Source organism: Antennarius striatus, chromosome 7 (assembly GCF_040054535.1).
Source record: "Antennarius striatus isolate MH-2024 chromosome 7, ASM4005453v1, whole genome shotgun sequence".
In the NCBI taxonomy this organism is placed as follows: domain Eukaryota; kingdom Metazoa; phylum Chordata; class Actinopteri; order Lophiiformes; family Antennariidae; genus Antennarius; species Antennarius striatus.
In genome coordinates this window covers 1,045,131-1,333,488 of record NC_090782.1, presented here as the reverse complement: position 1 = coordinate 1,333,488, position 288,358 = coordinate 1,045,131, and the positions used below count along the sequence as shown (strand labels likewise).

The 288,358-nt window shown below is 44.1% G+C and overlaps 6 protein-coding genes, 1 long non-coding RNA gene and 3 pseudogenes across 11 annotated transcripts; 5 read left to right on the top strand and 5 right to left on the bottom strand.

Annotated features, from left to right (window-relative positions):
• Positions 1–61,536: 61,536 nt before the first annotated feature.
• Positions 61,537–63,626, top strand: s100p (S100 calcium binding protein P). Its single transcript, XM_068319196.1, has 4 exons — positions 61,537–61,586; positions 61,674–61,844; positions 61,988–62,183; positions 63,341–63,626. Exons 1-4 carry the CDS (start codon positions 61,537–61,539, stop codon positions 63,623–63,625), a joined length of 702 nt encoding a protein of 233 aa, XP_068175297.1. The 3' UTR covers position 63,626.
• A 3,980-nt stretch (positions 63,627–67,606) lies between these two features.
• LOC137598470 (lysine-specific demethylase 4A-like) lies at positions 67,607–112,427 on the bottom strand. 5 transcript variants are annotated; one of them, XM_068318657.1, is made up of 23 exons: positions 112,297–112,427; positions 106,125–106,278; positions 103,473–103,648; positions 100,946–101,060; positions 99,948–100,141; positions 99,379–99,428; positions 99,062–99,165; positions 98,807–98,944; positions 97,472–97,725; positions 97,068–97,246; positions 93,577–93,977; positions 92,360–92,459; positions 92,071–92,255; positions 90,370–90,574; positions 89,627–89,703; positions 89,421–89,476; positions 88,198–88,306; positions 83,115–83,303; positions 71,719–71,889; positions 71,097–71,216; positions 70,759–70,851; positions 70,448–70,637; positions 67,607–70,265 (listed from the first exon to the last, which is right to left on the bottom strand). In XM_068318657.1, exons 2-22 carry the CDS (start codon positions 106,260–106,262, stop codon positions 70,497–70,499), a joined length of 3,195 nt encoding a protein of 1,064 aa, XP_068174758.1. In that variant the 5' UTR covers positions 106,263–106,278; positions 112,297–112,427; the 3' UTR covers positions 67,607–70,265; positions 70,448–70,496. The 5 variants fall into 5 exon arrangements, with proteins under 5 accessions (XP_068174758.1, XP_068174757.1, XP_068174759.1 ...); XM_068318656.1 differs by having other exon boundaries at positions 67,607–70,637; XM_068318658.1 differs by having other exon boundaries at positions 67,607–70,637; positions 92,360–92,456.
• A 10,084-nt stretch (positions 112,428–122,511) lies between these two features.
• On the bottom strand, positions 122,512–126,910 carry LOC137598749 (kelch-like protein 10). The gene is made up of 5 exons (XM_068319195.1): positions 126,795–126,910; positions 125,319–125,793; positions 123,717–124,328; positions 123,054–123,203; positions 122,512–122,844 (listed from the first exon to the last, which is right to left on the bottom strand). Exons 1-5 carry the CDS (start codon positions 126,908–126,910, stop codon positions 122,512–122,514), a joined length of 1,686 nt encoding a protein of 561 aa, XP_068175296.1.
• Positions 126,911–138,819: 11,909 nt separating this feature from the next.
• Positions 138,820–163,274, top strand: hyi (hydroxypyruvate isomerase). Its single transcript, XM_068319881.1, has 8 exons — positions 138,820–139,164; positions 153,151–153,262; positions 154,761–154,875; positions 155,124–155,202; positions 160,948–160,997; positions 161,077–161,146; positions 162,683–162,817; positions 162,910–163,274. The coding sequence occupies exons 1-8, from the start codon at positions 138,966–138,968 to the stop codon at positions 162,966–162,968; spliced, it is 819 nt and encodes a 272-aa protein (XP_068175982.1). The 5' UTR covers positions 138,820–138,965; the 3' UTR covers positions 162,969–163,274.
• LOC137599229 (uncharacterized) lies at positions 142,432–144,437 on the bottom strand. The gene is made up of 2 exons (XR_011036770.1): positions 143,478–144,437; positions 142,432–143,313 (listed from the first exon to the last, which is right to left on the bottom strand). It is a non-coding gene; the product is annotated as an uncharacterized lncRNA (long non-coding RNA).
• A 40,437-nt stretch (positions 163,275–203,711) lies between the features above and the next one.
• On the top strand, positions 203,712–207,289 carry LOC137599291 (acyl-coenzyme A thioesterase 6-like; annotated as a pseudogene).
• Positions 207,290–217,099: 9,810 nt separating this feature from the next.
• On the top strand, positions 217,100–225,996 carry LOC137599116 (monoacylglycerol lipase abhd6-B-like). Its single transcript, XM_068319822.1, has 9 exons — positions 217,100–217,353; positions 217,480–217,583; positions 219,276–219,435; positions 221,052–221,165; positions 221,320–221,452; positions 221,541–221,695; positions 221,877–221,931; positions 222,964–223,064; positions 224,768–225,996. The coding sequence occupies exons 2-9, from the start codon at positions 217,489–217,491 to the stop codon at positions 224,945–224,947; spliced, it is 993 nt and encodes a 330-aa protein (XP_068175923.1). The 5' UTR covers positions 217,100–217,353; positions 217,480–217,488; the 3' UTR covers positions 224,948–225,996.
• Positions 225,997–226,620: 624 nt separating this feature from the next.
• On the bottom strand, positions 226,621–238,813 carry LOC137598747 (selenoprotein T2-like; annotated as a pseudogene).
• A 27,492-nt stretch (positions 238,814–266,305) lies between these two features.
• LOC137598436 (extracellular calcium-sensing receptor-like) lies at positions 266,306–272,181 on the bottom strand. Its single transcript, XM_068318547.1, has 9 exons — positions 272,057–272,181; positions 271,651–271,945; positions 271,418–271,504; positions 270,914–271,183; positions 270,559–270,765; positions 270,164–270,430; positions 269,553–269,780; positions 267,301–267,424; positions 266,306–267,204 (listed from the first exon to the last, which is right to left on the bottom strand). The coding sequence occupies exons 1-9, from the start codon at positions 272,164–272,166 to the stop codon at positions 266,306–266,308; spliced, it is 2,487 nt and encodes an 828-aa protein (XP_068174648.1). The 5' UTR covers positions 272,167–272,181.
• Positions 272,182–273,595: 1,414 nt separating this feature from the next.
• On the top strand, positions 273,596–274,504 carry LOC137598726 (uncharacterized; annotated as a pseudogene).
• Positions 274,505–288,358: the final 13,854 nt, after the last annotated feature.

The window sequence follows — 288,358 nt, the reverse complement described above, 5'->3', positions numbered from 1 at the left end:
GATGTTTTCATGACACGGAGGTTTAAGTGTGGTGAGAAAGACAAAGACTAACATGTGCTTGTTGTTTCCATTGGAGGTGCATAACGTGTGGTACTAATGTTTTCTGCCATTTGAGTAACGTTAGCAAAACAGTACACAGCACAGCTGTGTTACGACGTTAACTAATTTTAAGTTAACGTTTATTGCAGCGTATGTAGAGATGTTTTACGTCCCTCTGTCTGCAGGAAATGGTCCCACAACAAGTCTAGCAGAGCACTGACTAAAAATTAAAAATTTTGGAACTCAGTGCACATACAAGGCACTTCGGGTTAAAAGGCGTACCATCGATTTTTTTTAAAAATTAAAGGCTTTTAAGTGTGCCTTCTAGTGCGGAAAATCCAGGCGGTCTTTGTAAGGTGTTTGATTGAACAAATCTGTTTCCTGAATACCAACGGAACCAAGGTTTTAAACTCTTGAAGCTGCTGTAAAGAAATATATTAATATTGTAGTTCCAGTTCCTTTATCTGATTTTTCAACGTGACAAATGGACAAAATAATACTTTCATTGGTAGACTGGTGAATGTGTAGTCCTCGACCTATGACAAAATTGGTTCTGAGAGGTTGTTTGTAAATTGAATTGTTTGTAAATTGTTGAATAATCTCAATTCAATCTCAATTACTGAATAAATCTCAATTTATAATCTCAATTTGAGGTCATTTAAATGTTATTACTACTAAAACCAGCAGGCTGAAAAATAGATTTTATGCAATTGCAATAAAACTGCTGAATTCTGTGTAATATGTTCACACACATGCGTCAGGGGCATTTAACATCCATTATCGGTACAGGTGTTTTTCAGTAAAGTCGTTCTCGATTATAAGTCAGTTTTCAAAACAAAAAAATACACTGACAAATAATAATCTAGTTTATTTCATTTCACTCGACAACATCTGTACGCTAAAAATTATTGACTCTTGAAATCGCTAGAAAACCATTAAAAGTTCAAAATGTCATGTTACTGAACAATAAATAAGAATAAAAACATGATCATATTAACATATGTACATATAGTTACTACATCTACCGTTAAGCGTCACTCTGGATTCATATGATCATTTTAACCCAGATTAGTTCACAGTAAACTTTAATCCTTATAATTCTCTGTATGCTACTGTAGCATGTAGCTTACATTTAGAGTGACCGAAGCGGAAGAGGAGGGATGAGTTATTGTTGGTCAGAGTCAGAGTTGTCATCAGAGAGATGGTCACCTACGACTATCTTCACTACCGTTGCTTAATCATCCATAATAAACAGTAAAGTATCCAAGGTGAGCATCTCAGAGCCTGACGATCTGAGATGCTCACAGAGACAACAGGCAAGAACAAGAGGAGACGGGTGTTGGAGGTGTGTGAATGCAGCAGTGCTGCTCGGGGGGGGGGGGGGGGGTGGCAGAAAGCAGAACTGCAGGACAATAGTCAATATTGGGTATCGTATCTCTGTATCTTTGAATGTTTGTAAGTCAGATGTTCATATCTTGAGGACTACCTGCATACTACCAATGTCATTGTCAAGCCTTCAAGCATGACCAGTTTGTAGTACCTCTGTCTTAGGAAGGAGCAGTAGGAAACCTTCCTTGTCCACTGAGATGTGGCCCCAATGTCAACCCGTCTGCTCCCATTTGAAAAAACATAGCTAAGTAGCTTCTATGCTAGGCTATGACCTGCCATAGGCCCTGACTATGGCTGCAGATTAAAAAATAGCCTCATTGCAGGAACCACGAGGTAACGCCAGAGTTATTACTGATTCTTTCATGTTGGTTTCCTCTGTGCATCTGTATGAACACACGAGTCCTGACAAAGACGTGTCGGTGTTTACTACCTCGAGAGAGACGTTCGGTAGTAACGTAGTGAGGGTTTGTTGTTCCAGCCATCACAGCTTCTGAATGAACAGCTTCACCTTCATTTGTTCATGCTCACTCATCTTTGCCTCCTTCTGTTTATCAGGCATGATGTCAATATTTGATATTTATGACTGTAGCAGTATTTTAATCCCATTTACATGTTTTGGTATGGATGCTTCATTCTATGTTTCAATTGACAGATCAGTGTTGTCCCCGTGCACCACAAGTACAAACTCACCAGTGTTTAATATCTACTGACAGCCAAGCAGAGATCAATCTGCCTCTGAGCTGCAGCACACAGCCTCTGGTCTCCTAGGCAACAAGCCAGGTTTCCCACGGTAACAAATCGCTGAAGCCTATTGGTAGGAGGCTGAGGAGCACTCTGCTGCATTCCCATGGCAACCAGCTGTGTTCTCTGAGAAATGATTACATGTTTTTGATAGGTTTGTAGCACCAAGCTCAGCAGCACACTGGCTGTCAAAGAGAAAGCCCAGTTCTCCCAGTTAACAGACGCGTTTGTCTTCTGCTGGGTTCTCTTTAACAGGAGCTTTACAGGTTTTCAGTTTCTTAGCTGCCTAAGGTAAAGGTAACACCTGAGCCTTCTAAGAGACTGTAATAGAATAAACAGACATCACCTACTAATGCGTTGGGATTCACCACACTTAAATCATGATCTGGATATTCCCCAGCTACACACTTATATACACTCCACAAATGTGTGATTATTTACAGGGTGACTCATGACGTTGGCTCTGTAGTTCTGTGTGTAATTTGGAAAAATGTCAAAGAAAAGTCTTTACACTGAAAAAAAAAAATACTGGATCCTAAATGTTCCCTGTCCCTTACTGTCTCTTTTCCGAGGCCTCATCATTGTCATGAACCACTGCTAACAATGTAACAAACAAATGAATGCACACAAACATGACCCCCGTGTTACAAAAGGTCAGTATAGTCTGCTCTATCTTGATAAAATGATTGGAGGATATTTTTGGAGTCCGTTTTCTGTAACCACTTATCCTGTAACAGGTTAAAATGTTTGACAATGTTCAGAATTAGAGTCAGAATTGTGCATAAATACATACAAACATGCACATACATGCATACGTACACACACATATGTACACACACATACATGCATGCATGCATGCATATTTGCATATATATGTACATGCATATATGCATATACCGATGTTCAGGAAGCAAAGGCTAAGGAAGGTCGTCAGCGTTTCGCTGACAAGGGAGTTCTTCTGTCTAAGGTCTGATGTGTTGACAGTCTTCACAGGCTCCTCTAACTGCATCAGTTTGGTGGTCTGGGACAACAAAGTAACCATGAGCTGTTCTTTACCAACCAACACAGGCTGCAGACGAGCATCTGACTACGTGGAGCTGCTGCAGGAACACAGGAAGTGTTTGTGATCGAGTTGTTTGAGATTGTGACCAGCTACTCTAAGGGATTTGAAAACAACTAATCAGTGTCAGCCTGCTTGTCTGATTATTGATCTTCTTATTGAATAAACATGGACCTAACAAGCTTGTCAAATTGCAATGGAATGCTTCCTTCAGGTCATGAATGGAATCTTGTACTAAATGTTGAAACAGTTTGTGTCCCTAAAATAGAATAAAATTCAAAATCCTCATGATCACATGTAAAGCTCTTGACTGTAAGGCTCTGTCCTACATTGAAGTGTATTCCCCTCCCAGGGCTCTTCGATCCGAGGATGCAGGATTTCTGGTAACCCGTCGGGTGTTAGAGTAGAACAGGAGGCAGGAACTTCAGCTATCTGGCCCCTTAACTCTGGAATGATCTCCCAGCCTCGGTCCGGGGGGCAGACACCCTTGGGGGAGGCAGTAGCTCAGTCCACTAAGTGGGCCGAAACATTTGGAGTGTGAGCTGGCAGTGGGAGGTGTCAGTTCACCTCCCAAGCACTGTCAAGGTGCCCCTAAGCAAAGAACCCCCCCACCCCACAAGCTGCTCATTCAGGGGCAGAGCCTCTCTACCTCCCACTGTATTTAAATTGCTGGTTTACAGGCCCCCTTGTGTCTGTTTCACGTCCCTGTATACACAATATATATGTACGTCAATAATCAGTATATGAGTGGAAAAATAATTTCTCCAAAGTGAGAATAATAAAGCACACGTCTTCTTCTTCATCATCTTCTCCTTAGCTTATTCAGGAGTAGACTCAAAACCTTCCTCTCTAATAAAGCTTACAATTAAAAACAACACAGATTCCACTAGATCAGCTGCTATAGGTCCAGACTGCTGAGGGTATCTTTCTGTCTCTCCCGTTAAAGGGAGTGACTTCTCTGTTATTTTTCTTTTCATGCTTGCATACCGCCGCTGTCTTTGTGCTTCTGCTCGACAGGTGGGGAACAAGTATGGGAGACAGGAAATCCAAAGGCAACCACAGCACAATTTGGACTGAAAATTCTATCTGGTCTATCTGCCACCTTCTCTGTCTCTGTCTCCTTTCTTTGCCCTGTTTCTATCCCCAGTGTATTTCCTTTCCCAACCAACCTGTCAAGACGGATGACCCCCCTCCAGAGTCTAGGTCCTGCCCGGAGTTTCTTCCTCAATGAGGGAGTTTTTCTCCGCCGCTGTAGCTTTCGCTCTGGAGGGTTCTGTTCGGTTCTCTGTCTGTTAAAGCACCTTGAAAAGTCTGCTGATGTGATAACGTGCTTTATAAATAAAGGTTGATCCATTGATTGATTGATTGATTGATAAAACTGTAGCCAGACCTCAAACAGATGTAAACAGCTCCATCCTGACACCATTCCACCTTAGACAACACTGATTTACTTCAGTGACAAAGAAACAGATTTTGTCGTTTCTTTGATTGTAGAATTAGATAAAAACTACCCACCTGATGTGATTGAATTTGAGTGAATGTGTGCAATGTCATACACATGAATGTGTATGACACATTACTCCTCAGCAGTAATGTGTATGACTGATAGAAAAATGAGACAAAGTGTGAAATAAGTTTGACTAATGATGAAAAAAGCTAACACTAACAGTTATTTCACTAAACTCTGATCTGAACTAGTTGTATTTGACATCCTGACTTTTATTCTTAGGATTAAATGAAGATGAATAAAGAGCTACAAACAGTATCTGAAACAGAACTCAGATCATCCTGAGCTTAGTCTGGTTGCCATGCCAAGAATAAAGCTTAAATCTGCAGTGCTATGGTCTTCTTGACTGATGCAACATCAGACACACACACACACACACACACACACACACACACACACACACACACACACACACACACACACACACACACACACACACACACACACACACACACACACACAGATTCCAAGAGCAGTTCCTTTCCAACAGTTTGCCAGTTTTAGTATTTAGGTCACCTCTTTGTGTGTGTGTGTGTGTGTGTGTGTGTATGGGGGGGGGGCATCCCAATGTAATGGTTCTAGCTGATTGGTCAGAATGAAAAGAAACACGATTCAGTGCTGCTCTTCCTTATCCTTCCTCATGTATATCGCTTTCTCTTTTCTTGATCATTACTGTCGAGATACTTCTTCTTATCTAGCATGAACAATGTCACCTCTCCCTCAGCTCTTTTGATTCCTACCCGTCTTTTCATCTGTTCATCTGTTCATCACACACACACACACACACACACACACACACACACACACACACACACACACACACACACACACACACACACACACACACACACACACACACACACACACAGACAGACATATATAAAGTAGAGACATATTCCTACATAATTGTTTTATAAAGCATAAAAATGCATCAAATCAGTAAATCCAATCTGCCCCTATGTAACAAATACATGTTACGATTAGATTATTAAACAATAAATGAGAGTTGTGCGTAACGTAAAAAACAAAGAATAGAGTAAAGAATAATAATGACGGTCATTTACCTTTTAACTGCTGTCCTCATTGTTTTTTGCCCTCTTTGGTTCATGCCCTCTTGCCCCACCATGAACAACAGAGTGAATTCCAGTCCTCCTTCTGAACTTCTCCAACCACCCACGCGATGCCTTAAACTCTTTTCTCCGTCAAAAAAAACTCTTTTCTCCATCACTTTCTTGGTGTCCATAGCAAAAACGTACTCAAAAAGTTATTGTATTTACACAAAACTATCAGACTACGTCACGGGTCGAGTGCCGAATGCGAAGACACTACATAAGCACCGATCTAGCTCCAAAAAGAGGTAGAGTGGCATCCCTCTTAGCCAATGGGATGCCAGGAAGATACGTAATAGGTGATAGCCAATGGCAGAGCAGCTATGAGAATGTTGCGTTCAGGAACCCGTGGGAGTTACGAGTATCGGCCGATACTGTGTTTTTACATTACGTTCGTCGAAATATCTTTCATAAGTAGAGGCAATATTTTCCAGCTGAGAAATTTCGTCAGTAGAAAATTTTGTAAGTAGAGACATTCGTAAGTAGAGGTATCACTGTACATACAGACATGGCGGACACTATCCAGTGAGGGTCCTTAGGCAAGACCCTTAATGCTATACCAGCCTACCTCAAACATGAGTGAACACAATAAAGACAGAGTCATACCGGCTCGGATGTCGCCCGGGTTAACAAGGTCCGCGTCAGATGCTAGGGAACCAGGGCAATCTGATGAGAAATGGGCTACTGGAACAAGACACACATGCACAAGGGCTGAGAATACGGAGTTGTTGGAATGCTACTACACAAGTAATCCCAGAGAGAGGGGATATATGGGGCGGATGTGGGACCAATGGAGGCTTCGAAACCCACTATCAAGGCTAACAAAGAAACAGCTGTTAGCCCAGTGTTCCAACATCTGTAACCGAAAACTGCTGTTACAACTAGAGATCGATGAAATACTACAACAATGCTACGGCAAGGGGGAGCCAGGACGCCAGGTCAGCGGGGGGATATCACCCCCCCCCACAATCCGTGATTGGGTACCAAGCCCCAAGAGACATAGACAGCCTCAATAAAAGAGCTGCTGACCTGCGAAGGAAGATCGTGACCCAAATGGAAACCTGGAGCCTCCGACAAATACCGAAGCTAAGTTGTCAAGTACCTTCAGAAGATCTGCTAGAAGATGTGAATGCTGCAATAAGAACCATCCCCACAGGGAATATAACTGAGACCAACAAGCTGATCCACAGTACAGCAACAGTAATCCTCGAGATGCTGGGATATAAGATCAACACAGGGCATAACAAACAATACCCTCCATGGAAGAGACGGTTAGAGGCCAAGAAAAAGGCGACACGGAGAGAACTCAGTCAGCTAACCGAGCTACAGAAGGGGAACATGGTGAATAAAGGGGTACCCGGGAAATACAGCAAGCTCTCCATACCTGAAACACTCGAAACTGCCAAACAGAGGCTAACGGCTCTGGCTACCCGACTGAAGCGATACACCAAGGAGATTGAGGCCAGGAGAATAAACAAGACCTTCTCCACTCAACCAGCAAAGGTGTACTCTCAGTGGCAGGGAAATAGCATCCGGCCAGACCCACCAAGAGCTGAGGTGGAGAAATACTGGAAGGGCATATGGGAAAGAGAAGCATCACACAACACCGATGCCCAGTGGCTAGTGGACCTGAGGACTGACCACAGCTGCCTCCCAGAACAAGAACCAGTAACCATCTCAATGGCAGACATCCAAGAAAGAGTGTCAAAGATGAAGAGTTGGTCAGCACCGGGCCCCGATATGATCCATACATACTGGCTAAAGAAGCTGACAGCACTCCATGAGCGTCTAGCAGCACAGATGAACCAGCTGCTGAGGGATGGGACGCACCCAGAATGGCTAACGGAAGGCAGGACAGTCCTGATCATGAAAGACCCACAGAAGGAATCTACCCTATCCAACTACCGGCCAATAACCTGTCTCAGTACAACATGGAAGCTCCTGTCAGGCATCATGGCAGCTAAGATGAGTAGGCACATGGATCAATACATGAGTGGGACACAGAAAGGAGTTGGTAGTAACACCAGGGGAGCCAAGCACCAGCCACTGGTGGACAGAGCAGTACACAGAGACTGTAAGAATAGGCAGACCAACTTGTGCACCGCCTGGATTGACTACCAGAAAGCCTACGACTCAATGCCACAGGCGTGGATACTGGAATGTCTGGAACTGTATAAGATCAACAGGACACTAAGAGCCTTCATCAAGAACTCAATGGGGAAGTGGAAGACAACCCTGGAACTCCAAGCCAACATTAACATCAAGTTAACATCAAGTGCGGCATATACCAAGGGGATGCTCTATCACCACTGCTGTTCTGCATAGGCCTGAACCCCCTCAGTCACATCATCACAAAGAGTGGCTACGGATACCGATTCCGAAGTGGGACAACAATCAGCCATCTCCTCTACATGGATGACATCAAGCTGTATGCCAGGAATGAGCGAGAAATTGTCTCACTGATCCACACCACCAGGATCTACAGCGACGACATAGGGATGTCATTCGGATTAGACAAATGTGGCCGGATGGTGTCAAGAAGAGGCAAGATGATCAGAACTGAAGGGGTTGACCTACCAGGTGGCAGGATAGAAGACATCAAGGACAGCTACAAATACCTTGGAATCCCACAGGCTAATGGCAACCATGAGGAGGCCGCAAGGAAGTCATCCACAGCCAAATACCTCCAGAGAGTAAGGCAAGTCCTGAGAAGTCAGCTGAATCGCAAGAACAAGGTCCGAGCCATCAACATGTATGCACTGCCGGTCATCAGATACCCCGCTGGGATCATAAGCTGGCCAAAGGAGGAGATAGAAGCCACAGACATCAAGACGAGAAAGCTCCTCACCATACATGGAGGGTTTCACCCCAAGTCCAGCATCCTGAGGCTGTACACTAAGCGGAAAGAGGGAGGCCGAGGACTAGTGAGCATCAGGGCCACTGTCCAGGATGAGACATCAAAAATCCAAGAGTACATCAGGAAGATGGCCCCAACAGATGAACTGCTCAGTGAATGCCTTAGACAGCAGAAACCTGAGGAGGAAGAGGAGGAAGAGGAGGAGACAACATGGAGGGACAAGCCCCTACACGGCATGTACCACCGTCAGATAGAGGAAGTGGCTGATAGATATCAAGAAGACCTACCAATGGCTGAATAAAGCTGGACTGACAGACAGCACAGCGGCACTGATCATGGCAGCACAAGAGCAGGCCCTAAGTACAAGAGCAAAAGAGGCCAATATCTACCACAGTAGATCTGACCCAAGGTGCAGGCTATGTAAAGAAGCCCCAGAGTCAGTCCAGCACGTGGTAGCAGGGTGCAAGATGCTCGCCAGCTCAGCATACATGGAAAGGCACAACCAAGTAGCTGTGATAGTGTACAGGAACATCTGTACCCGGTATGGACTAGAAGTACCCAAATCCCAATGGGACATACCACCAAAGGTGGTTGAGAACGACAAGGCTAAGATCCTGTGGGACTTCAGCTTCCAGACCGACAAACAGCTGCTGGCTAACAAACCGGACATAGTGGTGATGGACAAAGAGCAGAAGAGAGCAGTGGTGATAGATGTGGCGATTCCAGCTGACGCCAACATCAGGAAGAAGGAACACGAAAAGATTGAGAAGTACCAAGGATTGAAAGAACAGCTGGAACAGATGTGGAAGGCCAAGGTTAATGTGGTCCCCGTGGTAGTAGGAGCACTTGGGGCAGTGACCCCCAAACTGGAAGAGTGGCTCCAGCAGATTCCTGGAACAACATCTGAAGCCTCAGTCCAGAAGAGCGCAGTCCTAGGAACAGCTAAGATACTGACAGAACCCTCAGACTCCCAGGCCTCTGGTAGAGGACCCGAGCTTGAGGATGACACACAGATACCACCCCACAAGGGTGAGAGGGACATTTTTTTTTTATATTGTGTTTGGAAACCGAGTTATATATATATATATACTATATATATATAAATATATATACAAACCTCGGTTTCCGACCACAATTCGTTCCTGAAGGTTGTTCGAATAGTGATTTGTTCGAATTCCAAGTACATTTTTCCCATTACAAATAATTTAAATGGTCTTAATCCATTCCAAGACACTAGAAAACGACCTCTTTTCAACATAATATCAATCCATTTTCTGTCGCTGTATCCGCGTACAATGTTTTTTCATAATGTCATTTATATCAATTTTATAGTAATGAAACATATCAAAGAAATGTAAAAGAAAGAAGCAAACACGAGAAAGAAAGTGTTAGGTACGATCCTGTGATGCTATATATACAGTATATACATACATACATACTCCACCCTCAACAGCTCTGGATGGAAATCAGTAAATCCAATCTGCCCCTATCTTGGTGCAGCAGTGTGTGTGTGTGTGTGTGTGTGTGTGTGTGTGTGTGTGTGTGTGTGTGTGTGTGTGTGTGTGAGAGAGTGTGAGAGAGAGAGAGAGAGAGAGAGAGAGAGAGAGAGAGAGAGAGAGAGAGAGAGAGAGAGAGAGAGAGAGAGAGAGAGAGAGAGAGAGAGAGAGAGAGAGATGACTAAGTACACAGCGCCTCCTATGGTTCATCAGTGTCCTCTCAAGTTTGGCCTGTGGAACTCAACAGCGCCACCTGCTGCTTGTTGTTCACGAGTACACCTTCACCTCAGGTCGACCTAATGTCAGCCCTGATCTGATGAGATGACTTTTTCTTTTCTCCTTATTTTATACACTTTAGCTTTTGGAAATTACAGAATCTTTTCAACTAATATTTCTTTCCTAGACATGTACATACAGTGTATTTTTTTATTTAAACTTGACCATTACCGAAATTAATAATTGTCAATGAGTTACAGTAAGACCTCCTTCTCATTGGGCAGATGATTGTTTGCTTCACAGCTACGTCACAGGATGTGTCACCAGTTCGTCCAGTCAGGGAGGTGCATCCTCTTGAGATGTGATGTCACATTGAATTAAAGTCCCCTTTAATTCAATCCAGCTGCATTCCCAAACTCAAACCTAGGATTTAACGGTGTTTATCAGAAAAATATATACACATCTGATATGGATATAAGACTTCAATATAATCAAGAACAATTTAATCTTCCCTTGAGATTAAAGGAAACTTCAAAGAACACCCCACCCCCCACCCCCAGGATCCAGTCTATTCTTCCTCTGACCAAGTCTAACATAATCTGTTCTGTACTTTTACATAAACCAACAAACTGGGTGAGAACAAACCCTACTGTTGATGGACATATCCGAGTTCTGCTAATATTTATGCCGTTTCATTCAAACATAACAGCGATGGTGGCGCAGTGGGTAGCACTGTCATGCGCTTCAGGTTGATTGGCCAGTCCCAAATTGCCTTTAAGTGTGAGTGTGTGCGTGCGTGTTTGTGTACATGTGTGGCTCTGTGGTACACTGGCGTCGCACCCGGAGTGTTCCCTGCTTCACGCTCCCAGTTGGCTGGGATAGGCTCCAGCTCCCCACGACCCACGGATGGATGTATGGGTGGGTGGGTAGGTAGGTAGTGAAGGCTCTGTATGAATACATGTGTGTGTGTGTGTATGTGTGTGTGTGTGTGTGTGTGTGTGTGTGTGTGTGTGTGTGTGTGTGTGTGTGTGTGTGTGTGTGTCTCTCCAATCATTCAGCGCTCCTGAGGACGGCACCAGGCTGTCTGAGGTCATGAAGGTTCTGGATGGAAATAATCTACTGTTTGACCATATTTGGAAATGCTTGTATGACTGTCAGTATCCTTAGATAATTTTGTTTGCAACAGATATGTCCTCACTGGATCCACGTTATTAATAATGCTGTATCCTCAGATAATTTTGTGAAACCATCAACTTGACATTTTGTGTTACACCTAGAAGTCATGATGTACCAACTAAAGCCTGTGAAAGAACCGGTTTAGAGCCGATATTTCGAGGTTAAACAATAGATTCACCGCCCACAGTCCTGCCTTTTAGGGTATAAATGATGTGTGAACCTCTCTTATCTTTGCACTTGTTTGCACCGCTGCAGCTCTTGTCTGTAAGTTCCCTGTGCCTAGAATATTCTGTAATAAACCTTCGAAGGACTGTTCAGCTCCAGCCTTTATTTGGACCTCCAACATTCTCACTACCTGAAATCAAACGAACAGAGGAAGAAGTTGCATTTTCCTCCATCAATTGGTGACCCCGACGTGATTTCGGACTGAGGTGTTGGTTGACAGACAGAACATCGGCTGGCCAACAATTGACAAAGGTAAGAGGACATTTATCCTCCAAATTGATCTTCTGTCTGCTGACTGGCGTTAAGGTCCGTTCTCATGCGTGGATTTAATGAGTCTAAAAGCATAGTCTGTGGCTGGTTGAACAGTGTTATGTGTTATGAATAAGTGTGGTACCAGAAATACAGCTGAATAAGGTTCGTGCGTTTGGGGGTTGTACCAGCGCATTTGAGAAAAATAAAGTTCCTGTGTTCAGAAGCTATGCTGACGCAGTTGCAAGAAGTAAAAAGAGTTAGTGCGTTTGGAGGATGTGCCGGCGCATTTGGAGAAATTAGGCTTGAGAAGTTGTCTCGTTCTTTTGTGGAATCTTAGAGACTAGAATTCCTCATTTAAAAACTTTCTGTTGAAATAGAAAAGTTCGTACATTCGGAAGCAGTACCGATGTATTTGAAAGTTCGCGTAAGGAGGTTGTGCCATTACGTTTGCAGTTTGTGTACGTGGAGTTTGAGCCCATACATTTGTTGAGTTCATACGTTCGGGGTCAGACCGACATATTTGCCGACTATAAGAGTATTTGCAACTAGTCAGAGAGGCTCTAACGGTAAAAGGAGTCTCTGAATCTCCCCGAGGGAGGGAGTCATATAGGCGGGCAGGTCTCACTGTGTGTTAAGAGACACCTTCTCGAGGAGCGGTGTCCTAGAGTCTTCCAGTCCGGGAGGTCAGGGAGGTGAATTTGACACAGAGAAGGAATGGTTAGATTAGCGGTCGATGCCTGACCACCCTGAGTTGGTTTTACTTGGGAAACAAGTGAGAAATGCGGCAGATGTGTGTGTAGGGGGTCTGCCAGAGAAGGAACGGGAAAAGAAGAAAACAGAATTTAAAGAGTGGACGAAAAAAATGCTGTGAAAGGGGATGGTTTCCTCCTATGTCTTCATCAACATGTTTAACGACACTGATTAGGGAGACAGAAGAGGTGTTTAAAGGTGATTAAAGTTGACTACTGTGAAGCTAGCAAAGTAGCATGTGTATAATGTCTAAATCTCTTCACCCGAAAGGCAGAAAAGCGAGAGAGCAGAACAACTTCCAGACAACGGCCGGAGGTGCAATCAAACATGATGAAGACATCATGAATCTAAGAGAAGCGTTGATGTTACCAAAAGCGGTAGCAATCATCAAATGTAAAGGACATTCACGATTGAATGATTTTATCTCAGCAGGAAACGAAGCTGCCGATCGTGCAGCCAAATGTGTCACTGGCTATCGGCCGGCATTCCAACTTTCGGTGAGCGAGCTAGAAGGTAATGAACAACAGGTCACGGCCGATGCAGTACGAGAGTGGCAGAGACGGGCAAGTCCAGAAGAAAGGAGTATCTGGAAATCGAAAGGAGGTGTTAGAGATGAAGAGGGGGTGTGGAGAAAAGAAGGTAAACCAATCTCTCCACAAAAGAATTTGAAACAATTGATCCTTGAGGCCCATGGAACATGCCATGTAGGACTGGATGAAACACTGAGACGACTCCAATCCTGGTGGCACGTTTTCATGAGACAGATTGTGAAAAGTGAACTGTAGGACTGCAGTGTTTGCTGTAGGTATAACAGTATGCCTACGACGAAACCACCACAGGGAGTTCACGATCCGGACGTGAACGCTCCTGGTCAGATGATTTCAATGGATTTTACTGACATGATTAAACCGGTGTCAGGATACAGGTATTTGCTAGTCATCGTAGATTCTTTCTCGGGCTGGCCTGAAGCCTACCTTGTAAGACAGAGGTAAGGGGTCCCATTTCAAAAAAAACATCTCCAGCATGTGGAAGAAAGGTTGGGTTTGAAGCATCATTTTGGCTCTGTGTATCATCCCCAGTCACAGGGTAAAGTTGAACGAATGAACAGAACAATCAAAGACAAAATTGCGAAATGTCTGGCGGCCTCATCTTTGAATTTGTTGCAGGCCCTTCCTTCGGCTCTGATGAATGTACGAATGTCACTGAACTCTTCCACAGGCTGGACTCCATTCGAATGTCACATTAATAGACCTTTTCCAGCCCCTACAGCCCCATTGGCTTCTACAGACACTTCAAGCGCCCAGGCTTGCTACAACTAACCATTACTTTCTCCCACCTCACAGAGAAACAGGCGGATGTCCTCAGATAAATGAATGTGTGTGAAAGTGTGTGGTTGAGAGTAACATAATGAAAATGGTCTGAACCTAGGTGGACAGGTCCCTTCCAAGCGACTGAGCGAACGGGAACTGCAGTCCGTTTGCTGGGAAAGGGGGACACGTGGTTCCACATCTCTTCAACCCAACCTGCCAAATCTCCAACGGGTCTGGCCATCCCTCCACCGGCTGGTGAAGGACGAGCTCCGGACATCTGTTTGGACGAGATCGCTGAGAACTACTCAGCCAAAGAAAGTTCCTCACTTGAGGAACCAACGCAGGCAACCGCTTGCTGATGACATCAATCGACAGAGGTTGATTCACTTTTTTGGGCGAAATAATCCCGTGAATCAACCTGGGACCAGGTAGTCCACCCTAAGGTTCTGAAGAAGCTGACATCGCCCAGCTCGACTTTACTCGACTTCTCTCAACTCATCCCTGAGGAAAAGGTGCAAGACCTCCCTCTGCTGAAAGGTGTTCTCCATAAGGGAACTACCCCACCACAAGAACATGAAGCCTCCCACGACTCATCAGTTTTACTTTCATTATTTGATATTAATTTAGTCCTTTGCGTACAGTCCGTTAAAAAAAAGAGTCCATTTTATTCACTGCTGTCTATTTCTTACCTCTATCAGTGTTGTCTAATGTTTGATATTCACCTAATTGGCGTTGGCAAATTAGCTTTACGAATTAAAATTCTTGACTATCGCTTTAAATGTTTCATGAATATGTCCCTCAATATTTATCAGGGTTATAACAAGGAAATTGATGCTATGAGAACCATGCTTTGACAACATCTACTGGTGCTTGATCTGTTAACTGCTTCATCAGGGGTGTATGTGTACTTCTTAACCAAACGTACTTATATTCCAGATGAAATTCACCGGTCCATTGAACCACATCTGGCTGCAGCAATGGTGAAGGATAAACATGACTCCTTTTCTCCGTTTGATTGGCTTTCCACTGGTCCTGATGGTCAGTGTGTCGAAACATTTTTGATCCCAATTGGCATCATTTTACTTCTTATCTTAGGCTGTTTGTGCTGTGTGGTTCTTCTGTGCTTCCCTTTTGCGTGCAATTGCTCCCCCAGCAGCTGATAACCAGATGCTCCTGTCTTCTCTTTTTGATAGTCCCATCCCTGATGATGACCCCGCAAGTATTTTTTGTGATTGTTTTTCTGGATGTCGGACTCTTTCTGTGTGTGTGTGTGTGTGTGTGTGTGTGTGTGTGTGTGTGTGTGTGTGTGTGTGTGTGTGTGTGTGTGTGTGTGTGTGTGTGTGTGTGTCTCAAATCATTCAGCGCTCCTGAGGACGGCACCAGGCTGTCTGAGGTCATGAAGGTTCTGGATGGAAATAATCTACTGTTTGACCATATTTGGAAATGCTTGTATGACTGTCGGTATCCTTAGACGATTTGGTTTGCAACAGATATGTCCTCAATAGATAGATAGATAGATAGATAGATAGATAGATAGATAGATAGATAGATAGATAGATAGATAGATAGATAGATAGATAGATAGATAGATAGATAGATAGATAGATAGATAGATAGATAGATAGATAGATAGATAGATAGATAGATAGATAGATAGATAGATACTTTATTAATCCCGGAGGAAATTGCATATATCCACTGCTCAGGCATTACATAACAAATAATACTGGATAAACACCAGGAGAAAAGGAAACACTGACATCACAGGACATACCACAAGACATACATTACACTAACAGACAGGCACATGCAGCACTAACAGGACTTAGATACTAAACTATAACTAAAATATAAACAGTATAAAATTAAATTAAATTAAATCCATTTAACCCCGTGCTGACCTCGCCACCTCCCCCCCGTTCCTCCTGAGAGAGTCATTGTACCCCCTGATGGCACGGGGCACGAAGGAGGACCTCAGCCTCTCTGTGGAGGCGCTGTGTGACAGCAGTCTGCTGCTGAAGGTGCTTCTCTGCTGGGAGAAGGTGGTGTGTAGGGGGTGCCTGGTGTTGTTCATGATAGCCTTAACTTTAGACATGGTCCTGCTCTCCAGAACTGTCTCCACAGAGTCCAGGCTCAGCCCGACCACTGAGCCCGCTCTATGGATGAGTCTGTTCAGACGGTCCATATCTCTTTTCCTGGCCCCCCCACCCCAACACACAATGGCGTATGACAGCACACTGGAGACTAGGAATGATATAACATGAGAAGGAGCTCAGGACAGATGCTGAAGGAGGCCAGCCTCCTCAGGAAGTACATCCTGCTCTGCCCCTTCTTCTACACACAGTCCCAGTTGAGTGACCAGTCCAGTCTGCTGTCTAGCTGCAGTCCCAGGTACTTATAGTTTCCTACCACCTCCACCTCATTACCCTCGATGATCACTGGCTGTGGAGAGGGAGGTGCCCGCCGAAAATCCAGCACCATCTCCTTGGTCTTGAAGACGTTGAGCTGGAGCTGGTTCTGTTGGCACCACTCCACGAAGTCAGCCACCAATGCCCTGTACCCCCCTCTCATCACCCTCCCGGATACATGCCACTATCACGGTGTCATCGGAGTACTTCTGTATGTGACATGTATCCGAGTTGTGCTTGAAGTCTGATGTGTAGAGGGTGAAGAGAATGGGGGAGAGAACGGTCCCCTGTGGCGTCCCCGTGCTGCTGGTCACCATAGAAGACAAGCAGTCCCCCATACGGACGTACTGGGGTCTGTCTGTTAGGTAGTCCGTGATCCAGCTCACGAGGTAGGGGTCCACAGAATAATGCTGTATTCTCAGATTTTGTGTTAACGCCTAGAGGACATGATGTACCAACTAAAGCCGGTGAAAGAACCGGTTTAGAGCCGATATTTGGAGGTTAAGCAATAGATTCACCGCCCACAGTCCTGCCTTTTAGGGTATAAATGATGTGTGAACCTCTCTTATCTATGCATTCGTTTGCACCACTGCAGCTCTTGTCTGTAAGTTCCCTGTGCCTAGAATATTCTGTAATAAACCTTCGAAGGACTGTTCGTCGTCTCCAGCCTTTATTCGGACCTCCAACATTCTCACTACCTGAAATCAAACGAACGAGTCGCGTTTTCCTCCATCAGTAGCAACAGACAAGAGGCTACGCTTGTAGCCTCTTGAAGCACTGAGAGGCTTTCCCAACAAATGTACCCAAAAAGCATGACAACTTCAATATTTCAGTGACACCTGGTGGACAGCTGAAGGCACAGCAACCTCTGAAGACATGACTGAAGCACAGGCGCTCTTTCAACCACATGACCAGTGCCAGCTGAAGCCTCCAGGGGGCCCTAGGCAGGCCCTCTATCCAGGGGCCCTTGGAGTGGCGTTTGGTGCCGGTGAAAAATTTTGGACGTTTTAAGGCAGAAACCATAGAATTAGAGGAATATTGGGGTGTCTGGTGGCTTGTAGGGGTGTGGTGTTAATGTCAACTAAAGAGTCATCAACTAAAGAAAACAGCTTCTCTTTAGCAAATACAAATCCTACAGTAGAATTTGCATTTGCTAAAGAGAAGCTGTTTTCTGTTTACATGCAGTGATGCAGTACGATGAGTAGGATTCTTACTAACAGTACTGCATCACTGCATGTAAACCAAGACTGACAGTGGATCAGTCCTCTATCCTTTAAAACAATTTACTCAATAAGTAGACATATAGACCAGAATGAGGTATAAACAAACATTTACTGTATTTAATATTCAAAATACAATTTTTGTGCAAATACTGTAGCTTAGCAGTATAGAAAACAAGAACAAATTAAAATAAAATAAATAACAAATAATAATAACACAACTGTGCAATTACTGTATTGGTATTGATTGTACACATAAGCCTCCCAACAAAATAGAAAAATGAAACACTCTAGTCCAACTACTGTAGTGCAATCCACGAGTTGAAACATAATGCTGTAGTAGACTATAGCAGCATCAGGAGCTCCCATCACTGAGCTCAGCAGAACAAGCAAAAAGCAAGCAGCCAAAAATATAATAAATACAACTATGCAATTAATGTATTGCTATACATTGTAAACATAAGCCTATAGGCTGACAGTAAAACAAAAAATAAAACACCGTTGAGCAACTTACTGTCGTGTTCTCCACTATCCAGTTCAAACTTAAAGCTGTAGTGAACCATAGCAGCTTCAGGACCTCACATCTGTGACGTGACACATTTCTGATATGGAGCTCACATCGCTGACATCACAGATCTCCACATAAAGGGACAAGGACTGACGGGGGAAGGGTTCTGCACACAACCAAGAAGCTCTGGTTCTCATGGACATCAGTCTATATGCATCAGGAGTCTGGACTCCCTGGTGCTGGTGGCTTCCTGCTCTACATCACTCTGTTCTGACTTTGAGCTGCTTGCAGGCTGTGTTGTGGCTTTAGCCACAAACTTAAGCATAGCACCTGGAAAGTATGGATAACTAATATCAGTTTAGCTGCCCCATTCATGTGTTGATTGGTGCACTGTCAATAATAAAACACAATAATAATAATAATACATCTCAACAATGCCCATATCTTTACATCACATTGAATCAATAGATATTTAGTCAATGTCAATGTCTTTCAATGTTATCCTTTTTGCACCAGTGCATTCGACATTTAACTAAATATCTCTCTGATAGTGTACTGTAGGTACAGTATGTATTTTTTATTTAATTGTCAATTTATTTTTGGGCATTGCTCTCCTGTTTTTTGCTGCTTAAAACTCACGCAAATCTGCAGTGACCCTTCAAACGCCCTGGACCCACAGCCCCCCCCCCTTTCTCTCTCTCTCAGCGTGGAATAACCATTATTTAACCAGCAGCAACCAACCAGCAGAATGGCGATGCTAAAACAACATAACCACACATCTGACTGTATTCCACAGAGAGATCACTCACAGCCAGTCCAGACACACGCTGTCTGACAGGCAGAAACAACAGCGTTAAGAAACGCCGGCTTTCTGCACACCAACAACAACACACCAACAACAACACACCATCAACACACCATCAACACACCATCAACAACACACCATCAAAAACACACCATCAACAACACACCATCAACACACCATCAACACACCATCAACACACCATCAACAACACCATCAACACACCATCAACAACACACCATCAACACACCATCAACAGCGTTATTTACTAGAGGTTTTTTATTTACCAGATTGCAGCTGGAGCTGCTCATTCTGTCGCTTTTTTTCCCCACTTCGCTCTCTCTCCCTCTCTGTCTCTCAAAATTCAGACATAAATGTTTTATAAAGCATAAAAATGAATCAAAACATGTAACAAATACATGTTACGATTAGATTATTACACAATAAATGATAATTGTGTATAACGTAAAAACTGAAGAATAATAAAAATGATGGTCATTTACCTTTTAACTGCTGTCCTCATTGTTTTTTGCCCTCTTTGATTCATGCCCTCTTGCCCACCATGAACAACAGAGTGAATTCCAGTCCTCCTTCTGAACTTCTCCAACCACCCACGCGACGCCTTAAACTCCTTAAACTTCCCTTTGTTTTAATAACGTGATGATTGTAGATGCTTTCTCTCTTGCTTTGTTTGTACGGACAGAAAAACTCTTTACATCATCTTTTCCTCTTTTCTCCGTCACTTTCTTGGGGTCCATAGTGAATACTCTGAAAGTTAATATATTTACGTAAAACTATCAGAACACCTCAGGGGTCGAAGGCTGAATGGCGAGGACCCTGCATTAACACCGATAGAGGTCCCTCTTAGCCAATGGGATGCCAGGAAGATGCTAGGTAATAGCCAATGGCAGAGCAGCTATGGGAATGTTGCGTTCAGGAACCTGTAGGAGCTGCGAGTATCAGCCCATACTGTATTTTTACCTTTCGTAAGTCGAAAATTCTTTCGTAACTAGAGGCAATATTTTCCTACTGAGAAATTTCATAAGTAGAACATTTCATACGTAGAAACATTCGTAAGTAGAGGTACCACTGTACCTCGACCTCCATTCGCGAGTCAGGAATGTGTCTGAAGTGTAGCTTTGTTTTAGCGCTGGAGGTGAGGCTCAGGCAGGTCAAGGAGCGACTTTGCTCCATAGAGCATAGACATAGCCCCGTAACAAATAGCACCCAGGCAGGTTTAGCTGGAACAGAGCACCCTAGTGTAGCATCACAGCTAGCAGGCCCCACTAGCAGTAGTCCTAGCATAGCACTGCAGCTAGCAGGCTCTGCTAGCAGTATTCCAAGCTCCCCCACCCACCTCAGTGGCCCCTGAGCAGCTGGGGAAACAGGGCGGTTGGGTGACTATGAGAGGGAAACGTAGGCAGAAGGAGTCTACTGGACACCAGAGTTAGAAGTTTTACTCCAAGCGCTGAAGTGGGGAAGGGAATGTCAGGCTGCGTTCACTGACTGCTGGGTTGCTGTGTTCCATAATTGTTCCCCTTCATGTAGTTGATTATCACAAAAGCCCAATGGCAGCTGCATGGATGGCGATGGAGGAAGAAAGGAATTTGTTCTCGTCCCTCCGTTAGTTTGTACGAACGTAATAAACAATCAAAGCACAATGTGAGGTCAAACGTGAGTAAGGTCTACGTACATATAGAATGTACATGTATGAAGTGGCTTTTCTTAAAAAATTCCCAGGGAGGCTGATGACACAAGTTCCCGACACAACATCCAGGGAAGCAGATCAAAGCCGTGATGATGATCACTGCTCTTTTATCTTCAGCCTTTGGTTACAGGTGTACTCAGTTACTAATTTACAGATAGCAACAGCCATTAGAATGACAGCTGAATTATTTTCCTATAACTAGCCATTAACCTGTCCTACCTATCATTCTACTTTGATGTTTTGTGTCTTTTTAGCTTTAATGTCTTTTATGTAATCTCCTCTTTGATCTCCACTCTCCATATATAAACCCAGTTTAAACAATCAGCTGTTGGTGTTGTGATGGAAACGAGTTCAAAAATGCCAAAATTAAGACGAGTTGAGGATCCTTCATATGACGCAGTCATCTGTGCTGGGGGTGTTGGTTTTAATGTTCACAAGACCATCATGGTTAACTGCAGTCCATACTTTGAGTGAGTAACTTATTGATTGTCAATATAAGCTCTGGATCACACATGACAAGGTGGTGATGAAGACTACTAGGTTAATCATTGATCTGTGACCCGGGGTTCACTGGTACCAAGAGTTCTAGTGACACCCTGATGCTCAAACACGGTGTTAGTTATAGACAAACTGTGACCAGCACAGAAGTAACACTAACAACTGTACATTTGGGTTCCGATCAGGCAGGCTGTTTCCCCAAATCACACCCCTCCATGTTATGATGTTATTACCCATGTGGCACCCGCATGCTCTAGCTTGTTTGCTTGTTCTCAGTTTGGTCATGTGATGTGGTATCACAGCTACTTAATTCCTTTTCTTTATTCACAGGGCCCTTTTCTGCCGACATGCAGGTGATAGAACATATTTTATCATACCAGGCGTGTCTGCAGAGGTGATGAAGATCATCATTAACTTTGCATACTCAGGTTCTATCTCTGTGACAGAGGACAACGTACAAGAGCTGCTTATAGCAGCTGACTATTTGATTGTAGATGGCATTCTAGAGGCATGCAACAACTTCCTGGAAGAGAATGTCACTCCAGAGAACTGCATTCGTGTTCATCGGCTCACCATCTCAGGCCCTCAAGTGCTGCACAAGGCTCACTTCCTGTTAATGAACAGGTTTGAGGAGGTTGTTTCCAGCCAGGAGTTCCTGGAGCTCAGTTTGCAGGGACTCACTGACATCCTTGATAGTGATGAGCTCAATGTGAATGATGAGAAAACCGTGTACGAGGCCGCCGTTAGGTGGATCAACCATGAACCTGAGCAAAGAATCTCACATTTACCTGCACTCTTGTCAAAGGTCAGACAACATTCTTTCATGCTTCATTTAAACGTTCAGGTTCAGCAACTGACTTATTGTGTCTTTTATGGGGGAAAAAATAACTAAATTATAAAGGTTACCAGAGTGCTTTTACACCTACAGCTAAAATAAATTTTATCACGAAAAAGTCACAAAATATAATTTTGTTTTTTAGTTTTGTGATGAGTCCTATTATTTCAAAAACATATCTAAAGTTAAAAGTCATATCATATTTGAGTTGCAGGTTTTTATCATGGTTGCTGTCTATAAAAAAAATAACATCACAATTTCATCTGTTCCATTCAAACTTGTATTCTGTTTCCTCTGTAGGCTCGGCTGGCCTTGAACAGTACAGACGACATTAAGACCCTGATGTCTGATCCATATTTGAGCAGCAACACTCAGTGTGTGCAAATTCTAAATGACGTCTTGCGACTCAAACATCAGCTGTCCAATGTCCCACCACCCTTCAGATTTTCCTCTGACCTCGTTGCTCGTCCTCGTTTACCGAATGCCATCATTTTTGCTACTGGGGGCAGAACTGTCACCAATATAACTAACATCACCGAGGTTTACGATGTCCGTGCTGACCGCTGGTTGGACATTACAGATCATCAGGAAAAACCTTGTGGCTCTCATTGTACTGTCTTCCACGATGGGTTCATCTACTGCATTGGTGGCTTTGATGGGGCAAAGTCTTCCGACAGCGTACGTAAATTTGATGTGGAAAGACGCGTTTGGCTTGAAGCAGCACCCATGAACAAACCCCGCGGAAGTGTAAATGTTGCTGTTTTGGATGGATATATTTATGCATCGGGAGGTTGTAATAACCTTGGTTACCTGTTGAGTGAGGTACTTCAACAGAGGACTGTAGAGCGCTACAGACCTGAGACGAACCAATGGAAGCTAATTGAAGCCATGCATTTTAACAGAAGTGATGCTGGTTGTGCAGCATTCAATAAGAAGGTGAGCGAAGTTACAGAGATGTTGGAAATAGCTCTGGAGTTGTTCTCATGCTAACTATTCAATATTTGTACAAATAAGAACTCTTCAATTATATAAATGAAAAGAGTAGAAAATGGTAAATGAGAGAAAAATTATTTCACCAGGGGCTTATGCCAAGAACAGTGATATTTCTTGACTGCCTTTCTTTTTTCCTCCTTGTCCGTCCAGATTTATGTTTGTGGTGGTTTTGATGGGCATCAATACCTGGATTTTTGTGAATGTTATTGTCCAAAGACTAACCAGTGGATATGCATCACCAGCATGATTACTAGACGCTGTGGATTGAGTGTTATTTTGTATGATAACCGGATCTTTGCGGTGAGTAAATTTATCTAGTAGAGCTAAGTCCTGACAAAATGACAATGTCTTCTGTTTGGTGTCTAGTTGTCATTACACATGCCTTGTTCACAATGTTAAAGTTTCATATCATACTTCACTATATGTTAAATTTAATTTGAACCCAAACACTCACATGACAATTTTATTTTGTTCTCAGCTCGGTGGCTTCGATGGCACCTCATACTTAAGAAGTGTTGAGGCCTACAACCCAAAGACAGATCAGTGGCGTAAAATATCCCCGATGTTGACCGCCCGCTGTTACTTTGGCACTGCAGTGATTAACAACAAGCTGTTTGTCATGGGGGGCTTCAACGGCTCTCACCACATCAATTCTGTTGAGTACTACGATTCAAAAATGAAGAAGTGGACAACAGCCTGTCCAATGGGGACTGCTCGCAGTGGTCTCAGCTGCTGCGCCGTCTACAATTACCCCAGCTTGAAACAATACACCACAAGCCGTGACAACCTGCCACGATTAGAAGACCTGAAGAAAAAAAACTTGGAGGACTAAACAAAATCAAATCAAACATTAATGAATTCCTCTTTCCGCAGATTCTCACCCGTGGATGGATGGATGGATGGATGGGCAGATGGATAGATGGATGGATAGATGGGTGTTTGGATGGGATGGATGGCCTTACATTGAAGATCTTATTGAGGTGTATCACTGAAGGCGACTATCCTGAACAACTTAGTCGCCGAGAGGCTGAGTAGGGGAAAAGCAATACCTTGCCCGACGCGCTGGCTGTCGAAGCATCAATGATCACTGTTCCAGAGTACTGCGTTTTGTAGATTTATTACTGATGACAAAATAAACACTTACATGGAGGGAAGGCAACGATTCAATATACGACAAAAGAACAAAAGCGAAAGTGGTCAGCAAAAAGTAGCACTTCCCCATTCACCCTCTCAGTTCATTCATACCAAAGTCCCGCCAGGTGAACAGCTGACTTTACTACTACCGGTGCTGACGTACCACCACCACGTGACGTGCATCCCCGTATGTGACCATACAATAAATAAACAAACACTCTAAAGGCTATAGCTGCCACAAAGAGCTGGCATCTAGATTCCGGCCCCTAATCATTACAGTTACCTGCATAGTAATAAGTAATAATTACAAAAGTATTACCCCTGTAAGAAAGAAATTCATACAACGTGCAGAATAATAAACAGGACAATACAATTTTCTCCTTTTTTTTTAACGAATTTTTTTCTTTTCAACGCAAGGCGTTTTTTCTTCAACGCAGTGTCCATTGTCCATTGTGTGTGTATGTGTGTGTTTGTGTTCATTCTTCTTGAGTCAAGTCAAATGATGTCAGGACAGAGGTTACTAGCACATGTCCTATGTCAGAGTGACTGGTCACTCGAGTCAAGTCAAAACAAAAAAAACAAAAAACAAAAACAAAGGTGAAGTCAAAAAACAGACTTCACGACTTCGCAGACTCCTGAAGAAGGCAGATCTTGGTCACAGGCCTGCAGAGAGTGCTGGTATGGGTCTTGATCCAGACCTGTCGTACAAGTCATTTTCTGTCTGGAACTGCCTCAGTGATCCTGAATTTCCCTTGGGATCATTAAAGTATATATCTATCTATCTATCTATCTATCCTCCCAGTGATCCAGGAATTCCGAGGTGCAGATTCATCCACTATAAGCACTATGTCCCCTGGGGCGAAGTTTCGCTTGACTTTTGCCCACTTCTGTCGCTCCTGTAGCTGTGACAAGTACTCCTTAGTCCACCTTTTCCAAAACAGGTCAGAAATGTATTGAACTTGCTTCCATCTCCGGCGTGCGTAACCGTCCTCCTTGTGAAACAGACCGGGTGGAATGCTGGGCTTGGATTTGAGAAGAAGAAGGTGGTTGGGCGTTAATGCTTCCAAGTCGTTTGGATCTGTGGATTCTTTGGTGAGTGGTCTGCTGTTGAGGATTGATTCCACTTCACAGAGTACTGTGTGGAGTCCCTCCTCATCCAGATCTTGAGTTCTCAGTGTGGAATTGAGAATCTTTCTGATGGAACGAATTAACCTCTCCCATGCTCCGCCGTGATGTGATCCAGTAGGAGGGTTAAAGGTCCATTTGATTCCTTTCAAGGAGAGTGCATCATTGATCTGTTCCAGGTTCCATGCCTCAATGGCTCATTTCAGCTCATGCTCTGCACCGATTAAATTAGTGCCATTGTCGGAACGTAGCTGTAACCAGGATGAATGTTACCATAGTAATATTCAATGGTTATTTTGGTTATTATTAATATTTTGTTTATTATTAATATTTTGTTTATTCTTACCATATCAAAGGACGTTAGGTTCCACACTAGTGTGAACTTGTCACGTGGTGTATGACATCACGCATTCACCTGTGGGGCTGCGGGTGGCTAATGATGTCACCTGCAATAAAAGCCAGTGAAAAAAGGGTGTTGGGGGTGTGTGTCCGCGAAAGAGAGAGAGATCCGGAAGCGCCGAAAGCAGCCGGCATTGGAGTTCCCTGATCAGCCGCAGGCTACCGGAACAGACCTGTGTGGACGAGTTATATGAACTATATGAACGTTGAACATTTTTTATGGATTTGGTCGGAGTGCCGGTGAGGACTCGACTAAATGATGGCGAGCTAGGACTCTGATTCAGAGCGGGGACAACCGATGCGGAGAACCTCGCCTGGTCTGGTAGGAGGCTCTGGAAGCAGGTCCCCGACGTCACCTCCGGACACACCCACATACACACACGCACACACACGCCATTGCCAACGGACCAATTACGGCTTGGACTTGACCCTGGATTATTTTGGACAATCAGTGTGATGATAAATATTGTGTGTGGGTTTATCTGAAATGTACTTTACTTTAGTTAATTTTATTCCTTCTGCAGAGAGTGAATATTGGGGTTCACTGTATATATATATTTTTTCTTCACAAATTAATATAACATACTATTTGCACATAAAGTTCTGTGTTTGTGTGGTTCATTGCACCGCTACCTCCATGAGTTGAATCTGTCTTCTGATTGACTAGTCCGAAAGCTAATATCTTTAATTAATGTAGCCTGGAAACTTGCTACATAGCTCTTTGATCTGACCTCTTCTTGCAATGAAGCGTCGTAAGGCATTGATGAATGAGTCTGTCCAGAGACGAAGCAATTTCAATGTATACTGCTCTTACTGCCAAACATGTGAAGATGACTCCATATCTTCTCACCAGACTCCTCCCACGCTTGATGTGAAAGGGCCCAAAATAGTCGACCCCAACATAACTGAAGGGAGGTTCATCTGCCGAAACTCTGTCAAGTCCGCCATTTGCTGTTGTCCTGCAGCTCCATGTAGCTGACGACAAATGACACACTTGGCCAAGACTTTCCTTATCAGAATCAGAATCAGAATCAGCTTTATTGGCCATCGTTTGTTGAAAGCAGACGAGGACTTTGTTTCCGGCAGGTGGTGTCTCAAACTGTTCATTCATAACTTAACTATTCTAAATACTTAAATATTATAAATAACTATACTAAATACAAAATGTAGGATGCAAAATGCAGTAGGTGGGGGGGGGGCACGATGTAAAGGTGCTGAGTGCATGTTGCAGGGATTTGGAGACAAATAGTTAACATTTATTGTTGAAGTGTCTTATGGCTTCGGGGAAGAAACTGTTTTTAAGTCTGGTTGTTTTTGAGAGGAGGGCTCTGTAGCGCCTCCCAGAGGGTAGCCTTTTAAATAGACGGTGTCCAGGGTGTGTTGGGTCTGAGATGATCTTCCCTGCCCGACTCCTAATTCTTGAGGAGTACAGCTTTTGGAGGGAGGGCAGGGAGGTCCCAGTGATCTTCTCAGCAGACCTGATTGTCCTTTGTAGTCGTGTCCTGTCCCTTTGGGTGGCAGCACCGAACCAGACTGTGATGGAGGAACACAGAACCGATTCAATGACTGCCGTGTAGAACAGGACCAACAGCTCCTGTGGCAGACCGTGCTTCCTTAGCTGCCTGAGAAAGTACATCCTCTGCTGGGCCTTCTTGAGGATGCAGCTGATGTGGAGAGACCACTTCAGGTCCCTGGAAACAGTAGTCCCCAGGAACTTGAAGCTCTCCACAGAGTCCACAGGGCTGTTAGCAATGGTGAGGGGGAGCAGAGGGGAGGGTGACTTCCTAAAGTCCACTGTCATCTCCACAGTCTTGAGCGTGTTCAGCTCCAGGCTGTTGCGACTACAACAGTCCACTAGCTGTCTCACCTCCTGTCGGTATGCAGACTCATCCCCGTCCTGGATGAGTCCAATGACAGTTGTGTCATCTGCAAACTTCAGGAGTTTGACGGCTGGGTGCGTGGATGTGCAGTCGTTGGTGTAGATGGAGAAGAGCAGCGGAGAGAGGACGCAACCCTGGGGGGCACCGGTGCTGACTGTCTGAGTGTCTGAGGTGATCGCCCCCAGCCTCACCTGCTGTGTCCTGTCTGTCAGGAAGCTGGTGATCCACTGACACATGACAGAGGGGACTGTGAGCTGGTGAAGTTTGGAGGATAGCAGCTCAGGGATGATGGTGTTGAACGCCGAGCTGAAGTCAACGAACAGGATCCGTGCATATGTCCCTGGGTGGTCGAGATGATCCAGGATGAAATGCAGTCCCATGTTGACTGCATCATCCACTGACCTGTTTGCCCGATAGGCAAACTGCAGGGGGTCCAGCAGGGGTCCTGTGATGTCCTTCAGGTGGCTCAACACGAGGCGTTCAAGGGACTTCATGACCACAGATGCCAGAGCGACAGGCCGGAAGTCATTTAGTCCTGTGGTGGAGGGTTTCTTGGGGACCGGGATGATGGTGGAGCGCTTGAAGCAGGAGGGTACCTCACGCAGTTGGAGGGATCTGTTGAAGATCTGTGTGAAGACTGGAGCCAGCTGGTCCGCACAGACCTTGAGGCAGGAGGGGGAGACACCATCAGGGCCTGGCGCCTTCCTGATCCTTTGTCTGTGGAACTGCTGACTCACCTCCTGGACGGTCACACTGAGGGGGGTTGGGGGTGGTGTGGGCTGGGGGTGTGAAGGGGATGGGATTGTGGAGGGGAGGGGGGTTGGAGGTGGGGCAGGCAGGGGGTTTGAAGGGGGTGGGGTGCAGACAGTGTTTGTTGAGGGGAGTGGAGGTGTGAATGGCGGTGTGATATGGGCTGTAGGTAGTGGAATGGGGGTGGTGGGTGTGAAGGCCTTTTCGAACCTACAATAGAATCTGTTGAGGTCGTCAGCCAGGTTCTTGTTGGCCTCAGCAGGGGGGGACGGGCGTCTGTAGCCGGTGATGTCCTGCAGACCTCTCCACACCGACGAGGGGTTGGTGGCTGAAAGGTTTCCTCTCAGCTGATCAGAGTAATTCCTCTTAGCTGCTCTGATCTCCTTAGTCAGTGTGTTCCTGGTCTGCCGGTACAGAGCCCTATCCCCAGATCTGTAGGCCTCCTCCTTAGCCAAGCGCAGTTGTCTCAGCTTGGCTGTGAACCATGGCTTGTTGTTGCTGTATGTGCGGAAGGTCTTGGTTGGCACACACAGGTCCTCACAGAAGCTAATGTAGGCTGTCACAGTGTCCGTGTAATCATCCAGGTTGTCCGTAGCAGCTTGAAAAACACTCCAGTCGGTGCAGTCAAAGCATTCCTGCAGTTCCTGCTTTGCCTCGTTGGTCCATTTCTTCACCGTTTTCACCACAGGCCGAGATGTTCTCAGTCTCTGCCTGTAGGCTGGGATGAGGTGGACGAGGCAGTGATCGGAGTTTCCCAAAGCTGCGCGGGGGACCGAGCGATAAGCGTCCCTAGTTACCGTGTAGCAGTGATCCAGCGTGTTGTTGTCCCTCGTCGGGCAGGTCACATGCTGCCTGTATTTAGGGAGCTCGTTGCTTAGTTTCGCTCTGTTGAAGTCCCCCAGGATGATTAAAAATGAGTCCGGGTGTTTCCTTTCAATGTCCGTGATTTGTTCCGCTAATGTATGGAGTGCGACATCCACATTAGCTTGCGGTGGAATGTAAACACCGACGAACACGAAAGAGGAGAACTCCCGCGGGGAATAAAAGGGCTTGCAGTTGATGCAGAATGTCTCAATGTTCGGTCCACAGAACCTGCTGAGCACTGTGACATCCTTACACCAACCTTCGTTGATGTAGAAACATATTCCACCACCCTTGGTTTTTCCCCGAATGCTCCTTGACACGGTCCGCTCTGTGAAGTTGGAAGTCCGGCAGATGCAGAGCGCCGTCGGGGATCGATTCACTGAGCCAAGTTTCAGTGAAACACAGGGCAGCGGAACGTGCAAAGTCCATATTTTTCCCGCAGAGGAGGTGCAGCTCGTCCAGTTTATTGGGTAGTGAGCGGAGGTTAGCCAGATGTATTGATGGCAGCGGGGTCCTGAATCCCTGCTGGCGGAGTCTCACCAGCACGCCAGCTCTCTTACCCCGACGTCTGCGTGGCCGCAATCCATAAAGGGCCGCAGCTCCGCCGATCAAGATCTCCGCAAAACTGCTCAGATCTGACGCAAACTGCGGAATAAAATTACCGGGTAAGAACTGTCTGATGGCCAGCAGTTCCTCAGAGGAGTAGGTGATGGGGTAGCACTCAGAAAAAGACGCGAAGGTCGACAAAAAACACAAAATAAAGTAGAACAAGAGAGAGCTCCGTGCCGAGGCGTCCATCCGCGGCGCCATCGTGCATCGCCATCGGCATTATGGCAACACTGGCAGAGGGAATCCAATAGCGCTGCCACAGCCTTGACAGTACATGGTTCCTGCCGCCATGGCCAACCTCCTGATGGATGTGTCGTATGATGAGGTCTGAGATGTGAAGGTCTTTAGCTATTATAGCTGGGTGTTTAGACTCCTCAGGCATGGCAGCCTTACTAAGTCGCCCTCCAACTCTCAACACCCCCTCCTCCAGGGCTCTTCGATCTGAGGATGCAGGATTTGTGGTAACCCGTCAGGACTTCAAGAGTAGAAACAGAAGGCAGAAGCTTTAGCTATCGGGCTCCTTTACTCTGGAAAAAATCTCCTGGCCTCGGTCCGGGGGGCAGACACCCTTAGCTTATTCAAGAGTAGACTCAAAATCTTCCAAAATTTTTGATGAAGCTTAAAATAAGAAAAAACACAGATTTTACAAGAATAGCTGCTATAGGCCTCGACAGCTGAAGGTATTTTCTCTGTCTCTGCCATTAAAGAGAGTCACACAACTTACTTTAGGAGCTTCTGTTATTTGTCTTTCTTTGCTATTCCTTCTAATACTGCATCGACCCTTCAAATGCTTGCAAGATACTGCCGCTGTCTTTGTGCTTCTGCATGACAGGTGGGGAACCAGTATAGAAGACACTTCAGCAGCTAGAGCTCGACTGTGACTGCAAGTTCTATCTGGCCTATCTGCCTATCTCTCTCTCTTTCTCTCATTTCCTTGCCCTCTCTCTATCCCGTTGCACGTCGGGAAAGAGACACAGATGGGTGGGAAAGGAAGGACAGACAAACAGACGGACTGTTATTCAAACCTTACAGCAGACTGGTTGCTCAGGGTTTTGCCTTGCCACATTTATTCCAGCTGTTCCTTTAATTCTCATTAATTCTCCTTCTTTTTGTGCCTGCTTCCTGATATTATTTTAATCAGGATTTGTCTTTTAACACCCATATTAAGTCTGTGTCTCGGATAACCTTCTTTCATACAACAAACGTTGCTAAAATTAGAAATTTCTCATCCTTTAAAGATAAAATGTAAGGATGCCAGGACAGGAGAGATGTGCTCTCTCCTTCCAGGTAGAGTCAGTAAGCGGGCAGCTGCATTCGGCATTGTATTTTTGTTGCTTTTGTTTTTCTTTTGTTACAAATGCACCTCGGATCTAGCACTCATCTTGTCCATAGAATCTTGTTGTACAATGACAATAAAATTCATTCATTCATTAGTTCATTCATTCATTCATTCATTCATTCATTCATTCATTCATTCACGTTATCCAAAGCTATTTAGATCAATCTTGACTTTAAAAGGAAGTTTCTTGACGACGTTTCACCTCTCATTCGGACGCTTCTTCAGTTCTGGTGGTGGTTGGTCTTGTCCCTGTTAATTAACCCTGTGAGATGTAGTCAGTGTTTATGCTCTGACGACCATAGTCGAGAACCAACTGGCTCCTCAAGAATGGTTGATGGGGGTGCCAGGGGGTGTCAAAAGGGGTCGTTGAAATGTTTCACCAAACCTGTTTGCTAATGGGTTTCATTAGCATGATACACGTATGTGTGTGTGTGTGTGTGTGTGTGTGTGTGTGTGTGTGCGTGCGTGTCAGACAGCCTTCTTTCATTCAAGAAACATTACCAAATGTTTTTTTTCTGCGTACTTTAAAGATGCAGAAAAAAACATCCATGTCTTTTGTTACTTCTAGATTAGATTATTAATATAATTCTATATTAGATTACTAATCTAATCTAGATTAAGTCAACTGATTTGAATGCAGGAGGTCGTGGGTTCGAATCTGGGTCAGGACAAACACTATCCAGTCAATTTACTCAAATGCAGGAGGGGCGTGGTCTGGAATGCAGGAGGACGTGGTTTGGAATATAGGAGGATGTGGTCTGGAATGTAGGAGGGTGTGGTTTCGAACCCCAGTCATGGCGGACACTATCCAGTGAGGGTCCTTAGGCAAGACCCTTAGTGCTCTACCAGTCTACCTCAGTCATGAGCAAACACAATAAAGACAGAGTCATACAGGCTCGGACATCGCCTGGGTCAACAAGATCCGCATCAGTTGCAAGGGAACCAGGGCAATCTGATGAGAAATGGGTTACTGGAACAAGACACAAATGGACAAGGGCGGAGAATACGGAGTTGTTGGAATGCTACTACACAAGTAATCCCAGAGAGAGAGGATATATGGGGAGGATGTGGGACCAATGGATGCTTCGAAACCCACAATCAAAGCTAACAAAGAAACAGCTGTTAGCCCAGTGTTCCAACATCCGCAACCGAAAACTGCTGTCACAAGTAGAGATCGATGAAATATTACAAGAATGCAACGGCAAGGGGGAGCCAGGACGCCAGGTCAGCGGGGGATTTCACCATCTCCACACAATCTGAGATTGGGTACCAAGCCCCAAGAGACATAGACAGCCTCAATCTGAGAAGGAAGATCGTGACCCAAATGGAAACCTGGAGCCTCTGATAAATGCAGAAGCTAAGTTGTCAAGAACCAGCTGCTAAGGGATGGGACGCACCGAGAATGGTTCACTGAAGGCAGGACAGTCCTGATCATGAAAGACCCACAGAAGGAATCCACCCCATCCAACTACCTGTCTCTGTACAACCTGTACAACATGGAAGCTCCTGTCAGGCATCATGGCGGCTAAGATGAGTAGGCACATGGAACAATATATGAGCGGGGCACAGAAAGGAGTTGGTAGTAACACCAGGGGAGCCAAGCACCAGCTACTGGTGGACAGAGCAGTACACAGAGACTGTATATCCACTGTCCAGGATGAGACATCAAAAATCCAAGAGTACATCAGGAAGATGGCCCCAACAGATGAACTGCTCAGTGAAGGCCTTAGACAGCAGAAACTTGAGGAGGAGGAGGAGACAACATGGAGGGAAAAGCCCCTACACGGCATGTACCACCATCAGATAGAGGAAGTGGCTGATATCAAGAAGACCTACCAATGGCTGAATAAAGCTGGACTGACAGACAGCACAGAGGCACTGATCATGGCAGCACAAGAACAGTCCCTAAGTACAAGGGCAATAGAGGCCAATATCTACCACAGTAGATCTGACCCAAGGTGCAGGCTATGTAAAGAAGCCCCAGAGTCAGTCCAGCACGTGGTAGCAGGGTGTGAGATGCTCGCCAGCTCAGCATACAGGGAAAGGCACAACCAAGTAGCTGTGATTGTGTACAGGAACATCTGTACCCAGTATGGGCTAGAAGTACCCAAATCCCAGTGGGACACACCACCAAAGGTGGTTCAGAACCACAAGGCTAAGATCCTGTGGGACTTCAGCTTCCAGACCGACAAACAGCTGCTGGCTAACAAACCGGACATAGTGGTGATGGACAAAGAGCAGAAGAGAGCAGTGGTGATAGATGTGGCGATTCCAGCTGACGCCAACATCAGGAAGAAGGAAGAAATATCAAGGGTTGAAAGAACAGCTGGAACATAAAGTATGTGGAAGATCAAGGCTAACGTGGTCCCAGTGGTAGCAGGAGCACTCGGGGCAGTGACCCCCAAACTGGAAGAGTGGCTCCAGCAGATTCCTGGAACAACATCTGAAGCCTCAGTCCAGAAGAGCGCAGTCCTAGGAACAGCTGCGTAGAACTCTGACTCCCAGGGGTCTGGTAGAGGACCGGAGCTTGAGGATGACACACAGATACCACCCTACAAGGGTGAGAGGGACATATATATATATATGCATGTACAAGCGGAGTGTAAGGACAATGTCCCCATTGTGTGGACAATAAAGTGATTTAATCTTAATCTTAAAAGTGGAGGTAGGAGCACAGAGTTAGACCACATCTTATGTAGATGGTGTACTTTGAAGGAGATCAGTGACTGCAAATTTCGTCTTTTTTGTGTCTTGTCTGTCTGTTTGTCCATATTAGGCATGTCTACCTTTGTCATGTCTACTTACACCAAGGCGCTCATACTCCCGTGAGTTTCTGCTCGACATGTGCAGAACAACTTTATTGGACTTAGACCCAGCAGACACAGAAGTGCTGCGCGAGTGCGGCCTGTTCCGAAGGCCTGCTCAACCACCGACCCCCCACTCCTGCTCCCCGCCCGCAGTGGAAGCGCCACAAGCGGAACATGCGGAAGCAGAAGTGGGGCAAGCGCGGAGGCATCCGTGCTAGGCTATCGGCTAACTCTCACCGGCCGGCTATCCCGACCGTCACACTCGCCAACGTACACTCGCTGGACAATAAACTGGACTACAGCCGCCTGTTCCGATCATCAGCTAAGTCTGTGAATGAGTGTTGTGTCTTTGTTTTTGTGGAAACCTGGCTCACTGACAGCGTCCCAGACTGTGCCATTAAGCTGGACTGGCTAACATGCTACCGGGCTGACAGAGCGCTCGCTGAGGGGGGGAGGACCCATGGTGGGGGACTCTGTGTTTACATCAGGGATGCTTGGTGCCGCGACTCTGCTGTGGTCTGCACACACTGCTCTCCTCCGGTGGAGCTTATGATCATCAGATGCTGGTCATTCTAACTGCCCAGGGAGTTTTCTGCCATATTGCTGGTGGCAGTATACATCCCACCTCCAGCAACAACAGGAGTGAGGCACTGAATGAACTCTACCATCACATCAGTGAGCAGCAGACAGTCCACCCAGATGCCTTCCTCATTCTGGCGGGGGACTTTAACCATGCAAACCCCAACAGTGTGTTTCCAAAATTAAAAAAAGATGTATCAACTTTGCCACCAGGGGAGCTAACATCGTGGGCAATGTCTACACAACACATAGATGCCTACAAAGCCCGTGCCCTCCCCCACCTTGGGGCGTTAACCAATACTAATATTAATATTAATCCATATACAAGGCGCATTGTGGATTATAAGGCGCACTACGGAATTATGAGAAAATTATAGGCTTTTAGGTGCACCTTATAGTGCGCAAAATACTGTACTTGTTTTTTGTAGGGGATTTACACTCCACTGAAAATCCTTTTTCAAACAGGAACCACCAAGAACTTCAAATAAAAAAAAATACACTTTTCATAGAAACAAATGATCTGACGGACTTTTGGAGAAATTTTGATGCCGCAAGTCGGCAGCATACATGGGTAGGCTGCAGGGAAGACACCGTATCCATGTCAAGACTGGATAGATTATATTGTTTTATCCACCATTTTAATGTTTTTAAGATGTATTCTATTTTGCCGACCGGCAATTACAGATCATGCTGTAGTTCAATGTTGTATTTTTATAAATAACATTAAAGAAAAAAGTGCTTTCTGGCATTTTAATAATGCACTTTTATCAGTCAAATTCTTTAAAACTGCTTTTAATGCTTTTTGGAATGGTTTTAAAACACAAAAAGCTCTGCTGCAATGATGGGATGTAGGAAAAAGTCAGATCAAAAATCTGTGTCTACTGTACACTCCGAATGTCTGTTGACTCGGTCAGGTCTATCAGATCTGGAGAGAAAAGTAGCATAACTCCAGACTTTAGCAGAGTCCACAGGAGAAAGAGGGCCCTCAAAGACAAAAGGTGTGCTTTAGCTCAGCAGTGGGGCGTGCCTGTGAGGTGTACAATGGCACGCAGTAGGTTTAATATCACTGTGATTGATGCTCCCTCACAGTTCTACTTTGGAATGGAGAGTTAAAAACAGACAGAGCAGGTCAAGCATTTGTCTGCAATCCACTGATGGTTCGGTGCTGAGGAACAGTGCAGACATCTGTGAATATGCTGCAAACTGTTTCACTCTGACAAACCTGAGAAAGCTGGCATCCTTTCTCTCAGGTCTGCCAAAGGTGTCAGCTGAACAAACCTCCCTAACTCTAACCCTAACCCACTATTTTATCAATTATTTCTTTTTGTATATGAATTACTTTTTGTACAAATCTTTTAATTTTCTGTGAATGTCATTAATTTGTAATTTTGTGCTTTTTAAAACAGGGTTCCATGGCCAACAAAATAAGGACTAGATCCGAGGTGCATTTGTAACAAAAACAAACAAACAAAAACAACAAAAAATACAATGAATGAAGCTGCCCACTGACTGACCCGAACAGGGAGGAGAGAGCACATCTCTCCTGCCCTGGCATCCTTACATTGTATCTTTAAAGGATAAAAAATTTCCAATTTAGCCAAATTTCTTGAATGAAAGAAGGCTATCACAGACACAGACTTAATATGGTTATAAAAGACGGATCCTGGTCAAAAATAATATCAGGAAAACCGAACACAAAAATAATTATAGGAACAGCTGGAATAAATATGGCAGGGCAAATCCCTGAACAACTGGCCTGATGTAAGTTTGAAGATCCATCCATTGATCCATCCATCTATCCATCTGCCCATCCATCCATCCATCTACCCATCCATCCATCCATCTATCCATCCATCCATCCATCCATCCATCCATCCATCCATCCACGGGTGAGAATCTGCGGAAAGAGGAATTCATTAATGTTTGATTTGATTTTGTTTAGAATCCTCCAAGTTTTTTTTTCTTCAGGTCTTCTAATCGTGGCAGGTTGTCACGGCTTGTAGTTTATTGTTTCAAACTGGGGTAATTGTAGACGGCGCAGCAGCTGAGACCACTGCGAGCAGTCCCCATTGGACAGGCTGTTGTCCACTCCTTAGTTTTTGAATCGTAATACTCAACAGAATTGATCTCTTTACAGCCGTTGAAGCCCCCCATGACAAACAGCTTGTTGTTAATCACTGCAGTGCCAAAGTAACAGCGGGCGGTCAACATGGGGGGTATTTTACGCCACTGATCTGTCCTCGGGTTGTAGGCCTCAACACTTTTTAAATATGAGGTGCCATCGAAGCCACCGAGCTATGAGAACAAAAAAAAAATTGTCATGTGAGCGTTTGGGTTCAAATCAAATTCAACATATAGTGAAGTATGATACGAAACCTTAACATTGTGAACACGGCATGCATAAAGCTAACTAGACACCAAACAGAAGACATTTTGTCAGGACTTAACTCGATAAATTCAGGTGCGGACCTCAGTCTAGGTTAGTTCTTCATTTACTCACCGCAAAGATCCGGTTATCATACAACACGACGCTCAATCCACAGCATCTGGTGCTCATGTCTGGGATGCGTTTCCACTGGTTGAACTTTGGACTATAAAATTCACAACTTTGAAGGTATTGATGCCCATCAAAACCACCACAAACATAAATCTGGACAGACAAGGAGCACAAAGAAAGGCATTCAACAAATATTACTGTTGTCGGCATAAGCCCTTGGTGAAATAATTTTTCCCTTACGTCACATTTTCTACTCTGTTTTCATTTATATAATTGAAGAGTTCTTATTTGAACAAATATTGAATTACCTCAAGCATATAGTGTAGTACACACATATATATAAATTAACAGCTAACAATGTTTCCTGTCTGCATCAGAACAACTCCAGAGCTATTTCCAACTGCTCTGTACCTTTACTCACCTTCTTATTGAACGCTGCACAACCAGCAGCACTTCTGATCTGACACATGGGTGGAATTAGACACCATTGGTTCATCTTAGGTCTGTAGCGCTCTGCTCTCCTCAGGCGATGTGTCCCATTACGACCTCCTAATGCATAAATATATCCATCCAAAAAAGCAACACTTACACACCGGCAGGGTTCCTCCATGGGTGCTACCTCAAGCCAAATAAGTCTTTCCACATCAAATTTGCGCACACTGTTGAAACAATCATCTCCATCAAAGCCACCAATGCTGTAGATGAAGCCATCGTGGTAGACAGTGCCATGATTGCAACGAGAGTTTTCCTGATTATCTGTAATGTCCAACCAGTGATCAGCACGGACATCATAAACCTCTGTGATGTTAGTTACATTGGTGACGGTTCTGCCCCCAATAGCAAAAATTATGGTATTAGGTAAGAGAGGACGAGTAACGGGGTTAGACCAAAATCTCATGATCTGATGTTTCAGTCGCAAGATGTCATCTAGAATCCGCACACACTGAGTGTTGTTGCTCAAACATGGATCATACATCAGGGTCTTGATGTTGTCTGTACTGCTCAAGGCCAGCCGAGCCTACAGAGGAAACAGAATACAAATTTGAATGGAACAGATGAAATTGTGATGTTATATTTTTGTTACAGACAGCAACTACGATAAAAACCAGTAGCTTCAATCTGATATGACTTTTAACTTTAGTTATGTTTTTTTATTAGCAGGACTCATCACAAAACTAAATGACGAAAATATACTTCTTAGTTTATCCTGATAAAATTTAATTTAGCTGCAGGTGTAAAAGCACTCTGGTAACCTTATAATTTAATTATTTTTCTTGTAATAAGCCAACTGCTGAACATTTAAATGAGCATACTGACAGATGGTCATTACCGTTGACAAGAGTGTAGCTAATTTTGAGCTTCTTCGTTCAGGTGCATGGTTGATCCACCTAACGATGGCCTTATACACGGTTTCCTCGTCATCCGCATTGAGCTCATCACTATCAAGGATGTCAGTGAGTTCCTGCAAACTGAGCTCCAAGAACTCCTCGCTGCAAACAACCTCCTCAAACCTTTTCATTAATAGGAAGTGAGCCTTATGCAGCACTTGAGGACTTGAAATGGTGAACCGACGAACACCAATGCAGTTCTCTGGAGTGAGATTCTCTTCCAGGAAGTTGTTGCATGCCTCTAGAATGTCTGTTACAATCAAATAGTCAGCTGCTATAAGCAGCTCTTGTACGTTGTCCTCTGTCACAGAGATAGAACCTGAGTATGCAAAGTTAATGATGATCTTCATCGCCTTTGCAGACACCCCTGGTATGATAAAATATGTTCTATCGCCTGCATGTCGGCAGAAAAGGGCCCTGTGAATAAAGAAAAGCAATTAAGTAGCTGTGATACCACATCACATGACCAAACTGAAAACAAACAATAAAAAAACAATGCTAAATCATATGGTGTCAGCAGATTAACTATAACTACATCAGTTTACATTGATATTCAATTGGGGGCGGCAGTGGCTCAGTGGTAAAGCGGGCGGTAGAGCAGGTCGTCCTATGATTTGAGATCGGCGGTTCGATTCCCGCTCCCGCCCCCCCAAAAATACCCGGAGGTGAGCTAACAGTGGGAGGTGTCAGCTCATCTCCGGAGCACTGCCGAGGCACCCTTGAGCAAGGTGCCGTCCCCTTTACAAAATTGCTCATTTGAGGCGCACCAAGAAGGAGCTGCCTGCCACTCTACCTCCCCTGCATGCCTACAGGCCCCTTTGTGTGTGTGTGTGTGATACAGGGGCCTGTACTCACATATATGTATGCATGCGTTTGTAATCAGTAGCTAGAGTGTGCTCTCTTAATTTCCCTTCGGGGATCAAACCAGTATATAAAATTAAAAAAAAAAATTAAAAAAAATAAGTTACTCACTCAAAGTATTGACTGCATTTCCGCATGATGTTCCTGTGGACATTAAAACCAACATCCTCAGCACAGATGACTGCGTCATATGAAAGGCCCACAACTCGCCTTAATTTTGGCATTTTTGATTTTTTTTCCATCACAACACCAACAGCTGATTGTTTAAACTGTCAATGGGTTTATATAGTGAGATACAGTGAGGAGATTATAGATTAAACAGCTGATCAAATAAAATACATTAAAGCTAAAAAGAAACAATTAAGGCATCAAAGTGAGATGACAGCCAGCAGCTGTTTGTTGGTCTGGAAGCTGAAGTCCCACAGGATCTTAGCCTTGTCGTTCTCAACCACCTTCGGTGGTGTGTCCCATTGGGATTTGGGTACTTCCATACCGGGTACAGATGTTCCTGTACACTATCACAGCAACTTGGTTGTGCCTCTCCATGTATGCTGAGCCGGTGAGCATCTTACACCCTGCTACCACATGCTGGACTGACTCTGGGGCTTCGTTACATAGCCTGCACCTTGGGTCAGATCTACTGTGGTAGATATTGGCCTCTATTGCTCTTGTACTTAGGGCTTGTTCTTGTGCTGCCATGATCAGTGCCTCTGTGCTGTCTGTCAGTCCAGCTTTATTCAGCCATTGGTAGGTCTTCTTGATATCAGCCACTTCCTCTATCTGACGGTGGTACATGCCATGTAGGGGCTTGTCCCTCCATGTTGTCTCCTTCTCCTTTTTACCCCTCAGGTTTCTGCTGTCTAAGGCATTCACTGAGCAGTTCATCCTTTGAGGCCATCTTCCTGATGTACTCTTGCATTTTTAATGTTTCATCCTGGACAGTGGCCCTGATGCTCACTAGTCCTCGGCCTCCCGGTTAGTGTACAGCCTCAGGGTGCTGGACCTGGGGTGAAACCCTCCATGCATGGTGAGGAGCTTTGTAGTCTTAATATCTGTGGCGTCTGTCCCCTCCTTTGGCCAGCTTATGATCCCAGCGGGGTATCTGATGACCGGCAGTGCATACATGTTGATGGCTCGGACCTTGTTCTTACCATTCAATTGACTTCTCAGGACTTGCCTTACTCTCTGGAGGTATTTGGCTGTGGATGACTTCCTTGCGGCCTCCTCATGATTGCCATTAGCCTGTGGGATTCCAAGGTATTTGTAGCTGTCCTTGATGTCTTCTATCGGTCATGACCCATCGCTCATGACCATGGGTGAGGGTAGGAACGAACATTGAACGGTAGATGGAGAGCTTTGCCTCTCGGCTTAGCTCCCTCTTTGTGACAACAGTGTGGTAAGGCGACTGCAATAACGCTCTTGCTGCCCCAATTCTCCGTCCAATCTCACGCTCCATTGTTCCCTCATTTGTGAAAAGGACTCTTCCCTTGTGGAAGGACCTCATTCCCCACTCAGAGAAGACAGTCCAGCGGTTTCCTGCTGAGGACCATGGCCTCAGATTTGGCGGTGCTGATCCTCATCCCCGCTGCATCACACTCGGCTGAAAACCGGACCAGTGAGCGCTGCAGGTCACACGCTGATGACGCAAACAGGACCACATCATCTGCAAAAAGCAGCGATGCAATCCTCAGGCCACCAAACTGTAACCCCTCCTCACCACGACTACGCCTCGATATCCTGTCCATGAAAATCACAAACAGAATTGGTGATAAAGCGCAGCCCTGGCGAAGGCCAACAGCTACTCGGAACAAGTCTGACTTACTGCCGAGAACCCGAACACAGCTCTCATTTTGGGCGTACAGGGATTGGATGGCCCTGAGGAGAGGCCCCCTCACCCCATACTCCCGCAGTACCTCCCACCGTATATCCCTGGGGACTCGATTGTAAGTCTTCTCCAAGTCCACAAAACACATGTAGACTGGATGGGCATACTCCCAAGCCCCCTCTAGGATCCCTGTGAGAGTAAAAAGCTGGTCGGTTGTTCCACGACCAGGACGGAACCCACATTGTTCCTCCTCAATCTGAGGCTCCACAATCGGCCGGACCCTCCTTTCCAGCACCTTGGAGTAAACTTTCTCAGGGAGGCTGAGGAGTGTGATGCCCCTGTAGTTGGCACACACCCTCTGGTCCCCCTTTTTAAAAAGAGGAACCACCTCCCCAGTCTGCCACTCTTTCGGCACTGTCCCAGACTTCCACACAATGTTAAAGAGGCGTGTCATCCAAGACAGCCCCTCAACACCCAGAGCCTTCAGCATTTCCGGGCGAATCTCATCAACACCTGGGGATTTGCCACCGTGAAGTTTTTTAACTGCCTCGGTGACTTCGCCCTGAGAGATTGACTCGAACTCCCCATCATCCTCCAGCTCTGCCTCTGCAACAGAGCACGGGTCAGTTGGGGTAGCTGGATTCAGGAGTACCTCAAAATGTTCCTACCACCGACCGACAGCTTGGATGGTCCTCCATTTCCCCCTCTGGAGGATTTGGATAGTTTTCCAGAACAAAATGCCCAATACTTACAGACCCACTGCATCTGACAGTTTTTGATACAATTTCTATATCTGGGGGAAAAAAAATTGTAAGTACTGAGGTACTTCACAACTTAGCTTCGGTATTTGTCGGAGGCCCCAGGTTTCCATTTAGGTCACGATCTTCCTTCTCAGGTCAGCAGCTCTTGTATTGAGGCTGTCTCTTGGGGCTTGGTACCCAATCTCGGATAGTGGGGGGGTGGGGGGTGGTGGTGATATCCCCCCGCTGATCTGGCGTCCTGGCTCCCCCTTGCCGTAGCATTGTTGTAGTATTTCATCGATCTCTAGTTGTGACAGCAGTTTTCAGTTACGGATGTTGGAACACTGGGCTAACAGCTGTTTCTTTGTTAGCTTTGATTGTGGGTTTTGAAGCATCCATTGGTCCCACATCCGCCCCATATATCCTCTCTCTCTGGGATTACTTGTGTAGTAGCATTCCAACAACTCCGTATTCTCCGCCCTTGTCCATGTGTGTCTTGTTCCAGTAACCCATTTCTCATCAGATTGCCCTGGTTCCCTAGCAACTGATGCGGATTTTGTTGACCTGGGCGACGTCCGAGCCGGTATGACTCTGTCATTATTGTGTTCACTCATGTTTGAGGAAGGCTCGTATAGCATTAAGGGGTCATGCCTAAGGACCCTCACTGGATAGTGTCCGCCATGACTGGGGTTCAAACCCACGCCCTCCTGCATTCCAGGCCACGCCCTTCCAGCGTTTGTGTAAGTTGACTGTATAGTGTTTGTCCTGACCGGGATTTGAACCCACATCCTCCTGCATTCAAGTCAGTTGACTTAACCACTGTAAATTTCATATGTAGAGACATTCGTAAGTAGAGGTACTACTGTAGGTATATTTATATTATATATATATATATATATACACCCAGAATGGTTGACTGAAGGCAGGACAGTCCTGATCATGAAAGACCCACAGAAGGAATCTACCCCATCCAACTACCGGCCAATAACATGTCTCAGTACAACATGGAAGCTCCTGTCAGGCATCATGGCCACTAAGATGAGTAGGCACATGGATCAATACATGAGTGGGACACAGAAAGGAGTTGGTAGTAACACCAGGGGAGCCAAGCACCAGCTACTGGTGGACAGAGCAGTACACAGAGACTGTAAGAATAGGCAGACCAACTTGTGCACCGCCTGGATTGACTACCAGAAAGCCTACGACTCAATGCCACACACGTGGATACTGGAATGTCTGGAACTGTATAAGATCAACAGGACACTAAGAGCCTTCATCAAGAACTCAATGGGGAAGTGGAAGACAACCCTGGAGACTAACTCCAAGCCAATTGCCCAAGTTAACATCAAGTGCGGCATATACCAAGGGGATGCACTATCACCACTGCTGTTCTGCATAGGCCTGAACCCCCTCAGTCACATCATCACAAAGAGTGGCTACGGATACCAATTCCGAAGCGGGACAACAATCAGCCATCTCCTCTACATGGATGACATCAAGCTGTATGCCAGGAATGAGCGAGAAATTGACTCACTGATCCACACCACCAGGATCTACAGCGACGACATAGGGATGTCATTCGGATTAGACAAATGTGGCCGGATGGTATCAAGAAGAGGCAAGATGATCAGAACTGAAGGGGTCAACCTACCAGGGGGCAGGATAGAAGACATCAAGGAAGGCTACAAATACCTTGGAATCCCACAGGCTAATGGCAACCATGAGGAGGCCGCAAGGAAGTCATCCACAGCCAAATACCTCCAGAGAGTAAGGCAAGTCCTGAGAAGTCAGCTGAATGGCAAGAACAAGGTCCGAGCCATCAACATGTATGCACTGCCGGTCATCAGATACCCCGCTGGGATCATAAGCTGGCCAAAGGAGGAGATAGAAGCCACAGATATCAAGACTAGAAAGCTCCTCACCATGCATGGAGGGTTTCACCCCAAGTCCAGCATCCTGAGGCTGTACACTAAGCGGAAAGAGGGAGACCGAGGACTAGTGAGCATCAGGGCCACTGTCCAGGATGAGACATCAAAAATCCAAGAGTACATCAGGAAGATGGCCCCAACAGATGAACTGCTCAGTGAATGCCTTAGACAGCAGAAACCTGAGGAGGAAGAGGAGGAGGAGGAGGAGACAACATGGAGGGACAAGCCCCTACACGGCATGTACCACCGTCAGATAGAGGAAGTGGCTGATATCAAGAAGACCTACCAATGGCTGAATAAAGCTGGACTGACAGACAGCACAGAGGCACTGATCATGGCAGCACAAGAACAGGCCCTAAGTACAAGGGCAATAGAGGCCAATATCTACCACAGTAGATCTGACCCAAGGTGCAGGCTATGTAAAGAAGCCCCAGAGTCAGTCCAGCATGTGGTAGCAGGGTGTAAGATGCTCGCCAGCTCAGCATACATGGAAAGGCACAACCAAGTAGCTGTGATAGTGTACAGGAACATCTGTACCCGGTATGGACTAGAAGTACCCAAATCCCAATGGGACATACCACCGAAGGTGGTTGAGAACGGCAAGGCTAAGATCCTGTGGGACTTCAGCTTCCAGACCGACAAACAGCTACTGGCCAACAAACCGGACATAGTGGTGATGGACAAAGAGCAGAAGAGAGCAGTGGTGATAGATGTGGAGATTCCAGCTGATGCCAACATCAGGAAGAAGGAACATGAAAAGATTGAGAAATATCAAGGGTTGAAAGAACAGCTGGAACAGATGTGGAAGGTTAAGGTTAATGTGGTCCCCGTGGTAGTAGGAGCACTTGGGGCAGTGACCCCCAAACTGGAAGAGTGGCTCCAGCAGATTCCTGGAACAACATCTGAAGCCTCAGTCCAGAAGAGCGCAGTCCTAGGAACAGCTAAGATACTGCGCAGAACCCCTCAGACTCCCAGGCCTCTGGTAGAGGATCCGAGCTTGAGGATGACACACAGATACCACCCCACAAGGGTGAGAGGGACATTTTTTTATTTATATATATATATATATATATATATATATATATATATATATACACAGACATATACACACAATATGGGGGTTGTCTGCAACATCACCTTTCTCCCATTTATAATCATGTCCTTTCAAAACTCCCTCAAAGAACGACTCAGCAGATTAAACCAGGTGATGTGTGCCATGCTAATAACCCTCATTAGTATACAAAACCTTGGTGAAACTTGCATTTCAACGACCACCTTTGACACCCCATGGTACCCCCATCAATCATTGAGGAGTCTGACAGGTTTCAACTATCGTTGTTGGAATGTGAATAGCACTGACCAGACCCCACAGGGTTAATAAACTGACCACACCCTACAGGGTTAATAAACTGACCACACCCCACAGGGTTAATAAACTGACCACACCCCACAGGGTTAGTAAACTGGGACCAGACCAGCCACCACCAGGACTGAAGAAGCTCTTGGATGAGAGGTGAAACGTCCTCAAGAACTTTCTTAAAGTCCAGTGGATCGACTTAAACAACTTTGGATAACCCTGACCTGGATGACTGACAACCTGTACAGACATGCTGCTCGCTTAGCAAAAGACTTAAGCTACTATCATGCACTGTGTAGACTTACAGTACAGCTAAATCCTCAGCTGACGGAGTTTAACAGTATGTTGTACCAATTGGCTATGGCCAGTAGGGGTCCCTGTTTCCCACTGCATGTACAGGATTGATACACTGGACTGTAGAATACATGGGCAATATGATGTGATGATCTCCATTCTCAATAAGCAGAGATGTACAGTTTAAATAGAACATCCATAAATTAATCTCTGTTTAATGTTTATCTGTGTTATTTATCTATGATGTTTGTCTTAATCTATATCATACAATATTCTCCTGAGTAACTGAAGATGAGGATGAGTTTGAAAGTGCAAAAACATCTGAGGAAGGTGGACAGGTGTGATGTGGAGCTCTCTGTCTCTCAGTTCTAGAGCTGCAGCGAGGATTCCATCGCAACAAGGTGCACAAGAGATCATGTTCGATGCATTTGGAATTTTTGGGCTTCGGGAGATTTGAAAGTCAGCTTCAGCTTCAGCTGTTAAAGAGTAAACAGCAACGTTGAACTGTGAAGCTCCACAAAGGTTCAGTCCGTACAGAAACATGAAGCTGTGCATTGCATTGCAGTGGTGGTTGGTGTTTCATTAAAATGGATAAGGATGTTTTTTTTATCTATTCTAACATTATTTGACCTGCTCATTTATATTTCCATGTCATACTTATGCGTCATTCCGTACAGACGCTACTTTTCAAAATGAAACATCTTTAGACCGTTAATCAATAAAAAAAGGAAAGTCAAACTTTCTGTGTGGCCCCGTACCAAAAGACCCACGGACCGGTACCGATCCCCAGATAGAGTCAGTGTCTCTATGGTTATAGTTAGGTGATTGGATGCAGGCGCTGAATTGGGGACGAGAAAGTCAGGCTGCATTCCCCGACTCCTGGGTTGTTGTCTTCACACATGTTCCCCATCATGTATTTGGTGAATTCAAAGTACAGTTACAGTTACATGGGTGACCGTGTGGTGGAAGGAGGAAGATATGATATATAATATGAATTTTATTTGTCAGCAGTGCTGAAATTTGTCTTGCGACGATGATTAGTGTGGACGTGACAGTGGTGTGGATGTCAATGCTAGCCCTCAGTGGGCAGTATGGGAGGCGTGTTGAGTGCTGCTCCGTCCCTGATGGACAAAGTACCACATGCTGGCTCAGCCGAGGGGATACTTGTCAACAGGCCCTGGGATTAAACCACAAAATGATCACCTGCAGCCCGGAAACTTTTTGACTTCAGCAGCAGTTGAAGGTAAGTCTGATAGAATTAGAAAGAGTCCACCTCTGATGTGTCCAAGAAGCTCTCAAAGGAAGCTGCCTAGAGGTTTAAGGGGGTTAAATACTGAGTAGGTGCAGTGTTGGTCTACACTGTAAAACCTGACTAAATGTACAGTGAAATCTGGATAATGTAGTATTCTACTTTCAGAAAGTGACATGCTGTACACTGCAATGCAGACTGGGAAAAATAATAGATGCTTTCAGCATGAATGCATCAGTACTGGGATATATCATTTAGGAGTGTTGTACTTTAAACCCTGCTGTAAACACCAGAGCATGATGGGAAAGTGAAAGGAAAGCATCAGCTATAGTTTGAAAAGGAAACAGAGGCTAAGACCAACTTAAGAGACACGACGTCCAGAGCTGCATGGATCAGGTACCCTCTGCTGGGGAACGGAGCATACAATGAACCCCATCTGTCCACCTGCATTTAAACTACAAAAACAAACCAATTCTGCCTATTCTCACATTTTCCCATAATTTTATTATGGTCTGTCATTAAGTACCAGTATAGTGGGGCGTCAGTGTGGCTCAAACTTCTAATTCTGCCTTGAAGGGTGAAAGTAATAGGAACGGGATGCCAGTGTCTTTACCAAGGCAGAGTAGTAATTTAAATCTATTAATATTTTCTTAGTATTTTTTATGAGCTGTATTACAATTATTGGTAGTCCACATATCGTATGGCAGGGGTGTCTGGGGCAGCAGTCGCCTCCAGCACCTGAAGTCCAAATGTTCCATCCCTGAGGGGGGGTTCAGCTTCTAATGAGCAGCAGGTTCGAGGTTTTTGCTCTGAATGGAGAATTTGTTTGTGTTTCACTACAAATTTACACACATTGTTTTCTACAGTACATTTTTGTATTTTATGATGACACTACATTGATTAAATCAAACATACAGTTAACTACTTTAATAGATCTATAACACGGATGAACGGAATTATAACAGCTCATAAACTGTGTTTTGACTACAGTTTGCATTCTATATTTAATGGTAATTAAAGCATCTTTTGGGTGCTAGCATAGCATCATTTAAACCCAAGCACAATGGAAATCTTATTTCCCAACACATGTAGGAACATTCATTAAAAGTAACCCAATTAATTTAGACTGCAAGGGCTGGAGATTGGACCAGCAGCCTAATGTCAAGTGGATGATGCTCTACCTCCTGCTGCTCTCCTCTTCCATTCTTCTGGATTTGTTAAGAAGACAGCTCAAACTACGTTCTTCCAACTGAGTTCACCATGTTACTAAACGGTAGTGCGACTGATTATTTAACTGCATCCACTAAGAGTTACCTCCATTCCACTCATGGTACCTCACAGGGGGGAGCCATGAAGTCTGCTGTGGTCCATTAAGAGCAGCTGCCCCGGCTGCCCCTCTATTAGCACACATTCTAGCACACAGTAAAACGAGGCTGATGCAAGCTGACTCCTATTGATCGTCTGGTTTTCTATCTCTGATCGTTTCTCTTTCATTCTGTTTCTCTTTACAACACCTGCTCCAGTGGTAACCATTACGTGTCTTCATTATCCCAGCAGCTACCATTCAGCTGGATTGTAGGTGTAGTAACACCTACTGGCGGCGTGGTGGAGGGGGATCTGTTAGTCATCAGTGTTGTGTAAATGATGGGATTGATTCTAAATAACCACACAGCTCCATGTAATAAAGATATTCGCTTGTTACATGACATTACATTCGCATATCAATCGCTTATTATTACACCACCGCTAGTCGGTGGATGCAACTTCAGAGACACCGGATCTTGTTCTCTCCCAAGATTTGGTGGATGGATACAAATTCAGTGAGACCGTATCTCGTTCTTTACCACGTGTTGGCGGATGGATACAACATCAGTGAGACCGGATCTCGTTCTTTACCGCATGTTGGCGGATGGATACAACATCAGTGAGACCGGATCTCGTTCTTTACCACGTGTTGGCGGATGGATACAACATCAGTGAGACCGTATCTCGTTCTTTACCACGTGTTGGCGGATGGATACGACATCAGTGAGACCGTATGTCATTCTTTACCACATGTTGGCGGATGGATACGACATCAGTGAGACCGGATCTCGTTCTTTACCACGTGTTGGCGGATGGATACGACATCAGTGAGACCGGATCTCGTTCTTTACCACGTGTTGGCGGATGGATACGACATCAGTGAGACCGGATCTCGTTCTTTACCACGTGTTGGCAGATGGATACGACATCAGTGAGACCGGATCTCGTTCTTTACCACGTGTTGGCGGATGGATACGACATCAGTGAGACCGGATCTCGTTCTTTACCACGTGTTGGCGGATGGATACGACATCAGTGAGACCGGATCTCGTTCTCATTGGTGGAGTAAAGACGTAGTTCGTGTGTTCACCTGACTTCTGCATTTCCTTTCATTCTTTATTCTTGTTTATGTAACTTATATATAATTAATTATTCACAGGTAAAGTCTGCGTGTCTGTTGGTTGATAAAATATGTATTTTTCATAACTTAGGGGGTTTGGGGCTTTTACAAGCTAATTAAACCCGTATCTCGAGGTACTGCTGCACTTTGGTGGTAACGTCATGGACTTTTCTTAACTAATAAACTGTCGCCACTTCTTCTTTCACAAAGAAATCACTTTTACAGTAAAAAACATTTTACAGTGAGTTAATTTTCCTCATTTGACTGTTTTATCCTACAGACGACTTTAACGCTCTGACCCTGAGCCACACAGAACAGCTGCATTAGACTGGGGCTTCTGAAGTCCGTCAGGTGGATCCAGACAACTGCATACTGCACACAGTGAAACACATTCCATTTAAATGACCTTCCAGAAACAGACCAATGACATCACTGCAGAGACACACCATGGCAGGCATGTGTGTGTGTGTGTGTGTGTGTGTGTCCAGCCACAGAGAATGGCAGCACCTGTGCTGACGCCACCCGACGGTCACACCCTCCAGGAAAGCTGTGGTCTGCATGAAGGGCTCAGTTTACAAACTGCTTGAATGATTCCAGTGTGTGTGTGTGTGTGTGTGTGTGTGTGTGTGTGTGTGTGTGTGTGTGTGTGTGTGTGTGTGTGTGTTTGTGTGTGAGAATGTGTAAGATGGTGTGAAATGTGGCGGTGCTGATTGTTGAGGATGCACTGCGGGGCAGAATGTGGGTAGTGTGTGCAGCCATGAGCCGTGGGATGCCGGGACACATCACAGGACATTCCTCAGCTGCAAAAAGGTCTGTCCATGACCTCTTCACCAGCTGTCAGCTCCGTGTGTTTCTGTTCAGTATAACAACACATGTGTACAGTAAATGTGAAAGACTATTATACGTATGCAGTAACATTATTTGCAGAGTAAGGCTTTTCTGTTTAAAGCACTCTATGTTCAACCAAAATGACCCGTGACGTACTGTTATCATTATAGATGGCTGTTATATTACAGTTTGCATTGATCATCAGGGATGAACATGTACATGATTACATACAGTATATACTGTACTGTATATGGATGTAAATGGATTGGAAGGAGCTTTAATTCGAAATGAATGAGAAAAACCAAGTTGTGCATTTGAACAGTTTTTTTGTAGTAAGGTCAGTATTAAAATATCTGTATTACAGGAACATATTCATTGTTAATCACAAGGACAATTCATTTATCTATCCACTGGGGTATTTCTTGCATCACAAGATATAGAAATGATGTGTGTACTTGACTCAGTCTGGCACACACAGTAATAACTCTATTGGTGTGACCAGAGCCAATCACAGGATTGTTATGGACAAACTGTATCACAGTTTTTCTACTCGCACATCTCATACCACAGATATTTCATTTTAATCTAAGCAGCTGTCTGCATCAGTTCTCTGCAGGCTCACATGACAGCTGTCATCCAGCCACAGTCCAAAGCTTTATTTAATCTCCAACTTTATATTCTGACAGTAGCCAATACATAAACACACATAAACACAGACAATAGAAAGGTGCTGGTTAGGGGTATTTGTGTGCAATATCCAACTTATGTAGAGCCCTTCAATAGGACAGAGCTGCTCATATGAATTAGAGCTAAACATCATCCTAAACACACCCAGAGACATCAACTCCTCATGCACACATTTTAGCGTAGCTGGCTATCTGAGCTATCTCTAGAATGACCTACACTCTGCACATCACGTCTCGTCCAGCGGCTTCTAAAACTTCTAAACTTTAACAAATTGTTTATTTTGATTACTTCACACAAAAAGAAATTTTTTTTACAAAAGCAGATGTTCAGTCTCTACTCCTGAGGAAAACACTTGTTAGAGGCTCAATTATCTTCACCAGCTAGTTGCTAACCCTTACTACCAGAGCTCCGCAGACAGCCCTGTCAGAGGTTCAGATTGATCTTAACTGTATGTGTTCGGACTAAACGTCTTCTCCAAACACGTTTCAGATGCTCACAACGACAGTACAGAGTGACCACCCCAGAACAGACATTTCCTTCACTATGTTTAGGATTATTTTGCAGCTCCTGTCTGTGGTGTAGTTTCACACAAGTCTTAAGGGTGAAGAGGACCCACACTCTAGTGCTGTGGAAACATTCATGTCATCATGTTCACATCTGCCCTCTGTGTCAACCCACAGGACCTCCCTCCCCCCACACCCACAGCCACACTGTGGTGGAGACCTGACACCCCAAAGCCTGTCTCACCTCAGCCACAAAGACCGGCGGGTTCTTATTTGGATCATGGCTCCAGATGGTGATGATGATGTTTACTGACTGAGTCATGCTCTCTGCTTTTGACCATTGGTTGTCTGCTAAGCAGACTCCAGAAGGAAATGCTGTCTTGTTCATCTGTAAGGGAGACCTCCTGTTGACAGCAGTTCTGTCACAACTGATTTTGATAAGAAGTGAAGGCAAATGTTTGAATTAAAGGGAAATAGGTGACTATGACAGGATATTTAAAATACCAGGTGACATGTAAGGAGAACGCTGCAGGCTGCGTTGTGATGGTTGATGGCCGGTGACCATCTCATTTGATAGAATTCACATTAACAGATAAAAAAAAGTTATGTGGACATTTAATATGTTTTAATCCCACAGAGGCTGAGTTGGGGGGTCCGGCATAAGATGTTGGTAGGTAGGTAGGTAGGAAGGTTGGTTGGTTGGTTGATTGGTTGGTCGGGTGGTGGGTTGGTTGGTTGGTCGGGTGGTGGGTTGGTTGGTTGGTCGGGTGGTGGGTTGGTTGGTTGGTCGGGTGGTGGGTTGGTTGGTTGGTCGGGTGGTGGGTTGGTTGGTTGGTCGGGTGGTAGGTTGGTTGGTTGGTCGGTTAAGTACAAGAGGAGGCAACAGGAGATGGTTCTGGAGCAGAGTTGGCAAACAGGTATTTAATACGGCTGTGTTTGTGACGATGACACAGGACTGTCCAGCCACCTGAAGTAATTGGTGACTGTCTTCACAGCCGTCACAGATCTCTAAACACCAACAGCAAACTACACGTGATTGGTCCAGACTTATGATTGTAACTCAGCAGACAAAAATGATCAGCATTAACTTTGTCATGTATCCACAATAACACAGTCATTAGCCAAGCATTACTACAAATGAATGCATGGAGTGAGCACATCAGCAGGACAAGATCCAAAAGATTATCTTTCATTCACAGAAATGATTTGTCCATTGGGTATATCGGCTGAAAACAGTTGTAATTAGATTTAGTGATAGAAATTGTGACAATATGTTGGCTTCATCTGCTAATGAACTCACAAAGGCTGATTAGAACAATACTTGATTTAAATTGAGTCATACTGGTATAAAATAATTAATCACTCATCCCTTGTCTGTGTGAAGAGTTGGTGTTTTGTTCACCTGGATAATGTTAAGATAATCCTTGTAAACTGTTGCGGTGACAGTTGCTGTGCACATGTCTGTAATTCTCTGTGACCGCATTACCCAGGAATCTACTGACCATGGAGATCATATATTTTTAATAGGTAACCACACAAAGGAAAACATAGATTGTATGTATTCTCTGTCTGTGTGGGTCCCTGTGGGTGCCCCATCCTGCTCCCACAGCCTACAAACACACTACATAGTTGCTTCTACTTTAGCTTTACCAGTTTTCCTCAGCTATAAGTTCTTGGGTTGCGTCTACTCAAAACTAATATTTTCATTATTATATGAATTAATTCTCTTAAAACATTGAAGGTTATTAGAGTTGAAATAACGGTAGGTTTTACAGTGTTGCGTAGAAGAAGCCGGTATTGCCTGAGTCGCCCAGCAGGGGGCCCAGCACTCCTGTTGCTGTCACTGCTGTGGCCCAGCCGTGGCTGCGTGTGAAGTGATGATGACCTCTGCTGTTTGACCCACAACCAGCCTTCTGATGTTTGGAACGCTGGTTCAACCAGCTCACATAGACCCTCACACCGTTGTGCTATCTGACGTGGCCCCCATCAATGACTTCATGTCACCACAAATCTGTTGCTTCCCTTTGTTGTCCCAGTCAGAAAATGGCCGTCCTTCATCAGCTCAGTCCACTAGCTCTACACACAAAGACGAGCCCATTGGATGACGCTACTGGAATTTCAAGGAGACAGACCTGGAGTTTTTAGCGCTTACATCTCTGTATTAATGAACAGCTGTTGGATTGTTAACGACTTCACAGTATGGAATTTCTAAGGTGATGAGGTGTCAGTCTGAGTCTAAAGTGTCTCACTGACATGACTGAATGTCTGCAAACAATGACGAGTTTTCAATCAAAGTCCTTGAAGTGATTTAAAGAGCACTTCACCAAAACACACACACACACACACACACACACACACACACACACACACACACACACGGTCCGGCCATCCGGGTAGACGCCGGCGTCGTGAGTTGGGTCCTGGTGAATAAAGCATCGGGGTTCCCCACACGACAACGTGAGGTCCGTCACAATCAGAGAATATAAACCGCTGTGTTTGAGGAAGACAAAACGGTTCTGTAAGTGGGAGACATGGACAAATGTGAAGACCAGAGCTAACTCAGCTAGCGGCTCCAACTTCAGGGGAGACGCCAGCAGGTGACAGCGTGAGTTTTTCAAGTGAGCTTATTCAAATATATAGGTGGGGAGATATTCCTATACATTTATACAGAGTGTAAGTCTTTGCTTTCTGCAGTAGCAAAGCATCAAAACCCTGCAGAAAAGAGGGAAAAGATCACTTCCTGTTGGTATGAAAATAGATTGATGAAAGCAGGCAAAGCCATTTGTCTTTTGATGAGCCCCCAGTGGATGGAGTCCCAACCAAAACTCTGTTTGTCCAAGAGAAAGGTTTTGGCATTTTATTGTGTAGGATCGTCTGAAATGTTTGCAGCATTTCAGACGATCAGAAGGTTTATGTATAAAAAAAATCATTCCTAAATAAGTACTACAGTAATTCTTCTTGTTACCTTCCATGAACCAACGAGTTGTTATTTGACATATTCTTGCCTTACAGTGTTAAAAACTTTAACAAAGTAAAAGAGTGGACATTAAAAAAAGTTTGTTTGCTTGTTCGATTCCAGTCCACGGTGTTGTTCCACCTTCATGACATCAGCTTTCATGAGACGTCAAGGTTTCCATTCTTAAACTGTGACGGAATGACAGTAATGTGTTTCAGAAGGTGTGTCATTGCATTTCCTCCATATGTGACAAAGATAACTCTCTTTAGACAAATATACACTCCAGGACTGCAGTCAGCACTGATCTCCAAAGCAACACCCAGACAGGAGACAGAACCACACGTATTTTAGGTTCTGTGTTTTTCCATTCTTACAGGAAGACACACATGAAGACTGATGTCATGTGACAGATTGTTGCTCCTTTCAAGAAATAGCCTTTAGCTTTTGGAACCAGTTGGGACAAAAAAACTTCCTGCCTCCTTTCTGACACAACTCCACTTTGACCTCCAGCCTTCGAGGACTTTCTCACTGTAAGTTCCAGTGGGTAGTTGGCTGTTCCCAACGAGGTCAACATTAGTGTTCACAATCATATATATCTTCTTCTTCCACTTTGCTCTTGTCCTGTTTGGTGTCTCCAGGGCGTGTTGTCCTTCTTCATGTCAGCCTATCTCCTGCATCCTCCTCTCTAACACCAACTGTCCTAATGTCTTCCTCACTACAACCATCCACCTTCTGTCTGGTCTTCCTCTTTCCTGGTAGCTCCATCCTCATCATCCTTTCACCAACATCCTCACCATCTCTCCTCTGGACGGGTCCAAACCATCAGAGTGTCTCTCTGACTTTGTCTCCACAACATCTCATCTCAGTGGATATATGCGATTTCCTCCGGGATTAATAAAGTATCTATCTATCTATCTATCTATCTATCTATCTATCTATCTATCTATCTATCTATCTATCTATCTATCTATCTATCTATCTATCTATCCATCCATCCATCCATCCATCCATCCATCCATCCATCCATCCATCCATCCATCCATCCATCCATCCATCCATCCATCCATCCATCCATCCATCTCGGCTGTTCCTCTGAGGAACTCATTTTTGATCCAACCTGGTCACTCCTAGAGAACCTCAGCATCTTCATGTCCTCCACCTCCAGCTCCACTTCCTGTCTTCTGTTCAGCACCACTGTCTCTAATCCATCACGGCTGTCCTCACCACTGTCTCTAATCCATCATGTCTGTCCTCACCACTGTCTTAATCCATCATGAATGTCCTCACCACTGTCTCTAATCCATCATGTCTGTCCTCACCACTGTCTCTAATCCATCACCACTGTCTCTAATCCATCATGTCTGTCCTCACCACTGTCTCTAATCCATCATGTCTGTCCTCACCACTGTCTCTAATCCATCACAGCTGTCCTCACCACTGTCTCTAATCCATCACCACTGTCTCTAATCCATCATGTCTGTCCTCACCACTGTCTCTAATCCATCATGAATGTCCTCACCACTGTCTCTAATCCATCACCACTGTCTCTAATCCATCATGTCTGTCCTCACCACTGTCTCTAATCCATCACAGCTGTCCTCACCACTGTCTCTAATCCATCACCACTGTCTCTAATCCATCATGCTTGTCCTCACCACTGTCTCTAATCCATCACGTCTGTCCTCACCACTGTCTCTAATCCATCACCACTGTCTCTAATCCATCACCACTGTCTCTAATCCATCATGTCTGTCCTCACCACTGTCTCTAATCCATCATGACTGTCCTCACCACTGTCTCTAATCCATCACCACTGTCTCTAATCCATCACGTCTGTCCTCACCACTGTCTCTAATCCATCACCACTGTCTCTAATCCATCACCACTGTCTCTAATCCATCACGTCTGTCCTCACCACTGTCTCTAATCCATCACCACTGTCTCTAATCCATCACCACTGTCTCTAATCCATCATGTCTGTCCTCACCACTGTCTCTAATCCATCATGACTGTCCTCACCACTGTCTCTAATCCATCACCACTGTCTCTAATCCATCACGTCTGTCCTCACCACTGTCTAATCCATCACCACTGTCTCTAATCCATCACCACTGTCTCTAATCCATCATGTCTGTCCTCACCACTGTCTCTAATCCATCATGACTGTCCTCACCACTGTCTCTAATCCATCATGTCTGTCGTCACCACTGTCTCATAAACTTTGTCCTTCATTCCAGCTGATGCACTGATCCTGTACCTCTACATGTAGTGAATTCTTAAAGGAACTGATTGGAATAAACAGCTCACGTAAATGCTGCAACTGATTCCAGTCACTTGCAGTAGAAAACTGGAAAGAGGGACGGTCAAAGGAAGTATGGGCATTGGGGATGACCAGGTTTAATTAAACTACTCGTATGTGAAGTACACATAGAACGGTTAAACTGAAGAAGTGAGCAAAGATCTAGTTGTGTTTTGCCAATGAGAGTTTTGCAAATGAGCAGACACCAGTGGATCTGCCCACGGGAGTGAAGGGCCATTAGACTAGATAGATAGATAGATAGATAGATACTTTATTAATCCCGGAGGAAATTGCATATATCCACTGCTCAGGCATTAAATAACAAATAATACTGGATAAACACCAGGAGAAAAGGAAACATTGACATCACAGGACATACCACAAGACATACATTACACTAACAGACAGACACATGCAGCACTAACAGGACTTGTATACTAAACTATAACTAAAATATAAACAGTATAAAATTTAAAAATATTACAGTATTAAAATATAAACAGTATAAAATAAAATCTAAACAGTATAAAATTGAATTAAAATATAAAACAGTATAAAAAATAAATAAATTATATATATATATATACAACAGTATAAAATTAAATTTAAATTAAATTAAATTAAATCCATATTCAACCCCGTGCTGACCTCGCCACCTCCCCCCCGCTCCTCCTGAGAGAGTCATTGTACCCCCTGATGGCACGGGGCACGAAGGAGGACCTCAGCCTCTCTGTGGAGGCGCTGTGTGACAGCAGTCTGCCGCTGAAGGTGCTTCTCTGCTGGGAGAAGGTGGTGTGTAGGGGGTGCCTGGTGTTGTTCATGATGGCCTTAATTTTAGACATGGTCCTGCTCTCCAGAAGCGTCTCCACAGAGTCCAGGCTCAGCCCGACCACTGAGCCTGCTCTGCGGATGAGTCTGTTCAGACGGTCCATATCTCTTTTCTAGTGAGTGCAGGTTAGAGTAGTGTGTGTGAAATGGAGCTCTGGTGACAAAACGGATGGAAAAGTGGTAGATAACATCAAGTTTGTGAAGAAGCATTTTAGAGATCTGTAAATAGTGTCTGCATAATCTACATTTGGAATAACTGTCATTTTTACCAGGAGGTGTTTGGCAGAATGAGATTTATTGCAATACAGAAAAACTTTGTGGTTTAACTTAAGTACAGTTTTGTGTGTTTCAGATGTGAGTGAGCTGTCTAAACAGACGCCTGGGTATTAATATGAATAAACAGAGCCAATGAGAGAAGTGACTGATGAAGGGCAGTGGTTTGGGGGTAGGGTTGTATTGAAGAGAATGCATGTTATATTATTGTATTAGTAGTAAATCCAGATTGGAGAGGGTGTGCTCAATGCTATCAAAACTGATTTCGAGTGAGGACAATGCAGTGATTAGACAGGGATTAGACATGTAGACAATTGTGTTGTCTACATTCAGGTGGATACCAGCATTTCCTGCAGTATGAATAATATTGACATAAATACTGAATAATGTTGGGCCCAAGATTGATCCTTGTGCTACTCCTTTAGATAGGGGTAGAGGGGAGGACAGATGACCCCCTTCCCTCACAGATTGAGAGCGACCAAAGCAGTAGTTTCTGAAACAAGACAGGCAGACCTATAGTCTAGACTCCACAGAGTTAAAAGCCTTTGCTAAATCAACAAAAACAGCAACACAACATTCTTTCTTGTCTATGGCAGAGATGATGTCATTAAGGACTTTCAGTGTAGCAGAGATACAACTGTGTCCTGCTCTAAAGCCAGATTATACTGGAGTTACAGGAGTTGTTTGTTAATCTCTCTCCAACATGTTAGACAGAGAGGGCAAAACTGAGATGGACCTGTAGCATTTCAGTTAGAAAGTTGGCACTTGAAATGACTTCAGTTTTGAGCCATGTCTGCTTTCTATCTACAGAATGGAAAAAACCAACTGAGTGAACGTGCTCAGTGAACTGGTGATTCCATCAGTTTTTCCAGGGGTTCTAATAGATTTCCTGGTTAATCAGAATTGGTATGTAAACAATCCTTCCTGTCATGCTCTTCACATTTTGACGTTTTGAGACCAAGACGACACATAACAATTGATCAACAGTCCCTCACCATTGTAAGGCTCCAAGTAGGATCTTCTTTGACAGGAATGGCTACTGAGCCTAGAGCATCAGAGTGTCATCAGCAGGTTGCAACAGTTACAATAGTGGCCACATCCTACAGCAATGCCTGCTTCATTGTGAACCCTTTGCAACAGGATGAATAATGTCACTCAACATCGTGCAGAGACTCATGACTAACTATCTTAACTATAACCATAAAGACACTGACTCTATCTGGCCTATCTGCCACTCTGTCTGTCTGTCTGTCTGTCTGTCTGTCTGTCTGTCTGTCTGTCTGTCTGTGTCTCTCTCTCTCTCTCGCTTTGAAATGTCTGCTGCCATGATTAAGCACTTAATAAATAAAAGTTAATTGATTGAAAACTACCACTAAACATCGGTGCTCCAAGGGCCTTCCTTCAGGAGTTGGATGCCATGCGTCAGGACAATAAGTTGACTAGTAAACAGCGTAAGACATTGTCAGGCTTTAACTGATGCTGAAGGGTACATGACAAGTTATCAAAACAGACTTTTTGTTGTGGTATACCCACCACTTTTGTGGGTCTTTGTTTCAGTAAATTGTTTGAGAAATAAAATCACCATTGCATTCTTCTACTTAACTCACTGGCTGCCAGTGACATCTACAGACATTTATGTTTTTCAATGGGGAGGGCTGAGACTCAGTCTGGCGGAGCTTGTCAGTGAAAATCAGGAATTTAGCTGACAATGGGAGGTGTCTGCTCACCTTCTGAGCACTGCCCAGGAGCCCTTGAGCAAGTCCCTGTTCCTGTTCTAAGCTGCTCATTGAGGCGCACCACGAAGGAGCTGCCGGCCACTCTAACTCCCCTTTGTGTGTGTGTGTGTGTGTGTGTGTGTGTGTGTGTGTGTGTGTGTGTGTGTGTGTGTGTGTGTGTGTGTGTGTGTGTGTGTGCTTGTCCATCCAAATGACAGGCATATAGACAAACATTATTGCAGAGTCACAACTGATGTGCTCGTAGTGAATGCATTGATGGCCACAGCGATGACACGTGGTGCAAGCAGAACATACATTCATGCTATAGAAGACATGCGTGTAATCTGACTGATGTCATATGGACATGGATCAACTATGTATTGGATATACTGCTGATGTCATCACCTAATCTGAAAAAATAAATTGAGGCACTTGAGCCTGGTGAAGTTATCGTAGTGTGAGATAGAGACGACCAGATGGACCTTCTCCCATACATTTCCTGAAACTAATATACAACAACAAACATGTGTGACAGTTTCAGATATAGATTAAGACACTGATCTTTTTCAAACCAGAGGACACGAGCACTCATTTTACGAACAGAAGGAATAAATGAAGTTTGCATCTGCACTGACATTCCTCATCTTTAGAAGCTACATGTGGTGCCAGTGCAGGCAGATGAGTTCCTTTACGTTCATTGCTACAAATGAATGAATGAAATAAACGTAGTAGTACCACACATGCTGCCTCCTCATGTGTCACGTCCCCTGCGTTGGTCGTGGGACAGTTAATAGCTGTGTCTAGAAGACTGAGGACTTCAGTCGGAGCTCTTCCACCTCGGATTGATCTCCTGTCCAGGTCAGCTCATCAACATCTCTGTAAAAACTCGTCTTCCAGTCTGGACACCATTCACACCCGTCCTCTGTGAAGTATTTTAGGTATCTGTGTGGACTTTCATGCATCTTATGTCACTATTTTTCATGATCATTGTTTATTGATCTAAGTTGCTTTTATGTCTTTACTATTCATTTATTTGCATGTTTAATCTGTCCTGGTTTTATGTTTCTGTGTTCTCCACTCTTTTTTAAAAAACTTTTTAAAACTTTTTTTAGACAATAATTGACATGACTTCCTGACAAGCTCAAGGTTGGTTGTTTATGGTGAATGACCAAACATGAACTTGGAAGACGTAACTTATGTGATGAAATGATGGCGGATCACAGGTGATTCTGTGTTAGTCCTGTGACATAGGCAAGCAGCAGATTTGCTTAATCTTATTTCATCAACTGAAGACTACCAGAACTATCCTGTTCCTAACGTTTAAACCAGCATTGAGCAGATTCAGGATCATGGATTGAGGCATCAAAACAGAATGTTTAGTTCTGAGCATCCCTCCACTGAAGCAGTTTGTTCACTGCAGATTTCACATAGAGCTTGGAAGTAGATGCTCCTTACACCTTCTGCTAGATGTGTTTCTCTGTCTCTAACACAGAAAGCAGAGCTCTCAGAATGACTGATTACAGAGACCTGTTAAGCTGTGGTTGTAAATAATAGTGATGCATGCTGGGTCATCCCAGTGATGACATACAGACATGCATCTTGACAAGCAGCTGTGGTTGTTTTCACCTTGTACTGGAGCTGTTTTCTACTTTCTACACCGTCTTGTACCAGGGTGGCCTTCAGAGGACAGAACTGTAAATTAAACGGGGGTTGGCCAACTTTGACCCCTCGGCTCAAACAAACACAGTCTGTGCTCCAGGACAACCTGCTAAGTCTAAAAATGACAAGTCTGTGAAAAAACAAAGAATGAAAAGAGAATTCCCACATCTTAGGCATTAATGAAGTTTGGTAAATACAACCAAAAACGTTCCCATCCATCCAAACATCCATACGTTCAGCATCAATGGAGGACATTCTTCCAAACAGTATGTTTGATAGGACAACAAACAAAAGGTGGTCTGTTCTCTTATAGTAGAAGCTTTCCATCTCCAGGGTAAATGGTGGTGATCCTGAAATAATGTACACAACAGAGTCTTTGTCTTTAAATTACACATTGCAAGCTCTAAAGCTACTCTTGATCACCATTGGTAAACAGATCTTTTTGTTTACAGTTGCATCTACTGCAGCATCTGAACCATAGTCCCTTTGATTATTGGCCAACTCCTCCTGACCCGTCCGAACTACAGACATTAGACCTTTGAACACTTGTTGTGTTTTTGATTGACAGTTTCATGTGCTCTACAGGTGAGGAAACCCCTCTGGTGACAACAGTGGACTAAAGTGCCCTCATTCCTCACAATGTTCCTGTGGGCAAGAGGTAAAGCAACAGATGGCAGAAGTGACCGCAGGTGAGGAAACCTTCCTGACTTATTTCAAGTGTTAGCGCTACAAAACTGTTCAGGAATAAATGTTTAAAAATGTATCATCTCTGTCAGATCCATCTACCAGAAGATTCGTGAATATGAGGTCCTGGACAGGAGGAAGACGGTGACAGCTCTGAGGGCAGGAGAGGACAGAGCCATACTGCTGGGGCTCAGCATGGTCTTCCTCTCTGTCATGATGTATTTTGTCCTGGGAATCACCATAGTGCGCTCTTACTCTGACAGGTAATAGTCAAACACTGTTTCAGACACTGATAGTTGCACTTATTGATTTAAAACCCATATACATCTGCGTATGAACACAGTTTCTATCTATTGAAATGATGCCCGTGTGCTCGCAACAGGATATAACTGCTCTTTCCTTACAGTGCATGGACAGAGGAGGCTAACTGCACTATCATAAACTCCAGCATTGTGTGGCACGTGAACTGTTCTTACAGCTGTGGGACAGAGTGTTGGAAGAGTTCCCGTTACCCCTGTCTGCAGGTCTACGTCAGCCTCAACTCTTCAGGAAAGGTCACACGTCTTGTGCACAATGAGGAGACACAGGACAACAATCCTGAGGTACGCCTGTCCTCCCAAACTGGTGTTTATGGGCAATACTGGGTTAACTGCACCTGCACCCAGTTATATCCAATTACACTGTACAATTAAGTACAGTTTTAACATGATTCTGTCACAATTGGCCTGATTTCAGACCAGTGTGAGTAAGACCATAGATCAAAGCTAGTGCTTTGATGTACAGTATATACTGTGTGTTTTGATTTACCCTGACTTATGAAAGTAGGTCAGGGTAAAATTTTGAATTCCTAGAATGCCACATCCCGCGACTTACCCTGACCTACCCTGAAAGTAGGTTAAGGTAAAATTTTGAATTCGGGGGTGTCGCGGGATGTTGCAGTCTCTGACTGCCTTGGTTCTAGTTTCTTGTTTATACCTGTGCTTTCCTGACTGTAACATGTCACAGGTTTGCTGTAGGCACCGTCTGCATCGCCTTCACTCTTGCTCCACCTACAACACGCCGAATGTTCAACCTGTATAATTTTCATCTTTATTAATATATAGGGTGACTTCAAATAATGCTATATAATGTTACTTCTACTGTCATGCAACTATGAACTAAGCAGGTTAGAGAAACATGTCCAGATGCAAAATACAGTCCACAAAACAGTCCACACATTAGTTTTAGATGGTTGCACTTTATGAAGTGGTAAAAATGAGGGAAATCCATGTTTATTAAGTATTTAGTATTGAAATATTTCATAGCGCTTCATGGAGGTATCCTGTCCATGTTTATCGTTCATCTCATCTTAAAGCTGTAGTTTTACTCATGAGTAATCACATTAAGTCTTTTGGTTCTGGTCATCCTTGCCATCAATTTTGCTTTGAAACTACATTGACAACCAGTTTACCTCCACCGAGGAAGAATAAACACGTGTGTTCTGCTTGTCTGGCCCCTAACCCTCCACAAAATGTCATGGAATAATTTTTGTACCATCTTTGAATGATATTTATTTTAATGGTGGAATCTGATTCATGAAATCACTACTATGAAACTAGCCAGTAGTTCTTCACAAATGCAGAGATGAGATGATGCACTGCTGTCCTGGATGCTGACTGGTCCAAACAGAACCGTATCAATGAAAACTGTACGACCACAACTGGCCGCACATGAATAAGATAACAACTCTCTTTTTCTCTTCCTCTTTTCTTTCCTGCAGTGCTTCTACGTCCCTAAATGCCGTAAGGACTACACAACCACGCATGCAATAGTTCAGAACATTTCTGAGCGCCTCAGTTCACAGCACACCATTCAGTGCTTTGTGGACCCGACCAACAGAATGGACACCGCCATCCTGACACAGATATACGGCCAAGTTGCCGTCTTCCACTCTTTGTTTTGGCCAACTTGTTGCTTGATTGGAGGAACCGTCATCATCGCCATGGTGAAGCTCACCCAATACCTGTCAATCATGAGTGAGCAACTAAGAAGCATAAGGAAGTGAAGTGGAGGGTGTTCTTGTAACGGCACACAAAGACAATGCTGACCAAAACAGAAAGTCGAAGAGGAGGAAACACGGACGTGTTGTGTGTGACTTCCAGATGTCTCTGTGACGTCTAAAGCCGCTGTAAAGACAATGTGTACAGCTACTTTTGGAGTCTGGCTTCAAATCCAGATTTAAAGACCGTGTGTGGTAGCTAGGAAGGAGTTATGCCAGCAGGTGAGATCAGCAATAAGTGATAATCAACTAATATAAGGACATGTAAAACTGTGACATGATGTTTTGTAAGTATCAATCATGTATTCTCTGCCAATCACCCTGTTAGTATATAAGTCACACCACGTATATTTTTCTTGCAACTACACCCTAGCAGTGACCTTTGGCTGGTGTGCTGAGTTCAATGAAATAGACCAACTACACATGTTACACTCAAACGTTGAACGGTGTACTCTAGCAGTGCTTATTACAGATAATAATAATTAAAGAAACAAACGGCACACTGGCTGTCCATGTCCCCCGGTCTCTGTTCGTGTTTGTCTTCAGTTCTGTACTTTGTCCTGTTGGTGGAACTTCCACACAGAATCTTTTAGATATATTTTTTTAGAAATTTCACACAATCACACAACAGCTTACAAGGCAGTCAGCGACTTCAACATCCCACAATACTCCTGAATTCAAAATTTTACCCTGACGTACTTGCATAGGTCAAAGATCAAAGCTAGTGCTCTGACCTACTTTCATAGATCAAAGCACTAGCTTTGATCTATGGTCTTACTCACACTGGCCTTCTCCCTCATCTTTGTCCGGTTCCTGAGTGTACAATAGTTTAAATTTGACCTTGACATACTTTTCTCAAGGTCTTGCTCATCGTCTCATCTCCATCCCCTCTCCTGCCTGAGTCATGTGCTTTTAGTTTCGTCTTTCAATCTGAACGGTTGTGAAGGTATTTGGTGGACTAACAGACGGATGAACACATGAACACTGACATTACATCACCGCTTTGAAGCGGGATGGAACCAGACAGATTTGACCCTCTGGGGTTGGTGAATTCTACTTGTGCCTTTCTGTGTAGGTAGCAACTAGTTAGCTTAACGTTGTAAAAAGTAAGAACGTCACTGTATTTTGCAGGTGATTGAATGATGTCTTTGCATCCAGTCATTGTTTTAGTTTCATTTTGTCACACAGAAGCTGAACAGAATAGATTGGTTGGTGGGACCTCTCCGTCAAACGAAACAACAGTTCATCAGTTACAGCATGCAAACCTCAGGTGGATTCAAACCCACGATACTCCTGTGAAGCAAAGGAGCCACGCACTACTCCGCTCCACTCTTTATACTACCAAATAACTACCGTGCGCTCTCTGTTGATAGCCATTTCTGAACCTTTATTACTTTTAATCGTACTTCTTTTTTAAAATGTTCAAGTTTGAAGTCCATTTATATGATCTGTTTGTTATTGAGTTTGACAACCCTATGATGCTTTCTGCTTTGAATATGTTCACATTGTTTCAGGCTCAGTGTAGCTGTATTTTCTATCCAAAGACCAGCAATTCATCCAATGAAACTGTTTGATATTATTTGGAGATCAATCAATCAAATAAACTTTTATTGGTGTACCACTTAATCATATCGTTAAACATTTCAAAGCGCTTTAACAGAAAGAAAAACCCAACTGAATACTCCAGAGCAAGAATAAGAGACAGCGGTGGGGTGAAAGTCCCTCATTGAGGAAGAAGCTCCGGGCAGGACCCAGACTGTGGAGTGCGGTCATCCATCTTGCAGTCCAAATTGTGATGTAATTGCTGAAGTGGTTTCCAAGCCTTTGGATGTCTTGTCTTCTAAACTTGTTCTCCACCTGTAGAGCAGAAGCACATAGACAGCGTCAGTATCTGGTAAGCATGTGAAGTGTTAATGTAGTACAGTAAATCCTCGCTTATTTGCAAGGAATTATTAAGACCTCTTCAAGCAGTTTCTTACTTAAGGACATGTCATTCAGTCATTCTGCTGTTTTCAGACTTACCCTGGAATCCAAATGCCTCTAAAACATTGTGTAGGAATTTCCAACTCTGTCAAATGTGTTTTGGGAATCTAGGCTGAACAGGAGTCTGTTATCGTCTGTGATATGTGGTTATTATATGCAGTGTTCTTCTAATATTTGTCTCTGCTTTATGAAGCCAGTCTCGTCCAAATAGATGATGTCTGTAGCAGTTCTCCAGCCTCTTTCCAAGTATAGATGTAAGTATTCAATTGTCCACATTCAGTGCACTTATAAGTCATTGATTGTCACACAGAAATGAGTCTTTATCCTTTGAAATGAGAGCAATGATTGCATCTCTCCATGAAGGGCATTTACAACATTCTTTTTGATCCAGTTGTAAGTCTTTAGTAGTAGGGGCTCTACTGCTTCCCTCAAACCCTTGTACCACTTTGATTCTTGCAATAGCAAAAAAAACTATTGTATTTTTATATAAATCACACTTTATTAATGGTTTGGCTCGCACGCCTCTTTAACATGGCGTGGAAGTCTGGGACAGTACCGAAAGAGTGGCAGACTGGGGTGGTGGTTCCTCTTTTTAAAAAGGGGGACCAGAGGGTGTGTGCCAACTACAGGGGCATCACACTCCTCAGCCTCCCTGGGAAAGTTTACTCCAAGGTGCTGGAGAGGAGGGTCCGGCCGATTGTCGAGCCTCAGATTGAGGAGGAACAATGTGGGTTCCGTCCTGGTCGTGGAACAACGGACCAGCTTTTTACTCTCACAGGGATCCTAGAGGGGGCTTGGGAGTATGCCCATCCAGTCTACGTGTGTTTTGTGGACTTGGAGAAGACATACAATCAGGTCCCCAGGGATATACTTGGGAAGTACTGCAGGAAGAGGGAGCAGCACTTGGTGGCACAACCAGATGCTAAGGTGTATTGAAGTGGTGCTGGAGGGTCAACACACAGCCGTGTTCCCCATAGTCCCATTGGCAGCCAACACCATTAGTCCGAGAGGGACAGGCCAGCAAGTCCACCGTAAGAAGTGATGCTGGACAGCTGGGCGGAGCACGAGACTGGAAGCTGCTGGCAGACCTGGACGAGAAACTCTGCTTCCCACCTGAGATCGAATCCACCAACCTGCGTCTGTACCTTGTTCTGTGGTCACCCTCACTCAAGCTCATCACATCATAGAGCTCACGGTGCCCTGGGAGGGTGCAGAGGAGGAGTCCTACGAGTGTAAGAAGCTGAGGTATGCTGACTTGCTGCAGATGTCCAATAACAAGGCTGCAAAGCGACGGTACGTCCAGTGGAAGTGGGGTGCAGAGGGTTTGTAGCCACCTCAACATCCAGGCTACTCAGGGAGATGGGAGAGCAGGAGAAGTTGGTCAGGGGCCTCTCCTGGGCTACTTAGAGGGGGTGTCAGTGGCTGTAGATCAAAAGAAAAGATCCGACTTCAAGTGGGCCGATGGGCTCCAGGGAGTGAACCTGTGACGCTGGGACTCACTTCTGAACCCTCTGGAGGTGTTGTGGGTCAGTCAGCGAAACAGCAGTGAAACAGGGTGCCCACCTGCAACCCAAAGGATGCCATCGCTCACTTGAACTCCACAGAGTCTCATCACACTGTATCCGCTGAGGGATATCAGACCTGTACAACAGAGCTGCCAACCTCCCGGAGGATGTTGCGGGCACAAGAGTTGTCTCCACGGCGTCTCCAGACTCTGTGCCGTCTGTCACTCAGTGTCAGCCTGCGTTCATCTGTGAAGAGCTCAGGGCGCCAGTGGCAACTGTGCCAATCTTGGTGTTTTCTGGGAAATGTTTTCTGGGAAATGCAGGGTGTCGGGCTGTTAGCACAACCCCCACCTGTGGACGTCGTGCTTTACTCCTCCTTGTTTTTGACTGGCTTGCTGGAGGTCATTTTGCAGGGCTCTGTCCCAGAGGTGCTGAATCTCACTGTAACTGTCTTGTTCCCAGTTTAATGACGGTTGTGCCCCAAAATGAATACAGACAATTTAAACTGAGGCAAATTTCTTTACTGAGGCAAACAATTGCATTTTACAGGTTGAAAGATAAACAAAGTTGCTTTCTGTCATCAGACAAGAAAAGCGCGCACATCTCCATCAACAAGCGGCATTAAAAAAATAAGTAAAATAAGGTTAACACTCTACGGGTTCTGGTGAAAATACATGTGGAACACCAAAGCACCCATTTTCAACAAGATCACTGTAATCGTCTCATCGATAGCAGCTTCTTCTGTTTTGTGGGCCATGGGGGGTCACTGGAGCCTATCCCAGCTGACTAGGGGTGACAGGTAGTGCTACGCTCCAGACACATCACCAAAGCACCGTGGAGCCTCATGAAAGACGAACAACCACTCACACCTACAGACCATTCCGAAGGGATTGTTTCACCTAAATAGCGTGTTGTGTTTGAACACGGGGACCACAGACAAACTCCACACAGAAAGGATTCCAACCTGGAACCTTCCAGATGTGAGGCAACAGCGCTCCCCACCGCACCACAGTATCGCTCCCATGTAGTACGCGTTCTACAAAACATGAATAAAATTCACCCTCTGTACAACGCTACGATTATGATCTTAAAATTAAAAACGTAAACTCGCAAACTCACCTGCCTCCGTTTTAGGCTTTTTTGCCACAAGAGATATTTGAGTGCAAATTATCCAGTGACAAGGGCTGGTTGATGGTCAATGCAAGGTCAAAAAGAGAAGGGGGCCACAATTCACGGGGTGTGCTATAAATGTACACCTCACATTCTAAACAGATTTAAAACAATAGCAACTAGCGGTAGCAGTACTCGTAAAAACTATCAACTCAAGCCAAGAGAAAAGGTAAACAGCATACACCTTTAAGATAGTAAAATAAGATTATTTCCATGTAGAAAACAGTACTGAGAACAGTTTCTGAAGTCATTAACAAATACCGTACTAAAAAAACAAAACGATTCTTGTCATTCTGTAATTTTCATTTTGGAAAAAAACTACAAAAACTGATTGTTAAACCCCCCAGGCACTGATTCCCATCTCCGACTACATACTGGACATATTTGGTGCAGAGAAATGTGTCCACAGCACACATTGGACATTTTGCTGTGCTTCCTTTTGATCAGATACTTCCTTATTAAAATAGAATCTGTCAACTTTAAATAGAATTTTCAAACATTCATTAAAAAAAGAATACAATTATTTTGTTTGTACTTACCGCTGCACACCGTTAAACCAGTACAATGAAGGGGCATTGAGAGCTGTTGGTAGACAAGACACACTTTTCCAATATAAAACTGACTAAATTCATTCAAATTCCTAAAAATTTAAAATAAGCAAATATTAGAAACTATGTTATGAAAATCCACAGGCCCTAAAGACACCGGAGAGATTAACTATGAAGGAGGAGGAGGATAATCCATTATGGCCCCTTTGTACTGTAAAAGTTTATTTAGGTGTGTCTAATGTTACACATATTCTTCATGTCTTAATTTTTAAAAATGGCCATGATTCATTAGTACAAATAAATCTTACAAAATGGCCTGTTAGTTTCTCCACAGGACTACTGAAAAAAGTGATAGTTTAAAACATGATTCTTCCTCCGAGGTTAGAGAGGGTGCAAGGGGGAAACTTTTTTTGGGGTAGACACAGACGGAAGACTTTTTTTTTGTTTCAAACATTTTTTAAAAACACCATTGCCAATTTCATCTTTTTCCAGAAGTGTATGTTTGTGTGAACACAAAGTACATATCCAATATACATAAAAACTCTGTCAAGGGGTGGGGAACGGTCGGACATGTAGCAGCTACCTTCAGTTGTTTGGCTTTCTGGTCTGTGTTCTGCTGACCACACTTCAGATTTTACTTGGAATGTGACAAATAATTGAGGACAAACAATTTAAATATGCTGAAATAATGTATGCTATAAAATACATTCTTAAAGTCCTACATCATCATCATCATCAATGTTGTGTCTAATTTTAATGCCTTTTTATTTTAGTTTTCTGTAACGTTCACATATTAATTTTATTAAAAACAGCTGTTTCTGCATGAACTATAACAGAACATCTACAACCTTACTTTTGCCTCCTCAACACAGACAATACAAAATAAATCCATTTGATGCAGGGAAATTGTGATTAATATTTTTTGTTCTAATTTCTTGTATTAAAGATAAAACCTTTTGGCAGTTGATTTAGAATATTTCCTGGCAGATTAACTGATACCAAATGTGACAGTAACCATAGTAGACGACACCAGGAGATAATTAAGAAAATAACACTCTAAACTTTACAGGATGGATCCTCAAAAAGTATTAACTTAAATCTTAGTCGGTGTAGAGAAAAAACAAAAATCAGTCATTTAAAGATAGAAATAAATAATATGAAAATTCAATACATGTTGTAAAAATGAAGCCGGTATTTTTTCTTTTGATTTTTCCAGGCTCTGTATTGGAGGCACATACAGCAACATTTTCTTTAAACACAAACACTTAAACATGACATGTTCAATAAAAACAGTTAATTTAACGTCACCTGTGGTGTAAGATGGACTTGTATTTTTATAAGGTGCAATACTATAAGAATGCTACAACAAATGCCATTGATATATTGCTTTCTTCCTGTTTCGTACTGCCAGGGGTCGCTGCCAACGTTGGGTGTGAAGTCCTGTGAAAAAACATCAAAATATGGAAACAGTCTTTTCAAATAAAACGAACTGACCTTAACAAATCTAGATGAATGAGCAGTAACCAACAAAAAAAAGGTCCAACTACAGTCTAAAGTAGGTCCTGAAGACAGATTGTGGAGCTCAGTGGTTAGCTGCTAAGTTAAGGTGCCGTGGACTGCACCTCAGTCTGTCAGTGCTGGTGGGGTTTGGAGAGCTGGCACTGGGTGAGGTTACTCCATGATGGCTCTGTAAATCACAGGCTCTATGTAGTCCCCTCGGTAACGCGAGTTGATCACTCTCTGTCTCTTTGACTCCTGGATGATCTCCTTCTCTTCAAATATTCCATCAAATCTCATATCTGATGCTTTAGACTGTGGAGACAAACACAAGACTCAAACATGAGTGACAGCAGCTACACGTATATAACGTCATTCTACATTCATTGTTCAAAGAAGATCCTCTGGACACGTGTGTAGTTTGGGTTTCACTTGCCAGTCTAGATTTTACTCTCTTGGGGAGTTCCTCATCCAGACTGTAGACATCATCTCTTTTGGCTGTTAGCTGTGATCCGTCCTCAAACTCCACCTGCATTCCAGAAACAGAGTGAAAAACAGTACAAATAGTTCAAAACACACCCTAGACTCATCTGAAAATGAGTAAATGGGCATAAAATTTAACAATTGAGATGTACAGTAGTTGTAAAGGAGAAATATAAGTTGAGTAAGCTCATAGATAACAATAATTAAGAGAAGACTTTGAGAGACTTTAAGGGTGCACAGGCCTGCACACGTCGTGTGACACACACCAGACAAACCAACATGAGGTCTCACCAGGTACATGTGGATGGCATGAGCTGCCACAAACTTTGCTCCGTACACCAGCCCATCTGTCCAACGCACCTGGACCACTTCCCCCTGAGGTGGGGGGCCAAGCTGGGTGCAGTCTCGGTTCTAACAGGAAAAAAAAAAAACCTTAGTGGAAACAAAGCACCACTGACACACATTCACAATCACAAACATCATCTACTCTTATTGCTAAAGTTCAAAGTTCAAAGTCATCTTTATTGTGGGTTCTGCTCCATGCGTACACAGTTTGGTGTGTACACGTACACACACCGAACTCTATGAACATAGAATAACATGAAAACAGTCGGAGAGAAAAAACAAAGTGACAACAACACTAATCTACACAGAGAACGAAAACCACTTCAGCTTCCTGACAGCGTCATGGAAGAGGCTTTGCTCAGCCGGCTGGTCCCGGCCTTCAGACCCTTCAGGAAGAGGTTGTGGTTGGGGTGGGTGGGGGTCACCTCACCCACAATGCTTCGAGCTGAGGCGGCTGCTGGAGAGGCTACTATTTACTTCATCTTGGACGATCATATAGCATCTAAAAACAGATTTTTAACAGTGCAGATTAAAACAGAAGATTAAGATTGAGGCTACGGAGTCTTACCACGATGTCTTCGGGGAAGAGATTGTCACTGAAGGAGCCGTCATCAAAGTTGACCTCATAGAACGTTTCCTTGGACAGTTGCACCACGTCACACTGGTAATAGCGGCCATTCTTGTGCTTGCAAATCACTTTCTGTCCCACAGTCAGCTCATGCATTTCTGCTTTGTTGCGCTGTCGAAGGAAACACATGACATTATTACTGATGGAATTGAAGTAAAAACTTTTTTTTTTATCAAGACATTACATAATATATAAAATTCTAACTTTTCAGCACTATCCCAACAACTATTTTTTGCAGTTATACAATGCAAGTTTGATAAAAGCTAAATACAAATATAATTAAAACAATTCTTTTGGAGGGCTTTTCTTTTGCCTTGACTTTCCACGACTTCAGCATTTTTCACCATGCTGAAATTATGGTGGTAGGAAAATATCTACACCACTGTAGCCTGACCACACCCAACCTTTAAACCATCACTTCGATGGGCACATGGACTGGTATATTTGCTGCATAAATAATATAGAAACTAGAAAATACATACGGGAAATAGGTAGACAGATGATAGAGCCCTATTCATGGTAAATGTGAAAGGGGGGCTGGAACACATGATATACCCATTGTTAACTATGTGCTTACTTTAGCAGCGGAGATCCAAAAGCCTCTGTTGAGGCTTAAATTTCAGTACATAGTTACACAGTTAAATACATTTAGCATACATACATAACATAAATACACAAAGAAAACACCAAAAAAGCCCTCAAAGTATCGCCACAGCGCATCCTGAGGCCAGTAGGTGAACTGGACAGGGTCCATCGCACACTGCACCTGGGGACGCATGAGCTCCAGGACCTGTTGCTCGAGGTGTTCATTAAAATTCACTCAGGTCCAGTTATTAAAACTTCCTTTTAGTAAAAGGTCCGAACCCAAGTCCAGTTTGTGTCTTATAGCCGGCCACTATATCCACATTATCATTTAGTATCAATTTTCAATGCGGGATATTTTTTAACTGAGTGCTCAGCGAGTAGCTCTTTAACCGTAAATAAAAGTAGACGCAGGCAAATACATTTAAAGCCTTTATGTAGGACTGAAGAACACAAACCTCAGACTTCAAGATAACGTGGGAACAGAGCTGAATAACTTTTTTTTCTTGTAAATTAAAGACGTCCCAGCCTTAAGAACTGAAGGCCTACACTTCAAGTCAAACAAGAACCAATGCAGTCGGAGACTGCAACATCCTACGACAGCCCTGAATTCAAAATTTTACCCTGACCTACTTGCATAGGTCAAAGATCACAGCTAGTGCTCTGACCTACTGTCATAGATCAAAACACTAGCTTTGATCTACGGTTTTACTTACACTGGCCACTCCCTCGTGTTTCAATCTTCCTGAGCGTACAAAAGTTAAGATTTGACCCTGGCTTAGTTTGTCAAAGTCATCCTCTCACCTTCATCCCCTTTGCTGCCTGAGTAATGTGCTTTTTGCTTCATCTTTCTATCTGCAAGGGTTGCCAAGATATACAGTATGGTGGACTGACTAACGGACGGACGGACAAACACACAAACGCTGACAATTACATCACCGCTTTGAAGCGGGATGCAAAAACATTAACATTAAAAAACATTAATCTTCAGAAAGCATAAATAAAAAGTGGCTCTTTCAGGGGAAGAATGCAAACAGAGCTTTCTTCATGAGGGAAAGGGGCGTGAGAATGACCTGCCAGTCATTTAAATCGTGGTTGTAATGGGCTCAGTTCCATTCTCATGCAGACAAGTAGCTGTTCATTGGTGAGCCTAAAACAGTACAGTGGTACCTCTACTTACGAATGTCTCTACTTACGAAATTTTCTACCTCACGAAACGCCTCAAAAGGAAAATATTGCCTCTTGTTACAAAAGAAATTTCGACTTACGAAAGGTAAAAATACAGTATGGGCTGATACTCGCAGCTCCCACAGGTTCCTGAACGCAACATTCTCAAAGCTGCTCTGCCATTGGCTATTACCTAGCATCCTGGCATCCCATTGGCTAAGAGGGACCTCCTCTTAGCCAATGAGGAGGTCCCTTATTGGCTAAGGATGCTGTATACGTGTCTATGCAGCGTCCTCGTCATTTGGCCCTCGACCGGTGACATGTTCTCATAGTTTTAGGTAAATATATTAACTTTTAGAGTATTCACTATGGACCCCAAGAAAGTGACGGAGAAAAGAGGAAAAGACGAAGAAAAGAGTTTTTTTGTCCGTACAAACAAATCAAGAGATGATAGAAAAGCCTGAAAAAGGGATGCGTTTGGTTGATCTCACCAAAGAATATGTCCGTAATGCATCTACAATCACCACGTTATTAAAACAAAAGGAAGTTTAAGGAGTTTAAGGCGTCGCGTGGGTGGTTGGAGAAGTTCAGAAGGAGGACTGGAATTCACTCTGTTGTTCATGGGGGGGCAAGAGGGCATGAACCAAAGAGGGCAAAAAACAATGAGGACAGCAGTTAAAAGGTAAATGACCATCATTATTATTCTTTGTTTTTTACGTTATGCACAACTCTCATTTATTGTGTAATAATCTAATCCTAACATGTATTTGTTACATGTTTGATACATTTTTATGCTTTATAAAACATTTATGTCTCAATTTTTGGGGGCTTGGAATGGATTAGGGCATTTGCATGGAAAACGCCGTCTTTACTTATGAAATTTTCTACGTACGAAATTTCTTCCAGAACCGATTAATTTTGTAAGTAGAGGTACCACTGTACTTGGATTCTGGATTAGCAAGAGGAGCTGCTGCCCAAGGCCAAAGCTGTTGAAACTGGACAGAACGTGTCCCCTAATCTAGGGCCTTCATTATGTGTGAGGTGAGAGCAAATAGTCAGTAGTCATTGATCTCTGTGGGGCGTCTCCGCCTGGCCCAGGAACAATGCAGGATGCCCTCCTACATGAGGGGACATGTAGGTGGTGGTCAGCAGGGCCGGAGGACCTCTGGGGACAGGAGCATGGAGTGGCAGGGGACCTAGACTGATTAAAAAAGCTGATAAGTTCATCAGCTCGCTCCACGTTCCCCTCCACTGTACTGCGCCCCTCGCTGTAGCCGGTGATGGCCCTCATGCCACCCCAGACCTCACGCACCAGGTTGCGACCCAGCTGGTTCTCCAGTGTCCTCCTGTAGGTCTCTTATCCTCCCTCGGGCAGTCTCACTGCCTGCTGGGCCTTCCTCTTCTCCTTCCCATTCCCAATCCTGACGCCCGCTTCTTCCTGTTTCAGACAGCCTCCACCTCGTTGGTTACCCAGGGTTTATTGTTGGGGTAACACTTGAATGTCCTGACAGGGACCATTGATATAGGCTTCATGCCTGAAATCCAAGACTAACAACACTTCTGACTCAAAGGTGTAAGACACATTACCTCCGGCAGCTGAGAACAGTCTACATAAACCCCAGATTATTACTTGTTATAGAGCTCCGTTACTATGGAACTGTCTTACTCTTACAGTACGGCAGGCAGACACCATTAGATTATTGAAGGCCAGATTAAAAACTTCCCCGTTTCATAAAACATATAGTCAGGAACAATCCACTAACAGTCACGCTACAATAGGCCCCGAGTGCTGAGGGAGTTCCTTCTCTCACATTAAAGGAGCGCACTTAGGTGCAGTCTGGAACTTCTACTTCCTTTACCTTCCTCTGTACTCCAGTTTTAACTGTTCTACATTGGCCTTCAGCGAAATCCACAGTAGCTTTAAAGGTTCTCCTCCTACCCTACAAAGCACTAAAAGGTCAAACTTGTTCATATTCGGTGGACACTTTGGTGCCTTATTATTTAATTACAATGCTCTACATTCAAAATAAATACCTAATAGCTTCCGAAGAACTCTGGGACAGAGCTTTAAGCTGTCAGTTCCCTCCCCTCCGGAACAGCCTCTCAGTTGAGACTGCTGGGACCTGCAAGACACATTGAGCCCCTATTCTACACTTCATTCTCCCTCCATCATTTCATACTTTTTGTGTCAATAATATTCTCTGGGGAGTTTGTCTGCTTACAGTCTCTGATGTCATACGCGTGATAGTTCTGGTGACCCGTGATCCACTGGACATGTAACCATGTGCTTTGGATACAGACCTGGGTTATCATTTGGATCCTGGACTGTGCTTGTGTTTCCTTCTTCATACTATACTCCTGGACTCAGTTCAGCTACTGTGGACTTTGAACATTGTTGATGTAAGTCCATGATTATTGTGCTGCATACTTGTAACATTTATTGGACGTGGGAGAAAGATCCTTCACCTGCACCCCCCGCTCCCCCTGTTTAGGGGATTTATGGAGTGTTTTTTTACCCAGTACAACAGTAGAAGTTGCTACACTGTACTGACTGAAAAGTCATCAGATGTAAATTGTCATTTGTGAATTTGGGCTACCCACAAAGACATCCACTGGAGTGTCACTGTGTAATCTGTGAGGACACTACCAGGTGCACTCCCCTCCCCACAATGACACTAATTTCTTTAATTTTTCCCATCAAAACAAGAAAACAAGGAAGAGAAATCAGCACTTCAGTTTTATTTTCCAGGTATTTAACAACTTTGAACCGACCCATCTTTCATGTGAGCAAAATTAGAACATGTAACAGGTGTGTGTCGTTGGCAACTGTTTAACGCTGCTAGTGGCCTACAGGTAGCAACGTTTTTCATCTCCGAGTTTGCAGAGATGAGCATATTAGTCAAATGTCGTGCAGCATCCTCTTCTTCTTCTCCTCTGGGCTTTTCCCTTCAGGGTTCTCCACAGCCAATCAGTGTCCTCCATCTAACCCTGTCTTCTCATCCTCTTCTCTCACACCAACTACCTTCATGTCCTCTTTCACTACATCCATAAACCTCCTCTTTGGTCTTCCTCTAGGCCTACTGCCTGGCAGTTCAGAACTCAGCATCCTTCTACCAATATATTCACTATCTCTCCTCTGGACATGTCCAAACCATCTCAGTCTGGCCTCTCTGACTTTATCTCCAGAACCTCTAACATGTGCTGTCCCTCTGATGTACTCATTCCTGATCCTATCCATCCTGGTCACTCCCAGAGAGAACCTCAGCATCTTCATCTCTGCTACCTCCAGCTCTGTCTCCTGTCTTTTCCTCAGTGACACTGTCTCTAGACCAAACAACATCGCTGGTCTCACCACAGTTTTGTACACCTTTCCTTTCATTTTAGCTGAAACTCTTCTATCACACATCACACCTGACACTTTCCTCCACCCGTTCCATCCTGCCTGGACCCGCTTCTTCACCTCTTTTCCACACTCTCCATTGCTCTGGATTGTTGAGCCTAAGTACTTCAAATCCTCCACCTTCTTGATCTCTTCTCCCTGTAACCTCACTCTTCCACTTGGGTCCCTCTCATTCACACACATGTACTCTGTCTTACTGCGGCTAACCTTCATTCCTCTCCTTTCCAGATGTTGTATATCATCCATTAGACGCAATTTCTAAAGCCACACGTGTGTGTGTGTGCGTGTGTGTCTATATACATATACTGAACAAAATATATGGATCATTTGTTTTTATGAAACTCAAAAACTTCAAACATGTTCTACATACACAAAATTACCATTTCCCTCACCATTTACAAATCTGTCTAAATCTGTGTGAACTGCTTTTGCAGAGATAATCCATCCCACCTCATAGGTGTGGCACCAAGATGCTGATAAAACAAAATGCTTATTACACAGTTGTGACTCAGACTGGCCACAATAAAAGGTCACTCTGAAACGTAGCTTTGTTTAATTGGGGGGTTCTGGTGACTCAGAACACCAGTCAGTCCCTGCGGTGACCACCACCTGCCTGATGCAGTGCATCACATCTCCCTCACATAGAGTGGATCAGGCTGTCGACTGTGGCTCGTGGAATGTTGGTCCACTGTGTATTTGTTTAATGGTTGTTTGCAATAAATTTTTTCTCCAATTTCTTTTTCCTCACTCCCATGTCTGTTGGATGTTGAGACACTACTTAGAACCTTCGTAAGATCAGACAGTGCAAAATGTGAATTGTCTCACTTTTTTCAACTGGTCTTAATATTTTGATTGCACACACACACACACACACACACACACACACACACACACACACACACACACACACACACACACACACACATGCACGCACGCACACACACACACACACACACACACACACACACACACACAAAGGGGAGTTAGAGTGGCCGGCAGCTCCTTCGTGGTGCGCCTCAATGAGCAGCTTAGAACAGGAACAGGGACTTGCTCAAGGGCTCCTGGGCAGTGCTCAGAAGGTGAGCAGACACCTCCCATTGTCAGCTAAATTCCTGATTTTCACTGACAAGCTCCGCCAGACTGAGTCTCAGCCCTCCCCATTGAAAAACATAAATGTCTGTAGATGGCACTGGCAGCCAGTGAGTTAAGTAGAAGAATGCAATGGTGATTTTATTTCTCAAACAATTTACTGAAACAAAGACCCACAAAAGTGGTGGGTATACCACAACAAAAAGTCTGTTTTGATAACTTGTCATGTACCCTTCAGCATCAGTTAAAGCCTGACAATGTCTTACGCTGTTTACTAGTCAACTTATTGTCCTGACGCATGGCATCCAACTCCTGAAGGAAGGCCCTTGGAGCACTGAGGTTTAGTGGTAGTTTTCAATCAATTAACTTTTATTTATTAAGTGCTTAATCATGGCAGCAGACATTTCGAGAGAGAGAGAGAGAGAGAGAGAGAGAGAGAGAGAGAGAGAGAGAGAGAGAGAGAGAGAGAGAGAGAGAGAGAGAGAGAGAGAGAGAGAGAGAGAGAGAGAGAGAGAGAGAGAGAGAGAGAGAGAGAGAGAGAGAGAGAGAGAGAGAGAGAGAGAGAGTGGCAGATAGGCCAGATAGTAGCCATTCCTGTCAAAGAAGATCCTACTTGGAGCCTTACAATGGTGAGGGACTGTTGATCAATTGTTATGTGTCGTCTTGGTCTCAAAACGTCAAAATGTGAAGAGCATGACGGGAAGGATTGTTTACATACCAATTCTGATTAACCAGGAAATCTATTAGAACCCCTGGAAAAACTGATGGAATCACCAGTTCACTGAGCACGTTCACTCAGTTGGTTTTTTCCATTCTGTAGATAGAAAGCAGACATGGCTCAAAACTGAAGTCATTTCAAGTGCCAACTTTCTAACTGAAATGCTACAGGTCCATCTCAGTTTTGCCCTCTCTGTCTAACATGTTGGAGAGAGATCAACAAACAACTCCTGTAACTCCAGTATAATCTGGCTTTAGAGCAGGACACAGTTGTATCTCTGCTACACTGAAAGTCCTTAATGACATCATCTCTGCCATAGACAAGAAAGAATGTTGTGTTGCTGTTTTTGTTGATTTAGCAAAGGCTTTTAACTCTGTGGAGTCTAGACTATAGGTCTGCCTGTCTTGTTTCAGAAACTACTGCTTTGGTCGCTCTCAATCTGTGAGGGAAGGGGGTCATCTGTCCTCCCCTCTACCCCTATCTAAAGGAGTAGCACAAGGATCAATCTTGGGCCCAACATTATTCAGTATTTATGTCAATATTATTCATACTGCAGGAAATGCTGGTATCCACCTGAATGTAGACAACACAATTGTCTACATGTCTAATCCCTGTCTAATCACTGCATTGTCCTCACTCGAAATCAGTTTTGATAGCATTGAGCACACCCTCTCCAATCTGGATTTACTACTAATACAATAATATAACATGCATTCTCTTCAATACAACCCTACCCCCAAACCACTGCCCTTCATCAGTCACTTCTCTCATTGGCTCTGTTTATTCATATTAATACCCAGGCGTCTGTTTAGACAGCTCACTCACATCTGAAACACACAAAACTGTACTTAAGTTAAACCACAAAGTTTTTCTGTATTGCAATAAATCTCATTCTGCCAAACACCTCCTGGTAAAAATGACAGTTATTCCAAATGTAGATTATGCAGACACTATTTACAGATCTCTAAAATGCTTCTTCACAAACTTGATGTTATCTACCACTTTTCCATCCGTTTTGTCACCAGAGCTCCATTTCACACACACTACTCTAACCTGCACTCACTAGAAAAGAGATATGGACCGTCTGAACAGACTCATCCGCAGAGCAGGCTCAGTGGTCGGGCTGAGCCTGGACTCTGTGGAGACGCTTCTGGAAAGCAGGACCATGTCTAAAATTAAGGCCATCATGAACAACACCAGGCACCCCCTACACACCACCTTCTCCCAGCAGAGAAGCACCTTCAGCGGCAGACTGCTGTCACACAGCGCCTCCACAGAGAGGCTGAGGTCCTCCTTCGTGCCCCGTGCCATCAGGGGGTACAATGACTCTCTCAGGAGGAGCGGGGGGGAGGTGGCGAGGTCAGCACGGGGTTGAATATGGATTTAATTTAATTTAATTTAAATTTAATTTTATACTGTTGTATATATATATATAATTTATTTATTTTTTATACTGTTTTATATTTTAATTCAATTTTATACTGTTTAGATTTTATTTTATACTGTTTATATTTTAATACTGTAATATTTTTAAATTTTATACTGTTTATATTTTAGTTATAGTTTAGTATATAAGTCCTGTTAGTGCTGCATGTGCCTGTCTGTTAGTGTAATGTATGTCTTGTGGTATGTCCTGTGATGTCAATGTTTCCTTTTCTCCTGGTGTTTATCCAGTATTATTTGTTATTTAATGCCTGAGCAGTGGATATATGCAATTTCCTCCGGGATTAATAAAGTATCTATCTATCTATCTATCTATCTAGTCTAATGGCCCTTCACTCCCGTGGGCAGATCCACTGGTGTCTGCTCATTTGCAAAACTCTCATTGGCAAAACACAACTAGATCTTTGCTCACTTCTTCAGTTTAACCGTTCTATCTGTACTTCACATACGAGTAGTTTAATTAAACCTGGTCATCCCCAATGCCCATACTTCCTTTGACCGTCCCTCTTTCCAGTTTTCTACTGCAAGTGACTGGAATCAGTTGCAGCATTTACGTGAGCTCTGTTTATTCCAATCAGTTCCTTTAAGAATTCACTACATGTAAAGGTACAGGATCAGTGCACCTGCTTTAGCTACGGTTACATGTAGCATATTACTACTGTACATCTTGAATTGTGTGCTCTGTATGTTTTTTGTGCCAATTTTTTAATGCTGCCTCTTGACCTGATTGTTGTTGTAAATTAGAATTGCTTCTAAACTGACTTGGGATCAGCACCTCGAAATCCCAGGTCATGGTTCTCGACCAGAAAAGGGTGGTGTGCCCTCTTCAGGTCGGTGGAGAGTCTTTGCCCCAAGTGGAGGAGTTTAAGTATCTTGGGGTCTTGTTCAGGAGTGAGGGAAGGATGGAACGTGAGATTGACAGACGGATCGGTGCAGCTTCTGCAGTGATGTGGTCGTTGTAGGTCTGTGGTGGTGAAGAAGGAGCTGAGTTGTTAGACGAAGCTCTGGATTTACCAGTCAATCTACGTTCCTACTCTCATCTATGGTCATGAGCTTTGGGTCATGACCTAAAGGACAAGATCCCGGATACAAGCAGCTGAAATGAGTTTTTCTCCGTAGAGTGGGGGGGCGCACCCTTAGAGATAGGGTGAGGAGCTCAGTCACCAGGGAGGAGCTCGGAGTAGAGCCGCTGCTCCTCCGCCTCGAGCGGAGCCAGCTGAGGTGGCTCGGACATCTGTTCAGGATGCCTCCTGGAAGCCTCCCTGGGAGGTGCATGTCCTACCTGGAGGAGACCTCGGGGAAGACCTAGGACACACTGGAGGGACTGTGTCTCTCGGCTGGCCTGGGAATGCCTTGGCTCCCCCCGGAGGAGCTGGAGGAGGTGTCGGGGGAGATGAAAGTATGGGCATCCCTGCTGAGACTGTTGCCCCCGCGATGGATGGAAATTAATGTTTCGTTTATAAATTCTTAATAAAACAAGTTTAATCTTATCTCCCCGGTTACATCCCTGTTAGTACTTATAGCCCTCAAACAGAGTTATCAGGAATCATATCCAAGTTTCACCAAAGCACGACAACCTGCGTTAGCTTAGCTCTCCGGTCTTGTTAGCCTGTGACCTCTCATTATCTGCGATGATTGTCAGGTAGCACAGCAGTAATTATTTCCTGTCCCTCATCATCTATTGTCCACTCCACTAATTTCTTTTCAGTTTGCAAGTCCTCCGCGATGCTTACCGGTCCGTCTCGGTTGATCCAGTGTTTACACAATGGGCCACGAGTCGCATTCATCTGACTGAGAAAGTAGCTCCATGATTACCGCAAAAAAAATTAAGTTATATCATAAAACAAGAGTGAAAAACATGAAGAAAAAGAAGAGGGAAATACGTAGCAACAAAGTCACTGAAACTTAATACCCCTGGAATACCGCTATGCGCCACATGCAGGTGGTAGTCCGGATGGTGCACTTGGCAGTGTATCTGGCAGCTGAATGAGATTAATTTAAAAAAGCATAATGGGACCTTTAAAAAACAGCCTTTCAATTGCTGGGATCAGAATAGTGTCCAAAATGTTAACGTAAACTTTTGCATTCATTGAAGATGTAATGACAGCCATCTAACCAGTGCTTTTACCGGACAAGCCGAACCCAATGTGCAGTCACGTGGCTGGCCATCACCCTCCACATTTCCCAAATTAATTTCCCTGACGGAACCTCCTTCAGGGATAAATAAAGTTATACTCTACTCTATTTGCATGTCCATAAGCCCTATGATTGTGTATTTCAAGCCTGTTTTAAAAAAAAAAAAAAGTGCAAAAACTTTCCCTGTTGAAGGTAAAGGTTTTGTTTTTTTCCCTCTGCAGAATTCTCACTGGCTTATCAAATTTTTATCAAGCTTTTGTAGTAAAATTATTTATGAGCTCAAAATGAAGGCTGTCATCCTGTTGAAGGTGGAAATTAAAACCCAAACTATTCCCTTTCTGAGGGCGTCTTGCTTGTGATACTTGATCAAACCTGCTGCCTCACTTTCAGTTGCACCAAAGGACGTGAACTCACAACCACTTGTACTTCCTAAATGGACAAGTCAATGTCCTTGCCGTTCTATTGACTTGTTATACAATGCAATACTCTGACTGAAGAAAATATGTCAACACGTAATCAACAGTGCAGTTTATTTTACAAATATGCAGTGACTGCAAAAAACTGAACGTCCTGCAACACAGTGGTGATAGGAGTCTCGCTCTTGTTCTTTTCCTCATGACTGACGTTTCATCAATGTTCGGTACCAAAGTAGGGCAATGAGTCTTGGTTACCAGTAGTTGCAATGCTAAATGCTAATGCTCTGTAACCTTAAAGTAATACATTTGTTGGTTAATCACAGTATAAACCATAATTCCGCTGCTGTACAAGCAAGAAATGTCCATGTTAGTATTGGCTCCTTACCTCAATATGAGACGGACCTTTGTGTCGACAGCAGGTAACATGGACCACAAATGGCCATTCATCCGGCTGCATGAGGACTCCAGCAGCCTGGGCACAGGTGGGGTGGTAAGCAGTTGGACAGCGGCCATGAGAACATTGCACACAACAGCCAGATGTCTTCTTCATCCGCTTCTTACAATAGCAACATTTCTATCAGAGATTAAAACAGAGGAACCGGAGATCAGGAAACGGAGGTAAACTTCAGTGTTTGTGGGGTGGGGGTTCAGGGTTAGTTTACATTATATACAGGCTCAGCCCTTTTTAGTTTTCTCTTTAATGCTACAACAATGTTTTATGCTTTATATCTTTAATACTGCTGAAAATCCTATACTTTGTTTTGTCCCACATGCTGAGCATTAGAAATCGTTCACACGTATTTTGATGTTCTGTTAATGTTTTGGTTCTATACTATACAATATATATCTACCACCACGGCTTACTAGCGTAGCAGTCCAGTACAAGCTTCTATTGCAGGTGCATTTGAGGTGCAGTAATACATGACTACCCTTAAAAAATATATTATTTACAACTCCATTTCCAAAAACAATTAACTTAGTTGCCTTGTAAAATGTAAATAAAACCAGCAATATTTAAATCACTGAAACCCCGTATGTAACAAAAAATAGAACAAACTACATTTTGAATACTGAAATAGAAAAGGTGCTTTTTGGACCTTTTTTTTTGACACTCCGAATATTTGTTGCTGTTTGAATTAAGATGAGTCTAACACTAACCCAACATTCTGAGGCAAAACTGCCAACCATCTTGACAGGAGCATCTTCTGAAGAAGTTGGGTTAGAGAAAATTGCCAATTAAGTTATTTATCTGAAGAAACAGAGTCAAACCAGGCTGATTGCTTCTAGTGACACAATGTGCATAGACTGCAGACAAATGGCACGCACTGGTGTCATCCACAAACCAATCATCTCCTAAGGCCAAAGCACAAAACAGTCCTCCTATAATTTGACACAGGCCATACTGAAGAAGATGAACTTCTGGGCTTCTATTCAAGACAAGTTTTTGGAAGTGATCACTTCAAAACTATATGATCACAAGGAACACCAAGAAGACTGGAGTCACGCAGACAGACACTTATGCAGCTACACAGATTGTAAGTTTGGCTGCATAAGTGCTGCTGGTGTTGGGAAGCTGCATTATATTGATGGTATCCAAACTCACAGGTGTACTGCTCTATACTGAAAAAAAGAGGATGTAGGCTGATTCACAGTTCAGCAAGGGCAACCGTTGAAATACTGGGATATAAGATCAGTACAGGCAGTGTTCCCTCTAAGCTTCCAGAACAGAACCCTAAGCCAGGCCACAACTGGACCTCACGGGCCAAAGGTCAGGTCCATGGCCAAAGCAGGACGCTCACATATAACACACTACACATCTCATGAAGAACAAGATTTTTGTCTTTCTCATTTCAAATGGGACAAATCACTTATATTAAAAGTAAACTAATGAAAATTGCTGCTGTAATTTGATTCTTTTAATAAGCCATGTAACTTGCTATGATCCAAGGTTTTGAACAGGTGTGACACTGGTATGAGGCCACAGCGTGAACATCTGATGTTGCTCAAAGTGGTCCTCGGTGCGCTCGGGAAGCTTGTGTGTTTATCCAGACACAAGAAAAATTAGAAGGAACATTGGGTACATGGCATGAGAAACAACACGTTCCATGGAAATGACATCTAGAAAGATAAAGACGACAAGGAGAGAAGTCAGCCAGTTGGCACAGCTGATAAAGGGAACATGGTGAATAAAGGAGATACAACAAACCGTCCATAACTGAAGCACATGAAATCGCCAGAGACTAACAGGTCTGGCCCCCTGACTGAAGAGATACACTAAGAAGGTGGAGAAGCAGCATCCCTGAACAAAAACCAGTAACTATATCAATGGCAGATTTCCAAGAACAAGTGTCAAATATGATGAACTGGAGCGCACCCGGCCTTGATATGATCCATACATACCGTACTTCTTTACCCAGCTTCTGGGTAAAGAAGAAGTACGACCTGACACCTGCTCACAGTGCCAAAACCACTGGTAAGTGGTTTACTGACCATGGTATTACTGTGCTCAATTGGCCTGCCAACTCTCCTGACCTTGAACCCCACAGAGAATCTGTGGGACATTGTGAAGAGGAAGCTGAGAGACACCAGACCCAACACTGGATGAGCTTAAGGCCGCTATCGAAGCATCCTGGGCCTCCATGACACCTCAGCAGTGCCACGGGCTGATGGTCAGGAATCCTTTTGCAGAAATGAGTGCTTCAGTGCAGCGTGGCATGGAGGCCAAGTGTTGAATGCATAACTGAACGTAATTATTTGAAGGTTGACTTTTTTTGGATTAAAAAACATTTTTTCTGTTGGTCAGATGAAATTTGCTAATTTTTTGAGATAGGGATTTTTGATTTTTCTTTACTTTTTTGCCGACATCATCAATACCAAAACAATAAATGGTTTGAACTACTTCAGTTGTGTGTAATGAATCTAAAATAATGGAAAGTCTAATGTTTATCAGTACATTACAGAAAATAAGGAACTTTATCACAATATGCTAATTTTTTGAGAATAATCCCTCGCATATTCGCGCTTCAAGATGCCTGGCTTCACCTCATCACAGATTTTTAGTAAGTAGTCACGTAACACCGTACGCACATTCTATTGGCTGACAGCATCCGGAAGTGCGCTACGTTCCGAGACTCACAAAACACTTGGGGCTCCTCATGAGACTACGGATGGTGTCCTGGGGGATCTCCTCCCAGATCTGGACCAGGGGATCACTGAGCTTTTGGACAGTCTTGAGGAGCAACCTGGTAGCGCCAGATGGACCTAAACATAATGTCCCAGAGGTCTTCTATTGGGTTTTGGTAAGGTGAACGTGGGGGCCAACCAGTGGTATCAATTCCTTCATCCTCCAGGAACTGCCAGTATACTCCAGCCACATGAGGTGGGGCATTGTCATGGACCAGGAGGAACCTAGGGCCCATTGCACCAGTGTAGGTTCTGACAGTGGGTCCAAGGTTTTCATCCCGATACCTGATAGCAGTCAGGGTGCCATTATCTAACCTGTAGAGGTCTGCGGGTCCTTCAGGGATATCCCTCACCGGACTATCACTGACCCACCACCAAACCGGTCGTGCTGAATGATGTTGCAGGCAGCATGACGCTCTCCACAGCTTCTCCAGAGCCTTTCACGTTTTCTGCATGTGCTCAGGCGGAACCTGCTCTGGTCGGTGAGAAGCACAGGGCGCCAGTGGCATAGTTGCCAATTCTGGTGGTCTATGGCAAATGCCAATCGAGCTCTACGGTGCGGGGCAGTGAGCATAGAGCCCACTATGGGACGTCGGGCCACATAAACTGACGGAGTGAGGTCAGCAGTGCTGAGGCACATAGTGGAAAGAGATCGGCAACTTTCAATCACTACAGACCTCCAAACTTCACGTGGCCTTCAGATCAGCTCAGCTGTCTACCAGCTTCATGGAATGGGTCTTCATGGCAGAGCAGCTGCATCCAAGCCATAAATCCTCAAGTGCAATGCCAAGCATCGGATGCAGTGGTGTAAAGCACGCCGCCACTGGACTCCAGAGCATTGGAGACTCGTTCTCTGGAGCGTTTCTCCATCTGGCAATCTGATGGACGAGTCTGGGTCTGGCGGTTGCCAGGAGAACGATGCTTGTCGGACTGCATTTTGACAAGTGTCTGGTGGAGAAGGGGTTATAATGTGGGGTTGTATTTTAGGCCCCGTAGTTCCAGTGGAACAAACTGAATGCTTCAGTATACCAAGACATTTTGGACAGTTCCATGATCCCAACTTTGTGGGAACAGTCTGGAGCTGGGAGCTGGCCCCATCCTCTAGTAAGACTGGTCACCAGTGCACAATGCAAGGCCCATAAAGACATGGATGACAGCATCTGGTGTGGATGAACTGCACAGACTCCTGACCTCAACCCGATACATCTTTGAGATGAACTAGAGCAGACTGAGAGCCTCACAACTTCCCATGAACAAACTCCTAAACCTTTGAGGAAGAACCTCCGGGCAGGACCCAGAGCACAGAGACTCCAGGGAAGATGTAGGGTTAATAAAGGTGTGATTGGAGACTAGGCGAGAGAGGGGGAGATCTTCTCAGAAAAGTTGAAGCTGTTATAGCAGCAAAGGGTGGACCACCATCATATTGAACTGTTTGCATTAGGAATGGGATGAAACAGTTTCCTATGAGAGTCAAGGCAGGTGAGCGAATACTTATGGCAATTTAGTACATATACAGAGTGCCCTCGCTGCTCATGATTAATGCGTTCCAGGAACCACATGCGAATAATGAATTCTGCGATACAGCAACGAACTATATCTTTTTACTGTAATTTAAACATTTCTGAACCCCCCCCATACTGATATTAAACCACCTTTTACCTGTATTACCTTTTCCTACTCTCAGACTGTTTAAAGCACTTTTGTGTCTCACGTCCGAGACTGACGGAACGTAGCGCACTTCTGGATGCCGTCAGCCAATGGAATGCGCGTACGGTGTCACGTGACTGCCTACGAAAATTTCTCAATGAGGTGAAGTTGCGACCGTTGATGCGCGAATGCGCACTGTATTCAAATATGCACACTGTATTTCAGTCATTAGAAATAATTATTTCACTTTGTGCTATGTAGACTATTGCAGTGCCTGGGAGATGGATATGCCTTTGACGTAAAAAGGCTAAATCAGATGACTGGGAACATCGGTCATCTTGAAATTTGACTTAAAAAAAGTAGGTCAAAGATGAATCTGACTTTGGTAACAAATATGAATCACCTGTGTAAACTTGAGGCCTGTCTCTACAATGGTGCAGCTGATGGTAACATTATCCCTTCTCACTTTTGACCAAGAAAAATGTCATCAGAACAACAATATTCACCTCTGTAAAGTTACTATGGTTCAAGAATTACAGCGGTATCGGTGGAATGAAGACAAACAGAGCGGACAGCCAGGTCTCCATCGTTTAATCCCAACAAGGGCTCACATAAAAATGTGACTACTGTGGACTCACCAGTTTAAATCTCTGTAAAGGGATTCCACTTAAATCCACAGGACTTCTTTCAGTGATGTTGACAAATCGTGCCTCTAGCACAGCCACTGCACACAGAACATGTACCCACCTGCAACAAGAGAAAAATCACAAAAGAAAAATAGGCAACCTAAAAAGTGTAAGTATTTATCTTTGAGATATCCTGGATAGAAACAACAAGACACACTGATTTACACACACTGCAGCATTTCAGGATTTAGAATACACTTGTTCATTTAGTTCTTCAAACCAGATGTGGTTATTACTAAACACAATCACCATGGAGCTCTTTCTGAACACCAAATCACCAACAGAGACCGCAGGGGGGGGCAGAAGGTCTGGCTGTTCTAGTTAACAAGTCGTGGCGTCCTGCTCACATCACAACCAAAGTGGGCACCTGTAGTCCGGACATTGAACCGTCCATATTCTCTGCCCTGTGAGCTCACCCTACATCGTGTGTGATGTCAATTCATCCATAGCGCGTTACACATTCAACATCCAAATGCATTCATAGCTATTTCTGGAGACTTACAAACTTCACACAGAATGCGAACTGTCCTATCAGAGAAGGGTAGAGTCTGCACCTTCATCACTGGGGCTGTAGTGGCACGGCCACAGGAGGGGGTAAGATCTGCACTGAGAATCTCAAGGGTCTGGGTGTTTTAGGGCAGTCTCTCCAGGGCTACAGTGTCTCCAGAGACACTGTAGCCCTGGTGGGACTGGGGTGGTGGTTATCCTTATGAAGAAGGGGAGCCAGAGTGTTCCAACTACAGGGGGTCACACTGATCAGCCTCTTGGGGAAAGTCTTCTCCATGGTGCTGGGGAGGAGAGTCCAGCTGTTGTGTACACATTGCCAGCAGTCAGTCAGTCTTGTTTCCAGTTGGACTCTGTCAGGGCTGCCTGCCCTCACCGGTCCGATTAATAACCTTCATGGACAAAATCTCTTGGCATAGCCATGTGGTGGGGGGTTTTGGTTTGGTGGCCTTAAGGTTATGTTTTTTTGGAGATGACATGCTCCTGCTGGCCATGTCAAACAGACCACCAGCTTGGAGCCCAGTGTAGGTGGCGGGGAAAAGGATCAGCAGCTCTAAAGGGTGGAGTGGTTGAAAGTCCCTGGGGAAAGGAGTGTCTTGGCTTCCCAGCAAAAACTGCTGGGAAGGTAACAGATACAGTATGTAGCCGATAAGGACATTAGGAGAACTTACTTGTTATTGTTGGCTTTCTGCAAAGCTCCACCTCGAAGTGAACACAAACAGCAATTCTGTAAGAGTATTGGTACAAATACATAATTGATAATTCATTTTTCTATGGCTGAGGTAGTGTTCAACTAAAACAATTGATGTTTCCTGTTTGTATATCAGGGTGGAGGACATCCAACAAAGAGTTAAAATTCTCTGGAGAGTTTTTTCACCTCGGTCATGGCGTTGGCCTTGCAGCGTGCACATTTCCACTCCTTGCTCACGCTGCCTGGATCCACACCATAACAGCCTGGGACACACAGATGCCAGGGATGAACACACTGGTAGAATATACTTATTCTGAAAATCTGTTAGCATGTGCTGCAACACAAGTATATTATCCGCTTCAAACAAGGTATAATTATAACTTTCAGTCCATTGGCTCTCATCTCACAGTTCATGACTTAAATTAACAAGCTCAAGAATTTGATTTAAAAAAACCCATGAAATACAAATACACCATTGGATTATTTCATTGCTGACAGTTATAATAAAATGATTTAAACTGTCCCTGATCGTTGTAATTCCTGTTAATTAAAAAAATACAAGACAAAATAATTTTTGAAAATAAATTCAATAAACACAATATTAATTATATGTCAAAAGGCACCTCTCCAGTGCATGACAGATGTTTATACAAACTAAGTTTAAAATATTAAACTGTTTTTGAGATCGGCCCTAGAAACACAACCCCACTTGTAAAAGCAAACCAACTGGTCAATTACCAGGTTTTACACCAGGAGTGTGAGTTGACCTTTGCCCTAGCATCAGATATGTCAATGTACATGCATGTTAAAATTCAACGGAAATTCAATGCAAAAGATTCGGCATAATATGTTACTCTCGGTTTCTAGACAAACATTTCTAGCTTTGTATTTGAGAAGGATCAAAGTGACATGTAAACACGTAAACTGACTTGTGTGAACTCGGACGCTGCACTGGGAGCAGCTGATGAGGAGGCTGGTTCCATCTTCCTCTAGATAAGGGGTGACAGGCTGTTCCTCACACTCAGAATCCTCGTCTGTGGTGGTGGTGAAACACGTCTCTGGGATCAGAGGTTTGGTCCGCATCTGGCCATCATTAACCATGACAGGGGGGTCCACGGTATTTGGATACTGACTCTAACAGCAAAACAAAATACAGAGACATTGGGCTTATAATACAGTACAATGAGTTACTATTTTATTATGAATACCGTATTAACCTTAAACTGATTTTCAATGATTTCAATGAGTGAATTACGTCTGTCATGTCAAAATACTGCATCACACCTTCACTTAGTGTCATACAGAGTTGACCTTATTTGTATTTCACCCATCTGTGATCCATTTTATTAACTTTGACAATACAAAATGGTACTTCTACACACAGAGCATGAGAAAAACCCTGAAGCACTTGTATATATAATAGGAATTAAACAAAATATTCACAGTGCAGGGTGGGATAATATATGTGAACCCCTGGGCCAGTGATTGTCAAGTAGTGGGGCGCACCCACCCAGCAAAACAACTGCTTTTATATTGACGTAGCAGAATGAAGTGTAATTACAGATCCCCTCCAGTAGGTGGCAGTGGTGCTTTCACATCTACACCTAATGTACCATTAACGGGAGACTCAACATCAACACTGAGCTCCTCTCTTCTCCTCCTCCCCCTCTCTCCCCCCTCCAATCACATCGTTATTAACCCTACATCTTCCCTGGAGTCTCTGTTCTCTGGGTCCTGCCTGGAGTTTCTTCCTCAATGGGGAAGTTCTTCCCCAACGCTGTCGCTCATGCTTGCTTTGGAGGGTTCTGTTAAAGCATTTTGAAATGTCTGTTGCAATGATTGAACGCTATATAAATAAAACTTGACTGATAGACACATGCCGGCCAAAACACAAAAAATATTAGACTATGGAAATCTCTGCTTTGGCCAGATGAGTCCAGTTCAGAGCTTTGGCTCCACATGCTGTGTCTTTACACAGATGGTCTCTTCATGTCTCCAAGCGGGATGACGACTGCGTGTACTTTGCTGTTGGGCATTTATTCAAAACTGAAGACACCCTGAACTAGAACGGTACCACAGTATTGGGCCATCCCTACCGGTCTTCCATTGTTTGGACCATCCTTTACTTTTCAACAGGACCTCCAGCACACCTCCAGGCTGTGTGAGGGCTGTGTAACTAAGGAGGACACTGATGGGAGTGCCGCGTCAGATGACCTGGCCTTCACCACACACACACCTAACGTAAACCCAACTGACAGTCTGGGCTGAGACGGACTGCAGAGCGAAGGAAGAAAGGTGAACAATTTCTCAGCACCTCTGGGAACTCCTTCAAGACTGTTTAAGAGAACGTCACCAGTGTGCAAAGCAGTAATCAGAAAAAAGGATGGCTTTTTGGAAGAATCAAAAATGTTAATTCGTAGTTTTGATACCTTCAGTAAGAAATCAGGTCTGTGATCCAGGAAAACCACTGAATGTCTCGAAAACGTGTGACTGGAAGTGTGTTTTGAACATTGTTACACATTATATTCTGTCAGGCTCCAAACATTTTCCAAAATATTTTTTCTACATGTGATAGGATAATAATAATAATGGGTTACATGGTGTGTGGAATGTGTTCTGGTACCGATTACCTGCTGATACGTGTAAAACAGCATACAGATGGAACAGTATGGAGGTCTGGAACAAATGCGTTGGTTGTACTCCCGCTCTTTCTTCAGGTTGGCAGGTCTGTTCTGCCACAGTTGAGCTAATGGTTTTGCCCAGCTTTCCACTTCAAGACCACCTTCTTCCAAATGGGAGGGCTCCTGAGAAGCCTCTGAGGCACACACACTTCTCTTGAGTTCATGCATCCATGTTTACTTAATATGTAGAAGAAATGTATGTAAAGGTGTACAGATAAGTGTAATCAATGCAACAGACCTTCGTCACTCATACCATCCTTTATGAGCGGATGGTAGCCAGGCAGCTGCCCTAAGTCACCCTTTGACTCTCCACCTCTAGCCTCCTCTTCAGCAACCTGCTGGAGAGAGTTCTTATCAGTATCCTGGATGGACTAAAGGTTTTACAAAAGACAGTAACAGGAATTGTTCATTTTTGTATGCTGACCCAAATAAAAATTGCACCACATTGCTAATATGCCAAACATAAAAAAACGTTGACATTGATTGTAAAATTTTTAAAAATGAGAAAATGTACGTTGTCATTTGAGTTGGTTGGTAAGTTGTGTCCTTTGATGCAACAGTGAACAGATTTGCAGTTATTGTTTTCATATGTTTGGTTACTTGTTTGCTTTGGATTTGAAAGCTCATCAATTAAATTCATCTGATATTTCGTAATGGTCGTAATAAATCAATAATTAATGGAAGAGTATGATGAATTTTCTAAGTAATAACTCAGCCAAAACAGCAACCATGAAGACACATCAAGAAACACAGTTGTATTCAATAACTTTACATACTGGTGAAGAAAATGTCTCTGTGTTAAGTATGTAATTGCTCTAATTCAGCAACTTATACCAATTGCTGTGTGCTGCCAGTGTAGCTTTAGCTGCATTCAGACTGCAGCAGATCGGATTCCAATCAGATTCCTTTTCATATCCTTTAGGGCTGACTGTTCACACTGCTTGTGGCAAGTGTCTAAATGGGATCTTGCTGTGTTAAGACTGGGCCACACTACTGGTTTCAATCAGTCCCGCAAAAATGAGATATCATGTGGTATGTGACTGTTCAGACTACAATGGATGGGTAACAAATCAGATTCTGGCTGACAGTCTGAACGCAGCCATGGACTGCTGGACAATTCACCTTAATAACAGCAGAACTATCTCTAGTAAAGAAAGAATGGAAGATGGAGTCTCTTCATGGTGCTAAGGGTCACCATATCTTTTGGCTGAGTTTGCTACAACCAACTCCACTTGGTTAGTGCTGAAGCACTGAGGCGATACATTTATCACCAATGGCTTCAACTCTCAGGCCTCTACATGCTGTTCACACCTTATTCCAGTTACTGGTTCAGTATATTTTTGTGGCTCATGCACAAATCATAGCTCAGGGGGTTAAAACTTGCAAACAAAGCTGTTATGCTACATGTGAAGTAGCATATGAAGTGTGTGTAACATACAGTGCGTGTCCACTCACTGATTTGCTAACATGTCTGTAGTTTTTCTCCATCTCATTGTCACTGGCCTCACTATTCTTTTCCTCCTTGGACAGGGCTTCTTCCTCTCCATAGTCTCCTTTGGCGTAGCTATGAACATGCAGGACATCTGCAGGGCTCAGTGTCCTCTGAAATACCTGGTGTGCTGGGCTGCAGCTGCTACCTAGCTGTGGCTCCTCATTGTTGTGTGCATCCTCAAGGGAAAGGACCACCACCTGGCCCTCAACAGGCTCAAAGGGACAAAGGTCTGCACACGGCAGGCCGTTGTTCTCTTTTTTTGAAGGGCTTTGTCTGGGTGGAGCTTTCTTAGCTTGAGAGTTGGACTGAGATTGAGGCTGCAGCTTGGCGTCTGTCTCTTTCTTAGGCTCTGTCTCCACGTTCTCTGTGTTCAAAGGAACAGCACAGCAATACATTATTACATCTACTGGTTCATTAGATCAACCAGAGCCATTACAAGGGACTGGTGTCTGTCTGCATCGCAAGAAGAAGAACACGTAAGAAGACAAAGATGAAGAAGATGAAGAAGAAATTACCTTTATTGATCACGTATGGAAAATTATTTGTCCACTCTAGTTGTTAATCACACACACACTCAAAAGTTTGGGGTCACTCAGAAATGCCCTGATTTTTGAAAGGAAAGCACTTTTTTGTCCAGTGAAGATAACTAAACCAATCAGAAACACACTCTATACGTAGCTAATGTGAATGACTAGTCTAGCAGCAAACGTCTGTTTCTTGGGCCTCTATACACCTCTGTAGATATTACACCGTTCCCAGCAACTGTCACTCAGTGTTCTAAAGGTACAATGTGGTTGCTCATTGCATCAGAAGGCTAATGGACGATCAGAAAACCCTTGTGGGATCATGTTAGCACCGCTGACAACAGTTCAGCTGGTTAGAGAAGCTCCAAAATGGACCGTCCTTTGAGCAGGTTGAGCGGGCCAGAAAAAGAGAACTTTGATGTGAAACTCAAAAGTCTGTTCTTGTTCTTAGAAGTGAAGGCTATTCCATGAGAGAAATTGCCAAGAAACCAAAGTGTGTCGTACTCCCTTTACAGAACGGCACAAACAGGCTCGAACCCGAGTAGAAAGAGAAGTAGGGGCCAAAGACAAATACAGTAGAGTCTCTAGTCTGAGAAATAGACGCCTCACAGGTCCTCAACTGGAGAAACACTAATATTACCCACAAAATGTGACAAAAAGCCATGCCTGAGACCCTAAATAAACCTCTGGGCTTTCCCCTTCAGGGGTCTCCACAGCCAATCAGTGTCCTCCATCCAACCCTGTCTTCTCATCCTCTTCTCTCACACCAACTACCTTAATGTCCTCTTTCACTACATCCATAAACCTCCTCTTTGGTCTTCCTCTAGGCCTCCTGCCTGGCAGTTCAGAACTCAGCATCCTTCTACCAATATATTCACTATCTCTCCTCTGGACATGTCCAAACCATCTCAGTCTGGCCTCTCTGACTTTATCTCCAGAACCTCTAACATGTGCTGTCCCTCTGATGTACTCATTCCTGATCCTATCCTTCCTGGTCACTCCCAGAGAGAACCTCAACATCTTCATCTCTGCTACCTCCAGCTCTGTCTCCTGTCTTTTCCTCAGTGACACTGTCTCTAGACCAAACAACATCGCTGGTCTCACCACAGTTTTGTACACCTTTCCTTTCATTTTAGCTGAAACTCTTCTATCACACATCACACCTGACACTTTCCTCCACCTGTTCCATCCTGCCCTTTACACGCTTCTTCACCTCTTTTCCACACTCTCCATTGCTCTGGACTGTTGATCCTGAAGGAAAATATAATTAAATATATTCTCAGGTTTTGTATTTACTTTGTATTTCACTTAATTATGTTATAGCCAAATATATTGTGTAATGGGCGTCCACCGCTTGGCGGCGGACGTCAGCTGTGCAACTTGTTCGACTCTGTTTAGATGAAGACCGGAAGGAGAACCAACCAACCAGAGAACGACACGGTGTATATGAGCTAATGTATAGTGGCCCATCCTCAAGGTGGAGCCTAGTGACGTACATAACATATATTCTGGAAATTCTCTGGAATGTGTTGTTCCTGCCCCCTGTCACGGTTCATACACCAGATTTTGTGTTAGGGACAGAGAACCCAGACCTGTTTAGAAATATTGTATTAGGGCAAATACATTTGATAAACGAGACGATTTGTTTCGTGTTCTTCCTTCCGGTTTTGAACACACAAAAGTGCTCTGGGTGGACTTACGGAGAAAAGTCCGTTTACCTAACAATCCTAAGTACTTACAATCCTCCACCTTCTTGATGGCAGAAGTACATGATATGATGAAAACATTCAGAGAATTGGAAAATGATTTTATACACAACTGTCAAGCACAAAAACAAAGGAGGGACAGAAGAAGGCCGTTGTCTTCAGGCCATTAGACATCACTGCAGGGGCTCAGACATACTTCTAAACGGCATCCTTACATCCATCTTCCGTTACCGCTTTATCCGATCACGGGGAGCTAAACTTAGGACAAGATAATAAATCTTGAGTCGCCTTAAAATGATATCTCCATGGCATAAACACAAGAACTAAGATTTTTAGGAATAAAGGACTTTATTGTATTGATTAGATTTGTGTAAAGGCTCCATGTTATACTCTTTTTAATTAATTCACAAAGCTGTCAGACGTCCAACTACACTTTATTTGATGTTTTGCCCCAAAGTCTTCAGTGGTCCTGAATTTTAACTGTCTGAAAGTTCCTGAAATCAGTTAATTCCATAAACGTGAGAACTCCTACAATGGTGATAATTTGCAGATTTAAATGCAATAATCCTAAAAATGTAATAACTGATCACAGATGTAATAGCAGTCTCCTACCACAAACGTAACACCTAGGGTTAGAGTTAAGTTTGGCTGAGATCCGTTTTATTTCTTATTAAACTTCGTTACTACTCATCAGTCTCTTGTTTTTCTCTTATTTTTCATTATTTAACTGCTTTTTCTACTGTAATCATGGATGTACTTTCGCTCTTAATGTCCCCTTCATCTGACGTTCTCTATGGTTCTTTCTGGAGCAGCACATTATAAATAAAAGCAATTCTTCCCTCTGGGATCAATAAAGTATGCTGATTCTGACTGATGAACAACCACTGACGGACGTCTACATGTTCATAACCACCACACTGCGTTTGTTAGTTGTGTTTTGGACCAGCATCACACCCAACTAGTTCCCTTCTGCTGATCGGCATCGCTCCGTACACACACCTCTAACACTCGTGTCCACTTCACCATACTCACAAGCAACTGTAAATAAGATAAAAACATGGCTTGTGTGTGTGTGTGTGTGTGTGTGTGTGTGTGTGTGTGATTGCTGTCAAGAGAACACCCCCAGCTGATGGCTGATTTCCCCAAAGGGAAAAAAACAGCTATAACTATGGAGTGAAATTGATTTCATCCTCATCAACTCAGTCCCTAAAACCTGTGTGGTACCTTTGTCTGGACTGACAGGAACTGGACTTGGAGAGTGTTTCCTGGATGCAGCTCCGTATGACAGTCTGGCCCACTTTGGATCCATCTCCCCAGTGTGTTTGGTGGGTGGGTCAGGTCCCGTGTCCCCAGGAGCTTCAGTAACCTCTAACTGACGCTTCACCCCCGGCTGAGTCTTCACTCTGACAAACAGGAGACATCAGTGAATACTGCAGGTCTCATACTAGAGAATCACAAAACAAATCTGTACTTGGATTGGTATTTAAATGTAATCACTAGGATATGTGAAGGTCAATCTTTGATGAAATTACAATTTTGGTGATTAATTAAACTGGAGTAATTCTAAGTGTTCAACTGAATAAAATAAACTGATACTGAGCCCGTCGTTTAACCAGACAGGTACAGACGTGTCAGCAGGTGTGAACGGAGACCTTTTGTTCTCATCAACAGCAGACGACTCCTCCGATCCCGCCTCAGTGGGGGGGTCTGTTGGGGGCTCGGTCCTGTCCTCCTTCATAAAGCTAGCAGCTTCTGGTGTGGGTGTGGAGTGGTCGATGGGAACGTTGTCCTTTCCGGCTTTCCATAGTTTGTAACGATCAGGCTGGAATTTACGTACAAAAACATCCATGGAGATTTTCACCATGTCCTGACGGCAAGAACACTGAGGAGGAAAGATCAACAGTAATATCAGAGTGTAATGTGGTTTGAATCTGGAGTGGAGATCATGAACAATATACAGAGGAAAAGCCCCCCAACTTGAGGACATGTGCTTCCTCCTTGACTGTATCATTCAGCTCCATTATTTATGAGAGTCAGCTTTTCCCCCCATGAAGACCCAAAGCTTTGGGCAGACTAATGAACCCATTCAGACAAACACTCTTGATGTATCCAGCATCAGCTAACTAAACAATCCTACTTTCATCAGATATGGGGCCAGGATGTCAGTTTAGTCGAAGTCTTTTATGAATACAAAGGAAATTCTTTGTAACTTTGGATGTCTTTTCCAAAAAGCTTCACTGAAACATGTCTTCCAAAATTCCAGCTGAATCTCCTGCAAAAATATTTCCAATATATTTTCATGAAACCAACAAACTTCGAACAACCATGCAACGACTCAGAGTGTGTATGACTGTAATTTGTCTATTATGAGAACCATTCATTACCCAAGTGAAATCTATTTTACGCAGACATAGACGTACAACATGCATAAAAGCAATATGTAAATTTCCCAGTTTGGGATAAAGTACATCTATCTATATGACACGAAAAGAAAAGGCTGAAAGTGCAAAGCCAAGTCTTCTAGGTTCACCAGACATTTCCTAAAACACCATTTTGGTTTTTTAAATAACAATGAAGTTCAACTCGTCCACTCTGAAGAAACTTACTCAAAAACAGACGTATAAAATAAATAAGTTCAGCTTCACTTCTGTCATACTTTATTTTTATTGGTTTATATCTTTACGAAAATTAGACATCATCATTTAAGATAATTTCTAAATTCAGAATGCTAAACTGTTACCAACTAACTGAAAAGCAGGAGATGATTCTTTAGAATGAACAAATGCATGATGTGGGAGATGTGACCTCATTTAACCTGTTTCTGACTGGTTATAATGCGAAATGTAGGATTTTGTTATTGATCTTATTGATCATTCCTTCATGCTGAGGACATAGCGTATAATATATGTTAAGGTTTGCACACAGGTATTCATTAGACTGAATTTCTCAGTGAATAAACGTACCAGCGTCGCCTGTTTGCCATAATTAATCCATCTCTGCGTGGCAAAGTTGGTGGACTCCGCACAGTTGAACCCGTGGTTGAACCCAGCATGATAGGCGAATGGGAACGTTACGATGAACTGTCCCGCCTCCTGGGTCACCTGCATTTATCACAACCAAAGACAGTCATTTTCTGATGTATAGTTTTATTGTGAAAACTAGAGCAGAGACATGATCATTCTAATGTACTCTGAATAAAAACTAAAATGAGTGGTCACCTTCTCAAACGGTATCCCATATTTTTTCAGGATTGAGGGTGAGATTAGAGTCATCTTGTGGCGCAGGAACGCCTCACAGCTCTGAGCATTCCCTGGAAAAAAACCTGGACAAAGACACCACGCATCATGGAGGTGAACCATCTCAGGTCTTCAAACCACTAGAGACTAGAGCATGATCTCTGTTACAGCCTGTAGAGCAGCTCAGGGACAGTCTTTACTCCTGAGACCACAGACTGCTGACACATGATGGTGGACATCAAGCTCAAAAGAGGAACTGTTTCTACAGGGATTAGTTTGATCCCAGAATGATCACGTACCTTTAGCCAGCCTCTCCAGTCTCTTCCCGTGCTCTGGAGGTACGACGTACCTGACGACCAACAAACGTACAAATATATCAAAAGTTTTTTCTTTTGTAAGATCCGCAAAGTGAGGTTTGTAAAGACTTTAAATGGGATTGTTTGTTTTTTTGTTTGTTTGATGAAACAAATGAAACATGGATGAACACAAAGAAATAGACTGGGAACAAACTCCAAAACTTACGTAATATTATTTGACGATGTCACAAACACAAAAACATGATGGCCTTAAATAAAAGTTGGGTTGATTTTTAGGAGCCTTTTAATAAAGTCACAAACTGTGACTGTTTAAACTGGGAGCAGTTTAATGCTGTTTGATTCACTCTATTTTTTTAAGGTGACTGAAAAAGAAGCCGACATTGTGTGAGTAGAGAATATATGGAGAGTACAGAGAGCTGAGACGTAGTGAGAGTCTGTGACATGTATCTGTAGGGGCGTGTGAGGGCGTGTAGGAGCGTGTGAGGGCGTGTAGGGGCGTGTGAGGGCGTGTAGGGGCGTGTAGGGGCGTGTAGGGGCGTGGCCAACTGCACCAGGACTTGGGCGCTCCAAAGTGCAGATAGTTGAGGCTGTACAGATCCATGTCCTCCGTGTGCCAAGCAAAGGCACTCTTCCACATGCCGAAGTAGAGGTAGGGGGTGTTCACCCCCCTGATCCTGATGCCACTCTCATTCTCCACAATGTCAAGAATAGTGTTGAGTCGACCAATGTTCCACTCAGTGACATCCTACAGAGGAATGACTCTGTTAGAGATGTAAATCAGCACCTAATAACACTCACACAGGCATTTAGTACATATTTGCAATGTAATATTATTTAGAAACAGAAAAAGCAGAAGACGGAGCTTCATTATTGTCATAATGTAAACTGAGGGGACAGTCCTGATTGGTCTTTTCTGATGTGCTGACACAGAGAGAGCATGTCCATCATTCCATTCAAAAAGTTAAACTTGCAGATTATATTCATTCCTTCCACACAGACTGATGGATTTCAAATGTTTATTTCTCTTAATTTTGATGATTATACCTGAACAATAATGGAAATCCCAAATTCAGTATCTCAGATATTAGAATATTACTGACGATCGACCAAATAAGGATTTCTAGAAATGTTTACCAACTGAAAAGTATGAATATGAAAAGTTTGACTATACAGCATCCAAATATTAATAACAATAGATTTTCATTAGTATTCAGATATAATCATCCATTTTAGTTATGAGGATGCTCTTCTCCCCTGTAATATTTCTCTACATCAGCTACAATAATCTAACTGCAACATGTACTGTATCCTTTGGAGGGCTTCTTATGTTTGGGTCCATGCGGAATCCTACGTTTATTTTTATCAAATTTCATGTGTTGCCTCAGCAATGTTTCAAATGGCCACTTTTAAATTCCAATGTCCACACCGTACATCATAAAAAATGTTCTATTAGGATGAATTATGTGAAAAAGCTCCATTTTGAGTATATTTAGGGCTTTGCAAAGGAACTTTATTCATTTGCGATGCTGATTCAATGATGACCACTCACTGGATCGTACAGCGTTCCACTGACATCGGCTCCATACAGGGGAGGGTTGAAGGTTAGGTTCTTCCAGAACTTCCTCTCCAGCTCATCAAAATCCTTGGATCGAGGATTGCAGAACCTACAGAGAAAAATAAGATGTTCAATATTCCAACGAAAGAATGTGTTTGAAATCACCTGTTAAATCACATTAGTGAGAGTATAGTCTGATGCAGTGAAGGTCTGTGTGAAAAACATTTATCAGTTATCTATGAATGAGAGCAGTCAGATAGTTTAATTTACTACATTTAAGTAAAACTAACAAGAGCTACACAATGAATGTGCAGTAGGTCATTAACAATGCATCACGGGCATCATGCTGCAATAAATTATTGGAATAGAAATGAACTCAAGGTGTTCCAACATGCTTTCTGTCTACATTTGAGATCACTGTGTTGAAATAGTGTTGGTACACATTAAATGGACAATTCCCAACTGCTTTAAACAATATTATGTCAAGAACCCATTCCCTAGGTAAACACAAACCGCTCCACTATTCCTTTAATACACAAAAGCAATCAATGTTTTCAATCACAGTTGAAAAAAAATATTTGTATGACTTTTTGCAACAAAGGAAGACTACAGTTTACCTCTGCAGCAGAAAACAGTCAGAACATCTCTCAAAAACCTGGAACGTATCACAGAACTCAAGCAGCAGACGCCTCTCAAACCTCAGTTATTCAGAGGAGCCTGCATAAAGCAGGAAGTCTGTGGACATTTGCCCCCAGGAAACCATTAGTGAACAAGAGTCAAAAGAGGAAGATGCCTGCTTGCACCAAGAAACAAGGATGGTTCACATCCAGTCCTGTGCAAAAGAACTGATGAAACGCTGTAAGAATGCTTTTAAAAATATAACACTTAAGAGTTGATTTTTATTGATTTATAGAAACACAAAGTGAGCAAAAAGCAGAAAACTCTTTATCTTATTATTTATGGTAATTTAAATGTTTCTGAGCCCCCCCCCCATACCGATATTAAACCACCTTCTATCTGCATTACCTTTAAAACACTCTGATAGACTGTTTAAAGCACTTTGTGTCTCACGGAACGTAGCGCACTTCAGGATGCCGTCAGCCAATGGGATGCGTGTACGGTGTCATGTGACTACCTACTAAAAATCCATGATGTGGAATTGCAATCGTTGATGCGCGAATTGAGCAAAAACTACATTTCCCACAATGCAGTAATACAGCCCATTTTAATTTTGACACAAATGTTTTGAACAAAGTTAATGTCCTAACTTGTGTTTGATGTTGTTTGCCTTCATTTGATCCTTGATTGATGGAGTTCTGTGGGTTTAATAACCTGTTATAACAGAACAACATGCAAACATGTTTTTTCGGTCCAACTGTAATGTTTGTAACTTGAATAAGTAATAAATTCAGAGTTATTTAACATTAAGGAGTAGTTACATTTATGTTACATTACATTTAGTTACATTTATTAGTTACATCTGGCCCTTTGAGGACAGCCGTTATGCTGATGTGAGCCTCAGTGAAAATGAGTTTGACACCCCTGATACATAGTATAATAAACACATTTCAGTAGAACATCTTTCTAACTCTAAGTGTATGTTCATAGGGACTCATTGAATAGTGAAATCACATGTTTTTTGGTTTGTTTGTGTGTTTATTTGTCTGCTACATCCCATAGTGTGGTCCATTTCTGTGAACCCCTTCAAAACAGCTAAATATCATATTGTGGAACTGCTTTCAAACAAAGCAACTGAAGCAAATAAAGACCCTTTGTGGTGGTCAATGGGGGCGCAAAGTCACTGTCGTCACGGCCTGTGTACAATATGTATATGCATGTCTAACATATACAGTATATGTATCTATATGTATTGTATCGTCTGAGTGAAAAAATGAATATGATTTCATAATTATTATTTTGACATCGACAGCTGCGATAACGTCCTCTAGGCTTGTGTGCCAGTTATCTGTCTACTCTTATTACTCCTGCACCACTGTCAATTTAAAATTTAAATGACTTCCTAAGACAGCTGAGAAAGACAAAAATTGAATGCCCCCAAAAACAAAATTATATTTTGCACATTACAACCTGCAAATAATGAACTTTGCAGCTGAAAACAGTAATTGAGCAAGAGAAAGAAAGTTTGAAGTGAGAGAGAAACGTCTGAGGGACAGAGAACACTTTTTTTTTGTGTGTGGGGGGGGGGTGTTTACAACCCCACCCCCACCTCCAAAATGCAACTTATAGTCCAGTCGACTTACTTTAAAAGTATTCTTTACAGTTTCCTCACACTCGTCTATGAATTTTGCACAGTGTACTGTAAATAGTAGATAGCGTATGTATATTGTAATCACAAAACTAAATTATTCACACTAAAATTGGTTAATTCTACCACAAAGTTGTGAAATAAAACTTATTTTCATCCTTGTTTACCAATACAATTAAACGAAGACAAAAGAATATCAAAGTAATGACAAGAAATTCTAACACGCACAAACATCTCAGACTCAGGCAAACTAACTTGTCTATGGAAGAGGTCTTGCGGAACTCGTGAACGGTCATGGGCTTCTTCTGGATGTTGTACTGTGTGAACAGTCCTGACTGGCCAGTCACCACCTGCTGGATGGGGGCAGGAATCACCATGTCATCAATATCATCATATGTCCCTCTAGGTTTCCAGCCTTCAGGTGGAATAACCTGCAAGAAACCAAATGAGAAGGTCAGGGGACGAGCCAGTGGAAGACAGTAGTATACGTCCATCAGCGTACACAATTATTAAAGATTATCATCAATAATGATCGGTCATAATTTTATGAACAATGGGATACAACAGACCCAACATTAGATTATGTCTGAGAACAGGGTCACGGTAGATCTGTGTGTTTAACAAAGTCAACTGGACTTGTTTCAGAACCTTGAATACTCCTGGTCATTTCAGGACTAAATAAGCTTTTTCTACCCCTTTGGGCCCTTTATAGGGTAACACGTCAGATCAGCGTCTTCCAATACCTGTCATCTCCTATATCCTTTCCTCACACCAAGCATCGACATGCCTCCTCTCAACACACACATGAACCACCTCACTGGTCTTCCTGGCAGCTCCATCTTCTGCATCCTTTTGCTGTATCACTATCGTCTTTCCAACAAACTTGTCCAAACCCACTCCTTCAACATCTGCTGCGAGCTCCTTCAGACGTCCTACCAGTCTGTCGTGCCCAGTGTGCTGACTGGTGCCCAACACACAAAATCTGCTGGTTCTGTGGTGGGTCAGGACCTGGACACTGGACACCACCTTCCCCCAGCAGGTGAGCTCATTCAGTGGCAGACTGCTGTCACCAAGGTAGGGGGTGCTTCAAGGTGAGCAAGGTCATCAATCAGCACATGAATAGGAGGAGGTGATGGACTTGAGATCTACTGTGGTGGAACCAGGGTGTCATAGGGCCGATGGTGGAACCAGGGTGTCATAGGGCCGATGGTGGAACCAGGGTGTCATAGGGCCGATGGTGGAACCAGGGTGTCATTGGGTCGATGGTGGAACCAGGGTGTCATTGGGTCGATGGTGGAACCAGGGTGTCATTGGGCCGAGGACATCTTATGTCATGATGCATGTGCATTTTGCTCGGTTGGTGTAGTATTTGTTGGTCTAGTCATGTATGATGCGCTTCCTTGGTGTGTATCACACACTGAACTCATGCCTATGTTTACGTGTGGTTTTATGTGCTTGGCTTCCTCCCACCTCCAAAAACATGCACTTCCTGTTAATTGGCCGGTCCCAAATTGACCGTAGGTATTTTGTCTGCATCTCTGTGTGGCTCCGCGGTGCACTGGCGTCGCGCCTGGAGTCTCCCCTGCCTCATGCCCCCATTCAGCTGGGATAGGCTCCCACGACCCACGATAGCAGAACAAGCGGTCAAAGACGAGCTCAAGCTCCTGATCCCATAAACCTGCATCTGAGTAAAGAACTGAAACTGCAGCCGGATCGTTAATTATAAAGGTGAATTATGACAAGGACCTCAGCTGTGTATAAGTTTTCACTAGATAACAGTCAATCACCAGCGACAACAACACACTCAACCAGATGATCAGGAGGGCTGGTTCCTGATTGGCTGCAGACCGGACATTGGAGGCTGTGGTGGAGAGGAGGACTCTGGGATTCTCCATGATGGATAACAGGTTGTTCAATCACCAGCTGGACCACAGACTCCAATTTCCCAGTGTGGAATCAATAAAGTTGGTCTATCTCTCTACCATCTCTCTGTCTATCAAACCATTTCTCTCTACCTACCTGTCTACCTCTCCATCCATCTAACTATTCAGCCATCTAATCACAGTTGTCTTTGACACAGTTAAACTCAAGGAATTTAACTTATTTCGGATGAGAGGTGAAATGTCTTCAAACTTTTCGCAACAGTCTAGTTGACTTTGTTCAACACAGATTTCATTTTTGTTGTTTTCAACTCGATCCTGGTGGCTAATCGCTGGCTACTGTTAGTCAGCACCTGTTCATACAGCCATTGAATAGCCAGCAGATAAAATTCAGTCTTTCAAGGCAAAAACATGTTCTTTGCTCCCACCAACTTTGACGAAGCTACCCCAATTCGCTTTGAAGGTACTTTAAAAACTATTTCAAACACTGGAGGTTTCCAATGGAAACGACAACAAAAGGCACAGCTTCATGTTATAACTGACATTTAGGGACATTTTGAAACACATGGGGGGGATGGCAGTGGCTCAGGGGTAGAGCGGTTCGTCCAATGTTTCTAAGATCGGCGGTTCGATTCCTGCTCCCGCCAGAAAAAAACAGAGTCGTCCTTGAGCAAGGCAGCATCCCCCAAAGAAGTTGCTCACTTGGGGCGCTCCACAAAGGGGCTGATCGCCACCCCTGCATGCATACAGGTGTGTGTGTGTGTGTGTGTGTGTGTGTGTGTGTGTGTGTGTGTACGTGTGTGCTACGGGGACCTGTACAAACTAACATGTATGCATGTGCATGCTTTTGAAGTATCTACTAAATCTTCATTTCCCTTCCGGGATCAGATTAGTATATGAAAAAAATCATAATATACAGGCAAACCAATCACTTTCTGGGAAAACCTAATAAAATATCCACTATTTATAATCAGTCAATGCATCATTTCATAGTAATATGAAAAAAAAACACAAAAAGACTACTTACCTTTGATATTCCAGCTCTGTGTGCTCCTTGAGACTCCATATAGGCAATATACTGACAAAAGTCCTTGAACTCCTCTTTGGAGGGGGTGAAAGTCATTATCTTGGAGCCCATGCTTTGTGGTGGTGTGTCTGTGGTCATCTTTGAATATATTGACCTAAACAGAAGGGAGGAAACAGGAATATTACACGTATTACCGTTATATAATAGCCAATGTCTGGCTCAGTCCAAGAGCATCTTAAAATCCTTCTACTCCTGCTTTAGCACACACAGTTCTATGTGCCTGTGCTATAACATAATGAAACTAGAACCAAGGCAGTCACAGACTGCAACATCCTGAATTCAAAATTTTACAATTACCCTTTTGTACAAAAGTTAAAATTTTACCTTGAACTAGTCAAGGTCATCATCTCGGTTCATCCCCTTTGCTGCCTGAGTAATGTGCCTTTTGTTTCATCTTTCCATCTGCGACGGTTGTGAAGATATTTGGTGGACTAACTAATGGACGAATGGACGCAGGAACACACAAACACTGACAGTTACATCACCGCTTTGAAGTAGTTTCTACTGGTAAACGACTTCATTCAGGGTTTCTTCTTGAAGCAGAAACTGACTCCAAACTGCGTACGGGCATACAGTATAATGTGAATCACACCCCCCCCCCACTTCCATCCCTTCCTCCTCGCCCTACCCCCGTGTTGGGCAGTCCTGGCCAACACCTTTCCTGATCATCCTCTCCACCTCACACTGGACAGACAGCGGTGCTCCTTCTCCACCAGAATGCAGCACCGCTGTCCAGGGGACAGTTACAGGAAGTCATTCCACAGATACAGGAAGTCATTCCTGCCACAAGCCATCGCACTGGACAACAGCTCTAACTTATCAGACAGAGTCCCACCCAAGTCTGATGTCTGTGTGTTTTGGATAAGAACACCTGTATATTTCACATTTATTTGTAACCTCTGTCACTGTACACACTTCTTGTATATCTCTACTGCAAACACTAGAGCAGAGATCCCCAACCCCCGGTCCGTGGTGCATTTGATACCAGACCTCAAACACAATCTTTCATGGTACAAATTATTTTTTTCTATTATTGCTTCCGGATCCAATTTTTAAAAAAGCCTGTTTCCGTCTTCGTCTTACTGCCGTCTGTTGCATCATTTCACACATCAGCTAACCGCGACTATTAATTTTTATTTAACCACAAGCTGGCCCATGAAAAAAAAGGCCAAAAAAAACCCCTCAATCCACTGGAGTGATTTTTTCTGGAGGAAACGAGAAAAACGATGAAACCACAAAGGAGTCTCAGACTGCTAACAAAATCAAACTTCATTCAAAAGCAGATATCAAGATCCCCACCTAAGTTAAGGGGTTCAGCAACAGGTCATTGAGAAGAGCCACTATGTGTTATTAGGGGCGAACGGTTAAGTAATGATGCAATGACATCCATAAAAACTACTTCACTACATTCAGACAGAACACTCAAAACTAAAAGACAACCCTTCGCAATGTTTTGAAACAAAACTCATCAAGTTGAAGGGCAGCAGCAGTTATTAAGGGTCATTACTTCAACAGATGTGTCTGCCCTGAAAGCATCGTTCTTATGTGCAGAGCGCATAAAGCTAAAGCTAAGAAGACCTTTAGTATTGGGGAAGAGATAATTCCCACTGAGTCTACATCATCGTCAGTTGAATTTATTGTACAATATTGTTTTAAGTGCCTCATATAAAGTGCAATAGTTGAATTCAAAATAATTACTATTAACTGACAAAGGTTTCTATCATTTTAACACTTGCACCTGTAGCCGGAAACATTTTAATACATAAAAATGGTCCCCATTACAAAAAAAGGTTGGAGACCACTGTACTAGAGTATACCTTTGTCCTATTTAATTTAAACATATCCCTCTTAATTCTATTCTATCCACATTTATACTCTTCATCTTGTTTGTTATGTCTTGAATGCTGCTGCAACATGTAAATATCCCAGTTTGGGATCATATATAAACACTGATATTAAACCACCTTGTATCTGTATTATCTTTTCCCACACTCTTATAGACTGTTAAAAAGCAGTTTTGTATTAAAAAGAAGTCGTAGAAAGAACCACGAGTCAGAAAGCAGTAAACACACAGATGCTGTCAGCCAATAGCGTGCATGTCATGTGACTACCTACTAAAACTCAGCGATTAAGAAAAGCCATGCATCTTGAAGCGTGAATACCCGAGGGAGGGATATCTCTCTCTCTCACTCACTCTCTCACACAAACACACACACACACACTTGCTCATCAACGTTCGCGACTTCACCTCATTGCGGATTTTTGGTAGGGAGTCACGTGATGCCATACGCCCATTCTATTGGCTGACGGCATCCGGAAGTGCGCTACGTTCCGTGAGATATGATTTTCAGAATCAAATAAAATTTAAAGAATTAGACTTATTATTTCAGCCATAATAACCGGTCCATGTTTAAGGAGAAAAATAATTTAAGTATAGCATTTCACCACTCTTACATTTATTTCTGGGCTTGCACTAGGCGGTAGTATGACTAAGCCACTGTGGCTCAGTGTAAAAGAATTGAGTAAGCCACAAAAAGCCACATTCTGTGTCCAAGACAGGGACTTGCTGTAATAGCAAGTAAAACTTACAAATAAACATTGACTAATACCAAGAATCAAATATATTAAATCAAAGTGTCTAAGTTGAAGTTAAAATGTCTTGTAGTCCAAGTAAAACTTACAAGTAAACATCGAGTAATATTTTGTATGACTGTATCTTCACAGAGTGAATGCAAGTTTTCAATTGTTGGGGGGTGTAAAACCACACTTGTCATAGGGGGGAGGGCGGGGATACCCCCCGTATGGGGGATTGGGGCCCCCGGGAAATTTTTTTAGAAAATGGGGTTGTTTTCCTGCATTCTGAGGGCAAAATCTTCTGTTCAGTTTACCTCCAAAAATCCACTAAAGTCAACAGTTGAAGACCGACTCCCAAGAATTAGGAGTCGGGCAGGGAAGATCATCTCAGACCCAACACACCCTGGACACCGTCTATTTAAAAGTCTACCCTCTGGGAGGCGCTACAGAGCCCTCCTCTCAAAAACAACCAGACTTAAAAACAGTTTCTTCCCCGAAGCCATAAGACACTTGAACAATAAACGTTAAATATTTGTCTCCAAATCCCTGCAACATGCACTCAGCAACTGTACATCGTGCCCCCCCCGCGCCTACTGCATTTTGCATCTTACATTTTGTATTTAGTATAGTTATTTATAATATTTAAAGTATTTAGAATAGTTAAGTTATGAATGCACAGTTTGAGACACCACCTGCCGGAAACAAAGTCCTCGTCTGCTTTCAACAAACGATGGCCAATAAAGCTGATTCTGATTTATTTCTGTCCTACTTTATGCAGGAATGAATGTGAGATTCAACCATTGAAAACTTGCATTCACTCTGTGAAGATACAGTCATACAAAATATTACTCAATGTTTACTTGTAAATTTTATTTGGACTACAATATATTTTAACTTTGACTTAGACAACACCATTGGTATTCCATAGTTTTGTTTTTTGTTTTTTTAATTCAACAACATTTTTCATTTCAGTTTAAAAAGGCATATAAAACATCAAGTGAGGTGAAAACACATTTACATCATCGCTGGTTATTCCTGCTGGTCAGAGGGAACAAAAGTCTAAGACTACAAACAAGTATTGATAATATCTTTCATTGACCTTCTGATCAGTCCGTCTCCACTCCTCCCCCTCTCAGCATTCACCATTTGTTGTTCAATTAGAATTTTAACACAAAATCTACTATAAAACTCTCTATTCTCATTTTCTTTCAATCGATCGTCCTCGCCTTGTCGTACACCAATTAGCTTATAAAAAAAGAATCTTTTTGTTTATCATTGGACGAGAGGAGGTCATGACCCGAGTGCATATTTAATGATCGGGAGCGTTCGGGTCACTTCGGCTATATCCGTCCTCTATTTCCGTCGGCATGCTTCGGCTAAATTCCGTCCGCATGCGAAAATAACGGCGGTGGCTAGCTAGCGAGTGGCGCTAGCTAGCAAAAAAAAAAGTATTACGTTTTAGCATTTTTTCCGAAAAAATAAGAACGCCACTGTGGCTACACAGTCTTAAAACCTTGTAGCCAATCTGGAATTTACTTCGCCTCTGGCGAAGTGGCGAATGGCTAGCGCAAGCCCAGTATTTTGCCATGAATTGACATGCTTTCTCTATAATAAGACCACCTGTCCAATGTCACCTCTTTTATTCAGTCAGTTGAGTGATTTTGTAAGACAGCTTTGACTATTACATTTACAAAACAAGACACAAAAACTTTGAATAGCTCAACACAACACTTAGTACAAAATGTCTCCCGAATATAAAACTTAACTTTAATGAATTCTACAATCCCAAAATTCATTCACCTGCTTGAAGATGACAACATTTTTAATCATCTTCAGCCACATACCATTGGACCAACCCATTGGACCGCACAATTGAAGCCTACCATGGGACCATACCATTGCACAATACCATTGGACTACACTCTTGGACCATACTATTGGACCGCACCATTGGACCATACCATTAGACCACACTATGGACCACACCATTGGACCGCAGCATTGGACCATACCATTGGACCGCAGCATTGGACCACACCATTGGACCACAGCATTGGACCATACCATTGGACCGCAGCATTGGACCATACCATTGGACCATACCAATGGACCGCACCATTGGAACGCACCATCTGGACCGCACCATTGGAACGCACCATTGGAACGCACCATTGGACCGCACCATTGGACCGCACCATTGGACCATACCTTTGGACCATTCCATTGGACCATTCCATTGGACCATACCATTGGACCATACCATTGGACCGCACCATTGGACCGCACCATTGGACCATACCATTGGACCACTCCATTGGACCATTCCATTGGACCGCACCATTGGACCATACCTTTGGACCACTCCATTGGACCATTCCATTGGACCGCACCATTGGACCATACCATTGGACCATACCATTGGACCACACCATTGGACCACACCATTGGACCATACCTTTGGACCATTCCATTGGACCGCACCATTGGACCATACCATTGGACCGCACCATTGGACCATACCATTGGACCATACCATTGGACCATACCATTGGACCATACCATTGGACCATACCATTGGACCATTCCATTGGACCACACCATTGGACCACACCATTGGACCACACCATTGGACCACACCATTGGACCACACCATTGGACCACACCATTGGCCACTCCATTGGACCATTCCATTGGACCATTCCATTGGACCATACCATTGGACCATACCATTGGACCATACCATTGGACCATACCATTGGACCACACCATTGGACCATACCATTGGACCGCACCATTGGACCATTCCATTGGACCATTCCATTGGACCGCACCATTGGACCATACCATTGGACCATTCCATTGGACCATTCCATTGGACCATACCATTGGACCATACCATTGGACCATTCCATTGGACCATTCCATTGGACCGCACCATTGGACCATACCATTGGACCATTCCATTGGACCACACCATTGGACCATACCATTGGACCATACCATTCCACTGCTGGAACTTGCCTGGACTTCATTAACCCTGATGACCATTGACTCTCCTCACTGACTACATCAGTTGAATACAACCACTGGTAAACTTTCATAAACACGTTAAATGTGTGAGTAAACGGTAACGTCACCTTCCTGGGAGCTGGGCTGGCTTCACGTCTGACTGATGGACGCCCACTGCTAACGGTGGCCCGCTGACAACACTGGGCTAGTAGGTTAGCTAGGATGCTAACGGTTAGATAACGTGCTGCTCCACTTCGGGTTCAAAAGTGTAGTAAACACACTAAAACACGTTGGTATCCCAGAGTCAACACAACTAACCACATTTACAACTAAATACTAGTCAGACGGGATGATGATTAAGCAGAAAACAGTAGAAATCGCCGCGGCTTTCACAACATTGACACCCGACCAGCTGTCTGAGGCTAACGGGGTAGCAGCGGGGCTGCGGAGCGGCCGTTCAGACTTTAGAGTACTTTCAGAACACTTTCCGGCCAATAAACTAACGACAAAGTAATAAAAACTAACTTACCAAAGTGTTGACGAGTAATTCTGTTCACAGATCACAGGCCGTACAGTAGAAACACTGGCATGATCGTCCCCAATAGGAAATACATTCCTCCATTATCTCAGCGACGCATGCGCAGTGCGTCTTTGTTTACATGGCCAGTGGGCGGGACTTGAACTATTTTGCGACCAATCACAACACGACATTCGAAGGCAACCTTTACAGCTGCAACAGGGTGATAATGAGACAATCGGTGCCAGGACACCATGCTAAATAAACCACAATAAAAATAAATCAATCATAAATATCACACTAAACAATATGAAGCCGAGGAATCCACATACACACTGCAATCACTTTCACATGTGGGATAGAGAGAGCAGTGTGATCGCAGACACACACACACACACACACACACACACACACACACACACACGCACACACACACACACACACACACACACAGACTCTCTGAAAGACAGAATGCATGTGAATTAACTCCAAAAAAGCACTTTAGTTATTTGTTTTACTTTGAAGATGTCGTGTTTGTTTGGTTTGAAAGGATTTTATTTGAAATAGAAATGTAGACGTAAACGGTCTAATGAACTTTTTAATGATATATTTGCTCCTCATCCCAGACACTACTTGAGTTTATTTTTACTTTGAATGGTTTAAGTCAATGTCTCTTCTTAAATTAGGGACGAAGAGACAATTCATGTGATTTGGGATACATAATGTCCTTTCACCCCCCCACGATGCACTGGCAACGTGTCCAGAGCGTAACCCACCTCTCCTGAACCACGCTCCAGCAACACATGTGACACACTAGGAGGAAAAGTGGCTGAAGACGTGGTCATAACGATCGTCTTGTCTTAAAGAAAGTGGATGAATGGATGTGTCTCCTTTCATTGTTTAAACTTCAAAGGAGAATTAAGCTGTCTTTTGAGGGTGTCATGATTTCATAAAATTATTTAAAATGGAAAAATGAAATCGTGTCTTTCATTTCTTCTACTTTTAAAATGGATAGCACAGGTCAGTGACTGCTTCCAGACCACCAACTGGGAGGTTGTTGGGGGCTCACATGGGGAGGATGTGGAGGGGGCGGCTCATTGTCTAATGGTTTATATGAACTTCTGTGTGGACACTGTGGACCCTGTCAGGACAGTCAAGTGTTACCCCAACAATAACCTCTGGGTAACCTAGGAGGTCAAGGCCGTCCTGTACAGGCTGTTCCCGCATTCAGGAGCGGGAACAAGGAGGAAAAGAGGAAAGCCTAACAGGAGTTGGTCACTCAACTCCAACTGTGTGTACAAGAAGGGGCAGAGCAGGATGTACTTCCTGAGGAGGCTGGCCTCCTTCAACATCTGTCCTAAGCTCCTTTTCATGTTCTATCAGTCCGTAGTCTCCACTGTGCTGTCATACGCCATTGTGTGTTGGGGTGGGGGGGCCAGGAAAAGAGATATGGACCGTCTGAACAGACTCATCCGCAGAGCGGGCTCAGTAGTCGGGCTGAGCCTGGACTCTGTGGATATGCTTCTGGAGAGCAGGACCATGTCTAATATTAAGGCCATCATGAACAACACCAGCCCCCCCCTCACACGACCTTCTCCCAGCAGAGGAGCACCTTCAGCAGCAGACTGCTGTCACACAGCGCCTCCACAGAGAGGCTGAGGTCCTCCTTCGTGCCCCGTGCCATCAGGGGGTACAATGACTCTCTCAGGAGGAGCGGGGGGGAGGTGGCGAGGTCAGCACGGGGTTGAAAATGGATTTAATTTAATTTAAATTTAATTTTATACTGTTGTATATATATATATATATAATTTATTTATTTATTTTTTATGCTGTTTTTATATTTTAATTCAATTTTATACTGTTTAGATTTTATTTTATACTGTTTATATTTTAATACTGTAATATTTTTAAATTTTATACTGTTTATATTTTAGTTATAGTTTAGTATATAAGTCCTGTTAGTGCTGCATGTGCCTGTCTGTTAGTGTAATGTATGTCTTGTGGTATGTCCTGTGATGTCAGTGTTTCCTTTTCTCCTGGTGTTTATCCAGTATTATTTGTTATGTAATGCCTGAGCAGTGGATATATGCAATTTCCTCCGGGATTAATAAAGTATCTATCTATCTATCTATCTATCTATCTATCTATCTATCTATCTATCTATCTATCTATCTATCTATCTATCTATCTATCTATCTATCTATCTATCTATCTATCTATCTATCTATCTATCTAGGAAGTGAGATTCTGTTTGAGGGAGGCAATGGAGGTATACAGGAGGAAGCTGGAGAACCAGTTAGGATGTAACGAGGTGCAGGAGGTCAGGAGTGGTATGAGAACTATTACTGGGAAAAGGCGCAGTACTGTGGAGGGGAACATGGAGCTGATGAACTGAACAGCTTTCCAATCGGTTCAGCTCCCCCTCCACTCCTTGCTCCTCATCCCAGACCTCCTCTGGCCCTGAGGACCGTCTTGTCAATGCATCCTCCCCCTGTGCTTCCTCTCCTTCCACCCCTGCCACTCCTACTGAACCCACTCCAAGAGCCACTGCCCTTAACACATTTCACCCACTCCACTCGCTGGACTGCCTACTTCACTGGGTCCACCAGGACCACCTGTTACCACCCCAACCAGCACCATCATCACTGTAGACCAGGTGACATCAACTCTGCAGAGGTTCCATCCTCGGAAGGTGGCTGGACCGGATCAGGTCTCCCCACATCCCTTTCAGACCTTTGCTGCTGGACTGGGTGACCCTCTGCAGCAAATATACAACTTTATCTGTGCCTGGGGAGGGTCCCCTCACTGTGGAAGACCTTTATCATCCCTGTGCCCAAAAAGGGATGCCCCGCTGAGCTCAATGACTTCCGACCGGTCACACTTACCTTTCACCTGATGAAGACCCTGGAGTTACTGGTCCTGGAGCTTATGTGTCAGGTCCAGGTTGAGATTGACGACACCATCCTGTACCTCCTTCACCATGCATTCTCCTACCTGGACGTTGGGGGCTGTGCTGTCAGGGTGCTGTTCTTTGACTTCTCAATCGCCTATCACATCATCCATTCCCGGCTCCTGCTGGAATAACTCGCTTCCATGGATGTGGACCCCCTGCCTCATGAGCTGGATCATGACAGACAGACCCCAATATGATCATATGGGGGACTGTTTGTCATCAATGATGACAAGCAGCATAGGGGCTCCACAGGGAACTGTGCTCTCCCCCTTCTCTTCACCCTCTACACCCTGGACTCTCAGTAGAACTCGGATACATGCCACATGCAGAAGTTCTCTAATGACACCACGATTGTGGCACATATCAGCGAGGGTGAGGAGGGGTAGCACAGGACATTGGTGGATTTGTGACTGGTCATTCAACATGGACTGTGTGTACAGGAAGGGGCAGAGTAGCATATACTTCCTGACAAGACAGGCCTCCTTCAACATCTGTCCTGAGCTCCTTTGCATGTTCTTTTTGTGTTTGTATCAGTCTGTATCCAGTCGCCAGCGTGCTGTCGTGTGGCATTGTGTGTTGGGGTGGTGGGGCCAGGAAAAGAGACATGGGATGCAATCCTCAGTGTGGGTGCAGTGGTTGGTCACAACCGGGACTCTAGGGACACACTTCTGGAAAGTAGGACCATAGGACCATGTGCAAAGCCAGGGATATCATGAGTAACACCAGCCACCTCCGTAGTCCACCTTCTCCCAGCAGAGGAGTTCCTTCACTGGCAAACTGGTGTCACATAGCTCTTCCACAGAGAGACTGAGGTCCTCCTTTGTGCCCAGTACCATCAGGAGGCACAATGATTCTTTCAGGAGGGGGGGAGGGGAAACTAGGTCAACAGCAAACGGATTAATGGAGGAGAGGAGATGGCTTGTCCTATACTGTGGTGCAAGGATGGAACAAGAGATTGACAGACGGATCGGTGCAGCTTCTGCAGTGATGCAGTCGCTGTATAGGTCTGTCGTGGTGAAGAAGGAGCTGAGTCGCAAAACGAAGCTCTCACTTTACAGGTCAATCTACGTTCCTACTCTCACCTATGGTCATGAGCTTTGGGTCATGACCAAAAGGACAAGATCCCGGATACAAGCGGCTGAAATGAGTTTCCTCCATAGAGTGGGGGGAAGCACCCTTAGAGATAGGGTGAGGAGCTCAGTCAACAGGGAGGAGCTCGGAGTAGAGCTGCTACTCTTCCACCTCGAGCGGAGCCAGCTGAGGTGGCTCGGGCATCTGTTCCAGATGCCTCCTGGACTCCTCCCTGGGGAGGTGTTCCGGGCATGTCCTACTATGCCCGGAACACTACCTACTACCTACACCACTACCTACTGGAGATATCGCGGATGCCGAGTGGGTCGAGTTGAAAGGATTAGACTAACGGCTAGAGCCGCTAACCGGAGGAGAGTCAAGCCCTCCGTCCCCTCCGTCATCATTGGGAACGTGAACTCTCTACCGAACAAGTTGGACGAACTGACGGCGCTGTGTAGGACTGAACAGCGCTACAGGGAGACCAGCTTGTTGGTGTTCTCAGAGACGTGGCTAACTGGCGACGTGCCAGACGCTAACGTCATATTAACCGGCTTCTCCTCCGTACGAGCGGACCGGGACACGAACACCGCCGGTAAGAAGAAAGGAGGTGGATTAATAATCTACACCAACGATAGATGGTGCCATCCGGGACATGTGACGGTGAAATCAACACTGTGTAACCGCGACCTGGAGCTAACAGCTGTTATCATCAGACCCTACTACCTGGCGCGTGAATTCTCACACGTTATTGTCCTCGCTGTCTACATCCCTCCACGGACGACAGGTCAGGAGGTGGTCCCCGGAAGTAGAGGAGATGCTGAGAGACTGCTTCCAGACCACCGACTGGGATGTTATTGTGGGTTCACATGGGGAGGACATTGAGGGGGCAGCTCAGTGTTTTACAGACTACATGAACTTCTGTGTGGACACCGTGGCCCCTGTCAGGACAATCAGGTGTTACCCCAACAACAAACCATGGGTAACCAAGGAAGTCAAGGCTGTCCTGAACAGGAAGAAGCGGGCGTTCAGGAGCAAGAACGAGGAGGAGATGAGGAAGGCCCAGCAGGAAGTGAGACTCTGCCTGAGGGAGGCCAAGGAGGCGTACAGGAGGAAGCTAGAGAAGCAGCCGGGGTGCAACCAGGTGCGGGAGGTCTGGAATGGGATGAAAACCATCACCGGACACGGGAAAGGGCGCAGCACTGTGGAGGGGAATATTGAACGAGCGAATGAACTAAACAGCTTTTTCAATCGGTTCAGCTCCCCCACCACTCCCGGCTCCTCATCCCAGGCCTCTCCTGGCCTACAGACCTCTCCTGGCCTACAGGCCTCTCCTGGCCCTACAGACCGCTCCACTGATGCTCCCTCCTCCTGTGCTTCCTCTCCTTCCACCCCTGCCACTTCTCCCGAGCCCACTCCAAGAACTGCGAAGCCCAACGGTCCCACCTCAACCACTGGACTTCCAACCTCGCCACAACCTCCTGCTCCCACCACGACGGAGACCGTCATCACTGCAGACCTGGTGACGACAACGCTGAGGAGGCTCCGTCCCTACAAGGCGGCTGGACCAGATAAGGTCTCCCCAAGACTCCTCCAAGCATGTGCTTCAGAACTAGGGGACCCCCTGCAACAATTGTTCAACCTCAGTCTGCGGCTGGGGAGGGTCCCGTCACTGTGGAAGATCTCCTGCATTGTCCCTGTACCCAAGAAAGGACGCCCTACTGAGCTCAACGACCACCGACCAGTCGCTCTTACCTCCCACGTAATGAAGACCCTAGAGCGACTGGTCCTGGAGCTCATGCGTCCACAGGTGCAGGGTGCTATGGACCCTCTCCAGTTTGCCTATCAGGCCAAGGTTGGGGTTGACGACGCTGTCTTGTACCTCCTCCACCGCATACTCTCCTACCTGGACGCCGGGGGCTGTGCCGTCAGAGTGCTCTTCTTCGACTTTTCGAGCACCTCCAACACCATCCAGCCCTGGCTCCTGCAGGATAAACTGACCTCCATGGCTGTGGACCCCTACCTCGTGAGCTGTATTACGGACTACCTAACGGACAGACCCCAGTACGTCCGTATGGGGGACTGTTTGTCTTCTCTGGTGACCAGCAGCACGGGGGCGCCACAGGAGACTGTTCTATCCCCCATTCTCTTCACCCTCTACACATCAGACTTCAAGCACAACTCGGATACATGCCACATACAGAAGTACTCCGATGACACCGCGATAGTGGCATGTATCCTGGAGGGTGATGAGGGGGGGTACAGGGCATTGGTGGCTGACTTCGTGGAGTGGTGCCAACAGAACCAGCTCCAGCTCAACGTCTCCAAGACAAAGGAGATGGTTCTGGATTTCCGGCGGGCACCTCCCTCTCCACAGCCGGTGATCATCAAAGGCAGTGAGGTGGAGGTGGTAGAAAACTAAAAGTACCTGGGACTGCAGCTAGACAGCAGACTGGACTGGTCACTCAACTCCAACTGTGTGTACAAGAAGGGGCAGAGCAGGATGTACTTCCTGAGGAGGCTGGCCTCCTTCAACATCTGTCCTAAGCTCCTTCTCATGTTCTATCAGTCCGTAGTCTCCAGTGTGCTGTCATACGCCATTGTGTGTTGGGGTGGGGGGGCCAGGAAAAGAGATATGGACCGTCTGAACAGACTCATCCGCAGAGCGTGCTCAGTGGTCGGGCTGAGCCTGGACTCTGTGGATACGCTTCTGGAGAGCAGGACCATGTCTAAAATTAAGGCTATCATGAACAACACCCCCCCCCCCCTACACACCACCTTCTCCCAGCAGAGGAGCACCTTCAGCGGCAGACTGCTGTCACACAGCGCCTCCACAGAGAGGCTGAGGTCCTCCTTCGTGCCCCGTGCCATCAGGGGGTACAATGACTCTCTCAGGAGGAGCGGGGGGGAGGTGACGAGGTCAGCACGGGGTTGAATATGGATTTAATTTAATTTAATTTTAATTTAATTTTATACTGTTTATGTATATATATATATATATATATATATATATATATATATTTATTTATTTATTTTTTATACTGTTTTATATTTTAATTCAATTTTATACTGTTTATATTTTAATACTGTAATATTTTTAAATTTTATACTGTTTATATTTTAATTTTATACTGTTTATATTTAAGTTATAGTTTAGTATATAAGTCCTGTTAGTGCTGCATGTGTCTGTCTGTTAGTGTAGTGTATGTCTTGTGGTATGTCCTGTGATGTCAGTGTTTCTTTTTCTCCTGGTGTTTATCCAGTATTATTTGTTATGTAATGCCTGAGCAGTGGATATATACAATTTCCTCCGGGATTAATAAAGTATCTATCTATCTATCTATCTATCTATCTATCTATCTATCTATCTATCTATCTATCTATCTATCTATCTATCTATCTATCTATCTATCTATCTATCTATCTATCTATCTATCTATCTATCTATCTATCTATCTATCTATCTATCTATCTATCTATCTATCTATCTATCTATCTATCTATCTATCTATCTATCTATCTATCTATCTATCTATCTATCTATCTATCTATCTATCTATCTCCTCAGACCTTGAGGAAGACCTGGAGGGACTATGTCTCTGGGCTGGCCTGACAACGCCTCGGGATCCCCCCGGAGGAGCTGGAGGAGGTGTCTGGGGAGAGGGAAGTGTGGGCATCCCTCCTGAGACTGTTGCCACAGCGACCCGACCCGGGATAAGTGGTAGATGATGGATGGAAGGATGGATGGATGGATGGATGAATTTAATGTGATTGAAGTGTTATCTAACCAATTTTTTAGGAAAAGCTGTGGGTGACGAGGAATGGATGCTAAATTTGATAAATTTGCAAATCCATTTGAGTTCTTTGTTTTTCAATAGGTTGTTGTTCTTCTTTTACCTATCAAGACAGTAAGTTGCCCAGCTATCGGCACGCTGGGCCTTGGCTTTACCTGGGACGAGATATGAGTGTCATTAGCCATACAGCATACAACCAGCGTAATATCATTTAGGGAGGAGGTGGAGGGTGGGAGGAGGGGGAGGATGGTTTTGTATTCCAGGCCTCTGCTGAGTTTTGTTATGTCTTCTTCTGGTTTTAATCTCTTTTGTCGCTTGACCATGGCAGAGAGCGTGGATTGGTGATGTAGGAAGTAAAATCAGTTGGAGACAAACAATTTAACCCCTGACTTGTTGAGGAAGTCTGTCTGCCTTAAAAAGACTTATGCGGTCAGAAAAAAATCAAAATTGTCCACTTTCAAGCCATGTTTTTTTCAGTACCAACAATCCACTGAATCTCTCAACTCCTTTTCTGACTGGCGGCGGAGGTCCACGAATCAATGATCATTGACAGACATGAAAGTATGAAAGACATTGAAGACATTAACAAGATCAAATCTCCCCACATTGGATGACCCGCTCTACCGCGGAGCCACTGCCGCCCCTTTTCTTGCCACCAATCGGTACCCTTGAACTCCCCGATGACGCGATCTGTTAGCGCGAGATTCTTCCAAACATATCTTCCTTTCTGTTCTGTGTTTCTGGGTCGAGCTCTGTTAGGAGTACAGTTACTGAAGTGTTATCGAATACTCTGTTAAATCAATTTGAAAAGTTTTCTTGGATTGGGTCACGGCTTGTCATTGAGGGGTGATGGTGGGCAGGGGTGGACAGTAATGGAGTAAATTTACTTAAGTACTGTACTTAAGTACAGATTCTGAGGATTTTTACTTTACTCAAATACTAGAATTCTTCTAGAATTCTTTCATACTTATTACTCTTACTCGAATACGTTTCCAAGGCAAAGATTTTTAATTTTACTCGAGTTAATTTCTGAGAAGGCTCATGAATACTTGTTACTTTTGGTTTGCCTGTTGTTGTTTTTTGTCCCCCGCCCCCCTAAAATGCAATTGGCCACACGCAGTGTTCGTCAAAGAAGGAAACCTATCACAGTACACGTTCTCAACTGGGATTTACATAAAACCGGAAATACGTCATCCCCTACCCAATCAGCTCAAAACTAGACCGCAGTGGCGACTGCCGAAGAAGCCTCCGTTGAATCTGATGAACATGATGAACTGGAGTTTCATGAGGCGGAGGAAGAAACCCATGGCCTCATCTTAAAGACATGTTCGAGTTTGTAGAAGTGAAAAAGGACAACGCGGACTCAGACAAGAAAAAGTACATTTTCAAATGCTTATTGTGTTCGCCAAAGAAAACTCTTGTCACTTAATTTTACAGTACTACAGACTGACAGACTGGCGGACACAGGGCCACACAGACTGGGGGGCAGGGGGAGACACACAGATTGGGGGGGGGGGGGGAGACAGACAGCCTGGGGGAGACAATATTGTGGTGCTGGGATATGTCCTTCCTGTAAACATTGAGTTGTTGAAAGCAGATTTAGTCTGTTGTAAAGCAGTGGTTCTCAACCAGTAGTCCACCAGGGTGTCCTTTAGGGGTTCCAGTTGGTCCCCAGTTAAACCAGTTGGTTGGGCCTGTATGGCTCCATTTGGTCTTGTGTGTGTATGGAAGGGGGGAATTGTTTAATAAAATGTGAAAATGACATAATTGTCCTCTTTGATGATTCCATTAATTTTATTTCCATTTTTATAGATGTTGGGGAAGGTTTGGTTCAGTATAACATGATGGTTCTACAGGCAAGAACATCAGTGCAGGTGGTTTCAAAGAGTTTCTCTGAAACAAGACATACAAGGTACTATATATAACATTGTGAAATGACAGTAATTCAGTCAGGTCCATTCTCATCAAATAAAAAAAAAAATTGGAATTTACTCTTACTCGAACTTGTACTTTAAGTACATTTAAAATCATTTACTCTTGAATACTTAAGTACATTTAAAATCAAGTCCTTTTTTATTCTTACTCAAGTAATGAATTGACTGGGCTACTCTTACTTGTAGTGGAGTAAATTTTGACCAGAAGTATTTGTACTCTTACTCAAGTACTGGGGTCAAGTACTCTGTCCATCTCTGATGGTGGGTCCTGAAGCCAGACCAGTGAAGAACCACAGCTTTAGATTAATTAGTTTTAACTTGAGCATGTGAGCATTTTATCTGTTGATCCATGTCAGGAGGGGGTTACAGTATTTGCCTCTGCAGACACCTCCCTAGTGCGCTTGTGGTGCTGTGGTGAGACTGCTGAAAGACAAGTTCATATAAGTTTGATTTGATCTCCTGAAGACTCCTCCAACTTTTAGACTTCCTCTAAATGTGGGAAGGCATCACGACTTGTGGTGTATTGTTTCACGCTGGGGTGATCGGAGACGACGCAGCAGCTGAGACCCCAGCGATTAGCTCTCATCTGACCAGCTCTAGTCCAGGCTTTAGTTTTAGCATCATAGCACTCAACACTTTCATTGATGTTAAAGTTGTTGTGGCCCCCCATGACAAACAGCTTGTTGTTAGTCACTGCAGTGCCACAGTTACCGCGTGGGGTCAACATGGGGGGTGTTTTACGCCACTTATTGGTCTGTGGGTCGTAGGCCTCAACACTTTTTAAACGTGTCTTCCCATCGAAGCCACCGAGCTATGAGAACAAAATAAAACAGTGATGTGAGTGTTTAGGTTTAAATCAAATTTTAACATATAGTGAAGAATGATAAGAAACTTTAAGAGTTTGAAAACAGCATGTGTCATGCCAACTAGACACCAAACAGAGGACATTGTCATTCTGTCAGCTCTACTTGATAAATTCAGGTGCTGGCCTCAGTCTAAGTTCGTTTTTCATTTACTCACCGCAAAGATACGGTTATCATACAAAATGACGCCTAATTCACCGCGTCTGGTGCTCATGTCAGAGAAACGTGTCCACTGGTCGAACGCTGGACTATAAAATTCACAACTTCTTAGGTACCTATGCCCATCATGACCACCACAAACGTAAATCTGTTGAGAAAAGGAGGAAACAGGAAAGCAGTAAATATCACTGATCTGTGTATGAGTCCCAGGAAACGCAATTTTTCTGTCATCTTCTCATTTTCACCTCTTTTATATAATTGCTTTTTTATTTGTACAAATATTGAATAACTTCCAGCATATAGTCTAGTCCACAAATGTTTAAATTAACAATTTCATTCATTCATTCATTCATTCATTCATTCATCTTCATTCATTTATTGATCTTCTTATCCACGTCTTCTGTCTTCACGCGTCACAAGGATTGCTGGAATCTATCCCAGAGGACTTATGGGCGAGAGAAAGGGGACACTCTAGGCATGATACCGGTGCACCACGGAGATTAACAACTTCATGCACAGAAAATCACATGTTCTTCATATTGTTTGCTAAAACATTTAGTGGAGCTCCCAACTCCAAAGTGTTCAAAGTAAAGAAACAGAATTCCAGTCAACATCAGAACAATTCCAGAGCTATTTCCAACTGCTCTGGACCTTCACTCACCTTCTCATTGAATGCTGCACAACCAACACGACTTCTGACATCATTCATGGGTGAAATTAGACTCCATTGGTCCGTCTCAGGTCTGTAGCGCTCTGCAGTCCTCAGGTAATGTGCCCTATCAATACCTCCTATCGCATAAATATATCCGTCCAAAACAGCAACACTCACATAGCAGCGACGGTGCTTCATGGGTGCTGCTTCAAGCCAAACGCGTCTTTTCACATCAAATTTGTGCATGCTGTTTAAAAACTCCACTGCATCAAAGCCACCAATGCAGTAGATTAACCCATCGTGGTAGACAGTGCCATGATACCTGCAAGGCTTTTCCTGATGATCTGTAATGTCCAACCAGCAATCAGCACGGTCATCGTAAACCTCGGTGATGTTAGTTTCACTGGGGTTCCAGCCCCCAATAGCAAAAATGATGGCGTTAGGTAAACGAGGACGAGCAGCGAGATCCGAGCAGAATCTCCGGGGCGGTGTGGCATTGGACAGCTGATGTTTGAGTCGCAAGACGTCCTCTAGAATCTGCAGACACTGAGTGTTGTTGGTCAAATATGGATCAGACATTAGAGTCTTAATGTCATCTGTATGGTTCAAGGCCAGCCGAGCCTACAGAGGAAACAACAGAATTTGAATAGAACAGATGAAATTGTGATATTCCATATTTTTGTTATAGACAGCAACTATGATAAAAAACCAACAGTTTCTGTCTGATATGACTTTTAACTTTAGGAATGTTTAGTATCAACAGAACTTATCACAAAACTAAACGAAAATATTTTTTGTTACTTTATCCTGATAAAATGTAATTAAGCTGCAGGTCTAAAAGCATACAAAAATGAAAAGAAGATTTAGGGTGAGTGAAGCTCTAGATCACAGTTTTGGGAGACACAGATCAGCATAGCGATGCAGAGGAACAGGTTTCTGAGGAAGAGGACAATGTGGGGTACCAGCCATAAGCCCTGGACACATCTGAGTCCAATGAGGAGGTCACTGCTGCTGAGGATGCTCCTGTTGAAGCATTCAAGTCAATAAATGGTCGGATCTTTTGGAGTTTAGTACCTCAGCACGCACATGATGGGCAGCTGCTGAACACGTCATCAAAATGACCCATGGTATCACAAGGTTTGCTGTGACCAGAGTCACTGACATTAAAAAACATCTTTGGTTTAAGTTCTATTGCTTACAATTTTTTTTTGCATCTTCTTGAAGAAAACACTGTAGATGTTACTGTAGTTATTAATTTTAAAATGAAAAAGTAAATCAAGCAAATTTGTTTCAGAGATGCGTTCTATACCCCTAAGTGTAGTATTCAGGTGACACAGTTTTTTTTAAATTGAAATCAAGAGATATACTAATGTTAAAAAAAGGCCCAGAGACCCACAACAAAAATATCACACCGAACATGTTTATGGATAAGGACGCCTTACAAGGTAACCAAGAGATGAGAAAAAAATTGGATGATGAGTTGTTGTTTTGATTGTATTTTAAAGTGATTTAAGACACAGGTTGAAACAGACCCATTAATACAAGGGATTGTAACAGAAACTAACACAGGAGGAAGGTTAAATGAAGCATAATGATAAAACGTTGTCTGACCTTTGACAAGAGTGCAGGTAAATGTGAGGTTCTCTGCTCAGGTTCATGGTTGATCCACCTAACGGCGGCCTCGTACACGGTTTTCTCCTCGTCCACATTGAGCTCATCACTATCAAGGATGTCAGTGAGTTCCTGCAAACTGAGCTCCAGGAACTCCTGGCTGGAAACAACCTCCTCAAACCTGTTCATTAACAGGAAGTGAGCCTTGTGCTGAGCTTGAGGACTTGAGATGATGAGCCGACAAACACCAATGCAGTTCTTTGGAGTGAGATTCTCTTCCAGGAAGTTGTTGCATGCCTCTACAATGTTAGTTACAATCAAATAGTCAGCTGCTATAAGCAGATCTTGTACGTTGTTCTTTGTCACAGAGACAGAACCTGAGTATGCAAAGTTAATAATGATCTTCATCATCTCTGCAGACACGCCTGGGATGGTAAAATGTGTTCTATCGCCTGCGTGTCGGCAGAAAAGGGCCCTGTGAATAAAGAAAAGGAATTGAGTAGCTGTAACACCACATCACATGACCAAACTGAAAAACAACCAACAACCAGCTGTGACTGTGTTTCCAGTCATCCAAGAGTTATCAGCCTGTCCAAACAGAGAACCTGTGTCCAAAAAGTAAGGATTGTCGTATTTCTATTTCTACTTCAGTTGAGTCCAGTATCTCAGAGTATCACTGAGTCCATTACGAGCATGTGAAGGCAGCACTGGACAGTCAGTGGACTCTGTCTCCATAGCAACGATAAACAACAAACACACAAACGGTTCTGGATTCGGGTCAATCAGTCAATCCAATTAAATTATAAAGTGCTGAATGACAGCAGACTTTTTGGGGGCGGCAGTGGCTCAGCGGTAGACCAGACGTCTTGAAGACCAGACGGTGGATGCAACCTGGAGAGGGATGGGCACCGCCAGGTTCAACTACCCAAGACACACGGTATCGTGACAACTGCGAGTTGTCTGTGGTGGCCCAATGACCCTCTGGGGTTATGGGATAGACGAGGCTAGGCTAGGCATCTTGAGATCCACCCAGAGGACTTGGTGGAAGTGATGGAAGTGTCTGGCCTTCCCTGATCAAAGTGCTACCCCCATAACCCGGATGCAGATAAGCAGTTAAATGCAAACAATTTTGTTAAATCACTATTTTATGCATCATGGAAACATTATTATAAGTTCTCCAAAAATGGTAACAAAAACCGTCATTCACACTGATTGTTCCAAATCCACTGACTGTGTTGGGGACATGAAGTCAGCACTACTTGAAAATGTGTAGTGTGTGTATTCTCTGTTCCGTATCCTCCCTGCTGTGCCATATGATCTCTTTTTTATCATGAAAGGTGTCCAAACCTTATAACTCTTTCTTAATGGGACTGACTGATCCTCAGGTTGTCATAATTATGCTGTATAATTGTCTTTTAGTGCTGAACTCAGTGATGAACGATATCAGCTTACATTGATATTCGATAAGTTACTCACTGGAAGTATGGACTGCAGTTACACATGACGATCCTGCGAACATTAAAACTGACACCACCAGCGCAGATGACTGTGTCTTGTGAACACTCCGAATCCAGTCTTGTTAATCCTGTCATTTTTGAAGTAGCTCCCCTCACACTGTTAACAGTGAAGTGTTTTGACTTGAGTCAACAGGTTTATCGAATGAGATTACCTCAATGACAGACATGAAAGCATTAAAGACATTGAAGACATTAAAGAGATTAAACAATCCATAAATACTACTAGCAGGACATGTAAATGACACAAGTAGATCAAAGCCAGAGGGTGACCTTTGATTGTTATAGATCAGTAGTGTTTTCTGCAATATAAGGCACACCTAAAAGCCTTTAATTTTCTCAAAAACTGACAGTGCACCTTATAATCCAGAGGGCCTTATTTGTGAAAAAAGTTGTGAATTAGCCCATTCAATGAAGGTGCACCTTATAATCAGATGCACCTTTACAATACAGTGAGCCTTTTATATGAAAAAAGGTTTAAAATAGGTCTTTCATTGAAGGCGCGCCTTATAGTCCAGTGCGCCTTGTAGTGCGGAAAATACTGTATAGATTCTATACTGTAGATCAGGGGTCTCCAAACGTTTTCCTGTAAGGGACACATAACTTTTCCCTTCTCTGATGAAGGGATGTTACATATTTTTATTGAATATTATGGCCTTTGTAGTTATAGTTAATCACCAAATAGAGGAGTCCATCTGTAGAACCCATAGAGATAAGTTTAGTCAACGTGTGTGTGTGCTCTTGCATGTTTAAAATCATCACTGAACAGTGACGTGCGGTGAAGTTCATGTGCGGTGAGGCACTGATTTCATCATAATTAGATTTACAAACATATCAACCTATATAAATCTTATTTAAAATTTAATCAGCAACATGAGTGGGTTGTTTAAAGTCTCATAGCAGAATTATTAACACAAACTAACACAAATAAGCACATTTGATTAAAAAAAATATTGTTACCTACATGTTTTTATTGTTATGTTTACTTATAAATGAAGTCCATGGCAGCTCCTTCTGAACAAGAGCAGCGAAAAAAATGTGAGTTGAGATCTGTAATCCTCCATTTTTGTAGTAAGGCAAGGCGAGCAGAAAACAAATGAATGGCTGTAGCTTGGTGTCACCTCCTCTGCGGCCGACGAAGAAGAATCCTTGTCCGAATCTCTGGGATCACCAGCGCCCCCTACCACGAGGCAGGAGAACTGCGTACCTCACTTCATGCCTTTTCCCAGCGGTTTCAGGACCGCTCAACTCCAGAAAGACGTTACACACATGCAGCTGTTGGCAAAAAAACACTTTATATTATATACATTAGCTAAATTATGGAAATTTTACAATTTTACTTGCGACATATAGAGAGATAGCATTACGGTCTCACTGTTTAGCTACCTCTCCAAGGAACCATCACCTTATCGTGGTGGAGAGGTTTGTGTGCCCGAAGGATCCTGGGAGCTAAGTTGTCGGGAGTCTTGTACTCCTAATAGGGTCACCCAAGGCAAACAGGTCTCAGGTGAAGGGCCAGATAAAGAATGGTTCAAAAGATCCCATGAAAAATCAAAACGCTTATCTCCACGCATAGCCTCGGTTCTGGATCCAAACTCCTGGATAGGGGTTGGACCTTGTTTTACTCCGGAGTTGCGTCAGGCGTGAGGCACAGGGCGGGTGTGGGGATACTCACTAGCCCCCCAGCTGAACGCCGATGTGTTGGAGTTTACCCTGGTGGATGAGAGGGTCGCTTCCCTACGCCTTAAGGCTGTGGGGGGGGGGGGGGACTCTGACTGTTATTTGTGCACACGCACCAAATATCAGTTCAGAGTATTCAGCCTTCTTGGGGTCCCTAAATGGGGTCTTCATGGGATCCCTGCAGGGGACTCCATTGTTCTTCTGGGGGACTTCAATGCACACGTTGGGAATGATGGAGACACTTGGAGGGGCGTGATTGGGAGGAATGGCCTCCCTGATCTGAACCCGAGCGGTGTTATGTTGTTGGACTTCTTTGCTAGTCTCGGATTGCTCATAACTAACACCATGTTCGAACACAAGGATGCTCATAAGTTTACCTGGTACCAGAGCACCCTGGGTCGGAGGTCAATGATCGATCTTGTGATTTATCACCTGACCTTCGACTGTGTGTTTTGGACACTTGGGTGAAGAGAGGGACAGAGCTGTCAACTGATCACTTCTGATGAGTTGGGTCCGTTGGTGGAGTAAACCTTTGGATAGACCTGGTAAGCCCAAACAAGTAGTGCGGGTGAACTGGGAACGTCTGGAGGAGGACTCTGTCAGTGAGGCCTTCAATTCACACCTCCGAAGGAGCTTCTCAATGCCCCCAGCCTGTGGAGGCTGGGGGCACTGAACCTGATGGTTGATGTTCAAAGCTTCCATTGCTGAAGCTGCAGCTGAGAGCTGTGGTCTCAAGGTCTTGGGTGCCTCAAGGGGCGGTAACCCTAGAACACCGTGGTGGACCCTGGTGGTCAGAGAAGCCGTCCAGCTGAAGAAGGAGGCCTTCAGGGGCATGTTGTTCCTGGGGACTCCTGAAGCAGTTGCAGGGTACCGACAGGCCAAAAGGACTGCAGCCTCGGCTGTGATTGAGGCAAAACAGAGGGTGTAGGAGGAGTTCGGAGAGGCCATGGAGAAGGACTATCGGACGGCACCAAAGTTGTTCTGGAGGACTTTCCAACACCTCAGGAGGGGGAAACGGGGGACCATCCAAGCTGTTTACAGCAAGGATGGGACATTGTTGACTTCGACTGAGGAGGTTGTCGGTCGGTGGAAGGAACACTGAGGTACTCCTGAATCTAACTACCCCAACTGACCCATCCTCTGTTGCAGAGGCACAGCTGGAGGATGATGGGGGATTTGAATCAATCTCTTTGGGCGAAGTCACCGAGGTAGTTAAACAACTGCACGGTGGCAAAGCCCCGGGTGTTGATGAGATTCGCCCGGAAATGCTGAAGGCTCTGGGTGTTGAGGGGCTGTCATGGATGACACAGCTCTTTAACATTGCGTGGAAGTCTGGGACAGTGCCAAAAGAGTGGCAGACTGGGGTGGTCGTTCCTCTTTTTAAAAAGGGGGACCAGAGGGTGTGTGAAAACTACAGGGGCATCACACTCCTCAGCCTCCCTGGGAAAGTTTACTCCAAGGTGCTGGAAAGGAGGGTCCGGTCAATTGTGGAGCCTGAGATTGAGGAGGAACAATGTGGGTTCCGTCCTGGTCGTGGAACAACGGACCAGCTTTTTACTCTCACAGGGATCCTAGAAGGGGCTTGGGAGTATGCCCATCCAGTCTACATGCGTTTTGTGGACTTGGAGAAGGTGTATGATCATGTCCCCAGGGATATACTGTGGGAGGTACTGCGGAAGTATGGGGTGAGGAGTTCTCTCCTCAGGGCCATCCAATCCCTGTACGCCCAAAGTGAGAGCTGCGCTTGGGTTCTTGGCAGTAAGTCGGACTTGTTCCGAGTAGCTGTTGGCCTTCTCCAGGGCTGCGCATTATCACCAATTGTGTTTGTGATTTTCATGGACAGGATATCGAGGCGTAGTCGTGGTGAGGAGGGGTTACAGTTTGGTGGCCTGAGGATTGCATCGCTGCTTTTTGCAGATGATGTGGTCCCGTTTGCGTCATCAGATTGTGACCTGCAGCGCTCACTGGTCCGGTTTACAGCCGAGTGTGAAGCGGCGGGGATGAGGATTAGCACCTCCAAATCTGAGGCCATGGTCCTCAGCAGGAAACTGGTGGACTGCCTTCTCCAAGTGGGGAATGAGGTCCTTCCACAAGTGAAGGAGTTTAAGTATCTTGGGGTCCTGTTCACGAGTGAGGGAACAATGGAGCGTGCGATTGGACGGAGAATTGGGGCAGCAGGAACGGTATTGCAGTCGCTTTACCGCACTGTTGTCACAAAGAGGGAGCTAAGCCGAGAGGCAAAGCTCTCCATCTACCGTTCAATCTTCGTTCCTACCCTCACCTATGGTCATGAGCGATGGGTCATGACCCAAAGAACGAGATCGCGGATACAAGAGGCTGAAATGGTCTTTCTCAGGCGGATAGCTGGTGTCTCCCTTAGAGATAAGGTGAGAAACACTGCTGTTCACGAGGGGCTCAGAGTAGAGCCGCTGCTCCTTCACATGGAAAGGAGTCAGCTGAGGTGGTTTGGGCATCTGGTGTGGATGCCTCCGGGACGCCTTCCCTAGGGAGGTGTTTCTGGCACGTCCAGCTGGGAGGAGACCTCGGGTCAGACCCAGGACCAGGTGGAGGGATTATATCTCAACAGTGGCCTGGGAATGCCTTGGGATCCCCCAGTCAGAGCTGGTGGATGTGGGGGTAAAGGGAACGTTGGGGCTCCCTGTTGAAGCTGCTGCCCCCGTGACCCGACCACGGATAAGCGGTGGAAGATGGATGGATGGATGGATGGATGTTTAGCTACCAGCCCAGCTAGTGGAGCGATTCATCAATCCATGGTGAGGCTCAGCTGGCTGGTGCCTCACCACAGGTCTCTGATCAGTGTTTCAGCGGTAAATGTGAAAATTCAGCGATTTTGAGTAAAAATAACCTAAACTTGGTGATGCTGAATAGAAAATAACTTTATAATACGCATCACTGGAATAAAATAACCATTTAATTTATTTATTTCATTTTTCAATTTTTTTCTCTCATGATGGCAGGTGAGGCCGTGCCCCCCCCCCCACTGACCACACGTCACTGTCACGTCACTTTTTTTTTTTTCGCAAGCGGATGGCGATGCGTGCACACGCAGCGGCTCCTCTCTCTCCCGATACAGCATTTTTTTCATGTGTTTTGTGTCTTGTCTGTCCGTGTGTTTGTCCATCTTTATCACGTCCATCTTTGTCATGTCTACTTACCCCAAGGCGCTCATACTCCTGTGAGATTCTGCTCGACATGCGCAGAACAACTTTATTGGACGTAGACCCGGCTGACGCGGAAGTGCTGCGTGAGTGTGGTCTGCTCCGGAGGCCTGCTCAACCGCCGACCCCCACTCCTGCTCCCTGCCTGCAGTGGAAGCTGTGGTGATCTGCCTCTACCGTGTTCTGTTTTGTCATATGCATTTGTTCCTGACTTTGTCTTTTGTGTATTGGTTTTCAGTTTATGTACTATTCTGGTTTTCTATTACCACTGCATTCATGATTCGCTGCACCTTGTTTGTTTCCCCTGATTGTTTCGTTTGGTCGTTAACCAATCCGTGTTTAGTTCTTCCCCTAGTCAATTAGATGATCAATAATTCCACCTGCAACTACATAGCACCCTGGTCTGACTATTTAAGACACTTCATTTCAGTTCAGGTCTGTCGCAGTGTAACCCAGTTTCCTTTTGAGCAGATTCTTGTATGCCTGATTGTTACTGTTGTTCCTAGACCGTTTCCGTACGACCACGAGTTTTGCCTTGCCTTGTCTGCATTATTTCTGGATTCTCACTTTTGCCTGTTGACCACGATTTTTGTCTTTTGATGCCCTGTGTATGACCTTTTGCCTGACTGTTGGATTACGATTTTGCCTGCCTCTTTTGTATCGTCTTTTCCCTGATTTTCTGGTTTTAACCCCCGCTTGGATTTTGGACTACAAACTTATTAAAGGCTTTTGATTAATCGACACCTTGACTCTCGCACCTGGTTCCTTTTGGAAATTATAACAGAAGCGCCACGAGCAGAACATGCAAAAGCAGAAGTGGGGCAAGCGTGGAGGCATCCAGGCGAGGCTAGCAGCTAGCTCTCACCTGCCAGCTATCCCGACCATCACACTTGCCAACGTATGCTCGCTGGAAAATAAACTGGACTACATCCGCCTGCTCCAATAATCAACTAAGTCTGTGGATGAGTGTTGTGTCTTTGTGGAAACCTGGCTCACTGACAGCGTCCCGGACTGTGCCATTCTTCTGGACCGGCTAACGTGCTACCAGGCTGACAGAGCGATCGCTGAGGGGGGGAAGACCCGCGGCGGGGGACTCTGTGTTTACATCAGAGATGCTTGGTGCCGCGATGCTGCTGTGGTCTGCACACACTGCTCTCCTCTGGTGGAGCTCATGATCATCAGATGCTGGTCATTCTACCTGCCCAGGGAGTTTTCTGTCATATTGCTGGTGGCAGTATACATCCCTCCCCCCCTCCATTAACAACAGGAGTGAGGCACTGAATAAACCCTACCATCTCATCAGTCAGCAGCAGACAGCCCACCCAGATGCCTTCCTCATTCTGGCGGGGGACTTTAACCATGCAAACCCCCAGAGTGTGTTTCCAAAATTACATAGACTATCAACTTTGCCACCAGAGGAGCTAACATCCTGGACAATGTCTACACGACACATAAAGATGCCTACAAGGCCCGCGCCCTCCCCCACCTTGGGGCGTCAGACCAGACCACTGTTATGCTAACACCCGCATACAGACCGCTCGTAAGAGTCGTTAAACAATACAATTTCCTCCGGGATTAATAAAGTATCTATCTATCTATCTATCTATCTATCTATCTATCTATCTATCTATCTATCTATCTATCTATCTATCTATCTATCTATCTATCTATCTATCTATCTATCTATCTATCTATCTAAACCTGTGAAAAGGCAGATCCGGGTGTGGCCTGATGGGTCATCAGAGGCACTCCAGGACTGCTTTTCAACCACAGACTGCAGCGTATTCAAAGATGCAGCCACCCACAACAACACCACAGACCTCCAGGAGTACACAGAGACCGTCACTGCATACATGAGGAAATGCATGGATGATGTCACGGTCACCAGAGCAATCTCCGTTTGAGCCAACCAGAAGCCTTGGCTGACAGGTGAAGTCCACAGACTCCTGAAGGCGTGGAACACGGCCTTCAGAGCTGGGGACGAGGTGGGCCTAAGGACAGCTAGGGCCAACCTGTCACGAGGCATACAAGTGGCCAAGAGACAGTACCCCAGGAGGATCGCCACCCACTTCAGCGACAGCAGACACCAGGAACCTGTGGCGGGGGATTCAGTTCATTACTGACTACAAGTCCCTTCTGCAGTCCTGTGACAGCTCCACCACTCTGCTGAATCAGCTGAATGACTTCTTTGCGCTTTGAGGCAGACAACGGCATCCTGGCACAGAAGGCTCCACCCCCTCCTGGCGACCAGGCATTGACGCTTTCTCCAGACAGCGTGAGGCAAGTCCTCAGAAGGACCAACGCACGGAAAGACCCAGGTCCTGACAACGTTCCTGGTCGTGTCCTGAGAGACTGTGCTGATGAGCTCACAGGTGTCTTCACAGACATCTTCAACATCTCCCTGAGCCAGGCTGTTGTCCCCACCTGCCTCAAAGCCACCACCATCATCCCAGTCCCAAAGACGTCGCCCCCATCCGGCAACGACTACCGCCCAGTTGCACTGACTCCCATCCTCATGAAGTGCTTCGAGCGGCTAGTCATGCACCACATCAAGTCTGCCCTCCCTTCAACCCTGGACCCTTTTCAGTTTGCTTACCGGTCCAACTGCTCCACTGATGACGCCATCTCCACTGCATTACACCCAACCCTCACCCACCTGGAGACCAAAGACTCGTACACCAGAATGCTGTTCATTGACTTCAGCTCAGCATTCAACACAATCGTCCCCCAGCAGCTCATCTATAAACTGGACCAGCTTGGACTCAACACCTCTATACGCAACTGGCTGCTGGACTTCCTGACAGGGAGACCACAGGCAGTTTGAGTCGGTAACAATACCTCCAGCACCATCACGCTGAACACGGGAGCCCCCCAAGGATGTGTTCTGAGCCCCCTCCTCTTCACTCTGTTGACCCACGACTCCACACCACTTTCAGCTCCAACCTCTTCATCAAGTTTGCAGACGACACGACTGTGGTGGGTCTCAGGAACAACAACGATGAGACAGCCTACAGGAATGAGGGGGGCCTCCTGGCTATGTGGTACAAGGACAACCATCTCCATCTGAATGTGGAGAAGACGAAGGAGATTGTTGTGGACTTCAGGAGAACACGCACCCAGCATGCTCCACTAACCATCAACGGTGCTGCAGTGGAAAGGGTCAGCAGCACCAAGTTCCTGGGTGTGCACATCTCCAAGGACCTGTCCCGGGACCACAACACCACATCGCTGGACAAAAAAGCCCAACAGCGCCTCTTCTTCCTCCGCAAACTGAGGAGAGCAAGAGCCCCACCCCCCATCATGCTGACCTTCTACAGAGGCCCCATGGAGAGCATCCTGACCAGCTGCATCACCCTGTGGTACGGTGCCTGCACCGTTTCCTGCAGACCCTGCAGCGCATCGTGAGAGGAGCTGAAAGATCACTGGTGTCTCTCCCTTCCCTCACAGACATTTATAACACCCCCCTCACCCACAAAGCCATCAGCATTGCAGGTGACCCCCCCCCCCCCCACAGCCTTTTCAGCCTGCTGCCATCAGGTAGGAGACTGCAGAGTCTGGACCAGAACCAGCAGGATCAAGGACAGTTTCTGTCACCAGGCGGTCAGGAGGCTCAACCCCCTCCCTGCTCTGCCCCCTGCCATAGCCTTGACCTCTACCCTCACACTGCCCCCCCCCCCCCCCCCCCGGCACCTAACTAGCTATCTCTCCCTCCCTTTGTCCTGTCTGTGTTGAACTGCCTGTTGTACTGTCTATTGTACTGTCTGTTGTACTTTCTGTGTTGAACTGCCTGTTGTACTGTCTATTGTACTGTCTGTTGTACTTTCTGTGTTGAACTGCCTGTTGTACTGTCTATTGTACTGTCTGTTGTACTTTCTGTGTTGTACTGCCTGTTGTACTGTCTGTTGTACTGCCTGTTGTACTGTCTGTTGTACTTTCTATGTTGTACTGTCTGGTGTACTGTCTGTTGTACTGCCTGTTGTACTGCCTGTTGTACTGTCTGTTGTACTGCCTGTTGTACTACCTGTTGTACTGTCTGTTGTACTGCCTGTTGTACTACCTGTTGTACTGTCTGTTGTACTGCCTGTTGTACTGTCTGTTGTACTACCTGTTGTACTGCCTGTTGTACTGTCTGTTGTACTGCCTGTTGTACTGCCTGTTGTTCTGCCTGTTGTACTGTCTGTTGTACTGTCTGTTGTTCTGCCTGTTGTACTGCCTGTTGTACTGCATGTTGTACTGTCTGTTGTACTGTCTGTTGTACTACCTGTTGTACTGTCTGTTGTACTGTCTGTTGTTCTGCCTGTTGTACTGCCTGTTGTACTGCCTGTTGTACTGCCTGTTGTACTGCCTGTTGTACTGCCTGTTGTACTGCCTGTTGTACTGCCTGTTGTACTGTCTGTTGTTCTGCCTGTTTTTTTGTATTACGGACTACCTAACGGACAGACCCCAGTACGTCCGTATGGGGGACTGTTTGTCTTCTATGGTGACCAGCAGCACGGGGGCGCCACAGGGGACCGTTCTATCCCCCATTCTCTTCACCCTCTACACATCAGACTTCAAGCACAACTCGGATACATGCCACATACAGAAGTACTCCGATGACACCGCGATAGTGGCATGTATCCGGGAGGGTGATGAGGGGGGGTACAGGGCATTGGTGGCTGACTTCGTGGAGTGGTGCCAACAGAACCAGCTCCAGCTCAACGTCTCCAAGACAAAGGAGATGGTTCTGGATTTCCGGCGGGCACCTCCCTCTCCACAGCCGGTGATCATCAAAGGCAGTGAGGTGGAGGTGGTAGAAAACTATCAGTACCTGGGACTGCAGCTAGACAGCAGACTGGACTGGTCACTCAACTCCAACTGTGTGTACAAGAAGGGGCAGAGCAGGATGTACTTCCTAAGGAGGCTGGCCTCCTTCAACATCTGTCCTAAGCTCCTTCTCATGTTCTATCAGTCCGTAGTCTCCAGTGTGCTGTCACACGACATTGTGTGTTGGGGTGGGGGGGCCAGGAAAAGAGATATGGACCGTCTGAACAGACTCATCCGCAGAGCGGGCTCAGTGGTCGGGCTGAGCCTGGACTCTGTGGATACACTTCTGGAGAGCAGGACCATGTCTAAAATTAAGGCCATCATGAACAACACCAGGCACCCCCTACACACCACCTTCTCCCAGCAGAGAAGCACCTTCAGCGGCAGACTGCTGTCACACAGCGCCTCCACAGAGAGGCTGAGGTCCTCCTTCGTGCCCCGTGCCATCAGGGGGTACAATGACTCTCTCAGGAGGAGCGGGGGGGAGGTGGCGAGGTCAGCACGGGGTTGAAAATGGATTTAATTTAATTTAATTTAAATTAAATTTTATACTGTTGTATATATATATATATATAAAATTTATTTATTTATTTTTTATACTGTTTTATATTTTAATTCAATTTTATACTGTTTAGATTTCTATTTTATACTGTTTATATTTTAATACTGTAATATTTTTAAATTTTATACTGTTTATATTTTAGTTATAGTTTAGTATATAAGTCCTGTTAGTGCTGCATGTGTCTGTTAGTGTAATGTATGTCTTGTGGTATGTCCTGTGATGTCAGTGTTTCTTTTTCTCCTGGTGTTTATCCAGTATTATTTGTTATGTAATGCCTGAGCAGTGGATATATACAATTTCCTCCGGGATTAATAAAGTATCTATCTATCTATCTATCTATCTATCTATCTATCTATCTATCTATCTATCTATCTATCTATCTATCTATCTATCTATCTATCTATCTATCTATCTATCTATCTATCTATCTATCTATCTATCTATCTATCTATCTATCTATCTATCTGTTGTTCTGCCTGTTGTACTGCCTGTTGTACTGCCTGTTGTACTGTCTGTTGTTCTGCCTGTTGTACTGCCTGTTGTTCTGCCTGTTGTACTGCCTGTTGTACTGCCTGTTGTTCTGCCTGTTGTACTGTCTGTTGTACTGTCTGTTGTTCTGCCTGTTGTACTGCCTGTTGTACTGCCTGTTGTACTGCCTGTTGTACTGCCTGTTGTTCTGCCTGTTGTACTGCCTGTTGTACTGTCTGTTGTACTGTCTGTTGTACTGCCTGTTGTACTGTCTGTGTTGTACTGTCTGTGTTGTACTGCCTGTTGTACTACCTGTTGTACTGTCTGTGTTGTACTGTCTGTTGTACTGTCTGTTGCTCTGCCTGTTGTACTGCCTGTTGTACTGCCTGTTGTACTGTCTATTGTACTGCCTGTTGTACTGCCTGTTGTACTGTCTGTTGTACTGCCTGTTGTACTGCCTGTTGTACTGTCTGTGTTGTACTGCCTGTTGTACTGTCTGTGTTGTACTGCCTGTTGTACTGCCTGTTGTACTGCCTGTTGTACTGCTTGTTGTACTACCTGTTGTACTGTCTGTGTTGTACTGCCTGTTGTACTACCTGTTGTACTGTCTGTGTTGTACTGTCTGTGTTGTACTGCCTGTTGTACTGCCTGTTGTACTGCCTGTTGTACTGTCTGTGTTGTACTGCCTGTTGTACTGCCTGTTGTACTGCCTGTTGTACTGCCTGTTGTACTGCCTGTTGTACTGTCTGTGTTGTACTGCCTGTTGTACTGCCTGTTGTACTGCCTGTTGTACTGCCTGTTGTACTACCTGTTGTACTGTCTGTGTTGTACTGCCTGTTGTACTACCTGTTGTACTGTCTGTGTTGTACTGTCTGTGTTGTACTGCCTGTTGTACTGCCTGTTGTACTGCCTGTTGTACTGTCTGTGTTGTACTGCCTGTTGTACTGCCTGTTGTACTGCCTGTTGTACTGCCTGTTGTACTGCCTGTTGTACTGTCTGTGTTGTACTGCCTGTTGTACTGCCTGTTGTACTGCCTGTTGCACTGCCTGTCTACCGTGGGTCAGAGAGGACTGCAATGTCATCTGTACTCTATGTCGTGCATAAATGTTACACTAGACAATGCAGCTGACGTTGACGTTGACTGTGAACCGTGACCCAGACTGTTCCACCTCCACACTGGAGTATAACCATGTACACCCACCTGAACAACCACCAGGGGGCAGTGTTTCTGCACATGAGCACTGCACGAGTCAGGAAACAGTCATTCAGAGCTGAGCAGAACTAGGTAGACACGTGTGTGTGTGTGTGTGTGTGTGTGTGTGTGTGTGTGTGTGTGTGCGTGTGTGTGTGCGCGCACGCGCGTTTAATTTTGGAACTGAAGTCGCGCGAGCAGATCCAACACTATGCCGTCATCGCTTGGCCAGTGACGTCATTCAAGATGGCGCCGCTGAAGTTCTGCGCTAACCTCTCCTGGCTGTTCACTGAACTCCCAGACTTCAGCCAGCGGATGATCGCGGCGGCTGCGGCCGGGTTTGAGGCCGTGGAGGCGGCCTGGCTCTACGAGTCCGACCTGCTGGAGCTCCGGAGGGCGAAAGAGGCTTCGGGGGTGGAGGTGGTCCTGATCAACACCCCCCCCGGTGAGCAGCCCCCGGGGGCCACAGCCGCCCTGAGCTACACCCGCGGCTGTGTGTGTGTGTGTGTGTGTGTGTGTGTGTGTGTGTGTGTGTGTGTGTGTGTGAACTAACTTATATTACCTTAGGGTGATTTCAGACCTGGATTAGACCAACGTTGTGGGGCCCAAAGACCTTAGGCACCCCAAAATGGTGGGCCCCACAAGGTTTTTCATTGCAAAAGGCTCAGGGGACACTCCTGATATGCCCCCTGCCTTTTTTTTGACATGTCCCATAAGGTAGCAAAAGTTGGGTACAGGTGTGTGTGCATTTTCACCCTGGTGGTAGGAAATGGTACTGCATCGCACACACACTCCAGGAAGTGTGTATCCCAACTTCCTGCAAGAGCAGGAAAAGCAGGAAGTGCTGCTGAGCTGCATATATGGACATATTTTTTCAATGCCATTGTGTTTAATCCAACTCTACAGCAAATGTTAATGTTAGATAATGTTAGCTAATGCTAACGGTAGCTAACGCCAACATTAATGCTAACGCTAGCTAACGAGCGTTAGCTAGCGCTAGCGTTAGCGTTAAATAACGTTAGCTAGCGTTAGCGTTAGCTAGCGTTAGCGTTAGCTAGAAATAGCTAACATTAGTATTAGCTTTTATTGCTAACTGCTGGTCATAATGATGATAGTTAAATGACATAAAAATAAACAGATGGATGGATATTTCAGTAGAAATGTAGAGATGGATGGGTGGAAAGATGGATGGACATTTCAATGGAACGCTCATGCAAATGTTTTAACCACAATACATGGATCTCTTGTTTATGCTTTATGTTAGCTAGCTACAAGCTAGTGTTAGCACTCTATTGTTAACTGCTGGTCTTGATAATCATTGGATGGATGGATGAATGGATGGATGGATTGATAGATGGATGGATGATAGATAAACAGAAGATGGATGAATGGATGGATGACATTTGTACATTGATAGTTTTTCTATGCCATTGTGTTTAATCCAACTCTGAAGCAAATGTTAATGTTAGCTAATGTTAACTAACGTTAGCTAGCGTTAGCATTAGCTTGTATTGCTAACTGCTGGTCATGATGATGATTGTTAAATGACAATGATAGACAGATGGATGGATTGATGGATGGATATTTCAATAAACCTCTGCAGCACATGTTTAACCACAACTTCAAATGGATCTATTGCCTGTGCTTCAGAGCTTTTTAGCTAGCTACAAGCTAAGGTTGGCTCGCTTTCTTTTGTTAACTGCCGGGCATGATGATCATGATTTTTAAAACACATACATGGATGGATGAATGGATTATAGATAAATGGGCAGATGATAGATAGATGGGTGGATAGCTGGTTGAATGTTTCATTAGAACTCTCATGAAAAGGTTTTCATTTTAATTAAAAAAAAAAAGTTTTTATTAAGTGTATTAATCCCCAAAGGGAAATTAAGACTCCACTCTACACACAGGTTAGTAGTTACATGCATCTAAATAGTGTGTACAGGCCTGTAACACACACAAGGGGCCTTTGGGCATGCAGGTGAGAGGGAGGTAGAGTGGCGGGCAGCTCCGTCGTGGTGCGCATCCAATGCGCAACTTCTAAGATGATGGCGCCTTGCTCAAAGGCACCTCAGCAGTGCTCCAGACGTGAGCTAACACCTCCCACCATCAGCTCACACTTTGGGTGTTTTTGGGCACGAGCGGGAATCTGAACCCCCATCTCAGAACATTGGACGACCCGCTCTACCGCTTGCTTTACCACTGAGCAACTGCTGCCCCAAAACCACAATACATGGATCTCTTGCTTATGCTTTAGAGCAGCGGTCCCCAACCTTTTTTGCGCCACTGACCGGTTTCATCTAAGACAATATTTTCACAGACCGGTCTTCATTTGCTCGATAATTGTTAATGTTGCCAGGACAACTGTTGTCTAATAATAAATCCTCCGCAGTGGTTTTATATAAAATGCAGACATTGTTGAAACAGACACAGACCAATGGATGGATAGATGGGTAGATAGATGATAAATAAACAAAAATGTTGAAATGCTAGTTTCACCGAGCCTTTGTATGCTATTGAGGGTCATTAGCATGAGACACATCACCTGGGTTAATCTGCTGAGACAATCTTTTTTGGAGTTTCGAAAGGACCTGATTGTAAATAGGCGCACAGCCTATCTGTGAACCGCGCGCAGCCTATCTGTCTCCCTAAAGTGGTGTTACAGAAAGTCAGTCGGGCAACGCGAGAGGGGACATGGGGAGAAAGACAAACGCTGCAGGTACATTAATGGTTAGAAGTTATAATTTTGCTGTTTCAATATTTAAAACTTTCTTAACTTGTTAAACTAGTGTCAACTTATAAGAGCTCACAACCAGCGCCAGAAAATGAAAGTTATTAAAGGACAGTAAAGTTAATTTTAAATGACATATATGTTATTTATCATAATGAAAAATAGAAGAAAAAATAAATTTTAAATGTGTAGCATCATCAGTTTGGTCAAAAAAGCTTAAAATCTGCACCGCAGCAGCTTCCGCATTCAGTGGTCACGTGGGCGTCACTGGGGCCGAACATAGCTTAGTGGCCATAAGAAACAATACAATCCACGTCGCGGTTAACTCCAAAAATATCATGATTACCTGCGCAGTGAACAGTTGTGTCAACAGAACAGCAAAAAGACGCGAAGACAAGGACCTGTCGTTCTTTAGAATACCTTCTGGGAAGGTATCGCGCTAAAAATGCTAATGCGCTAGCCCATCAATGAGATTGTACATATTATGATAGCATTGAGCTAACTGCATTTATTACTATTGGACTGTGTGGAATGAATAACAACTCTAGTTGTTATTCATTCCACAGTGAATTTATTCGAAAGTCGCGTCTGTTGTGTCAAGTCTGTTGACACAACCGTTCACCATGCAGGTAACCATGATATTTTTGGAGTTAATCGCGACGTGGATTGCATTGTTTCTTATGGCTGCTAAGCTATGTTTGGCCCCAGTGACGTATGACGCCCACGTGACCACTGAATGCGGAAGCTGCTGCAGTGCAGATTTTAAGCTTTTTTTGACCAAACGGATGATGATACAGATATAAAAAATGTTCTTCTATTTTTCATAATGATGAATAACATATATGTCACTTAAAATTAACTTTACTGTCCCTTTAAGTGATGGGAATTCCAGCTCTTTTTTTGTTGCTTTCATCAATATATTATACCAATAATATAAAATTATAATGTAAAATTATGTACAAATGAATTAATAATGTAAAAATCTCGTTATACTTTTTATTTATATATGTTTATTATATAAGTATGCCTTTATTTTTTTCACTCTACAGTGCACTTTAAATGAATTTAAACTTAAAACTTATTTTATATAAAACAAATCGACAGTCAAACAACACAGAATCCCTTAAAAACTCGTAACACAACAAAATATAAATGAAAATATGTAAAACAAAAGAAAAAGATCAGCATCCAAATAATGTGTTTAGTGAAGATTGGCATTCAGAAACACCATGTGTGTCCGCTTTGAGGGACTGATTCGGCTTCTTCTGTCAGTCATGATCTGCCTGGTTTTGGAGAAAATTCTCTGGGAGGGAAATGACGTTGCACCAATGCACAGTCTCCATGTCATCACGTGTGTGAGGTGTGGGCAAAGTGAAGCCTTGTTTTCCCACCAGTTTAGTGGATCTGCACGTAACTGGCAAAGGGGCTCCTCAAGGTAGGGTCTCACTTCCAGTATTGCATCTGCTGAAGGCTTCCTTCTTGTAGTGTCTTCACTTGCTCTTTCTTCAAAGAATCTCCAAACAGCAGATGCTTGTGGCCCCTCTTGCTCATCCTCTGCTCCATCTTGGCCCCCTGGAAGTGGAGTTGGCTGGTTGAACCTTGCTGCTGCTGCAGTTATTCTCTGAATAGCTTCATCAACTGCTTTAGTGTCATTGAAGGTCAGTTTCTTGAATCTTGGATAAAGAATGTTGGTTTCTGACAGAACAGTGTTATATTCCATTCTATGGAACTTTCTGTCCATGGATGCACAGGGAGCCTCTACTAGCTCTTTCACATGCTGTGGTTACGCTGGTCTGGTTCTGAGCTGTCACTCTCTGCAGAACCCTGCGCAGGATTAACATTTTGGAGGCTGTAACATAGCTGAAAAAGAATAAACAATGGGTGTTAATATTACGCTTTGTTTTATGTGCAGGTGTATTAAAATTATTTCATGTATACTCAGCCTTTTATTCCAGTAATGCAACAACAATTACTACTACTACTAATAATACTAATAATAATGTAACAACATTTGTATACTGCACCTGTCTGCACTGATCTCCACAGCGACCTCCTCAAATTGCTCCAGAACAGTGCATGCCTCCTGCAGTACCTCCCATTCCTCTTGGCTCGGAGGATCGACCGGTACATTGATAACAGCTAGGTTAGAGATGACTGCATCCTTGGACTCCAGAATCCGTTTTATCATATGAAAGGTGGAGTTCCACCTTATCATACAATCTTCTCTGAGCTTCAGCTCAGGCATGTCCATCTGTCGTTGTGTTATTTTGAGCCTGTGTGTGGCTGTTGTGCTCCTGTGGAAATATTCCACTATTGACTTTCTCCACAGCAGGCTTCATCACCTTCAGAGCATCTCTCACAATCAGGTTAATTGTGTGTGCAAGACATTTCATAATTGTGCTGGGTTCATTTCAGGGTTTTAACTGCTTTGGTTATGTTCGCTGCATTGTCAATAACACAACCACCTACTTTGTTTATAACATTCCACTCTTTTGCCACTCTGAGCAGTTCCCCTGCTAAGTTCTCAGATGTGTGTCTGTCACTGAACTCAGAACAATTCAGAAGGCAGGACACCATTTTATCGTCTTCAATAAAATGACAGGTAACTGACGAGAAGGATGTGGGGGTTCAGGATGTCCAGCTGTTGGTTGTTAGAGAGGGCTTTATTAACCCTCTCTTGCAGGGATGATTTTTTTGAGAGAGGGTTTTCATGCTTGGAATGTTGTACACGTGATCTCTTCTTGGTGTATTCTATTGATTAGTCATGCGCTACAATTTTGTAATGTCCTAGAATTCAAATTCTTTATTTGGGGGCCTTTAGCAGGTATGAGATTAAAATGTGATTAATTAGATTAATTACAAATCCTGGTATTAATGAGATTATTTTTGTAATCGCCTGACAGCACTACTTTTTACCGTGTTTAGGAATATCCTTGTCCCTCCCTGTTGCTCCTCTGTCTGGCCTCCCCTGACTCTGCTGTCCTGACCTGCTGTGTGGAGCTGCCGCCGCCCCTCCCCCACCCCGCTCCCCCCCCTCCGCTGTGAGAGACTGGCGGTCACTTCTGAGTGTGAGCTGACGGCGGGAGATGTCACTGAATGCAGGAAGGCCCCTTGTGTGTCTGAGTGTTACGGGCCTGTATGCATAACACCAGAACTAATAGTGGGGTCTATACTGTGCTACTAATAATTTTCCTACAGGGATTAATAAAGTATATAAATTTACTTTATTAATCCTGGGCAGAAATTATCTACTATCTGCTGTCATACAATCACAGAATTTACAATATTACACAGACCACAAGACCGCGTTTAACTTGTGAGCATACATTCAGAGGTCATGTAGCTGTTGGGCTACCAGACCTGGTTTCCCTCCTGAACTCCTTCATGTATTCAAGGCGTCAGTGTGGCTGCAGGGAGCCAGTCCGCTGTCACGTGATCAGTGTGGCTGCAGGGAGCCAGTCCGCTGTCACGTGATCAGTGTGGCTGCAGGGAGCCAGTCCGCTGTCACGTGATCAGTGTGGCTGCAGGGAGCCAGTCCGCTGTCACGTGATCAGTGTGGCTGCAGGGAGCCAGTCCGCTGTCACGTGACAGGCACGTGACGCTCAGACGCGCGCGACTGCCGGCGCTGCCAGTCAACTCCTCAGACGTCCGCATCTCATTAGAGTCACGGAGAGAAGTTGGATGAAGAGCAGCGGACACGGAAGTTCTGTTTCTGTTGTGGCTGAAAGCACATTCCTGTGGTGAAATCCGAGGTAAGTGTGTTAATACGTCACGAATCTAACATGGCTTTAACAGAAAGTTGTCAGACAGGCGATGCGTCACTGCACGGTTTTTGACAGCAAGAATAATAACCAGTACTGATGCTAGTTTTTGTGCGCGATGAGTGTATGTACCCGTGTGCGTAAATCACGTTTTAAAAGTTTTTGTGTGTGGTATTTGGTCGTATATGTGTGTAATTACACATTATTTTTGACTGATAGCCAGAATAATACAAATATTAATGCTATTTTTATATATTTAACCTGCGTGCACGTGTCGTGCACGTATATGCTAGCATGCATGTAACGCTCGTTTTGGAAGGCGTGTCAACGTAGTTCACACTCATCCAGAGTCTGAGGCTGATGTTCAGGTGACTGATCCTACTGGATACATCTGTAGTTTCTTGGAGATATGCAGAAAGTGATTGTAGTAATTTAATTAACTGACTTGAGGCCGTATGCAATGTTAGTGATGCATTCAGGGTGTTTGGATACTGTCCATTTGTGTGTGATACAGCCCATCATACAAACTGCAGAAATGTAAATTTGAGTTTGTGGTGATTTCAGAATGGTTGATTCAGCAACCCTTCTACATGCATGTTTTTACCCCAAAGGAGCACTTCTCAACTTACGAATGCTTTTTGAATGACATCATTTGATTATATATATAGCTGACTTTTCTCTAACTGTACTTTGAGTTACAGTGCAGTTTTGGGAAAAAATAAAATATTCATTTTGCTTTAAATTGTGGTTTTGGGTGAATACAGATGCTCTGGTGACAACAATAGAATTTGTAGATGATGTGGCATTTTGCTTGTGAGAAGCATTGAGGTGGAAATTCCTATAAAAGTATATTGATCTTTGCTTGACAAAATGGATATGAGCAATCAACAAGAACATGTATTGCCTTCTCTTTTGGGGGATAAGTAGAAATGTTTATCAGGGAATGTACTATATCTGGTTATGGGTTGAGTGAATCCAGTTCTGAATATTGATCTATTGAAGCTGGAATGTGTTTACATTTGTGTCTCCCTGTGTGTGCACCTTGACAAAACAGATATTTAACCATTATAAAGGACAGTGCCTGTAAAGTTCTTTTGATGAGGGCCAGGTATACTTTGGTATACCTGTAACATAATAAAAATTGGGACAAACTGAAAAAAATGTAATACATAACTGGCCTAGCAGCATCAAATGTTCAGGGTGTGCCATGTGGAGCAAACAAATGTTTGGTGAGGTGCTGACCATGTGGAGCAACCTACTGAAATAATTAGGACTTAAATTGGATGTTGTAGTGTACGCGTTGTAATACAAGGTCATGTTGATATAAAAAATGTTCAAATGAATTAGAATACACTAAACTAATAGTAATGAATGTAGGAGATTGGAAAAAATTGTGGTAAGGACAGGCTGGCTCTATCACAGTACCTTAAAATTTGTGCAACTTCCAAGTATACATCAACATGACTATTCCAGATGATTATGAACTATGATTATGAATATGTCTTTAAATCAGTTATTAGTTTGGAAGGATGTTGTTTGTGTTGTTGGATACATTTGAAACAATTTAACAATATTTTCACAGAGGCCTAATGTCAACAAGGAGAACCAGGATACGGCCTGCAGATGATGCAAAATCATACATTCTGTCTGCGAGGGACAAACCAGCATTTATTGAATGACATATTGACGCCAATAAAGGTACAGGGCATTATTTGGGTGCACAATACACTGTTATAAAGTTGATATTTAGGATGCATAGCAAAAACATATCTTTGGGAACAAACTTCATTTCAACTGCTAATTATTCAATGTAAAATAATTAAGTTCTTTACCTTACAGTCATATTTCTAGTTCTGTCTACACTCACCTCTATGCATTTACACACTCATGTGTCCCTGGTCTTGTCCTTGTGGGGTCTTGAAATCCTGGACACACAGTTTTCTCTTTTGTTGCAGCCAGTTAACTTTACACACTCCGTTTCTAGTCTTATCCTTGTGGGGCCCTTCCGTCTGTAACTTATAATATATTACTTTATAAACAATTGGCAACACCTGTCAACAACCAAGTCAAGTCATTACTGTCATAAAATAGCACTTTATTAAGTATTAGAGGTTTGACATGGCTATGTTGAATGTAACCCATGTTACTCCTTCATTTGTTGTTTTATTTCCTTGTTCCACTAGTATAGACTGAACAATGCTGTTATTTTTGAGTTTACATGTCATTTCAGAAGCTGCTTTCACTTGAACTAGTGCTTTTAAGACAGAAATATCTACAAATAGCAGGTTTTATGTTTACCAGCTTGCAAACGATTGTTTTGATCTGAATTCACAGGTGATAAACAAGCAGCCTCCCATTCCAACATCCGCACCAGAGATGGTACCCTTGGATCTACTATCTCAGACTGATTACATCAGCGCCTGTGACAGCATACAGGTAAAGTAGCAATGCTGAAGCCATCATTCCCAGTTATTTTAACTTGTACATTAACCAGAATAAGAAGGGCTAGTGCTGCTTGTGTTTCACTAATGGTTACTGCCTGGATTTGTGTCCTATTTGAAGTAACAGACTTGACCTTAGTCATATTTCTAGTTCTGTCTACATTCACCTCTATGCATTTACACACTCATGTGTCCCTGGTCTTGTCCTTGTGGGGTCTTGAAATCCTGGACACACAGTTTTCTCTTTTGTTGCAGCCAGTTAACTTTACACACTCCGTTTCTAGTCTTATCCTTGTGGGGCCCTTCCGTCTGTAACTTATAATATATTACTTTATAAACAATTGGCAACACCTGTCAACAACCAAGTCAAGTCATTACTGTCATAAAATAGCACTTTATTAAGTATTAGAGGTTTGACATGGCTATGTTGAATGTAACCCATGTTACTCTTTCATTTGTTGTTTTATTTCCTTGTTCCTCTAGCATAGACTGAACAATGCTGTTATTTTTGAGTTCACATGTCATTTCAGAAGCTGCTTTCACTCGAACTAGTGCTTTTAACACAGAAATATCTACAAATAGCAGGTTTTATCTTTACCAGCTTGCAAACGATTGTTTTGATCTGAATTCACAGGTGATAAACAAGCAGCCTCCCATTCCACCAGCCGCACCTGAAATTGGTACCCTTGGATCTACAATCTCAGACTGATTACATCAGCGCCTGTGACAACAAACAGGTAAAGTAGCAATGCAGAAGCCATCATTCCCAGTTATTTTAACTTGTACATTAACCAGAATAAGAAGGGCTAGTGCTGCTTGTGTTTCACTAATGGTTACTGTCTGGATTTGTGTCCTATTTGATGTAACAGACTTGACCTTAGTCATATTTCTAGTTCTGTCTACACTCACCTCTATGCATTTACACACTCATGTGTCCCTGGTCTTGTCCTTGTGGGGTCTTGAAATCCTGGACACACAGTTTTCTCTTTTGTTGCAGCCAGTTAACTTTACACACTCCGTTTCTAGTCTTATCCTTGTGGGGCCCTTCCGACTGTAACTTATAATATATTACTTTATAAACAATTGGCAACACCTGTCAACAACCAAGTCAAGTCATTACTGTCATAAAATAGCACTTTATTAAGTATTAGAGGTTTGACATGGCTATGTTGAATGTAACCCATGTTACTCCTTCATTTGTTGTTTTATTTCCTTGTTCCACTAGTATAGACTGAACAATGCTGTTATTTTTGAGTTTACATGTCATTTCAGAAGCTGCTTTCACTTGAACTAGTGCTTTTAAGACAGAAATATCTACAAATAGCAGGTTTTATGTTTACCAGCTTGCAAACGATTGTTTTGATCTGAATTCACAGGTGATAAACAAGCAGCCTCCCATTCCAACATCCGCACCAGAGATGGTACCCTTGGATCTACTATCTCAGACTGATTACATCAGCGCCTGTGACAGCATACAGGTAAAGTAGCAATGCTGAAGCCATCATTCCCAGTTATTTTAACTTGTACATTAACCAGAATAAGAAGGGCTAGTGCTGCTTGTGTTTCACTAATGGTTACTGCCTGGATTTGTGTCCTATTTGAAGTAACAGACTTGACCTTAGTCATATTTCTAGTTCTGTCTACATTCACCTCTATGCATTTACACACTCATGTGTCCCTGGTCTTGTCCTTGTGGGGTCTTGAAATCCTGGACACACAGTTTTCTCTTTTGTTGCAGCCAGTTAACTTTACACACTCCGTTTCTAGTCTTATCCTTGTGGGGCCCTTCCGTCTGTAACTTATAATATATTACTTTATAAACAATTGGCAACACCTGTCAACAACCAAGTCAAGTCATTACTGTCATAAAATAGCACTTTATTAAGTATTAGAGGTTTGACATGGCTATGTTGAATGTAACCCATGTTACTCTTTCATTTGTTGTTTTATTTCCTTGTTCCTCTAGCATAGACTGAACAATGCTGTTATTTTTGAGTTCACATGTCATTTCAGAAGCTGCTTTCACTCGAACTAGTGCTTTTAACACAGAAATATCTACAAATAGCAGGTTTTATCTTTACCAGCTTGCAAACGATTGTTTTGATCTGAATTCACAGGTGATAAACAAGCAGCCTCCCATTCCACCAGCCGCACCTGAAATTGGTACCCTTGGATCTACAATCTCAGACTGATTACATCAGCGCCTGTGACAACAAACAGGTAAAGTAGCAATGCAGAAGCCATCATTCCCAGTTATTTTAACTTGTACATTAACCAGAATAAGAAGGGCTAGTGCTGCTTGTGTTTCACTAATGGTTACTGCCTGGATTTGTGTCCTATTTGAAGTAACAGACTTGACCTTAGTCATATTTCTAGTTCTGTCTACATTCACTTCTATGCATTTACACACTCATGTGTCCCTGGTCTTGTCCTTGTGGGGTCTTGAAATCCTGGACACACAGTTTTCTCTTTTGTTGCAGCCAGTTAACTTTACACACTCCGTTTCTAGTCTTATCCTTGTGGGGCCCTTCCGTCTGTAACTTATAATATATTACTTTATAAACAATTGGCAACACCTGTCAACAACCAAGTCAAGTCATTACTGTCATAAAATAGCACTTTATTAAGTATTAGAGGTTTGACATGGCTATGTTGAATGTAACCCATGTTACTCCTTCATTTGTTGTTTTATTTCCTTGTTCCTCAGGTATAGACTGAACAATGCTGTTATTTTTGAGTTTACATGTCATTTCAGAAGCTGCTTTCACTTGAACTAGTGCTTTTAAGACAGAAATATCTACAAATAGCAGGTTTTATGTTTACCAGCTTGCAAACGATTGTTTTGATCTGAATTCACAGGTGATAAACAAGCAGCCTCCCATTCCAACATCCGCACCAGAGATGGTACCCTTGGATCTACAATCTCAGACTGATTACATCAGCGCCTGTGACAACAAACAGGTAAAGTAGCAATGCAGAAGCCATCATTCTCAGTTATTTTAACTTGTACATTAACCAGAATAAGAAGGGCTAGTTCTGCTTGTGTTTCACTAATGGTTACTGCCTGGATTTGTGTCCTATTTGAAGTAACAGACTTGACCTTAGTCATATTTCTAGTTCTGTCTACATTCACCTCTATGCATTTACACACTCATGTGTCCCTGGTCTTGTCCTTGTGGGGTCTTGAAATCCTGGACACACAGTTTTCTCTTTTGTTGCAGCCAGTTAACTTTACACACTCCGTTTCTAGTCTTATCCTTGTGGGGCCCTTCCGTCTGTAACTTATAATATATTACTTTATAAACAATTGGCAACACCTGTCAACAACCAAGTCAAGTCATTACTGTCATAAAATAGCACTTTATTAAGTATTAGAGGTTTGACATGGCTATGTTGAATGTAACCCATGTTACTCCTTCATTTGTTGTTTTATTTCCTTGTTCCTCAGGTATAGACTGAACAATGCTGTTATTTTTGAGTTTACATGTCATTTCAGAAGCTGCTTTCACTTGAACTAGTGCTTTTAAGACAGAAATATCTACAAATAGCAGGTTTTATCTTTACCAGCTTGCAAACGATTGTTTTGATCTGAATTCACAGGTGATAAACAAGCAGCCTCCCATTCCAACATCCGCACCAGAGATGGTACCCTTGGATCTACAATCTCAGACTGATTACATCAGCGCCTGTGACAACAAACAGGTAAAGTAGCAATGCAGAAGCCATCATTCTCAGTTATTTTAACTTGTACATTAACCAGAATAAGAAGGGCTAGTGCTGCTTGTGTTTCACTAATGGTTACTGCCTGGATTTGTGTCCTATTTGAAGTAACAGACTTGACCTTAGTCATATTTCTAGTTCTGTCTACATTCACCTCTATGCATTTACACACTCATGTGTCCCTGGTCTTGTCCTTGTGGGGTCTTGAAATCCTGGACACACAGTTTTCTCTTTTGTTGCAGCCAGTTAACTTTACACACTCCGTTTCTAGTCTTATCCTTGTGGGGCCCTTCCGTCTGTAACTTATAATATATTACTTTATAAACAATTGGCAACACCTGTCAACAACCAAGTCAAGTCATTACTGTCATAAAATAGCACTTTATTAAGTATTAGAGGTTTGACATGGCTATGTTGAATGTAACCCATGTTACTCTTTCATTTGTTGTTTTATTTCCTTGTTCCTCTAGTATAGACTGAACAATGCTGTTATTTTTGAGTTCACATGTCATTTCAGAAGCTGCTTTCACTTGAACTAGTGCTTTTAAGACAGAAATATCTAAAAATAGCAGATTTTATCTTTACCAGCTTGCAAATGATTGTTTTGATCTGAATTCATAGGTGATAAACAAGCAGCCTCCCACTCCAACAGCCGCAGTGTCCCCCGCCTCACGCCCTACGCCAGCATGGGATAGGCTTCAGCACCCTGTGACCCGCCACGGTGGACACAGTGGCAGAAAATGGATGGATGGAGATGTGGCCCACTTTATTTTCAGTTTTTTCTTTTATAAAGTTATCTTTCTTTAAGTTTTTTTTTTTTTTAATTGAACTAAGGCTAAAAGAAGGCCTCAGGGTAGAAAGTTTTTGTTTTATGTTTTTCACTGCCTGTTTTTGATTTTATATTTTTGAAATGAAGCCCACTTGTTTTTTCTTTTATAAAGTTATGGTGATCTAAGCTCAAAAGAAGGCCTTTTTGGAAAAAAAACCCAGTGGAGAGCAAGGCAGTAAGGTTTTGTATGTTTTTGTCACTGCCTGTTTTTTATTTTGCCTTTTGTTGTGATGAGGCCATATTTATTGAAGTTTTTTCTTGTTTGTTGATAAAGTTGGGTTAATGTAAAGCATTCATGTCTTTGTCACATGTCTTGTACCACGCTACGATATAAAAGCTAGAAATGTGTGTGCAGGTGTGTAAAAAAGGACGTCTAAGGTAGTAAATGCTAGAAATTGGGCCTCACAATGCAGCAAAAAACTTACTTGGAGACAAAAGTTTGGAAATATGTTAAACTCAAGTGATATTTGTGAAATAGATTTTTTTTCCAGCTTGCCTGATTTTTTACAAAGTTGTAGCACCAGTGGAAAGGGTGGACCCCACAAAGTAGCAAAGATGAGTGAGACCCGGTAAGGTAGTATAAGTGAGTATGTGTGTGTTACTGTGTGTGTGTAAGGACGCAGCGCTGATCCTGTGTGTGTGTGTGTGTGTGTGTGTGTGTGTGTGTGTCCATGCGTGTGTGTGTGTGTCAATGTGTGTGTGTGTGTGTGTGTGTGTGTGTGTGTGTCAATGTGTGTGTGTGCGTGTGTGTGTCCATGCGTGTGTGTGTGTCCATGTGTGTGTGTGTGTCCATGCGTGTGTGTGTCCATGTGTGTGTGTGTGTTCATGTGTGTGTGTGTGTCCATGTGTGTGTGTGTGTCCATGTGTGTGTGTCCATGTGTGTGTGTGTGTGTCCATGTGTGTGTGTGTGTCCATGTGTGTGTGTGTGTCCATGTGTGTGTTATAGGTGACGTCCAGTCCGGTGAGGCGGGTCTGGCAGCGGTTCCTGGCAGACAGGTGGACTTCAGACGGGGTCTGGACCTGGCTGTGAAGTATGCAAACGGTTTGGGATGTAAACGGTAAAGTAACGCAGAACAAAGAGCCGCTGATCAATGTTATTGATTATTGTCATTGGTGATCATTCACCCTCCAGACGTCCATGTAAACACTGCCAGGCAGAAGTCTGGACACACATTCAAAGGTTTTCCTAATCTTTATGTAACTACATACTGAAGACATAAAAACGATGAAGCAAGACATGTTGAATTATGTAGAAAACCAAAAGATAATGAAAGAACTCTAAATGTTTTCTACACTTCAGCTGCCAGAAGCTGCTGTGTAGCGACAGCGCCACCCGCTGAGCCACCGCCCTGGAGAAAAACGCTAACCCAGAAACACAACACTGACCCAGTGTTGGCTCATGTCATATCCAAATGTATATAAAAAAATATATATATTAAAAAAATATATATATATGTGTGTGTGTGTGTATACAGTATGTGTATATACTGTACATATATATATACACACACAACCGTTTTCCTGTGTACAGTTTTGGCGGGTGTCTCCCCTGAAGTTGGGGCCGCTCGCCGAGTTGGCTCCGGTCTTCACATTTGTCCATGGTTCTCACCTATGGAGCCGTTTGGTCTTCCTCAAACGCAGCGGTTTATATTCTGACCTCACGTTGTCGTGTGGGGAACCCCGATGCTTTATCCACCAGGACCCAACTCACGACGCCGGCGTCTACCCGGATGGCCGCACCGTAACGCCGAAGCGGCCTTCGTCTTGGCGGTCGTTCGTTCCATACACACGGAGACGTTACGGCTTCATCGGACACAGCGGTTTGTTTCCTTGTGACGGCAAAGAAAATTAAGAAAAAAATTAAGTTAAAATTAAATATACATATACATATTTAAGGAACATGCATTAAAATATAACATATTATCATGATTTCTGGTCATGTTAGGCCCGCAGAGCAGACCTTGCTGGTCCTGACTGCCCACCACTGGTAAAATAAAACCGTGTTCGATAAAATATATGAATGAATATAAATTATAATACAGATTTAAGTTATGACAGCGGTAAACACAAAAGTTCAGCGTCTCAATTCAATCATCAAACAGAAATAATTTTTAAATTTGAAAGAAACAGGCATGCAAACTGCAAATAAAAAAAACATGCAAACTATCATAGAAATTGGTAAAAGCAACAATAGTGTCAGTGATGACCAAAGTATTGGGGGCTTCAGCAGGTTCTAGTTACATCTACGGTCTCAGTCTGGAGGAGTGCAATCCAGGGAGTGCATAAGATCCTACGTAGAACCATTAAAACTCCCAGAGGCCTGAGAGTCTTAAGGTTCCATGGGTTTCCTTAGACTTTTCTGTTTAGTAATGGGGAAACATTATTTTTGAAAGACTCCATATAGGTATGACGTTATACAAATCTGCTTTTCATTTTTAATTAATATATTCTGTGTTTATTCAGGCATAAATGTTATGCTTAATTCATAAAAATGAAATACATGCACATTTATTTTTTAACTATTTGTATTTTAACTCCTTTCAATAATTTTATCAGAATCCACCTGATGGCTGGGAGAGTTCCCGTGGGCTCACACAGACGGGACGTCGCTCAAGAGATGGAGGGTGTTTTTGTGCAGAATCTGAAATATGCTGCTGATATACTTTCAAAGGTGGGCGACTTTTTCCGTCCATGGTAATCCACCCCCCAGCCGTACAGACGTGAGACAGAATTCCCACAGAAATAGGTTTACTGAACTCTTCCAACAGAAACAGTGTATTTGAAGCCTTGTTTTGAGCCCATCCCAGCTGAGTTAGGGGAAAAGGCAGCTATGCTATGTTGATATGTTGAACGTTGTTTTATTGTTTAATAGGTATTTAAGTCGTATTCTGAATGTTGTAAAATCATTTTTCTTCACAGAATGGAATCACTGGTTTCATTGAACCAATCAACACAAGGGTTACAGATCCCGTATATTTCCTGGACTCTCCTCATCAAGGTAAAACTGTGACACACTCACACAACATAGTCTTCCACCAGTAACTTGTTTGTGTGATGGTTAAGACCTGAAGGACTTAGTTAGTGCTGCAGTGCCAAACGTCAGAGAACACTTCTAACCCTGCAAAAGGTAGTTAAAGTCCAGTAGAGTGGAAGCCTTCTCTTATCTTCTTAATAAGTCACTTATTGTGATAAAGCCACCCCGTCCTTAACACTACTATATTTCCAGTTTCCCAAGTTAATTATTATTAGTTTAGTATATTCTAATTTATGTTGACATTTTTTTCCGTTAATTAATCAATCAACCTTTATTGATATAGCGCTTAATCACATCAGCAGACATTTCAAAGCACTTTATCAGACAGAGAACCAAACAGAATCTTCCAGAGCAAACATAAGCGACAGCGGTGAGGAAAAACTCCCTCATTGAAGAAGAAACTCCAGGCAGGACCCAGACTCTGGAGGGCGGACATTAACCGACTGGATGGGAAAGGAAATAGAATGGAGGAAGAGACATGGCAAAGGAAAATGAGAGAGACAGAGAGAGAGGGGCAGATAGGCCAGATTGAATTTGCGGTCCAAATTGTGCTGTAGTTGCTGAAGTGGATATCGATATCTTGCAAGCATAGTAGGAAAAGCAAAGAAAGATAAGTAACAGAAGTCAATAAAGTAACTCTCTTTAATGTTAGACGGAGAAAATACCCTCAGCAGTCTAAGCCTATAGCAGCTAATCTAATAGAATCTGTTATTTCTTTATCAAAGAGGAGGGTTTTTAGTCTACTCTTAAATAAGTTAAGGGTGTCTGCCCCCCCCCGGACCAAGGCTGGGAGATCGTTCCAGAGTAGAGGGGCAGATAGCTGAAGCTTCTGCCTCCTGTTCTACTCTTAAAAACCCGACAGGTCACCAGAAATCCTGCCTCCTCTGATGGAAGGGCCCTGGGGGGGGGTGATAGACTTCAATCAGATCTCCATGTCAGACGGGGCCTTACAGTGGAGAGCTTCATGTGATCATGAGGAGTCTGAATTGTATTCTATAATTAATCTGGAGCCGATGAAGTGACGCTAGGACAGGAGAGATGTGTTCTCTCCTCCAGCTGCATTCTGAACTAACTGTAGAGTCCTAATAGAGGAGCTAGAACAGCCCATAATAAGGAATTGCAGTAATCCAATCTAGAAGTAACAAAGGCATGAATGATTTTTTTCTGGGTCTTTGAAGAATAAGAAATTTCTAACTTTAGCAATATTTCGTAAATGAAAGAAGGCTGTCTGGGATACAGAATTGATATGAGTGTCAAAGGACAGATCAAAAATCACTCCCAAGTTCTTGACATCATTAGTAGAGGATAAAGCAATGTTATCTAAGTGAATGACAATCTCTGAGAAATCATTTGTAAGATGCTTCGGCCCAATAATAATAACTTTGGTTTTGTTACTGGTCAGCATTAAGAAGTTGGGAAGCATCCAGGATTTAATATCCCTGATTGATAAATATAATTGGGTATCATTTGCGTAACAGTGAAAATTAATGTAATGTTTTCTTATAACATTTCCCAATGTTTTTTTATATATGTAACAGTCTCTCGATCTGAGGATTTATTGATAACATGGACAAACTTAAATCGGTCGGATAGATATGACCTAAACCAGCTCAATGCTGACTTTTCAATGCCCACTTCATCTTCTAATCTCCTGAGAAGAACAAAGAGTGGATTGATACATTTATGTTTATTCTTCTGTGAGGCAGTTCAAAACCATCGTGCCTCAAATGCTCCGAACACGTAGCAATAATACAAAATTGTGACGTGAAGCGCTACTATGAAACAAAGCACAGAGCTTTTGAACAATGTTCAAATATAAATTATTAAAAATATAAAAATTATTAAAAATATTAATAATTTAATATTTTTAATAATTTATATTCCTGCTAATGCTGCCAGAGCAGCAACTAGGCTGGCAGACTGTGTTCAAGCACAAATGCTACACACACCTGGAGCGCCCGTCATTCTGCTAGGAGACTGTAATCACTGTAGACTTGAACCAGTGTTACCAGGCTTCTTCCAATATGTTAAATGTGGCACCAGGAAAAGTAAGGTTCTAGACAAATGTTATGGCAACATCAAAGATGCCTACAGAGCAAAAGCTCTTCCTCCTCTTGCAAACTCAGATCATGCTGCTGTTCAGCTCAAGCCCACGTATAAGACTGCTCTTAAGTCCAGTAAGCCTGTTCAGAAAACTGTCCTGCAGTGGACGGAGGACAGTGTTGAGACTCTGAAAGGTTGCTTCCTAAGCACTGATTGGAGCATCTGTAATGCAAGTGTAATGCTTTACATCGTATCATTATTGATCCGCAACAGGTTAAGTGTATTTTCAGCAGGGCTGGTAACAAAAAATCCATGGGGCCAGATGGTTTGCCCGCCATGCTGCTGAAAATGTGCTCTGAAGAGCTCACGACGGCCTGGTGCCCTATATGTCAGCAATCGATTTATATGCACATGGTTCCTGATATCTGGCAAAAATCTATTGTAATTCCTGTTCCTAAAGTGTCTTGTCCTTCAGAGAACAGGGATTATAGGCTGATTGCCTTAACTTGTAGTGTTATAAAATGCTTCGAGAGGATAATTGTGAACCATCTCAAGTCTGATGTAGCTCCTTTTTTGAACCCACTACAATTCGCATATAGAGCTGGGAGAAGCACTGAGGATGCTGCAGTCAGCATCACTCATTACTCACTAGATCATCATATGAAGTCTGCTAACCAAGATGAACCTACTGAACTGGTCACTTAGCGATCGACAGAATTTTTTTCCACCAGACCTGTCGAAACTGGTGAGCGCAGCCCCACTGTCCAAATGGGACTTTTTTGGCTGGCTACATGCTGGACAGCTGGGATACTTTCAGAACTATGTGTCTGGCCCCACTGGATGTGGAGGACGTCGAGGATGTGAACATCTTCACCACCGTGACAATCGGGATAACAGCACTGGGTTTTGGTGTTTTCATGCTGCACCGCAAGCTGAGAACAATGAGATTACAACAGACCAAAGCACAAGAGGATTCCGACCGAGCAGCAGAGGCAACGGCCAGGGTGTATAAGGAGGCTATGGCCATCATGCTGAATGAAGCCATAGCCAGGATGAGTGACCGGCATGAGGAGTCCAATGCTCGGCTCAAGGAGGATATCACCCAAAAGCTGGAGAAATGGGGAAAACGTTTGGATGTGAAGGCCAGAAACCGGGATGCTGACGCCGGTGATTAGGAGTGTGGAAGGCACAGAAAGCAACATCAACTCAACCACACAAAGCAAGTCTTTCCAACGGCGATTAATAATACATTTGACCAGAAACAAGCCTTGAAACGAATAACAAAATGAACATTAATAAAATTGGACTCTTCTCAAGAACTGACAAAGAGGTTTGCAAAGGATAAATGGATGGATTAAAACAACAATGTACCAGAATAAAATAATATAAATTGATTTGTGACATACAAAGTATGTATTGGTTGACAATGTGCTGCAATGAGAGAGATGTTGTTGATTTAGGGGATGGGAACCTCACAAGCCAATGGCTTCTACCCGTTAACCCTTTTTTTTTTCTTTTCGAATGATGTTGCTGATGGTCCAACACTGATGAAAGTAAAATATGTTGTAATAACATGCCTGGAAAGAAGAAAATAAACTGAATAAATAAATAAAATAAATAATTAGCAAGCATTTGGAAGACCCAAAGGCCTACTCTCGGGTTCTCTTCGCTGACTTCAGCGCCGCCTTTGATACGGTTTGTCCTCAGCTACTGGTAAAGAAGCTATCTAACATGAATGTCAACCCTTACATAATCAGATGGTTCTACTCGCTGATTACAAACAGATCCTTACAGGTTAAGGCTAACTCTGTACTCCAAACTGTGTAGCACTGGTGTACCACAAGGGGGAGTGAGCTCACCTTTCCTGTTTTCTGTCTACACTAATGATTGTAGAAGTAGTCTCCCTAATAACTACATTTTTAAATTTTCTGATGATACTGTTATACTGAGCCTTCTGAGGAGTGACAAAAGTCTGGTGGGCTATATGCAGGAGATTAACAACTTTAATACTGTATGTGGTAACAGTCACCTGATCTTGAACACCACTTAGACAAAATAAATGATCTTTGACCCTAGAAATGTCCAACTTTATGATCCAGTGGTTATCGGTAATAAGCAGATTGAGCAGGTTGTTTCTTATAAGTACTTAGGGGTCTACATGGACAACCAGCTAAAAGGGCATGTTCAGGTGGACCATCTGTGTTCCAAATTGGCTCACTTTCTCCATAGACAGACTTTTTGGTGTAAGTTCAGGAGTTACGTCTACTTTCTATGACTCAGTCCTTGTGAGCGTCATTAGATATGGCATGGCTGCCTGGTATGGGACTCTGTTCAGCTCAGATCTAAAATATCTAAAATGGAGAAAACGGCAATGAAGGTGATTGGCAGGAAAGACTCTCCTCTCCAGTGTATCTTTGAGAAGTCAGTGCTCGGTTTGGCGAATAGAGTGTTGTCTGATCCTTCTCACATTATTTTTCCTGAATATGAGCTTTTACCTTCAGGTAGACGCTATAGAACTTGTCGTTGCAAAAACAACAGTTTAAATTATCTTTTCTTCCAACCTCTGTTGGGCTCTTAAATGACAAGAAAGTGGTTCAGAGCTCCAGTTAGTGTTCTCATGAACCGCTGGTCCCTTCGTATTGTTACGGTGCTGAGCATTTTATTTATATTTACTTATGTTTTTATTAGACCTGTGGTCCCGCTTTATGTTATTGTGTTTATGCACTTAATTTGTTTTACTAATTTGCTTGGTTCTTGTATTTTTACCATTAACTGAGGACAGTGATATCCTCTTGGTTGGGCAGTTTTTTCTCTTACGTCTGTACAATGCTGCTAGCTTTGTATTGTCTCGTATGTTTTAAACATTGATGCTGATTAAGTGCACCTTGCCCAAGACAAATTTCCCCATGTGGGATAATAAAGTATATCCTATCTTGATTAAAAAATGTGTTGCTAGCCAACCGTATTTGAATATTCAACAATCAATGTACAGATTAAGTGAATATAGACACAAAATGTGATTATTCAATTATAAAATCAGCTTTTACTTTAGAAAAGTAAGTGGCATCAGTGTATCTATTTTTTTTTTTTTTGCAGTACGGTTTTAATAGTTGTCCAGTTGTCATTACTGAACATTGTTAGGTAGGCATATCGGATGCAGCTCTATATGATTTTCCAGTCAGTTGTGCCATGACAGCGGTTTTCAGATGGTGTCACATCAAGAACCCCGAAGCTAACATGTGTTTACTAGTTTCATCATATTTTATCGAATGTAAATTAAGTTTTCTGCAAAGTCCAAGACCAAAATTCTCATAAAATTCAAATTCTCGTCATTGTTACACAAGGATGGAAATAGTTAAGTTGAATTATTCCCTTTTTTTCTGTGGGATCCACAGCCACTAAACCACTGTCCTATGAGACATCTTCAGGTTGTCCCCCCTCTGATATTATGTGCCGAGTTAGTCGAGAGTATTTCTGTATGTTTTCTGTTGTGACACATTCCAAATCATAGTGCAATCAGACGGTAAGAGATGTACCATGCTGTAATGGTCCGAGTTTGATCATATATCTTTTTTTATATACAGTATCATGTTTTATTTTTAAGTGAAATAAACCTCTGCTTACCTGCTATGAGTTATGACTGGCTTGATCTACCTGTGTTTGTAGCGGTGGCAATACTGGAGAAGGTTGGAAAACCAAACATCAGGCTACAAATGGTGGGTGGAAATTTTCTTTAATGTTAAAGAATGTAAAAATACGATGAAGCCCTCTCCCTAACCCATGTTTGAACTGCAGGATGTCTTTCATTGGCAAATAATGGATGGAAACCTGACACAAAACTTACACAAGTTTTTCCCACTGATTGGTGAGTAACATGATGTAAAAATAATCATGCAATTACTATGACCTATAAATGAATACAGTATGATACATAAGACTATCCAGAAGCACCTCTGCATTATATGAAGAAGTGTACTCCAGTGAGCACAAGGCAGAGTTAGTGGATGGACTTTTTTAAATACTACTAGTACCAATGTGCTTTTATTTGTGGAAGCTGTCAACTCTACCCTGTTGAGGGTTGTACATACAATTATACTTTCTCTCAAGACACCTGATCTGATATATCTGCACATTTCAGAGTGATCTACTGTTACCATCGCAATGCATGCCATTAGAAGCTGCTAAGAAAAAGGGAAAAAAAAACCAGCCAAAAAGACCCCCCAAACCATCCATTAAAGAGGGGAGCCTTTAACAGGATTGGGAATAGCTGGAGGAATGGTTCTCGTTGTAACTGAATGGCCTTGTTTCAAGGATCTGTCCTATCTAGGTTGTTAAAATGGTATTTTTCAGTAAACTGAACATATTCTCTAACAAAAACAAAATCCTGGCATTGCTAAAGCAGTATAATGTGGACAAGTACTATGATAACTGCTACTGGGCTGTAATATGAAGTTGTTGTTGTTGTATAGTGAACTGCAATTTAAGATAACTTACATTAAAAAAAAGATATTCACACGTTTTAATGTTTGAGCACAGCAGCAGAACAAGGTCTTAATGCATCATCGACATAACTTGTGTTTTGAAACATGAATCCATTTATACCCAGTAGACATGGAGCAACATGAATTTTGACTGATGACTGTTTGATTAATGTACATCTAGCAACCTGGAACCAGTCAAAAAGACAATTCCTTTAAACTCTTGCTTTGGAGAAATGATTTTATTCCACTCATATACTAATTATATACTGTACATCCATATACTGTATATTGTGTGTACAGGCCCATGAAACTGACACAACCACACACAAGGGGGGCTGTAAACCAGCAATTTAAATACAGTGGGAGGTAGAGAGGCGGGCAGCTCCAACCAGGTGCACTCCAAATGGGCAGCTTGTAGGGGAGACGGTGCCTTGCTCAAGGGAGTCTCGGCAGTGCTCAGGAGGTGAGCTGACACCTCCCACCGTCAGCTCACACTCAGAGGTGGCTGGGTGGGAGCGGGAATCCAAACGCCAATCCTGCGATCAATGGACGACCTGCTCTACCAACTGAGCCACTGACGCTTCGTTCAGGGTGTCTCAGCTTATAAAAAGGACAGTGCCTTGCTCAAGGGCACCTCTTCAGTGCTCAGGCAATGAACTGCCACCTCCCACTGCCAGCTCACACTCCAAAAATGTTTTGGCCCACATGGGTCTCCCATGACTTAGTGGACTGAGCTACTGCCGCCCAAACTAAGGTATACAGAGTACATGCTGTATGTCTCCTTAGCTAGTAAATGGTCTATCGTAGCGCATTTCAGCCACGCACTGCTGCTGCACATGATAGGAACTCATAAGCAATCAGCTGAGGTTGAGGTTATAAAAAAGTAAATATAAAAATAACAATTTTGCTGCCCTCTACAGGTCATATTCAGATTGCCCAGGTTCCAGGCAGAAATGAGCCTAACAGTGCTGGGGAGCTGAACTACAGCTACCTCTTCAGTACACTGGAAAAACTCGGCTACCAGGGATACATTGGGTGTGAATACAAGCCACTTGGTAAGTTTTGAATGGATTAACTGATAATGAAGAATATTTATAGAAAAAATAAAAAATGTTAATTGCCACTGTCCATTGTCTGTCAATTGTAGGCTCCACAGAGGATGGTTTGGAGTGGCTCAAAGATTATTGGACAATCAACAAGCAATGAGCTGAGTTCTCCAATCAATGCTATGAATTCCTTTGTGTGAAAAGACAGTCTGATAAATTTCACTTTAACTCAACAGGACCAAAACAAAAGTTTGGCATTCATATTTGTGTTGTGCATTTTTAGAAATCTTTGTTGATGCTGACCTTTGCTCAAAAACTTTTGTTGATAAGCGTGTAATTATTCAGACCCCCCCCCCATAAAAAAACAACAAACAACTGTGCTATGACACAAAACCTGTCAGGTAAGGATGAATACTGTATATTTTGAGACAAAAAAATAAAATTCATTACCTTGATTTTAAATACACTATTTGAATCCAATTTCAATTTTAGGTGTGGTTTTTTGTGTGAAGAGAATCCGTGATGTTCTGCTCTGGTTTAGCTATGAGGCTACAGCTCTACATGAGTTAACACAGGATATTTATTATTCTTTAAACTACATCACAAATTTCTGTCTTGGTTCTTTGGACACTTTTCTTAACATTGTTTAGAGAAAGACACTGAAGTGACATTTTTGATAGAAATGGTACACAGTTAGTGGATAATTGGCGAACTTTTTGGGGAAAACCCAGTCTTATAAGGAGAGATGGCTTTCATCCCACTTGGAATGGCACTGATCTCCTGTCCAAAAATCTGAAAACGTTAATTTGTGTTCTGTTTCAATCAGATGACATTATGTCAGATTATCATGTAGATGTATTATGTTTGACAGAAACCTGGCTGAGGATGAGTATTTTTCCCCAAACAAAACTACTCTCTCTACTCACCTAAATTATCAAATCCCACGCGTCTCAGCTGCAGGGTAGGGTCATTATCGTTGGTGATTTCAATATTCACGTGGACGACAGTAATGATAGCTTCAGTAGCACATTTATGTTGTTCCTAGACTCCAGGCTTTAGTCAGTGTGTACAGGAATCTACTCACCAGTTTAAGCACACAGTCCAGATTTATGGGATTGAAATGGAAGAACTACTCTTCTTTCCATAAATCCTCTCCTCTCTGACCACTGCCTGGTAACTTTTGATATTCGGCTATTTTGTGCCTCATAGATGTCTACCAAAATACATTTTTGGCAGGAAGGGAATCACACTCTAGACCAGCGGTCCCCAACCTTTTGAGCTCCGCGGACCGGCTTCATCTAAGACAATATTTTCACGGACCGGTTTTCGCCAGGACGGCTGTAGTCTAATAATAAATCATCAGTGGTTTTATGTAAAATGCAGACATCAACAGAAAACAAACAACCTTTTTTCATAAATTGATAATCAACATCTCTGTGAACAAAATAATAGTAAGAAATAATGAATGAAATGAAAGCAGGGATTAAGATACTTTTGGCCCGGGGGTCGAGGACCACTGCTGTAGATGGTGTCAAACACCAGGGAAAAAGGTGGGTTTTGAAAGTAAATAAACCCATGTGAACGCGTGTGGGGGGGGGGCAGTGTTGATTGGTTGGCTCAGAGAGGAGGAGGGAAATATGGAAGGCTCAGAGGGGGGAGGGGGAGAGGGAGCTGAGAGCTACGCCCCATTAAAACAGACCTTCACAGAGAGGAAGAGGATTCCAATATTCAATGAAAGATATTGAGGACCCCGGGTCACTCTGGGGTCAGACATTCTAAAGACAGTGGGGTTGGACATCCGGCAGCTGAATGACATCAATTAAAAAAAGCACAATATGGGACCGTTAAGATTCAGGTCTTGTGAATTTCTACACCTTTCTGCAGACAACAGTTTTTAATATTGATATGGGGAAAATGAAGGAGTCGCCGCGAGTTCAAGACGTAAGAACCAAACTCCGTACCTTTAACTTAGTTAAACGAGGCAAGGCAGTCTCGTGAAGGCATTGTTAGCAAACCGCTGACATGTTTTCTGTGAAAGAAAGTTTATCCCAGCAGTCAGAAGTTGATTTCACATGTAGGAGGTGAACACGGTTATTATCCTGGACCCAAGTATAAGTTGTTTTGTCAGCCAAGCTGCAGGCTTCAGTTTCAAAGTTATGCCGGCTTCAGGAAGCATCTCAATATTGTTCACAGCAATGTTGAGTGAATTGCTCAAACTTCAGCTGTTGCTTGTTCCTCTCGTGCCCCAGTTTCACGTGCTTTGGAGGACCCATTTGACTCCTCAGATCTTCCTCAAAGTTCATCCAGTGTTCTTCCAGTGTGTAGTTCTATACATGTTCCAGAGAGCAGTGTTTCAGGACTTACCAGGGATTTATCCAAAGAAATGTGTGCATCCATCGTGGCCAAACTGCAGGGTACTTCCAACAGTCTAGTATCTCCGCTTGTAGGCGATTTGGAGGTATTAAGTGAGTTTCGCTCAGAAGCGAAGCAGGCCATTATTTCTATTATTTACCCACAACATATCTGTAATAAATGAATGCTTTGAAAAATTTGAAAACCCTTTCACTAATCTGAATACAGAATGAAAAAGGAATAAATACTTCAACCTAAAAGCGGGAGTTGTCGAGCCTAGAGAAATAAAACTTGGAGTGAGATATGACACCAGGTGTAAACAACTGGAAAGCCAAGGGCTAAGTGTTGTATTTTCTGATGAGCAGGTACAGGTAAACCTCGTTTCCGACCACAATTCGTTCCAGAAGGCTGTTTGAAAAATGATTTGTTCGAATTCCAAATACATTTTTCCCATTACAAATAATGTAAATGGTCTTAATCCGTTCCAAGACGCTAGAAAACTACCTCTTTTCAACACAATATCAATCCATTTTTTGCCGCTGTATCCGCGTACTATATGTTATTTCCTAATGTCATTTAGATATCAAATTGTATAGCAATGAAACATATCAAAGACATGTAAAAGAAAGAAGTAAACACGAGAAAGAAAGTGTTAAGTATGATCCTGTGACGCTCTTATTTTGGGACTTCCTGTTTTACCCGGAAGTGTTTGCATGTAAATATAATGCTCTTGTTCTGTTGAGTCCGACATGCGTAATGTGCCTGTGTTCAATTGTGTGTTCAGGTGAGCGTAGTGGGCTGCGGTTCAATAAAGAAGAGAAAAACTTTGTTCCGCTGATCATTCACATGATTCCGGATGAGCAAGTCTGGTATCGGAACAAGTTGACAAACATGAACGTTGGAGAAGGAGAGGCGGAGGATGGATGTTAGTGCGTTTGTTTCGTGTTCGACTTCTAAAATTTGTGCGTTTTCCAAGACAAAAAAAAAAATCTGATTTCTTTTTAATCGAATTCCAATTTGTTCAATGTCCAAAGCGTTCAAAAACCAAGGTTTACTTGTATATGGTACAATCTCACAGTTCACTGGAGATAATCTAGGGATGAACTCAATTCTTGGTTTTAACGAGTCAGTAGCCGTCATTTCTGTCGCCTTTGTTTGATTGAGAATGATGATCGTCAAACGGTGTACACTGAGGATGATCCTCAACTGATCCTTCTGGGAAAAGATATGTTTGACATGCATTGCCAGTCTCTTGAGGAAAATCCTCAGTTGAAGTCACTCTATGGTTTGAAAAGTAACTGCGTTGAATTCATTGCAATAAATACTCATTTGATATAATGCGTGACCTTCTTGAAGGTGTGGCTCAATATGAAATGAAATTGCTATTTGAATATCTCAGAAAACACTTCATATCAGAAGAAAACTTGCTTTCAAGGATTGATAGTTTTAACTATGGTATTTTAGAATGAAAAAACCGCCCCACTAAAATCATATTGAATGGTGCTGGCAATGGCATTGAATTGAACTATCCATGTCTCGTGTCTCGTGAAAAACATCCCACTTTTGTTTGGTGACATTATTCCTGCGAGGGACAGACACTGGGATTTCTTCAAATAATGACCCTAGTTTTTTCACATTCTCTCACTCTGGGTATGACTGTATTTAAAGCATCTGATTGCTGACCACCACAAACTATTTAAGCACTTGTGTCCGCACAGAAACTTAATACCCAAGCATCATTTTATGATTCATTATCTGTCTTCTATTAGGAAAATTGGTCTATTGTTGCATGTCTGGTGTAGGAGGTTCGAGGTTCAACGTAAGTTGTTTAACGATTACTTCAAAAAAAAAAAAACCAAATCACTGGGAAGAGCATGGTACTGACTCAGCCTGAAGCGCCCTCTGCTGTCCTTTTACAGTCACAGGCACAAATGCTGTGACTGTGATGAGGGCAGAAATGAGCAATGAGCAAAAATAAGGTTAACTGTATAAATGTTTTTAAATGGGGGGCAGTGTTTTCAGCAGTGTTTTAGCGTATAGTATATTAGAGTATTTTAACTGTAACTTTAGTCTTTGTGACCCAAATAAACCCTTAGGGGCCACACAAACAGAAGGAATATGGGCCAATTACATCATTTTCTTTAGAAGATGAAAATGTGGTCGACAGTGAAATGCTTGAAATGTTGTCAAAAGATGTTTTGTCAACTAGTTGGGTTAACGTTGATGGTGTAGCGTACAAAGCAGGACTCGTTGTTTGCAATTCAATGGAGGAAGACATGTCAGTCTTTTGTAAAGTACTTGATGTACTCTTGGTTGAAGGTGACATTTTTCTATTGACACACAAGCTATTTACAGAAAACTTTGATTTCCATCACCATTTATTCAGTTTTACTTACAGAGGAAACGTGTTTAATCAATACAACTGTTAAATGTCACAAACCATTTGATGTTCAAAGCTCCCGTGGTGCTGCAGATGAAAGTCTGTTCATTATACCGTCATTTATGATGTTTTCAGTGACGGCATGGGAGAAAAGCATTACAGTGCAATTTCTGTCTATCTATCTATCTATCTATCTATCTATCTATCTATCTATCTATCTATCTATCTATCTATCTATCTATCTATCTATCTATCTATCTATCTATCTATCTACCTACCTGTCTGTTTTTAAAATGACAATTCCACGAAAAATAAATTTTCAATTATTGTATCAAAAGATATATTGAATTATTACATATTAGGGATAAAAAGTACCTAATTACAAAAGTCAGTAAAAGTAGTTATTTTTCAAAATGTGTAGTGTCAGTTTAACCCAGTTTAGTGAGTTAAAGAAGGAACTCTGACCCCGTGTTAAAGAATGAACTGTCTTGAAAGTGTTAATTTACCTCTGGAGAGTGTGGAGCTACAGAACATAAACCCTGAAAAAGTGTTCAAATCAACTCTGTTGGAGTTGAATCAACACCCCAGTTTTGCTGTGCATGCTTCCATGCCACAAATAAAATAGTATATGTAACAGCACAGGCAACTCAAGGAAAATCACAGTATTTATAGCTGAATGATTTAAGTTTATTATTACAGCTAAAGATTCTAGTGAGCAGAGATATTTTAGGCTAATGTGATGGATGGATCTCACCCTGCAGTGGTGTTTGATAATGACGCGTCTCTCCAATCAGCTGAGATGATCCCATGTTTGTTTACAGTGTGTGTAGATGTGGTATTCATATCAAGCACCTTCATGGTCACAGCTCAGCAGAACTACTGTGATGGATGGAGCAATATGTATTTATGTTCAGTCGCAGGTTGTTCGGTTGCCTGGTGTTTATTGTTTTCTACATAGTGACATCTGTACAATTCTATGTTGGAATGTATCCTATGCTTGAAATAATTGTTGTTAGCTGTAGCAGGCTGAATACAGAATTCTGTTCTTGACGCTGACAGTGTACCTGGAGCAGCAGTAATACTGGAAGGCTCCAGCAGGGGGACCATAGGCTCGTAGGGCTACACTAAGGGACACCGTTCTTTCTCCCCTCAGTCAATACACTTCCGACATGAGAAAGTTTGTGTCCGTGTATGCTTGAACTAATTAATCCCTTTTCAGGGCTTTTACATTTGGAGGCACCACTGGGATGAGAGAAGTGAGGCTAGTATCCCGAAGGAAGGATCACCCTGCATCAATCATCCCATAAAAGAAACCCAGGTGGCAGAGAGTGCGGCTTCGGTGGTGGTGAACGCCTAGCCAAGGAGAGCTTGCATCCTGAGGTGCAGAGTGTCTACCAGGGAGCAGCAGAATTCACGGTAAAAGGCAAAACACCATTCCACAGTTCTACTTGTCACTCACCTGCCAAGATGGAGTCAGAAGTTGAGAATCTTCGGTTTGAGGTCAAGGGAATCCTTTTTCAGTTTACTACAGAACAGTTAATGGAAATAAGTGATTTTCTTAAAATCTCAGGAAGGAACAGAGAAAAAAATAATTGGCCAAACTCGTAATGCCCTTGTTTCAAATATCCTTCACCACATTGAACGTGACGAACTGAGTGAACTTGAAGATGAAGGCATGGTGGAACTGCTGAGCCTTAAAGACAAAATACAGACCCTGCAAGAGGCTAGTAACAATAATACACCAAAAGGGGCAGACGATAATGAAGAGCAGGAGAAATTAAAAAGAGAGTTGGAGCAGTTAAAACTTATGGTGCAACAGAAGGACAGTGAAATGCAGGGACTAGCTAACAAGAACATACAGAGCAGAGCTAACAATGACACTATACAAGTTCACACAGACTACAACATTTCAGGGCAGATCGGTGAGCCAGGACAAAAGGACAGGCTTACATTCTCCAGCTTAGCTCGCCAGATTGAGAACGGCCTTAGCAAAGGATACCCCAACTCAGAAATAGTGGATGCTGTTATCAGAGCCATTGTACCTGGCTTGCAGTTGCGAAGTTACCTCGAGGGTAAAAGCAATCTGTCCCTGGACAGACAGATGTTGGAGGACAACATAGTGCAGCAAGGGGGACGCCTTTAAACAGGGAACGGTTTCTCCCGAGGGACAGGGAGTGACCGGACCATTCGGAACGTCCCAAAAATGCATCAGCTGTGGAGAAAAATAGGATGGTCATAAGTTTCAACAGTGCTCAGTGTGCAAAGCAGCACTGTATTGTTCCAAGGAATGTCAGGTTCACCATTGGCCGGAACACAAAGGAGATTGCAAACCACCCACACGTCGTGAGCCAAGAACATCACAACCACCTTCATGCAACTCTGCAGCTGACAAAAGAAGAAACATAGTGATGAAGAAATACTCTACAGTGACAGATTTAGTTGGAAAGAAATGTCTCATCAACTGCTACCTGCAAGGGAAGAGAACCCAAGTACTCTGGGACACTGGCTCACAGGTGTCTGCCATTGACGAGGTATGGAAAACTGAGAATTTACCAGACCTCAGGCTGAGAGACATTACAGAGATAGTAGATCCAAGTGACCCCTTGCAGATAGAAGCAGCTAATGGCACGGAGATGCCGTATGTAGGGTGGGTGGAATTGACCTTTAGGCTAGCAGCTAGCGCTGAGGAATTTCATGTCCCTGTGCTTGTTATGAGAGGTAGTCAACAGACTTGCCCTATAATAGGCTTCAATGTGATTGAACGTGTTGTTCTTAATAGTCAGAGAAACCAGACAAATGTCGAGGAAGAGAAATTGATACAAACTGTTAACATGTCATTCCCTAACCTGAAAAAGAAGTCAGTCAAGGCTTTTATTAAGGCAGTGAGTGCTGAGCGAACAAGTGAGTACCTGGTGAGGACAGCCTGTCGGAGAGTGAGTGCACCAAGTCACAGCGCCATCCAGGTAAAATGCAGAATAAGCGCAAGCCTTTTAAAGAAGACACCATATTAATCTTTGAGCCTGATGACGATCCCCAGTGGCCAGAAGGACTAGAATTTTGTGACACCTTAGTGCAGGTGAAGAAAGGGGCACAACCAAACATCACCCTTAGTGCTCAAAACCCCACTGACCATGACATCATGCTTACAGGCAGGGTAGTTATTGGTACAGTACGGTCAGTTAAAGCTGTGCACCCACTTTGTACAGCGAAGGAAACACACCTGTTGATGTAAACAACATTCAGGCCCAAAGCACCAAAGACCAGGAAACTACAGAGCTCTGGGACCCCCCCATTGACCTCAGCCACTTAGATGAAAGCCAGAGGCAAGTTGCACGTCAGATGTTGAGAGAAGAATCCAACTCTTTCTCGTTCAGATGAGGACATAGGTTGTATTGAGAAGCTTCACCTGAAGATTTCACTGAAAGATTCTGAGCCTGTCGCACAAACCTACATGTCAGTCCCCAAGCCTTTATACGAGGAAATGAAGGAGTATTTGCTAGATTTGATTGCACAGGGATGGATAGAGAAATCTCACTCATCCTATGCTTCACCCGTTGTTTGTGTCAGAAAGAAATGTGGCTCTTTACGTTTGTGCTTAGACTATCGGAACCTGAATCACAAGACACACCCTGATAGACAGCCAATCCCCAGAGTTCAGGATATCATGGATGGCCTGGGAGGAAATACCATGTTCTCACTCTTAGACCAGGGAAAAGCTTACCATCAAGTGTTCATGGCAAAAGACAGCAAACACTTAACAGCCTTTGTCACACCATGGGGCCTGTATGAATGGGTCAGGATCCCCTTCGGATTAATGAATGCCCCAGCAGCTTTTCAACGCTGCATGGAGGAGTGTTTGGAGGGCCTCCGGGACAAGATCTGTGTCCCATATCTAGATGACACCCTTGTGTTCAGCAAAACGTTTGGAAACCATGTTAGTGATGTAAGGCAAGTGTTGCAGAGACTCAGACAGCATGGAATCAAATTGAAACCAAGCAAATGTGAATTATTCAAAACCCAAATTCGCTACCTAGGGAGAATAGTATCAGCCGAGGGGAACCAAATGGATCCTGCTGACACTACCGCTGTGAGGGTCCTGAAAGACAAAAAACCGAAAACAGTTGGTGAGTTGAGACAGATTCTAGGGCTGTTGAGTTACTATCGCCAGTACATAAAGGACTTTTCCCGCATCGCCAGTCCCCTTTATGACCTAATCAAGGGGCCAACCAGAGAGGAAAACTTGCAACCTACTGGAAAGAAGTGGCACAAAAAAAGAAATGCAAATGTGGTACCATCTCACACACCAATTGAATGGAAAGACGTACATCAACAAACCCTCGAACAACTGATATATTATCTGGTTCAACCACCTGTCCTGGCATTTCCAGATTTCTCTCAACCCTTTGTACTACATACAGACGCATCCAATAAGGGGCTGGGAGCTGTACTGTATCAGAAACAGAATAGGAAGCTTTGTGTAATTGCATATGGATCACGGACGCTGTCACCGGCAGAGAAAAACTACCATCTCCATTCAGGTAAACTCGAATTTCTTGCTCTTAAATGGCAATTACAGAACGTTTCTGTGACTATCTGTATTATGCACCCTTTTCCACCGTTAACAGTGACAACAACCCCTTGACTTATGTGTTGTCCACTGCTAAGTTGAATGCCACCGGGAGCAGATGGGTTGCAGAATTAGCTGACTTTAATTTTACCATTAAGTATCGCCCTGGTAAAGAAAACATTCATGCTGACAGTTTGTCTAGGATGCCAGTGGATTTTGAGGAGCTGATGAATGAGTGCACAGAGGAGATGTCCTATGATGCGGTAGGAGCGACTGTTCAGGCAGTAGAAACACAGCCAGAGTCAAGCGCCTCATGGTCAATGGCTATCTCAGTCAAGAGTCTGCTGGGTGTCCAAAATGCCCCAGTTGTCTCATTAACACCGTCACAAATACACCAGGACCAGAAGGATGACCTACATATTGGACCAGTGCTGCAATGTAAGGTGGCTGGAGCGAGACCCTCGCGCCAAGAATTGAGAGAATTTAGTGTACAGAGTCGCTGCTTCCTCAGAGAGTGGGATAAACTGCAGACAGATGAAAATGGAGTCCTATGGAGAAAGACAGCCCACAGGAAACAACTGGTGCTACCTAACAAACACAGAACTATAGTATTGAAGGAGCTGCACAACCAGATGGGACACCAAGGAACCAACAGGACAGTGTCGTTGGTAAGAGACCGCTTTTTCTGGCCGTACATGCAGCGAGAAATAGAGCAATATGTAATGAGGTTCACTTGCCTGAAGCAAAAGAAACCTAACCGAGAAACGAGGGCCCCTCTTACAAACATTGTTACCACACAGCCATTCGAGCTGGTGTCAGTGGACTTCCTTCATCTCGATATATGCAAAGGCGGCTATGAGTATATACTAGTAATTGTAGATCATTTCACCCGTTTTGCACAGGCATATCCCACAACATCCAAGTCTGGGAAAACAGTGGCTGACAAAATATTCAATGATTACACCCTCAAATTTGGATTCCCAACGCGCATTCACCACGACCAGGGTGGTGAATTTGAGAATCAACTTTTCTCACAACTAAGCAAATCCTGTAGTGTGGCTGGATCGAGGACCACTCCTTACCATCCACAAGGAAATGGACAAGTAGAACGTTTCAATCGCACACTAATGCAGATGCTCAAAATGCTCACAGATCGAGATAAATTGAACTGGAAGAGCTCCTTGAACAAGTTAATATTTGCTTATAACTGTACACGGACAGAGGTAACAGGCTTCTCCCCATTCTATCTCCTATATGGTCGCTCTCCGAGACTACCCATTGACATGTTGTTTAACTTGCCAACCGAAGCGGGAAGTGGTAGTACTCGGGATTATGCTGACAGGTGGAAGCAAGGAATGCAAGAAGCATATACAATTGCACAGGAGAACGCCCACAAATCTGCCCAGAGAAACAAGAGGATATATGATGGCAAGGTGAGGAGTTCAAAGTTGCACCCTGGTGACCGCGTGTTAGTGCGGAACATGACCCCTCGGGGGGGACCTGGAAAACTGAGGAATCACTGGGAAGACACAGTTCATACTGTGGTCCGACAAGTGGGAGAGGACGAGACCTGAATATGGGAAAGGAAAGTCTAGGATCTTGCATCGGAACCTCCTCTTACCGTGTGATCATCTGCCACTGGAAGCCGAAATGTCCCCGCCTGTGAAAGCAAAAAGGAAAACTGCGGTGATTGACAAAGTTAGGGATGAATCAGAGGAAGATGATGACGAGGATGATGACTACTATTTCACGGAGCCGTCACCTCAGTCCCCAGCTCAACCAACAGAGGCAGCTTCAGAAATTCCTGTCATTGCACCCGATATGATTGAACATGACCCAGGCGAACCTGCAACACCATTGCCGTTAGAGGACAATGATGACAACCCACCGGAAACCCAAGATGCACAGGGTGACAACTCACCTGACTCTGAGGACGATGCATCGCAGCGGTCAGTGGTTAGTGGACAGGATAATGAAATGGAAATGAGATGTCAGCGGCCTCAAAGACAACGTAGACCACCAAAGATCTTCCAGTATGACTTAATTGGAACCCCATCTTGCTACAGTCTGGCTGCACTGCCCTGTTATGCAAAGCCTCAGGTATGGACACAATCAGTGCCACTATACTGTAACCAGCACCCTTACTTGTATGGAATGTAGGCTGATATGTGCCTTGGAAAAACAAAACGAAACAAACAGAATGTAACAAAAGAGTTCCAGCTTGTAACACAATGGTGAAAGTGACTGGAAAAAAAACAGAATGTAATGAAAGAGTTCCAGCTTCCCAAAACAAACGGAATGTACCAAAAGAGTTCCAGCTTGTAAACTCCTGTTTAGTTTATGGTTAATGGTACTTGAGCATTGTGGGTCCGTATTAATGATGTTGAGGACAACATCAAATTTTTGTGGGGGAGTATGTGATGGATGGATCTCACCCTGCAGTGGCGTTTGATAATGACGCGTCTCTCCAATCAGCTGAGATGATCCCATGTTTGTTTACAGTGTGTGTAGATGTGGTATTCATATCAAGCACCTTCATGGTCACAGCTCAGCAGAACTACTGTGATGGATGGAGCAATACACCAACTGGCCCACTGAAAGAGGCACCTCCCGAACACGTTGGTCGTGTCGCTCCTTTCGTTTGTCAGCCGCTGCGAGCAACCGCTCACGGGCACCCTCAAAAGCAACCTTGAGTCTGGCTTGATGTTCCACCACCCAATCCTGTACATTGCATGGTTCTGGATCATCAACTCTACCAAGGAGGAAGTCTACAGGAAGCCGAGGTTCCTGCCCAAACATCAAGTAAAACGGAGACTCGACCGTACCCTGGTGAGGAGTGGTGTTATAACAAAACAGAACCTGAGGCAAACAGGAGGCCCAGTCACGTTTCCGTGTTACCGGAAGAGTCCGAAGGAGGTTATGCAGAGTTCGGTTAAACCGCTCGCATTGGCCGTTACCTGCCGGATGGTATGGGGTAGTACGGGATTTTGCAACACTGTACAAGGAGCAGAGCTGGCTAATTAACAAACTCTCAAAACACCTTCCCTGATCCGAATGAAGGCGGCTCGGAACGGTAGAGTCACTTGACCTGTCTGCACTGACTGATCAGGAGCAGACCAGTGTAAAGTCATTGTTGCACAAGTACTACTCAGTGTTTTCTGCCCATGATGGTGACCTGGGCTGCACCAACCTCATTTCACATGAGATACCGCTACTGGATAACGTTCCGGTTAAGCAGAGGTATAGGCGCATTCCTCCATCGGAATACGAAGCCGTGAAGACTCATATTAACCAACTGTTAGAGTCTGAGGTCATTAGGGAGAGCAGCAGCCCCTATGCGTCGCCCATAGTGTTGGTCCGGAAGAAGGATGGCAGTTTGCGTCTCTGTGTGGATTACCGCCTCCTGAACAGCAAAACCAGGAAGGATGCATTCCCCTTGCCTCGTATCGAGGAGAGCCTGGATGCACTTTCAGGGGCCCGCTGGTTTTCCACGATTGACCTGGCCAGTGGTTATAACCAGGTTGCCGTATCTGAGCCAAACCGGCCTAAAACCGCCTTCTGTACACCTTTTGGCCTTTTCGAGTTTAACCGCATGCCTTTTGGTTTGTGTAATGCCCCAGGCACGTTCCAGCGGCTGATGCAGAGGTTTTTTGGTGATCAGCAGTGTCAGTCCTTACTGCTTTACCTGGATGACATCATCATATATTCCTCCTCTGTTGAAGAACATCTGCAGCGGCTGGAAATGGTGCTCGGGCGACTTCAGAAGGAGGGCCTAAAGGCAAAACTTGAAAAATGTGCATTCTTTCAGCGGGAGGTTGGTTACCTGGGGCATGTGATTTCGAGCCAGGGGGTCTCCACAGACCCCAAGAAAATTGAAGCGGTGGCTAACTGGCGGCGCCCCAGCCATGTGTCCGAACTGCGCTCCTTTTTAGGTTTCGTCAGTTACTATTGGCTTTTTGTAGAGGGCTTTGCCAAGCTGGCAGCTCCCTTACATCGACTGGTGGCCGAGTTGGCAGGCACCAAGTCAAAGAGGAGGTCTGGTCAGGATCTGCGAGCTGCATGGACAGCTCAGTGTGAAGACAGCTTTGAGGCCTTAAAGGCAAAGTTGCTGTCTGCCCCGTTTCTCACCTATGCCGACTTTTAACGCTCCTTTATTCTGGAAGTCGATGCAAGTCATAGTGGCCTTGGTGCTGTCCTCTCCCAGGAGACTGACAGCGGTGTCCGACCGGTGGCCTATGCCAGCAGGGGTCTGCGGCCCACTGAGCGCAACATGTCCAACTACAGCTCTATGAAGCTGGAATTCCTTGCGTTCAAGTGGGCCATGACCGAGAAATTCCGGGAATATTTGTTGGGGCATAAGTGTATTGTCTACACTGATAACAACTCATTGAGTTATCTCCAGTCTGCAAAACTTGGGGCCACGGAGCAGCGTTGGGCTGCGCAACTTGCCGCTTTTGATTTCGCCATCAAGTATCGTTCTGGCCGTAGCAACAAGAATGCCGATGCGCTGTCACGACAGTATGTGCCTGGTCCCCTCCATGGGACTGAGTCTTTGCCTGGTACTGCAGTTCCAGCTGATTTTCAGCTTGACTCTAACCAAGGCCCTGTAGTGTCAACCACTCAGCATATGGTTTCTGTTCTCCCCTCTCATTCTGTTGCTGACCTCCAGTCCTTGCAGGAGGATGATCCCCTCCTAAAGACGGTGTTGCCATTTTGGCGACGTAAGGTACGACCAAACTGGGATGAGCGCCAGCAACTTTCTAAGGAAGCCCTGGTTCTGTTGCGTCAACGGGACCGTTTGGTGGAAAAAGATGGGGTACTTTTTCGTCAGGTCTTCCGCTCAGACTGGGGAGAAGGGTGTCTCCAACTTATCTTGCCTGCAGTTCTAAAGCAGGAGACCTTGAACCAGCTCCACCAAGAACACGGTCACCAGGGCATTGAAAGAATAACAGACTTGGTCAGACAGCGTTGCTATTGGCCAAACATGTCTGCTGACCTCAAGCAGTGGGTCTTGGCATGCGAGCGCTGCCAGGTCGCTAAGGACTCTGGACCTAGGACTCACAGCTTCATGGGCCGCTTGCTTGCCTCCCGACCCAATGAGATCTTGGCTATAGATTTCACGCTGTTGGAGCCTTCTCGAAACGGGTATGAAAATGTCCTGGTTATGACCGACGTGTTCAGTAAATTTACTGTGGCTGTCCCAACACGTGATCAGCGGGCCTCCACTGTTGCACAGGTGCTGATCTCCGAGTGGTTTTACAAGTTTGGCGTTCCGAGCCGCCTTCATTCGGATCAGGGAAGGTGTTTTGAGAGTTTGTTAATTAGCCAGCTCTGCTCCTTGTACAGTGTTGCAAAATCCCGTACTACCCCATACCATCCGGCAGGTAACGGCCAATGCGAGCGGTTTAACCGAACTCTGCATAACCTCCTTCGGACTCTTCCGGTAACACGGAAACGTGACTGGGCCTCCTGTTTGCCTCAGGTTCTGTTTTGTTATAACACCACTCCTCACCAGGGTACGGTCGAGTCTCCGTTTTACTTGATGTTTGGGCAGGAACCTCGGCTTCCTGTAGACTTCCTCCTTGGTAGAGTTGATGATCCAGAACCATGCAATGTACAGGATTGGGTGGTGGAACATCAAGCCAGACTCAAGGTTGCTTTTGAGGGTGCCCGTGAGCGGTTGCTCGCAGCGGCTGACAAACGAAAGGAGCGACACGACCAACGTGTTCGGGAGGTGCCTCTTTCAGTGGGCCAGTTGGTGTATGTGAGGGACCACAGCGGTAGGGGGCGCCCGCCCGCTCCCTCCTGCTCCTCATGCGCTCCCGTGGTGGCTGTGGCTCAGCGTGGCCGCAAATTGTTTGGCGTGGCATCGGCAGCTCAGTTTCCCCAGACGGCTTCCCATTTGGGTGGTTTGAACCTGTCGTGTGGTCGCCATTTAGGTACCCAACCGTCTCGCCCAGGTAAGCACCCTGCCATCGTTCCCTCCTGTGGGTGCGTAATGCGCACTGTGGTGACACGATCTCCACCTGTTCCAGTGTGGCTGGCTGTCGGGGGCCGAGGGAGAGGGGCTGACCTGTGTGGAGCTCTGCTCAGTGCGTCTGTCTACCTGCCCGCTCTGGTATGTTAGTTTGCGCTTTGTCCGCCTTCGTTTGCTGTGTTTCCACGCACCAGCTCATTAACATCTCTGTGTAAATCCCAGGCTGTGTACCCCAGGCGTGTTTGAGATGCACATCCTCCCGTTGCCTGGGGTGTGCTGTGCTTGCGGCGCGCTGGCTATTACAGGACACCACGGACCACTACTCCTTGGGCCACGCTGCTACCCTGGCTCTCCTCATTAGCCCTGGCTCTTCTCATTAGCCCTGGCCCTTTTATAATGGCTTAGTCTTGGCCCTTTTATACTGGTTTTATTTCATACTGGCCCTCTTAACCATTTTGTTTGAAGCATGGCACATTTGATTTTGGATTATTTGGCTCTTTGAGTTTCCTTTTGTTGTTCATTTGGTTCTTTATTTTGGTTCTGCTCTTATTTTGGTTAATTCATTCTCAGTTTAATTAGGTCATATTTGGTTCCTATGTTCCGCTAATTTTGTTTTATTTCGGTCAGTGAGCAGAGAGCGGACTGAGTCCTAGTCGGCGGCTTATCGCCCTGATCCTAAGGTGTGGTTGGTTCACAGGCAGCTTTAGGGCCTGCATGGTCGCCCATGCCCAGTGAACACCACTTCATATCTTAAGTCCGTTTCTTTATCTCTGACCATTCAACTTTCAGTTAATTATACTTTGATTGTATTTTGACATTTTCTACAGTTACATTTTGTTATTTACCATTAGTTTATTGAATTAGTTTGTACATTTAAATCATGTAAATTATCATTTAGTCCACACCAGTTTGTGCTGTTCTGTTGTGTTAATTGTTTCTCCTTTTCTGTTAGGTGCTGCGGGCTGACAGCGGCAGTTTTATCCTTAGTGGTGGCGCGTTCTTCACGATCCCTTTTTTTTGGTTTGAGTGTGTGCAGTGTCACTGGGTGATTCGTTTGATTTTGGTTGTCCCTGCCGCTTGGTAGGCCTGGAGCCCCAGCCCTTATTTCCTTTTGACCCCAGTGCTCACCCTATAGTACGGCATAACTGGTGTGTGCCACATATTGTATTATTTTAATTCTTTTGTTAATAAAAATTTGTTTTAATGGAAAACAGTCTCGCCCCAGTGGTATAACGGACCTGTGTGATCTTAACATCTGAGTTTAGGATTTCCTGGGGTGCAATTCCCCAGGTGGTGTTGTCGACACATCGATTCCGGTATTCTTCACCACCCCATACTCCGCTCACGCCACACATGGATTAATGAAAACAAGGTCATGGATTTCTGATTGATTCAATTAATTAATTCTAATTTAATTTTAATTAAATTTATATACTAGTTTGATCCCCGAATGGAGATTAAGACAGCACACTCTAGTTACTAGTTCAAACGCATGCATATATACATATATTAGTGAGTACAGGCCCCTGTATCACACACACAGGGGGGCCTGTAGGTATGCAGGGGGAGGTAGAGTGGCAGGCAGCTCCTTCTTGGTGAGCCTCAAATGAGCAATTTGTAAAGAGGACGGTGCCTTGCTCAAGGGCGCCTCGGCAGTGCTCCGGAGGTGAGCTGACACCTCCCACTGTCAGCTCACCTCCAGGTTTGTTTGTTTTTTTGGGCGGGATCGAACCGCCGATTTTGAATCTACCGCCCGCTCTACCGCTGAGCCACTGCCGCCCCTCTTTTATTGGACAGATCAAATTAAGTTTGAGGCCTTAAAGAGCATGTTGATATCTGTTGACAGCAGTCAGTTGACGTCTGTAACAAACAGGTTCATTATTGGGTAAACACTGTGTCTGCTGAGGGAGGTTAATATGATCGAGAAAATTCTTGTTGAGAACACTAACAAGGTCAATGTTCCACAATTCACTGTATGAAGTGGTTGAACAGCTTTAATACTGAATTGGTTGACAACATGTAATGCGAGAGATGTTTGTTGATTCTGGGCGACGGGAATTTCACAAGCCTATTGGCTTCCACCCGTCAGCCCTTTTTTTACGGATGTTGTTGTTGATGTTGTAAATGTGATGTGAAGTCTGTTATATTAACATGTAAAAAAAAAAAGAACTAAATAAACTAAACTTTATAAAACATTTAAATGCTTCATTGTTTTAATAGTCAAAAAGACTGTGTTGTGGCTACAAATGTGTTCTGTGAGGCATCGATGGTTTTATCAAAATCTGATGAGATTATCGTGATGGATGGATGGATGGATGGATGGATGGATGGATGGATGGATGAATGGATGGGCCAGCCATACTCACCACATACACAATGACTGTCGTGTCTCTTATTACATCTTCCGCCTGGTTTTCACTAGGTGGAAGATGTAACAGTGTTATATAGGAAGTCTCTCTCTCTTTGTCCTACACGATAAAACAATAACATTAAAAATGATTAATTCTCTACTGTCATTTACAATCTTGGATGCGGTGAGGTACGATTCTTTGGAGAAAATATTTACCTCCTTGGATAGATACTGGATCAGAAAACATGTTTATCATGTTTCATTGTTGTTTCATTGAGTAAATACTATAGCAAACACATTGTCTCATATAACCATTAACATGAACAGACATTTCTAAATCATTTGATCTATTCTTTAGATGTTATTTCTCACTAAATTTGAGGAGTTCCTCATGTCCCCAGGTTAAACCCTCCCTAGCATCTTCATCTCTGCTACCTCCAGCTCTGTCTCCTGTCTTTTCCTCAGTGACACTGTCTCTAGACCAAACAACATCGCTGGTCTCACCACAGTTTTGTACACCTTTCCTTTCCTTTTAGCTGAAACTCTTCTATCACACATCACACCTGACACTTTCCTCCACCCGTTCCATCCTGCCTGGACACGCTTCTTCACCTCTTTTCCACACTCTCCATTGCTCTGGACTGTTGACCCTAAGTACTTCAAATCCTCCACCTTCTTGATCTCTTCTCCCTCTAACCTCACTCTTCCACTTGGGTTCCTCTCATTCACACACATGTACTCTGTCTTACTGCGGCTAACCTTCATTCCTCTCCTTTCCAGGACAAACCTCCACCTCTCTAGCTTCTCCTCCACCTGTTCCCTGCTCTCACTACAGATCACAATGTCATCTGCAAACATCATAGTCCATGGAGATTCCTGTCTGCCCTGTGATATCTGCATCCTGTAGAGATGTTTGTAGTAAATCTGTAGAGTCTGGACTTGTGGTGGAAAGTTTTTAATACAATAAAATAATACAATAAAATAATATAATAATAAAAATAATATAATTTCTTGAACCAACAATCTAGAGTGTACGTGTGTCAAATCTTTCAGCACTTGGGAGAAACGGCCCCAGGAAGTCTCCAGGTCATGAAAGATTCTGCAAGAATCTAATCTGTTTTTAGAAGTATTTGCGTACTGTAAATGTCAGTACTGTATCTGTTAATAATTTTGTCTGCACTAAATGTCCGTGTGACTGATTAGGTTATGTCCTCAGCCATGTGAAACTGTCGACTTGATGTCTCTGCTAACTTCTTGAGGTCATCATGACCTATTGATGATATTATTGTACTGCTGCTCAACCTATACATGATTTGAATTGACAAATAAATATCTTGTATTTTACACTGTCTCCTGTCCTTAAGAAAAACGAAACCCCACCACAGACTAAAGTAACAGTGTGTGTGTGTGTGTGTGTGTGTGTGTGTGTGTGTGTGTGTGTGTGTGTTAGTGCTGAGTGATAAACCGTCATATTTTTATGTGTAATACTTTGGTGTAGTGGTATCGAGTGTGATAAAGGTTAAATAGAGTTTTGAGTTGTTGGTAACTAAACTTTAGATTGTTTCTTGATAACTGTGGTGTGAATGAGCAGCGCTGCTATTGTTTATTTTTTTATTTTTTGTTAGAGAAAGCCAATGTCTGCCTTTCTCTCTTTGTTTGAGTTTTATTGCGTTAGACGAAATTAAAGATTTAGCCAAAAAACCCAATAATTAATATTAACTGTTGTCTCTAATATTTTCATTTGTTGCACAATTTATTTTTCAATTTTTTTACTGAATATTCAGAGTAAGCGTGGAATTATTTTCTCTACTAGTGGGTAAGGCTTACATGTTTGGCGTTGGAGGCTATCCAGCTTCAGAACACTGTTTGGGTTCATGTTGGAGGCTATCCAGCTTCAGAACACTGTTTGGGTTCATGTTGGAGGCTATCCAGCTTCAGAACACTGTTTGGGTTCATGTTGGAGGCTATCCAGCTTCAGAACACTGTTTGGGTTCATGTTGGAGGCTATCCAGCTTCAGAACACTGTTTGGGTTCATGTTGGAGGCTATCCAGCTTCAGAACACTGTTTGGGTTCATGTTGGAGGCTATCCAGCTTCAGAACACTGTTTGGGTTCATGTTGGAGGCTATCCAGCTTCAGAACACTGTTTGGGTTCATGTTGGAGGCTATCCAGCTTCAGAACACTGTTTGGGTTCATGTTGGAGGCTATCCAGCTTCAGAACACTGTTTGGGTTCATGTTGGAGGCTATCCAGCTTCAGAACACTGTTTGGGTTCATGTTGGAGGCTATCCAGCTTCAGAACACTGTTTGGGTTCATGTTGGAGGCTATCCAGTTTACAAACACCATCTAGTGAAAAACATTCATGTGGAGTTAAAAGTCATTTTTGTCAGAAAATTGGGTTCACTGATAAGTGTGTCACTATAGATGCTCACAGACAATTCTGACTGAGTTTAGCATAAATTAGCATCAACTAGCATATATTAGCATATACTAGCATACATTGGCGTGTTAGCATATTAGCTTAGCATGTTAGCATATTATCTTATCATATTAGCTTAGAATGTTAGCATGTTAGCTTAACATGTTAGCTTAGCATAAAATAGCAAATTTAAATGAATATACTTTCACCTAGTAGCTTTGGATAGCATAATAAGCTTAGCATTACTTAGCTTATCATTGCTAATTGTGAGCGGTTGGTTGTTTCAATGTCTGGGGGAGCTGTGCTGGCAGCGTGTGTGCAAAGCTAATACAGAAACATCCTAGATACGTGTAAACTGACAATTTGTTCTTTGTCTGTGGTTGGCTTGGGATGTCTGAAAATACATTTTTTAATTTTTGTAGTTATTATCGTGTGGCTTACATAGAGATTTGATACTATAGTGATCCTGGCAGTTTAATAGTGTCTGGTTGATTGTGACTAATACGGTTACCCTCATAAAAAAAATAAAAATAAAAAGGGGGGATGTGGTAGATACAGAGTCACACAACACAGAAATATACACCAGAATACACTATAATGCTTATACATAAACATCATATAGACACATACATACATTATTCTACACATTGCTTTTGAGACTATTAAAACTTTGCTACAGCGGGCGCCAGCTTTGACTCTTCCAGACTATGAGAAGCCGTTCCAGTTGTTTGTGTCGTGTCGTCAGGGACATGCAGTAGGGATGTTAGGCCAGAAAACAGGTGTAGGTACACATGCTCAACCAATGGCCTATTATTCTGTTGCACTAGCGCCGGTAGAACTGGGTTTGCCAGAATGCTACCAGCACCTGGCTGCCGCTCATTTATTGTATGAGAAAGCATCAGCTCTTACTATGGGCTATTCGATAGAGATTTTATCACATCATAAGTTGATAAACTGAATTGAGAGAGGAAAATTTGTGTTAACCTCACAACGGTTGACTGACTATCACCGACTTCTTGAATACCCGGATGTGACATTGCATGTCTGCAGGGTGAAGAACCCAGCAGACTCCATTCCACTCCCGTTTGAGGGAGAACCACATGACTGTGTGGCTGAGGCAGAGATATGCTAAACTAAGGTCTGACCTGAGTGCTATCCCTTTGGAGTCGGCCGACATGACTCTGTTGGTGGACGGCTCCTGCTACAGAGATGGGGAAGCACTCAGAGCAGGTTGTGCAGTTATTGAGTTCAAACATGGCAGAACTGAGATTGTTCAATGGAAGAGTGTGTGCAGCCGTGTTCCAGCCAGTTGGCAGAACTAAAGGCTTTGACGTATGCATGTGAGTATGCAGAGGGTAAAAACGCTAACATCTACACAGATTCTGCCTGTGCACATGGGGTGTGTCATTTGTTTGGTGCAGCGTGGAAGGAAAGAGGTTTCAGAAAAACTGACGGCTCTCCCATTCAGCACCGTAATCAGATCAGGAAATTATTAATGGCAATGATGAAACCAAGATCCTCAGCCTTAATAAAGTGTGCTGCACATCAGAAAAATTATTCACGGGTTGCCAAAGGAAATGCAGCAGCAGATGAAGCAGCTAAAAGTGCAGCTTGGCTTCAGAGAGGAGCTTCTAGGGATGCTGAAGGATTGTGGAGAAACCATGAGGGGCTATTTGTTGCTCCTAGTAGACTCCTACCTTTACTGATCAATGAGGCTCACGGGGTATGTCAGACAAATGACTAACATCCACAGGAGCATCTCTGCTCTGTTATCTCATTACAGACAAAAGCTGACCGTGAGGAGACTCCACCTTCAGTGACACCAGGAGACTTGGTGTACATAAAGGTGTTCAGACGGAAGTGGAACATCCCCCGATGGGAGGGTCCGTACGAGGTGGTGAGGGCCACTTCCACTGCAGTGCAGGTCAAAGGATCCCCTACGTGGTGCCGTTTAAAGCATTGCTTAAAAGCACCCATTGACATTCTCAGTTACAAAGATGAAGGCCAGGGGAAGGATTCCCTGGAAGGGGGGAATGCTCCTTCTTCTCCTCCTGGCTATGATGGGGATGATGATACAGCACAGTTTCCAGTTATTCAATTCCCCAAAGAGAAGTGAGACCAATAATGATGTTAATAATCCACAGAGCAGAACTAGAAGGGAGATAAGGAGTGGTCCTGGACGTCACTGAACTCTTCCACAGGCTGGATTCACTCTAACAGACCTTTTCCAGCTCCTACAGCTCCATTGACAGCCAAAGGTGCTGAAGGCCCACCAGGCCTGAGACAACTAACTACCACTTTCTCCCATCTCACAGAAAAACAGGCGGATGTCCCCAGAGAAATGGATGTGTGTGAAAGTGTGTGTGGCTGAAAGTGACAAAACAAAAATGCTCTGACCCTAGGTGGACAGGTCCCTTCCAAGTGACTGAGCGAACGGGAACTGCAGTCTGTTTGCTGGGAAAGGGGGGACACATGTCGTTCGGACTACAACAATAGCAGATGCATAGGGGCTTCGCGACTCAGTTATAATGCCTGCCTGCAGCAGTTTTTGCAAATGTTTTCTTACATCTTCGATATCTGCAGGGGTTAACTGACGTGATCGTTGACGGAAAGGCCGGCTATCAACGAGACTGATTCTATGCTCTACCCTTTTGCTACACCCACGTCCCACGGATGCATTGAGAAGACATGGGACTTCTGGGCAAGTTTCTTACGTAATCTGTTCTTCCATGACTCAGATATAGGCAAATTTCCAAAGTTGAACATGCTCCCATCAATATCAGAGAAATCAGTCTCCTTTGGGGGAATGGTCGCAACAGAGTCGATATGGTACACACATCCAATCACGACTCCCACAGGTATAGAAGTTTCTCTTAAGGACTCATTCTTGAGGAGTACTCTCAAGCTATTGACATTTAATGCCCCACTGAGCACAACCATGGGATGAAAAATCACCTCAGCAGGCACGGTGGCTGTAGGTGATGAATCTATCATCAAGATTTCTCGAGTAACTGGCTTCATCAGCTCGACTTTGCATGCAACCTGAGTGTCGCTACCTGGGGGTAAGATCAAAGGGCCAGGGCCCATCCACCTGACATGGCCAGCCTCATCATCATGGACCTGAACAGCAACACCCTTGTGTGCAGGTTGATTTTCCTTGACACAAACACGAAGGCCTAGTGTTCTGCTGACATCAATGCCATTGTCTTTGCATCGGCTAACCAGACGTCTAACATGGCTTGCACTGGTGCCCACAATAACAGATGTTTTATCGTCAGTTCTGGAATTAGGACATATTAAAGCTAAAACAGTTACAGTCTGCGGGGTACCCTAGACCTCAGCTGGATACTCCATATCAACTACCACATAACCACGGTAAGGGTAGCTCGTTCCAGACTCACTTAAACCCCACAAGAAAAGACCAGATATAGGTTGAATGGGAACATCAGACAAGTATTTCTGGTACCAGGGCTCAAAAATGATAGTCACCTGAGAGCCACTATAATAATAATAATGCAGTACAGGGCTGACCATTAACTTTCAGCTGCACCAGGCTAGGAGGCCCAACCAACCCATCAGGAATATGCACATTTTCAGACATGTCAGCCAAACTTGTCTTAACGGCACAATTAACTGTATTAGATGTGACATCACCTGACGGCTGATTGTTCTTTGACAGCTTCAGCGCCTGAATAAGTCTCTTAATAACCTTAGCAGGGTTTTCTGGGCTTTTACACTTCCCTGCAAAATGCCCATTCTCCCCACATCGATAGCAAAAATGTTCTTCTGACATTTTGAAAGATCTTTGCAGGGATCTGACTATTGGTCTTGAGGTGTTCACAGCTGAAATGGTAACTTGCGGTTCAACAATGTCATTCACAACTTTCTGTTGTAACCGCTTCAGTTGTTTTTTCAAAGCTGCAATTTCACTATCAGAACTACGCTCACTGTGCACTACATTGGGGGAAGTTTTGCAATGCTGGCTGACGTGTCTTGTGCTGGTTTAGACAGGACAGCAGCAATAACAGTTTTAAGCGCTTTAATCTCAGACTTCAAGTTCTGCAATTCAGTTGGTTTGACCTTTACATTCTGTTTTACATTTGAACTTGGTATAACAGGAGAAATCTTTTTACGTGATGCCTCAAATTCCTCTTCTGTGCATATCTCCTTCAAAAGCTAGATAAAGGTTGGGGGCTTTGCTCATCTCTCTCTCATCGAATGTTCACTATCATCAGATCAGAGTTTATGGCACCACGTAACAATTGTTTAATCCTGGCTCTGTCATGTCTCCGGAAAATTAAGCTTTCCTTTTCTTTGTTTTCTTTTCCTAACATGTCTTATCATTTCAGATCCTATCTCATCTGCAATCACTTCATTCCCTGCTCCTGCCATCTCTCCACACACCTGCAGCCACTCCCCAATCTGTCTCCACATTTCATAAGCCAGCCCTGCCTTCAGTTCCCTGCCAGATTGTTTAGTGTCCGCTCTGACTCTCCAGCCTTCGTATCCTGCTTGCTTTGGTGACCGTGTATGAATCCTGTCTGCTCTCTCAACCCAGCCTGTTGTCTGCTCCTCATCTGATTTGTCTGCCTGGTTTGTTGATTGTTTCGTGCCTGACCCTGTTGGATTCTGGACTCTACCTTTTGCCTGTCATTTATTGGATACCTCTGCCTATCGGGCTGATCATTTGGAACCTGACCTCTGCCTGTGTTATTAAACCCTCTTTTGAGACTTTGCCCACCTGCTACTCTGTCGTGCTTTTGGGTTCTTCTTGCCAGTCGTATTCTAGTCTTACAGGCTCTATCTGCACTACCAACATGGAGACCACCTCTCTGCACAACCCTATTCAACGACTGTTCTAGACATCGGAAGTAGTCAGACAGCTTCTCCCCTGGTTGTTGCTGCAGTAATCGAAAAGCAAAATATAGCTCCTCGCTGGACTTTGCTGTACCAAAAGTATGCTCAAGTGGATAGGATAATTAGGATAATGCTTTGGCTATTTGACTGTTTCTCTGACACTGAACTTGTAGACACAGAAACAGAATCTGGATTGGTTGGAATATTCACAAAGAATCTTCCTGAAAGCACTATTGGTGTTTTGTTCCCTCTTAAAAAGAATTACGTAGCATTTTGGAAAACAAAACGACAGCTCAGAATTCCGTAGTTCGATATGAGAGTGACCACGATCTCCACAGCAGGTCGGTACACTCATGAAGTGGTGACATAGAAAGGAGCAAAGAGTAGCCAAGAGATGAGATAGAGAAGCATGCTGAAGGTAATGAATGTTGGCTCATTGTACTGCTCTGGAAGTTTACGTCCTTTGAAGGCACAGATGAAACACAAACACCAGAATAGCTATGTAGCCTAGCATCACTCCAAAAGCCAAATATGAGCCCTCATTACAGTCTTCGAGCAGAGTGGTTGGATTCCTAATGATCTGATTAAATGGGCTTTTGAGAATACGTCAGCAGATGCAGATAGCTGCCTGTAAGGCCACACATAATGATGATGATGTAGGGCCGGTAGAGCTTCTTTAGAGCCTCCTGCAGCTCATGGTTAAACTAAAAGGCTGGTAGGCAGTAGGAAGGCTAGAAGGCTAGTTTCTTGAAGACGTTTCATCTCCCATCCAAGTGGCTTCTTCAGTTCTGAAGGTGTCTGGTCTTGTCACTGTTTATTAACCCTGTGGGGTGTGGTCAGTGCTATTCACATTCCAACTACCAACCCGTCTGGCACCTCAATAGTGGTTCATGGGGTGCCAGGGGGTACTAAAGGGGGTCGTTGAAATGCGAGTTTCAGCGAGCCTTTGTTTACTGATGAGGGTCATTAGAGTGAGACCCATCACCTGGATTCATCTGCTGAGACAATCTTTTAGGGAGGTGATGTCGCAGACCTCTCCCAACCCCCCCATTCAGAGATGGTTTCTTTCACTCCTCTCCCAAACCACTTATCCGCCTTTCAGTTTCTGCTAGAGCCTATCCCATCTAGCTACGGGTGAGAGTCGGGGTACTACCCAGATGCGTCACCAGCACATCTGGGCCACTCAAAAGACAAACAATCACTCACACACAAAACACTGTCAATCTATGGTCAATTTAGAGTGATACATTCACCTGAATTGCGTGTTTTTTTGAGGTGGGAGAAACTCTGAGAACTTGGAGAGAACCCAAGGGGAGAATGTACAAACTCCACGCAGAAAGGACTCAGACCTGGAACCTTCTTGCCGTGAGGTGCTACCCACTGTGCAAAAAAACATCATGAAAACATTACCTATTCTGTGAAGTAACAACGGAATATGTTCCTTGTTTGCGTGTTTGTCTACCTGAATTTTCTCTTGTACAGACAAACACGAAATACAGTATGTCTTTTGTGTAAAAAAAACCAGATTATGTAATGTCACATATGTACCACTAGGTGTCAGGGAGTTTCTGTATGTATACAGTAGAAAACACTATAATAATGTGAAGGTTTTTGTCATTGCCAACTTTTCAAACACTGCTTCCTTGCATTTTACATTTCTATTTTTATTTTTTCACCTATGATGGTGCACAGGTATGTCTACTCCTCACCTGGTGAAGTTGTTTCCATGTTTTATCCACTGGTACTTAAGGATATCCTCTGGTGGCCAAGATGGAGAGCCATGCCAGCACAACCCAAAGCTCATCTTTCTCATGAATATGGTCTCCACCTGATACAAATGTGTGATGGAGCGGTAGAGACCGCGCTGTCCATCACCGTTCATCTTCGCTCCGCGCGCCTCTCTCTCGCGCAGGAGAGCGGCTGCAGCGGAGCTGTCATTTTTTTCTGGCAGGACTGCAGGAGCGCGGTCCCGCTCACTGGTTTACCTATGGTACATTCACGGGTGAGTTGTCCACCAAACTGTCGCGGTGGTGCGTCGGGGGTGCACACCCGGCGCCTATGCGTGCTTCCTAAATACAAATGCTCACCTGTGGATGCGGTGTTGCTCCGCCCCTGGAGTGGGCCAAACCGAGGCTCTACGGAGGTGAGCCTTAAATAGCGCATTGTGGCGCGCTATTCAGACTGGACAGTACCATTTGGTACGTTGTGGAACTGATTTGTATTTTGTCGACATTTTGCTTTATGTAAACAGCCATATGAGGGGAATTTATGTTTTATTCTGTTCTGGTTTTATTTTGTAAGAGGTTTTTCTGTTTGTAGATTATTATATTAGCTATTGTAAGAACAACCCCATTCAATTAATGTTGGTATGCCAGGGGAGGGGCATGGGGTTATTTAAGGGCTGCATTTTTGTTTCATAGGGGTGGTAGTTGGAGTCGGAATAGGGATTGGTAAGAGTCGGAGAGTTGAAAGGAGCGATAGGAGAGCAATTGGTAAATGGTTATTGTTGTGGATTTCCTCTGTAGATACTTATTTTTGTTGCACTGGGTTTTTGGTTTGGGACATTTTATTTGCACTGTAAATTATTTTTCACGAGTTATTGTGGTGTGAATAAAAACCCCACCAAAAATTGAACTTTTGCGGCTGCGCCATCAAGTTATTTCTTTACGGCATACACGAACCCATCACATTTGGTGTCAGAAGTGGGATGGCCAGCCGAAGGAGAAGACGGTCGCAACAAAAGAAGTTGGAGCCAGAGGAGGCAGAATTGGCTACCAGGGAGGAAGAAACACAACCTTTGGGTCAGCTCATTGGTTTAATGAGACATTTTATGGAAGGCCAGCAGAGGAGAGACGAGGGGTTCCTGGCAGAGCTGAAAGGACTCCGGGCTTCGATGCCAGTACCCCAAACGGCCGAGTTGAAGCCTGCAGTGCACAATCTGGCGCCTGCAGAGGCCGTGTCACCAGCTGAAGGGTCATCCATGAGCCTCCGGCTGGATCTACCAACACCTGCTCCACGACGGGCCCGCAGCTCTCCCATAGACCCTCACAGGATGCACGTGAGTAGCAGAGACGATCTTTACAGACTTGAGGCGAGACCATACGGCGACCCCAAAATTCCCCCATACGTGGCTGGAGAGGATATCGAAAGCTACCTCCTGCGCTTTGAGCGCATGGCCAAGACGTGGGGATGGCCGCAGTCGGAGTGGGCGTGCCGCCTGGTGCCATTGCTCAGTGGAAAGGCGCTGGAGGCCTACACAGCAATGGACGAGGAGAGGGCCCACCAGTACCCCGACCTGAGGGAAGCGCTCCTGGCCAAGTTTGATGTTTCACCAGAGACATATCGGCAGCAGTTCCGGGCCAGTATGGTGCCTCAAGGAGAGAATCCAACGGAGACTTACCACCGCCTGAAGGGACTCTTATTGGCGCTGGATTCGGCCTGAACAGCACACGAAGGAGCAGATTGGTGAGCACATCATTCTGGAACAGCTTCTGCGTGTCCTGCTGGCCGACATTCGCACCTGGGTGAAGGAGCATGAGCCTGCAGATGGGCTAGCAGCGTCCAAGCTGGCGCTGCAATACATCAATGCCCGACGAGGAGGCCCAGCAGCACACCCAGGCGGTCCAGGTCGACAGTTCCAGGCGCAGCTCCGACCAGCAGGCAGAGGAAACTACCAGCCATCCTCGAACCCCAGCTCAGCAGCCAGTCAGCAAGGTACCGGTAAGGAGCTAATCTGTTTTTATTGTCAGCAGCCAGGGCACAAAGCCTCTCTGTGCCCACTCAGAAAGGCGAAGCTTACTGGTGCTTGTTACACTCCGCGAGCTGAGGAGGTAAAAACTGCAGCACAACGGCAGCGTTTTAAGGACGTTGTCATTAATGGACAGCCTGTGAGTGCGCTTATTGACTGGTAGTTTTTTAACCCTGGTACGGAGAGACTTGGTGCCCACCGGGGTGATTGACTGTAGCTCACAGGAGGACATTATGTGTGTGCATGGTGACAGGCATTCCTACCCCACGGCAGAACTGACAATTGTGGTGGAAGAGCAGCCGTATTTGATGACTGTGGGGGTGGTGGAGAAGTTGCCTGTGGCTGCCATTTTGGGATGGGACCTACCGGTGCTGCTAGATGTACTGCGGGAAGAGGGGAATGAGGACATGGATGGTGTGAAGGCTCTGTCAGGACTCGTGATCACCCGAGCCCAGGCTAGGGCTGGGGTGACTGCTGAGCAAACCAGGGACCCTTGTTTGGACCCATTTCCCACCTTGGACAGTGACCTGTTTGAGGGAGGGAACAAGGGTCCACGGAAGTCTCGCCGGCAGCGGCGATTTGAAAAACGGCTGAACTCGAGGGGGCCGGACTGTAAGGAGGGGCTTTTAAAGGACATGTGGGAGGTGCCAGAGAACATTGGGACTGTACAAAAGGAGGATGTGTCTCTAAAGCCATTGTTTGAACAGGTGGTTGAGGGGCTGGATGCGGAAAAGGGCAACAAACAGTGTTTTATCGTAGAAAATGGTGTTTTGTATGCTGTGGCTGATGGTGTTAGGCGCCTAGTGGTGCCTGTGTCCTGCCGACAGATGATCCTGCACTTGGCCCACACCTTGCCCTGGGCAGGTCATCTAGGTCGCAACAAGACCTTTTTACGCATGAGTTCCCGTTTTTATTGGCCCTCCATGTATACGGATGTTCAAACGTACTGCAAAACATGTTCCACATGTCAAAAGACCGCTTATGTGCGCCAGTCAGACCGTGCTTTCCTCCAACCAATGCCCATAATCTCCACCCCCTTTCGGCGCATAGCAATGGACATAGTTGGCCCATTGGTAAAGAGCAGTAGGGGGCACCAGTACATTTTAGTTGTGTCGGACTATGCCACGCGGTTCCCAGAGGCATTTCCCTTACAGACGGTCACTGCCCCTGCTGTGCTGCGCTGTCTCGTACAGTTGTTTTCCAGGGTCGGCATTCCCGAGGAGATCGTGACGGATCAGGGAACTAACTTCACCTCCCGCCTATTGCAGCTCTTCCACCGCCAGCTGGGAATCTCTCCAATCAAGACTACCCCGTACCATCCGCAGACGGACGGCTTGGTGGAGAGGTTCAACCAGACGCTGAAGAAGATGCTGCAGAAGTTCGTAGCAGACACTGGGCGGGACTGGGACCGATGGTTACCCTTCCTCTTGTTCGCATACAGGGAGGTTCCTCAAGCCTCCACCGGGTTCTCCCCGTTCAAGCTGTTGTATGGCTGGGACGTCCAGGGGCCATTGGATCTCCTGCGGAAGACGTGGGAGGCGCCTTCGTCTGCAGCCGGTGATCGGAGTGTGGTCCAATTCGTGCTGGAGATGCGGGATCGGCTGGCAGAGTACCGGGAGGGGGCTGAGGTCAACCTGCGAGAGGCCCAGCAGTCCCAGAAGGCGTGGTACGACAGACAGGCCCGACACAGGGAGTTCCAGCCCGGCCAGAAGGTCCTGCTCCTACTGCCATCCTCCACCAGCAAGCTGCTTGCTAAGTGGCAGGGCCCTTACACCGTCCTCAGGAAGATGGGTCCTGTCACTTATGAGATCCACCAGCCACAGAAGAAAAAGGTAAGGCAGACGTACCACGTTTACCTGTTGAAGGAGTGGAAGGAGGCTCCTGTTCCGGTTCCTGTGGCGTCCCTGCTGGTGACGGAGGTGGACAGTGAGGGGGAGGAGGAATCGTCCCTGGCCAGCGTCAACCAGCCTGCCGAACCAGCTCTCGACCACCTGTCTACGGTCCAGACCAACCAACTCGACGAGGTGTTCCAGAGAGTCGCCAAGCTGTTCGCCGCCAACCCGGGGAAGACTGCTCTGGTGGAGCACATCGTCCGCCTGAAGGAGAAGGGGCCAGTCCGGCAGCGGTCCTACAGGGTGCCACAGCATCTGGTGGAGAAGCTCCTGAGGGAAGTGGAGGAGATGCAGCGCCTGGGGGTGATCGAGCCATCGCAGTCCGAGTGGTGCAGTCCAGTGGTCATCGTGGTGAAAAAGGATGGCACGCTCAGCATCTGCATCGACTTCCGGAAGCTCAACGCCATGTCGGAGTTTGATGCTTACCCGATGCCCCGGATCGACGATCTTCTGGAGAAGATTGGCCGAGCGAGGTTCATCACCACCCTCGACCTCTGCAAGGGCTACTGGCAGGTGCCCCTGGAAGAGTCCAGTCGTCCATACACGGCGTTCCGGACACCTGCTGGGCTCTTCCAGTTCACAGTCATGCCCTTCGGTCTGCATGGAGCTCCTGCCACTTTTCAGAGGCTGATGGACCGTGTCCTGCGGGGGTGTGAAGACTGCAGTGCTGCCTACCTGGATGATGTGGTCATCTTCAGCGCCACCTGGGAGGAGCACTTGCAGCACCTGGAACGAGTCCTGAGCAAGATCCAGCAGGCGGGCCTGACACTGAATCCGGCCAAGTGTCAGTGGGCCCAGGAAGAAGCGCGGTATCTCGGCTATCGGCTGGGACATGGAGAGGTCCGGCCGCAGATGGACAAGGTGGAGGCCATCCGCAGCACTCCGCGGCCGTGCACCAAGAAGCAGGTGAGGTCTTTCTTGGGCCTGGCTGGCTGGTACAGGCGGTTTGTTCCCCAGTTCGCCACCATCGCTGCTCCGCTGACCGCCCTCACGGCGAAGGACCAGAGGAATCCGGTCACCTGGAGTGAGGACTGCGAGACCGCCTTCCAGACCCTGAAGACCTGCCTGTGTTCGTCACCTGTGCTGAGGAGCCCCGACTTCAGCCGGAGGTTCCTGGTCCAGACTGATGCGTCGGCCGTGGGACTGGGAGCTGTCCTGACCCAAGGTGCGTCAGGAGAGGAGCAACCGGTTTTGTACCTGAGCCGTAAGCTGCTTCCACGAGAGACCAGGTACTCCACTGTGGAGAAGGAGGGCCTGGCCATCAAGTGGGCTCTGGAGAGCTTGCGGTACTACCTGCTGGGGAGGGAGTTTGACTTGGAGACTGACCATCGAGCGCTAACATGGATTAACTCGATGAAAGAACACAACAGTCGTCTCACCCGCTGGTACCTGTCCCTGCAGCCGTTCCGGTTCCAAGTCCGCCATCGGGCGGGCAAAACCAACGTTGTGGCGGATTATTTATCAAGGTTGCCGCACATCGGCAACCTCGGGGAGGAGAAGGATAATGTGATGGAGCGGTAGAGACCGCGCTGTCCATCACCGTTCATCTTCGCTCCGCGCGCCTCTCTCTCGCGCAGGAGAGCGGCTGCAGCGGAGCTGTCATTTTTTTCTGTCAGGACCGCAGGAGCGCGGTCCCGCTCACTGGTTTACCTATGGTACATTCACGGGTGAGTTGTCCACCAAACTGTCGCGGTGGTGCGTCGGGGGTGCACACCCGGCGCCCATGCGTGCTTCCTAAATACAAATGCTCACCTGTGGATGCGGTGTTGCTCCGCCCCTGGAGTGGGCCAAACCGAGGCTCTACGGAGGTGAGCCTTAAATAGCGCATTGTGGCGCGCTATTCAGACAGGACTGTACCATTTGGTACGTTGTGGAACTGATTTGTATTTTGTCGACATTTTGCTTTATGTAAACAGCCATATGAGGGGAATTTATGTTTTATTCTGTTCTGGTTTTATTTTGTAAGAGGTTTTTCTGTTTCTAGGTTATTATATTAGCTATTGTAAGAACAACCCCATTCAATTAATGTTGGTATGCCAGGGGAGGGGCATGGGGTTATTTAAGGGCTGCATTTTTGTTTCATAGGGGTGGTAGTTGGAGTCGGAATAGGGATTGGTAAGAGTCGGAGAGTTGAAAGGAGCGATAGGAGAGCAATTGGTAAATGGTTATTGTTGTGGATTTCCTCTGTAGATACTTATTTTTGTTGCACTGGGTTTTTGGTTTGGGACATTTTATTTGCACTGTAAATTATTTTTCACGAGTTATTGTGGTGTGAATAAAAACCCCACCAAAAATTGAACTTTTGCGGCTGCGCCATCAAGTTATTTCTTTACGGCATACACGAACCCATCACAAAATGTGTAATTACATTTCCCACCATTATAAAAAACAAACAAAAAAACATCAGAATAGTTAGTTATTAGTTATTCTAGTTAAAATTCAGCATGTTTTGATAAAATAACTTCTGGCAGAGATACTGCATCTGAACCAAAGCTTTCCTCTCCACACAGAGAAAGCCTGTCTGCGTCCATTTCCAAAGAACTTCCACTCAGTGGGAGTTTGATATAATTGTATGTTTGTTGGCTTCACTGCTCCACAGGAAAAAAGACGTGAGAGTATTGCAAGAAAGCACAATCAATATTTGAAACTAGAACACTTATTTTTTTTATAATACATACTTTGGAATGTAGCCGCAAGAGGACACAAGCCAGTGTCTTATTGTGCCGGTCCCAAGCCCGGATAAATACAGAGGGTTGCGTCAGGAAGGGCATCCGGCGTAAAACTTTTGCCAAATCAAAGATGCGAATCAAACCTATGACTTCCATACCGGATCGGTCGAGGCCTGGGTTAACAACGACCGCCATCGGCGCTGTTGACCTACAGGGCGCCGGTGGAAATTGGATTACTGTTGGTCGAAGAAGGAGAGGAGGAAAGTGCGTTCGCACGAAGAAAGAGAAGAGGAACACCAAGAGTATAGGACTGAGAGTAGGGACGTTTAAATGTTGGAACTATGACAGGAAAAGGTAGAGAGTTGGTTGACATGATGCAGAGGAGGAAGGTAGACATACTGTGTGTCCAGGAGACCAGGTGGAAAGGTAGCAAGGCTAGAAGTTTAGGAGCAGGGTTCAAGTTGTTCTATCATGGTGTAGATGGGAAGAGAAATGGAGTAGGAGTTATCTTGAAGGAGGAGTTTGTTAGGAATGTCCTGGAGGTAAAAAGAGTGTCAGATAGAGTGATGAGTCTGAAGCTAGAAATAGAAGGTGTGATGTTCAATGTTGTTAGTGGGTATGCTCCACAGGTAGGATGTGAGCTGGAGGAGAAGGAGAAAGTCTGGTTGGACTTTGATGAAGTGATGCAGAGCATGCCTAGAAGTGAGAGAGTTGTCATTGGAGCAGACTTCAATGGACATGTTGGTGCAGGAAACAGAGGTGATGAGGAGGTGATGGGCAGGTTTGGTATCCAGGAGAGGAACGCAGAAGGACAGATGGTAGTTGATTTTGCAAAAAGGATGGAAATGGCTGTAGTGAATACTTTCATCCAGAAGAGGCAGGAACATAGAGTGACCTATAAGAGTGGCGGTAGGAGCACACAGGTAGACTACATCTGGTGTAGACGGTGTAACCTGAAGGAGATCAGTGACTGTAAAGTAGTGGTAGGTGAGAGTGTAGCCAAACAGCATAGGATGGTGGTGTGTAGGATGACTCTGGTGGTGAGGAAGATGAAGAGGGCAAAGGCAGAGCAGAAGACAAAATGGTGGAAGCTGAAAAAGGAAGAGTGTTGCATGACTTTTAGGAAGGAGTTAAGACAGGCTCTGGGTGGTCAGGAGGTGCTTCCAGATGACTGGACAACTACAGCTAATGTGATCAGGGAGACAGGTAGGAGAGTACTTGGTGTGTCATCTGGAAGGAAAGTAGATAAGGAGACTTGGTGGTGGAATGAGGAGGTACAGGAGTGTATACAGAGAAAGAGGTTAGCTAAGAAGAAGTGGGACACTGAGAGGACTGAGGAGAGTAGACAGGAGTACAGGGAGATGCAGCGTAAGGTGAAGGTAGAGGTAGCAAAGGCCAAAAAAGAAGCTTATGATGACTTGTATGCTAGGTTGGACAGTAAGGAGGGAGAGACTGATCTATACCGGTTGGCAAGACAGAGAGATAGAGATGGGAAGGACGTGCAGCAGGTTAGGGTGATTAAGGATAGGGATGGAAGTCTATTGACAGGTGCCAGTAGTGTGATGGGAAGATGGAAAGAGTACTTTGAAGAGTTGATGAACGTGGAAAATGAGAGGGAACAAAGACTAGAAGAGGTGACTGTTGTGGACCAGGATGTAGCAAAGATTAGTCAGGATGAAGTGAGGAGGGCATTGAAGAGGATGAAGAGTGGAAAGGCAGTCGGTCCTGATGATATACCTGTAGAGGTTTGGAAGTGTCTAGGAGAGGTGGCGGTAGAGTTTCTGACTGGGTTGTTCAACAGGATCTTAGATAGTGAGAAGATGCCTGAGGAATGGAGGAGAAGTGTGCTGGTGCCCATTTTTAAGAACAAGGGAGATGTGCAGAGTTGTGGCAACTACAGAGGAATAAAGCTGATGAGCCATACAATGAAGTTATGGGAGAGAGTAGTGGAAGCTAGACTAAGGGCAGAAGTGAACATTTGTGAGCAGCAGTATGGTTTCATGCCAAAAAAGAGTACTACAGATGCAGTATTTGCTTTGAGGATGTTGATAGAGAAGTACAGAGAAGGCCAGAGGGAGCTGCATTGTGTTTTTGTAGATCTGGAGAAAGCTGACGACAGGGTGTCCAGAGAGGAACTGTGGTATTGTATGAGGAAGTCTGGAGTGGCAGAGAAGTATGTTAGAGCGGTGCAGGACATGTATGAAGACTGTAAGACAGTGGTGAGGTGTGCTGTAGGTGTGACAGAGGAGTTCAAGGTGGAGGTGGGACTGCATCAGGGATCAGCTCTGAGCCCCTTCTTGTTGCTATGGTGATGGACAGGCTGACAGACGAGGTTAGACAGGAATCTCCATGGACTATGATGTTTGCAGATGACATTGTGATCTGTAGTGAGAGCAGGGAACAGGTGGAGGAGAAGCTAGAGAGGTGGAGGTTTGTCCTGGAAAGGAGAGGAATGAAGGTTAGCCGCAGTAAGACAGAGTACATGTGTGTGAATGAGAGGGACCCAAGTGGAAGAGTGAGGTTAGAGGGAGAAGAGATCAAGAAGGTGGAGGATTTTAAGTACTTAGGCTCAACAGTCCAGAGCAATGGAGAGTGTGGAAAAGAGGTGAAGAAGCGTGTCCAGGCAGGATGGAACGGGTGGAGGAAAGTGTCAGGTGTGATGTGTGATAGAAGAGTTTCAGCTAAAATGAAGGGAAAGGTGTACAAAACTGTGGTGAGACCAGCGATGTTGTTTGGTCTAGAGACAGTGTCACTGAGGAAAAGACAGGAGACAGAGCTGGAGGTAGCAGAGATGAAGATGCTGAGGTTCTCTCTGGGAGTGACCAGGATGGATAGGATCAGGAATGAGTACATCAGAGGGACAGCACATGTTAGAGGTTCTGGAGATAAAGTCAGAGAGGCCAGACTGAGATGGTTTGGACATGTCCAGAGGAGAGATAGTGAATATATTGGTAGAAGGATGCTGAGTTTTGAACTGCCAGGCAGGAGGCCTAGAGGAAGACCAAAGAGGAGGTTTATGGATGTAGTGAAAGAGGACATGAAGGTAGTTGGTGTGAGAGAAGAGGATTCAGAAGACAGGGTTAGATGGAGGACACTAATTGGCTGTGGAGACCCCTGAAGGGACAAGCCAAAAGGAAAAGAAGAAGAAGTTACTATGAATTAAAATATTAAGAAAGCAATCAGATGACATACCATCATGACAGGCATAAATCGACTACTGAGTGTGTTAAATCCCCTGTAGCACAGGTAGGCTAATCGTTGTAGCGGGATCACCTGCAGCCAGTGATGGCTAAGGCCCCGTCCACACGATGCCAGAACTTTTTGAAAACCAACTTTTTTTACCCAGCATCGAAAACGATTCGCGTCCACACGACAGCCTTTTCAAAAAAATCTCTGTCCACACGTAAACACATCAGTGCGTTTATCCACATGTGTATTAGCAGAACAACTCAGAGAAGGACAGGAGAGAGGACCGGGACGTGTGGAAATTCACGGTGTCCCTCCTTGAGCACAACCTCCATCACAGATTTCTCCTACCAGCAGGCAACGCAACCTGGTTTGACCCAGAACTGGCGTCGGCGTCTTTGGCGAAGAATGTGAATGAATGAATGAATAAAAAAATATATAAACTTTATGACACATAAATAAAGAAACAGACGAACAAGTAAGTACAAACATGTTTATCAACACATCTTTGACGTGGAGCTTTTACACATCAGAAAATAACCGATTTTAGCTCCGTTTTTATATGTAGGTACAGGTCACATGCATGTTGTCACAGTGGTTTTGGCCCCAGGGACACGCCCCCCGGATAAAAGAAGTTGCAGATACAGTGTCTACACGACAACGCAGACCCAGCGTTTTCAAAAAATTATACCTTGATCAGCGTTTTCAAAAAGTTGCGTTTCCGTTCCGGATATCTGCGTTGTCATGTGGACGGAAGGCATAAACGCAACAAAAAAGTTGTGTTTTAAAAAAGTTCCGGCATCGTGTGGACGGGTACTCAGGGGGCGTGTCAACACGATTTGACACAATGTCTCAAACGTACACAGTGATTCATGTATGTTCGGTAAAACATACACAAACATACCTCCGCCTCCGCTGAACCCCTGAGACCAACTTACCGAACACCTAGGGTTCGATCGAACCCAGGTTAGGAACCACTGATCTAGTGTCTGTAAAATATGCAAATGCAGAGCCCTGTTGACTTCCAGGACAGGAGTAGCAAGGCCGATGCTTGCACATGCCTTGATGTCTCTATAGGTTCTACATGTTTGATTGCAATGGCAGTGGAGTAAATGATAGCTTTGTTCAACTGTAACCATTTTAAAAATGTTACTATAATCACTGTATTTGATTGATACCCAAGATGTTACAGCCAGATACATTTTTGAGTCAGCCTACCGGGAGGAGGTCCTGAACCTCACCACCTGGTGCTCCTTCAACAACCTGGCACTGAACTCCTCGAAAACCAAGGAGATGGTGCTGGACTTCAGAAGGAAGAGGGAGGATTTCCCACCTCTTCTAATCTGGGGAGACCTGGTGGAACGGGTCAACTTCAAGTTCCTGGGAATGCACATCTCAGAGGCACTAACACCAGTGCCCTGGTGAAAAAGGTGCAACAGCACCTGTACTGTCTAGGGTCCCTGAGAAGAGTAAATGTGTCCCAGGACCTGCCCCTGTCTTTCGACAGGTGTTCCCTGGAGAGCATCCTCACCAACACTATGCCGGTGTGGTTTAACAGCTACTCTCAGGCTGACAGGAAGTCTCTGGGAAGGGTCAGGAAGTCAGCGCAGAAAGTTGTAGGTGTACAGTTATCCTGTACACCTACAGGATAACTGGTGATAACTGGTGATGTCACTGGTGATGCCGAAGACATCACCAGTGACAGTTCAGAACCCGCCCCCAGCCTGAGCTTACTGCTGCCCTCTGGGAGGAGGTACAGGTCCATCAAAGCCCGGACCTCTAGACTGACCAACACATTCTACTCAAGTGCAATCAGATTACTGAACACAGTACTCCAAAAGTAAGGGTTTACATATTGGAAGTCTGCCCCAGTTAGGAACCCTGTGCAATGTACTCATCCCAATGGTTGCTACTGAGGCCTAGAGGAAGACCAAAGAGGAGGTTTATGGATGTAATGAGGGAAGACATGAAGGTAGTTGGTGTGAGAGAAGAGGATTCAAAGGACAGGGCTAGATGGAGGAAATTGATTCGCTGTGGCGACCCCTGAAGGGAAAAGCCGAAAGGAAAAGAAGACATACTTTGGCATGTATAATTTTTTTAACAATCCATTTTACACCAAAGCTGTACATGTTTGATGAGGGTAAACATAAAGAGCTAGTTTGTTCTGGCAGTGACATGACAGACAATATTTTTTACCCGTCTAAGGTAAGCGCTTGTGGGAATGCCGCAGGCAAAGGCTGTCACCCCTGAGTGCTGGAAATATGGGATGCAAAAAATGTTGTCCGCAATCAGTGCCACAGAGTTATGCAGGCTGACAAAGAATCTGTTGTTTTCGAGAATCACATTACAGTCCTAGAGGGCTAGAGAGAGGTTATAAATCCATGCCTTAACTTCAGCTTTCATGGTGATACTGTGAAATGTTTGTGTCAATAACAATAAATATTAATTCAGCTAACAATCTAAAGACAGGGACGTATAAAACTATGCACTCCCCATCACCATCAAACGCTGCCCCAAAGTCATACCGTCTGTCTCTCACGCTGTCAAAGAAATCTGAGGCATATACAAGACTAGAGTCAGGGTGTTGACCCCCAAAGTCCTCCAACAAGACACAGATGTATCGGTGAAAAATGATTTGCAAGAGTCCTTGTTCTGATACATCTGATTTATAAAAATAATATTAATCCACCAATCATGTATTAATAATCCGATAATAAAATGTAAACACTCCACTAAGGACATAATAATAAAAACATCCAATAGGCTGTATCAATATTCCAACAAGTTGTATCAAATAATCCAATACCCTGTTCCAGGTGTTTTTCAGTAATACTTCTGTCTTTGAAGAATGACAGACGTATTACTAGACAAGTGTATGTTTAAATAGGTCTAAACAAAACACTTAATTACATAGGTCAGCTATTATAAATCAAGCAAATAATAAGTTTCCTCCTATGTAACTCACACACACAAATACATGTGTATACATTTATATTACATAGACATGAATGAACATGTAATCTATAAATCCAATTGCTTTGTTGAACCCTGCAAGAATCAATAGTCATAAATCAATTTCCTATAATATATGGCTACAATATAGCAAGCAAGGATTAACACATTAATTAAATTATTTAACAGTTGGTCCAATGTTTGAACAAGTAATGTAGCACGACAATCTGGGAGTTGAATAATTTGGAGTCTGCAGTCCTTAAAACTAGAATTATGTGCTGATATGGAAGAAAAAAAAAAGATCTATTTAAACTGTTATTTTTATATGATTTCTGAAAACAGCTGAGAAAATACATATACTATGGTATAATACACTACAGAATGGGTGTTGACATTTTCTTGGTTCAGTCTGTACGTCCTTCCAGTGTGTGACTGTAAACAGCATCCTGAGGTTTTGTCAGCAAAAGTTTTACAATCAATCACACAGAAGCATGAGTAACGAGTAAGGCAAGAATTACACATTCTCTGTTAAACCTACACATTGCAAGCCAGTTGAACTTGTCTTTTGTGAAGGTAAGCATCTCTGCAGGTATGGATCCAATCTCTCATTGACATGCTTTTGTTTGCTTCTGTAGCCACTGAAATTGATTGGTGTTTATTCCATTGCCATTTAAAAACGTCAGCGTAGCCTCACAGATGTCTTCCCCGCGTTTGGCCTTTCAATGGCATTAATTTGATCATTGCTTCTTGTGGCCCATCGGGGTTTACATACCTGCACAACAGATGTAATATGCCTGTTCAACATCGATCACAACACATGACTCATCAAGAGTATGCTGGAGTTGAATTAATGTCCTGGATTTGCTGACGGGTGATTTTGCGTGTCCTTTCCTTGACTGTCTTTGCGGAGAGAGACATGTCTTTAATTTTCTGCGTCATCTCTGTTTTGTTTTGAAGTCTGAAGAAAGGTGCTCTGATCAGAATCACAACCAGAAAATAGTTTAATGTCAGGTACAGTAAAGTTTACCACTAGAGGAACTTGATGTGGTGCCGGGTGCATTAAAAGGTGGCAAGATGCAATAAGGAATAAAAATATAAGAAACATAGAAAATCTATCTTTGCTCCTTTATTTTTTTCCAGTAGTACTGAAATCATACTTTTTGTGTCAATACTAACTCGTTGATGGACTGCTAATTTAGCATGCCTTCCCTGGAAGAGTCTTTCCACATTACTCTATTTTTTATTTGACAGCTTTTAATTACAAGCAAACAAGCAGGCAATCCTTTCGCATTGGAAATGAAAGCAAATGATTAGGTCCATTCTTCCTTGAATTCTCTTTTCTCATCGGCTGTCGTTCTCTGTCTCCCTTTGGGATCCATGGCCCAGCACACAGCCACGCCCACACATCTGGGAACGTCACGAGATAATCCAAACACCAATTAAACTGACATACTGGAGACAAGACACAGCCAATTATTGAACAGAGTCTGTACATGATTACATCAACAATCCTATCAAAATATTATTTTTGTGTTGTCTGTAGATTGTGAAGAGATGTCCTCTCAAATCAGACTGCTGCTCAGAGCCAGATGCTTGTTTGATGAGCCTCTTCATGTGAAGGTGTCCAGGCTGAGGTCGGGACAGGTGGTCACCATGAGAGCCAGATCCACTGACGAGAGGGGGGTGCTGTTCAGCTCCTCGGCCACCTACAGGGCTGATGACAGAGGAGAGGTCGACCTGAACAAACACCCCTCACTTGGTGGCAGCTATGTTGGGGTGGAGCCAATGGGTCTGCTGTGGTCTCTGAGGGCAGAAGCCTGGCATCAGTACTTTCAAAAGGAGAAGGCTCTGGAGCCCCACGCGGTCACATTCTCTGTACACGATGAAGAAGAGGGTAGGGTGTTGGCAGAGGCGACCAATGAGAGGCTTCTACTTGGAGATGGGGTCACCCGACTTCGTGTCATTGATGGGAACATAAACGGAGTCCTATTTACCCCCCCCAGGTAGGTAGTCTGCCCTCATAATCCAATGATAAAATAAGCATTACACATAACACAACATGGACTGTTCTGTATAATGGTACTTTTTTCTACATTTTCCACTGAACAAACCATTGTTAATCAACCATTGATTGATTATCAGCACATCTTGATCACTTCCACACAATACATCTGGAATAAGTATGTCTGTCCTTCACACCATTTCCTGAATCACCTCTACTCTTTGCTTTATGCTCCACAAACTAAAACCTCACCTCCACAGCCAGAAAAACTATAAAGGATAGTGGAAATATTATGGAGTCGGACCTGAGGACTGTATACTTATTGTTTTGATGCTATTGATATGGTAAAAGGAGTGGCATCATCTTAGTGATGCTGACTAAACAGAGCATTCCTTCATTTTAAATATAAGTTACGTTTTCTTACCATTCATTCATATCATTCCAGGAGCAGGTCCATTTCCTGCTGTGTTGGATCTAAACAGCTTTCTAACAGAGAAAGGAGCTGCTCTGCTGGCCAATAAAGGCATTGTGGTTCTGGCTTTATGTGTATTCAATGTAAAGCCCAACAACACGAAGGAGATTCATCTGGACCGCTTTAGAGATGGAATAGATTTCCTACAGCAACAACCCGAGGTGAATTTGTGACCAACTAATGCTAGCAGCAACAATTCATGTCCCAGAAGAGGAGAGTTTATTGTGAATGTTTACAGACAATGATGGAAATCTGTTTTGTAACTCTTCAATGTTGGGCAATGATTCTATGAACAAAGGATTGAATGGTGAAATATACATCTTGCGGATGTGCTGGGACACATCATCAGTGATGTTATAACCTAGGATCATCGGGGGTTTCGGGTCTTTCAACATCAGACCCCCTCAGCCCAGGCGACCCGACCGGGGTGATCAATCCCCGGCCTGTGTCCCAGCAGCGTTTGCCCACGGATCTGCCCTCTTAATATAATAAAAAAGACAGTGTGACTTCTATAAACACAGAACCTTAAGTAATGCAGTATACAATGCACCCTCGTTCTTTGCGATTAATGTGTTCCAGGAACCACACGCGATTAATGAATTCCGCAAGGGAGCGATGAGTTATTTTATCATATTATTTACGGTAATTTAAATGTTTAGGAACCCTCCCCATACTGATATTAAACCACCTTCTATCTGTATTACCTTGTTGGGCAGTTTTATCGACACTTTTGTGTCTCACGTTAGTCCGAGACTCACGGAATGTAGCACACTTCCGGATGCCGTCAGCCAATAGAATATGCGTACGGTATCACATGACTGCCTAGCAAAATTCCACGATGAGGCTAATTCGCAAGTGTTGATGCGCGAATGCACGAGGGCGCGCTGTAAGTCAGTCTGGGTGGAGAAGGGGAAATCGAAGCTGTTCTTGGATCCTGTTGATTTTCATGACATTGTCTGATACCTTCTCTCAGAGGAGAGGGTTTAAAACAGCCAGTGCCTACCCAGGTAGAGTGGGTCAGTTTCAGTACGACAGAGCCAAATGGAAATGTCTGCCACATATAACAATGTGCAAATTCCTGAATTTAAACCACTTTTTATGGTGATTCAAATCTATTGGAAAATTTTTGTAAACTTTGCGCTGTGATCATGTCTTATTTTCCACAGGTGGGCGGTAATGGAGTTGGTGTAATGTCACGGTCAAAGGCAGGAGATATTGCGCTCTCACTCTCTGCTTTTGTACCCACTGTTAAAGCTTGTGTGTGGATCAACGGCTGCTGTTCAAACACTTTCTTCCCTCTCTACTACAACAAACGTCAGATCTTGTCATCACTTCTGTTTGACCACAGCAAAGTGATTCACACCGAGTCTGGAGGTCACATTTTGAAATTTGCTTTCCAAAATCCACTGGCAGAGGAAAACAAGGGCAGCCTGATTCCTATCGAACAAGCAAAGGCCCAGTTCCTCTTTGTAGCTTCAGAGGACGACATGTGCGGGGACAGCAAGGCTTAGGTGGATCAAATGGTGGGGAGACTCAAACGTCATGGGAAGGACAACTTTGAAAGTGTTTATTACCCGAGAGCTGGGCACGTCATGAGCCCGCCCTTTTCACCGTACTGCTACTCATCTCCTCATGGGATATGTACCTATCGAGCCGTCTGGGGAGGTGAACCCAGAGCTAACGCAGCAGCTGAAGTTCAGCTGTGGAAGAAGATCCCAGAGTTCTTTAGAGCTCACCTGAGCTGTAATGATGCAGATGAAAGTAACAAACAGGTTGACAGGATGTAACGGAACCCTTACTACAAATTTTGAAATCATAGCTGCCAAGAAAGTAACTTATATACAGGCTTGTATATAAGTGAGCTACAAAATTCAATTTGTAGAAAGTGAAGAGCTGATGATGATGAAAAATTGTGCACAATCTTTAGTGACTACTTTTTTACATTATTTCCGTAAATGTTTTTGTAGATCACCCAATGTAATCAAAATGTACTTTATGATTGAGAAATCTTGTTGATTTCAAAAGGAAATTTACTTTGTTTTCATGTACTGTTGCTTTTCTGAACAGATTGCGCTGATGGTTATTCTTGGTGGAGGCTCCATGTTCTTGTTTTACAGGAGACCAGTGGGAAGGTTTAGTTTTGACCAGGCCCACTTTGTGGTGATGGCACAAATAACCTGTGGATGTCTAACGCGCATTCATTCGTTTGTTCATTTTGAATCATGTATCCGCATCTGTGTCATGGGGCAGCAGTTTGAGCAGGTAAGCCCAGACATTACTCTTAAAAACCACTTCCAACAAGTTCTCTGGGGAGACCCAAAGCCATTCCCAAGCCAACCGACAGAGAATCTCTCCAGTGAATCCATGGTCTACCTCTGGGTCTCCCCTTAGCTGGATATGCGGGGAACATCTCCCTCGGAAGACGGCCAGGGTCATCCTGACCAGATGCATGATATGTTGATAAAGTTAACCAAGTTAAACTGATTCCTTTGTTATGATGAGGTCTTTGTGTATATAATATTACTAAATGACCATATGCTTGAATTATAGCGTGTGGTTATTTGCATTGGTGTGCTTTTCAGACATTGTATCATCTACTGATATTATAACTGCTAATCAAAAAAGTCTTGGTGGCTTAACACCAAAAAAGAAGACAATACCTGTAACTGTGCAGTTATTTTCTCACTCAAAACTTCATTTTAATAAAGTTGCTTCCCCTCTCTGTTTCATTTAAGGCCTGTTTCCAAAATGTTTTTGATCTAGAAGAGCACAGCTGGAGGCAAAACATTTTCAATCTTGATGTGCCAGACAATGAGTGTGGAAGCCTCTCACAATTCTTGTCAGACCTCCTCACTAAGGTCTTTGAAAAGAAGTTACTTCCATGTCCACCAGAAATTGACCAGGGACACTGTAGTCCAATTACCAAACTCAAGCCAGGGGACAGACCGCGTCAGTTGTTGGTATGCCTGCTGAAGCAGAGTAGTCTTTAAACTTTGTTATTCCGTGGGTTCTTGTTATTGAAGTAAAGTAGGAGACTTAGCCGATCGTCATAAGTTTAAAAGTTTATTCTGACAAAAAGTCTAATACAGATATCCAGGTTCCTCCCAGTTCCCTGAAAGCCTGAATTAAACGGGTCTTGCAACAGCGCAGCTGAGAAGAGCACTATCTTTCACTGCCCGCTGTTTTTTAAACAATTCAGAAAAATAATTTTCATGAGATGATATAATGTTTTCTGATCCAATTAGATTGTGACAAGTGTTCAGTCACTCCTCCTCCGTGGGCGTTGGAACGTGGTTTCCAGTATCTGTTGGAATGTGGTTTCCGGTTCCGGTTCATTCTGCGAATAAAGAACTGAGACCGCTGCCTATGAGCTATGAATGGAATTGTTATTGTAACTATGTGTGTGTGTGTGTGTGTGTGTGTGTGTGTGTGTGTGTGTGTGTGTGTGTGTGCGTGTGTGTGTGTGTGTGTGTGTGTGTGTGTGTGTGTGTGAGAGAGAGATTAGATGAGTTCAGGTTTGTGGAAATTTACTGAGAGAGGGTAATGGAAAAGTACCGAGTGTGTGATTAAAACTGAATACTGTGAAGCTAGTAAAATAGCAAATAGCATGTATATAAAGTTTAAATCTTTTCACTGCTAAACATATCGTGGCCCAGGAAGTGAAACTGATATTTCTCCTGGCGAGAGTAGTCTATGCTAGCCCAATTGTCAGGAAGCTCTAGCCATAACAACTCAATGGGTGTCTTCACCTCAACTGAGGATCCAGTGACCACATTCCTCAAAGGGAGCTGAATAGATTGAGTTTTTATGAATATGTAGACCAGATCCTGGAAGACTCAGGCAAAGGGGATATGGACAGTCGGTTGAAAACAATGACCACTGTCAAATTGAACATCACGGCTGATTGATTTTGAACTGAGGCACTCAAGCCCACGCCAATGGCCTTTGCTCGAAACCACAGAGCAAAGAAAATTCAGAGCATCAGAGCAGAAGTTCAGCTGCTAAAAAGACAGTACAAGAAAAACAGGGTAAGTTGAGAAAGCTGGCCTAGCGGACCTGTGAGGAATCCTAGGGAAGCAACTCTTGACCTGGCGTAGGGCAGAGTTCCTCAGGAAGAGGTGGAAAGAGAGAGCCAGGAAAGGGCGACTTTCCTGGGCAATCCCGTCAAGTTGACCAAGAAGCTTCTTGGTCAAGACTGATACAGTGGGGGGAAAAAGTCTAGTCAGTCACCAATTGTTCAAGTTCTGCCACTTAGATAAATAGATAGATACTTAATGAGATGAGAGAGAGCTGTAATTGTCATTATAGGTACACCTCAACTATGTCAGGCAGAATGAGAAAAATCCAGAAAATCACATTTTTTGGTTTTTAAAGAATTTATTTGCAAGTTATGGTGGAAGAACAACTGTACATGAACTAGTGATGTCTTGTGATCTTTTGCTGACAGAACCACACCAATCTATTTGCACACACTGGGAATACCATCGAGATTCAAGCAAAAAGATTTCAACACCCATTCTTTATTATACCACAGTATATAGTTTCCTCAAGCTATTTACAGAAACCTCGTTCAAATAACAATTTGAATTGATCAAATGTTTTTTTTTTGTTTTCCATTTTCAGCACAAAATTCTAATTTTAAGAACCACAGACACCAAATGATTCAACTCCCTGATTGTCTTCCTTCATTAGTCATTCACTGTCGAAAGTGTTTATTAGTGTTCATTTGATAATGTTCCAAAGAAATCAAGAAAACATTTCACTTTCAAAGTCACACCAGCTCTTGGACTCCGATTCTAAACATTTAGGGAGTTTTTAAAATGAGGAGTCAAGACGTATTGTGATAATGTAACCCAGTCTGTTTGAAATGTATTGCCAGCATCAAATTTTACATGAGGATTTAAATTTATTCTTTATTACATTATAATGTCTGGAATTTATGCTTATACATCTTATTAATTTAAAAAAAAAATTCATTTAGATTGAAAAATACAGCTACAAGAAGTTAGCAGCTAAATCAGGTAAAATTGAAATCATGTGAAAAGGAATTTAAAATTAAATGAGTGACTTGATCCATACCTGTAGGGATTTTTAAGTTCAACTGACCTCTAATGTGTAGGTTTACTGAACAATGTAAAAATTCTTGCCTTACTGGTTACTCTTGCCGCTGTGTGATTGGTTGTCAGTCTTTTGCTGACAAAACCTTTGCATGCTGTCTGCAGTCTCATACTGGGAGGGCTCTACGCGTTGAACTAAAATTAAAAATAGTCTCAACCCCTATTCAGTAGTTTGGATTGATAATTTTTTTCATAAATTCAGCAGAAAATTCTAGTTATAAGAATCACAGGCTCCAAATTATTCAACTCCCTGATTGTCGTCCTTCATTAGTTGTTCAACCACTGGACCAACTGTTAAATACCCTCACTTATTGAACGGCCTGATCCGTCACTCATTTTGTGTCTGCGTCTTCCAAACAGATGTAAAGAGGGGGGAGAGACATATGTTTTCTGTCTCTCCTCTCATTCTGAGTTGTCCACATGTCACCTTCAAATATAAAAGTTCGGACACACAATTGGGCTAGCATAGACTATGCCATTTAACCACTGTTTCCAACCTGCTTTCTAGGTCGGCACTGGTTGCCTCGATGGAATCTGTTGTTCAGGCTGGAGATGAAGGGCCTTCACTGGCTTCCCAGTGATTGACAAGATCTGGTGTCCTCCTACCCTGAAGAAGAATTTGTCTGTGACCTTCCCCTTCTTTAGAACCAAGGACCTGGACTTTGAGGCTTGGAACTTGTGTGTGCCCACTCCATAACGTTCTCCAAACCCTGGATAACCGACCCGGCTCCTGGTTCAGCTGGTGTCACTGTCAGGTCGTCCATGAAGGCTCTGTTGCTGAGGGGACCTCTGCATTCTGATGTGGCTGTTTTGACCAGCATATTCATTACAAAGGCGGCGAGAGTCACTGACATGCTGCACCCACTAATTATGCCCACTTCCTGCTGTTGCCAATCGGATGTCATCTGGCACAATGAGACTCTGAATTTGCTGTAATTACCAGGATGCCTGTTGCCTACCTGAAATCCGGGGAGTCTCTTGGCTACAATAAAAGAAAAATACTTTGCTCTCCACACTGAGCAAGGAGATGACACGAAATTAGTTGATGTTCTCGGACTTCTCTTTCAGAATGTACCCTCCCTCTGCATACATACATGAGTGGCCGATCCTCCCTCTCCTCCAAATCACCTTTAGGGCCCTCCAAAGCCGATGTAGTAGATTTGGGCAGTTTTTATATAGAAGGTACTCTACATGGTCCTGGTCCTGAACTTGCTCATGTTTTCCCCAACACTTCCTCCACTTCACTGAAACAGGGGGCTTTCAAGTAGAAGCCCACTGTAAGCTCTGGTGGTATTTTCAGTGCACCGCATGGACCCCAGCGTTTGTTCCCTGATAGGGTCGCTGTGCGTGGCTTTGAGGTGTTGTTAATGTCTTCCTTGGAGCATACGGTGGGGAAAAAAAAAAGTATTTAGTCAGTCACCAATTGTGCAAGTTCTGCCACTTAAAAAGATGAGACTTGTAATTCTCACCATAGGTAGACCTCAAGTATGAGAGACAGAATGAGAAAAAAAATCCAGAAAATTACACTGATTTTTAAAGAATTTATTTGCAAATTATGGTGGAAAAGCATTTGGTCAGTAACAAAAGTTCATCTCAGTACTTTGTTATATACCCTTTGTTGGAAATGACAGAGCTCAAACATTTTCTGTAATATTCAATTTCTGGCTGTGGAGACAATTATGGTCATCTCATCTACGAGACAATGACCTGGTGGATGTCACCAAATGTAATTAAGATGTACATTATGATCCAGAATTATTTTTTATTGCAAAAGAAAAAAGTACTTTTTATATTTTATCTATTGATATTTTCTTGGGATGTTCAGATGGTTCTTGGTGGAGGCCACAAGTTCTCATGTCAGAGAGGACAGTGGGTAAGTTTAGTTTTGACAAAGTCCACCACAAAGTGAATCACAAACAACCTGTGGAACTTTGTTGTATTGGTCATACTTTTGATTAACAGTGAAGTTAACCAATTTCAACTGATTTCTTTATTGGGGCAACAGCAGCTCAGTTAGTAGAGCGGGTTGTCTAATGATTGCAGGATAGGCGGTTGGATTCCGGCTTCCCCCCAGTCACTTCAGTGTGTGAGCTGACAGTGGGAGGTGTCAGTGGGAGTGTAACTCCCCCTCAATTGCATGCTTACAGGCCTGTTGCTTGTGTGTGGTTCCTTAATGTTAGGCCTGTCTCAAAAGTGAAACAACAAATACATTCCTTTACTTAAATAGACAAGACTGCGACAAAATCACTTCTGCTTTATATCATAAGACTGCACCAAGTCTTGTTACGACCCAGCTCATAGGCTGCAACAAGAAATAGCAATACAATGAAGTTCACTGGACAAATGACTTATTTAATAAAAACTCAAATGTCATAAAGAGAGCAGCATGGTCTGGCAAGGTGGAGACCAAACAGGGGTGCAGCAGTCTCCAAGCTACCAACACTCCCGATGCTGCTACTGTCACGGGGTGCGAACAGGACCCAAGTGCAGCACAAAGAGACAAGACAGGAGTTAAGTTCAACAGTGTTTATTTTCAGGCCGGGCAGAGTGGGAATCGAACCTGGGTTTCCCAGGCGGCAGGCAGGCAGGCAGGTAACCAATAGGCCAGCGGAGCACACTGGAGACACAATGGATCCCTCCACATAAAGGGAGCAGGCAGGAGACGAGGTCAAGGGACAGAAGGCTAGTCAATTTACCGGGGCTGAAACAGGAGGCAGAGTCGTTGGACAGGCGAGGGTCAGGTTTACCGGCACAGAGAGACGAGGCAGAATCCGTGGACGAAAGTCGGGTAGGTTGGCTGGGAGGCAGACGAGAGGCAGAGTCCAGGGACGAAACGGGTCGTGATCGGGCAGGCAACCCAGAGTAGAACGCTGGAGAGTAAGACATGGGTCAAATACAATCTGGCAGAGACTGAGTGTGAGAGGTGGGTTTAAATACCGGACTGATTGCTGATGGGCTGTAGGTGTGGGTGATCAGGGGGAGGTGTGGTCAGGCTGGGAGGTGGGACAGTGGAAACTGTGGAGCAGACTGCAGGAACGGAGGGATCATGACAGGTAGCTGCTCATCAGGGGGTTCCTCAAGTGTGGTTAAGTACACAGAGTTGGCCAGGTGCTTCCTTTTGCTCCGATTGCTTCTGCAGTCAAAATAGAATAGAATGCCTTTAATGTCATTATACAAGTGTACAACAAAATTGTTTCTGCAAAAGGTTCAAGTATGAAGTAACTATAAATACAAGACAAGAAAAAAAACAAGATACAGGTAAAAAAACAACAACAACAACAACAATTATGAGAATATATTTACAATGATTCATCAAGATTGTATGGTGTACTGTGTGGCAGAGGGCTCAGTAGCAACCATTGGGATGAGTACATTGCACAGGGTTCCTAACTGGGGCAGACTTCCAATATGTAAACCCTTACTTTTGGAGTACTGTGTTCAGTAATCTGATTGCACTTGAGTAGAATGTGTTGGTCAGTCTAGAGGTCCGGGCTTTGATGGACCTGTACCTCCTCCCAGAGGGCAGCAGTAAGCTCAGGCTGGGGGCGGGTTCTGAACTGTCACTGGTGATGTCTTCGGCATCACCAGTGACATCACCAGTTATCACCAGTTATCCTGTAGGTGTACAGGATAACTGTACACCTACAACTTTCTGCGCTGACTTCCTGACCCTTCCCAGAGACTTCCTGTCAGCCTGAGAGTAGCTGTTAAACCACACCGGCATAGTGTTGGTGAGGATGCTCTCCAGGGAACACCTGTCGAAAGACAGGGGCAGGTCCTGGGACACATTTACTCTTCTCAGGGACCCTAGACAGTACAGGTGCTGTTGCACCTTTTTCACCAGGGCACTGGTGTTAGTGCCTCTGAGATGTGCATTCCCAGGAACTTGAAGTTGACCCGTTCCACCAGGTCTCCCCAGATTAGAAGAGGTGGGAAATCCTCCCTCTTCCTTCTGAAGTCCAGCACCATCTCCTTGGTTTTCGAGGAGTTCAGTGCCAGGTTGTTGAAGGAGCACCAGGTGGTGAGGTTCAGGACCTCCTCCCGGTAGGCTGACTCAAAAATGTATCTGGCTGTAACATCTTGGGTATCAATCAAATACAGTGATTATAGTAACATTTTTAAAATGGTTACAGTTGAACAAAGCTATCATTTACTCCACTGCCATTGCAATCAAACATGTAGAACCTATAGAGACATCAAGGCATGTGCAAGCATCGGCCTTGCTACTCCTGTCCTGGAAGTCAACAGGGCTCTGCATTTGCATATTTTACAGACACTAGATCAGTGGTTCCTAACCTGGGTTCGATCGAACCCTAGGTGTTCGGTAAGTTGGTCTCAGGGGTTCAGCGGAGGCGGAGGTATGTTTGTGTATGTTTTACCGAACATACATGAATCACTGTGTACGTTTGAGACATTGTGTCAAATCGTGTTGACACGCCCCCTGAGTACCCGTCCACACGATGCCGGAACTTTTTTAAAACACAACTTTTTTGTTGCGTTTATGCCTTCCGTCCACATGACAACGCAGATATCCGGAACGGAAACGCAACTTTTTGAAAACGCTGATCAAGGTATAATTTTTTGAAAACGCTGGGTCTGCGTTGTCGTGTAGACACTGTATCTGCAACTTCTTTTATCCGGGGGGCGTGTCCCTGGGGCCAAAACCACTGTGACAACATGCATGTGACCTGTACCTACATATAAAAACGGAGCTAAAATCGGTTATTTTCTGATGTGTAAAAGCTCCACGTCAAAGATGTGTTGATAAACATGTTTGTACTTACTTGTTCGTCTGTTTCTTTATTTATGTGTCATAAAGTTTATATATTTTTTTATTCATTCATTCATTCACATTCTTCGCCAAAGACGCCGACGCCAGTTCTGGGTCAAACCAGGTTGCGTTGCCTGCTGGTAGGAGAAATCTGTGATGGAGGTTGTGCTCAAGGAGGGACACCGTGAATTTCCACACGTCCCGGTCCTCTCTCCTGTCCTTCTCTGAGTTGTTCTGCTAATACACATGTGGATAAACGCACTGATGTGTTTACGTGTGGACAGAGATTTTTTTGAAAAGGCTGTCGTGTGGACGCGAATCGTTTTCGATGCTGGGTAAAAAAAGTTGGTTTTCAAAAAGTTCTGGCATCGTGTGGACGGGGCCTTAGCCATCACTGGCTGCAGGTGATCCCGCTACAACGATTAGCCTACCTGTGCTACAGGGGATTTAACACACTCAGTAGTCGATTTATGCCTGTCATGATGGTATGTCATCTGATTGCTTTCTTAATATTTTAATTCATAGTAACTTCTTCTTCTTTTCCTTTTGGCTTGTCCCTTCAGGGGTCTCCACAGCCAATTAGTGTCCTCCATCTAACCCTGTCTTCTGAATCCTCTTCTCTCACACCAACTACCTTCATGTCCTCTTTCACTACATCCATAAACCTCCTCTTTGGTCTTCCTCTAGGCCTCCTGCCTGGCAGTTCAAAACTCAGCATCCTTCTACCAATATATTCACTATCTCTCCTCTGGACATGTCCAAACCATCTCAGTCTGGCCTCTCTGACTTTATCTCCAGAACCTCTAACATGTGCTGTCCCTCTGATGTACTCATTCCTGATCCTATCCATCCTGGTCACTCCCAGAGAGAACCTCAGCATCTTCATCTCTGCTACCTCCAGCTCTGTCTCCTGTCTTTTCCTCAGTGACACTGTCTCTAGACCAAACAACATCGCTGGTCTCACCACAGTTTTGTACACCTTTCCTTTCATTTTAGCTGAAACTCTTCTATCACACATCACACCTGACACTTTCCTCCACCCGTTCCATCCTGCCTGGACACGCTTCTTCACCTCTTTTCCACACTCTCCATTGCTCTGGACTGTTGACCCTAAGTACTTCAAATCCTCCACCTTCTTGATCTCTTCTCTCTGTAACCTCACTCTTCCACTTGGGTCCCTCTCATTCACACACATGTACTCTGTCTTACTGCGGCTAACCTTCATTCCTCAGAGCTGATCCCTGATGCAGTCCCACTCCACCTTGAACTCCTCTGTCACACCTACACACACCTCACCACTGTCTTACAGTCTTCATACATGTCCTGCACCGCTCTAACATACTTCTCTGCCACTCCAGACTTCCTCATACAATACCACAGTTCCTCTCTGGACACCCTGTCATCAGCTTTCTCCAGATCTACAAAAACACAATGCAGCTCCCTCTGGCCTTCTCTGTACTTCTCTATCAACATCCTCAAAGCAAATACTGCATCTGTAGTACTCTGTTTTGACATGAAACCATACTGCTGCTCACAAATGCTCACGAGTGGTTCTTAGCCTTGTTTGAGGTGCCGAACCCTCCCGGTTTCATATGCTCACTCACCGAACCCTTCTTAAGTAAAAAAAATAAAAATATATATTTTAAATTTAAGACATAAGTATATGCTTTACTGGTGTATTTAATGAATTGTGCATTAATGTCACCTTTTTCAAAGAACAAAACCAAGACAGTGCACGAACTGACATGAAATGACCTACCTGTAAATCAGTGTGACGTCTGCTGTTGTCATAGAGACCAGTTCAGATATGCGTGGCTTCACCTTGACAAGTGTTACTCTGATGTCATTTTACACCAAAGTCTGTTTCTGTTGTTTTCCATCAGCTTCAGGAAGTGTTCCTTTATTTTTGACAGTGTCAGACCGGAGTTGCTCAACCTGACATTCAGATCCTGCAGAACCCTGACTCCCATCACGTTCTGTTATACAGTACAGGTAAATTCAGGTTACACATGTTCGTCCGACCACTTTCTTTTGCTCAACATAGTTACTATGAATTAAAATATTAAGAAAGCAATCAGATGACGTACCATCATGACAGGCATAAACCGACTACTGAGTGCGCATAATCCCCTGAAGCACAGGTAGGCTAATGATGTAGCGTCACGTGATCACCTGCAGCCAATGATGGCTAAGGGGGGCGTGTCATCACCAATTGACACGACACGTCAAACGTACACAGTGATTCGTGTGTGTTCGGCAAAAACACCTGACACATCATGTAGAGTGGTTTGTCCTGACATCCGTCTCCGCCGACCCCTTGAGACCGACTCACCGAACCCCTGGGGTTCGATCGAACCCAGGGTAAGAACCACTGCAACAGGCATTTTCTTTAAAAGGATAAGTTAACTTTACAGGAACTGACAACAGATAACTATGTGTCCTTGACATGTTTTGCATTTAAATGGTACGTTTGGTTGGAGCTGCTTCGGTGATAGGAAAATTCTCTTTTACAAGAGGTACAAATCACTGCATTTTTTAGTCCCGCCTTTGTTCTTTTTATCAATAAACTTTCCGCCCAAAGGTCCGAGTGGGCTTGCCTCGCTCTCCTGTCTGTTCTCGCGTCCATCTCTGTTGTCAGTCACCCTGCTTGTGAGAATGAAGCTCCAGGGTGTCACCTGGTGGACGAAGCACTTGAGTGTTTCAAACGTCATCAGTCCAAAACCATCATGTGGTTTTTCCACATTTTAAAGCAGGCTTCGGGGCGGCGGTTCAGAAAGACACGGAGTGCAGAAACAAAGCAGACATAACAGTGACAGAGGAGTGGGATCGGACAGGTACTGTACACTAGCACTGATGAAAATCAAACGTCTTCTGTTGCAGGCCTGTGCCTCCGTGTATTGACCTACGTCCTGTGATCATTTTGGAGAGGTGATGTTTTCTAATTGACAGTTTGTTTGCAGCCTGCAGGGATGGAGCTGATAATGTTACTGGCAGTGATTCCTGTGTTCGCCCTCACCACCTCCTTCCTATTCCGACCTGGGGCATTACTTAAGGCCTACAACTGGTAAGTGTGTGTTAATTAAGGCTTGACAATTTTATCTAACAATTACCTACACTAACAAGCTAACATTAATATTGGTTCAAACTAGTGAGGAAAACGAGCAGACAGAGCAGCATTCAGGCCGCCACAGCAAAAAAGCAGGAACTGAAGAGGCTTCCATTGACACTGGTGTATAACCAGTAAAAGCTCATCAAGTATTCAGACCGCTTTGGACTGCTGCCATTATGTTTTGGTTGCTTCAGCAGGCAGGAATGTGTGACATGTGTTGTCAAGAACTGGATATAGGAACTCGGAATGTTTCCTATGTGATATAAGCACTTGGATCCCCGCAGGACTAGAAACCTCCTTTTAACACCTGCAACAAGCAGTGGAAACCATTTGAAGAGCAAAGAGGTCAAAGAAAAAGGAGGGGTAAAGTAAATATTTGAATAAATATCATCCAGGGGGCCATAGATGATTCATTCGCGAGGCGGATCTGGCCCCCGGGCCTTGACTTTGACATATGTGCTCTAGCAGTTTGTCATCTCTGGACATAAATGGGTTCAAAGAGAGAGAGAGACCCTGTGTGTGTGTGTGTGTGTGTGTGTGTGTGTGTGTGTGTGTGTGTGTGTGTGTGTGTGTGTGCGTGCGTGCGTGTGCTGGTTGTGAGTTCTGGTCTGTGAAAGGCAATAGAGGTTTCTGGATTTTCCTTACATTTGTTTGTTCTATTAATAAAATTGAACCGTGAAAATGTCTTCAGTTACATTTTATAGACCTTTCATCAAACCTACTATTACAGGTCTCTCAACCCGTCCACTGTCATCTAGACGTCCCATTTGAAATTCTTCTTTTAAAAAAGACTTCAAACTAGTTTTAAAGTGATAAACAAGATAAATTCAGTGGAAAAATGTTAGGGAACTAGAATGACACTCCCTAAATAAACACTTTTATACAATGGTGTAGAGAGGATAGTACAATAAATAAACTAAATACAACAAACCATAATATTAAAAGGAAATGTCCGCACAGAAAGTTGCAAACGTTATAAATGTAAATGTACAACGTTTGCCAAAGCAGTGTAATTTGAATGTAACGCACTTCATTAATCTTCATAGGGAAATTGTTAGCACAGTCTACATAGTTTAATCACATGTATATATGCTGTATACACACACACACACACACACACACACACACACACACACACACACACACACACACACACACACACACACACACATGTGTGTGCATATACAGTAGACATTGTGAATCTTATTTCAGCCAGTTATAATCCCAAATTACAAGCAAATAATAACTTGAATTGATAAATTGCAGAATTTTTTTGTCGAATATCAGCTTGTTAGCAATGAAACTGTGAGAACACCAGTACTGTATAAACTGGTATAATAACAGTACCAGTGAAATGAGTAGACACAGTTCAGATATGTCAGTTATAAAACATATCACAAAGTTCTCCGAATAATACTACAACAAGTCTAAAAACAATATTTACACTGTATCTTGACGCCACTGGTAAAAGCAGTCTTTGCACCTCAGTGTAAACCTATTTCACGTTACCATGGCTACTCATAATTCCACCCTGTAGAAACTATGTAAGCATTGAGTTGTTTTCTGCTCTTTTAACTTGATATCATGTGAATTTTTAAACACACGACACACACGAACCCCTGATGAGCTTCATGTGATCCTGCCCAGGTACTTGCGTTGCAGGTTGGGATTGGTGGTCCGATACTCTCACAGTGGAAGTTACCGCTTCTGTTATTGCAGCCGTGGGACGCCAGGTGGCGCTACACCGTCAGTGCTGTTGCTGCATGGTTTCTCAAGCAACAAGGACACCTGGCTGCCTCTCCTTGAGGTAACCTGTGCATAAACTACAAGTACTACTGTCAGTGAAAGGTGGAGGACATCAATCAATCAATCAATGAATAAATCAATCAATCACTCAACTTTTATGTATATAGCGCTTAATCACATCTGAAGACATTTCAAAGCGTTTTACAGATAGAAAGCCAATAATGCTCTCCAGAGCAAGCATGAGCAACGGTGGCGGGGAAAAACTCCCTCATTGAGGAAGAAACTCTGGGCAGGCTCTGGAGGGCGTCATCAGACAACAGTTCCACAGAAACGTTCCACAGAAGCAGAAACGTAGTGCGGAAAATACTGTAGTGAAGTTTAAGGATATGTTACCGCACATTGGTTGATGGTGATAGCAACCATCAGTTTCCTCAGTACTGAGGAAACTGATATCACCATCAACCACATTGGTTGACAGTGATAGCACAGAAACATTCCACAGAAAACAGTTCCACAGAAACGTGTTTAAAATGAAGTGGGAGTGGGTGTCAATTCAGACCTGTTGAAGAAAGTGTTGAAATTGTTCTCCCTTTCCTTGTTCCCCTCTGCTGGCCAGCCACCATTCTGGTTATGGTCTGTTATGGTCGTCATTCCCCTCAAAGACCTCATGAATCTCATTTTCCTGGATCTTCCTGTTGAATTTTCTCCTGTACAGCTCCTTCGCCTCTTTCAGAGTTGTCTACAGCTCCTCCACATCCTTCATAGCAATGGCCTTCTTCATTCCTGTTGAGATCAGCCTTGACTTTGCTTGTGATCTAAAAGTTCATTAGTTTTCTGACAGGAACCACCATATCCATACAAAAGTATGGATTGTATTTCACACACTTTCCAGTAGTCTTCAGTCTTTCCAAATAGTATTGGAAGGTCTATTCTTCTTCAGTGGACCACCTCCATGGTTCCTCAGTTCTGAGGAAACTGATGGTTGCTATCACCATCAACCAATGTGTGGTAATATATCCTTTAACTTCAGTACAGTATTTTTGTCACTATAAGACACACTGGACACACCTTTAATGAACAACCTTTTTAAAAACTTTTTAGTGTGAGCTGACAGTGGGAAGGAGGTGTCAGCTCACCTCTAGAGCACTGCCAAGGTGCCCTTGAGCAAGGCACCGTCCCCCTTCATAAGTTGCTCATTTGGGACGCTACACAAAGGGGCTGCCCGCCACTCTTGCTCCCCCTGCATGCCTACAGCCCCCCTTGTGTGTGTGTGTGTGTGTGTGTGTGTGTGTGTGTGTGTGTGTGTGTGTGTGTGTGTGTGTGTGTGTGTGTGTGTGTGTGTGCTACAGGAGCCTGTACAAACTAACATGTATGCATGCATTTGCATGGTGTGCTTTTAATTTCCCTTTGGGGATCAGACCAGTATATACAATTAAAAAAAAAGTCTGTAATTCTTCAGAAAATTAACTGTCATTTTTGAACCAAGATAATTTCCGTGACAGATTGTTAGCATGAGGCCGTGAGACCTAACTGATTTCTTTTGAGAAGAGAGAGACTACGGTCGTATAAAAAGAATAGTCGCCATGGACAGGAAAAGAGTGATAGAAAGATATCAAGAATTTTAAAAATGCTCTCAGAGTAGCTAAAAAAACAGCTTGTGTTTGTTTTCTTCATCAGTACCTCCCCAGAGGCCAGCATGTGGTGTGTGTGGATATGCCAGGACATGGTGGGACGAGCCGCACTGGACCTGAAGACTATAGCATCGAGGGTCAAGCCCACCGAATACACCAGGTCCGTGTGTGTTATTTATCTCCTCTGTTGCGTGGCAGTTGATTTTCAGGTGATCAGCTCTCAGATTCTGTATTTGAGGTGTTAAAGCACACACTTGTGTGCAAATATCGCACTTCTGTAACTGTAACACCCCTGTCTGTGTCTCCCCATCTAGTTTGTGCAGACTATTGGTCTGGATAAGAAGCCCTTCCATCTGGCTGGGGGATCAATGGGTGGGAATGTCACAGGGGTGTATGCTGCCCGTTACCCCAACTATGTGTCCAGCATCTCTTTGATTTGTCCAGGAGGTAAATTTAGCTGTCAATCAGATCTACATCAGGTCTAACCATTTCCATGAAGAACATTCACGAACCTCTGGCCTCCTCCGTCCACCAGGTCTCATCTATCCTACAGAAACTAATTTCATCAGGCAAATTAGAGAGGTGTTCAACAATCCAGAGAAGCCACACCCTATGATTCCTACTGACATCCAGGGATTGGAGAACATGTTGAAGCTCTGCAGGCACAACCCCCCCAAATACCCCCGGCAGGTACAGGGCTGTGGTACTAAAATCACAGAAACACAGATAAGTTGCAAGCTCACACTTTTTAGATGTTATAATGATTCAATTCTAAAAAAAGAAATAAATTTTGAATCTTACATTCTACTGGGTCATTTGATGGCTTTTTTGTTTGTTTGTTGTGTACTCATGGATGCTTGTGTTTGTGCAGGTCCTTCGGGGTCTCCTTGACAACAGCATCCACAACAATGACTTATACAATGAAGGTCATTCTACTATGTGTGTGTGTGAGATATATATATATATATATATATATATATATATATATATATATATATATATATATATATATATATATATATAACCTGAGGAGGAAGAGGAGGAGGAGGAGACAACATGGAGGGACAAGCCCCTACACGGCATGTACCACCGTCAGATAGAGGAAGTGGCTGATATCAAGAAGACCTACCAATGGCTGAATAAAGCTGGACTGACAGACAGCACAGAGGCACTGATCATGGCAGCACAAGAACAGGCCCTAAGTACAAGGGCAATAGAGGCCAATATCTACCACAGTAGATCTGACCCAAGGTGCAGGCTATGTAAAGAAGCCCCAGAGTCAGTCCAGCATGTGGTAGCAGGGTGTAAGATGCTCGCCAGCTCAGCATACATGGAAAGGCACAACCAAGTAGCTGTGATAGTGTACAGGAACATCTGTACCCAGTATGGACTAGAAGTACCCAAATCCCAATGGGACATACCACCGAAGGTGGTTGAGAACGGCAAGGCTAAGATCCTGTGGGACTTCAGCTTCCAGACCGACAAACAGCTACTGGCTAACAAACCGGACATAGTGGTGATGGACAAAGAGCAGAAGAGAGCAGTGGTGATAGATGTGGCGATTCCAGCTGACGCCAACATCAGGAAGAAGGAACACGAAAAGATTGAGAAATATCAAGGGTTGAAAGAACAGCTGGAGCAGATGTAGAAGGTTAAGGTTAATGTGGTCCCCGTGGTAGTAGGAGCACTTGGGGCAGTGACCCCCAAACTGGAAGAGTGGCTCCAGCAGATTCCTGGAACAACATCTGAAGCCTCAGTCCAGAAGAGCGCAGTCCTAGGAACAGCTAAAATACTGCGCAGAACCCTCAGTCTCCCAGGCCTCTGGTAGAGGACCCGAGCTTGAGGATGACACACAGATACCATGTGAGATGTGAGAGGGACATTTATATATATATATATATATGTCTGCTGAATATGCCCTATATGATTTATTTTGTGTAATTTCTGTGTGTGTTCAGTATTCATGAAAATCTTTGACGAGAAATCTCGTCATTCCCTGCAAGATAACATGCACCTGATCACAGCACCCGGACAAATCATCTGGGGAAAAGAAGACCAGGTATAAATTAATCATAGAGAATGCAGCCAAGCTGCTTTAAACCAAGTTTTGTTGGGGCTTCACTTTTTGGGTTTACTATTTGACACGTGACAATAGTGTATTTTTGGCACTACGGTGGACCATCATTTAACACGGGGGTTACGTTCCAAAAAGAACCCGTGATAAGTGAAATCTGTGAAGTGGTCCGCTTTATTTTTACAGTTATTACACAATACTGAACTACGTATACAATGAAATCAAAGACCAAAACCTGTTTTCAGGCCCAAGCATTAAAAAATAAATAAAAACATAAACGTTTTCAACAAATAATTATGATACTTTTTACTGTAAAATAATATTTTTAATAGTCACTACGAGGATGGACACAGTGTGATTCACGCATTTTTCACCGTTCCTGTAACTTTGGGTCTTCCTCACTCCACTCCGCTGTAGCGTCTTTTTCTGTTGAAGGCTGTGGTGCAGGTGTCTTTTTCCGAGAGAAGAACAATGGTCTTGTTGCGAACAGTTACAACGCTTTTTTGCATCCTTGTTAAAACTTATTGCTGCTGTCCTCCTTATGTTATTTTCCTCTTTCTTTATGCAACGAACCGATGATTAATTTATTCCATAATAGTGCCTGACAGCCGCATAGCTTCTACCTTCCTTCAGCATGTCCAGAAGTGTAACTTTTTCTGCGATATTTAGCATCTTTCTCTGCCTTTTGGGCACATTGTCAGGTGCTTTTGCCAATGGACGTTTCTTTGACCTTGCGGGTTTTGTCATGGAGGAAATTTGCAAACTTATATTTGGCAAGTTGTACAGAGACGAAGCGCCAAGACTGCTCAAGTTGGCCAGTCCCTTAGCCAATCAGGACGCAGAACACAACACACTGTTAAAAAAACAACAACTGTGTTATAGTGAGGGTCCACTGTATAAGGCACACCTAGAAGCCTTTAATTTTCTCAAAAAAATGATGTGCGCCAAATATTCCAGTGGGCCTTATATAAGAAAAAGCTTTAAAATGGGCCATTCACTGAAGGTGCGCCTTATAGTCCAGTGCACCTTATAGTGTAGAAAATGCTGTATTTAGTCCTCATGCCTAAGATTTTGTATAGGCCAAATGTTTCCAACCTCTACAGGTGGGAAATCACCAACATGTTAGCAGCAAGTTCTGTTAGGTGGCTCCTCTATGGACCAGAGGCAAGATTGGCTGTAGTTCTGGAGTTACAGTATGTAGGGCATGTGGATCAAGTATGGTATTCTCGGGTACAGGTGGTTTATTTAACCTCAAATAATCAAAACTTTTCCCTGGTTCTAATGCTCACAACAATCCCATTGATGATGACAATGCTGTCAGTGATTGTCAACCACTGTAACATGTGGGATTGTGGGAAGAAGTAAGTCAAGTTAGTTAACATTAAGGTATTTACACAAGTGTGTATCATATCATAGATACAGGTAAAATTTTGGAATAACTACTCAACTACAATACTTAAATGTACTAAATATATTAAATATGCTTTTCATCTGTGCCCAGGTTCATATTCACGATTGAACCCTAGACCCTAACAAGATCTTTCAGTGTGCTGGCATGTGAACACTGCTGATTAGAATGTAACTAAAGTTTAAATGCCTTATGTTTGGTTACAAAATGTTTTTATATGCTATTTCTCACCAAATTAATAGACCAAATAAGGTGCTAATGAAGCCCTTTACCTTCTCAGGTGGTAGATGTGTCGGGTGCAGCGGTGCTTCGGAAGGCCCTGCCAAACTCCCAGGTGGCGCTGTTGGACGACTGCGGTCATACGACCCACCACGATCAACCAAGAAAAGTTGCTAAGCTCATCATGGACTTCATTTCAGCACTGGACGTCAACACTGGCAACGCCAAGAAAACTGAATAAGCTCTTATTGTGATGACCCCTGACCTCCGAAAGTACGATGATGATGTAAACATTGCTCTGCTATTTAATATTTCGGCAGTTTTTACATGCCTTATTTGCTCTACTCTGTGTTCTGTTTTAAGCATTGTTTCTTTCTTCTGATGACTTGTCAGATTTATTAGACTGTCAAAAACAATGACTACCAAAAAAATGAGAAAATAAAGATGATTGGGGCGACAGTGACTCAGCAGTAGAGCTGGGTGATCCTGTCTTGAAGACGGGATCACCCAGCCATCGGGGGTTCGAATCCTGCCCGCCAAAACATCCAACCGAGTGTGAGTCGATGGTGGGAGGTGTCGGCTCACCTCCCAGCCACTGCCGAGGCGCCCTTGAGCAAGACGTCGTCCCCCCTACAAGATGCTCATTGGGGCGCGACCCTTGTGTGCGACCCGTCATTCCACCTCCTTTGTACTCTATATGTCCTCTCTATACTAATTGCATGCCTACAGGCCCCTAGGCCCCAGGAAGTCTGTTAGACCGAGTCAAACCTCGGCTTCAGGAGGACCAATTGTGTTTTCGTTGCGGAACACTGGACCAGCTCTACACTCTCCATCGAGGGCTCGCGGGTCAGTGGGAGTTCGCCCAACCATTCCGTATGTGCTTTGTGTATTGAAGAAGGCATTCGGCTGCGTCCGTCATGGTATCTTTTGGGGAGTGTAGACTCATCAGCTGCATTGCAAATGTTAAGTGAGATCTGATACTGGATGTGGTTTACACTGGGTACAGACTACTGAAGTGGTCTCACTCTAATATAATATTGCTCATTGATCCATGTTGTAAAGATGACTTACCTTTACCTCAACAATGTCAACTTTAACAACTGTTCTTTAAATGATGTATTAGTTATTAGTTACTACAACCTAAAATCTACAAATGACTAAAACTAGTCCAATTCAACTGCCATTGATGGGATTTTGCTTTTAACGTAGAATGCAGAGATGCTTGTGTCCACCTCCAAAAGCTCTCTCTCTCCCTCCCTCTCTCCCTCCCTCTCTCTCTCTGTCTCTGTCTCTCTCCCTCCCTCTCTCTCTCCCCCTCCCTCCCTCCCTCATATACAGTATATATATATAGAAAAACATACTGTATATATCACATCATATCATCCTGTGAATAAAGAACTGAGACCTATATGTCCTATAAATGGAATTGTTATTGTAACTGTGTGTGTGTTTGTGTGTGTCAGATTAGAGAGAACTGAGACCACTGCCTATGTCCTGTGTGTGTGTGTGTGTGTGTGTGTGTGTGTGTGTGTGTGTGTGTGTGTGTGTGTGTGTGTGTGTGTGTGTTTGTGTGTGTGTATGTTATTGTAACTATGTGTTTGTGTTTGTCAAATTTGATGATTTCAAGGGTGTGGAAATTTACTGAGACAGAGTGATAGAAAAGTTTATTGTATGATTAAAACTAAATACCGGTACTTATGCAGCCAGCAAAATAATGAATAGTATGTACTGTATATAATGTTTAAATCTCTTCAATTTACACATAGACATACATAAAAGTAAAGCCAGCGTTGGAAGGTCCCACTGAGCCGGGACACTTAAATGCAGCGTGACTGAGGAGAGACAGGTGATAGGTTCAGTGTGATGACATCACGACCGACAGGTAGGGGTGGGGGTGAGCTTAACTGTGCAGCTTTATGTTAAGGAGAAGCTCATGGGATCCACCTGGTTCATTTTCAGGTGGTTGTCCAGGATCTGGAAGATATCCTGGATGTTTGGGACGCACCTCGACTAAAGCTTCGACCACACCGGGTCATCTGAGGGAGGAGGGACACAAAATCTTAAAAGGAAGCCCCCCCCCCCCTTGTTACTCCATATGACACACCAATCAGAACTCACCGTTGAGAGTGACCTAAAAGGCTCCTGTATACAGGAAGTGAGTCTCCATCATGTTACACAGGAAGCAGGCATCAGACAGGAGAAGATGTGATGACAACAGTGACCAGACAGAATCAGTTTCCATGGTAACCATGTTTCCATCCATCAACATCCGCGTTCAGTTTGTTTTTGGGATCCATCTTTCTGATCACGTCCTTACAGAAGCGTCCGGAGCTCCTCAGGTGTTTCCCAGCAGCCTCCCAGTGGGGCGGGGCTTACCTGTGCCGGTGTACCTGCTGACATTCACCTTGTTGTCCTGACTCCAGTTCCAGGCTGTGGGCGTGTCGAGGCCCAGAGGATGAAGAGGTTTTTGGCCGCTGACGATCAGCAGAATGTAGAGGAGCTTAGGAGATCAGGTTACCAACACACCTGAGGGAGAGAGCACACACTCCTGCAGCTGGGATGGTTTTACTGGTCATACTGGTGGTACTGGGTGGTTCTGAAGCCGAGTCCACCTGACATTCAGCTCACAGCTCACCTGTCGAAGGGGGTCGGGGGGTAGTTTTCTCCCTCAATGCGGATGTCTGGGTACAGCTGGCTGATAAAGTGTTCCAGGAGTACTCCTGGCTGACTTACGACGCTTATCTGCAAGCTCCTGATTCCGAGTTGCCGTGCGGCGTAGAGCAGCTTGAGTGGTCTTCCACATGAGGCGGCAACGTCCGAGGTGAGCTTGGACAGAGGGTACAGAGACATCCCTCTCCTGGTCAGGGAACAGAGCTGGTTGGTAGCCCAGACAGGACATGAAGGGAGACATCCCAGTAGCAGAAGAGACAAGGGAGTTGTGTGCGTATTCAATCCATGGCAAGTATGTACTCCAGGAGGATGGATGGCGTGAGGTTACGCAACGCAAGGCAGACCCCAAGTCCTGATTGACCCGCTCAGCTTGTCCATTCGATTGTGGATGGTAACCTGAAGAGAGACTAACAGATGTTCCCAGAGCACGGCAAAAAGCTTTCCACACTTGAGATGTAAATTGAGGTCCTCTATCAGAGACTATGTCAAGGGGAATTCCATGCAACCTATATACATTATTGACAAGAAGGTTAGCAGTTTCTGTAGCAGAAGGTAATTTAGTTTGGGGAATAAAATGCACGGACTTGGAGAATCGATCTACTATTGTAAGTATACAGATATTACTCTCTGAAGGAGGAAGACCTGTGACAAAGTCTATGGCGATGTGAGACCATGGCCTCCTGGGAATTGGGAGTGGGTGAAGGAGACCAGCTGGCTGCTGATGAGAGGACTTGCTGCGAGCACAAACAGTACAAGATGAAACAAAGGAACGAGTATCCTGCTTCATGGTGGGCCACCGAAACCTTTGTTGCAGAAATGAAAGTGTGCGGTTATAACCAGGGTGACAGATAAGTTTAGATTGAGATCTGTTGACTGTGGAGGCCATTTGAGTACAGTGAACTCATTGTCATGTTCAGGAAACCAGTCTGAGATGATTCCAGCTTTATGACATGGCGCATTATCCTGCTGAAAGTAGCCATCAGAAGTTGGGTACATTGTGGTCATAAAGGGATGGATATGGTCAGCAACAATACTCAGGTAGGCTGTGGTGTTGCAACGATGCTCAATTGGTACCAAGGGGCCCAAAGACTGCCAAGAAAACATTCCCCATACCATTACACCACCACCACCACCAGCCTGAACCGTTGATACAAGGCAGGATGGATCCATGCTTTCATGTTGTTGACGCCAAATTCTGACCCTACCATCCGAATGTCGCAGCAGAAATCGAGACTCATCAGACCAGGCAACGTTTTCCAATCTTCTATTGTCCAATTTCGATGAGCTTGTGAAAATTGTAGCCTCAGTTTCCTGTTCTTAGCTGAAAGGAGTGGCACCCGGCATGGTCTTCTGCTGCTGTAGCCCATCTGCCTCAAAGTTCGACGTACTGTGTGTTCAGAGATGTTCTTCTGCCTACCTTGGTTGTAACGGGTGGTTATTTGAGTCACTGTTGCCTTTCTATCAGCTCGAACCAGTCTGGCCATTCTCTTCTGACCTCTGGCATCAACAAGGCATTTCCGCCCACAGAACTGCCGCTCACTGGATATTTTTTCTTTTTCGGACCATTCTCTGTAAACCCTAGAGATGGTTGTGCGTGAAAATCCCAGTAGGTCAGCAGTTTCTGAAATACTCAAACCAGCCCTTCTGGCACAAACAACCATGCCACATTCAAAGTCACCCAAATCACCTTTCTTCCCCTTACTGATGCTCGGTTTGAACTGCAGGAGATTGTCTTGACCATGTCTACATGCCTAAATGCACTGAGTTGCCGCCATGTGATTGGCTGATTAGAAATTAAGTGTTAATGAGCAGTTGGACAGGTGTACCTAATAAAGTGGCCGGTGAGTATAGATCTCCATTGCTTCCCTTTCAGGGCATGATAACTTGTTCAGACGGCTTGAAGGCAAGGGGGCGCCAGGCAACAAGTCAATAGCACAGTCATATGGTCTGTGTGGGGGTAAAGACAGAGCCCCTTGCTTACTAAAAACCTCTCCTAAATCGTGATAATCCTCAGGAACTAAAGACAAATCTGGAGGACTGAGTGGTGGGGTAGAGGGTCGGACATTGGAAGTTACAGCCGAGTTGAGGCAATGGGAATGGCAAAAAAATACTCCAGCTGGTTATCATGTTAACTGCCCAATCAATGTGAGGGTTATGGATCTTAAGCCAGGGAAGACCAAGGACAGCAGGGGTATAGTTTCACTATGATTCTCAGTCAGTAGGAGGGTTAAGGGCACAGTGCGGTGAGTAATTTTGGCTAGGGTGTCTCCATTTAATGCATTAACATTGCGAGGTGCCTCAATTAATACAGTGGGAATATTGGCTTGCTGAACTAGGGCTGCATCGATGAAATTATCGTCTGCACCAGAGTCAATGAACGAGAAGACAGGAACAGACTCACTCAGCCAGAAGAGAGATGACGGGACTTGGAGGCGAGAGATGACGGGACTCAGGGCAGTTGGACTGGGGAGAGGAGATTTGGCTCACCATGACCTCTCCCCTCACTGGTGAGCCCCGCCTAACCAAGGGCGGAACTTTAGTGTCATGGAAAACCAAAAAGCAGCCAACTGTAGCACTGTCCACTTGTGAGTCAGAATATATTGCACTTGCCGCTACCATCCAAGAGTGTCTGTACATCACACTACTCTTAGAGGGCATAGATAAACATCTATATGCATTACGTAAGGTGTATGAGGATAAGGTACTGTTGCCTTAGCCAAAAATCCTGTCAGTAGACAGAGGTGTAAACATGTGGGCATCAAGTACCACTTCATTTGGTCCACTGTAAATGATGGGAAAATAATCTTAAGAGTATTGTCCTACTGATCAGATGGTCGCAGATTTGATGACCAAACCTGCAACAAAATTTAAGTTGATTAAGTTTGCCAAGTTTTTGTTTGGAGATAACTGAGGAGAAGAAGAAAAAAAAAAGGTTTTTTTATTTGGATGTAATAATGTGAGAGCAAGTGGGGGTGTTGAGTTGGTGCTCCCAATTATTAAATGTTTATTTGTTATTTTGTGTTTATGATGGGGCAAACTTAATGTTATATCATGGTATGTTTATTGATTGATTTGGAAATGATTGATTGATTGACAAGCACGCTGTCTGTAGCTTGTGGGCGTGTCTAATAAAAGCCTTGCACCCGCAGCTGAAAACAGTTGTGTGTAGGTGACTTGGAAAAAGCAGCAGAGCGTCTTCGATTTATGCATGATCTTCTACGTTTGGATTCAAATGCAAGGCTGCTGTATAGCCCTACTCTGCCAACAGACACTGTATGATTATCTGTTACAGTAGGAGCTGAGCAGTTCATGTCAAGGACAGCAGGAACCGCTGCAGATGGTTGTTGCAAATATACAGTACGTGGGCACAACTGCTGATAAAGAGTGCAGTCAAATTTGGATTAAATCATGGATAAAACCTCTGCCTATGGTGCTCTGCATTTGGGCCCACACCCTGACCCTCTTGACAGAACGAACCAGCCAACTCTGGACCCAGCAGACACCAACCTTCTTGCTTTCCTGACCAGCAGCAGATACTGGAACCCAGAACAGCCTGCAGAGTGGAAACAGCGAGGGAAAGACACCTGGGCATGGCTGGCAGATTATGCTGGAATTCCAGCTCCAGCCTTTTTGCCACACCTCGAGCCGGTCCCAGTGTCTGCTTCTGTTCCTGCACCTCAGTCTGCTCCTGTTCCTGCACCTCAGTCTGCTCCTGTTCTTACAACCCAGCTCGAGTCTGCTCCTGATCCTGCACCCCCGCCCGAGTCTGGTCCTGCACCCCCACCTTCTCAAATTTGGTTTGTCCTGTTGTTCTGATTCCTGCCTGTCTGGAGATTTTTTTGAGTTTGGATTAAATCGAGGATAAAACCTCTGCCTATTGTGTTCTGCATTTGGGCCAACACTCTTACCCTCTTGACACATGTAGCCACAAGAGGACACAACCCAGTGTCTTATTGTGCCGGTCCCAAGTCCGGATAAATACAGTGCCCTCCTCACTTCATCCTGACTAATCTCTGCTACATCCTGGTCCACAACAGTCACCTCTTCCAGTCTTTGTTCTCTCTCATTTTCCACGTTCATCAACTCTTCAAAGTACTCTTTCCATCTTCCCATCACACTACTGGCACCTGTCAATAGACTTCCATCCCTATCCTTAATCACCCTAACCTGCTGCACGTCCTTCCCATCTCTATCTCTCTGTCTTGCCAACCGGTATAGATCAGTCTCTCCCTCCTTACTGTCCAACCTAGCATACAAGTCATCATAAGCCCCTTGTTTGGCCTTTGCTACCTCTACCTTCACCTTACGCTGCATCTCCCTGTACTCCTGTCTACTCTCCTCAGTCCTCTCAGTGTCCCACTTCTTCTCAGCTAACCTCTTTCTCTGTATACACTCCTGTACCTCCTCATTCCACGTGGTCTCCTGGACACAGTATGTCTACCTTCCTCCTCTGCATCATGTCAACCAACTCTCTACCTTTTCCTTTCATAGTTCCAACATTCAACGTCTCTACTCTTAGTCCTATACTCTTGGCGCTCCTCTTCTCTCTCTTCCAACAAACACACTTTCCTCCTCTCCTTCTTCGACCAACAGTAGTCCAATTTCCACCGGCACCCAGTAAGTCAACAGCACCAATCGCGGTCGTGATTAACCTGGACCGATCTGCTATGGAAGTCATAGGTTTGATACGTATGTTTGATTTGGCAAAAGTTTTACATTGGATGCCCTTGCTGATGCAACTTTCTGTACTGAACATGTTTTTCTAATTTAACTGTCATTAATAAATTGTGAATTCACAATTGCTGTTTCCAAGTATTTACACAGCCATTACATTGATGTGCAGGTAAAAAAACCAAAACATTAAACCCATGTGACTAACTGTGCTAGAGGGATTAATGAAGTTAAATTCAGTTCATTTTCTCTCTGTAAAAGCAGTTTGAAATGTCTGCTGATCTGATTAAGTTCTCTACAAATAAAAGTTTATTTATCCTTAAAAGCAAATGTTAACAATAGGAAAGACAACAACAGGTAGAATTGATGTATGGTATGTTAATATAACATAATTATTCAGATAACTAAACATATATTATTCTTTAAAGCTTTTTTCCCACATGTCAAAATGGTCAGAAACTAGAATTAGAATCGTAGTTGAGGAGTTGAGGTGCTGTCAACTCCATGAGGCCAACCTTCTCCCTAACTGAGCTGCTATAGAGGCAGTCAGCATGGATGAGTCAACGCTCTCTTCTGGGTTTTAATTGCCATCTCTCCTTAATCCGATTCGCTGGAGTGAGCAGCATACAGCCATATTAGACAAAGGAGTAATTGAATTAGAGGGAAAGCAACAGGGGAAAGACGGAGGAGGCAGTTCTTGAGAGCAAAACAAGACACCAACTGGTTGGAAAATCAAGAATATTAAGGATTCGGAAATACTGAATCGATTGAGGTGCCTACCATCAATCTGTTCTCTGGTGACCTGATCGGTCTGATCAGAACACACAACTAGAGCTGCTGTCTGTTATCTGTTCACAAGCAGGACAGAATAGTGACATGGGGGCCCAGGATGAGCCGTCTTTGCTCTCATAATAACATATTTTATTGCTTGGTTATGTGAAATACATGGTTCAAATTATATCATATTGATGGTAACTAAACTTGTAGAGTGTTGGGCAGTCGGAAGGGGTTAAAGCCTGAAACTCAAACAAATTCATCCATAGCTTCGGGTCCTGTGGTCCATGTTCATTGGTTGTTTTTTCCTGATCAGCACCTTGCTGGTGTCTCCAGATGAATGAATAGAGGGGGTGAACGTGTGAAGTCCAGTAAACCCAGCTTGTAGAATTAAGTGCACTAACATGAACATGCTTACCATTATACCATATTATACCGAAGAGTTCTGATTTAGGCGATGATCGGGATCTTCTGGTGTTTTAGAATAAACATGTGATGGCCCCTGGGTGGTTGTCTGCTGATTTTCATCGCTATCTAACCCATGGCTCTCCTCTGTAGCTGACAAATTGCAGTAATTCAGTAGACCAGTGCCCTTCAATGTGAAACAGGCCTAAAATGTTCAAATTAAAAAAAAAAAAAAAAACTGTAATATTTTATTATTACATTATTCTATTATTATTATTCTGCTATTTTATTATTTTACTATTATTATACTGTATTATTTTTAAATTTCCCAGTTTGAGATCAATAAAGTGCATCTTATTCATTCATTTATCCTCTGTGGGGGGTCACGGGGAGCTGGAACCTATCCCAGATGACTGAGGGCATGAGGCAGGGGACACTCCGGGTGCGACGCCGGTGCGGCGCGAAGCCACACGGAGAGACAGACATACATGCACACACTCCTACGGTCAATTTGGAACAGCCAATTAACCTGAAGCATGTTTTTTGGAGAAAAAAAACAAGTTTCAAGTTTTCAAGTTTATTTATTTTTATTTAGCCCAGATTCACAAACAATGTCTCAAAGGGCTTTACAATCTGCACATGGACGATTTCCCTCTGACCTTTGTGCACTGCAAGCAGTACGACCCTCGCATCGGATAAGGAACAACACCCCCCCAAACCCTTTTAACAGGGGAAAAAATGGATGGGAGAAACCTCAGGAAGACTGCAGAGGAGGGACCCCTCTTCCAGGAGTGGACAGACGAAGCAATAGATACCGCATGTACAGATTAACAACACAATAATAATAACAGTAACAATAACAGTAACAATAAATGTATAACAAAGGCATGCCGATCCATCCAGTAGAGCGAGTCACCACCAGCCGATGAAGCACACAGAGGTCACCGATTGCCGAGGATCCACCACTCTGAGGACAGACCAGACAGTGCCTAAGTCATTGAGCTCAAAAAAGTTATAGTCAAGGTTACTCTGGCAAAACCCCAAAACCACAGCAGAACCAAATGAGGCAGAACCAGCACTCCCCTAGTGGATGGTGAAACAGGACCACTGTACAGCTTGTGCTATCGCCAGCCATGGAAGCAGACAGAGGTAGCCGATTGCCGATGATCCACCACACAAAGGCCTGTGAGAGAGAACAGCAGAAGAAGGGAGAGAGACAGAGAGAACAGGGGGAGAGTGGTGCTAGAGGGACCAGAATAGCAGAGGATTAATGGGAGGCAGGGGCCTAACTAAGAAATCCTATGACTTGTCGGCAGGACTAGGCTAAACCTAAACATTGAGACTGCCACCCCCGATATTACTTATATGTTAGGTCGAACAGATATGTTTTGAGTCTAGATTTAAAGACATTTACAGATTCAGACTGTCTAATATTTATAGGGAGGTTATTCCACAAGAAAGGGGCACGATAGGAGGAGGCCCTCTGGCCAGCTGACTTCTTTTTAAATCTAGGAACACACAAGAGACCAGTATTCTGAGAGCGGAGAGCCCTAATCGGCGTGTAAGGTTTAACAAGATCAGACAGATAGGTTGGAGCAAGCCCATTAAGGCTTTTGTATGTTAGTAAGAGTAACTTAAAATCGGATCTAAAATGAATCGGGAGCCAGTGTAATGCAGCCAAAACTGGGGTGATATGGTCAAATTTCCTAGTTTTAGTTAATGTTCTTGCTGCTGTGTTCTGAACCATCTGAAGGCCCCTAGTTCTAGACCGAGGCAACCCCGATAACAGAACATTACAATAGTCAAGTCTAGAGGACACAAAGGCATGAATCAGAATCTCTGCATCAGCCATGGCTAAAGAGGACCTAATTTTGGAAATATTACGTAGATGAAAGAAGGCGATCTTTGTCACCTCCTTAATATGCTTGTCAAAGGCAAGAGTTGAATCTAACGTTACTCCAAGGTCCTTGACTGTTGAACTATGGGTTATAAGACAGTTATCTACAGATATTGTTAGGTGTTGAAATTGGTTTATATGTCGCGCAGGGCCAATGATTAACATTTCAGTTTTGTCTGGGTTTAGGAGCAAGAAATTAGTGGACATCCAACTATTCACAGCAGAAAGACAGGCCTCTAGTTTAATTAATTCAGATCGATCATCTGCTTTTATGGGCATATAAAGTTGTGTGTCATCCGCATAACAGTGGAAACTTATTCCAAAGCTGCGTATAATTTGACCAAGAGGTGCAACATACAGGGAGAATAGTAGAGGACCAAGGACAGACCCCTGAGGTACGCCATATTTGACGTCGGAGAAGGCAGAAGTTTTATTATTGTAGGAGACACATTGTGTCCTATCAGATAGATAAGATTTTAACCAAGCCAGAGCTAACTCACAGACACCAAACTGTCTCTCCAGTCGGTCAAGGAGTATACAGTGATCTATAGTATCAAACGCTGCACTAAGATCCAAAAGAAGGAGAACAGAAGTGGTATCAGAGTCCAGATTTAATAGGAGATCATTCACAACTTTGGTAAGTGCTGTTTCAGTGGAATGGCGGGCCCAAAAAGCTGATTGGAATGGTTCGAAAAGACCGCTTAATGATAAATAATCTAAGAGCTGTTGAGATACTACCCTTTCTAGTACTTTAGATAAGAATGGAAGGTTAGAAACTGGTCTATAATTATTTAATACAACAAACTATTATTAATATTTAATTCCAACTGCATGAAAAAGTCATCTGCAATGAGGAATGAAAGTCAACAGTTATTTGTTGACACTGTCCGATCTTCCAATCACAGCCTGAGTCCTCACAATGTTCATGTCTGACATGTCCACTGGCTCAGGGGGCTGCTGTCGCCGTGGTAACTGTCAGTAAATATTTAAATGAAGGCTCCTATGGAACAGGTGGAAGTTTATGTAGTTTAGCTAGTGGAAGTTCACCAGTACGTGGTATAAGATAAACCTTTAATAGTCTCACAGTGGGGACTTTTTTTTTAAAAAATTTAAATTTTATTTATTTGTTTATTTATACAGGAAAGGATTAAAAGTAACATCATAAACAATCAGTTACAATTAATCGGGCCTGACTCAGTTAAAACTGGTTTACAGCAGGTTCCTGTTCTATAGCACATGAAAGACAGAAACACATCACAAAACAGTCAACAAAACAGACAGCAACACAAAACATTTAAAGAGGCAGGGGCTTGAATGAAGGATGCACACGTTATGGGTTAGGTTAGTGGCTGCAAGTGTATCCTTCCATCAGGTAGTGTTTATATGTCTGTTTAAAACGTGTAACAGAGGTTCTTGTTCTAATATAATATGGTATCTCATTCCAGGGGTACCGGGATACAGTGCTTGGGAGATTGATCTAGTGACACGTTCCTGTCTTATGTTGGGTCTTGGAACCAGATCAGTGAGTGTTGAAGATGTGTTAATGTGTTGAATCCAATGGTAAAATTTCATAGCCTGATTATTTGTAAAGTTCTGGAAGATCAAGGCATTATAATGAGAAAGTGCAGTACAGTTGTGAGTCTAGAGTGGAAATTTACCATGAATCTTATAAACTCTATTGTACAGTCTTGCTATTGGCTCAGCAGTTTCCTTTGCGGTGAGGGACCAGATTTGGAGGCAGTAAGATAGTGTTGAAAGAATTCCTGCATGAAGATATGTGTTAGAGACAGTAATGGTAAGATATGGTCTCATCTTGGTATATACGTACAGTTTCTGGTTGAGCTTCTTTGTTAAATAATGAACATGATTTCGGTAAGTGAGATGTGAATCAAGAACTACTCCTAGATATTTATAGGTTTCTGTAATGTAAAGCTTATGACTAGCAAAGTGAATTGGGTCTGAGATGTTTATGGATTTCTTAGGTGAGTGGAAGTAAATGCATTTTGTTTTCTTGACATTAATAGTTAAATTGTTAGCATTCAACCAGTCATGTAGGATACCGAGATCAGAGCAGAGTTTAGAGTTTGCAATATTAGGGTCTGGGTCAGAAAGAAAAAGCACAGTGCCATCGGCATATAGCAAACAATTGGAGTTTTTACACACATTTGGAAGATCATTGATGTACAATAGAAAGAGTAAGGGTCCCAGTATGCTACCCTGTGGAACTCCCATATCACACATTAAAGGGGACGATGTTACATGATCAATTCTAACCACCTGAGACCTGTTTAATTTGTATGGATGGTAGTGTCGGTATTCACACCATCTTATCTTCCTTTCTTTTCCACCCAACCGGTCGAGGCGGATGGCTGCCCAAAAGAGTCTGGGTCCTGCCCGGAGTTTCTTCCTCATCGAGGGAGTTTTTCCCCGCCACTGTCGCTTATGCTTGCTCTGGAGGGTTCAGTTGGGTTTCTCTGTCTGTTAAAGTGCTTTGAAATGTCTGCTGCCATGATTAAGCGCTATATAAATAAAACTTGATTGATTGATGGTAGTTTTTACAGTCCAATCAGATAGGAAGGTAGTTGGTGTGAGAGAAGAGGATGCAGAAGACAGGGTTAGATGGAGGCAACTGATTGGCTGTGGAGACCCCTTGAGGGAAAAGAACAAAGGAAAAGAAGATCGGTGATAGCAATTTAAAAAAAAAAATGTTTACATGATTGTACATGACTTATAAGTAATATTAATAATTCATAGATTTGTTTCATAACCTTAAAAAAAACAATTTTATTTCATCATTTACAAATAAAATGCCTGCAATATACAGTACAAACGTACAAAATTAATTGGTTCCGGAAGAAAGATTTCCCACCACGGTGTCATCCATCACCATGCTACCCTTGGCCCCTACAACACTGCTCATCTGATCACATTCCTGGACACCCTACACAACACACTCATTCCATGAGCTTTGATGAAATCCATAGCACTAAAAAAGAGTCAATGACAATGACCACAAGACCAAGTTACCCTCAGCCTCATCTGTCACAGTCAAATACTTTAATTTACTGTAAAGCATTCATAATAAAGTCCTTGTACAGTAGAACGGCACTAGAGCTGCTCTTATCTTTTCATGATTTGCCTCCACAGCTTCAGAGTGTCATACTTTTAATGTCTTTGTTCTGTGGGAAAACAATTGCTCAAGCCTCCACTTTCACAAACAGCTGATGCTCAAGCAACCGCTGAAGCACTGAGCAGACATGGTGAGTGTGGGTCTCTTCATCGGGAGAGACGATCAGGATGTCATCCAAACGAAGACGAAAATATTATGCATATCCCGGAGCACATCATTAACCAGGTTCTGGAAAACAACAGGCAAATTGGTGAGACCAAAAGGCATCACAAGGTATTCATAATGGCCCGTGGGAGTATTAAAAGCAGTTTTCCACTCGTCCCCTTCCCTGAGCATTGCGGAGGTCGAGTTTAGAAAACATCTAGGCCCCCTCCAACGATTCAAAAGCTGAGGGAAAGAGGGTACCTGTTCTTAATCGTAATATCATTGAGGCCGCGATAGTCTCTGCAGGGTCGGAGGGTCTTGTCCTCCTTTGCTACGAAGAAAAATCCGGCTCCGGCAGGGGATGAGGAGGGGCGGATGATCCCAGTGGCGAGAGCATCCCTCACATAGTCCTCCATGGCCCTGCGTTCTGGAGCAGTGAGAGAATACAACCTACCCCTGGTTGGGGTGCTACCAGGCAACAAGTCAATAGCACAATCATAAGGACGGTGCGGTGGCAGGGATGTGGCCTTAGCCTTACTAAAAACTTCAGCAAGGTCATGGTAACATGGCGGAACGTTAACTAAGTCAGGATTCGAGCGGTCTGTCACCATGGCAGAACAGGAAGACAGGAATCCACACAATTTGGTCCCCAGGAGGTAATCCTCCCATTATCCCAGTCAAAATTTGGATTGTGCGTCTTCAGCCATGGGTGTCCAAAAATTACCTGATGTGCCACAGAGTCAAAAACATGGAAACTCAATGTCTCTGTGTGAGAGTCAGGGAACATAAGCTTAACTGACTGAGCCCGATGAGTTATCCAGCCCAGAGGGGTGCCATCTACGGCCTTAACTTCAAGAGGGCATTGGAGAGCAAACTTTCTTAGCCCCAGTCTGCTGACGAGGGAAGAGTTCATAAAGTTAGCGTCGGCCCCAGAGTCAAACACAGACACCAGAAGTGAATTAAAGTCAGAAACTATTTCAACCAGAGGCTGGAATTGGGCAGGATTCCCAATAACACAACTCCTGCTCACCTTAAACACCTTAAACTCTAGTCTGTGCCCCGGCTCCTTTGATGTGACAGACCCTCACAAAATGTCCCAGCTGTCCACAGTAATAGCACCTGCCATCCCTTTGTCGGCAGAGGCGCTCCTCAACGGGCAAGTGAACATGACCCAGCTGCATGGGTTCCTCTGTCGGCTGGTTAATGGGGACAAGGCTGGCTGCCTGTGGACGAATGTGACTCGGTTGAACCCTGGAGTTGCTCCTCCACCCGCGATGTGGCGATGAGCGAACCCAAAGTCGTCCCCGTTCCTGATACAGTTTGGCGCATCTCTTGTCGATCTTAATGGCTTAACTAGAAATCAACGTAGGCAAGACAAAGGAATTAATCATGCTTAAACCAGATATTACTATGCTGCCAGTCTTGCTGGATGGCCAACTTATAGAATATGTGGAGGACTTCAAATACCTAGGCACAGTTCTAGACTCCCAGATGAGCTTCTCTGGTAACAGAGTATATTTACAAGAAATGTTCCCAGCGACTTTATCTACTCAGAAAGCTAAATAGCTTCAGTGTTAGTCAGTAGGTCTTAGAACTTGTGTACAAGACCATGATTGAGAGTGTTTTGACATTTCATCTTTCTGCCTGGTTTGGTCACTTAAACTGTAAATTCCTGAACAAACTGTCTAGGATTGTGTCAATGGCTAGCAAAATCATTGGCAAGCCCCAAAAGGCCTTGAGCCTATTGTACAAGGAGAGGGTGAGGAAGAAAGCTCTGAGCATCACAGCTGATAGCTCCCATCCTCTCTCCAGAGAGTTTATGCTTCTGAACTATGGTAGGCGCTACAGAGTTCCCCTAGTGACCAAAAATATTTATAAGAAGTCTTTTGTCCCCAGAGCAGTCAACATTCTTAATTTGACATAATGACCTACTGCATGATGGTGGTGATGGTAATGGTGGTAATGATGGTGATGATGATGATGATGATAATGATGATGATGAAGCAGGTTTTTTAATGTTGGACTATCTCTTCTTAGTGCTGTTGTCTTATCTTTCTATGATGTGATCCTCACTGCTGTATTGTGTCTTAAATGTCTTGTCTGTAAGTCTGGTGAGCCAAAGATGAATTTCCACCCCGGTGGACAATAAAGATTTATTATTATTATTATTTTATAAAGCCTTCTGGGACATTCTAGCACGTGATGTGCTCGAAGTGTTTAACGATAGTCTGGCCTCAGGCTCTTTGCCACTGTCCTGCCGGAGGGCGGTCGTTGCCCTCCTGCCTAAAAAAGGCAATCTGCAGGACATCAAGAACTGGCGCCCTGTGTCACTGTTCTGCACGAATTACAAGATTCTGTCCAAGGCTTTGGCTACCAGGCAGAGGGAAGCTATGGAGCAGGTCATCCACCGTGATCAGACCTATTGTGTGCCCGGCAGGTCCATGGTAGACAATGTCCACCTAATTTGAGATGTTTTGGAGGTTTCCAGATCATTGGGTATAAATGCTGGTCTCGTTTCATTAGATCAGGAAAAGGCATTTGACCGTGTTGAGCACAGCTTCCTCTGGAAAACTATGGAGAAGTTTGGGTTCAGCACTGGTTTTATTGCCAGGATCAAGGTGTTGTACAGTGACGTTAAGAGTATACTGAAGCTTAACGACAGTTTGTGTGCCCCCTTCAGGGTGCACCGGGGCATCCAGCAGGGCTGTGTCCTGTCTGGGATGCTCTATGCACTCTCTCTGGAACCCCTCCACTGTAAAATCTGCAAAAGCATCGACGGTTTGATTTTACCTGGTGTTAGAGAGAGCATTCTTTTACCTGCCTATGCTGATGATGTTGTTGTTCTGATCAAAAACCAGAGGGATGTTGATGTTTTAGAGGGTTTAACAAATGTATTCAATGTTCTAACTGCGGCAAAAGTCAACTGGAGCAAAAGTGAAGCCCTTGCTGTTGGTGAGTGGCATGGCAACCTCCCGGTTCTTCCTCAAAACTTGTGTTGGAAGACTGATGGTCTCAAATATCTCGGTGTGCACCTGGGAAATGAGACAAGAACCATTAAGAACTGGGAGGGCGTCATTGAAAAAATAGAAGGGAAACTTAAAAAATGGAAATGGTTGCTCTCTAGAATTTCATACAGAGGCTGAGTTTTAGTGATAAACAACCTGGTAGCCTCAGGGTCCATCAGGGTTTCTAGCCCAAATCCAGACCAAACTTGTTAACTTTTTCTGGGATGGGCTGCATTGGGTGCCTCAAGGAGTGTTGTTTTTATCAAGAGAGGAGGGGGGACAGGGCCTCATCCACCTGGCTAGCAGAACAGCCACGTTCAGATTACAGTTCATCCAGCGGTTTCTGACCGGACCAGCAGATCTGACGTAGAGAGAGGTGTCCAGCTGCATATTCAGACGTGTGAGTAACTTGGACCTGGATGCTACACTGTTTTTAATGGACTCCAAGTTTCTAAAGTTAAACGGTTTGTCTCCGTTTTATCATGGTGTTTTTAAGTCATGGGCCCTATTTAAAAGGAGCCCAGGAAAAAGCTCTGACTCTGTTCTGGTTACTGAAGGAACCACTAGTGAATGGGGCCAGGCTGGACGTCTGCAGTGGAGCCACAACTGGTCTGTCTGCAGCGCTTTGCAGAACCAGGACCGTGACCCTCCAGCAGCTGGTGGACAACGCCGGGCCTGCGCTGGCGGATGCCCAGGCTGCGAGCTCCCTGCTGAACATCCAGTCCACCAGGGGGGCTCAGAGGGGGCTACAACTGTGGAGGCAAAGACTCTCCGGGAAGGAGAGAGGCCTCCTCCTGGACTATAGTACAGGGACTGTACCAGACAGCAAAGACCCTTTCCCTGAGGTCCACATCAGTCCCCTGTTTGGAGAACTGGAGGGTCCTCTCCTCGGAGATGAACGACAGATCAGCCTGCACACGGCCAACAAAAAAATACTGTACAAATACTGTGTAAAAGTGATCAACAAGAAAAACCTGTATGACAGAGCCCCCACTACCTGGGCCAACAGGAGGACGGGAAATGGACCTGACCCGTAGTGGAGACTTCTGTACAAAACCCCCCTCAAGAAAAAACCAGCCGACCTCCAGTGGAGGATTTTACATGGTGCCATTGGTTCCAATGCTTTATCTCTGTTTTTAACCCTGCGGTGTCCAGCCAGTGTCCCTTCTGTCCCCTTCAGGAGACAGTCTTTCATGCTTTCAGTGAGTGTGGGAGACTTCAGTGCTCTTCACTCTTCTAACGAATGTTTTTAATCTGTTCAGTGAAAACTTCAATATCACAAAATATATTTTTGGTGCTTGGTACAAGAAAATGAATCAAAAAAAGTGGCAGTTTTGAAATTTTTTTGGAGAAGCAAAACTCTCAATTTACGTGACCAGAAAGAGGAGAACTGAAAACAATACTGTTCTAGAAGCAGCTACTGTTTTTTGCTGTAACATCAGATGTCGCTTAAAACTAGAATTTGGTTTCTATAGATTGACAAAATGAATAACCTGAATAACTTTAGGAACATCTGGTGTTACAAAAATGTCCTGTGCACTTTAGTTGATGACCACCTCACTTTTGAAAATGTCTTGATGTAATGGACTGATTTTTTAATTGTTTTTATTTTTATTCATGCTTTTTTAGTATTTTTGAAGCACTTTAGCACTTTTTATATAATTTAAAACTGTAAAATGTTTGAGGTTAATTGTGGTGTTTTTGTAGAAATCAAAAATCTTCTACTTCTTCCGACAGCAAAGACCCTTTCCCTGAGGTCCACATCAGTCCCCTGCGGTGTCCAGCCAGTGTCCCTTCTGTCCCCTTCAGGAGACAGTCTTCCATACTTTCAGTGAGTGTGGGAGACTTCAGTGCTCTTCACTCTTCTAACGAATGTTTTTAACTTGTTCAATGAAAACTTTAGTATCAGGAAATTCATCTACGGTGCTGGGTACAATAGATCAAATCAGAGAAAGTGGAAGATTTTAAATTTTATCTCTGGAGAGGTAAAACTCACAATTTATGTGACCAGGAAGAGGAGAACTGAAAACAATACCACTCAAGAAGCAGCTCCTGTTTTTTGCTGTAACATCAGATGTCGCTTAAAACTAGAATCTGGTTTCTATAAAATGACAAAAGACCTGAATAACTTTAGGAACATCTGGTGTCACAAAAATGTCCTATGGACTTTAGTTGATGACCACCTCACTTTTGAAAATGTCTTGATGTAATGGACTGATTTTTTAATTGTTTTTATTTTTATTCATGCTTTTTTAGTATTTTTGAAGCACTTTAGCACTTTTTATATAATTTAAAACTGTAAAATGTTTGAACGCGATTGAAGTGTTTTCGCAAAAAAAAATCTTCTTCTGAAGCACTGTAGTGGTTTCATCTCATGGAAAATTTTAAAATGTTTCAATGTGATTAAAGTGTTTTTGCAAAAATCAGAAAAAAGATCTTCTTCTTCTTCTTCTTTAGGACCAGTGGGATCAGCCAGATGTCCAAACTGATGAAGAATAAGCAGGAATCATCAAGCAGCCAGAGACAGAAGGTGGAACGCTCATCTGACCTCCAAGACTCTCTGAAGACCACTCTGTTGCAGAAGCTGTAGCAGTGGGAAAACAGCGAGAATGCTTTAATGTCCCAGTTGGTGAAACTTGAGGCCCAACTCCTGATGCAGACGAAGAAGGAGGGTTTCAGGAGGCTGATCAGGGTCTGATGTGACTGACCAGGATCTCATCTGACTGATCAGGAACTGAGCTGAACCGGAACTGAAGGACTGGATGAACCTTCAGCCACAAAAATGTCCAAGATGTCTGATCAACACTTTAAGTCTGAATGAAACGATTATAAAATTCCATTTTGTGACTGACAATACTCCAATACTGTACTCTAAGAAATGATTCAAGGACGTAGTGAATGTGACAGTAATATATAAGTATGCATGCTAAATAAAAAGACTGAATATCTTCTTCTTTTTTTCATAATTTTTTTAAATTAAAAACTTTTTTTTATTTAAAAAAATGTTTATTAATCTGTCTTCATTTTTTCCTTTCAGTTTGAAGCCTTGTTTCAGAAGAGCAATCTTGTAATATCCATATCATAGGGATACCAGAGGGAAGCAAAGGCATCAAACCGACCTCTTTCACTGAATCCTTCCAGGGAGAAATCTTCGGCCCCGATGCTATTTCGCGTAGACGGAGCCCACAGGCTGGCCGTCCAGAGGAGACAAGATGGCGTGCCCCGACCATTTATTGCCTGCATTCATCACCTCCAGGTGAAGCAGCGCACCCTGCAGCTCGCTTGTGAAAGGGGCTTTCTGGCCTTCAGGGGCAACAGGATCCACATCTACCCAGACTACAGTGCCGAGGTGTCCAAGAGGAGAGACGCCTTCGCCCCAATAAAAGCCGAGCTAAGGAGAGCGGTATTCCAGTTCACACCTGCGCTTCCCCGCCAAACTCCGCGTAATCGCCGATGGATCCAGGCGCGAATTTGGCACCCCCAAAGAAGCAGAACATGACAGAACATGATGACATAAACAACACTTTCTTACAGTTTTACTCCAACCTTTATACATCAGAATGCAGTAATGACTCTGATCTCATTCACAATTTCTTTGACAATTTGACCCTTCCTGCTGTTTCTGCTGACCAAAACGCCAAACTAAGCACAGACATTTTAATCTCTGAAATTGTCACGGCAATAAAAGCTATGCAAAACACCAGCTCTTCAAGTAATGTTTAAAGCAGCACTCTCTGTAGGGATTCTCCCCACGACACTGAGACAAGCCTCGATCACCTTATTTGCAAAGAAAGATAAAGATCAACTTACATGCTCGTCATATCGTCCCATCTCTTTGATAAATGTGGATTTTAAAATTATGTCAAAGGTGCCTTGTTAAACGCTTAGAAAAAGTGGTCCCTGATATTATTTCACCCGATCAAACGGGATTCATCCAGGGCCGACACTTCTACTCAAACTTAAGAAGGCTATTTAATGTGGTCCTCTCGGCCCGGTCAAAACAACATGAGGTAGTAATTTCACTAGACGCTGAAAAAGCTCTTGTCGAGTGGACACGTCTACTGTACACTCTTTGTAGGTTCAGCTTTTGAAATGAGTTCATCGCTTGGATCACTCTACTTTACTCCTCCCCCTTGGCATCAGTAATCAATAATAATACCCGATCAACTTATTTCCCTTTGGGAAGGGGGATGAGACAAGGATGCCCCCTATCGCCCCTACTTTTTGCAATCTTGATCGAACCTCTCGCAATTACACTGCGACTTTGCAAAGATTTTAAAGGAATACAGCGAGGGAGTTAAGAATTCAAAGTTTCCCTATATGCAGATGACCTTCTTTTATGTTTCTGATTTGGCTTCTTCTCTCCCTTCCATCTTAAACATTCTGAGACAATTCGGACAAATTTCAGGATACAGGTTGAATTTGCAAGAGTGAAATGTTTTCCTTGAAAGCTGAGACTGATCCACCCTCCTCAAACCTCCTTCAAAATGTCCCAAAACGGCTTTAAATACTTAGGGATCGTGGTTACTCGCACTTTTCCAACCACCTTCACAAATAATTTCTCCACTTTCCTTTATGAATGTAAACAGGACATGAACAGATGGGCTTCTCTACCACTAACAGCTGTAGGGTATTAGCAAGATTCACCTCCAGAAATCAAAGGATTCAGGAGGTCTGGCCCTGCCAAATTTTCTTTTCTACTACTGGGCATGCAACTTTCAAAAACTAATCCACTGGTTTGAGGACAAATCAGATACAGGGACACCAGACTGGGTGCAACTAGAACTCTCATCATGCCGATACAGCCGGAACTCTGTGCTGCTCTCCTCCTCGTTAGTAGTAACTTGACTTCAAACACAATAGTTAAAAATTCCATGAAAATATGGGCTCAATTTAGAATTTTTTTTTAAATTCAAAGTCCTTCCACTACCCCCCCATTAAGATGAATCGCATGTTTACCCCATCCTGTACGGATCCTACATGTACCCAGTGGTTTGACAAAGCCATAAAAACAGTTTGTAACCTATACATAGAAAATATATTTGCATCCTTTTCCCAACTCTCTCTCACACACAGTTTGCTTAAGAACCACTTCTTTCACTACCTTCAGATCAGGAGCTTTGTACAAAAGACATTTCACCCTTTCCCAGATAAACCTGGTGACTCACAAACAGACTGTATCTTAGAACTGAAATCAGGGTTAAAGATGTCATGTACTTTCTGAAACTAGAAAAAAATAAATGCACACTGAAAGGGTCCTCCCAAACCTTCCTCAAGGTTTGGAGGCCTTTCCTTTACTACTACGACTCTACAAGAACCCTTGACAGTCAGCAGGAGTGACCTTTTACATGACTTGTGGTGTGTGTGTTTATATGTGTTGGTATGTGTACATATTATACCATTGTAAAATTTCTTGAAAACGTATTTACAAAAAAAAAAAAAGACAGGCAAGAGGCGAGGTCCAAAACCGCAAGATCATCCTCGTTAGACAAAGACAAGATTATGACAAAATGAAGGACGCAATGAGCAACGACTGAGAGACAGTCCCTCCAGCATGTCCCAGGTCTTCCCTGAGGTCTCCTCCCAGTAGGACATTCTTGGTGGCCGGGAGGCATCCGGAACAGATGCCTGAGCCACCTCAGCTGGAGGACTAGCAGCTCTACTGTGAGTTCCTGCCTGGTGAGCTCCTCACCCTATCTCTAAGGGTGCCCCCCCCCCCCCACTCTACGGAGGAAACTCATTTCAGCTTCTTGTATCCGGGATCTTGTCCTTTCGGTCATGACCCAAAGCTCATGACCATAGGTGAGAGTAGGAATGTAGATTGACCAGTAAATTGAGAGCTCCATCTTACAACTCAGCTCCTTTGTCACTGTGACAGATCTGTACAGGCTAACAAACCGTTCAGTGTCCGTAACCCTGAACCTCTATCTACCAAGGCCTGCAATGAAGTTTCTCCTTATTAACTAACAGAATTCAGAAAATAAGACAGTCAATGCTTCTAGATCAGGTGCAGGATGTGTGTTGTTCCTGTGTCCACTAAACCCTCCAGGACCCTTAGGGCCAAAAATTGACATTTTTGTTCTTGTTTTTTTGTCGTTTGCCTCACAATGCATCAATCAGGTAAAAGGCTAAATATGTGAAATTTTGCCAGTATTTTCTCTGAATTTCTTAATGCTGGCTATTGGAAGCATATAGAATAGGAGATTTCCATTTCACACACACAGGTAGCCTTGTGTCAAAATTTTGACCATTCACAACCATTATAACCACATATTTTTTCGTTTTTTTTGTATTTGATATATAAGACACAGCAAGAAGCATACCCCCCCCCCCCCACACACACACACACACAGGCTGGGATCACACTCCTGCACAAAGAAGCAGTAGGTGAGTGGAGGCTACTCAGAGGATAGCAAAAGTATATCAAGACACACACAAACACACACACACACACACACACACACACACGGTCTGTGTTTACACTCCATACATTTCCACCCTTCAGAGATGCTCCAGACACTCTCCAGCCACATTGATCACCCCCCTCACAGTTGCAGCGCACTGCAGAACTACACAAAAGAATGAGGTCGGACCAGTTGTGCGTCATGCCCTGATATCCTCCGGACGCCATTGGATCGCGCCGTGGGTGGAACTACACAAAAGCTGTCGTCCGGAAGATATGTGGGCATGATGCAGTTTATGCCCCATGTGAACCACTTTGAATTGTGCTGTTGCTGAAATGTGCTGTATAAATACACTTGCCTTGCTTTGCTTTGTGTACATCCACCCTGTACAACCTTTGGCCTTATGCCAGGGTGAGAGACATGCTGACTCAGCATGAACCAGCCAACAAACAAGCGTTAACTCACATTATGAAGAGTCTGAAACCCACAAGGGCAGATAATCCAGGACGAGTACCTACAAAAGATGTGCAAGGACGCAGGAATGGTGTGTTGGCAAGCCCCCACAAAAACACTGCAGTTTTGTGAAGTTATACAGGTAAGTATAAAATAATCATGGAAAATAATGTGTGAGGGTCCGACCAGGTCTAGTGTGGACCTGCTGCAATGCCAGAGTCAGAGACTATGGCACAGCAAGGACGTCAGGGGCAGAAGAGGGACGCTTAAGGAAGTGGTCGTCCAGGAGTCCAACTATTGTTGCCCTGACCAACTACCAGATACTACTACTTGTATGCCTACCAGATACCACTACCTGATGGCCTAGCGGATACTACTACCTGATCATCTGCCAGATACTGTACCTGATCACCTACCAGATACTACTACCTGATGGCCTACCAGATACTACTACCTGATCATCTGCCAGATACTGTACCTGATCACCTACCAGATACTACTACCTGAAGGCTTACCAGATACTACTACCTGATGACCTACCAGATACTACTACCTGATGGCCCACCAGATACTACTACCTGATGGCCCACCAGATACTACAACCCAATGGCCTACCAGAAACTACTACCTGATCATCTACCAGACACTAGAGACCATCTATGCGACCACATAGATGGTCTCTCTACCATCACCCTGGACTCATCTCTACCCACAATGGTCCAGTGTGTAGACTGTCCCACACGGAACAACAGAACCATCAATCTGTTCTACACTAATGCTAAGGAGGCATACACTGTCACCCCCTCCCCCCACTAGGTAATTCAGACCACAACCTAGTGTACCTACAGCCCACCTACATTCCACTGGTGAAACGGCTGCCAGCAACAACACGGCAGGTCAGGAGGTGGTCCCCGGAAGCAGAGGAAACGCTGAGGGACTGCTTCCAGACCACCAACTGGGATGTCATCGTGGGCTCACATGGGGAGGACATCGAGGGGGCAGCTCAGTGTTTTACAGATTACATGAACTTCTGTCAGGACAGTCAGGTGTTACCCCAACAACAAACCCTGGGTAACAAAGGAAATCAAGGCTGTCCTGAACAGAAAGAAGCGGGTGTTCAGGAGCAAGAGTGAGGAGGAGATGAGGAAGGCCCAACAGGAAGTGAGACTGCCTGAGGGTGGCCAAGGCGTACGGGAGGAAGCTGGAGAAACAGCTGGGGCGCAATCAGGTGCGGGAGCTCTGGAATGGGATGTGAACCATCACCAGACACGGGAAAGGGTGCAGCACTGTGGAGGGGAATAGTGAACGAGCGAATGAACTGGACAGCTTTTTCAATCGGTTAAGCTCCCCCACCACTCCCGGCTCCTCGTCCCAGGCCTCTTCCGGCCCTGCAGACCGCTCCACTGATGCTCCCTCCTCCTGTGCTTCCTCTCCTTCCACCCCTGCCACTTCACCTTCCACCCCTGCCCCTGCCACTACTCCCGAGCCCATTCCAAGAGCTGCGAAGCTCAATGGCCCCACCTCAACCACTGGACTTCAAACCTCGCCACGACCTCCTGCTCTCACCACGACTGAGACCATCATCTCTGCAGTACTGGTGACAACAATGCTGAGGAGGCTCCGTCCCTATAAGGCGGCTGGACCGGATAAGATCTCCCCAAGATTCCTCCGAGCCTGTGCTTTAGAACTAGGGGACCCCCTGCAGTGATTGTTCAACCTCAGTCTGCAGCTGGGGAGGGTCCCGTCACTGTGGAAGACCTCCTGCATCGTCCCTGTACCCAAGAAAGGATGCCCTACTGAGCTCAACGACCACCGACCGGTCGCTCTTACCTCCCACATAATGAAGACCCTAGAGCGACTGGTTCTGGAGCTCATGCGTCCACAGGTGCAGGGTGCAATGGACCCTCTCCAGTTCGCTTATCAGGCCAAGGTTGGGATTGACGACGCTGTCTTGTACCTCCTCCACCGTGTGCTCTCCTACCTGGACACGGGGGGCTGTGCCGTCAGGGAGCTCTTCTTTGACTTTTTGAGTGCCTTCAACACCATCCAGCCCCGGCTCCTGCAGGACAAACTGACCTCCATGGCTGTGGAGCCCTACCCCGTGAGCTGGATCACGGACTACCTAATGGACAGACCCCAGCACATCCATATGGGGGACTGTTTGTCTTCTATGGTGACCAGCAGCACGGGGGTGCCCCAGGGGACCGTGCTCTCCCCCATTCTCTTCACCCTCTACACATCGGACTTCAAGCACAACTCGGATACATGCCACATACAGAAGTATTCCGATGACACTGCAATTGTGGCATGTATCCGGGAGGGTGATGAGGGGGCGTACAGGGCATTGGTGGCTGACTTTGTGGAGTGGTGCCAGCAGAATCAGCTCCAGCTCAACGTCTCCAAGACCAAAGAGATGGTGCTGGATTTCCGGCGGGCACCTCCCTCTCCACAGCCAGTGATCATGGAGGGCAGTGAGGTGAAGGTGGTAGGAAACTATAAGTACCTGGGACTGCAGCTAGACAGCAGACTGGACTGGTCACTCAACTGGGACTGTGTGTACAAGAAGGGGCAGAGCAGGATGTACTTCCTGAGGAGGCTGGCCTCCTTCAACATCTGTCCTAAGCTCCTTCTCATGTTCTATCAGTCCGTAGTCTCCAGTGTGCTGTCATACGCCATTGTGTGTTGGGATGGGGGGGCCAGGAAAAGAAATATGGACCGTCTTAACAGACTCATCCGCAGAGCGGCCTCAGTGGTCGGGCTGAGCCTGATTAACTACCAGATACTACTACCTGATGGCCTACCAGATACTACTACCTGATCAATACTACTACCTGATTAACTACCAGATACTACTACCAGATCAACTTTCCAGATACTACTACCTGATGACCTACCAGATACTACTACCTGATGGTAGTTGTGGTGTTTGTTTCTGCAGGTGACCTCAGGTTCAGATTGTGGTTGGGTTCTGGATGGGTTCCTTTAGTGTCACACAGCAAAATGGAACAAAAAAACCAGAAAGAAAAAATAAAAAGGAATGGAAACAAAAGAATCAGAGAGATCCTACAGAAGAGAAACTTCAGATTGATGTAGAGCAGGGATGTCAAAGCCAAGGCCTGGGAGCTGGATTATGCCCCTAAAAGGGTTATTTATAATCCCCTGGATGATATTCCATTACTATTTGACCCAGCCTACAGGTCACAGCTGCCTGCTGGTCTTTTGCACGCACCAACACTACATTCCCCACAATGCACCGATAGCCCCTGAAGTCACTGCAGCAAGTGGGTGTCGGCTTCATTATTCATCAGCCGACAGAGCAGAGGTTAACTTTCATCTCCCCAAAAATGGGTAAACAGGGTGGAGCTGAGAACAGGGGGTTTCAGGCCCGGGGGGTCAGAGGTCATGTTCACAGAGGTGAAAGACAAACCCGTGTGTCTCTGTGTGGGGAAAGTTTGTCTGTAATGACATAATATAACCTAAGAGGCCCCATCAAACGTCTCAGAAACACAGATGTGATTGTTCTTTGAAGGAAGTTCATTTTGTCTGTTTACCCTTTGAAAAATGTTTTCACTTGAAATTACTGTCGGAGCCATCAGAAAATATTGCGTTTTTAATTTAATCAGTTAACAATATACACCTGCGGTGCACTGGCGTCGTGCACGGAGTTTCCGCCGCCTCACTCCTTAAGCCAGCTGGGATAGGCTCCATCACCCCGCGACCCACGACAGCGGATCACGCATTTGTGACAATGAATGAATAATATACACTCTTGGTTCAATACTCTGTGTATATAAAATAACAAGATCTCTGGTAGCGACATCCCGGGAGTCAAGCTGACACCGACTCAACTGAAGTCTCTGCTAAATTCTTATAGCCAAGTTCTGCTGTGTGTGTGTGTGTGTGTGTGTGTGTGTGTGTGTGTGTGTGTGTGTGTGTGTGTGTGTGTGTGTGTGTGTGTGTGTGTGTGTGTGTGTGTGTGTGTGTGTGGTGAGCGGTTACTGGATTCACTGACAACTGATCGTATGTCAAGCTGACCTTAGATGTCCTGCAGATACAGTATGTCCTTAATTGTTCATCTTAGCAATCACATTATGTAGGTATAGTAATAAGACTACTGCCAGTTCTCAGGAGTCCAGGAACAGCAAACACTCTGCATCACGTCGCTGTGTGTGTATTTTATATTTTTTTAACATTCAGACATTTAAATATTTGATCATTCCACCACAGGAACACAATGAGCTGACATTGATCATTGATCTTCACTGTGAACAGTTAAGATCAGTGACAGCTGAGCTGACATTCATCATTGATCTTCTTGATTTAACTATCGGCAGCCAGCGGATCTGAAGCCATTTAATTCACTTTATTATTTCAGCTAAACATGATGTTTCCATTCTGGAAATATCCTGCAGAACATTGACCCACTTCATTTTGTCTCCTGTTTTCATTCATTATTGATTGATTGAGATCAACAGGGTTCAAAGTGAACTTGTCCTGTTTCACTGCCTGCTCCGGTACGCCGCCCCTCCTGGTTAGTATCCACCTGACCCCGATGGTGTTTCTGCACCTCTATCCCATCCTGCTGACGCTCACCCTTTGTGTCTTGTCTCTAGTGATGTCTGAATGACGCTTCAGGGGGCTTCAAACCCTTTGGGACAATGTGTTGAAAACTGGTTCCTTACCCAGAGCCCCGTTCATTCAGAACGGTGGCATCCTCTGCTGGCAGGGTGTCTGTACTACAGCCACACAACGATCAATGAGCCCAGAAAACAATGCTTTGACGTTTCCTGTATTGCATATATAGTTGAATGCATATATAGTTCAACTATGTATGTATTGCATACATAGTTGAATAGGTTGTAGTTAAAATCCTGCTAAATGGGAAAACTACACCACGTACTGTTCTACATGCCTGGATTACGCATCATGTTAGTGGAGGATGATGGGAAATCCTTAGTTTGATGGAGGATTTCCAGGAGACAGGTAACATCTGTGTGTGTGTGGAGTAAACAAATGATCAACATCTGGAAAAGCACTTGAAAGTTAATCTGGGATACACGTCTGAAAGCTATTAGACCGACTCTGTCACATTATTGTTGGGTCAGACATGAACTTTGTGTAGATTGTTTTGCTGGTAAAAAACGTCTCCAGTACAGATAGCTGACAGGTTGATTCGTTGTTCTCCCAGACAGGCCAGGAGCTTCAGTCCACACCCTGTTCACTGTTTCCTGTGTCTTTCTTTTGTTGAACGCAGGTATGTTGTGAGTGTTATAATGTCATGTGCAAATCCATGTGATTTGAAAAATAAGCTCAAATAATATCAAAAACATTCATAATAAAATAATGAAAGCATGTATTTTCTGAATAAAACCTAGTATCTAATTCAATGTCTTAACCTTTGCTTGTTATATCGTAAGCATATATTGAAGGAAAATGATGTATCATTATTGATCATTGCAGGGTTTAATAAAGCAGTAAGATATACTGTAGATTACATGTCCATGAATGTCTATGCAACATAAATATATTCATGTTTGTTCATGTGTGTGAGTCACATTGGATGATTAGTGTAACTGGAAAAAAAACAAGGTCTGTGTTGTGAGAGAAAAGTTTGAATCCTGAGACGTGATCACAGCAGCACCACCGGCTTCATTGTCACGTCTGGATCGGTAACGCCTCATCACTGATGACGTGTTGTTACTGTAGGTCAGGTGCTGGAACAAAGCAAACACTTCACCTGCAAATTAGAAATTTTGTGTGTGTTTATTATTTTCTACTGTGTGAGCAACAGAGCCTGAAAAAGTTTCTTAGCAATTAAAATTTACTTTGTTCAGCGGTACCAGTTCTTTTTTTTCTTTTTCTTTTTTGCGCAAGGTATTTTTATTAATTTTCCAAGTCATGAAAAGAGTTTGTACAATAATGCAAATTAGAAAGGAAAATAAAAAAAAAGTCCCACCCACCCAACGGCCCATTCCCCTTCTCTTCACATAATAGGCTTACAAATTCACGATAATAACACAACTCATGTTCAAGATATAGGTGAGCCTATCTCACAGATATACAGATACACATACAACAACAGCAAAAACAAAACAAACAAAACAACAACAACAAAAAACAAAAACAAACAGAAAACAAAACAACAACAGAAAAAAAAGTAAAAACAAAAACATACTGTAGATTTAAGCAGATTACATTGGTATATTGTTACATAACGGCCACAGGATAGTATATGGTAAAATCTGGAAACCAGTTGCCCTTAGTTGAGGGGTTAGCATTGCTCAATAATTGATATAGGTATATGTCCTGTACATGCTAGGCATATAGAATTTTAAAAAATTTAGATTATGGGAAGGTTTGTAAATCTGTAAGATATTGTATAAAAGAACACCACTGTTTTAAAAAATTACTTGTGTCCCCACGTAGCGTAAATTAATTTTTTTCTAATTTAAAAAAAACAAAACAATGTCTTTCAACCAAACAGATACAAGGGGGGATTGTGGTGATTTCCAATTAAGTAAAATTCTACGCCTAGCCAGTAGAGTGGTAAAAGCCACAGCATTTGCCTGGATGTTGCCAAGGATTTTTACGGGCAGAACACCAAACATAGCTGTAATTGGGCATGGTTCCAGAGTGACTCCTAAAATTTCTGAGAGGATTTTGAAGATGGAGTTCCAGTAATGATCAAGCTTCGGGTAAGATATGAACATATGGGTGAAGTGGCAGGGAGTACCTCTGCATCTAATACAGACGTCTTTAGTGTCAGGATATATTTTAGATAGATACTTAATAATAATAATTGTATATATACACTGCTCAGGCATTACATAACGAATAAAAAGATAGCCTTGAACATGACAGATGTGATCTATGAACAATTTGAAATTGTATAAAACTCAAACGAGCACATGATGAAGAGTTACGTATTGTGTTGATGGCTCTCTCCCAGAAGCCTTCCTTAAATTCCACACCCGACTCCTGCTCCCAGGCGATAGCGGTTTTAGAGCACTGCTCTGGATTGAATAATAGAAGATCCCGATAAATAAGGGAGACAAGTGACTTGTGGTTGGGTCGGAAATTGAAGAGGTTCTCCCATGGCTTCTTAGAGGGTTTGGTGGGGAAGCCATGGAACGTTTTGAAAGCACAGTTCCTATATTGTAAGTATCTGAATAAGTGTGTCTTTGGCAATTTATGTGAAGCACATAGTTCTGTAAAACTACCAAAGACTCCACCTATGTATAAGTCATTAAATGTCTTTATACCGTTTCTCTCCCACAACTGGAATGCAACGTCTTGAAAAGAGAGTAGAAAGAGATGATTATGATAAGAGATGATTAATGTACTGGATGGTCCTTTTATCTGTAGAATAGTGTGCCCTGCTGCATGACACTTTGGTTGATGAGCTAGAAGACGACTGGGTTTGTCACCATATTCATAGTAAGGACCACAAGATTTTAGCATTAATCTTTCTGCTGCCCCTGTTGACAGGAGGGCTCCACTTCAAAAATCCCTCCTGAGTCTGAGGCGTGGTTTGGAAAGCTGCGTTCTGAGGCAAATCTTGAGTCTTGATCAGCACCAGTTTGCTTCCAGAGCCAACAGGTCCACTGGTGATGCATCAACACGTCCCTTCACACAGTGTGTGAACACCTGGAACACCAGCAGCTTTGGGAGGATGTTGTTCGTAGACTTCAGTTCTGATTCAACACACTGCTTCCAAGCAGACTGTTGTCCAAACTGCGCGGAGTTGGTATCGACGAGTACACCTGCTCATGGATCAGGAGTTTCCTCACTAACCACAGGCAGTCAGTCAGTCTGGGGGGTTACTGATCCTCAACCCTGGCTGTTAGCAGTGCCCCCCCCCAGGGCTGTGTGCTCAGTCCATTGCTGTACACCCTGTACACCCATGACTGTGCCCCGATTAACAGAGGCAACTCCCTCATCAAATTTGCTGATGACATTACTGTGGTACCGTAAATAATAAGATAAATAGACTGATCTCAATCACGGATTCCTTAATCATGTGTGGTTCCTGCAAAGTACGAAGGTGCACTGTATTGCAAAAGTAAAGGTTGACATGCTGTAAGAAGTCCTTCTCAGTTAGGAACTCTGTGCAATGTCCTCGTTGCAAATGCTGCTACTGTGCCCTCTGCTGTACAGTACATCTTACAATCTGAAGGCTCATTGTGAAATAGTACTGTGGCGTGAGCGGAGTATGGGGTGGTGAGGAATACCGGAATCAATGTGTCGACACCACCACCTGGGGAATTGCACCCCAGGAAATCCTAAACTCAGATTTTAAGATCACACAGGTCCGTTATACCACTGGGGCGAGACTGTTTTCCATTAAAACAAACACATTTTTATTAACAAAAGAATTAAAATAATACAATATGTGGCACACACCAGTTATGCCGTACTATAGGGTGAGCACTGGGGTCAAAAGGAAATAAGGGCTGGGGCTCCGGGCCTACCAAGCGGCAGGGACAACCAAAATCAAACAAATCACCCAGTGACACTGCACACACTCAAACCAAAAAAAAGGGATCGTGAAGAACGCGCCACCACCAAGGATAAAACTGCCGCTGTCAGCCCACAGCACCTAACAGAAAAGGAGAAACAATTAACACAACAGAACAGCACAAACTGGTGTGGACTAAATGATAATTTACATGATTTAAATGTACAAACTAATTCAATAAACTAATGGTAAATAACAAAATGTAACTGTAGAAAATGTCAAAATACAATCAAAGTATAATTAACTGAAAGTTGAATGGTCAGAGATAAAGAAACGGACTTAAGATAAGAAGTGGTGTTCACTGGGCATGGGCGACCATGCAGGCCCTAAAGCTGCCTGTGAACCAACCACACCTTAGGATCAGGGCGATAAGCCGCCGACTAGGACTCAGTCCGCTCTCTGCTCACTGACCGAAATAAAACAAAATTAGCGGAACATAGGAACCAAATATGACATAACAATTTAACTGAGAATGAATTAACCAAAATAAGAACAGAACCAAAATAAAGAACCAAATGAAGAACAACAAAAGGAAACTCAAAGAGCCAAATAATCCAAAATCAAATGTGCCATGCTTCAAACAAAATGGTTAAGAGGGCCAGTATGAAAGAAAACCAGTATAAAAGGGCCAAGACTAAGCCAGTATAAAAGGGCCAGGGCTAATGAGGAGAGCCAGGGTAGCAGCGTGGCCCAAGGAGTAGTGGTCCGTGGTGTCCTGTAATAACCAGCGCGCCGCAAGCACAGCCCACCCCAGGCAACGGGAGGATGTGCGTCTCAAACACGCCTGGGGTACACAGCCAGAGCGGGCAGGTAGACAGACGCACTGAGCAGAGCTCCACACAGGTCAGCCCCTCTCCCTCGGCCCCCGACAGCCAGCCACACTGGGTGAGACGGTTGGGTACCTAGATGGCGACCACACGACGGGTTCACACCACCCAAATGGGAAGCCGTCTGGGGAAACTGAGCTGCCGATGCCACGCCAAACAATTTGCGGCCACGCTGAGCCACAGCCACCACAGGAGCGCATGAGGAGCAGGAGGGAGCGGGCGCGACCGCACGCACCTGAATATAACGGTGTGCGTAGCACCGCCCCCCCATCAGTGCGCCACAGCTGTGCGTAAAAGCTGGCACAGTGCCAAATAGTGACAGGGAGGGAAATAGCCTCTGGCTACAGTACCATCAAGGTTGGCTGAGAAGGGATAGACTAGGGGGGCCTGGGACGCACTGGGGATGCTCTGTGGGATACTTTGTGGGGGTCCTTAGTGTCAGTTTACAGCTCGGTTCATCCACATGTTCTGATCCTACAGCTTCTACATCTAATGCTTCTTTCAGGTTCCTATGCTTCCTTTTTTAGGTTAGGTTCTTCTGTTTTTCTGTTGTTGTAATTACGCCATTATGTTAATTATGTAATTTATGGAACGTCTTTTGTCTGTGTCAGTCACTATTATGTGTATTTATTTGTATTTTTTGTGAGCAGATGTCACCCTGAATTTCCCTTGGGATTATTAAAGTATCTATCCATCTATCTATCTATCTATCTATCTATCTATCTATCTATCTATCTATCTATCTATCTATCTATCTATCTATCTATCTATCTATCTATCTATCTATCTAATGACATTAAAGGCATTCTATTCTTTTCCATTCTATTCAATTCTATGCTATTCTAACCTATTCTAGGTGGTCTCCGATCCCCGGATGGCAGTGAATAACTGCTTTGAATATGCTGCAGGTCTAAGATTATCTCCAGATCTCTGAGTTGAGAAATCACCTGTTGGTCCACTGTGTCAGTATCAGTGTTGTGCTCGGTGGCCTCCCCACTTCCCCTGGCTACAGCATGTACATACATGCACGGCTTGGTTTTAATGCCTGTGATGATGACATCATTAATGCAGACATTCTGTTCCAAATCATCCACTGTCTTTTACAACAATGTGCAACAATTCTTCCGGGTTCATTCTCTGAAAGATAACAGACTCGGTGTGAAGAATCTGTTCTTTTTAATACAGTACTTGATAGACAGATATATGGATAGATGAATATTTAGCCAGCCAGCCAGCCAGCCAGCCAGCCAGAGTACTCGCTCATCCCTGGTAGAGTTCTTGTCATCTTTCTCGTCTTCCAATCTCATTTGTTCTCTCTCCTCAGCCTTTCTGTTTTTCCTCATCAGTTGTTTTCAATGTTAATGAGCAAAAAGAAATACTGTACATAAACACAACTCCATGCTCCACTTAAAAACCGGAGTAGTGAGATGATGCAAAGGAGCATCTGAGTAGCATCGCTGGTTTGCAGCCGGACCTGTTGGAGGTCAGCCTTGCCGTGCTGGTCTTTCAGTGTCTGCTGTGGGCTGTGCCGGTCTGAAGCCACCTTCCTTTAGTCAGTCTGGACATGTGGGAACCCTAGCAGAGAAACACAGTTGTTGGGCCTTGGACACAGAACTGGCCATCAAAGCATGGCCATATCAAACACGTCCACTGGGGGGCACTCAGTTCAACATCTTATGCTAATTCAATGCACCTCTAGGCTGTAAATTATTTTTGTTTTATTACTCAATAAATGAATGAATGAATTGACCAATCATCATGCTTTGATTTGCATATGCGCATTCATTAGGTGATGAATGAAATTGTTTTGTCACAGGTTCCCTCATACAGTGATCAGTAGTGATAAATAAAAGTGAGCGTAACATTTAATTCTCAGATCATTCCAAAGAGGGATGGTTCCTCTCCTTCTGCTCTGTTCTGGAAACTCCCTGCATTTCCTGCATATTTCACAAGTGTAGAGAATGAGGTATTCAGCTTCTGCTTGTCTTTGGGTCCAGATGTGAGACCATTTATTGGTCCAGCATTGCTGATAATGAAAACCAACCAGCTTGTACTCTGAGTAAGTAGTTGTTAATGACTAAACAAGACGATGGGAGGTTGTCAGCTGCTCACGGGGGTGATGGTCATCACAGCTCTCTCTCAGTCTCTCTGTGTAATTAAATGTGAACACTGCTGAGTTCAGCTCGGGTGCAGTGTGCTGTCTTATATATACTTATATATTTTTAAAGGGTACGTAAGAGATTTGTAAATTTTCTTTGAGAGCTTGACTTTATTTTTATTTGTATTGCTAGTTCCAAATGCAGTGATGTTCCTGTACTTTTTTGTAATACTAATATTTAAGCTCAGTTTTTATATTTGCCGCCTGGGATATGCTCTGATTTCTTTTTCTGTGACTAAAAAATAAACTAACAGGGATAAAAACCTTTTAATGTTTTAGAAGGTCTGGTCTCTTGAAAGAAATAGCTCAAAATTATTTTATATGCCTGGTTTGCTTTGCTTTGGGCTAAAAATGTCCGTTCGTCAGAAGCAGTGGACACGGGGATGGTCCCGCCAAACACACAAACGTGTACAGCTGGCCCACGCTCACACTCAGATTTTTCTGCTGTAAAAGTCAAGAAGATCAGTGGGAGATTTTCCTGCAAAATCATCCATTGCATACATCACAGTCAGTTTTGTTCTTAGCCGAGGCAGATGGAAAAGTGTTCCGTGGCTCTGTGTTAAGCTGGAGAATGCTGCATGTGGGAAAGTTTTCTGATATTCCCAAAACTTCTGCGGGTCAAGGAGGGAGATAAACATCAGTTTTTCGTGGTTGTGAAATGTGGTCTGTGTCTGGCAAATACGTAATAATGTCCAGAACCCTGCCGTGGAGGTGGTGGTAGCGTGCGAGAATCCTGTGCTTGACCTCTCCGTGCACTCGAAGCGGCCGCACTGCGTTCAGTGACCACGTAGATTTCCTCGTATCGGCTCCTCGCTCATTCAACTGTGTCAATAAACTCCTATACCTTTGCCATACAAAACTGTATATCTGAAAGCTCAAAAAATGCCATTAAATGAATGAAGAAAAAACAAAATTCAAAATCATCCAGACGTGCTTTAAATCCATCAGCACCGAGCACAGACTCCTTGTCGTACTCGTCATGATGCTCCAGGATGTGATGAAACAGTTCCTTTAGAGCATTTCTCTTCTCAAATACTGTATTGACCATTCTGGATGGGTACTGCCACTGAAAGTGGCGGACAAATCTTTTCCCGGTTATGACAGGCTTGCTAATTTCAGAGCTGCCAAACCTTTGTTAGGATGTCCAGTTTTTCTTAAAGTCCGTCTTAAAAATGGCTTGGACAGTAAATCTGCAACCAAATCCATTTCTTCTCCTCCTTCAACCATTGTGGGTCGAAAAAAACACTATTAAATAAACACAACAATAGATTTGCTTAATCAGCTCCCTACAGATGCAGTTTTCTAGCTCTGGCTAGTACACACTCTCACTATCATATCAGAGGGTGTGAAAACGCTGACGTTGCGAACGCTTTCTAGAAAGCGTTGGTGGCGCCAACTCTAAATCTGTTGGTTAAAGCAACAGCTGTACAGACACTCATTTTATGCTGTCCGCCCTGTGAACTGGATTGTCAAGGCGTCCAGGTAGATTTCTGACCTGGCAACAAGTAATGGCTGAAATGTGATTGGTTAAATGCTTAAATATGAAAACACACGTCTGGAAGCAGCGCAACCAGGGGAAAAGCAATGAAAGGAAGCTGACAGACTATTTGGAATAATTTATTAAGTATTCATGGACAAAATATAATTAATATCAGTCTGTGATTCAGATATTTTTATGCCAGCAGAGAAGGCCTTGCAGGCCCTGATGGCCCACTACTGGTAAAAAAATAATGCAGCCGACCATAAAGTGTAGAACACATCAGATCTGGATTTGATCTGGAGTGAAATAATATTGATCAGCTGGTGATCCAGAATATTTCAATTTATTGTTTTCCACAAAATTTAAATTGTGATTTAAGAAATCACAGCTTTTTACTCTCACAGGGATCCTAGAGGGGGCTTGGGAGAATGCCCATCCAGTCTACATGTGTTTTGTAGACTTGGAGAAGGCGTACAATCGAGTCCCCAGGGATATACTGTGGGAGGTACTGCGGGAGTATGGGGTGAGGGGGCCTCTCCTCAGGGCCATCCAATCCCTGTACGCCCAAAGTGAGAGCTGTGTTTGGGTTCTCAGAGGTAAGTCAAACTTGTTCTGAGTAGCTGTTGGCCTTCACCAGGGCTGTGGTTTATCACCAATTCTGTTTGTGATTTTCATGGACAGGATATGGAGGCGTAGTCGTGGTGAGGAGGGGTTACAGTTTGGTGGGCTGAGGATTGCATTGCTGCTTTTTGTGGTCCTGTTTGCGTCATCAGCCTGTGACCTGCAGCACTCACTGGTCCAGTTTGCAGTCGAGTGTGAAGCGGCGGGGATGAGCAATAACAACAAGGGCAACTGTAACCTGGAAGACAAAGGAGGCTGGTGGTTCAACAAGTACGGGCTGTCATGATAACACCCAGATATATGCAGTGTGATGCTGATGACTGGAACACCACATTCTACCTCTGCAGGTGTCACCCAGCCCATCTCAATAACCTCTACTAGCCCACTGGGCACTACAGTACAGTTACAGAAGACGGTGTTGTGTGGTATCCTTGCTATGTGGAGTTATGAACATGAAACATCATTCAGTCTCTCTGTTACCTGGAAATAATACTCTTTACGGTATCTGACGGCATCTGAGTGGAGATAATTCGCAGATAAAGGTAGGAAATCAGGAAGAGCAGTTGTGCATGTCCAGCTACAGTGTGTAAAACTATGTTAGATGCTTTTACAATATTCTAAACTTTAGTATCTTATATATTATATTTGTAAGTACAACTGCGAATTATAATCCTTGTTGATTATTCTAACCCAGGCGTCTGCAACCTGCGGCTCCAGGGCCGCGAGCGGTTCTAACGCCTCCCCTGCAGCTCCTTGGAGATTAATCACAAAATAAAAAAATAATACTTTAAAGAAAAAAATACACATTCTAAAAATATTTTAAAAAAACAAAACTTATTGTTGTAAATTTCCTGTTTTGTTACAATATCCACGTTATCGTCTTGTTTAAACATTTAGTCAGGCACCTTTTAGGACAGCTCAGATGCGCTGTGGGGTCCAAGACGATTTTAGCCCTGGCTCCAGAAAGCAGTGGTGGCTCTACCGTGGCTCTACCATGTTGTCCAGGAATCACACTGCTCCAAGTTATGAGAGAGCTACAAGGATTCCACATTGTGTTTAATAATACACAGCAGCGCTGCGGCCATTCACTATAGCCACAAGAGGGCACAAGACAGTAGCTTATTTGTGCCGGTCCCAAGCCCGGATAAATACAGAAAGTTGTGTCAGGAAGGGCATCCAATGTAAAACTTTTGCCAAATCAAACATGCGATTCAAACCTATAACTTTCATACCAGATCGGTCGAGGTACGGGTTAACAGCGACCGCCGTCGGTGCTGTTCACCTACAGGGTGTCGGTGGAAATTGAACAACTGTTGGTTGAAGGAGAGGAGGAATGTGTGTTCACACGAAGAGACAGAAGAGGAACGCCAAGAGTATAGGACTGAGAGTAGGGACGTTGAACGTTGGAACTATGACAGGAAAAGGTAGAGAGTTGGTTGACATGATGCAGAGGAGGAAGGTAGACATACTGTGTCCAGGAGACCACGTGGAAATATAGCCTTGCTACATCAAAATGACTATAGTGAGTACTTTCTTCCAGAAGAGGCAGTAACATAGGTTAGGGGAGTACTTGGTGTTTCATCTGGTAGGAAAGTAGATAAGGAGACTTGGTGGTGGAATGAGGAGGTACAGGAGTGTATACAGAGAAAGAGGTTAGCTAAGAGGAAGTGGGACACTGAGAGGACTGAGGAGAGTAGACAGGAGTACAGGGAGATGCAGCGTAAGGTGAAGGTAAAGGTAGAAAAGGCCAAACAAGGGGCTTATGATGACTTGTATGCTAGGTTGGACAGTAAGGAGGGAGAGACTGATCTATCCAGGTTGGCAAGACAGAGAGACAGAGATGGGAAGGACGTGCAGCAGGTTAGGGTGATTAAGGATAGGGATGGAAGTCTATTGACAGGTGCCAGTAGTGTGATGAGAAGATGGAAAGTGTACTTTGAAGAGTTGATGAACGTGGAAAATGAGAGAGAACAAAGACTAGAAGAGGTAACTGTTGTGGACCAGGAAGTAGCAAAGATTAGTCAGGATGAAGTGAGGAGGGCACTGAAGAGGATGAAGAGTGGAAAGGCAGTCGGTCCTGATGATATACCTGTAGAGGTATGGAAGTGTCTAGGAGAGGTGGCAGTAGAGTTTCTGACTGGGTTGTTCAACAGGATCTTAGATAGTGAGAAGATTCCTGAGGAATGGAAGAGAAGTGTGCTGGTGCCCATTTTTAAGAACAAGGCAGATGTGCAGAGTTGTGGCAACTATAGAGGAATAAAGCTGATGAGTCACACAATGAAGTTATGGGAGAGAGTAGTGGAAGCTAGACTAAGAGCAAAAGTGACGTTTGTGAGCAGCAGTATGGTCTCATGCCAAAAAAGAGTACTACAGTTGCAGTATTTGCTTTGAGGATGTTGATAGAGAAGTACAGAGAAGGCCAGAGGGAGCTGCATTGTGTTTTTGTAGATCTGGAGAAAGCTGATGACAGGGTGTCCAGAGAGGAACTGTGGTATTGTATGAGGAAGTCTGGAGTGGCAGAGAAGTATGTTAGAGCGGTGCAGGACATGTATGAGGACTGTAAGACAGTGGTGAGGTGTGCTGTAGGTGTGACAGAGGAGTTCAAGGTGGAGGTGGGACTGCATCAGGGATCAGCTCTGAGCCCCTTCTTGTTGCTATGGTAATGGACAGGCTGACAGACGAGGTTAGACAGAAATCTCCATGGACTATTATGTTTGCAGATGACATTGTGATCTGCAGTGAGAGCAGGGAACAGGTGGAGGAGAAGCTAGAGAGGTGGAGGTTTGTCCTGGAAAGGAGAGGAATGAAGGTTAGCCGCAGTAAGACAGAGTACATGTGTGTGAATGAGAGGGACCCAAGTGGAAGAGTGAGGTTACAGGGAGAAGAGATCAAGAAGGTGGAGGATTTTAAGTACTTAGGGTCAACAGTCCAGAGCAATGGAGAGTGTGGAAAAGAGGTGAAGAAGCGTGTCCAGGCAGGATGGAACGGGTGGAGGAAAGTGTCAGGTGTGATGTGTGATAGAAGAGTTTCAGCTAAAATGAAAGGAAAGGTGTACAAAACTGTGGTGAGACCAGCGATGTTGTTTGGTCTAGAGACAGTGTCCCTGAGGAAAAGACAGGAGACAGAGCTGGAGGTAGCAGAGATGAAGATGCTGAGGTTCTCTCTGGGAGTGACCAGGATGGATAGGATCAGGAATGAGTACTTCAGAGGGACAGCACATGTTAGAGGTTCTGGAGAAGTGAGCGCACAGTTAACATGTGCATGTGTAGTTTGTTCGACCTGTGTCTGTATGGGTTCTCGTCAGGCTCACCAGCTTTTTCCCACCCACAGGTGTGAATTCATGCTTGTTTGTCTAAATGTGGCTCTACGATGCACTGGCGTCGCACCTGGAGTATATCCTGCATCACGCCCTGTTTTGTATGGAATAGGCTCCGGGAAGACAGCGACCCGCGACAGCGGAAGAAGCGGGTACTGAAGATGAATGAATGAATGAGTACTTCAAAATGATGAGAATATTACGAATAACAATGCATTTTATTCGCACACACACACACACACACACACACACACACACACACACACACACGATTATATATATATATATATATATATATATATATATATATATATATATATATATATATGATATACAAAAGCATTTTCAATCAATTAAGGGAATACATTACAATAAATACACCTCTTCCAAATTGCATTTCTAATGTCTCTACAGTGAAATACTTTTTTCTAAATTTCAAAATCTGCTTCCTGATTTTTTAGTAATAAATATGTCGAGGGCAACGCCACTATATGACGATGCACTTATGCAAATATCCGGTATCTTCTTACTGTAACTAAGTAAGAACTAAGTAAGAACTAACTATCTACCCATGATTCATTTCCTCGTGTTATTCTCTGGCCTAAACAGGATGATGTAACATTTGAGTCAAAAAAGTCCTATGAAGAGATCATAAGCTGTGCATGTCCTACCGGGGGAGGTCTAGGGGGAAATGTCGGACATACTGAACAGACTGAACACTGATCAGTATGGATGGATGGATGGATGGAAATTTTCCATTACAAATAACTGTCAATATTTTCTTTCAATATTTACATTGGACAGATAACTACTAAAAACGAGACTGGAATATATATATATATATATATATATATATATATATATATATATAAACATAAAAAATCAAACAGCAAAATAACAGAAAAAAATGTGATGAAGCAAGAAATGGGAATCAATAACATTAAAACCAAATGCACCTCTCCCAGAAAAACTATTTTTTAATGTTTCTATGGTGAGTTATTTTCCTATTTTGAAAGTCTGCTTCTTTATTTCTTCGTAACAAGAAGCAAACTCCTATGTGACAATACACTTATCCAGATATCAGCGTATCTTTTTAATGCAACTGTTCTTCTTGTGAAGTGGTGGCTCATCTCCCCATGATTCCTTTCTTTGTGTTCTTCTCTGGTCTAAACAGGATGATGTAACATTTAGGTCCAAAGAGTGCTACCAAGAGGCCAAAACTGGAAGCCAAGATGGCAAATACCTCCACTGCATCTGCATATTTGCCTGGAGAGTTGACATAAGCAGGGACAAAGGCGGCCCACACAGCACAGAAAATCACCATGCTGAAAGTGATAAGCTTTGCCTCATTGAAGCTGTCTGGAAGATTTCTTGCAAGAAATGCTAATAGAAAGCTGAGTATTGCCAGTGAGCCAATGTAACCAAGTAACAGAGAAAAACCAATTGTAGAACCAACAACACATTCATAAACTATCTTGTCTTTGTGGTATTTTGTGTTTTTATGGGGAACAGGTGAGGCAAACAGTAGCCACACAGCGCAGATTGCTCCCTGGATGGAAGTGAGCACAATAACTGTTATTCTCTGCTGAACTGTACTAAACCACTTCAGTATCGCTCCACCTCCTGGCTTGGAAGCTTTGAAGACAGCCAGGACAACCATTGTTTTTACCAGAATGCATGAAACAGATAACACAAAGCTTATCCCGAATGCTGCGTGTCTCAGCTGACAGGTCCATAACTTGGGACGCCCGATGAACAGCAGTGAACACAGAAAACATAATTTCAATGAGACCAAGAGCAGGAAACTCAGCTCTGAATTATTTGCGCGTACTATTGGTGTAAAACGATGACAGATGAAGATGCCCAATATAACAGCACACAGAAATGTGCCCAGCAGTGAACCAGCTGTCAAACAGATACCAAGAGGCTCATGGTAGGAGAGAAACTCTTTCTTCTTAGGAACACAGTGGTCACGTCGGGAACTGGACCAAAAATTCTGTGGACAACTGCTGCACATCAATGAATCTGACAAAAAAGAGACAATAAAGAGTTTCATTCTTGTTATTGGTGGTTATGGTATCCTTATTGTAAAATAAAAAACGGTAAAAATTAAACACCAACCAGTTTTGTTGCTGATCGTTCCATCTGAACATGGGATGCAGTCAAAACAGCACACAGGTTCCCCTTTCTTTATGGTCATATGGGCACCTGGCAAACAGCTGTTGCTGCAAACTGACTGGGGTGACTGAGGACAGAAAAATAAGACTTGGATTTCACATTAAAGTTAATTTTTAAAGTCACACGTTTTATATTTGTCATCACCTTATCGTGGTGGAGGGGTTTGTGTGTCCCAATGATCCTAGGAGCTAAGTTGTTTGGGGCTTTGTGCCCCTGGCAGAGTCCCCCATGACAAACAGGTCCTAGGTGAGGGACCAGACAAAGGACGGCTCAGAGACCCCTAATGATGAACAAAAACGATGAACCACATTTTCCATTGCCTGGACGCGGGCCACCGGGGCCCCCCTCTGGAGCCAGGCCTGGAGGTTGGGCTCGAAGGCGAGTGCCTGGCGGCCGGGCCTGCACCCATGGGGCCCGGTCACGCGCAGCCCGAAAGGACAATGTGGGTCCCCCTTCCCATGGGCTCGCCACCTGTGGGAGGGGCCATAGGAGTCGGATGCATTGTGAGCTGGGCGAGGCCGAAGGCGGGGACCTTGGTGATCCGATCCAGAAGCTGGCTCTTGGGATGTGGAATGTCACCTCTCTGGCAGGGAAGGAGCCTGAGATGGTGTGCGAGGTGGAGAAGTTCCAACTAGATATAGACGGGCTCACCTCCACACACAGCTTGGGCTCTGGTACCAGTCCTCTCCAGAGGGGTTGGACTCTCTTCCACTCTGGAGTTGCCCATGGTGAGAGATGCCGAGCAGGTGTGGGTATACTTATAGCCCCCCGGCTTGGCGCCTGTACATTGGGGTTCACCCCGGTGGACGAGAGGGTAGCCTCCCTCCGCCTTCGGGTAGGGGGACGGGTCCTGACTGTTGTTTGTGCGTATGCACCAAACAGCAGTTCAGAGTACCCACCCTTTTTGGAGTCCTTGGAAGAGGTGCTGGAGAGCGCTCCCACTGGGGACTCCATCGTTCTGCTGGGGGACTTCAATGCTCACGTGGGCAATGACAGTGAGACCTTGAAGGGCGTGATTGGGAGGAACGCCCCCCCACCGATCAGAGTCCGAGTGGTGTTCAGTTATTGGACTTCTGAGCTCGTCATGGACTGTCCATAACGAACACCATGTTCAGACATAAGGGTGTCCATAGGTGCACTTGGCACCAGGACACCCTAGGCCGCAGTTCGATGATCGACTTTGTGGTCGTGTCATTGGACTTGCGGCCGCATGTCTTGGACACTCTATTCTATGGGGGGTGCTTCGGGAGTATGGGGTACCAAACCCCTTGATAACGGCTGTTCGGTCCCTGTACAACTGATGTCAGAGTTTGGTCCGCATTGCCGGCAGTAAGTCAGATTCGTTTCCAGTGAGGGTTGAACTCCGCCAAGGCTGACCTTTGTCACCGATTCTGTTCATAACTTTTATGGACAGAATCTCTAGGTGCAGCCAAGGCGTTGAGGGTGTCCGGTTTGGTGGCCTCAGTATTGCGTCTCTGCTTTTTGCAGATGACGTGGTGCTGTTGGCTTCATCAAGCCGTGATCTCCAACTCTCACTGGAGCGGTTCGCAGCCGAGTGTGAAGCAGTTGGGATGAGAATCAGCACCTCTAAATCTGAGACCATGGTCCTCAGTCAGAAAAGGGTGGAGTGCCCTCCCAAGATCCTGCCCCAAGTGGAGGAGTTCAAGTATCTCGGGGTCTCGTTCACGAGTGAGGGTATGATGGAACGGAAGATCGACAGTTGTATCGGTCCGTCGTGGTGAAGAAGGAGCTGAGCCGAAAGGCAAAGCTCTCAATTTACCGGTCGTGTACGTTCCTGCCTTCACCTGTGGTCACGAGATGTGGGTCGTGACCGAAAGAACAAGATCCCGGATACAAGCGGCTGAAATTAGTTTCCTCCGCACGGTGTCCGGGCTCTCCCTTAGAGATAAGGTGAGTAGTTTGGTCATCCGGGAGAGTCGAGCCGCTGCTCCTCTGCATCGAGAGGAGCCAGAATGAGGTGGCTCGGGTATCTGATTAGGATGCCTCCTGCACACCTCCCTGGTGAGGTGTTCCAGGCACGTCTTACTGGGAAGAGGCCCTTGGGATTCTCCAGGAGGAGCTGGATGAAGTGGCTAGGGAGAGGGAAGTCTGGGCTTCCCTACTTAAGCTGCTGCCCCCGTGACCCGACCCCAGATAAGCGGAAGAAGATGGATGGATGGATGAAGAAAAAATACCTTGTTTGATTCAAAGTTCCAGAAGATTTTGTCTTCATCAATTGTAAGTTTTTCACTCTTGGAGACCAAACTCTTCACCACTCCCACATTCTGAACTTTAACTTTTCCATCAGGCAGCGGAAGCCAGTTCACAACATCATAGATTGGTAAAGCATCACCATTTTCATCAAATGACACCTGATCACCAAATGATGTAGTGAAGTTTACTTTTTCCAAATAATGCAACAGCTGCAAATGAATATGAGAGTAAAACATGAATGAAAATTAAAGATTCGATTCTATACACATTATAACACTGTCAAAACATTACACAATAACATAATGAATCCAATTCAACAATTTTCAAAACATAAGTACAGTAATACAGGAGTCTCGGAAAGCAGCACACTTCTGTGAGTCACAAAAGTGCTTTAATAACTCTATCAGTGTGGTAAAAGGTAATGCGGATAGTAGGTGGTTTAATATCAGTATGGGGAGAGTTCAGAAATGTTTAAATTATTGTAAATAAGATTGTCTCTATATCTTGGAATTTAGTTTTTGTGGGTGGTTCCTGAAACACATTAACCACGAGTAAGGAGGGATTACTTTATATTGATTATAAATGATCTGACCTGCCATGGCTCCATCTTTTGTAAGGTAGCACAGCTGTTCCCATTGAAAGGCCCTCTCCCTGGCTCACATTGTAGCAGGTCATTGAGTGCATGTGCCAGAGCATAAACAGCTTTGTAAATGTTATATTCAGGTCTAAGGTTAGAAACATCCAAAAACTCATTCTGCACATCTATGTTTTCCTCTCCAGTGCAAAGGTGCATCGCATTTTCTGCCCCATTTTTCAGATCAAATTTACACTGGAACATGTATTCCCAAAATTCTTTCACCTGAAATGCAATATATTATAAATTTAATAATGATGTAAATAAAAATGCTACTTTTTAAATTCATCATTGTTACACATTTTTGATATGCTTTTAATACTTTATGTACAAGTATTTATTACATGTCTTACCAAGCTGTTTCCATGGTTGACACTGTCATTTGGGTCAGGTCTTATTTGTAAGAGAAATTCCCTGAGCCCTGGCATTTCTCCTTGACGAATTGCAATTCCTAGTGTGCCACTGAGGTAGAGCATGAAACGGGGTGTGTGCAGCACGGCTGCTGTGCTCAAAGCTTCACTTGCCATCCACTGTCGACCTGTAACATTCTGCCTCGCCACCTGCATATAATATTACATAAAATATATATATTTACATGTTTCAGACTTTTGAAAAATGTAATGTTCTTTGCTTGCAAGAATTCCTTTGACTTCTATCCGTTATTTCAGTAAAACAGTTAAAAACTGTAGAAAGTGTAAAAGACGAAACCTCTTCCATGAGCTGAATCATAAGGAAGTCATGTGCAAACACCACAACCACACGAGCTGTTGACGTCTTTATCACATTCACAATCCTAGTGGTTTCAGGTGGGTCACTTTCCCAGGGTAAAACTTTTAAGTAAGCCAGACAGCCTCCACCAGAATGAGTCAGGTCAGACTGGAAGGAATGGGCAACATGGATTCCATAGTCATCATCACTGACCAGCAGGCCCACCCACGTCCAGCCAAAGTGCTTTAAAATATTAATCATAGCACGCACCTAAGTACACATGAAGGTGACAATGGATTATTTCACAAACAATTATTTTAAAATTTGATTAACAACCAGATTGCTGCAATTTAGGGAGCTCTTACATACACAATACATTACTTAAAGGAATTCAGTGTAATACATGGTATTATGATCAGGATTTTATATCATCAGGATTCATGTTGACAAGACTGGCATACTACTTTAGACTGTCCAAGACTGAAGAACTCAATTTTGTATTACCTGAAAAGCATCACTGGGAATAGTCCTGAAGAAGGACGGAAACCGCTGACGATCAGTCAGACAGGAACACGTGGAAAAATAACTCACCTACAATGAAATATAACTCATTAAGTTAATTTGCTCATCTCGTTTATCAGCCAAAAGATATTCATATTTGTGAAGTCTATGTTTTTAGTTTGAATGATACAGAATGGTATATTCAAATATGATAATATAGAGACCAGATGACTTACTATGGGCATTTTGAATAATCCTAGCATATCAGCAATGGCAACAGAAGAAGAAGATAAGGAATCACCCACAATCCCCAGGACTGGAGGGCTTCCTAAACAGTTGTTCTGCAGCAGAAACTCTTCATCTTGACCATTTGTCAGTGATAATACGGTACTTAATCCAACAACCAGTGTAACACAGTTGTCATACAAACTGTATCCCAGAGTCACATTCGGAAGCATACTGGTGTTCTTGTTGATCTCATCAATAGCAAAGGCCATGGTCATGGCAAACCTAAATCCTGCAATGTCAAAGCTAACATAAAATCAGCATAACTTAGCACTAAAGGTTATGAATATACAGGTATCATATACACACAGATGTATAACACAATATAACTTACATATACTGCAATATATAACCTACCCTTTGCACATGTGCCTTTGTGGCTTTGAAGTAAAACTCCACTTTGGGAAGACAGAGGTATGGTGGGCTTTGAATATCCCACCTAGTACCACATCACCAGGTTTGTGCATTTCATTAAGAAAAAACTTTCTCCATAATTTACAGGAAGAGGTAAATGCAACATCAAAATGGGTGGATAAGAAAAATAACAAAATAAGGAAGACATATGAGGTTAAATGCATTTTAATGCTAATCCACATAATTCCCTTCCTAGTTTCTCCACTGTCACTGTTTTCACTCTGACGTTTGTTATTTTTATTGCAGGCCTGACATCACTAAAGGTTCCACCCTGTTGTTGTTCAAGTTTAACACCACCCATCAGGGCAGCTTGAACGCCGCCCAGAAGGATATTTTTATTTACGAAACCCCAAACCAGTGAAGTTTGCACATTTTGTTAATTGTGAATAAAAACAGAATAAATTGATTTGCAAATCCCTTCCAACTTATATTCAATTGCATACACAGCAAAGACAATATACTTAATGTTTAAACTGGTAAACTTTGATATTTTTTGCAAATATTAGCTCATTTGGAATTTTGATGCCTGCAACATGTTTTAAATAGCTGGCACAAGTGGCAAAAAAGACTGAGAAATTGTCAAACAGTTTAAGTTTAAGAACAATATTTTCAAGGAGCTATTGCAAGGAATTTAAGGATTTGATCATCTACGGTCCGCAATATCATCAAAAGGTTCAGAGAAAATGGAGGAATTATTGCACGTAAGCGGCATGGCCGAAAACCAGCATTGAATGCCCATGACCTTCGATCCATCTGGCAGTACTGCATCACAAATTGACATCACCGTGTGAAGGATATCACCACATGGGCTCAGAAACACTTCAGAAAACCGCTGTCAATAACTACAGTTTGTCGCTACATCTGTAAGTTAAAACTCTACTAGCAAAGCAAAGCCACTTATCAACCACACCCAGAAACGCTGCCGGCTTCGCTGGAAGCTCATCTAAGATGGACTGATGCAACATGGAAAAGTGTTCTGTGGTCTGACGAGTCAACACTTTAAATTGTTTTTGGAAAATGTGATCATCTTGTACTCCAGACCAAAGAGGAAAAGAACCATTCGAACTGTTATAGGCGCAAAGCTAAAGTGCCAGTATCTGTGATGGTATGGGGGTGTATTAATGCCCAAGGCTAGGGCAACTTACACATCTGTGATGGTATGGGGGTGTAGAGTGATGAGTCTGGAGCTAGAAATAGAAGGTGTGATGTTCAGCCTGTTGGCTGCACTTCCTATTGCGGTAAGCTTTTCCGTCATTACCTGTTGTGTTTGTTTGACTGCGGCATCTTATTTCGCTTTCGTCACACAATCACTGTTAATATCTTGTGTCATTTTAGAATTCTAGAGTAAGCTAGTTGTTTCTCTCCATCTCAAAACTTGATAGCGAAAGCTCTCAAATATTTCAGCTAACCTTTTAAAAACTGTTTTATTAAAGTAATCTTCCGTACTTTCAGAGCTAGCTTAGTTTATCTTTGTTGCTAACTATGGCTACGCTTCCCTCTGTCCACTCTCCTCCCTCTCCTTCTCTCTGCTGCTCAGTCTGTCGGATGTATAGATTTTCCCCCACTTCCTTCAGCGAAGGGGGCATCTGCACGAAGTATAGTGCTTTTTCTCGGATGGAAGCAAGACTTAGTCAATTGGAGGCACTGTTTCGCTCCTTAACTGAGAATATAGCTGTGCCAACTAGTCAGGTAGCTTTAGCCGGAGCGGACCCACCAGCTCACGCTAGCCACTCTCCAGCTCAGGTTAGCCGTCCTCCAGCAGCCCCCGAGCAGGAGCAGTGGGTGACTGTTTGTAGGAAACATAGTGGCAGGCGAAAGCCTCGGGTTCACCACCAATCCCCGCAACCACTCGATATCTCGAACAGCTTTTCCCCGTTCAGCGACACACCCACTGAGGAACCTACTCTAGTGATTGGCAGCTCTGTGGTGTGGCACGTTAAACTAGAGACACCAGCGACCATAGTCAATTGTATCCCGGGTGCCAGAGCGGGCGACATCGAGTCATTTTTGAAACTGCTGGCTAAAGATAAACGTACATATAGTAAGATAGTAATCCATGTCGGCAGTAATGACACCCGGTTACGCCAATCAGAGGTCACAAAAATTAATATTCAGTCGGTGTGCAGCTAAGCAAAAACAATGTCGGACTCCGTAGTGTTCTCTGGCCCCCTTCCCAATCTGACCAGTGATGACATGTATAGCCGCATGTCTTCACTCAACCGCTGGCTGTCTAGGTGGTGTCCTGCTAATGACATTCAGTTTGTTGATAATTGGCGGACTTTTTTGGGAAAACCCGGTCTCATCAGGAGAGACGGCATACATCCCACTTGGAATGGCGCTGCTCTCCTGTCAAAAAATCTGACCACTTTTATTTCTGCCCCAAAACCATGACCCAGAGTTGAGACCGGGATGCGGAGTCACAGTCTTAAACAAGTCTGCACTCCTAGAACGGTCACCCACTGTACCTTCACCCACTGTAATGTTACCCACTACACTTTCACCTACTGTATTGTCACCCACTGTACACACCATTGAGACTGTGTCTGTCCCTCGACCATTTAAAGTTAAATCATGCAAATTCAAGTCATTTGAAGTCCAGAGGAAAGCAACTGGACACCCCAATTTAATAAAAATCAAAACCAGGACTTCAACAGCTCTGGAATACAAAACAAAATGTAGTATCCTAAATATTAGATCTGTCTTCAAAAGCTGTTTTAATCAATGACATTATATCAGATTATCAAATAGATTTATTGTGTTTAACGGAAACCTGGCTAAGTGAGGATGAGTATCTTTCCCTAAATGAAGCTACTCCTCCTAGTCACCTAAATTATCAGATCCCTCGAGTCTCAGGCAGAGGTGGCGGAGTTGCATCAATTTTTAATTCCTCGCTAGAATTGAGCCCTACAGCAAAAATTATCTTCAATTCATTTGAAAGTCTTAGTCTGAGCCTATCAAACCCAATCCAGAAACTACTTCACAAACTACAGCCCCTATTATTTGTCATCATCTATCGTCCTCCTGGTCCATACAGTGACTTTCTGTTGGGTCTAAATCTCGAACATTCACTCAAAAACTGTTCTAAGCTAGACCAGGGTCATCAGACAAAGGCACCCAGAGAGGTTTTAAAGTTTTACCAGCTGCAGCAGGGAGAGACACAGAAGAGATGCACTTGACTTGGTGCAATTCAAAGTAGACTCTGACTCTGTCCCACCCGGCTGCTTTCTTTTATTAAAAAATGGATAGAGCAGGGTTAGATAAAGACGCGCGCAGGCGTCGTAACAGTTTAGATCACACACAAGGTCGAGAACAATAAGACGTTTTTCTACATGTTGGGAGTTAACTTGTGGTTATCTATGTTGGAACATTCTAATCGTCATCAAGGTTGTAGCTGTCTGCAGTAGGTGATTAACTGGAACAGGATGTGTTTGTTAGTACATTCGGGTGCAGCACTTCTAAATGTAGATTATGACATTTTAGAAACACACATATACTTCATTTAAATTTTAGCTTATCTTACATTTCCCTCCTGTTGTGGGTTTCTAAACATCAAACACAACTTGTCTCTAAAGCTTTTCATCGTGTCATCATGGGAGAAACGTCACAAACAGGTGGTCAACCCAGGGAGGGGCGAAAAACCCTAAGCAATTCGGAATGGGAACATGGAAAAATGCACAGTTAGGGAAAATTCCCCTCCTACCCTCCGCACGGAGCGGCAGTCTCATGACCTGGATGACCTGTGGGAAAAAGGGTGAGCCTGACCGAAGGCGCCACAATCGCTTAAGTTGCGACGGGTGCTTGGTGGTGGCTATACCACGTAGCAGGGTGCCTGCTCCCCCGACGAGGGAGAAAGTTCTTTAGATAGAGGATAGTTCCTCGTCAATGTCAGAGTCAATGTCCTCAATTTTGACAAGGTTGTAAGCATGGAGGTGGGCAACAAACACCTGGTTCATCATGCGTTTGGACATGGGGATCACACAACATGAGCAAAAGGCACATGTCAGGAGGAAGAGGACGACGACAGCGACAAAGGGGAAGATGATTTTTACCAGTACCTGGGACCATGTGCCAGTGAAGAGCCAATCGAGCCAGCCCGCTTGGGGGTGAGGGTCCGCGGACATGGCGCGGCGAAGATTCGTCATAGTACGCATAGCATCGATGATGGTGGAGTTCTCGTCTGGGATGTAGGTACAACAGGATTCACCGATCATTGCACAGACACCACCTTGGGGGGCGAGACTAAGATCGAGGGCCATCCTGTTTTGGAGAGCCATGAGGCGTAGAGCAGTAAGTTCTTTGTTCTGGGCATCATTGATGGTGATAGAGGCGTTAATAAAACTTTGGAGGCGATAGTCGATGGTCTCAAGGCGCAACATGTTTTTTCCTACCCCAATGTTTGGAAAAAGGGCTAGGAGGACTTTTTGTCCTGTTGTCCAATGTTTGTTTTCCGAGGGGACATCGGATCCCCAGATGGGATCATGAGGTTTGAAATCCACATATCGGCTTCTTCTGGTGGGCAGGTCCTCAAGAGTCAGAAGGTAGGTGTGGTCGGATACACGAACTGGCGCACAGATAGCAGATGAATTTCGGGGCAGGGCCATATATACTCTCCAACCGCAAAGCCACCAAATCTCGTCCAGGGCAATGGTGTGAGTGGTAGAGGGAATGGAACGGATTGTTTTGCAGTGACTTGGAATAATGGAGCCTTTCAGATTAGCTCCAGTGATGTTGACACACAATTGAAAGCAGGTGCCATTGATACCAGTGCAGTGGTCTAGGTCATTGTGGTTGAGAGTGGCTCTAAGACCTAGGGGCGTAACATTGGTCAAACGTGACAGTGGGGTATACCGAGGTGCGTTTGGGTCCGTGGGGGTGAGTCCCAGGGTCTGGTTCAGGATGCTGAGAGAGTGGGTTTCGCTGAGTGGGGATGCGTAGAGGTGTGGTTGGGACACAGCGTGGGGGAGGATGGAGCAAACATAGCAACCAGACTTGTTGGCTTTATGGGCTGTAAGGTTGGCGTACTTCCACCAAAGGTTGGCGTGGAATGGAGAAGGATGATCGGGGTCGTTCTCATCGTCGTGTATAGTCCATGTAGACCCAAAGTGGCTAGGGTCGTCGTGTGGTACTGGCGGGATGACGGCTGGGGCGATGAGTCTTGTAGCTGCTGGGAGAGCAGGGTTGCCTCCGACTACGGAGGGAATGGTTTTAGGTGATAAGACACAGACGCGAATGTTGAATTCTGGGTCCGGGCCATCTGTTGCTGGGCACAGGCTGAATCTGACGCATCCTGGGGTGGTGGGCACAACTGTTACTACTATGTGGGTGTCGTTTTTTGACATCTTGGAGAAGAGCTGACGGTAGGCTTTGGCAGTTTTCGATACTGCCCATTGGTACTGATCGCCGGAGTGTGTTGGCCAATATGTGTAGAGGAAGACTTCACTCCATGGTTCCTCGTAGGGCTCTCCTTGGTTGGAGTCATAGTGGACCACTTGAGGATTCCTTGGTGCTCCAGCATACCAGTAGAAGTCGTGGTATTTGATTCCGTTGCGTCGTTGTTTATTGGCTTGTTTCCTCCAGGAGTTGCAACGGTAGCAGTAGGTGGTGAGTCCTTCCAAGGGGATGGTGATCGATGCCTTGGTTCCATTGAGGGGTAGGCAGTACGTGTAAGGTTGAACACCTCTATCATAGCTGGTGGTGGTTGGGCATTCTGTTGCTTTTTACTCGTCTCCCCAGATTTTTGCTTGGATGTTCTGCTGGTTAGTTGGGGTGGCTATCAGGAGTCCAATGGTTGTTACCAGGAGTTGCTGGACCTTCATTGTAATTCTTGGACCTTCTTGCAATGGGACTGGTGTATCCACGTGTCTCGTTCAGCAATCTTGACAGCCGTGGGGGTGGTGATCAATACTCTGTAGGGCCCATTCCACTTAGGACTTGACCAGTTTTTTCTCTTGATCACCTTAAGCAAGATCAGGTCCCCAGGTCTCAGCAGCTCCTGTGTGGGCGACAGAGATAAAGAGGAAGGGGGCAGATGTGGTGAGAGTGTTTTGTCCAGCAAAATACCAAAATAAAACCAAAGTACAACGAGGATGATGTTACAGCCAAAACGGGAATTATTTTATTGATACGCAGATCATCAGTACAGATCAATCGGGAACAGCCACTAGATGCATGTCTCCTGACCCTTTTATAGTCACAGTTGTCCATTTGTGTGTGCGTGAGCTTTGTACGTGTCCTATTCATGAGAAAACAGGAAACCAATTGTTCCCGGCAACTGTCCAAATCTAGGTAACCACCCCATGTCAGGTTGACCCGCTTCCTGTCTTCCTGTTTTTCGGACAATCTGGTTATTCGCTGCCAAATTTGAAAATGTGTTTCCTCTGATTTGAAATGTGACCCACACATGCATTATTTCGCTTCCACATAATCCCTCCTCTTTATGAGATTATCATAAACTACTCATCGAAATAATGTATGGTGAATCAGCCTATATGTCTGTATGTGTGTAACTAGGATTGGTGGCGCTGTAAGTTTAGGGTTAAATATATGGTTGTGTGAACTCTAAACATAGTGATAAGTGACAAAAACATTCCATTTACTGATATATGAACTTAACATGAATATACTAACATAACTGGTCATCTGTTATCACTTCCCTGATGAGGGTGAAAAACCTGGCGGCTGTTTTTTTAACCAGGAAAAGCCCCCCATGGCCCCCTTCCCGTTGGGCGACCTTAAACAATACATCCTAACAGACTGACCAAATACATCACACACTGAAATCATTTACTGGAACACAGAAGTCATTCTAATAATTCTGAATGGTATGAATTAGATTACCTCTTCCTTTATAGAACACAACATTGAATATAGAATAAACAGAATGATCTAACTGATAAAATTGATGGTTAAACAATGGTTACTCAGAATAGTAAGAATAATGTCATAGTGATATCCTGGTGATATATATCCGTATGTAGTTGTAATGTATATCCATATCAGCCATTGTCCATCATTCCTTATAACAGTTCTTCCTCATAGTTGGAGATTGTGAACACATCTGGCATGTTCTCCCTCCTCTGCGTCAGAAGAATTCTGCGCACCAGTGCATCAGCCGGTAGCATACTTAGCATTTGTGCGTCCTGTGTGTCCTTAATGAGGTTCATCCTTTCGTCCATTGTTCTCACACACCATTTCCTCAGGATAGGTACGATGCAACATGTCAATAAAGAGAATAGTATCAGTATTATCAGTATAATTATTCCAGATTTAGCCAAAACAGCTCCCCATTTTCCAAGAATTTCCTCTAGCCCATCCCACTTAATGCTTCCACCCTTACCAGCATTGTCATTCATTTCAAACTTTAAAGCTTCAAGTTTCCTCATAGCAACAGAAAATGTTCCGTCTGGTGACGTGTTGTTTGAGATAAAGGTGCAACAAAGTGTGCCAAACATTTTGCACACTCCCCCTTTTTCTGCTAAAATCCAGTTTAAGGTTTGCCTATTCTGCCATGCGACAGCGCTAGTCTCATGCAGTTGCTGACCTAACTGTTTCAGAACTTCAAAAGTGTAGTTAACATATCTCTGCTGATTGTAATAAATGTAGTTAATCCAGGCTACGTTCTTATTAATTGTTATCCAAGGAAGTATGGACTCTAATCCTGATCTGACCTCGTCTTGGGCTTTAAATTCGTCTGGAATTCCTGTTGGAAGTCCAATGTTATTAAGATAGACTTGTTCATCTGAAGGCACTTGTCTCTTGTGTCTCTGTAATTTGTCTTTAGCTACTTGAATTCCTAAAACCTGTTCTACCCCTCCGTAGGCGACTACCACAGGCACTCGCATACGCACAAGTGTGCAGAGTCCGGTCCAACGAAAAGGCAGAGTGTTTCTTAAAACATTATCTCCACACATCCAGTAGCTATCGGCAACTGTCTGTGTCTGTTCCTCCAATAGTGACCGACTAGGGACAGTCATAGTCAAATTTTCACATTTCTGTCTTGATGGATGGGCGGGATTTTCGAACCAAAGTGGTGTACTTATGAACTGTGGAGTTATCATGGCTTCTGGAAACCATGACAACACCCATGTCACTGCGCAATTAACGGTAGTGTTACCTACATCGACACCTTCCTCTCTCCCTGCATATCCTCCACTAGCATAACACTCATAATTTGCGAGTTCGTCTACTTTGTAATTAGTGTGAGGCTCTCTCTCTGCGGTAGATATTTCAAATTTCTTACATTGATCATATAACTCACAACTGAAGTTTGTGCAGTCAGTCCATAATCCGCGTCTTTTAAGAGAACCATATAATATTCGGCACGTGATACCACACATGGGATGTGCATACACATCCCTCAGCATCCCTTGTGGCAAATCTTCCTGGGCTGTAAAATTCCCTTTGGTGCATGCGTGTCTCTGCTCTATGGCACATCCTGCAAAGGTGTAGGGTTCAGGCACAACCGTAGGTAAGGTGGTCGGAGCACCTGCACTTCACTACACACTCCTCAGGTGTCATTTTCTTTGCTGTGTATTGGGCCCACTTATACCACTCATTGTGACTGGCTACTTCCCAAAGTTCGTCAAAGGCTGGTTTCACACTTCTCTGTTGAGGTCTAAACACCACTTCCTGACCTGTCTCACCCGTGTAGGCATTTAGGTCCTCCACGCTATCCCATTCGTCATAAACACTTAGGTCCTCCACGCTATCCCATTCGTCATAAACACTGGTCTCTATTCCAGTAGTAGGTATTGTCGTGATTTCTTTATTAAACGGGGCTGAAGTTATTTTTACAGTATTAGTAGTTGGACGAGTTACACTATCTGGAATTAGCGTCATCACTTGATCAATAATATTTGGAATAGGTGTTGTGGCTTGTCTAATAATTTTTATGACTGGAAAATTTGTCGCGCTGACTGTAGTTAGCTCTGTGGCAGCTTGTGTTGTTCTCATTGGGTAAGTCGTCCTAGCAGCTGTAGTTTTTTCTATCATAGGCGTTGGTGTTTTAGTTGGAAAAGTAGTCCGTATACTCGAAATTGTAGGTATTTTAGTCGGAGGCTGGGCCACAACAGGAGGCGTGACCACGTCCAAGGGGAACAATGCAGCCAGAGCTAATCCCTGATTTAATCTGGCTTCAAACTCACTCTGACTTACTGTCATTAAGTCTGTCCAGGCCGTCCATGCTTTCGCTGATCCACCCCCTTTAAAGGTATTAATAAACTCTAACACATAGCGCCCCGGCTCATCATTCACTGTTTCCCTGCTACATTCGTAGACCCAGACATCCTTCCCTGCATAAACTTTAACGTCACTATTTTCATCCAAACAGTTCCCGTCTACCCCAGTTTCAAAATGTATTCTCCAATCACACAATGGGAAGTTTCCATTTCCTGTGGTCTTTGTATCTTTAAGGAGGATTACATTACGAATCGAGTGACTAGTCAGCTTTTGAGAGGGTATGTACTTTCTGACCTTCTCTCCTTCCCGTTCTGGCCTTACTGCTCTAGGAATGATAACGCTCTTTAATGTTGTTTTTACTACATTCTGTGTAGTAACATGTGGAGTGGTAATTATCAGTGGAGAGGTGGTTGTTAGCTTAGCCAAAGATTTAATGTCCCAGGGCCAAATCCTACGGGTTTGCTGTCCCTCTTCAACCGTTACGATCATCTCTATTGCATATGTCATTTTGGGCTTAACAAAACTTGTGTCTAGCTGAACCTGCCAAAACCCTTTTTCAAATGTTGCTGTTATCCCACATTGTTCAACTCCCCACGCTGCTCGTAGCGTCACACTAGCTTGCAAATCATGTGTGGTGCCACAGAGTACATTCTGCTCTTGGTTCAGTATATCATTTTCCAACACCCTAAATGTTCGTCGTGTAACACTGGCAGTTATGTTCTTACTTGGAATCTTTAAGGTTACTCTCTTACCCACTTGTGTTCCTGCTAACATTGCTTCTGTCGGATAAACTGGATCCATATTATCTACTCGACTCAGTTTAGTGTATGTTTGAAAGTTTGTGGCCCTCTCATCGTTCCTACATTTTATGTCGGCAAAGAACTCATCATTAGGATTCATTCTCCTATCTAATTTTGCTTGTATCTCGAGCTCTTGATCTATGGTAATTGTTATGTGGCATGAGAAGTTGTTCATACTTATCTGCCCTTCACCTGATTTCATCCTACATAAAATGGTTTTATTTAATTCAACACTTATTTCACATTTTGTCCCCTTCTCTCTAATTTCTTCGGAAATGATCACTGTTCCTGTCCACTTCCACATAGTGTGAAGATCTCTCTTACTTCTCCTGTCATGTTGCTCCTGGTTTACTGGTTGTGTGTCATCATGAACATGAGATGAGAATGCTAGCATGGGCTTCAACACAGTGTGAATTGGGAATTTTGTAGTTGCATCATACTTATCTTGATCATGGCTGTGCGGTGCTTCCTGGAGCGGCTGTGACTCCGGCAGATGTCTTTTGCTCTTTAGCTTCAGAATCTGAGTCGGGCTCCTTAGAACAGTCCCCTGAGTCCCCAGATTGCCTGTTGATTGCCACATCAGGCTGCACATTACTCCCGTCAACAACCACATCATCTTCCTCATTGTTTCTCAGTTTTATACTGCCCTTTGTCTCTGGCTGGACTTTGGTGCAATGGCTCAGATGATACCACGTGGTGCTTCCCTCGACTTGGACTGCTGTTGGGGTTGCCCTCACCACGGTGTACGGCCCTTCTCTGCGTGGCTCATGCCACTTTCTCCTGAAAACCTTCAGGTACACCTGGTCGCCTGGCACCACCTGTCTTTTGACCTCCTGGTCGGCTCTTGGCTCTTTCGCCTTTTCCTGCAAGTATATAGATCTATGGATGGCAGTTAGTTGTGTCATGTATTCAGACAATTCAATTTGCAGTTGTTCCAGACTGGGCCCTTTATGCGGTTGCCTTATTGCTGCTGGGACAGGCATGCTTCGTCCCGTAAGCATTTGGTGAGGCGAAAGATGCGTGTTTCTATGAGTTTGCATGCGGTAGCTCATTAGTGCGAGTGGTAGCGCATCCACCCAGTTAAGCTTTGTGCTAGCACAGATCTTGCTGATTTTTGCTTTTAGGGTCCCATTTATCCTTTCTACAATACCTTGGCTGGCTGGATGGTATACACTACCCAGTCTCTGTTTGATGTTCAGATACCTCAACACTCCTCTCACGGCTTTTTGAACGAAAGCAGAACCATTATCTGAACTTATTTCTGACGGGATGCCAAAACGTGGAATCACCTCTCTGGTGAGGAACTTAATGACTGTATCTGCTCCAAGAGTCTTAGATGGAACCGCCTCAACCCACCGACTGAAGCGATCAATTATCACCAACATGTATCGTTTGCCATGAACAGATTTAATCATGTCCACGTAGTCCATACACAAATGTTTGAACGGTCCCTCCGGGATCGGGATGTGTCCCACCGGGGTTTTTACCCCTTTTCGAACATTGTTTTCAGCACAAACATCACATTGATTCAATACTTCTTCAACCATTGCTTGCATGTATGGAGACCAATAGCCCTGCTCTTTTATCTTTTTTCCCCTCGTCCACAGTGTGCAACACCATGGGTTTCTGAAATTAAAATGGTTAACAGGGCTACTGGTGCAACTATGAGTCCCTCATGGGATCTCCACAGACCTTTCTCGTCCTGAGTTGCTCCCCTCTTGAGCCACAGACTGTGCTCGCTGTGACCTGCCTCTTCCTGTATCAACATAATGTCTTCTGGTGTGACCACAGGTTCCAGCGACACTACTGGAGCCAAAATGGCGTTTCTGCATTTGGAGGCTTCTTTGGCGGCCTCATCTGCCGCATTATTGCCTCTCGTTACTGCATCATTTCCTTTACGATGCGCCTGACACTTAATGATAGCAAGCTCTTTTGGTCGCATCATTGCTGCCATCAAATCATTGATCTGTTTCTCATGCTGAATGGGTGCGCCGTCTGATTTCCTAAAACCCCTCTGCTTCCACAATGCTCCAAACAAATGACACACACCATGAGCATAAGCAGAGTCTGTGTAAACATTAGCTGCTCGCCCGGCAGCCAGGTGACACGCCTCTGTTAGTGCCTTCAGCTCCGCCAGCTGGGCAGAACATGGTTGACTACAACTCTCTGTTCTTACTGTTACAAAGTTATCTGCATCCTGTCTCACCACCGCATAGCCTGCATGATTTCCTAAATGATCCCTAAAACAGGAACCATCAACAAAGAATATCACATCTGCATGGGGGAATGGGACTGACTCTAAATCCGGTCTCAATTTAGTGTACTTCATTGTCTCAGCGATGCACTCATGTGGTTCACCTTCACCTTCAAGTGGAATGACGTTTGCTGGATTTGTTGTTGCACATTTCCTTATTGTCACATCAGGATATGACAACAGTGGTGTGTACTGCAAACACCTAGCTTGAGTTATAACAAATTTCCCCTGATTTATCAGCTCAGTGATTTTGTGATGGGTCAAAATGGTAACTGGATACCCCATCGTTATTGTTGTTGCTTTTTCATAGGCATAATGGACTGCAGCGAGACCCTGGTAACAGGGCGGCCACCCCTGCGCCACATTATCCAACTTTGTGCTGTAATATGCAATTGGTTGTTTCTGACGGCCACTGCACGTCTCTTGCATTAATACTGCAGTTGCGTACATGCTCTGTCTATTTGAGACATAGAGTAGAAATGGCTTGTTGTAGTCTGGTGTTGCTAGAGCAGGTGCACTCTGCAACTCTTGTTTTAAAACTTCAAAAGCCACCATCGCTTCGTTTGTCCATGTTAAAGGAGCTTTCAAAGCTTGCGTCCCCGTCTCCTTAATGAGATCTCGGAGGGGAGCTGTTTTCTCCACATAGTTCTCAACCCAATCGGAACTATATCCTGTCAGCCCCAGGAACGTCATCATCTGCTGGACTGTTTTTGGGCGTGGCGCTCTACTTATTCCCTCTAATTGAGAGGGTGAGATTGCAATAGCTCCTTCAGAAATTGTTCTTCCCAAGTACTCTACCTGAGACTTACAATACTGTAATTTTGTTTTGGACACCTTGTGTCCTTTTTCTGCCAACCTTCGTAACACCTTAATGGAGTCTTGATGACACGCCTCCAACGTGTCAGCTCCAATTAAAACATCATCAGCATAGTGAACCAAAACGCCGCTGATTTCTAGCCCCTCGAGGCTCTCTTTGAGAACCTGATTGAACACACTTGGACTGAGCTTTAGTCCCTGTGGAATGCGCGTGTAGGTCAGTTGCTTACCCTGATAAGTGAATGCAAACAGATATTGTGATTCCTCGGCCAAAGGTACGCTAAAGAATGCTGAACACAAATCAATTACAGTAAAAAATTTCTCACTTGGTGGCACGTTTGTGAGCAGTGTATGGGGGTTTGGCACATCAATTGGCCCGTCTTGTATGACCGCATTTATTGCTCTCAAATCATGAACCAAACGGTACTTTGATTTATCTGCTTTCAGTACCGGAAATATGGGTGTGTTGCACGGACTATGTGCTTCGATCAATACTCCTGCTTTTAACAAACCATCAATTGTTTTACTGATACCTTCAATCGCCTCTGATTTTAATGGATACTGTGGTTTGTTCGGCAATTGCACATTGGGTTTCAGATCAATCTTCACTGGGTTGGCTGCCTTCACCAACCCCACATCTGTATCACGTTTAGACCACAGCTGCTCAGGGATATGACGCATCATGTCTTCTAGCAATGTGTCGTCTGATTCAGCTTCAGTTGTCTCTGGTGTACTCAATATGGGAATTGTAACTACCTGTGGCATAGCTGTCATATTGGTGATACATTCAATTTTAATCATAGTCTTGTCGTCTGAGATGTATATAGACGGATTATCTGTTTTCCTCCAATTTACCTGTGCTGCAATTTTCATCATGGGTCCCAGATCTTTTGATTCAAATTTCTCATTTACCAATAGAGTAATGTGTGGACTGGATTCTGGTACATTATACCATTGTGAAATGAATGAGTTTGGCTCTACATTCATAGCTGCCCCCTTTGGTCCAATCACTATGTAATTTGAGCTTAAATCAATTGTCATGTTTTTTGTTTTTTCGTCCCAAATTTCTTCAAAAATTTTGCTACATGACACATCATAAAACATGGTGCAGTGGTAGTCAGAGAAAGGTTCAGTTGCTTTTGGGATTTGAGCTCGAATATATTTTTCCCAAACATTAAATGTCTGTTTTACTGATTCAGTGATTGCTCCTAGCCAATAAACCTTAGCACATTCTGTTCTCACATGCATTTGAAAATCTACTCCAGAGGTATCTACGTATACTCCCTGTGGGCTGCACCAGATTTTTGCTTTTAATTTACATAGTGCATCCCTTCCCAATAAATTAATCGGAGTTTGGTCAGACACTAAAATTGGAATTCTTATTTCTTCACCCTCTGTGACCAGGCGCACTGGAGCCGTTGTTGGAGTTAGCTGCTTAAATCCCGAGAATCCTACCGTCTTGACAAATTTGCCTGACATGGGGAGGTGTGTGGCATATCTACTGCTCACACATGTGTATGTGGCTCCTGTATCTACCAGCATTGGAATTTGCCTGTTTTCTATTTGAACCTGCAGCATCGGTTCTTTATCAGCCGCCATGGTGACTATTGGCAGCTGACCCTCCCACGTAGGACTCTCTGGGCAACCCTAGAAACCATAGTTCGGTCCCGCCCATGGATTGGCTGGACCTATGCCCTCTCTCCGAGGAGCTCTAGATCTCCCCCTCCCCTCCATTCGTCCGGGACCTGCCCGTGGACAGGCTATTGCTCTGTGGCCCATGTCCCCACATTCCCAGCATGCCCCAGGTGGACCTCGTCCTTGACTGCGACCTCGACCACCGAATTGTCTGTTGCTGTAAGGCTGCCGATATGGTTGTCTGTACGACTGTGGGTATGCGTTGGCAACTGGGGGTGATTGCATGGGCGGTGCTGTCTGTATAGTGGCCATGTTTGTTGATGTGGGTGCTGTTTTCTCGGTTGTAACCAGTGCTTGGACTTTAACTTTGCCTTTGTTCTGTAGCTCACTCAGTTGCAGCTGCGCCAGTTTTCTCTGGACTTCTTTGTCCTGTTCTTTCACCCTCTGCTCATCCTTCCTGTGTCTCTCCACTGCGTGGATCACATTATCGCAAAACTGTCTGTATGGCATGGTAGTTAAACCCACTACATCTCTCAGTCTGCTCTGGGCCGAGATGGGAAGCGCACTGATGATTGAGTTTCTGAACAGAGATGTCAACAACGGGCTCTGCTCAATGTCCTCCTCAGTCTCTTGTTTCCATCTCTTCAACTGGTTACTAATGTACGTTGCAGGATTGTCAGTCTCAGTAAAGAGTTCACCCTGCAGTGCCTTTTCATCAACCTGTGTGGGGTACTCCCTCCTCAATGCGGCCCATAGCATCCCACGATAAGCATCAAGCTCAGTTCCATCAGCCATGGGACTTATCATCCATTCGCCTCCATTGTCCTTCAACATGGTCTCCATTGCAGACACTCCAATGGTTTCTGCCCACACTGCCTTCACGTCTCCCAAAGCCAACAATTTGCCAACAGTAGCTTCCTCAAAAGCTCTGATCCACTTTGAGGCCCCAGCGTGAATATCAGGGAGACTGGAGACCAGGCCAGTCAGATCGAGGGTTTGCCACGGGATATAATGTCCCTGGGTCCCCTTAATTAAAATTGGAGCCATATACTGTTCATTATTATATCTGTCTGGTTTTTTAAGTAAAGCCCTGTCTCTAAGATTCATTTTTAACTCTTCTTCTCTCTCCCCTTCTTCCTCATGTTCCTTTGCTTTAGCATAATATCTATCTATATCCTCTTCAATCTCCTTAATGGTAGATCGATTAAGTTCTCTTCTTAAATCTAATCCTTTATGTGGCAGATCAATCCAGAAGCTGCAGGATTGTTCTCCTCCTGCACTTTTCCTCCCTTCGTAACAATCCAGTATGCCTGGCTTGCTGTGTCTAGCCTTCCTAGCAGTACTGCAATATTTTGGACTCGTTACCCGTACAATAGCTGGGGGTGTCGTGTCCTTACTTTGAGCTGTCTTCCCATGCATCGGTTCCCTCTGACTCTCCGCTGTCACTACTTTTGTTGATTTCTGTGATCCATTCTGGTTGGCAGGGTTATCTTTTGAGTTACTAGTGATTGGACTACCATTATTCCTAAGTGTTGGTGTTTTACTGTCGTTAACTCCGTGATT

Coding starts and splice junctions, on each gene's coding strand:
- s100p (XM_068319196.1), top strand. CDS start 61,537: ATGTTCCTGTGGGCAAGAGGTAAAGCAACAGATGGCAGAAGTGACCGC. Junction 61,587..61,673: donor GATGGCAGAAGTGACCGCAG/GTGAGGAAACCT, acceptor CATCTCTGTCAG/ATCCATCTACCAGAAGATTC. Junction 62,184..63,340: donor CACAGGACAACAATCCTGAG/GTACGCCTGTCC, acceptor TCTTTCCTGCAG/TGCTTCTACGTCCCTAAATG.
- LOC137598749 (XM_068319195.1), bottom strand. CDS start 126,910: ATGACAGGATTAACAAGACTGGATTCGGAGTGTTCACAAGACACAGTC. Junction 125,794..126,794: donor AACTGCAGTCCATACTTCCA/GTGAGTAACTTA, acceptor CTTTATTCACAG/GGCCCTTTTCTGCCGACACG. Junction 124,329..125,318: donor TACCTGCACTCTTGTCAAAG/GTCAGACAACGT, acceptor TTTCCTCTGTAG/GCTCGGCTGGCCTTGAACCA.
- hyi (XM_068319881.1), top strand. CDS start 138,966: ATGGCGCCGCTGAAGTTCTGCGCTAACCTCTCCTGGCTGTTCACTGAA. Junction 139,165..153,150: donor CCTGATCAACACCCCCCCCG/GTGAGCAGCCCC, acceptor TGTGTGTTATAG/GTGACGTCCAGTCCGGTGAG. Junction 160,998..161,076: donor CAAACATCAGGCTACAAATG/GTGGGTGGAAAT, acceptor TTTGAACTGCAG/GATGTCTTTCATTGGCAAAT.
- LOC137598436 (XM_068318547.1), bottom strand. CDS start 272,166: ATGCACAAACCTGGTGATGTGGTACTAGGTGGGATATTCAAAGCCCAC. Junction 271,946..272,056: donor CAAAGGCACATGTGCAAAGG/GTAGGTTATATA, acceptor ATTTTATGTTAG/CTTTGACATTGCAGGATTTA. Junction 271,505..271,650: donor GATTATTCAAAATGCCCATA/GTAAGTCATCTG, acceptor ATTTCATTGTAG/GTGAGTTATTTTTCCACGTG.
- LOC137599116 (XM_068319822.1), top strand. CDS start 217,489: ATGGAGCTGATAATGTTACTGGCAGTGATTCCTGTGTTCGCCCTCACC. Junction 217,584..219,275: donor TTACTTAAGGCCTACAACTG/GTAAGTGTGTGT, acceptor GATCCTGCCCAG/GTACTTGCGTTGCAGGTTGG. Junction 221,696..221,876: donor CCCCCAAATACCCCCGGCAG/GTACAGGGCTGT, acceptor GTGTTTGTGCAG/GTCCTTCGGGGTCTCCTTGA.
- LOC137598470 (XM_068318656.1), bottom strand. CDS start 106,262: ATGACCACAGACACACCACCACAAAGCATGGGCTCCAAGATAATGACT. Junction 98,945..99,061: donor ATGGGATACCGTTTGAGAAG/GTGACCACTCAT, acceptor TGATAAATGCAG/GTGACCCAGGAGGCGGGACA. Junction 97,247..97,471: donor CCGTTCACACCTGCTGACAC/GTCTGTACCTGT, acceptor CCTGTTTGTCAG/AGTGAAGACTCAGCCGGGGG.